This window comes from Cryptomeria japonica, chromosome 3 (assembly GCF_030272615.1).
Source record: "Cryptomeria japonica chromosome 3, Sugi_1.0, whole genome shotgun sequence".
NCBI lineage: Eukaryota > Viridiplantae > Streptophyta > Pinopsida > Cupressales > Cupressaceae > Cryptomeria > Cryptomeria japonica.
Window position 1 is genome coordinate 289778466 of NC_081407.1, and position 288358 is coordinate 290066823.

The 288358-nt window shown below is 35.3% G+C and overlaps 1 protein-coding gene across 1 annotated transcript; it reads left to right on the forward strand.

Moving 5' to 3' along the window:
- Positions 1-14024: 14024 nt before the first annotated feature.
- LOC131049386 (uncharacterized) lies at positions 14025-14645 on the forward strand. The gene has a single exon (XM_057983432.2). It carries the CDS (start codon positions 14025-14027, stop codon positions 14643-14645), a length of 621 nt encoding a protein of 206 aa, XP_057839415.2.
- Positions 14646-288358: the final 273713 nt, after the last annotated feature.

The following is a 288358-nucleotide window of genomic DNA, read 5'->3' on the forward strand; positions in this document are numbered from 1 at the left end:
TCAGAATTACAGCAGAACTAGCAGAAGTTGCAAGTATTGTCATAAACTCAAGAATGGATGAGGAGTTTTTTTAAAAAGAAAAGGATCTCAAAACCGAATTAAATGAGATACTTCGAAGAGAAGAGATCCATTGGAGATAAAAATCTAGAGAATGATGGCTGAAAGAAGGTGATAGAAATACAGGGTTTTTCCACAGATCGACAGTAGCTAACAGAAACAAAAACAAAATCACAGAGATCAAAAGATATGATGGCAGTATGGTCAATTGCCAGGAAGAAATTTCAAAGGAAGCAGTTGACTATTTTGAAATTCTCATGAATGGTGCATGCCAGTCTGATGTAGAAGCAAAAAATAAAATTTTAAGCTCAATTCCCACAATAACCACTGAAGGTCAGAATAAAGATCTATTCAAGCCGATCACAATTGAAGAAGTTAAAAAGATAACTTTCCAGCTTAGTTCAGACAAAACACCTGGACAAGATGGTTTTTCTGCTGCTTTCTTCCAAAATTATTGGGAAATTATAGCTCAAGATCTACATCGAGCTATAGAAGAATCTCGGAAAAAAATGACTATGCTTGGGGCAACCAATCACACTTTCTTGGCCCTTATTTCACAAAAAAAAATCCAGAAAGTATGAATGACTTTAGACCTATCTCGCTTTGCAACACAACATATAAGATAGTGACTAAAATTATTGCCAATAGGCTAAAGCCTATTTTAAAACAAGTAATCTCTAATGAGCAGAGTGGTTTCGCTCCGGGTCGATCTATTGTAAAAGGAATCATAACGGCTCATGAAACCTTACATACGACAAGAAAGACCAAAGAGTCTTGCATGATACTCAAATTGGATATCCTCAAAGCATATGACATGGTCAACAGAGAATTTCTAACAGAGATTCTGCATAAATTTGGCTTTGGGCAAGAATGGATAATATGGGTAAAGAACTGCTTAACTTCAGTCAAATTCTCAATACTTGTTAATGGATCTTCTCATGGCTTCTTTTCCACCAAAAAAGGAATCCGTCAAGGAGATCCAATGTCCCCTTTTTTATTCATTATCATGGTGGAAGCGCTAGGCAGATCAATCACTGCCCTTCATCAAGAAAATCTTTGGAATGGTGTCAAAGTAGTGAAATGGAATTGAACAAACAACCCATCTACAATTTGCAGATGATACTATATTATTCAGAGAAGCTAGTAGAAGGGACGCAAGAATAATTAAGACTTGTCTGGATAATTACTGTAATGCATCGGGAAATAAAATAAATTGGAACAAGTTAGAGGTATTCTTCATCAATACTAATCCAACATTACAAGGAATTCTATCTGTATATGGTGAAAGTGGAAACAACAATATTGAAAGACTAAATAGATTCAACCACAAAACCCTAGCCTAACAACAACAAAGATCCACCATAACATATGAAGATTACCTAAGACAATGCAAATCAAATGAAATCACAAAGATTATACCATCACATGTCCAATAGGGTTTTGATCTCCATTCTTCCTATCTCCATTGATCTTGGTTGATATATTTGCTCTCAGATTTTATGTGTGCACAAGAGCTCAACAAAGAACGGAAATATGGTTGCAAGTAGGATTGATTGCATATGCAAGTTCGAAAGCGTAGTTGGGGCTGAATGCATAGTGAGGGTTTGATAATGAAGGAAGCATCTCCTTATATAGAAGACACTATAAGAAATGGAGGGATAAGATTGAGAGGTGTAAAAGAGGTTAGCTATGATTAAAGGGTAGGTAGAGGAAATAATAAAATAATGAGAGGGTAGGTAGTGTAGGAATTAAGAGATGAATGACATGTGTCATGGGTAGAAAAGGATAATTAATTAATTAAATAAATAAAGATTTATTTAATTAATAGAGGAAGTGGGATCAATTAAATAAATAAAATATTTATTTAATTTAGGAAAATGGACAATTTGAATAAATAAAGATATTTATTTAAATGAGAAATAAGGCTAGAAGAGGATAAATGAATTAATTAAATAAATAAAGATTTATTTAATTAATAGAAGAATTAGGCTAAAATAATAAAATAAATAAAATATTTATTTAATTAGACTGGACAATTTTAGGTGTCTACATTTTGCCCCTCTTTGAGACAATGCAACTTGTCGCGTTGTTTCAAAGAAGATAATATGAACTGATACAAAGTTGCCCCAAGATGGGAATGATATGCCCCCTCGAGAGATTGGATGAAAATGTCTGAAAAGATCGCAGACAATCTCTCGATAAGAAATAAAGGCGAGAATGGACTGACCAGATAGGATAGAGTAACAGAGTCACAAGATAATGAAGACTGACTTAGGAAACGAGGGCTAGGGTAGTCTATAAGATAGACCATGAGGGCAAAACATCCTCATTGTCATCCACACATCCAAGAGATCAGAGTGCAGAGAGAGAATAGAGTAGCAATAGTCAGCAACAATGGCATTGGTTCACAGATTCGATCGTGTTCGCCAATATCAGAGGCCAGCAGAGGCAGGAGAACCGGTAAGCACTGCAAAACCTCCTTGTACTTTGCCGCATTAATTATTGTCATAAATGTGTGCTAGGTAGGGAAATAAATGCGCTTTAGGTATGTCTAGAAAAAATGTCAAGCGGGGTAAAAACGCTAAGGCGCGTCTGCATCATGAATGCGTGTTTATGCCTTCAAGGCTGAATCGACAGTTCTGTGATAAACATACGCTGTCGATTGGATAAGCTGCTGAGAGGATACACTCAAGCAGGTCCTCTAGGGAAGACTAGAATAGCAGATAGGGCTAGGATTGACAATTCTGTGATAGAACATATGTTGCCAATCAGGAAACTACTCAAGAGGATACACTCAAGCAGAGGCCCTAGGATAGGATAAATCGAGGCACTTTGTGATGAACAATGAGTACCAAGACATAGTACTTTGTGATGAATAGTGCGTAATAAAAGAGAGCAACACTTTGTGATGAATAGGGAGTGCAAAAATGAGCAACACTTTGTGATGAACAGGGAGTGTCACTAGGATAGAGCACCATATGATAAATGTAAGCACTAAGATAAAGAGCAGCATTTTGTGATGAACAATGAATGCCACTATGACTGACATGATTGATTTGCTTGACTACGGGAGTACCTATCTATGCTGGAGTCACGGGAGAGATTCCCATCGACTTAGAGGTTACGACCAGAACTGATATTTAAGGACAGAGCCACAATTGAGGTTATGGGTCTGCAATTTATTCTGTATGTGCCTGAGTTTCGGGTGAACATGGGATTGTTGATTGTGCTGGCTGAGAGATGGCACTCAGAGACTTGCACATTTCATTTGCCGATGGGTGAGATGACAGTCACCTTAGAGGATGTATATAGGATTTTGAGGATACCGATCGATGGGGAGTTAGTTCCTTATGATCGAGAGGGAGACAGGGATGCACTGAGACGAGTGTTTCAGGATCCAAGGTTGGAGATGAGGGTTGGACATGTGGCTTGGGATACTATGACATGAACAGGATTAGCACTACTGGCAGTGCTGGGAGGAGTGATCAGTGGGTTCCTCTGTATCAGTTTTGTACCATTTTATATGATGATGTAGACACCTGCGGGTGATTATAGCCATATGATTTTGACATCATTGTATCATGACACTTATGATTTTGAAATATATATATGAGATTCATCCTTGCGGCAGCTATATGCATGTGTACCTATTTGATGTTTCTATGTGATGCATGTATCTATGTGATACAAATATGTACATGAGGAAATGCAATATTTTTGTTCTTTTATGTTTTTAATATGTTATGCATGATGAAAATGTGAATGTATGAAATGCAGACGAATATGATAATGCAAATAACTATTTACATGATGAGAATGTAAAATGTGCTAACGTGTGTTGTGTGTAGGATGTGATGCAATTGTGATATCTATATGTATGTATGAAATGAGATATGTGGTAATGCAGGTGCAACTACATGAGATGCAAATGTTTTTGGCGTGTCATTATACTCAGTCATGTGATAGCAGGCTACACAGACTCAAGAAGGACGATGGAGGTCAATCAAGAAAGGGGGATGGAAGATAGAAGATATGAAAGTGAAAGAGCTTCTTGTGCGTTATCATCATTGAGCTTTATTATGGCAAGTAGGTTATGACAATCGAGGCATATGTTCGACCCAGAAAGTCATTGTACCTGTTTGCATGGAGATAAGACAGTCGCAAACAAGGAATGCCCCAGTTCACACTAGACTCACAACGTCCTCATATCACTGGACAAGTCATAGCATTACTAAGAGACAATCCACAAACAACAAAGAAAAATAGGTGACGATACCCCATCCTCGCCTTTCTAGTCAAAGACATCCTGGAGATAGAATCTCTAGTCAGAGACATCCTGGAAAAGCTAAAAGACATGTCACCAAAAAGATAAAATCAAAAGAAAATAAAGACTCGACACAAACATTCACTGTAGTCCTCAAGTTTAGTGTCTCTTGTCACTTGTATAAGTCTTATTTGATTGTGGTCACAATGTTTACTTTCACAAAATGATAGATAGCATTGAACCATAATGTTGTCTGAGTCTGTTGAAAGATTTGATTTGTTGAAGCCCATTGTTGCTGCCGTGTCTCATCTGAAACTGACTGAATCCATGAAACTGATACTTTATTGTGGAGAAGACAGAACTTTATTGTGGATTGGCGATGTAAATGTTGCTTTATTGCGGATTGTGTGCGTATAGACTGAAGAAAATTGGAAGAAACTGTACTCCTCGAAACATGTGATGCTCTCAGTTCCACACCCATCACTAGACGTAGGATTTGCCTTAGCCACAGATAGGAGCTGATTTATTATGAATGGAAAGGGTGAAAAGGAATGTTTATTATGGATGGCTAACCAATCTTAGGTAGATCAATGACAGGCCATGATGGGAAATGGGTATGTTTATTATGGATGTATAGGCTGTGAATGTGTGCAAAGTGAAATGATGAAAGGGAATCTTCAAGGAGGGAGGAGAAATGTCTCTACACATGGCGCTGGTGACCCAGTTTTCACCATGGTACTTGCCCAGGGCGCCACCGAAGTGGTTTTCACCGTTGGACGAAATGTTTTTCTGTTTTTCAATTTTTTTTGTGTCACAAGGCGCCTGTTTGCCAGGTTTTCACCAAGTAACGATTTTTTATGTTTTTATGATTTTTTGTATTTTTTTTGTATTTTTGAATTAGGATATTTTGAAGAGCTATGTGTAAAACCTGCGAAGGTGCATGCTGTTGATAGGATCCTCTAAAGGTTCACCCTCTATGGTTGAGAGCTGATATGCACCAGATCCATATGCTACTGTGATGATGTAAGGACCAAGCTAGTTTGGTTTGAACTTGCCCTTCTCCTCTCTATCTTGCTGATTTTTAGGATTTTCTCTGAGAACTAAGGCACCCACCTCAAATGTGTGAGGCTTAACCTTATGATTGTAACTGCAATGTTCCTTGACTGAATGATGTATATCTTGAGTGACTGTCTTCCTTGATGAAGAAACTGAGATAGAATTACTAGTGTGTGGACTACACAAGCCCGTATGCGTGTCACTTGAAGAAGTTTGGGCATCCCTGATAACAAAGTCCTTCAAGGAAGCTCCATTAAAGGTCCATGATGTATCGCCAAAAGGGGATGGATGTGTGGAACAAGTGGATGAATTATGAAGGCTTATGACTGTGAAAAGAAGTGAAAGTAGGATAGCATGATGGAGACTTAGGATCAACAAGTGTTCTTTTTTACTTGAAATTGTAGAACTTTTGCCCCTAGTTATTTTGATATTAAGGGATATCAACTCTTGTTCCTTTTCTTTCATAGGATTTTTATCCTTGACTTTGATTTTTGCAGAGTCCAATAGCTTTTGATTTTGATTTGGACTAAAGGACTTCTCTTTATTTTTGACTTCTAGATTTTTCTTTTCAAAGCTTAATTTTTCATCCCCAATTAGTAAGGGCTTTTGTAATTCTTGTTGACCCAAGTCTGGGAGCGGAGAGGAAATGGAATGAATGGATAATATGGTAAGGCTATGTGATTTTTCAAGAGGTATGGCGATACGCTCAATAGATTCTTTTCTAGAACCACTCTTAGGACTATTGATATCAAGAGTTGCTTATACCACTAAAGGAGATTTGCATTTAGACTTAGTAGCCACAACACTAGGTGGTTCACACCCAATTCCTTGCAAATTGTTTATAGATTGTTCCTGCCGATTGAATACCTTAGGAGATAATGGGATTTGATCAACATGAAAGATATACTCAACACATCCCATGTCTTTAAACTTGAACTTTTCTTTGATCTCTGCTTGTTTTGATGTAGAATCTTTCAATGATTCAGGATCCACATATGTTGATGAAGGAATAGCTTCTCGATTGACTGGGATTGTTATTTCTGATCTAGGTTGCAGATTGTTGCAATATATGAATGGATTAGGATCAACTTTGATGGTTACTTCAACTCCATTGTGTGGAAACTTGATACATCGATGATATGTAGATGGGACTGTGCTCATCTCATGAATCCATGGACGTCCTAGCAATATATTGTATGTGAGATCGAGATCAAGGACTTGACGAACCACATCCATTGTAACTGGCCCAACTCTGAGAGGTAAGGTGAGTGTACCTTTGGATGAACGCTCTTCATCATCATATGCCTTGATGGTAATTTTGTTTGTAGAATTCATAGCTTTATCAGAATATCCCAATTGTTTAATAGTGCTCAATGTGCAAATGTTTAGACCTGCTCCTCCATCTATTAGGACTCATTTTATTTGATGTTTGTGTATGAAGGCTTCAATGTGTAATGGTGCATTGTATGGCTGACTTACGGAGGCATCATCGACTTCTGTGAAGGTAAGGGAGTGTAGAACAGAAAGGTATCCCACCATGGCTTGAAATTGGTCCACGTTTAGATCAGTAGGGATAGAAGTGTCTCTCAAAGTTTTGTCAAGAATGGCTTTATGTGCAGGGGATATGCGTAAGAGCTCAAGGATTGAGATGAGCGTGAGTGTCTTCCCTAACTGTTCTACAAGGTCATACTCAGGCTTGATTGATGAGGAAGCGGTGTTTTTAGCTAGAGCACCTTGCAAAGTGAATTTACCTCAACGAGTTGTGACATTACATTCAGAGGTAGGTTCGGAAGAAGATCCAATTCCTTTTAGGATAATTTTGGGTCTTTGGGTAGAATTCTCAGGTTTTTTGTCCTTGATGATAATGGTAGAGACATAATTGTCCATTGAAATGTGATTGATAGTTGAATCATAGTTATAAGATGCTTTGGTATAGCTGGTCTGGTCATCTGTGGCCTTAGCTTTTCCCTTGTCATGATTTGGGAATGGTTCCTTAAACATTTCATGTTCTTGATTGGATGAATGCCCCTCAATCTCAATGCCACCTCTATCAATGAGATCTTGTACAATGTTCTTCAGTCGATGACAATTTCCTGTTTTATGTCCCTTGCTCTTATGAAATTCACAATATTCATCATCATTCCACCAATTTGGTTTAACCTTTGGCTCATATGGAGGCAAATCTGGAATTGTTATTATCTTGTCTGCCACTAGCTTCTTGAAAATTGACTCAAGTGGTTCTCCCAATGGGGTGTACTTCCTTTGCGACTTTGAAGTTGTTTGAGTATTCACCTGATTGTTTGTAGAGCTTGATCCGAAATTTTTTTTTTTGGGTCGTACTGTATTGGCATCTACAACACCATCATTGACTGTGTTCTTGTTTTTATTCCAAAATCTTGGCTTGTCTTTTCCTTTAAAGTCCTCTTTGTTTCCCTTGAATATCTTAATGACTCCTTGTTCAATTAGGACCTTCTCTGTTGCTAAGCCTTTTTCAATGACATCCTTGAAAGTGGACAAACAAGCTTTTCTTAGATCATAACCAATGTCTTTGTTAACATTTTGGGTGAACATTTATACCATTTGTTTTTGTGGAATTTCACAAGAGCATCTGCTAGCTAGATTCCTCCATCTTTGTAAAAATGATGAAAAAGATTCTCCATCTTTTTGCTTGGTGTTGCACAAAGTAGTGACTGATATGTATGTCTCTATGCTGTATGAGAAATGTTGGATAAATGCCTCTGCTAAGTCACCCCATGACTTAATACCAGGTGGAAGTTGGGAGAACCATTCCATAGCTTGATCACCTAAGCTTTGTGGGAATAATCTCATCAAATATGTCTCTTCTACTACTTCCTCAATGCAAGCTGTGAAAAACTGTCTTATATGTGCCTTAGGATCCCCTTTGCCTCTATGTTTATCAAACTTAGGCGTCACAAAGTGTGTAGGAAACGGAGGCATTGGAATGCTCCTGTCAAATGGATAAGGACATATGTCTCTCATTGTGTAAGTTGGCTTCGGTGTATTTATGTCCTCCATTTTCTTTTGTAGATCCTTGATTTGTTGTTCCAAATTGCTTTTAGGTAGAGATCAACTTCTTGGACCATACCCCATGCTTGAGGCACCAATTGGAGGAGGAGCACGTTGCATATATGGATGATATTGATCATACACATGTTCATATGGAGGAGGTCTATAGTGATGTTGTGTATATGGACCACTTGGTATAAAGTCATGTTGAGGAACGAAATATTTGCTTTGTCCATGTATACCATACTCTATAGGCATGTCATGAGTTTGTTCTAGTGTGTTGCCCCAACATTTGATGCGGGGTTTCCTTGTGTCCAAATTTTGAGCATGCCTTTGGATATCCAATTGATTTGGTGGTTGATCCTTAGCATTGGTATGCGATTGAGCATATTTTTCTGCATAAGACTTCCATAATGGTCTGCGAAGGTGAGTATCATATGCTTGACCATGTGTGTAAGGGACATTTGGTTTTTGAAACAAAGATGATGGTGATTCAGGCACCATATGTGGTCCTCTATTGCCTCCACTATTAGGCCTCCTTTGATCCATGTTGGAGTGAGTTTGTTGCAAAGGTCGATTTTCCATTATTTGAGACATGTCAAAATCATGAGGTATCTTGGCTCCACTTTGTGCCATCACTTGTAAGAAATATTATCTATCTCTCCTCATTATTTCCTCAACCAATTGATTGAAACGGGGATCCATAATGGAGTCTTCCACTTCTGCTGAATGTATTGAAATGTTGTCCATATTTTCATTGTGTGTATCATTGTTGTTTGTAGTGTCAATGTTTTCAACATTTGGAATGTTTCTATAGGCATCCATGTTAGGTAATGTAGTATGATTAGAATTGAAAAAGACATCATTGTCATACTCATAGGCACTCATGTTTGCGGACTCTTGAGCCTCTTTAGCTTCTCTCCTAGATTTTTGGGAATGGGTTTCAACCATGAACTAAGTATTGACCAAGATGTGTGAGACTAGATGAAAATGGAAAGAGTATGGAAGACCAAGAGTTGGATGGAATGTAAATGAATCTGAATTGTACTTGCAATGTCCAAAGTGTAAGACCAAGTATGTATGTAGTAGAGTAGGTGTGACTTCCAAAGAGATGATAGTTTCTCTTGATGAGGTAAGTTGACCTTGACTCTAAGTAAGACCAAATGAGACCCAAAGGTGATAGACTTTGATGAGGGACCACTTAGTAAAATGTTGTTGTATGTAGTGTGTTGACAAAGTATGATGAGGACAAGCAAGTGACCTTTTGACTCGGGTTTAGACAAATGTGAATGTAATGTAAGGTGTAAAGCAATGATGGACTTTGTGAGACCCAAAGATAGGTTGAATGCTAGATGAAAATCTAGAGAAATAACTTAGGAAGCTCAAGAATTCTAAAACTAATTGCTCTTGTTTGTTGGACTGTAAATTTTTCCAATTTGTGAAGTTGTTTGTTGTGAACAAATCTGAAATTTTGACCGTATTTCCGTGACAAGAGGACACAATGTTGATGAAGACTCAATTTTTGCAAGTGTCTAGACTCAAAATGACTCAAAGAAAAATGTGTTGTTTGATGTAAATTTTTTTTGCATACACTTGAAGACACAAAAGACACAATGTTTTGTTGTTTGGTCTTGAATGTTTGATTGTTCAAAATAATTCAAGCACAATTCTTATGGCTAGCCAAGACAATAGTTGTTGATCCCACATGGAGTTTCCCCCGAGGCTACGCTATTCAGAGCGGATACTTAGATGCTTGACCCCACTGGCTCCACCCTCGACACTCACTTCTCAGGGCAGCCAGACATCAGTCTCCATGAAAACTCCCCGTGGCGAACTTTGTATCTCTACTAAGAACCGTATGTGTGTGGGCCACTACCAGAGGTCTGACCTCCTGCCCCAACAACTAGAAGGATTTTGGCTTCTAAAACAAAAAGGTGCTAGTAAGGGCATCCACTCGTGTGGCCATACATGTGACACTTTCAGCTCTGTAAATACAGAAGGCTCCCATCCGGTAGGGGTTACGCCCTACAAATGATCAAATAAATTTGATCAAACGGGTTTATGGGGAGACATAGTGTCGGTATGAACTAATCAGCACACATTATCCATAGTTTTCACCATGAATACAGTTATTTATAGTGGTTTGGAAGAAGATGGATTTTCTTTTGCTACCACTTGGGTCATTCTCTCCTCACTAGTAGTCTTAATGACCACACGGGGAGACAGGCCCTCTAAAGATTAAACAAAAAGAGCCTATTGGCCAAGACACAAAGGACACTGGTTCAATTTTAGTGCACCAATTGAAGTCTTTGATAATCTATGAAAACAAGGCACACAATAAAGATCAAAAGAAAATCCTTGTCAAGGTCTTGCAACAAAGATTTGTTAGTAGTTTGGATTGTTTCAAATGATCACCCCTTCTTGCAAGCACACAAGTTAGGTAAATTTTAGATCCAAAAGACTTTGTGAAATAGGGGTATTCAACAATGCGTTTTGCTGACCAATTAAAATATCTAATTCATCATAAAAAAGACCACCTGTAAAATTTGAAGAGATTTCCAGAAATGTAAGAAAATCCAAAACATTTTCTAATTTGCTCCAAAAATTAATTTTTTATGAAAAATCATAATAAATTCATATAAAATGTAAAATCGATCCAAAAAATCTAAATTTTTTTTTGGAGAGTCCTGATGGTCTTCGAAACCTACATAAAAAAATTTCTACAACAAATCCAAGCAGTTTGTGAGATATGAGTAAAATAATGCAAAACCCTAATTTTCAAAGATCTGATTTTTGAGGAATGATTTTGCATCAAATTTAAAATCAAAAAGAATAGATCCTATGTATAATTCTGAGAGATTTCCAAAAATGTAAGAAATTTTGAAAAATTCGCTAATTTTCTCTCAAAATTAATTTTTTATGAAAAATCATAAAAAATTCATATAAAATGAAATGTTGATCCAAAAAATCTAAAATTTTTACTGAACACTTCTAATAAGTTTTTTGGCTTGAAAAAAAAATTTGATGCCAAAATTCAAATTAGTTTGTGAGATCTGATCAAAATAAGAAAAAACCCTAATTTTTAAAGATCCGATTTTTAGGGAAATATTTTGCATCAAAATTAAAATCACAAAGAATAGATCCTATGTATAATTATGATAGATTTCCAAAAATGTAATAAAATCCAAAAAATTCACTCATTTTCTCTCAAAATTAATTTTTTATGAAAATTCATAAAAAAATCATAGAAAATTAAAATATGCTCCAATAGATTGGAATTTTTCTTTGAGAGCTCCTGATACTATCTTCAACCTGCAAAAAAAATTTGGTGCAAAATTTCCAAGCCATTTGTGAGATATGATCAATTCTCTCCAAGATCTTGATTTTGTGTCGAAAACCCTAGTTGCACAAGGTTATTCTCCAAATTGTTTTACAAAACAACAATATAGGGTTAGAAAAATCTACAAAAAAAACACAGATCTAACAAAAATCCATGTCCCATGGGACGTTTTAAAATGTATATGGTGAAAGTGGAAACAACAATATTGAAAGACTAAATAGATTCAACCACAAAACCCTAGCCTAACAACAACAAAGATCCACCATAACATATGAAGATTACCTAAGACAATGCAAATCAAATGAAATCACAAAGATTATACCATCACATGTCCAATAGGGTTTTGATCTCCATTCTTCCTATCTCCATTGATCTTGGTTGATATATTTGCTCTCAGATTTTATGTGTGCACAAAAGCTCAACAAAGAATGGAAATGTGGTTGCAAGTAGGATTGATTGCATATGCAAGTTCGAAAGCGTAGTCGGGGCTGAATGCATAGTGAGGGTTTGATAATGAAGGAAGCATCTCCTTATATAGAAGACACTATAAGAAATGGAGGGATAAGATTGAGAGGTGTAAAAGAGGTCAGCTATGATTAAAGGTTAAGTAGAGGAAATAATAAAATAATGAGAGGGTAGGTAGTGTAGGAATTAAGAGATGAATGACATGTGTCATGGGTAGAAAAGGATAATGAATTAATTAAATAAATAACGATTTATTTAATTAATAGAGGAAGTGGGATCAATTAAATAAATAAAATATTTATTTAATTTAGGAAAAGGGACAATTTAAATAAATAAAGATATTTATTTAAATGAGAAATAAGGCTAGAAGAGGATAAATGAATTAATTAAATAAATAAAGATTTATTTAATTAATAGAAGAATTAGGCTAAAATAATTAAATAAATAAAATATTTATTTAGTTAGACTAGACAATTTTAGGCGTCTACACTATCTAGAATACTTAATCTACGGGTTGCAAATTTTCCAGGGAAATTCCTTGGAACCCCTCTATTTATTGGTGCAAACAGAATAGATTATTGGAAACATTTAATCAATAAATGCAAATCCAAACTAGAGTTGTGGAAAGGGAAATGGTTATCCTCTACGGGTAGGTTTACAATGATTAAGTTGGTACTCTCAGCTCTCCTTGTCTTCTCAATGGCATGCCAAAAATTACCAGAGACAATGGAATAAGAGCTAATCAGAATCATGAAGAAGTTTCTATGGAATGGAACAGGGGAAAAAGACAAAATTCCATTGGTAGCCTGGAAAAAGATCACACAGCCTAAATCTGCTGGGGGTGCTGGCATTCGACAATTGTCTATCATGAATTTAGCTATGGGTGCAAAGTTAGTCTGGGAAATCTGCAAAGATGGCAAACAAAAGTGGGTGAGAATCCTTAAAAAGAAATATCTAGACTCATTGGAACCAAAACGAATTCTCACAGTCACGGATCCCCCAAGGGGATTGGTTATTTGGAATTTTATACTTGAATGCAGAAGGATCATAGGGGACTATGTATCATGGGAAATCAGGAACGGGAAAAGTGCCTCTTTCTGGCATGACTCATGGGGTGGCAACAAAATTCTAGATCAAAACCTAGCGCTACAGTCAATCATGAGAGAGACTAGCAACATATGGGGCCACAAGGTATGTGATTATGGTTATATAACGAAAGAAAATGGTGTTGATATATGGAATTGGAAATCTATGGATCCTCTGAATCTTGAACAAGATAAAAAAGAACTCTTTCATAAAATTCTAATGGATCGATCTATTTTCCCATCCCTTGAAGAGGATATTATTAGATGGTGCGGTTCGTCAGATGGGAAGTATAAGGTTTGTCTTGGTTATAAGTTAAAAGATGCGGCCATTGATAAAAAGGATTGGCCGATTAACCTCTTTTAGAATAAAAATCTCATTCCCAAGGCGGGTGCCTTTGCTTGGATGGCCTTCCAAAGGAAAATCTTAACATGTGACAAAATTAGATAAATTGGCTTTTAGGGGCCTAGTCGATGTGTTCTATGTTTCCAAGATGAGGAGAATGTAGACCATCTCCTATTACATTGCGATTATACTAGGAAATGCTGGAGGCACTTTATAGAAAAATTAAAATTGCCTTGCCCATTCCCACAAGGTATTGATGAATGGTTTCAATTATGGCCAAAACCCAGATGCAAAGCCCTATTTGGGGACTTATTTAATATTCTCCCATCGCTATTAATTTGGGAAACATGGAAAGAGCGAAATCAGAGAATCTTTCAAAATAAAAAAATGACTTTCACAGTCCTGAGCGAGAAAATTGAAAAATGTCTTATTGAGCAAATGAATGAAACAACAAATCACAAAAATTTGAAGAAGAACATGTATACGGAATGGGATTCAAAGATGAAACTCTCATTTCCAAATCTAATTATCCCACCCCTATTTGGCAAAGGAAGCCAAGATGTAATGATAAATCCAAGGTTAAATGTCAAATGGGAGTCCCTTGAGCAAGGATGGTATAAAATCAATTTCGATGGAGCCTCTGCGGGTAATCCAGGTCCAAGTGGTATTGGTTACATTGTTAGGGATTCTAAAGGGAAATGCCTCAAGGAAATCGCAGAAAATATTCGAGTAGCAACTAACAATGAAGCCGAATTCCATGCTGCATATCGAAGTCTACAGTTGGGCACAAATTTAGGATGGCACAATATACATTTAGAAGGTGACTCTATGAATGTCATCAATGCCATCCGAAATAAACAAAACCCCAGCTGGCACCTTAACCAATGGTTACGGCCGATACTAGCCCTGCTAGAAAGGCTAGATGATTTTCAAATAAGCCACGTATACAGGGAAGGCAATTCAGAGGCAGATAGGCTGTCCAAATTTGTTGTCGCGCTAGGAAATTGAAGCCGGGTTCGTGCCAAAGGCATAATCAAAAATTTTGTTTTTAGATCTTTGATCATATAGCATAAAGCTATGAGATGATGAAGATAGGCGGCGGTAGACAATAAGTACTTATGACAGCTCACAAGTTACCAAAATTATGATGGGCATGTGTAATTATGATTGCATCCTTTGAGGTTTGATCTACATTTAAACTCTACTTTGGTAAACAATGAATATGCCAATTCTGTTGGAAGCTACCTCTCGACAAATGGCGTTTCTTGGCGAAGTAATGGAAAAATGACTACTGGAGGTCCTTCATTCACAACACTAGGGAACTATTGTTCCCAAGTTTATGAGGCAACAGGGAACTATAGTTCCTAAGTTTTACTCTGTTATAAAACTTATTAGATCTTTTTTAGACTGTTAGCGAGGAATGGCATTAGACCTGCAAGCTACCGGTGTTAGTAATCATGTTATAAACAATATATATTAACAGATTAGGTTAGGCTGAGGACTATTGGATGTTGAAGGCCACTGGCCTGACTCTGTTTATACTATATCCCTCCAGCAATTTTGTATCTAGCTGGAAATTTGGAGCTATGGTAGGGGGTTTTCTTCCCTTGGTTCTTTCCCCCTACCGCCTCTTTTTTGAACCAGGTTGTAAATTTTTTCTTTTTTCTTTTTAGATAATAGAAATGGGTGCTGCCCTTGTGCAGTTATTTATCTATTAAAAAAAAAAAACTTGATCTATGAAAGGAAGTGGAAAATGATCCTTTTTATTTGTAGTGTTGAGTTCCCTGTAATCAATACAAACTCTTTATTTACCACCCTTTTTAGGCACAATTACCAAAGGAGATACCCATTGGTTGTCTAAGATTGGGTAGATAAATCCTACATCCAAGAGCTTCTGCAACTCTTACTTCATAATCTCCCTTAATGTAGGGTTAATTCTTCTTTGTGGCTACCTCACTAGTGCACAATCATCTCTGATATAGATCCTATGAGTGCATAATTTAGGATCAAGACCCTTCATGTCATGGTAACTCCAAGAAAATGCTTGCTTATGCTTCTTTAACAGGTTTGTCAATTCTATCATGGTTGTCTCACTTACACTTGGCATTTTCAATTCTCTAGGTAACAATGTGGGCATAATGTCTGTTGTTGTAGAAAGAGAAACCGAGAGAAGCATTGGCAAAGGGGTTTCTAAAATAGATGCATGGTTGGATGATTCTGCATGAGTTCATAATGATTTTGGATTATCTGGGACACAATTTCATCTTCATTATACTTTTGCAAGAAAGGGCTTCTATCTATCATCATGAGCTTAGCCACTGAATTAATGTCTTCAACTTCTTCTCCAACATTTGGCCAAATAGGATTGTCTATGTCTTGGGTTGGTTGAGCAGGTGGATAGATTAGCAACTTTTTAGTATTCCTATCGTCAGAGATGGTCATATCTCCTGAAAGACATCCTATATAAGCATCTGTTGTGGCCAATCATGGCCTTCCCAAGATAATAAGATATCCTCCTAGTGTGGCTTTAGGGAAAATGATCATGAAATTCGTTGGATACTCCCATGAATCAAGAGTAACCATTATATCTTCCACTATACCATCCGGTTTGACAGTAGAACTATCAACAAGCTGTAGGATGGTAGTAGTGGGTCTTGGATTGACACCATTTAGTTGCTGCAGGATCTCCTAAGTCATCACATTAATTGCTGCACCTAAGTCTATAAAGCGTTCTTTATTTGCATACCATTGATGATGACTGCAACTATAGGGCTACCTGGATCAACATACTTGGGGACAATTACTTTCCCAAGCACAATGTTTTCCAGTTGGCCTACCACATGAACAGTAGTGGGATCTTTCGCCTTTCTTTCTGGCTTTTTGAGACAGGCCTCTTTTATTGCTTTTCCATAGATTCAGACATCCTTAATGGCCTTAAAAAAAGGTATCTTGACACATATGTGTTTCAATTGATCCATAATGTCAAAGGTGGTCTCTTCCTTTTGCTTGACAATTTCCAACCTTTGAGGAAATGGTGGTTTTAGATTAGATAGGTGAGTTGGTTTAGGATCCTTGAATTGTTCTAGCTGAGTAGGTGCCTCGACCATATTTGGATGCTCCTCTTCCTCCCCAAGGAGGCCAGTTATGAGAGGAGTGGAAGTATTAGGCAAGGTAGTTCCTAAACGTATGTGAATATCACCTAAATTTACAACATATGCAGGGTACAGATTTGGATCAATAGAATAAACCTATTACTGCTGTGGTTTATTATTTAGATTAGGTGTGAGTTGAGCTGGCAACTGAGTAGGTCTGGGTGTACTAGCATTAGGATTAGGAGGGGGCATGATAGCTTGTTATTGAGGCTGTGAAGGTGGTTGCATGTAACCAGTTGCCTGGTTTGGCCATTGTTGTCCACCCCTCCACTGGGATGTTTGTTGCCAATTCCCTTGGGGCTGTTGCCAATTCCCTTGAGAAGGTTACCATTGAGGTGGAGCATTTTGGTAATTAGGCCAATCATTCTGAGGGTTATTCCAAGATTATGGTGGATACCCCCCAAAATTGGATAGATATTGGTGCTGCCATTGGTTATTAGATGCATACGAATTCATGTAAGGTCCACTAAAAGATAATGGATCAGGTGACATACCTTGTCTTGGAGCCCAAGGTCTTCTTTGTGCAACATAGAAGACTTGCTCTTCATCTCCCTCAATCAACTTGAACTTAGGTGGAATTTGCTTTCTATCAACATTGGCTACCATTTTACATTTGCAGTCCTTATTCTTCTACCTGTAGCGAGGACAATATTCTGCCAACATTGCTTCTCCCTCCCCTTGTTTCTTCTTTACTTGTAGGGTATCCAGCTGAGTGGCCATATCTTTTATGATATCCTACTTAAAATTTGAAAGCAAATTAGTGATCTCCATCCTTGAGACCCCATTAACAGATGATTTTCCCATTTGGTAACCTCTTCCTTTCTTGATAGTTGCTTGGGAGTAGTTCTGGCATATCTTCTTAGTGTCTTCCCAAGGAACTTGAGTAATGTCTCCTCCTATTAGATCCAAGGTTTCAGTACAACTATCATTGATTTTCCTGAGGAAAAGAAACCTTTAAGATTATTGGTTAAGAGTATGGTCCGAGGATTTCTTCAGGAAGAAAAAACCCTTGAAATATAGTCCTCCAAATTTTCATCTTCCCTCCACTGCATCCTAAAGATGTCATCTACCCTCATATTACCACTTCTATAGTATTCTTTTTACTTCTCAAGAAATTTTGTTTGCACGACATCCCAACTATTGACATCATCTCTCCCCAAGCTCATAAACCATCTTAAGGCTACTTCCTTCAAAGTTGCAGGGAACAACTTAAGCCTATGAGCATCAATGGTGTAGTCATAGCTTCTAAAAAGGATGTCAAATTCAAACAAAAAGGTATCTAAGTCCTCTATTACAAGCCCATAAAACTTAGGGAGGACCAAAGCAAGGATATTCTTGAGATTATTATTATCATGTTGATCAGTGACGGAGAATTCAAAAGTGATTTGGTTAGGTTGATTTTGTGCAACAACAACCATTCATGCTTGATAAAGTATCAATGCAAATATGTTATCAACAGGTTCTTGGTTAGCTAGATCTTTTGGATTATAAAAGTTGGCAAATATATCAGCCAAAGGATTTATCTCTTGGTCTTCTTCTTCAGGCTGATTGTAGGCTTCCTCAAAATGACTGTCAGGATAAAGGTTGTTATGAAGAAATCTCCCTAAAGCATCCCTTCTTTTATGCAACAGTATCAACTCAGTATCAGCCAATTCCACACAAAGAATTTGTGAAAGAATTATGGGCATGACTTATTCAAATGAGAGAATATTCTAAGAGAAACTTGCAGAAGTATTTAAACAAGAATAAACTAAAGGTCATTAAAGAACTTCTTAGTTTGACACCATCCCTGACAAAGACACTAAAAATGTTGGCCTCCTTTAATGGTTCAATAACTAAGCCCTTAAAGATATAACTCAGAGATTACACATCTATACTAAGTAGCCATCAAACTCATTATGAAGGTTCATTTAACTTATCAAACCAGGGATGTGAACTTGAAATGGGTCAGCATTTTATGTGCACTAAGACTCTCTTATGATCATCATAACATAAGCAAAGAACAATGCTGGAATTGAAATGCTGTAAATAACTAATGAAGGAAACTGAACTTAAATTAACAACTAATCTGAACATGCAAATCTTAAACTCACACAAACTACATGAATGAAATTTCAAACAAACGGATAGGAAACTACTCTACTCACTTTGGTTGCAGGAACATACACAGAACATAGTCCAGTGGTTGCAGGAATAGTCAACTGCTGGAACAATACTAACTACTGAATGAAGAATAACTACTAAGCTATTTGAACAAAGTTATCACCAAGTGGGCCCCCTTGAGTGAGACTTCCAAGATTAACGCAAGTGCTGAAAACTCATAATATCATTGTATTTATCAAAACAAAAGTACACAAGATATGGCAACATGCTCTTAAACTATATTTCAAAGTTGAAAGTAAAATTACAACATTAGAATTCCACCTCTGCAAGAGATCATCTGAACATTATTTATAGAAAGAAAACTACCAACTAATCCTAACTAACTGGGTGACTCCACAATATAAGGAGGGAGCCATTTATTGAAAGTATGAAAAGAGGAAAGGAAAGATCATGCACATGCGCTTAGCCAAGTCAGATAGGACTTTCTCAATGGAGATATAGTGCAACATGCCCCTAAATAGACTCAACTGATTGTACATGATTAGTTAAAAAGGTAGTTGCAACATTAAGTAGAGAAAGCTCCTCTACGTTGGTTACTCCTTGACTTCTTCAACAACTGGCCAACTGGTAAGAGTCCTGCTCCTTGTTGCAGGCTTCATCATAACACCACTTTCTTAGTACAGACCTGCAAAACACTTTATCACATACAAACAACCACATTTCCCAAATAATCTTGAAACAACATTCTTTTCAACACATGCACATTTAATAGATAATTACATAGCATATGCATTAGTATCATGAATTGTTTTAAGGTTAAACTTAAGCCCAAAAGATAATAGTTTCTAAGGAAATGACATAGTTGTAAAGCGGAAAAATCGAACCCTAGTCGTTCTCCCCTCCCCAACTCCAAGGAGAGAGAAGGGAGATTCACTAGGGTTGATGGTTTTTACTTAGGAGGGACTTTACATTCAAAAGAGGGGTTGAAACCCACAAGATCCAATCCCACGCAATGCAAGATTGGATTCTATATGAGTTTCAAGGGTTAAGACATCAAGGATACCCTCTTTTGTAAAGAAATGTAGATAGAAAGATTGAACTAGGAATGCATGTAAAGTAGGAAGATTCGCTTATAAACAGAGATAGGGATATGGGATGAAGCTGCGGACCTGGAATTAGCAGTAAAATGTCGAGACGGTGTTGTCCTGCAAATTGGAGCGAAAGTTGACGGGACGATGGCGCCCGATGTGCACACAGTCCTCCAGAAAATCCGCGAAACGAAGGTGGATCTGTTCGTCTCTGCACAAGGATTCCAGATCTTCAATTACAGCCGCGTACCTGCAACCTACACACAGAAAAGAGAGGATGATTGGGGGGTTAGGGATGAGGGGTTTGCCTTTAGGTCAAACCCCGGTTTTAGAATTAACCAAGAAATGAGAAATGCTGTAAATGTAATGTAAAACAAGTACTAATACCTTGTTGTAAGGATGTTTGTATCCTTATATGCGAAGGTATAGATGTTGTTGTATGTTGTATGTTGTAGTATGTGATCTCCTCTTCAATGGTTGAATCCTTGTCTTGAATGCAACACCTAGCCTTGAATGGAGACTTAGAATGATCAATTGCTTGAAGGAAATGCTTGAATGCTTGAATGCTTGAATGTTTGAATATCGTTTCCACGTCTTGTACACATCTGTCCTCCCTCTTCCAAATGGGAGAGGAAATGTAGTTTATATACTTGCCAATTAGGGTTAAAAGACTGATTTTTCCGACCTTGGGCCGACTAGGAAGTACTATTTTCCAAATTGCAAACATAAAGACCCGAAGCCCCATAGGAGACCGGGCCCAAATAGGGCCAGGGACCAGGGCACTGGGCGCCATGGTCCTGGGGGACCAGGGCGCCGGGCGCCCTAGTCCTGAAGGACCAGGGCGCTGGGCGCCATGGTCCCACCTCCAGGGACAACGGGGTGCAAGGAGGATCAGGCCAGGGTGCTGAAAAATGCAGTTTTTGGTGTCGTGAGCAAGTTTCGGGGTCTCCATTCAGGTTTAGTGTTGCATCGCCATCGTGAAGACCCAAATGCGGTCGAAATTGCAAGTGTCGCAATTTTAGGACGCTACATTTAGCCCTCACTTTAGCGGGAGTATAAGCGTACGCTCATACTTCCGGTAAAGTACAAGGAAACAACATTGAAAAACTTTCACCACGTCAAGGAGGCAAGATACACCAAGCCCCCAATGGACTAAGGATCTTACGACTTTGATTGACAAAGTAAAAGGGAAGATCACGAGGGAGAACCATGACTGTTAGTAGTAAGGTTCCCTCACTATGAGTCATGCAAGAAAGATATCCAAAATTTTCAAGGCAAAGCTAAATTTGTCAAGAAATTTTCAAGTATCTTGAAAAGATATGAACGGGATGTATGCCCCCCTACGTTAAAGCGATCACACATGCCTCACCGGGGGTGATTGCTTTAAGGTAGTGATACATATAAGAAATGAGAAAGGAGCACGTTATCACAAGGATTTAGCCCCCAAGTGTGAGATAAGCCCAAGGATAATAGACACAAAACACAAAGCACAAGGTGACTTCGCTTTCCTCGGGGTCAGTATGCTGTATGATAATTCATGTATATCATATGTATGTATGCATAATTGTTCTTCATTCCCCAATCAAGGAAGGTCACCTAGAAGAAGGGAACACATGTGTCTTTTGAGTCAACATGAGAGAGACCAAAAGAGATCTCAATGTTGTGCATCGTCCTCAAGTAGACAACACTAAGGACAACAAATAGAAGAATGAGAATAACATATAGAAGAAGTAACAAAAGAAATAGAGGAGGAGAGAATCTGCTATGCTAATGAAACTAGTTTAGCACGTCATCTACCCCCCGATCTTGCTGATCAATGTTTCAGGAAGGTAGGGAACACGCTATAGGAGGAACATCCAACACAGCAGATGGAGCTATCACAAGATCCAAACAAGGGCTATGTTCATATCCCAAGCCACGGTGTTCTTGTCTAGGAGCTAGGATAAGTGCTTTAGAAAATTCGTTAGATAGATAATTATCAACATCAACAGGAGTAACATTTTCATCATGAATAACATTTTCATCTATATCATCATCAAGATTTATAAAAATAGGATCTTTAACTCGCACAGGATCAAGACCATCATGCATCTTATGTTCAGGAGATTTCGACTCAATTTCTGGCTAAGGAGAAAATGGAATAATGTTAGTTGAAGGTGTTTTTGGGGATTGCATAGTTTGAGAAGCAGCTGCCTGAGCTCTAAGACGACGCTTTTGTCGGCGTTCACGTGCAGAACGATTTCGTCTAGTCTTAGTAGGAAGTTGCGAAGATTGAGGAGAAGGAATGTTCTCATCCTTATCACTTGGGTGTTTAGGTTGTGGTCTCTTAGGTTGAATAATAGGAGAAGAGAAAGGTCTCTTCTCTCCATAAGAGGAAGGAGGAGGAACTACTCCATATAAGGGACGAATATTTGGTTTAGGAAGGACACCAAGTCCATCATGACGAGGAGGTATAGGTCTACTCTTAGAAAGTTTATTAGACATAGGCATAGTCACATCCATAGGGATGGGTTGGGAATCTTCTTGAGGAAAGACATTAGTTTTATCTTTCAAAGGAAGAACTTCCTTCTCAAGAACGATAGGAATGTCAAGTTTGGGTGTTCTAGGTTCACTTAGAGATAGAATCATATCTTTTTTCCACTTTTGATAAGATTTGAAAAGATGATCACTTCGCGGAGGAAGAGATTGGAAATGTTTAGGCCAAAAATAATCAATAGGAACACTAGGAATTCTTTCAGCTGGTTTAAAGAGACTATGATTGATAGTAACAACTTCACCATTATGGGGAAATTTCAAACACTTATGAATAGGAGAAGCAATAGCTTTCATGGCAGATAGCCAAGGATAGCCTAGCTTCACACGAAATTGTTCGGATGATGGAATAATAGCAAAGTCCACATCAAGGGATTTGTTATGGACCTCAATAGGTAATGTAATAGAACCAATTGCAGGAGAAGAAAATGCATCAAATAATTTCACAACCACATTTGTTTCATCATAGATCACTTGATTCAATTGCAAAGTAAAAATAAATTCTTCAGTAATGATATTAACCATACAAGAAGGATCAATAAGCACTCCACGGAAAGGTGTATTTTTGACTTTTGCAACTATATATAAAGGACCATCAGGTGCCCTGATAGTTTCACTAGAATCAAAGGTGATGGAAGGTTCTTTAGGGATTTTCTGCTGCTCCACAAAGTTAATCACATTCGGAGTCATGGACACAAGATCATCAGGTGAGACAGAGGAATCAGTAGTATCAATCGCATTAGAGGTATGAGAAGGCAATGGATCAGTAAAAATCTTAAGATTTTGGTTAGGAGGAGCTACAGATGTATTGCCTTTATCATTCACACCAGAAACAGAGATAGTATTATTATCAATCAAATCTTGAATTTTACCTTTTAAAGCAAAACATTTTTCAGTATCATGCCCAGGTTGACGATGAAATTGACAAAAAGATTTGTTATCAAAATAAGGTGAATTAATCTTTGTAGGATCAATTTGCCTTATAGGAGGAAGAGTAAGCACATTTTGTTCCAATAACTTATTCATAATACTATGCAATGATTCATTCAAAGGAGTAAACTTTCTTTCTTTCTTGAAAAACTTAGAAATAGGAGGCACACCTGATGCTGCATTCACATTGTTGTTGATGATGTTTTCATTGAATTTGATGGAATCTCTGTTCGGTTTAAACTTTCCAAATGGTTGTTGACTGCTATCACCCTTATCACTCGGAGCCATAGGATGTGATTGTTCCATTTGACTCACAGTCAGTTGATAATTGTGAAGAGTTGCACACAACTGTTGGAAAGAAGTAAACTCAGAAAACAGAAGTTTGTCTCGAATATCTTTTTGTAAATTAGAAATAAAGATTCTTTGAATATCATTGTCAGGCACTGGAAAAGAAATTTGAGCATACAAATTCTTATATCTACCAATGAAATCAGTCACTTTTTCTTTAACACCTTGTTTACAATGCATTAAATCAATCAAAGTAACTTTAGGACTTATATTGTTTTGAAATTGTTGAATGAAAGCATTTGCAAGTTGTTCGAAAGAAGTAATAGAATAGGAAGGCAACGAGCAATACCATTGTAGGGCTTTGTCTCTTAATGTTCTAGTCAACAGTTTTGCAAGCAACCTTTGGTCATAAGCAAAATCAGTACATATTGTTTGAAAAGTCTTAACATGTGTTAGAGGATCACCCTTACCATTATAAAGTTCCAAATGCGGAATTTCAACATGTTTAGGGGGGATAGCTCGAACAATGTCAAGAGAAAGTGGGCTTGCAACATCAAATGTGGGCACACTAAACTTAGATTGATTCATAGAAGCAATTTGTTGCTGTAAAGAAGAGACAGTTTGTGCAAGATTGTTAATGGTCGCTTCAGTCGAAGAATTCATATTAGATGTGTTAGATTGAGATGGAGGTGTTATGTTATTGAAAGAAGGTAAAGAGTAAGGTGGCGGGACACTATGATAGTTAGTCATAGGAGATGATTGGTCAAGAGGAACACTACAAGGAGGAATGGAAAACGAATTGCCCCCTTGTGTCATGTTCATTTGTGGTGATATAATAGGAACACTTATTGAAGGAATGAATGAAGGAGTCGGATTGAATGAAGGAAGAGGGTTGATTGAAGAAGAGGGATTGCCCCCATGACTAGTGATCATAGGCGGAATGTCTTGTATAGAAGTAGTCATTATGTTTGATGTAAAGGTAGGTACGCTAGCAATAGGAATTGTCAAAGGAATAGAATGATTGACTTGTGTAGGAGGTTGTTTATAACCTAAAGTTTTGGCACAACTCTTCATAGGCATCACATTCGAATCCACAATGTGTGCAATACCACGCAAAATATCAATTCCATTCTTATCACTTTGAAGCATATGTTTTAGACCCTCAATTAAAGGAAGAGCTTGACTATCAGGGTATTCTTGAGACATCCATTGTCGAAAATCGTCAAATTGGTTATCCAATTTCGCAAGTTGTTCTACAGAAACCTCATGGAGAGCTTCTTCATCATTAGGAGGATTAGAGGAATTACTCGTGTCCTCGTTAAAAAGGCTATTCAAATTAGGTTCCATCTCCTCGGTAATTAAACCTCGGAAAGACTTAATTCTAAGGCTTCGTCTAACGGGAATAGTGTAAGTAGGGCTTATTGTTGTAAAACTCATGCACTAGGGAGAGAGAGAAGATTTTGAATTTAGAGGTAGCAAATTTCGGTAAAATCAACCAATCTTCTAGATTTAAGCTGTTAAATACAATCAGGACAATCTCCCGAAATTTCAGAAAAAATGTCCGGGACCGTGGCGAACGGAGTGCACACGGTCCTCGCAACTTTTTTTGAAATTTTTAGGGATGAAAGTTATGATGATTTTAAAGCTAATCTGAAAAAATTGAGTGATTTTACGATCTGTAGATAGGCCAAATTAAAGTTGCAATCTCAAAATTGAACCCTACCAAGATTGTCGAAAAATGCAAAATTTGAATTTTGAAAAAGAGAGGGAAACTGAAATTTTGAATTTTATGATTTTAGAGGGAATACCAAAAGCAATGCAAGTTTTGAAATTTGAAAGTTGACTCAATTTCACGCAAAATTCAATTTTGAAAGTGGAAATCAAAGTTGTTGTAATTAAGCACTTAATTTCAAAAGTCACAAATTGCAAAAATTTGGATAAATCACTGAAATTTCGAATGAATGATAACACACTTTTCAGATTTAGGACTGTAAGAAACACAATTTTGACACAAATTTCAATTTCAACAATTTTTGAATGATTAGAAGCCTCAATCCAAGCAATCGCTAGACCAACTTTGACTATAATTTTGAAGGTGTTAAAATTGATAAAATCAGTCAAAATTCTGGATTTCAGCAGAAAAATACAGTAAGATCTAGCTCCTGAAATTTCAGAAAAAATGTCGAGGACGATGGCGCTCGGGGTGCACACGGTCCTCGCAACTTTTTTCCAAATTTTCAGGGATGAGAGATATTATGATTTTATTGCGGAATCCAAAGTTACAGCTGATTTGGAGATGTTTTGATCAGTGAAATTGTTGGACAAAGGTTGAATCAAGAGGGTCTTAAAAATTAGGGTTTTGACATTTAACCACTTAATTTTCAGAATTAAAGCACAAATATGAATTGATAATTTGCAATAGAAGGGTAGATCCGAAACAAGCATGAACAGTTAAACATTTCACAAGTTTAATTACTAAAAAGAAAATTTTAGGGTTTTTATGCAATTAGCCTCTAAAATTTGCAAAAGATCAAACATGGAAATATGATTAAGGAAGCAAATTTTTCAAATCTAACCATGAATAATCAGAATGAGAATGTTCACGTCGGGTTCACCAAAATGTAAAGCGGAAAAATCGAACCCTAGTCGTTCTCCCCTCACCAACTCCAAGGAGAGAGAAGGGAGATTCACTAGGGTTGATGGTTTTCACTTCGGAGGGACTTTACATTCAAAAGAGGGGTTGAAACCCACAAGATCCAATCCCACGCAATGCAAGATTGGATTCTATATGAGTTTCAAGGGTTAAGACATCAAGGATACCCTCTTTTGTAAAGAAATGTAGATAGAAAGATTGAACTAGGAATGCATGTAAAGTAGGAAGATTTGCTTATAAACAGAGATAGGGATATGGGATGAAGCTGCAGACCTGGAATTAGAAGTAAAATGTCGAGACGGCGCTGTCCTGCAAATTGGAGCGAAAGTTGACGGGACGATGGCGCCCGACGTGCACACGGTCCTCCGGAAAATCCGCGAAACGAAGGTGGATCTGCTCGTCTCTGCACAAGGATTCCAGATCTTCAATTACAGTCGCGTACCTGCAACCTACACACAGAAAAGAGAGGACGATTGGGGGGTTAGGGATGAGGGGTTTGCCTTTAGGTCAAACCCCGGTTTTGGAATTAACCAAGAAATGAGAAATGCTGTAAATGTAATGTAAAACAAGTACTAATACCTTGTTGTAAGGATGTTTGTATCCTTATATGCGAAGGTATAGATGTTGTTGTATGTTATATGTTGTAGTATGTGATCTCCTCTTCAATGGTTGAATCCTTGTCTTGAATGCAACATCTAGCCTTGAATGGAGACTTAGAATGATCAATTGCTTGAAGGAAATGCTTGAATGCTTGAATGTTTGAATATCGTTTCCACGTCTTGTACACATCTGTCCTCCCCCCTCCAAATGGGAGAGGAAATGTAGTTTATATACTTGCCAATTAGGGTTAAAAGACTGATTTTTCCGACCTTGGGCCGACCAGGAAGTACTATTTTCCAAATTGCAAACATAAAGACCCGAAGCCCCATAAGAGACCGGGCCCAAAATAGGGCCAGGGACCAGGGCGCTGGGCGCCATGGTCCCACCTCCAGGGACAACGGGGTGCAAGGAGGATCAGACCAGGGTGCTGAAAAATGCAGTTTTTGGTGTCGTGAGCAAGTTTCGGGGTCTCCATTCAGGTTCAGTGTTGCGTCGCCATCGTGAAGACCCAAATGCGGTCGAAATTGCAAGTGTCACAATTTTAGGATGCTACAATAGTAAATAGTGACATCACAGTATCAAAATCTAACGTATCATCATGAACATCATAATAAATCCTTAGAAAACAGGACTATAAACTTGTCTCATCACATGGATAGCTTGTTTGTGGAGTCCCACCTTACATATTTGGGAGACATTATTGACTACACACATATTTTCTTTGATGGAGTTGATTATTCTTCAATTGTTGTGAGAAAAAATCTGATCATTTTATTAATTCTTTACATTATCATTCCTCATGGTTTGATATGAGTGTGGATAACTTTAAACAACATTTGGAGGAGACATTTTTTTCTTCAGAGGATATCCTTGTCATTGGATATTGTTCCACATTCATCTTCTCTAGATCTTGGATTTCCTTTTTCAATAATATGACATAGGATCCATGATTTGGAGGGGACAAATTTTAGCATCGACATGGGGACACATGAGAAAATTTAAAAAACTCAATACATTTTGAGATTTCTTCCTCCACCTTCCTTTCGGGAATGGGAAGACAACATTCACACACCTTTGGTTTTGTTTATTCCTAGGAGGAGGAAAATTATTTGATGATTGCGGACCATCTTCTACATCTTATTTTGACCATCTACTATTAGTGCATATTCTACATTGGGAGGTCTATATGGTCTCTCTTCTTCTCTCTTATGGGAGGGACTTTTTCCTCACATGGGGTTTTGTCCCTCTCATTCTTCTTTGAGATTATGTTGTGTTCTTATCTCTCTTTTTTAGAGGAGTTTTTTTCTTTTGGGTTTTCTCCTTTTCTCCATTTGTAAGAGATTGCATTACATTTGTACATGGGTACTTAACAAAGCCTAGTAGCTAGGACCCATCTTGCATCTTGCATTATTTGTATTTGTGTACATTTTTCCTAAGTTGCACTTAAGGGGGTTCTAATGTGAAAGGGGCATTGTACCTGGTAAGTTTGATATATAGGTCCTAATCAGACATGTTAGTTAAGTTTACTTAAGGATTTCATAAGATACTTCTCAATTTTAATGGACAATTATCACTTTTCCACCTCAAGTGGATGATAAGTTATCACTTTATGTCTCATATCATAAGATTAAGACTCTTGTAGTAATCTTATTCTATCATATGTCTCACTTTGGCCTATATGACCAAGGGCTCACATATATTGTATATTTTTTCTATTTACATTCTTGGTAGGAATACAATTTATTTTTGTTATATTGACATTCTCTTGTCATTGTGCTTTCCATTAGGCCTCTAAATCTTGGGTGGCTATCTTGATAACCAAATCTAACAATCACTATATCCTACAACAACATGTCATCAAAATATAAGCTCATAAGTCCAATCTCCTCCAAAGTAAAATCTACTATGCACAATGTACTCTAGTCTATTTAAAATAATGAACACAACTCGTCACTTGCATCCAACTAATCCCAACCACTAGTACACCTCATAATCATAACATATCCAGCCCACATATTAGCTCCTATCCTTATATAATTTTCACTATCCTACTCAAAGCTACCACTCTCTAAGGTAGTAAACATGCCAATGTACATAAAATTTAAAGACCCCTAGGAGTTTCTTGGGATGTCTCAGGGACTCCTAGGAGTCTCTTGGTCGTCTTAGGGATGTGTAGGAGTCTCCCATAGCCCCCATTTATAATTTGAACCCTTAGCAAAAATGGTGGAAAATTGTGAAAATGGCATCCTTGTCTTCGAGTCAGTCTCATTCTCTTCATCAAATAAATACATGAAATATAACATTTAAGTATAAGTCATGTATATATTGGTAGGATGTTTGAGAGTGGTTTCACATCTCTAGGAGTTATAATGTAGATTCAAGGTTTTAAATTTTTTTCAGACAATCAAATTTTAGTAATCAACAACCTCCTATCAACATTCTCTCTCTCTCTCTCTCTCTCTCTCTCTCTCTCTCTCTCTCTCTCTCCCCTTGAACTCTAGGCCTATCTCTCTACTTATTACTCTTCCTCTATCCCCTCTCTCTACCTCTCTCTATCTCACTCTCTTCTCTCTCACTCAAGATCTAGACCCCCCACCCCACTCTCTCTCTCACACACACATCTAGACCCCTCTCTCTACCTCTCTCTATCTCACTCTCTTCTCTCCCACTCAAGATCTAGACCCCGCCCCCCCTCTCTCTCTCTCACACACACATCTAGACCCCTACTAGGGGTGCTACCCTCAACCTCGTTTTGGTGTTATCCCAAACCCCCATCAAACTGTAATTCTAAGTAAGTAGTAAGCCAATGATGAATCACGATTAAAAATCATATTTTTGATATAATAGAAATCTCCAATTTGATAATTTCATTTGTCAAATTTTATTTAGTATTCAAGAAATCTTAGTATTTAGTATTTGCAATTTTGCTATTTTACTAATTTTTCAAAGTTTCATTTGAAATATAATTTTTATACATCTTTTCATAACTAGTTTTTCAAATACTATATATATATATCAACACCGGCCCCCGCCACCGCGCCGTCATCCCCAAACTTAGGCCTTTTGTCTTGTGTCCCCAAAAGCTGTTGAACACTTCTTTAAATTATTTTTAATATGAAAATTGAATGCATTTGCAAATAAGATTCTTTTGTTTGGACACTTGAAGATGAGCCTAACGCCTCCATAATTTTTTCAGGTACCTTCACCTAAACAAAAAAGATGACCCCGCTGTTATATTGAACCGCCAATTACTTGTTTTGTTACAGAGCAATAATGATCCATTCTATGGTGTGGAAAAATGGAACAGAACATATCATTTGTGTTTGTGGTCATTGAAATACTCATATCGTGATTTGATTTTAGAAGATACATTGTTACCGTGTGGAAAAATGGATAGAGCTGCGCATTAGATGTATCAATTTGTGCGTGTACTTCTTTTCAGTCTAGAGAATGGATGAATAATGTGCTTATAGTTACGAACAATCTTCATATTCAACAATTTTGTATTGTGAGGATGGATGGCGGATAAAGATGTGCTTTGCTTATGAACAATTATAATATCTAACACTACACCTGGAGTACTACAAGTAAGCCTCTAGTGCAGATTTCTGTATGAACCTTACAAAAGTGTTGCAAGAATTCTGTGAGGTGACTCTATCGAAGGGATGGATATAAATAAAGTGCATCCATTTCTCTCAGGAGCAACATGGCGTGCAGGTTTGGACTGTGTTGTTCCTGCCTTGAGGAGTCTTCGAACGCTTAGGTTTACATACTGTTCAATACCATCCAGGCGATTGTCAAGGTTTGTTGGGGCCTCCAAATGGTTGGTTGGTCACATTCACGATGGAGGTGTTTGAGTCCCTTTTGACAAATGTGGTGCATGTTTTGGGCTGCCTTACTTGGGGCTCCATTTTTGCCCCTAATTTGGCCTCAAATGAAGTGGTGGTGAAGGTCATCATCCCCACCTTCTCTTCTCTTCTGACTGTAGGTTCAATAGCAATTTTTTTTTTGATGTTGAAGGTGTGGATAAAAAGTTAAATTATTATCACGCTTTTCAGTTATACATGAAAGGAGTTTAAGATAGGTCCCTCAACTCATTTGCTAATTTATTATCTAGCATGGGGATCTCTTCTCCCCTCTTCAATTGAGAGGATGTATGAATGTGTTTGAAGGAATTATGTATATCATGTTTGATTCAATAAAATGGGAGTTGCCCTGCCATGATTTACCTTTAAAAAAATTGATGGTAAGTACAAATACAAATTTCATAACTTTTGTCGCTATTTTCTTTATTTGTAATGATCTGAGTGCTTTTGAAAAAGGCAAGGGGTATTTTTTTCAAAATTATAGTTAGAAATGATCTAGTAAACATGTATACTAAATATGGACGTATAAAAAGTAGCAAGTTGCTTAATATAATACATTGAAGGATATGGTCTCATAGATTAATACATTGAAGAATGTGGTCTCATAGAATGTCACGATTTATAAAATCTCAATCAAATTCAATTAGTGTTGGAATTTGAGAACTAAACAATCACATAATGATGACTTTATAAAGACTTCCAACCAACTAACTTCACAACTAACAAGAAAATAACTAACTAATAATAAATTAATTTGTTGGCAAATGACTTTGGTTACCCTTTGATTGGGTCCCCTTTCTGTTGCTTTCGTTGTTGAAGATAAAGCTTGTCTCCATTCTTAGGTGGATCCTCAGAGGAGGGCTCTCTCCTTCGACTCTATTCGGTGTGTGGAGCATCTTCCTTTGGCTCCTCAATCCCCTATTCTTTCTATCAATGATCAATGGGTAGACAAGGCTTCTTCTAGGTTGCAATCTTCTCATTGGTAAATTATTGAGGCATAGACTTGACATATCTAGATTATTCCTAAATGGGTTTTTGTTTAGTGGTCTTTTGTTGGTCATGTCTAGGTAATGGCCCTTTTGCATGATTATCTATTATTTTCCTTTAATTCTTTGAAAGATAGTAATGGGGTTTTGCTAAGGGGGCCCTAGTTCTTTGGCAAGGTATTTTTTCATTTGAAAAAATGGGTTGCTAGGTTCAATGCTTCTACGTTTAATCTGCTTCCTATTTGGTTCCTTGGTTGGGGATGGTAAGGAAAAAGATTGATATTTTCCCTTTGTCTTGGGTTCCTCTTGTAAGGGAAAGAGAAAGCTCCTTGTGGATCATGGGAGACATTCATTGGAAAAATCTTCTTGACCTGCTCCTCTCATGAGGCTGTGGATTAAGTTTGGATTTAAAACACTGTTAATCTTCCCTCTTATTAAGTCTACTTGTACCCTTTTTCCCCTTATGTTCCTTCTTTGTCCTGCTATTGAGTTGTTTTGTGAACTGGTAATGTGCTTTTAATGTCTTGTTGAAGCTACCTATGGGCTGTTTGTCTACAGGGTCAACACTCTTATTTTGTTTCTTTTAATATCAAATACAATATTATGTAAATTATTATTTATTGTCTACTAACATATGTCAACCTCTAGTAGTGGGGGTAGCTGCAAGAAAACCCCTAAAAAACACCCCAGTTTAACCTCTGAGAAACCTAAGGATGCACCTAACCTCTCTTGTGTAGTCAAAACACGAGTAAAAGCCCTATTGTGACTCTGGAAAAGAATTCCCTTGAGCTGACCTTGTTGGACTTAACCCTTGATAAGAGGAAAATTGAAATGCCAAGGAACACCCCGAGAAAAGCGAAGGGGTCTGGTAGTGAGTCGGCGGGAAAGAGTATTACCATCGACCTGGAGATACAAAAGTCCAAAGATGAAGGTGAGAAGGGAATGGAGCAGGAAAAAATTGAGAGCAGCTCGAGGGAAAAAAGGTCTGCTAGGCTCTGAGTGAAAGAGAGGAAGAATCCCATCAAGAGTGAAGAGAACATGACTAATACTAACCTTTATAAAATTTATGATTTGGAAGACGAAGAAGACTTAAAGGAAAATTCTAAGGAAGAAGATGTCTAGGTGGAGGAAGAGGAACCAACTGAAAGCCCCGATGAGGACCCGAAAGAAGAAGAGGAAGGAGAAGAAGAGAACAACAAGTCAGAAAGCGAGCATGAGTCTCCTTTCAAAAACACCAAAAGCCTTGACACCTTCGAGAACGAGGAAATGGTGCCGTGTTCACCTATGAGGCCGATCCAGGAGGCTAACAAAAACTTGGAGGAGCAATTGAATGAAATGAAGGAAAAAGCTCCATTCTTTTAATCATGAGTTATTAATGTAAGTTTCTTAATTCTTCTTTGACTACATTAATTGTATCTCCAATAACACATCCAATTTCATGGTCACTACGTAACTAATAAAATAAATTGCTATCTCAACAATAGAATTTTAAGTTTAACACTAGCACTTCAACTTGCCTCTAAACTTTTCTTAAAGAATTCTGGATGCACAGAATTGAAAGTTCTTATACTCATATTTCAAACTCAGCTTAGGATGTGCCAAAAAGTCAATCATTTCCCCAAAAAACTTTCCATATATTCTATGAAGTTATAGCTCACCATATTTTGAGTATCCCACATTGCAATTCTATGTATTTGTGAATTTTTTAATTAGAATTTAATCAATTTTTTTTTTAATTTAATTATAATTTATATCTGGTTTTGGGTGTTTATTGGATTTTGTTTTGGTTTTTGGCTCTCACTCTTCATGAGTCTTAATCTGTTTTCGCTATTGATTATGTAGTAGTTATGTAATGGTCTGATCCTCTCTTGATTTAATCTAATCAAAATATTTACTAATTAGAATTTATAAATTTAATGTTATACTTAAGCTTTTTATGTTGTGTGATTTAAAATATGCCTAAATAATTCGCTATGCAAGTATATCATATTTGAAGCTAGCATCTTCAAATGACATTTTGAAACAACAATCATATAATGTAGTCTTTTGAATATAAGAGATTATAATTGTCATAATTTGAATTGTTTATTGAGAATAATTATAGAAACACCATTGAGTTGGAAGTATAAGAAGGGTGGAAAGTACTAAAATTGTTAATCTAATAAAGTAACCAATTCTCATAATTTTTTTGTTGTTATGTGAACTATTTTAATTTTTTTTATATTTCTTTGGGAAGTTTGAAATTATCTAGTTTATTCCAATTGTTAATTCAAGATGCTACTCTTTTGTCAATAAATATTTGTACCAATCCTTGCTTAACTCATCTTAATACTCCATCCAAAGAGAAATGGATAATTGAATGATTTGTTACAATATCAATAAAAATTTATTCAAAACATTCTTCATATATATTTTTTTTGTTGTTGGAAAAATGAAAATATAAATTATAATAAATGTTCAAAAAGGTTTAACAGATCATTGAATTTACTTTAAAAGAAAGTTTTTGATCTAACAAATAAATGATGTAATTGATGTTAATTGGTTTCCAAATTCTATTGGCTAATGATTTTATTAAAAAAATTAAATTGGTTTTATAGATAAAAAACTGATAGGTTTTGTAACAATTTTTTTATATTAAAAATCACAATTATAGAAGGGAATTGAAATCCAACCCTTAGAATTAACCAAATATCTATTATAATGTATTTATAATATATAAAAGATAATGATGTCTTGGTTGATTCTAGAGGCTAGATGGTTGTTTCTATTATAATATTGATGTTAACTTGTTAAACCCCTCTCGACAATATATTAAAAAATTATCAATTAAACACTTGAAAGTTATAAGTGAAACGATATGCATGACAAGTGTTTCATGGGAGTAGTTTTTGTTCCAAGTAATACATCTTGCAATGCGTACACCCTTGAACTCCTTGTGACATGGCTTAACTGCCTCCTATGGATTCTATAAGTCTAGTGGTTGTATTAGGCATTAATAGGTTGATCTTTTGGTGCATTGACAACCGTACATCGAAATTTTTTATCAGAGCTTGGGTCACAAGTTCAAACCCCCTTTCACTACAGGGATTTTTACAAGGTTTGTGCCTTTCGTCTCCTTATGTTGTGTAGCACAATGCTCAGGTTTGACATGGATTAACTTCCTCGTATGGTGGGCATTAACAGGTTGATCTTTTGTTGCAACAACAATCATACTTATAAAAATAAATACATCATAATCCATAAATCTAGTGACAAGACAAAATCCATAGATTTCAAACACAAAAAATATAATTTACAAAAGACATTGAAGAAGTGAATTACAAGAAAACCTTTAGTGTATTTAATTTCAAACATTTCCATGTCAAATTTATGTTTTGTGCACAAATAGACTATTTAATATTTGATCTTTCTAATTGAAGCCATAAAACTTATATTTGGAACTAGAAATGAAATATTATGTATCAATGGAATCTTGAGAGAAGAATTGTTATGGTGTAGAAATATGAATGACTGGCTATAACTGTTTCAAATCTTATTCAAGTATGGGAAATTACTAAATTTAAAAGTTCTATTTATAATCATATATTCTTAATAACTTGAATATTCTTTTATCTTCATCAATCATATATCTGGTATTGATTTTTTTGGGCTGAATTTCTATTCATGGTAATATAAAAATAGAAGTGGTTTAAATTGGTCGAATACCCTTTTGTGTTTATTTCACTTTATTATGTTGGACTTAACAATGTAACATAAGCATTTTTTGTGGTTTAAAGTTGTAAATCGTATGTATTTTTTGTGAATTGTGTAATAAAACCTCTTTTAAAATTATTACTAATATTTTTATTGTGTGATTCCCAATTGATAATTGAAGGATATTTAGAAACTCATCTATCTCCGAATAATACAATTTTTTATCCACAAAAATATGACGTTTCAAAAATATATATATAAATGTTGAGACGTATCTTTTCAAAATATTAGAAAATATATTAAATAATAATGATGAGTGTTAGCTAATATAAAATAATAAATAATAATATTATTTAATTATATTATTATTGCATGATTTTTAAAAAATAATAATTAAAATTTCATGTAATGTGCAAATTTTGATCTACTCAAAATAAATATCTTATTATTTAAATTATATAAATTTTATTTCCATTTGTTTGCTTTGGAGGAAACGCAAGAGGAATATGCTACAATAAATTCAATATAATAGTAAATTATTTTCTTCTAATGATGGCTCCCATACAAATTCCAAGCATCAAATTTATAACAAAAGACAATAGAAATTAAAGTTAATGTGTTTTTGGAATTAAAAAAGTAAGCTTTCATCATCAACATTTCATATTTTAGATAATGATTATCATTCATCATGGTGAAGAAGAATATTATAATGTCAACAAAATATTTTTTCTTATCCCAATTCATGATGGATTAGTTAGTGTGAATCAAAATTAGTTAGTGTGAATCAAAACTTTGACATAAAACCTACACAGTGAAGTTAAAAAATAAACTCTTTATGTTCATGATCCATAGAAAAATCATGTCTACTAAAAATGAAAATTTAGTTTTCACTAATTTATAGGGAGGCTTATAATGTTTGAATTCAGACAAAGACATGGTAATAAATTGTTTTTTTTTCAATAGAGATCTATATATATTGAAACAAATATTTTATAAATATTGACGAAATTTTTTATATGATGAATCTAGTAGACTTGAAATTAAAAATATTTGAACTTAAACCAAACAAAATAACAAATAAGTATTTTCCTAATGATGGGTACAATATAGACATTGTAAAGGTCAAAATTTAAATGTAGTAAGTAGATTGATCAAGAAACATTAAGTAATTTAAAATCATGCAAATCCAAAGAAGAGCCTTTAACATTCTATACCTAAATAACCAAGTTGGGATTTTGAGTATAAGTATTACCATTTCTCAATGTCCAAATTCTCCTAGCATAACTTCAAAGAAGTAGGATAGCGGCCAAAAATATCGTTCCTTGTGTTTTTTATGTTTTCCATGAATTATATAGCAATTTCCTGTGCAAATGACATTAGGTAGTAAAAAATCAGCAACTTCTTCATTTCCCATCACAAATGAAAATATAATATATGGTTGGTGACAAGTTTTCCCATACTTCAAAACCTTTCATGATAAATCTTGCAAACTTTAAACAACTCATGTCACACTAACCCTAAGAAAATCTTAACGTGTAATTTAAAAAAAAGTTAAACTGTAATTTTGATAGATTATTGGCATTGAAAATTTCAGTAAAGAGAAATGAGTTTGTGTCCTGTTTAAGATTTACACCTAATAACAACTCTTACCTACTCATTTTAATAAATAAGAGGCCCTAATCAATTGTCAAGCGCCCTAATAAACCAAACCCTACTTGATATATCATATTCAAATTATGCTCTTTTGGTCGAGATATACTTTGGAGGATGAGTTATATTTTTTATATGGATCTCACCATGGTGCATGGTGATCTAGACTTAGTAATTTACATTAGAAGATGTTTTTGAGCTGACAAATTGATGTGTTTCATTATCTTTCTATATGTTTCATTTGGTGTCAATCTTGGAGATTGTGGGAGCATATGTGGCTTACTAGTATCTACTTGAATGAATGTATTATGATGTTTTTGGGTCCCCTTTATCTCCTAGAGAGGAAGGTGTGATTATTTTAGGTTCAGATGGCATAATTTATACATAATATTTCTTATTCTATTTTGGATGACCTAATAAAGGGTTTTGATGAATAATTTTTTATATAAAAATGCATGGTGGTATATGTTGATGTATGGAATGAACATGAATAATTTTGAAGTGGATGAGAATATTATTCAAGCATATTTTTAATTTTTGATGTGCAAAAATTAGTCGAGAAGTGCTTTGATGGTTATGACTGTAGAGTGACGGTGATCAAAGATAGTATTTATGATGAGATGTGCTTGCCATGATATTTCTCTCTTGAAAAAAAGGTTCAGGGTCAATTTTATGATCGGGAGATCTTACTCATTTTAGTTTTATCTATTTCTATTGTTTGCTGGTGGACAATGAGTCTATTGGTAGACTTTTGTATCTTTCTCTGAGATAGTGCATCTGAGTTCTACAAGTCTCTTTGTATCTTGACCTAAGGTTGTTCGCCTTGGCATTGTAAGTCCATCAGGTGCATATTGTTCCTTAGAAATGATCCTATTATATTGTAAGTGTGATTCTCACCGTGACTTTTATGTTATAGGATTTTTCACATAAATTTGGTGTTCATGTGTGCTTTTGTGATTTTATGCTTTGCAATTGTAGGAGAAGGTTGATTTTTATATAGATTTGAAAGGAAATGATCTGGAATGATTCACCCCCTCTTAGTCCTACAGTGTGTTCAACAAGATGCTAGTCATGAAGCTGGCCACACTTTAAGGGATCGACCAAGAAACTATCCAACCACAAGATAATGTTGTAACTTGAGAAATGATGACTAATTGAGATTGATTTGAATAGATTGACAAGATTTTACTATGAATTTATATATTACAATATAAATGAGCTTTCTTATATAGGCAAGAGATGTTGGAATAGTTACAACTACCCTCAAGACAAAAACTAATGCATGATGCTCTATAAAAATAATATGATGACACCTAAGATAATTAACATGAACATATTATAAATGATTGTGTCATGTGACTATAATGGGTGAAAATTAGGGTTTCCACCATTACATGTAAGAAAGCCACTGACTTTGCTTAATACATCATTATATTAGGGAGGAGAGGAATCTAATAGATCTAACCTCTTTAAGATTAAGCTTCTTATCAGATTTTTGGCCTTATTGAGTGGGGTTCCTTCCTCCTTTGAGTTGAAATGATTTGAATTTGTTGAAGATGATAAAACTAGGGTAAATATATGAATTTTGAAGAGATCGGGCATGAACAATGAGCTGAAATCATTACACGAAGTCACAAATCTAGACTTGATTAATGGAACATGATTCAGATCTGCTCCCCAAAATTTATCCTAGATTGTCGGGAATGTGGTGGTGGTTCCCTTGGTACTCCTAACTTTTCACCATCTAAAAGGAAACCTATTCATCTTTATGAATTATGTCAATCCTTCGAAACACAGCTCTGTACCTCTTGTTGCACATAGTTAAAAGGAGGAAATTATTGGGAATAGGGGTTTGTCTAAGTCAAACCTTCATTAAGGAATTAACATTAAATGAATAAATGCAAATAAAATAAATACTGAAATGATATACCTCAAATCTGCAATTGTTGATAATGATGCTTTGTTATTTGAATGTAATGATATATGTTGTATGAAATAGCGTGAAAATGACAAAACCCTAATCACACATACATGATTGCATATGGATGATGTAATTTTTCTCCATAATGGTTGAATGATGAATATGCAGACTGGAAGATCTCTAAAAATTCTTAATGATGAATGCTTCACAGATGAAAGAAATTGATTTCTTGGAGTCATAGATCAGATAGATGAAATTAGGTTTATCAGATATATTTATATAGAGGTATCTAGGTCATTTACCGATTGGGCCAACCTTCAATGGTAATGTAGAGTCACTAAGTTGAATTCCAACCGAAGAGATAGGATCCTTCTCCTATTTCAAAATTGAACCAACTAAGAGGGATATGGTGTTGGATGCCATGGTCCTTCTTAGAAAGGGACCACAATAAAGCCCTAGGGAGAAGGGTACGCCACCAAGGATTCTATCAATGGGTGTATACAACATCAAAACTGGAGATTGGGCACAAAACAAACCTAGATAGATGATGAGGAGGGGACACATAAAAGTGGGGGCACAAACATGAAGTGTAAATTGGCTCGATGACAATTTACAATGCTACATTTAGCCCCCACTTTAACAAGAATATGGGCAGATGCAAATACTCGTAGTAAAGTAGATGAAAGAATGAAAGAGAGGAGCAATTAGGAGCATAATCACAAGGAGATAAGACATCATGAATTTTGAGGAACCAAGCCCCCAATCTTAGGATCTTAACTCACTTAATCACATGCAAGGGCACACAAAACACAAAAGATAAAAATGAAAAACAAGACCTCAAGCCGACTAGCTGAAGAGACCTCGATATCAAAATATCTCAACCACTAATATCATTCTTGAAAAATACCATCTCAAGAACACAAGTGATCACATAAGAAGAGAAAGAGCACGCATCATCCATGAACTACAAATAGAAAATCTATGAGCTTAGGATAATAAAGGAGAGAAGCATGGATACACATTGTAGATTTGTTTTTCTAGGTGATCCATGAGAAGAAGGATGAGAGAGGATATGGATACACATTCTAGATGTGTTTTTCTAGGTGATCCATGTTGGGGAGGAAAGTAGGAATATTCTAGTTGTGTTTTTCTAGTTCCACTCATCCTTGTGGATGTGTGTAAGTGATGTCTAGTTTCAGGTTTTAAGCATCCTGTATAAGAGTTTATTTTCTTTAGCTTTTAGCATGCAAAAAATTGTGTAAGAAATGAAATGAAAATGCAAATGCGTGTCTAGTATCAAGAACATCTCGTGTAAGAGTCCGTTTGCTCTGGTTTCGCGAATGTGTAACCCTATGTAAGACAAATATAATATTGGTTTCAAAGACATCTCCTATAAGAGGTTTTTTGCTCTAATTTCAAGAATGTGCACCCCGTATAAGACACATATTAATGCTACATGGGTAAAAGAACAAAGTTGTGTCACACTTTTATAAAGGAAATTTCCAATGTTGATTCAACTTTTTAAATTGAATCAATAGAAAGTGATATATATGTTTTGAATTTTGAAATGACGTAAACTAATAAAATGCATTTTTTATGTATTTTAAGTTTGTAATTTTTTAAAAAATCTTAAAAATTATTTGAATATACTTTCTTATAAAGTAAACACAATAATTTAGTTGTTGATAAAATGTTAAAATTGAAGTTACATGAAGTGTCACACTTTATATAGTAAATTTAACCTTTTTAACTATTTTTTATGTATGTATATTTTTCAATAAATTTGAAAAGTTACATGTATTGAAATATCACTCTTTCCATTTTGTGTCACCTTTTTTCTTAATTATTTATCCAAATTAGAAAATAATTATATCATTTTGACATAGACTCTTTTCTCTAGTGCATTTATTTTTTTCAAATTTTTTAGATAAATTTGGGTATTTTCCCTTTACAAGATAATCAACCTTATATTTTAATGCTTATGACCTAATTTCAATAAAAATAAAATATAAAATATAAAAAATAATTAAAATATTAAAAGATATATATTTTCAAAAATTCACTCATAGATCTATAAAAGGATATTTTTTACATTTAAGAAAAACAAATTATTTATATGAGTAGGAGTTGTTGAAACATTGAGTTTTATAAATAAAAGTAAAAATTGGTAACTAGACACAAAGTGGTATAAAATATACATTTAGTTGATAATTCCAATTGGAAAAGTTGTGGCCCATATATAAGATAGCTATTATGAATCTCTATAGACCATATGTTTGACTAAAATTAATTTTTAGTTAGAATTACTTAAATTCATTTGTGCTGATAAGTTGGCCTAAAACGTAATTGATGGACTTGTAAAGCACTGAGAGGGGGGGGGTGGTGAATCAGTGACACCAAAATTAATACTACTTTAAACACTGACCGGTAGATATACTTAAAAAGTTTGTTAAACAATATGCATGCAATCCAAAATGATATAACAACATCCACAATAAGTAAAACATCCACCATAACATAAGTGTTTATACGTGGAAAACCCAAATAGGTAAAAACTATGGTGAGATGGGACTCACAAGTTAACTATTTGTAGTAATAGATAACTGACCGGTTAAGGTCTACAAAAAGTTGCTGTACTAGGAGCGAATCCCGATAAAGATCCCAAAGCTTAGTTAAAAGCTATACCCTGTAAAAGGTAGTACCTTGTAAGGAGTAACCTCGATAGAGGATTTCTGAATCCAAACTAATGGATCACCTGGTTAGAGGATTTGTACAATGAATCTTGTTAGAGCTTACCTGGTTAGGGGATTTGACTGTTGCAGTGATTAGAAAACAACAGGTGGTGTGATCTAGTAGTAGTACAACTTGCTTGAATAGATCCTCTTCTGTGCACTCAACACTTCCTTACCAACATACTCTGCAACTTAATACTTCTAACTTCGCATATAACATATCTCCTTCACTCATTTAAAATAATTCACTATGATGTCAATATATAGACATTTATATTTCATGTCAGCCTCTAGAAATCATATCACAATTTCCTAAGTGTAGTGTATCTAGTCAAACAATCATAACTCATCACAAAAATACCGCCAAAAATTGTTGGTAAGGATAACTCATCACAACTAGTGATAACTCATTACATAATCAATGAATACCGGTTGGAGTTAAACATATAAACCGTTTATCCTTTGATTCTCCTGTGATAATATCCGCTGGATCTTCAGGTTGATATCGAGTTATGTATATCCACTGGTTGTCTCCATATCTATATACCAGTTGTCACCATGTATCGGTTAGATATAAACCTCTAGTATACTAGTTGTAGTATAAAAAACTTTGAAGTCACACCAGTAGACAATATGAACATATGTGTGTGTATGTGTTTCATCTATGACAATATGAAGTTATTCATTACAACCATCATCAATCCAACAATCTCCCCCTTTGTCATTGATGGTAACACTTAGAAAATTTTACAGTAATACCGCTAAGTGTGCTTACAAATTTTTTTATACACATATACATATACTCCCCCTTACTACATACAATATACAAAATTTTCACAACAAATATACATATTTCTACTCCCCCTTTGACAAAAATGCCAAATTGAAAAGAAAACTACATATATATAGAGAAAAATTTGTAGCAAAATGTTTTACATATACAAAAACTTGAAAATCTGAATCAAGATTCATGCATTGCAAGCCTCAGAATAATGTCACTAAAGTTTCTCTTTAATTCAGAAAAAGAATGTTCCCATGTCTCCAGCAAGTTCTCAGTGATTTCAATTGTGGTCATAATCTGAGTATGGAACTCTTCCATTGAATCAAGTGTACAAGTTTCCGGAGTAGCTAAAATAGCTTCTGCATTCTTGTAGGCTCTTTGCTATATGTCCACTTGGGGTCTGAGTAGATTCTTCAGTTCCTTAAGGGATCAGAGTCTTTTTTCCTTTTCAAGATCATAAGTATCTAACCTATTTTGCAAATCATCCACAAATTTGCCAAAAGCAAAAATAGAATCTTGAAGTGGTACATATGCATTGCATATCTTCTCTAGCTCTTGCTATGTTTCAATTCGCCTGTTGTTTATATCAAAATAAAAGAATGAAACATTAGAAGTAGATGCAAGGAATTTCCCTCCTATTTCAATAGCTTTTCTTAATAAATATTTATTAAGAGATAGAGAAATTTTCCTGTATCAATCTTTTTCATAAGCTGCTCTCCATGCTTCTTCTTGTAACTCTTCGCAACATAAGTTTGCGTTGCTTCTTCTAGGGACTTAAGTTGGTCAGATGCATCAACAACCAATTGACCAAGTTTTCTAATAGGAGATGTCAGATGCCCTATAGTAGTTTCCAGTAGAAAACTTGTCAGAATATCCACAACATTTTGAATGGTTTCTGCTTCCATTCTTTGTTCTTTAAGTCTCTTCTTGTGTGCCCTAGATTGCGTGATAGTTGCAATCTTCATCATTTCAGATGCACTCATATTATCAACAATTATAGGCCCTGAGATGCCTAATCAGTCATCATCATCTTCATCAGTCTACTGTATGACTAATGATATTACTGGTTCAAGAGATGTTACCTTAACAATCTTCTCTTTCTCTGTTTCCAGTTCAGAAATTTGTGTATCAAATTTTTCATTAGATTCCTTTTGAGTGGCCTGTGAAATTGGTGGGATTTGGGGTTTCACTAGTTGTTCCTTGGCTAGTGGAATATCCACTCCTGGTTGAGCTGTGGGTATCTCAACTGAAGTAACCTGTGAGTCTAAAATTGTCGGTGGCTGCATATCTGGTGCAGTAACATTTCCAGATAGATCTATTGCATCTTGAATATCATCAACAAGTATGTCTCGTTGGAAAATATTGTCATCCTTCTTCTTGATAGGATAGACAACATCAACTTGCACAATTTCTTCCTCATCCATTTCAGGTCGATCAATAGTATCTTGCTCATCCTTAGAAGAATGTATAAGCTCTTGCATCCATTGGATATTATGAGTAATCTGATGAGTGGCGGTTTCAACAGGTTGCATCTTTCCACTAAGTAGCTTTAATCTTCTTGTCTTGAAAGCAAATTGGGCTTTGTACATATCAAGCAATTCATTCAACTCATCCTTTGACAAATCAGGAAAATATTGCACAAATACATCATCTATAATTTGTTTTTCTTTTTTCACAACTTCCTCCCATTTATTCAAAAGAATAGTATATAAGAAATTAGAGATATCCTTTTCAAGATCATGAGGTAATCTATTGTAATGGCACAAATAATTGATTACCTGTTGAATAATTTGTTCCTTTTTATCTTCATTGAATAAATCAAAATGATCTTTGACATTGTCAAATTTTTTTCTTCCTAATGTCTTCACTGTTCTCTCAAAGTTAGTCTCAGGCTTGTAAATTAAGACATTAATAGGCACAATTGCCTTTTGCACTTCCTTCACTTTTTTGGTTGTTTTACTAGTTGCTTTCATTTTCTTGGGTTCCTCCTCAGTATCAATACCTTCAGATTCTTCTTGGAGAATTAGTTTCCGACCTCTTTTCTTTGATGGAGTCTCCTTCTTTGCATATACTTTAGGTTCCAGTTCCTTTTTTGTTTGTACACTTCGTGTCACTCTTGTACTTTTTATCACTGGAGGTGCTTGCTCAACCTTCATCTTCTTACCTTTATCACTTATGGTTGGAACACTACTAGTTTCAGCTTTTGCAGTTTGAACTTCAACTCTATCCAATTTTGCCTTTTTTTGAATCTACTGGAGATGCCAACAGGTTATTGGCATAACCGATCAATAAGTCATAGTTGACTTCATAGCTCATATCTTCCATTTCTTTTTCTCTAGGTTCAATAGCCTCCATCAAACAAAAATTAGTGGTAGCTATGAAAATAATGTCCTTAGTGAAGTGTTTCACCACATCCTTAGGAAATCTTACCCTTATACTCATTTTCTTTTGAAATTTATTGAAATATTTATTCATGACATCAGAGAAGGTGTTCCTCATAGCCTTAATACTTTTCTTAATCTGGGCAGATACCAGTGGATCCTTAAACCATTCAAGATCACCAATTCCCGGTAGGAAATTCTAGAAATAAAAGAATAGACCGATCAACAACTGTCCAAATTTAAACTTTTGACTGCAGTCCTTCTTGATAGATTGAAGATTCAATAATAATTGGCTCCTTATGGCCTCACATAGGTCATAATTAGCATTTTTAGCTATCATTTTATAAGCAGTATGCACTGCTACAGATGGAACACTATTCAATCTACTAGAATAGAATATCCGGTAGCCTATAACCATAGCTGCCAATTTAACCACTAGGTCCTTGATGTTATTGACAGAAAAAGAACGCCCATCGGAGGTTGATCCGATTAGAGTGTTTACTGTCTCTTTTGAAATTTGCCTCAGCTTAGGTACTTCACCGGTTGAGTAAAAACCAGTTACAACTTGAATAGCCTCCTTGGTTATAGTATGAGTCCTTTCTAAATACATATTTTCCCCATGAACGCGACTCATAACAATTCGGATATGTTCCTCTCCAAAATCTTCAAGAAAATAAGTTGCATTATGAAAACCTTTCTCATAAACCCTAATATACTTGGGTTGAATCTTTCTGTTTTCATCACAAAGGGATTTCAACTGAGAATATATCGATAATGATCCTAAATCCTCAATTTTTCAATCAATGTTGCTGGACAAATATCCTTTCAGTACGACACCACTAGGAACTTGTGATAAAGCATTATAAGACACAATTCATTTTGCCTTTACAACTTCCATAGGTTGAGATGTGATCATCAATTTCTCTACTAGTTTAGAAGATGATGCCATTTCAGATAGATTAGATTCAAAGCAGGATTTTTCAAAGAAATACCTTATTTTACATGCGCTGCCTCATTTACCGGTTGAATACTCAAGTGCACACCACTTCAGTCTTTACTAACCTTCAAATCAACTTGATCACTTAAATCATGATACAACTTCGACTAAAATCAGCTAACAATCCTTTCTTCACTTTGCAAGCGCTCAAAAATTCTTTTTCGATTGCATTAGGGTAAAAATAACAAAGTGAAACTTGCTTTTATCCTTTTTACCTACTACATTGAATGCTCGCCTGTTAGGGTTACAAACCCTAATTATACTGCTTAATGATACATACAATATTGACTAATGTAGAACCGGTTGATAATCGATTGACAAAAAGTTATCAAAATTTCATGCATTCATATTCTCTTACCACTCATTCATTTCAAGGGGTCTTGAGATAGATTGGCCTACAAAGTTATGCTGGAGCAAATATGTGTTACCTAAGGTGGGGTATTTCCTTTGGTTAGCCTTTCATAATCGAAGTTTGACTACTGATAGGCTGAAGCGGATTGGTGTGGTGGGCTCATCCCAATGTGTGCTATGCAAAGAAAATGAGGAAAGTGGAGAGCATATATTCATGACATGTAAGATTGTAAAAGAATGTTGGGGATGGATTCAAAATATATTGCTTTGGTACGGGCTGAGACAGAATAAAATTAATCAATTTGTATGTGGTTGGTCTAGACCACCCATAAATAGTTACTAGCACATTATATGGTTTGTGGCTCCTTCTCTTATTGTTTGGCATTTCTAGAAAGAATGAAATCGAAGGATTTTTAAAGGAAAATCAATATGCAACGAGGAGCATATCAAGAGAATCAAGGATGTAATAATATAATTCGCCAATGTAAAAATTAAAATTAAAAGGCAAACCATTTTCTCAAAATGGGACAAGCATATACATAAATTATAGCCAGAATTGATAATTCCAAAAGCAAGCAAGAAGGTGGCAGAAATAAATAGGCTGAAGGTTATTTGGAAGTACTCGAGAATGCATAGATGGAAGCTAAATTTTGATGGAGGGACAAAGGATAATTAGGGTGCTACAAGAGCAGAATGCATAATCAGAGACTGGGAAGGGACATGTATTTGGGCCACGTCAAAAAAATTGGGGGATACTACCAACAATATGGCTAAAATGGAGGCCTTGGCCCTTGGGTTGAATTTGTTCATCAATAAGAATATTGGGGTGATTGATATTGAAGGCGACTCCTTAATATGCATACAAGCTACCTCGAGAGAAAAATCTCCAAACTAGAAAATGGATAATTGGGTTGTGGTTATAAGAGGACTATTGGAGAAAATTGGTGAATTTACACTATCACATGTTTATAAAAGGGAAAATATGACGATAGGTTTCTTGGCCAATTCTGGAATCTCATAGGACTGCCACATCAAAGTCCGGTCAAGGTTAGAAGATTGGGTAGGTTTGTAGGAGGTTATTGAATATGAAAAGAAAAACTCTCTAAATGAATGTACAGATTAATTCACGGGCAGGAAAGGGCACAAGATTTGGGAAAACTATCATTGACACAAAAATACAACTGAGTGATTGGGAAAGATTGATTTTATTTGGGAAGAGTGAAAAGCGAGCAACATCAATGACAGTGGCGGCATGGGCCTATAGAAATGACAAGGGCACATTCTCCCAATCTGTTGCAACACCACATAGCTGTAGAGAAGGTAGATTTTGTGTACAATAAATATTAACTGATGGATATGGTAAGAGATTGAAATATGGAAAGATCACGATAATATCAGGAATCGCATGCCAAAGTTATTATAATTAGACTAATACACCAATTACATTCACCTACAATCACAAACATGGTTAATCATTTTAGTGTAAGTTGCGTGTATCATCTAGAGTTAAGAGAACAACAATATGGAAGTCTCTTCATCATAGAGGATGTTGGCATGATCACTGCAATAAGAATGGTCTTATTTGGCCGATTGGGGGAAGATCGCCATTGGTGTGATAGTTTTATTTATGAAACAATTTGTTTTCTGCCTTGTTGATGTGTTGGGTTCAAAGGAAAGAGCCTTCAAACTTTTTAATGGCTTTGTGATAGGATTTAACTGGTCGATTATTGCCAATGCCTTAATGGAGCTTGAGTCGAGGAAGCTAACTAGTTTTTTGGGAAACTATTTCAAGTTGGAGAATGATGAGGTTGAGGATGAGGATGGGGTGATGGGGGGGTGAGGATGAACCGGGACCATCCACGAGCAAAAAGAAAAGAAAAAGATTCTCAAATATTATTGCATCTACATGGGAAATATACAGAGCCACCATTATTAGGAATAACTTTGATGCTTTCAAGGCTTTTCTGGGCTTCCAAGATTGCTGGATAAGCGAGACTGGTGGAGAGTCTATACTCATTGTGGGTCAAGGTTGGCCATGGTCTATGAAAAGATTCCATACCTTTCTCTCATGTATACAGGCCCAACCCTTTATCGCTATATAACATTTTAGTAGTTTAATATAGGGAGCTACTATCACATAGGTAGCACTTACCTTAAAAAAAATAAAATATAATAATGAAATTAATCTTAAATTTAATTATTAATTATTAGTGAACCATAACTAATATTGATTTATTTTTATGGGAGATCCCAAAATGATTTCTATAATCATTTCAAATTTCCCCATGCTTATATGAGAGATATCAGTTAATAATTAAGTTTAAGATTATATATTATTTTAATAATATATATATCTAATATTAATTATAATTGATCTTAAAAAAATAATTATTAGTAACTATAAAATTATATAATATAAATCCACAAAATGCAAATAATGAATAGCTCTGCACATCAACATTTCGATGATCTTCTTCCACACCAGAGTAGGAATGACAACAGGGTTGGCAAGCCTCCATCTAACAGGGATGCTCCTTCACTTAACCACCCGTGGCAATTAGTATTGGGGAAAAGAGATGCTAGGGCAGAGAAGAGGGAAGTTAAGGCTTCTCGGTGTAAAGCGGAAAATCGAACCCTAGTCGTTCTCCCCTCCCCAACTCCAAAGAGAGAGAAGGGAGAGTCACTAGGGTTGATGGTTTTCACTTAGGAGAGACTTTACATTCAAAAGAGGGGTTGAAACCCACAAGATCCAATCCCACGTGATGCAAGATTGGATTCTATATGAGTTTCAAGGGTTAAGACATCAAGGATACCCTCTTTTGTAAAGAATGTAGATAGAAAGATTGAACTAGGAATGCATGTAAAGTAGGAAAGATTCGCTTATAAACAGAGATAGGGATATGAGATGAAGCTGCGGACCTGGAATTAGTAGTAAAATGTCGAGATGGTGCTGTTCTGCAAATTTGAGTGAAAGTTGATGGGACGATGGCGCTCGGCGTGCACACGGTCCTCCGAAAAATCCGCGAAACGAAGATGGATCTGTTCGTCTCTGCACAAGGATTCCAGATCTTCAATTACAGTCGCGTACCTGCAACCTACACACAGAAAAGAGAGGATGATTGGGGGGTTAGGGATGAGGGGTTTGCCTTTAGGTCAAACCCCAGTTTTGGAATTAACCAAGAAATGAGAATGCTGTAAATGTAAATGTTTGTAATGTAAACAAGTACTGATACCTTGTTGTAAGAATGTTTGTATTCTTACATGCAAAGGTGTAATGTATGTAGTATGTTGTATGTTGTATGTGATATCCTCTTCAATGGTTGAATCCTTGTCTTGAATGCAACACTTAGCCTTGAATGGAGACTTAGAATGATCAATTGCTTGAAGGAATGCTTGAATGCTTGAATGCTTGAATGCTTGAATGCTTGAATGTTTGAATATCGTTTCCGCCTTTTTTTCATCTTCCAAAATGGGAGAGGAAATGTAGTTTATATACTTGTTAATTAGGGCTGATAGACTGACGAAATGTAGTTTATATACTTGTCAATTAGGGCTAATAGACTGATTTTCCCGACCTTAGGCCAACCAGGAAATGTTATTTTCCAATTTGCAAACTTAAAGACCCGAAGCCCCATAAGAGACCGGGCCCAAAAATAGGGCCAGGGACCAGGGCGCTGGGCGCCATGGTCCTGGGGGACCAGGGCACTGGGCGCCCTAGTCCTGAAGGACTAGGGCGCTGGGCGCCATGGTCCCACCTCCAGGGACAGCAGGGTGCAAGGAGGATCAGGCCAGGGTGCTGAAAAAATGCAGTTTTTGGTGTCATGAACAAGTTTCGGGGTCTCCATTCAGGCTCAGTGTTGCATCGCCATCGTGAAGACCCAAATGCAGTCGAAATTGCAAGTGTCACAATTTTAGGACGCTACACTCGGGAAAGCATGTGGGTGATCCCCATCACCTCTTGGATCCCCGGCTGTGCCACCAAAGCAAACTGCATTCCATTGGGTTTTCGAGAAAATTCTCCAAGCCTTGGACATCCCCTTTGAAAGCCACAACAGAACTCCCGTCCTCATAACTTCAGAGTAGAGGTTTATAGAGGACCCACTAAGGATGGAGGAAAGGCATTTCATGGCCACAAATCAGCCAATTACAGGTCGGTCTCGAAGCTGGGGAACTCGCTCCATCATGGTGCAAGGAGAGAGGGTGCCTTAGCAACGACAAAACCCGACCAGGAGTTCATCAAAATTTTGAACCCCAGAGAAGCCATGGATTTAAATAAATATTGCAGAGGACATGGGCTATTTGCAAAATGGGGAGGGAATAATCAACCACTCGCTAGAATAGTGGATTGGTGGAAAACTACATTCCACAACTAGGTAAGTATCATAACCCTAGCAAATAATTTCCTATACATTGAATGCTACAAAATATCTTTGAAGGCCAAACTATTGCATGAAGATTATGTTTTTTACAAAGGTGCAAATTTCAATTTCTTTGAGCTAATGGATATGAATTTAAATGGGTATCAAAATGGATAGAAATCCCCAATGTTCCGGTAGAATCAATGCATGCTAAAATTCTAATAGAAATTGGGGATAAGTTGGGTAAATTCATGGCCGTAGAGAAAAATTGGTCAGATAAATCTGACATAAAACTGCTAATAGAAGTAAACAAGGGCATGGAAGACCTGAAAAACATTATCATAGAAATAATAGATGGCAGCTACATCCTAAAATTGGTATGGTATACTAGCTCGGTAGCAGAAGATTTAGCTTTCTACAAAAGGCCAAACCCTAATCTACAGAAGCCACAGGAAATAACAAATTACAACCATAGAGCTTCAAATGATAAAATAAACATTCGATTTAATAATGATAGGCGCAACTTCATTATAAACACTAGTCATCAAGTTATTGATATTATCCAACCTCGCCTCCTTTCCCAAGCTTGAGTAACAGTCCAGATAGAGCCGATAACATCATAAAAACTTAGGTTTGTAATAATGAGGACTGAATCCAAGCAGAACTGAACAATGTTATAGAAAAGTTAATGGGGAAACTAGCAGAAGAATGCGTCGAGGAGGTACTCCTTGATACTTCAACAAATATGGTAGGTAATGTCAACATCTCCAATATAGAATAGGTTCAGACCCCCCCAAAACATCCTCACTAATCACCAACCCAACTGAGGTGGCTCAAAAAGATACAACCGCAACCTCTCCCACTCTAAAGAAATCCCCTCTTGTGGAAGGATTGAATGCAAATAAGGAAAGATAATTCATTATCAATGAACTGATCAATATGCAGGAAACAAAAAATAAAATAGTATTAAACAATAGCATTAAACAATAGCCCAATCAACCCACAAAATAAAGGTATCCTCCAGATGGGAGGTGAGAAATCAACTCCTGACTGTGGCAAATCCATGAGCAACAAAATAGGTTGGAAGTCCTTTTTAGACAAAAGGAAGATGGACAAAGATGCAGAGGGGTGGGCCAAAATCACAACATTATTGGGGCAAGGAAAATCTCCCACCCCCTCGTAGAGGTATAAATATACTTACATGGAATGTTAGGGGTTTAGGAGCCCCTAACAAACAAAGACTGATTAAGCGAAGCATACTAAAATCTGCTATGGATCTAGTTATGATACAAGAAACAAAACTAGGCAAGACTGAAATGAATAATTTTAGTAGAAAGTTCACCCAATGATAGATGGAAGCAGTAGAGTCTATAGGGGCATCGGAGGGACTGGGTATAATGTGGAGAAAAAATGCATTTGCATTCACATGTCAAACCAAGATGCAAAATTGGATGGCTGAAAAAGTAAGAGCCCTTAGTCTAAATGTGGAGTTTATTATTATTAATGTTTATTGCCCAATTCCACAAGATAAAAAGAGATTAGTGTGGCAAGAAATTGAACACTACTTAAATACTCAGGATGAAAAACACATCATCATAGGTGGTGACTTCAACACCATCTTATACTCATATGATAAAAGTGGTGGTATAAAACCCATTAAACAACCACAAAGGGACTTCGCAAACTGGATAAATAACAATAACTTACTTGAAATCAGAATTGAGATGGGTTTTCACACATGGAATAACATAAGAAAAAATTTCTCCAACATTGCAAAAACACTTGATAGATTTTTCTTTAAAGGAGATCTAACTGATCTTCAAATAGAACTAAAAAATACAATATTACCTTGGTCAGGCTCTGATCATTACTCGGTATATCTAGAACTTATGGGGGAAACAAAGAAAACTGGTGCCCCTTCAAGTTCGAAAGAATGCGGTTTACACATGAAGACTTCCTCTCCAACATACAAAAATGGTGGAAGGATAGTGTCTTTGTAGGATAAAAAATGTACTATTTTGACCTAAGCTAAAAGAGATTAAGCACAAATTATTAGATTGGAACAAAAAGAAATTTAAAAACATCTTTGAGGAAAAGTCAAGAATTGAGAAAGAGCTGGAAATAATAAACACTGATGTGATGCAAAATGGTATGACCTCTGAAACATACAAGGCTGAGAAAATGCTTTTATGTGAATATGAAGGCATTTTGGCCAGAGAAGAGATATACTGGAAACAAAAATCTTGAGAGACATGGCTAGAAGATGGTGATAAAAAATCTAAATTTTTTCACAACAATGTCAAAATGAAAAGGGCAGAAAATAAGATTACTCAAATCACTAATGACAGTGATCAGATCATAATAGATCAAGATCTGATCACAAAAGATGCAATCAAGTATTTTGAAAATATCCTCAACAAATGGGAACACTCAGACCTCCCTAACAATAGAATCTTCCTGAATAACATACCCAAACTAATAATAGAGGGGGATAATAAAATGTTAAACTCTAAAATCACCCATGAAGAAGTTAAAATGACTTTGGTACAATTTTAGGGAGACAAAGCCCCTGGACCGAATGGCTTCCCTGCTAGCTTTTTTCAGAAATGGTGGAACATCTTAGGGGATGAGGTTACTAATGGCTTGGAATCCACCCACAATGCAGGGAAATTCCTAAAAGAAATCAATAACACATTTTTGGCCTTAATTCCAAAGAAGGAGAACCCCTCAAAGTGGGAAGAGTTTAGACCCATTTCTCTATGTAACATGACTTATAAACTACTAGCTAAAGTCATGGCCAATAGACTCAATAAATTATTGGCCGCCATAATATCAGAAGAACAAATAGGCTTTGTACCCAATAGATAAATTTTGGATGGAATTATTATTGTCTAGGAAGCCATCCACTCCTGTCAGTTCCAAGGGAAGCCTAATATGCTGATAAAATTAGATATAAAAAATGATTATGACAAAGTGGATTGGTACCTCCTTTGTAGTTGCATGAAGGCCTTTGGATTTAACAAATAATGGATCAATTGGGTTTACTTCTGCATATCAAACCCTAGGTTCTCTATCTTACTAAATGGGAAACCGGAAGGCTTCTTTGAAGTATCCAAGGGAATCAAATAGGGTGACCCTTTATCTCCATTCTTATTTATAATTATGTCTGAAGCCTTAGGTAGAAGCCTGGATGCATCACAGAGGTCTAGCAGACTTACGGGGATTGTGATTACTAGTGGGGTAGAACTATGCAACCATCAATAGTTTGCTGTCGACACAATGATTATGGGGAAAGGACAGTTAAAGGAAGCTAAGGATATCAAGAATATATTACAATCTTATGGGCTGGCTTCAGGAGAGATGGTAAACAAGGAGAAATCATAAATATTGTTCTTTAATATGGAAGTACAGGAGGAATATAGGATAGCTTCATATATAGGGTACAAAATAGGGCATCTACCATTCACGTATTTAGGGATGCCTCTGGATAAAGGTATCAGAACTAATAAACTTTGGGATCATTTGATTGAAAAAGTGAGGAAGAAGTTGTCATCTTGGAAAGCCTTATGGCTGATAGGGGCAGGAAGATTAACCCTCATAAAAACAGTATTAGCAGCAATGCCTATCTATCTTTTATCATGTATACCACTTCCAAAAGGGGCCTATAAGAAAATAAATCAAATAATCAGAACTTCTATTGGAATGGTGCAGAGGACAAAAAAAAAGAAACTAATATGACGAGAAAAGATATGTCAAGAAAAGAGTGATGGGGGCACGAGAATAAGAAAACTACTATGGAAAAATAAGGCTTTAGGGGCAAAATTGGCATGAAGAATGTACACATCCTCAGAAGCCAAATGGGCTAGAATCCTTAGAAGCAAATACATATCCAATCAGAGAGAGGCAATTTTTAGGGAAACAAACCCACCCAATGGATCTAGAAGCTATAACTTTATAAAAGAAAGCTGATCGCTCATAGTGAACCATCTATCCTAGGATATTCACGATGGTAAAACCGCCTTGTTCTAGGAGGATTCTGGGGGGGTTACCCCTCAATAGACAGTCTAATGAACACAACTGGCATAAAAAACCAAATAAAATCTTTATGGGGTAATCATGTAAGGGATTATACAACATTGGCACCTAAATTGACAATGGGATGGAAATGAAAAAATATGCTCCCATTCTTGGTGGACAACAAAGACAAAGAATTGTTGCAAATTCTTGAGGGTAGAATAATAACACTTAGACTTGGGCTAGATGAGCTTATATGGTCAAGATCAAAGGATGGACAATACAATTGCAAAGATGGTTTCAGAACCATATATGATGAGTCAAACAATATCAAGGACTATATCCCTAACACAATTTGTTGGGACAAATTTGATCTCCCAAAAGTTGGCTTCTTTGCTTGGGCAACATTTCAAGGGAAGGTCCTAACTGCGGGGAAATTTAAACTTAGAGGTTACGAAGGACCCTCAATTTGTGTCTTATGCAAGAAAGATGAGGAAACAAATGACCACATATTCACAACCTGTAACTACACACATAAATGCTGGTATAGGCTAATGGCACAATTAGGTTGGTTAGGTACCCTCATCCCTTACCTAAAGGATTGGCTCAGAAATTGGCCAATTATCAAAAGGAATATCATCTTCCACAATTTATGGATATGCAACCCAACAATAGTAATCTAGGAGGTTTGGAAGGAGAGGAAAAAGAGAATCTTCCAAGAGATAGAAATGAAGGTAGAAAATTTGATAACAAAAATAGAAGCCTCCATCACAGAAACATCCAATAGTAGGAATATGACCATTCCACAACATGATAAGACATTTATAGACTGGGATAACTATATCAGAAAGTAGTGGAAGGGGATTAAAATCCCTCCTTTCTTTGGGAAGGGGAACAAAGATAAGACCGAGGGCAGAAAAGCATGCAAATGGGTGCCCCTGGAGACTGGATGGTGGAAAATCAATTTTGATGGAGCATCTAGAGGAAATCCGGGGGAGGCAGGGGCAGGATGTATAATCCACTCACATGAAGGGATATGTATTGGATCGAGATCCTGATATCTAGGGCATAACACTAACAATAAGGTAGAATTTTTGAGCCTAATAGAAGGTTTAAACCTATGCAAACAATTAAAAATAACCAAAGTGGAAATAGAAGGGGACTCGGCCATCATAGTTAATGCAATGAGGACCAGGACAATGCCAAACTAGGAGCTCATAATTTTATTGGATAGAGCCCTCTCACTAATGGAAAGCTTCTTAGATTACACGCTCAATCACATCTATAGGGAAGCTAACACATTGGCAAATAAACTAGCCAATTTAGGGGTGGATGGAATAAATAGAACCACATCATTAACATATAGGCAATCAGACTAGGATACTCATAGGTAGGCAGAGATTTAGTCATAATCCTAAAAACAACACATTCACAACATATTCACATACATATTGGAAGGTATACATATGTATATGCACATATAGAGGTATATATGTACATATATATTTGTATTTATATAATTATATGTGTACACGTGCATATATATGGTAGCAGAGACATAAATAGATGCATGTATACATATATAACTATATATATAGATATACACGGACACATATACAAATATATGTGCATATAATCATATATATACCTATCAGTAATATTCTTAGAGTAGAGATTACTCCCCTTTATAGATGTAGGCGAAGATAAACAAAGTATGCTGGTAGGCATATAGGGTTATATCCATACAAGTATACATGTATATACATACACAAACATATACATATTTCATACTTACATAAAGATATACATAAATAAATATATATATATATATATATATATATATATATATATATATATAAAGGCCGAAATATACAAACATATATATAGACATATATGCGGACCTATATAGATAGATCTATATAATATATAGATTTGCATAGACATCACCATACGACAAGACATTATCACATAGACACGGTTCAAACCCTTAGCAAGCTGGAAATACTAGGATATAAGACAAACAAAGAATAAATGAAAGTGCAATCAACAATCTCACAATCAATATGACAAGACAAAATAGGGTTGGAACTTTCACAGATGTGACAGAAATACATATTCTCATCTAGACACATACAACAGGATTATATACTCAAATCTATATATACATATACATATATGCATATATACATATATACAATTATATATATATATATATATATATATATATATATATATATATATATACATCAATGTAGTATATTAAAATGATTAAATATCATAAGATAGAAATCATCATGAAGATATTGCTCGACTACTTGAGCAATCATACATTGATAAGGCTAGGGAGTAAGGCGAACCAACAATCATGAAAAAGTAATCATCACCCCCGCAGTCATTACAATAGGGAATTTTGGGGATGGAAATATGTCAGAGTTATTTGTAAGCAATCATAATATATACTGAGTGGGAGATAGGAAAACATCATGAGATTAGCCTGGCACAACCGGGTTCACAACTTGTATTACCGATAATACCAGTTGACATAACCAGTATATCTAAGCATAAGCACTCAACACTTAGCTTTGTTTAAAAATAGATTCCAGTAAATTTGTCTCTGCCCTGAGAAGCGTGAAATGTCCTTCATCGGAGAGATCTCTAACAAATGGTGGTCGGTTATTCTGAGATCTGAAGATGATTTGGTCATACATGCGACCAAAAGGATTTTGGGTGATGAGATTATATTCTCGGAACACAAGAAGTGAGTTAATAGCAACATCCCAACAGTGTTTGCAACAATACTACTCACAATGGGAGAAGAAAAAGCAGTCACAGTCACACTATGCAGGTTGATTTTCAAAGAAGAATACTTGGACAACCTGGAAATGGTGATAAAATGTGTGGATGATAAGCTTCAAATACCTTACCCGGAAGATTACTCCAAAGTTGCGGAAGCTATTGATAAGGAAGAGGTGCTCAAAATCGAGTTCACAAGGCCTATTCTAAGTAGCAAGGATCAGAAACTCTATCGTCAAAGACAAACAAAGATTGCAAGGAGCATTGCATTCCTTAAGAAATGGCTTGGAGTGGTAAAAGAACCAAAAGGGGAATGGTGGGTGAGTTATATGGTAGAAGAGGGATGGACCCTTTTCTAGGCTGATAATCCTAGTGAAACATAGACCTCTGGCAAAGAAGCCGCAGATGACAAGGAGGAAGAATAAGTTTTCATTACATTGTTTTGTTTGATATTACTACTATAACTAATCTTATACATAGAGATATAGGATCTACAGTTAGTACAAGACACATATTGAACTGATTATTAAATACTTTGATATAACATAGATAGCGAAGGGTAAGATACTCACTTGATGATAGTTTCAAAACATATAGTTATACTAATTAAGTGAAGTTTAGAGAGCGGATGATTTTTGAATCAGGCATATACTAAAATATAGTAACAGGGAGTACTTTAGTAATTCTGGCATATTGGTTTACTTCAACATTTATATTTAAATATGTATAAGTCTCAAATATCATGGTAAGAGCCTAAAGTACAGGCTAGATAGGTTGTGCTAGTATTAATCCTTTGCTCACCAGTGTTTATACCCCTAATATTATTGTAGATTGGGTAATCTTTCGTAGTATAGCCAACAATTTTTGATGTTGACTTAATATGGAAGAAACCTAGTCTATAATAACAACATGGGTAGGTATGCAGAAATAATATTTGGCTCTTATTCTTCTCTTTGGCACTAACATGTAACAAAGTGGTTTTGCAGAGGGATTGTTTTGAAAAACTATTTTGTAGGATAATCAAAAGATGGCAAATATGGCACCAGTGAACTAGGAAGTTTGGCAGAAATATATTACCTCATGTAAATCATAGATGCTACCTATGAAGGGCTTTTGATCAGCCAGATTGCAGAATTTGTAAAAGATTATATGTAAATAATTAAATGTTATTAGTCACTGACTGGACCTATGGTCCCGGGCAAGGCCAAAGGTTTTCTCCTCTCTGCTCTTTCCTACCGACGCCTGCATTGAGTGGAGATTGTAATACTATTTATTAATAAAATATGGCTTAGGCCTTTTACCGAGCAAAAAATAAAAATAAAAATAATATAATATAAATAATAAATTGAAAATAGGTATTTTTTTAAGACTAAATGAAAAATATTTAAATTTATGATTAAATGTTATAAAATTATATTGTATATATTAAAATGATTAAAAAGAAAATTATGATTTTCAAAAAGTATTAATTAAAAGTAGAATGATTTCAAAAAAAACTATACAAAATTAAAATTATAAAAGATAAATGGGTTTATTTTTTTAATAGAAATATTTGTTGTGTAATTTTTGTAATGAAATATTTTAAATATTTATATTAATTTTTATTCCATTTAATTTAAATGGTGTGAATCAAATTCTTATATAATAATTAATTGACTTGACTATTTATATTTTCAAAATAAAAAAAATATAATATTTATAGAGAAAATTTACTTTATTTACAAGCTTATCAATAAAAATGAAAAAAGTTTGTTAAAATAGATAGTTATTTTTTAGATATAAATAAGTCTAAAAAAATCCTATGAAATTTATCATTCCTATAAATTTTCTCCTATAGCACCAATTTTTATAGATAAATAATTTTTAATTTATAAATATATAAACCTTAATTTTATAAAAATTATGTTTATTTTGAAAATAAAAAATAATAATCACTTTTAAAAATTAAAAAAATTAATTAATTAGACTTATGAATGCAATAGTATTAGCCTAACCGACAAGTACTAATAAAACAAACAAACTACATGTTGAAATCTTTAATATATATATAAGAGCCTCTATTAATGTTAATTTCCCTTTCTTCTTCTTTTTTCCTGTAAAAGATATTTAGCAAAAAGATGTAGAAGTATATTAATTCATAGGGAATATGTTTTTTTAATATTGAAAGTTCACTTACATAGTCTATGTATATCTATATATAGATTCATTCATCCATCTTTTAAGAAATATATTATCTACAATTGAAATATTCTCAATGGATAATAAGATATAATTCACATTAAAAAGATGAATTGTTGTATATTCTAATATAAATAGTGTAGTATCGTAAATTATAACCTTGTATAATTTATACCACTTTTTGTGCCCCTACCTTAGTGTGTCACATTTTAGCTCTTATCTAAGTCCATTTCCAACCTTTTACCTTAAAATTGATGTCATATGTTTGCATGTTGACTTGGAACCCTATCTTGCACTATGTCGAGCCCATTTTCAGCTTGATCACTTTGTTTTGGGTGGACAAGGGTGTTTGGGGCACCCTTGTCCTAGACAAGGAATTCCAAGGTGACCTTGTCCCCCAAAATTAGGCCCAAATTTGAAAATATTGATGCCAACAATCGGTTCCCGATCATGATATGTCAATTTTACATTTGGTAGTTAGCCTAATTGGTGAAATACCTTGATAATCCTATATAAGAGGATTTTTCTCATTTATTTACACATCTACATCCTTCATGACCCAAAACTTTGATCTACAAGCATTCATTGAGCATCAAGGCTATATTTCATCTCACCATATTCTTCAAGAATTCTTCAAGATTTAGACATTTTAGAGCAGAAATTACATCAAATCATCGTGCAAGCATGTGTTTATGATTATCTCATTTATGTTTTGTCATTCCATATCATGTTTTGTTATTTCATCCACTCTTGTGATCACATTCAAAGAGAATTGCATCCTCAATCTCCATCAACTACAATAGGTCCGAGGTATAATATTTAACATTTTACTTTAGCATTTCAATTAAATTCAAGAGTTAAGTCAAAACTTGGGATTTGACCTAGGTAAACCCCTATCCACAACACATTTATCCCCTTTACATGTGTAGGTTATATTTTTAGAAGCCATAGTTGCAAACTAAGGCAAAGTAGATAGAGACAATCAAATCCAACTTTTGCAAGAGTGAATAGCAGAGGAAAAGGTTGCCCCACACACCTATGTTTGACAAATTTCGACCAAAAATTTAGGAAAAAATTCAATTTTGCATTCTAATCTTGAAACAATATCTATCATATACATCTAACATATAGAGCATAGGGTCACCTAGACCACCATTGTCCCACATTTTCAGGCTTAGATTTCAGACACAAGTTCCACTATACTCTTTGAGTCTAGATATGTGTTTATGTCTATATTGTTGGCAATATGTATTGTCATCGATGTCAACCTAATGTCTGATAATATATATTTTTCTATGTGGAAATTGTTGAATATATTGTTGTAGCATCATAAATTGTGACCTTATAAAATTCACAATTTGTATTTGTGCTCCTACTTTAGCATGTCCTATCTTCATTCCCCTAGGCTCATTTTGGCCCCTTTTACTCTAAATCTAATGTCACTTATATATGTGGCTAAGGGGACCCCATCCTAGGGCTATCCCCTTCATTTATTGGTTGCTAGTCCTTTTTTTTGAAGGAAAAGAGCACTATGGTGCCCCTGTCTAGACCAGGGCACTATAGCACCATGGTCCTCCTTAAATAAGACCAATTTTAAATATGGGTAGACATTTCCCATCAATAAATTTTGGGCCCGATTGCTAAAATTGACCATTGGAGGATGGCCTATTTAGTAATTTTTACCCAGGAAACCCTATGTAAGGAAATCCCATCAATGCATCCAAGAGCTAGAAGGAGACATGACATACCTTATCATTCAAGAATTCATCATATATCATTCTCAAGAATTCAACGTAGAATTTTCATCCTTCAACAATCATGGAGAAAAGTCACACCAATATTCATACAAGCATGTGTATTTTATTAGGTCATTCATGTTTATGTATTTGTTATGTTATTGCATCACACATTTGTGATTACATTTAAAGAGCATTGCATCATCAATATTCTATCCATCATTGAAGATCCGCTTCTAGAATTTAATTTAGTATTTACATGTTGCATTTCAATTCAATTCAAGGTTCATTCCTAAACTAGGGTTTGACCCAAGGTAAACCTGTATTCACAACTCCTTCTCCTCTATTTCTACGTGTAGAAAACTAAGTCAAGAATTGTGGTTGAAGATTCTATTATAATATATAATGATGTATAGGTTTATCTTTAGATGGAGCGAAAAGTGGAGGACCAGGGCAATCTAGAACCTTATTCTAGAGAATTTTGTTTGACCTTCTGATGGTGGATCCAGTGCTTCTCCTTGATCTAGAAATGATCCCACTTGCTAGTCCAAATGTTATAGGACTAGGGCGGCCTACCACCTTGATCTTGACAATTCAACCTAAAGTTTCTACAACATGTTCTAATTTGATTTTCTCACTTAGATCTTTGTCTATGGATCTATGTGAAGTTTTTAGAATTTAATTATTATTGTTCTACTCCAATTCTTCATAATTCTACCCTAAAATTTACAGTACAAAAATCCAAATTTTAACTCTAAAAGAGGAGAAAACCAACTAGTAAATTTAATTAATATCTCAACCCTTTTCCCTAATTGAATTGTGTCTAGAACTATTGAATTTACTCCACTTTTTAATGTATGGTTGATCTTGTGAGATTAGTAGTCTTACTATCTTAATTAGTGAAACTCTAATTTCCAAATCACACCATTATATTTTTCTAAATTCGACGTATCTTATATTTCCATCTTCTAATTTTTTAGATCAGATTTGGGGTGTTTCATTATGGAATTCACTAAATTTGATCTCTTTTCTATTTCATACATGATTATATTGTTTTTGATTAGGGAAAAAGTGGGGTTTATAGAGACCCGAAACCACCAAGTTACATACAAAAATTTAAAATAAGCAGTCTAAGTTCACCAACATAGAAAAGCTATCAAACATATAAAAAGACAACAGACTAGACAAAAAGATAACAAGAACTAAAACTAGAAAAAAATTAACCTAAAGACTTAATAGTCTTAGCTATCTCAATCTCTAGATTATTCATCTCTTGGGCCGATCTTCTCGGGTCTTGAAGCTCCTGATTTGAAGACTCCACCTTTCTTTTCAGATTGGCTCTGATTCTCTTGGACGTGCAAGAATCCTCTTTCTGGTCTTTTTCTCTGTCAGCATCAAGGTCCACAATCAAAGTGTTGTGTTGGGATTTTTCCAGTTTCTCCACCATCATCTTCATCGCGACCATAAAATTCTTGGTTATCTTGTGAATTTATTTCATTATTGTATTCAAGGACTCCATGATTTTGCTAACTCCCCCCTCAATTTGCAAGATTTTCTTCTCATTTTCTTTTTTTTCATTTTATCAATAAGTTCCAATGTTCTTTGTAGGCACTCCACCATGGATATCTTTTCTTCCTCTATCCAGATTGCCCCTATAGTCTTTTGGGGCTACTCTTTATCAACCAACTCCTCTGGTTTACTAGAAGCTGTCCTATTTTTTGGGTTAAGGTATTTGATTTCATGAAAATCCTATTTACAAACCTTAAAAAGGTCCACTACATTATTCCTTGCAATAGCCAACACATCATTAGGAGATTCCTTGTCCAATTTAAAGTAATGTTCATTCGGTTTGACATCTTTTGGAAATTTCGGCCTATTCTCTCTGTGAGTAGCAGGGTGGGAGGAAAGGGAATCTTCAGGGGAACAAGAAGTATTGGAAGCGTCACCCAACTAATCCTTAGAGTAAGACACAAATTTTTTCTTCGAAGAGGCTTTCATTTTCTTTTGAGCCTTGGAGAGGGTTTTCACAGAGGTTTCTCGTTTACCCGAAGGCCTACTCAAAGGGGATATTTTAGGTGTCTTTTTAGGGGGAGGAGAAATTTACTCTTCCTAGTATGAATCCCCATCAGAGTTTCCCTCAAACACACTGGATTCAATGTCATACCCATCAGAGTCTGAGGGCAGAATGGGATTGGAAGGAGCAGGCAGACTAGCAAAGTGCTCATGAATGAGCTAGATAAGACCGACATGCAAAACATGAGCACTCTTAGGAATTTTACGGTGTTCCAAAATATAGTTTTTAAGAAAACTCAATAGATAATAGGGGAAAGAAACCCTGACCTTGTACCTCAAGTGGTTGAGAAGGACGAAGTGATAGCCATACACCATTGTAAATCTCCCATCGACAGTTATATATTTTATCACCATCCTTAGAACCTCCCTCCAAAGATTTTTAATGGTGCCAACCTCAAAGTACCTATTCAAAACCTTTACCAGCACTTCCCTCTCCTCCTTTGATTTAGGTAAATTTACAACTGCTTCATCAGAAATCTTCCTATCATGGAAGAATTTCATACCTTCAGTAGAGAGGCCCAAAACTTCTCCAATCAGGACCTCATTGATAATGACATTTCTACTAGACAATATGATGCCTTCCTCCTTCTATTTTTTAATGAAATACCTCATGATATCAAGGTTAGCACCATGAATCTTATCCAAGAAAGGTTTCAGCTTCCCTTTGACAATCTGATTCCAAACTTTTTGATTCTTCTGGTGCTTTTTGGCTCCACCCTTTTCCTATTTCCCCCCATTTTTTCGCAGGTTCCTTTCTTCTTACTTGCATAGCAGATAATCTAGGCAACAGATTTACAACAAATTGTAGGAACCCACAAAACATGCCATTTCACGTGGATAAAAGGGACAACAATGGCACCGACAAAGTATTGAATGAAACAGTACCTTGCACTGATCCACTTAATTATTTTTTTGAAATGACAACATTTGCATCAATAAAATCATATCTAATTAAGGATTTCACCCTTGCTTCTAGATCATTGTAGGATTTCCACATTTGTCATCCAGAGAGCTTAACTCATTCATTGGCAAAATAGTCACCGACCACATTTTCTTCCCTAAACACATGTGAGATTCTTACATTCTCAAAGTTGCCAATGATAGTTTTTGCTTTGTTGATCCAATTTTTGATGGTCCATGAGGGGGAGGATTTACCTAAAAGGAATTCAATAATATTTTTCGAGTCCCCCTCAATCCATATACTTTTAATATCCAATTTTCTAGCAAGGTCAATGACCTGGAAAGCTCCTATGGCTTCGACTAAGTGATTGGATTGAGAGCCCAAGGGGTGTGCCACCGCCAAAAAAACATTTGATTACATTGTTTCTTAGTTACATTTATCAAAATAATGTGTTGGATAATGATTTATTCCACTTTACATTACTTCTTTTCATTCATAATAATCTTGCATATGGCATCGTTATAATTTCAAAGATATTTCCTACTTGCAAATCATATCTCAAATCTTTTATCCATATTGTATGTTGTTTTGTGATTATATTTTTAATAAAATGCATTGCATATGTAGATCACATAATTTTTTTTGTATAAAATGATAATCCTACAGATGACATTGAAAAGGTTAATATTGTACGTCTCCTAGGGTATCTCATGAAAATCAGGAAAAAATCAATACTCCTATCAATGATTTCTATGATGGAGAGAAAGAATTAAAGAGAAACATGACACCATCTTCTCATACACATACTTTAGTGCAAGGGGGTGATGATAAAAATTTTTCTTTATCAATCTCTCTATATCCTACTTATTATCCTAGAGCTTATCTTGAATGTCAACATATCTGTAGGTAAGATGATATGAATTTTATTCATGATCGATTTTTCCATGCATTGTTGGAAATATGTTGGATTTGGTTAAGGGTTGTCATTGATGTCAACACTATATCCCGGTTGGAGACTATCCCAGTTAGATCTATCCTGATTAGTCTTGGTGTTCATCTTGGCTTTGGTTGTGTTTCTGATCCAGTATGATAAGATCTCTGGAATTGATTTTGGATTCTTATTCCGTTAGTTATATGCTTGTTATATTTTGGTGGTTTCATGGTTTCGTTATCGCTTTTGGTATCTACTGGTACTTTCCTTGTTCTTGGCTTTCCTAGCTTTCTTTTGGCTTTATTGACTTTTGGCGTTCCCGGTTAGTTTTATTGGTATGCACTATTTGGTGACTTCATTTGTGGATTTTGGATTTGGCTTATGGAATCGGTCTGTCATGCTATTGGTTTTTGTTGATCATATCCTGAGTGTTTGATACCTTTGCATTGGATGGTGTGCTCTTATGGTGGTCCTATTTGGATCCAGTTAAACTTTCACTAAGGGTTTCTACCGTCTAGTGAAGCATGTTGGATTTTGGTCTTAGCGGAATTCCCGATGGATTTAATTGTTTGGTTATTTGATTTAGGTCCATGCAATGTAATGTTAATCATAATATTGGTCTGGTGGTATCGTGTGATATAATTTTTATATTTATGGGTTTAGGGTTTAGCTGACCTTGTCAATAAGGTTGATGATCCGTATTTGTAGGTGACTTATTCATGTAATTATAACAATGGATGGATTGATGGTTATGGTTGGTTAAGTCTACATTATCAGAGATTGGTTTATGAGCAAACAAGGTTATATCATTCAGAAGAAGGTTGGAAAGGTTTTTTATTACAGGGAAAACATCAGTGCTTAAGTGGAACTATATCAGGCATTTGTAGATGCTACTTTCATAGTTCATTGCTTTCCCGATTGTAGTCTGATGATTTTGTAAGTCAGTAAGACTTCCCTTTGTGATGAGCAGTGTGCTCTAGGCTATTGGCCTTTCTGCATGTGCAAACGCCATTGTAATCATTCACAATACTACTGCAAAGTATTCATCTGATTGTAGGTAGGGTTTCCCACTATGGTTTTTCCCTTTTCAGGTTTTCCACGTCAAAATATTGGCATTATGTGTGTTGTGCTATCATGTTATATTCTTCATTGAGTTGTGCTCTAGTTTAAGATTTATAATTAAATTGATTTATGTTATTGTTAGTATACTTATTCACCCCCCTCCTAGTTTACTCCCGGTATCAACACATTCTAACAATTGGTATCATAGCTTGGTCCTCTTTGTAGAAGCTTAACTTATTGAGGAGATCTAAGGGCATTAACATCTAGTTCTACATTCAATCCTTACCGGAAGGAGATTCCCAAATTTGATGGTATAAATGACAAGATATGGAAGGAGTGGATGAAGATTCATCTCAGTTTTCTTGGAATAGAAGTTTGGGAGATAGTAGAGAAAGGGTATATACCTCATGATCCTAACTTTGGTACACCAGACCCTGCTGATGAAAAAAAGAGAGCTGAAAATGATGTAAGAGAAAAAGAAGCTTTATTGAGTGGCCTATCTGATGAAAATCTATTGAATGCCAAATAATTGGAGAATTCTAAGAAGATTTGGTTGAAACTTGAAACTCTTTATGAAGGTGATCAGGCAGTAAAGATTGCTAAACTTGAAGGTTTCTGGGTAAGGTATGAAACTTTGAAGATGGAAGAGGATAAGAAGATAAGTTCTTTCATGGATAGAGTCAATGAAATTTTCATGGGTATCAAATGTTGTGGTGGATCTGTCAGTGAAGATGAAATAGTATCAAAAGTTCTAAGAGTTCTACCTCCAACTTACAAAAATAAAGGATACTTCTATTAATGAAGTCTAGACAATGTCAAGTACCCCTGTGATTGGAGATACATTACTTGGGAAATTGACTGCTTTTGAACTTGAAGAACTTGAGATCAGAATGCTGCTAAAACCGAGACTGCATTTAAAGAATTTACGTCCGGTAAATAGAAAATAGATTGGAAAGAGATGCATGCCAAGGATATGGAGGAAATTGAGAGAGAAGAACGATATCTTGAAGAGTTGGAAGACCTGATTGCTAGAAGAATCCGTAAAGGACTAGTTGGAAGTAAGTATGAAGGAAAAGTCCCTTTTAAATATTTTTCATGCAATAAGATTGGTCATTTTTCTTCTAGATGTCTTGAAAGAGTTGCTAGGAATCATGAAAGATTTGTGATGAATTATAAGCCTAATCCTGAATATCAGAGTAAATCTAGATTCAGGAGGATAAATCATGTTATTATGCCAGTGATGATGATTTTGGTATTTTTGGTGATGATGAACCTGTGAGTGGATCCAGTAATGGAGCTTCCTCTGACAAAGATTGGGTCTTTATTGCTATTAAGGATGATTCTTCAGAATCTTTCATTGAAGCAACACTTACCGAAGAAAAGGATTTGGATGCTAAAATTGAAGAGAAGGATGAATTGGTTATAGACAGTGGATGCTCACATCACATGACTGGTGACAAGAGAAAGTTTCTATCACTGCAAGAAGTTGATGGTGGATTGGTTAGATTTGGAGACCACAAGGCATGTAGGATCAAAGGCAAAGGAACAATATCATTGGATGGTAAGACAAATACTGATAATGTTTACTATGTTGAAGGCTTAAAGCATAATATTTTGAGTGTAGGTCAGATGGTGGATAGAGGATTTCATTTGCAATTCAAATATGGATAATGCAAGATCATTAATAAATCAGGATTGGAGATTGCTTCCAGAACTCAGACTAAAGGTAATATATTTCATTTGAACTCTGGTGAGAATGCTTGCTTGATTGCTCAGATTGATGAAAGTTGGTTATGGCATAAGAGGATGTGTCATGTAAATTTTTATTATATAATAAATATCAGTTCAATATCGGCTGTCAGAGATTTGCCTAAAATTGTTAAACCTCATAATCTGGTATGTAGAGAATGTTAAATGAGTAAGTAAGTTAGAACTTCTTTCAGAAGTATACATGATAATCTAATGAAATTATTGATCTTATTCATATTTATTTGTGTGGACCGACAAGGACTAAAATTTTTCAAGGTGATAGATATTTTATGTTACTTATTGATGACTAATCTAGAATGATGTGGGTGACATTTTTGAAAGAAAAATCTGAAGCTTTTGAGAAATTCAAAATATTTAATGCTATGGTTGAGACTGAGACAGGTTTGAAGTTAAAATGCTTAAGATCAAATCATGGCCGTGAGTTTACATCCAGTGAGTTCAACAACTTTTGTGAAAGGAATGGTATTAGGAGACAACTTTCTGCACATAGAACCCCACAACAAAATAGATTGGTGGAAAGGAAGAACAAAACAATCTTGAATGCTGCAAGGACTATGATGACTGAATCTAAATTCCCCAATATCTATTGAAGATAGGCTGTCAATACTGCTGTATACACTTTCAACAGAGTATACATTAAAGGTGATACCGGTAAGACTCCTTATGAATTATGGTTTGGTCATACTCCTACTGTCAGATATTTCAGAACTTTTGGAAGAAAATGTTATATTAGAAGAGATGATGCATTAGGAAAGTTTGATCCTAGAAGTGATGAAGGAATATTTTTGGGTTATTCTATTAAGAGAAAAGCATATAGATGTTATAATAAAAGATTGAATAGGATATTGGAAAGCATAAATGTCAAGGTGGATGAGCATGACAGTAATCAGATCAAAGCTCATGATTATGGACCGGAAGATGAATTTATTAGAGCTGAACCGGTAATGAAAGAATCAGTTTAGAATAGTGAACCAGTGACTTCGATAACATCATAAAATTCAATAGTGATAGAGGAACAACAAAATGAGTCAGCAAATCAAGAAAACTCAAATCCTCCAAGTTATGTAAAGCTAAATCATTCAGAAGATCATATCATTGGAGATAAAAGGAAATGTGTGATGACTAGAAGAAGGTTAGCTGTTGAAGAGGTATATTTAATTTCTCAAATTGAACCAGAATCTTTTATTGAGGCAAGTAAGGATGAAAATTGGATAAAAGAAATGGAAGAAAAATTAGATCAAATTGAAAAGAATAAGACATGGGAACTTGTACCTAGACCTAAAGACAAGAACATTATTGGAACTAAATGGGTTTTTAGGATTAAATTGAATGAGGAAGGTAAAGTGGTAAATAAAAAGGCTAGATTGCTTTGCAAAGGCTATTCTCAAGAAGGTGTTGATTATGGAGAAACTTATGCTCTGGTTGCTAGAATTGAAGCAGTAAGACTTTTTCTTGCTTATGCTGCACACAAGAACTATAAAGTATATCAAATGGATGTTAAATGTGTATTTATGAATGGAGATATTGAAGAAGAAGTTTACATTGAGAAACCTGATGGATTTTATTTATCACAAAAAAGGACATGGTTTGTAGGCTAAAGAAAGCTTTATATGTACTAAAACAAGCCCCTAGAGCATGGTATGCTAGATTGGATAAGTATCTTTTAAAGCTTGGTTTCAGTAAAGGTAATGCTGATAGTAACTTATATTAAAAAATTGAGCATGCTGACATATTGATTATTGAAGTCTTTGTGGATGATATCATTTTTGGAGGAGAAGAAGGTTTAAGCATGAAATTTGCTGATGATATGAAGAATGAATTTGAAATGTCTATGATTGGTGAAATAATTTTTTTCTTAGGCTTACAGATTACTCAAACTGATAAAGGTATTTTAATTTGTCAAACTAAGTATGTGAAGGAGTTACTTAAGAAATTTGGACTTGAGAATTATAAACTTGTCAGTACTCCTATGATAACCGGTTGTAAATTGTCAAAGGATAGTGACTCACCTAAAGTAAATCCGAGTAGATACAAATCAATGATTGGTGTATTGTTGTACCTAACTAAGACTAGACTTGATATAATGAATGCTATTTGTATTGCTTCTAGATTTCAGCCAGATACTAGAGAAACTCATGATATTGCTATCAAGAGAATATTCAGATATTTGGCAGGTACAATAGACTTTGGGTTATGGTATCCTAAGGATGATGACTTCACATTATGTGCATATACAGATTCTGATTAGGCAAGAGATGTGGATTACCAGAAGAGCACTACTGGCGGTGCATTCTTTCTTGGGAAGAAGTTGGGTTCATGGCTTAGTAAGAAACAATCATGCACTTTATTATCTACTGCTGAAGTGGAATATGTTACAGTTGCTACCAACTGTACTTAATTTTTATGGATGAAACAACTATTAAAGGATATAAGGGCAAGTTATGATGAGCCTATTGTTATTCACTATGATAATAATGCTACTAATGTTATGTCAAAGCATTCAGTATTTCATTCCAAATCAAACACATTTCTATAAGGTATAATTTCTTGAAGGAAAAGGTTGAAGCAAAGGAAGTCGGACTGGTTTATGTGCCTACTAAGGAATAGATTATAGATATTCTAACTAAACCGTTACCTAAAGACACTTTTGAATATCTCAGAGATCAGTTGGGGGTTAGCAGCCCTCCAAAAGAGACTTAGAGATGTAGGGATGCATCAATCCGGTGAGCTTATCAGACATACTTTCCTGATCCAGGTTGATGAATATAGTGCTACTACTCAGGGGGAGTAGTCAACTGTTTGGTTCAGTATTCTTAGTTTGATATCCTTCCTTTATCATTGATGTCAAAGGGGGGGAGAGGTATTCATGTGAAAAACTATTAGATCTTTTTCTGGGAGAGGTATTCATGTTAATCTAAGGGGGAGATATATTTCAGTTCAGCTTTTAGGAGATTGTTGGCATTCCTTGGCACTTGGATATTTTTCACATTTAGTGTTGCCATCAATGCCAAAGGGGGAGATTGTTGGCAATATGCTGGATTTGGTTAAGTGATTTCATTGATGTCAACAATGTATCCTGGTTGGAGACTATCCCGATTAGTCTTGGTGTTCATCTTGGCTTTGGCTATGTTTCTAATACGGTATGATTAGATCTTTGGAATCGGTTTTGGATGCTTATTGTATTAGTTATATGATTGCTATATTTTGGTGGTTTCATGTTTTAGTTATCGCTTTTGGTACCTACCAGTACCTGGATTTTTCTTGGCTTTCCTGGCTTTCTTTTGGCTTTACCAGCTTCTGGCATTCCCGATTAGCTTTACTAGTATGCACTATTTGGTGACTTCATCTGTGGATTTTGGGTCCAAATTATGGAATTGGTTCTTATTGGAAATATCTCGAATGTTTCATGACTTTGCATTGGATGGTATGCTATTATGGTGGTCCTATTTGGATATGATTAAACTTTCATTGAGGGTTTCTACCAGCTAGTAAAGCATGTTGGATTTTGGTCTTAGCAGAATTCCTGGTCGATTTAATTGTTTGGTTATTTGATTTAGGTCCATAATATTTAATTTAAATAATAATATTGGTCTTGTGGTATCATGTGATGTAATTTTTGTATTTATTGGTTTAGGGTTTAGTCGACCTTGTCAATAAGGTTGATGATCTGTATTTATAGGTGACTTATTCATGTAATTGTAGCAATGGATGGATCGATGGTTATGGTTGGTTAAGTCTACATTATCAGAGATTGATTTATGAGAGAACAAGGTTATCTCATTTAGAAAAAGGTTGGAAAGGTTTTGTATTGTAGGGCCGATATAAGTGCTTAACCGAAACTGTATTAGGCATTTGTAGATGCTACTTTCATAGTTCATTGCTTTCCGTATTGTAGTTTGATGATTTTGTAAGTCAGTGAGACTTCCCTTTGTGATGAGCAGTGCGCTCTAGGCTATTGGCCTTTCTCCATGTGTAGACCCCATTGCAATCATTCACAATACTACTGCAGAGTATTAATTTGATTGTGGGTAGGGTTTCCCACCATGGTTTTTCCCTTTCCAGGTTTTGAATGTCAAAATATTGGTGTTATGTGTGTTGTGCTTTCATGTTATATTCTTCATTGAGTTGTGCTTCAGTTTAAGGTTTATAATTGAATTGATTGATGTTATTGTTAGTAAACTAATTCACCTCCACCCCCTCTCAGTTTACTCTCGGTATCAACACATTCTAACACACATACCATTAAGAAAAGATGAATCCTTAGATGATATAGACCATTCTTCTCAACCAACCAAATAGGACATGAAAATGATGATAGAAAGGAGAATTTTTTTATAAGATATATCCCTTCTTTATCTTATCATCCTTTTGACCATTCTATGTGTCCTTAATGAGATCCCTTCTCCTTCATAATTGAGAAATTTGACCATTCTATGTGTCCTTAATGAGATCCCTTCTCCTTCATAATTGAGAACATCTTATGAGGTTGTCCATACACTATTATTTTAAAACAAGGTTATATAGGACAAGGAATTAAGATCTTTGTAGACCCTCCCACACAATTTCCTAAGGGAGGAGTGGGATATCGTAATTCTCAAACATCGATAGAGGTTGCTTTTAAGGTTCAAATACTTAAGGATTATTTTGTGAGACATGAAAACTATCATCCATCCAAACACACTTCTTCAAATAATCCTTCTCCTCCTTTACCAATTATTTTACCTCAATAAAACCATCCTTCTCCTTCCTCTAGCATACCTTGTCCTATATCTCAAGAGGCATGACCTAGTCAAATTGACCATAAAGAAAAATTAGCAAAAGTAATATTTTGGAGATTGACGTATAATAAGCATGTGATATTTCATTTCATAAAATATAATAATAAGAACAAAGAAGGTGACAAGTATTATCTTTTTCATTGTTGTTATTCTCATTCTCTTGGAAATTATAAAATTTAAAGAATTTTTTTAAGACCAATATGATCAAGCTCACATTGGTCTTATAATTGATCTTGTAGTTTTTCTTGGTGAATACCTAGTGCCTTAACACTCCATTCACCTTATTATGTTTCTCCTCACCCTATGGCATTAGTAGTTTAACTTTATTGGGGTCTCTTTATCATGTGTGGTGATGCATCTTCAATTCCAATCATACTTGGACAGAAACATAATTCTTCCTTGTCTTCTTTCTTTGGGGGCAAGGTTAGTATATTCAATTCTCTCTCTTTTTTAAAGATTTCCTATTCTATTGAGTTGTATTGTTCATAACTTGATGTCTTTTCACACAATGAATTGTCTTCATATGATCGTATGCTTGTTCCTCGGTTAGGACCTATTCTTTGCTTGAAGTGGTACATATTTTATGTATAATATCTTTGGAAGGAGTGTAATTATTCTCTTTGTCCCTATGATTTGGGGGAATTGATTTTATCCTTTATCTTCTAGCCTTTCTAAGGATCCACATTTCCTAGGATGAGTGGTGTTTTCTTATGATACGATATTATCCCTTGCGTGAAGCTATTTGTTTACTCAAGAATTCTCTCTTATGCAAGAGGTTTGTATCCTTGAGTACAACCTCTTCTTCACTTGTTGATGTATGTTTATTATTAAAAAGACCCTCACTTAGGGTCAAAAGTGTGTTATCCTTCATCAAGAATCCTTTTACCTAGAAATAGTTGGGGAAGGTATGAATTCTTGTTCTCCTTGTTTTTTTTTGGTCAATGATGTTATTTTAGTTCAAAATATCCTCTTGGAGGTAGATGTCTTTGAGGAAAGATCTCTTCCTCCTTCTCCAAAAGATTCCTTTTACACTTGATGCAAGATATCTCTTTTACAACTATCTTTTCCTTGCTTATAAGTGTCATGCCTCTTTATCTTGGATTCATATACATTGTTTCCTAAAGGATATCTCCTTGGTGATAAAGGTGTGTATCCTCTTTTCTATTTTTTTTTTGACATCAACGTATTGCTATGTTGACATCTTAAGGTGGGGCATACATTGCGCCCTCCTTGTACCACATTTTTAATTTTCCATGTCTTATATGGGTGGTTGCATGCTCAAAACCAAACCCAACTCTTAGATAATATGCTTCATTCTTGAAACCAAGTGGAATCCTTTTGTATGTCTTATACAAGGTGTACATGCTTGAAACTAGACCTAACCCTTATATGAGATGTTATCAAAACCAAACATATTTGTTTTTTAATTTCATATCTTATACAAGTTGTTGCATGCCCAAAACCAAACCTAAAGTCTTAGATCAGATGTTTAAACCCTAAAACTAGATGACGACATATGCAGTAGGGTAAGTTCAATAGTGTAACATATCTTGCTAGATCTTTTAGATCTTCTTTTTTCAACTTATTTAAGGTAGGTTGACTAGCATAACACAATTTTCTAGACTATTCAACCCTCTTTATGCAATATTTTTGAGATGAGTAGAACTAGCATAAAACAACTTTCTAGACTATTTACTCTCCTTGTATTCATGGATCACAATACATAACACAACTTGTTGTCTCATTAGTAGTCATGTTCTCATGGATCACCAAGCATAATGCATCTTGATAGCCTATGGTGTCCATGATTTCTCCTTTCTTCTCCCCATTAGCTCATAGATTAACTGGTTGTTGGATCATGGTTCATCATTTGATGCATGCTCTTTCTCCTTCCATGTGACCACTTGTGTTCTTGTAATAGCATTCTGAGAATGAGAATAGTGGTTAAGACATTTTGACTATTAAGGTCTCTTCAACTAGTTGACTTGGAGCTTTTTGTTTTCAGTACTAACCCCTTGTATTGTTTGTCTTTTATCTTGTGTTTTTTTTGTCTTTTGTGTCCTTGCATGTGATTATTTGAGTTAAGATCCTAATATTGAGGGTTTGGTTCCTCAAAATTAGTGATGTTTTCTCTTTGTGATTCGTTTATTAGTTGTTCCTCTCTCTTACCACAAGTATTTGCATAGGCTCATACTCTAGTTAAAGTGGGGCCTAAATGTGGCATCATAAATTGTAACCTTGTACAATTCACACCTTGTATTTGTACTCCTATTTTAGTGTGTCCCATTTTCTTTCCCTCTAGACCCATTTTGGCCACTTTTTACTCCAAATCTAATCTCAATTGTATACATGGATAAGTGGACACCATTCAAGAGTTATCCCACTTGATTTATTAGTTTCTTGTCTTATTTTTGGAGGAAAAGGGTGTTATCATTCTCTTGTATAGACCGGGACACCATAGCTCCCTAGTCCTCCTTAACAAGATCCATTTAAATATGGATGGGCATTTCCCCTTCTTGATATATTTTGGTCCCCGTGGATACACTTGATAGTTGGAGGTTGGCGCAATTCATAATTTAACCAAGAAACCCTATATAAGGACATCCTATCAATTCATCTAAGACCAAGAAGGAGACATAAAATACCTTTATCATTTGAGCATTCATCATATAACATTCTCAAGAATTCAAGGGATATTTTTCATCCTTCAATCATCATGGAGAAAAGTCACATCAATCTTCATGCAAGCATGTGTGTTTGACTAGGTCATTCATGTTCATTATTTTATCATGTTATTGCATTCAACATTCATGATTACATCTAAAGAGAATTGCATCATCAATATTCTATCCACCATTGCAAATATGAGGTATATTTTCCAATATTTACTTTAGTATTTACATGTTCTACTTCAATTCAATTCAAGATTAATTCCCAAATTGGGGTTTGACCCAAGGTAAAAGCCTATCCAGAACCCATTTTCCTTTCTTTTAGTGTGTATGATGATGACACGATGAATCAATAAGGATCTAGACAACTATTGAGAGGGGGGGGGGGGTGAATTAGTAGATAGAAAACCGACTTAACTTTCACCAAACTCAAAAAAAATCTCTGGACTAATTGGTTCAAACACTGAACTACAAACTGCAATAGAATTTTCAAGTTAACTGCTATACTGGCATAACAAAATAACAATGTAATAGATCTAAAAATTCCAAACCATTTAACCAAAACATCAAAATACTTTACTAAACATAGTAAAAGCACATTTCTGATTACTGCCGGTCATCTTAACATATATCTAAGTGGATTGAATAGTTAAGAAAACTAACCACATCAAAACATTACCACAAAAACCATTCACCACTTGACACAATGATTTTTGATGTGGAAAACCAAATGGGAAAAACCACATTGGGGATGAATACCCACAAGTATTCTGAACTCTTCTGAAGTTTTCCCTGTTAGGAGTCAAGCCTGTTAAAGCTCTACAAATCTGAGCTGGTTGGGGTTCCATTATTCTTGCCTAGAAGCTGGTGTTATTCCCTATTTTTCTTTATGAGGAGGGATAGATGAGCCTGGGTGAGTCCCATAGGGGTAGGTCTGAGTTATTTTTGCTTTTTTTGTTGTTCCTTCTCTTATTAGTTAGGAGAAGGAACCGAGAATTCTTTGACAGGGTGACCCAGGCTTCTTTTGCCTCTACGCCCAAAGATCGACTTCCAGTGGACCCAGTTGTATGCCCTATAGAGCTAGACAAAGCCTGGGCTTGGCTTATTAGCTGGTCTAGATATGCTATTAGTGCTGCTTCAAAACCTGACTGTGAATCCATGGGAATTATCCCACTCAAGAAAGAGTTCATTTATATCATGATAAGCATAATTCATTTCAGTTTGGGTTTTCATTTCCATTTCCATTTACTGGTGATGATTATGATGCTACATACCACTCATTGAGGTAGTTGACATAATTCTAGGTAGACTCGGTTTATCTCCCAGCCGCAGACTTACTAGGTCCTCTCCAAATACCTCGACTTGCGAAGGAGGGGTATTGGTTAGGCCTCATCATTAATTGTTGTCCCTTGTTCTCCGAGGCCAAATACCCCAACTTTAGGAGGGGGATTGGTTAGGCCTTGTAATGAAAAAATACGATCCCCTGCATTCCTGTTAGGGACCACCTGGTTAAGGGATTGATTATAATGCCCTGCTAGGAGTAACCTCGATAGAGGATTTGAAATCCAAGCTAATGGATCACCTGGTTAGAGTATTTAGATAGCACTAAGCTTGTTAAAGCTTACCTGGTTAAAGGATTAAATTGTTGTAACTATTAGAGAACAACATGGGTTTACTGATCTGGTAAATAGCACTACTTTGCTTGATCAAATCCTTTTCATGCTCCTATCTGCCTTTACACATACTACAAATACTCCTTTTGGTTCGACAATCAATCACACTGACACTTAACCAAAATTGCCAACACTACTACAAAACAACTCTGCTTGATTGATTTATTAATAGGTTGGTAACACATCACAAACCTAAGATCTCATAGAGATTACATACAAATTAGTTTAAGTATGATCATTAAATTACATAGAAATCATCAACACATTGTTCAAGACAACCTCGATCGCTCCTTGATCACCGCTTATCGATTCCTGTAACTCATCATGCAGTTTCCTCTTCATGCAATGCACTCACTCATTCCCAAGATAAAACCATTATCTCTACACATCAAAAACCACTTGAAACTCATCACATACAACATGCATACATGGAATAATCATTACAAATCACCATTTGATCATAAATCAATACAATTGATTCACCAAGCTCCATTGGTTAGGGTTTGGGATATCAACAGGTAGTGTTACCGGTTGATCTCACTGCTTCTAAAGTAATACCAGTTTCCTTCACTTTCTCAACTACCGGTTGCAAAACAACATCATAACAACATCATTACCAGTTAGAATTGACATCATTATCAACACAATAGTTTATCAATGCAATCTTCAATCAAATGCCAACAATCTCCCCCTTTGGCATTGATGGCAATACAAATATAAATACCCTTGATTGTGATGATTAAGAGTAATGCACATACATAGTTATAGGAATCTTGGTTTACATTTTACCATGTACTCTCCTTCAACTAAGTCACCATGTCTTCAGTTGGTAACTGGCTACAGTTCTCCTCTCTATCAATCATACAATTATTCTCCCCCATAATCATATAATTCTTCTCCCCTTTGACAATAATGCCAAAGTGAAACTAAAACATGCAGTATCAAACTTCATTGTTTTGCAACAACGATCTACAACTTGTTTCTCCCCCTGTGGAGTAGCTCCACTCTACACCAATCCTGCTTCAAGATCTTAAATTTTCTCTGGGAATGATGTCTTCCACATCTGCTCAATTGACCTCATGTAGAGGCACAAACCCTAGCTGAATTATAAGATATTCAAAAGTTGTCTTAGGTAGAGGTTTATTAAAGATATCCACTTGCTTCTCCTTAGTAGATACATGCTCTAGTAACACATCTTTACTCTGCACTTTCTCCCTCAATAAATGATATTTCAGGTCAATATGCTTAGTTCTAGCATGCAACACTGCGTCCTTTGAGATATTTATCGCACTGGTGTTATCACATAAAATCTTTACAGGCTCAATGATCTTCAAATTGAATCCTTCCAGAATGTGTTTCATCCCGATTGCCTAGGTACAATTCATATATGTTGCAACATATTTAGCTTCAACAGTGGACTGTGATATACAGCTCTGCTTCTTGCTGCTCCAAGATAAAAGTCTTCCTCCAAGAAAGAATGCACCACCAGTTGTGCTCTTCTTGTCATCAACATTTCCTGCCCAGTCTTCACCTGTATAAAAATTTAAATCAAAGTTACCTGCATATGGATACCATAATCCATAATCAATAGTACCTTTCAAATATCTGAATATCCTTTTAGTGGCAATCATGTGTGTCTCCTTTTGGTTCTTCTGAAATTTGGTAACTAATCCAACTGCATGAGAAATATCTAGTTTACTGTGAACAACATAATGCACTTTCCCTATCATTGACCTATACTGCTTTTCATCAATAGATGCAACATCATCCTCCTTAGACAATTTACAACCTATAACCATTGGTGTCCCAACTGGTTTATAGTCTCCCATTCCAAATGTCTTCAATACCTCTTTCACATATTTGGACTGTGTGATAAAGATACCACTCTTCATCTGCTAAATTTGCAAACCTATGAAGAATTTTATCTCTCCTACCAGAGACATTTAAAATTCACTTTTTATATCATTTGCAAAGTCATCACTCATGTCATCATTGCCTCCAAAAATGATATCATCCACAAACACTTCACTAACCAGTATCTTATCTCCTTCAGTCTTGAGATATATATTGTTATCTTCACTGGTTCTCTAAAAACCTATCTTCATCAGGTGTGAATGTAGTCTTTCATACCATGCTCTTGGTGCTTGCTTCAAACCATATAGTGTCTTGTGTAGTTTACACACCATATCCTTTGGATTAGTCAAAGAATAACCATCTGGTTGTTCAATGTATACTTCCTCTTCCAGTATTCCATTTAGAAATGCTAACTTCACATCCATTTGATATACTTTGAATCTCCTATATGCTGAAAATTCAAGTAGAGTCCTAACACCTTCCAATCTAGCAACTAGTGTAAATGTCTCACCATAGTCTTCTCCTTCTTCTTGTGCATAAACTTTGCATACCAATCTTGCTTTGTTTTTGACTACTAATCCATCTTCATTCAGTTTATTTCTGAATACCCATTTAGTACCTATCACATTTTTGTTTACCGGTCTGGGTACTAGGGTCCATGTATTATTCTTTTCAATCTGGTCAAGCTCCTCTTCTATAGCCTTGATCCAGTGATCATCTCCAAAGGATTCCTTAGTAGTTCTAGGCTCAATAGTGGAGATCATGCAAGAATTTTCTCTAATTGTTCTTCTAGTTAACATTCTAGCATCTTTATCTCCAGTAATCTGATCAGTATTATGATTGAGTCTTACATACCTTGGAATAAAATGATCATTATCTTCAGGTTCTTCTTCCTCACTATCTTCATCTTTAGTAGATTCTACCTGTTCCGATTGAACTAGTATTACAACATTCACTTCACCAACTTTTGACTTCACCAGTTCTGGTTCCAAAATCAGAATGTAAGGTTCATCTTCCTTCTTCTCCTCACTAGTTTCTCCTAAAACTTCAAAACACTCATCCACTCAGACATCAACACTTTCAATGATTCTCTTTGTCTGGTTGTTGTAACATTTGTAGGCTTTACTCTTGGTGGAGTAACCAAGAAATATGTCTTCATCACTCTTAGCATCAAACTTACCAACATAGTCACCTCTCTTGATAAAACATTTATTTCCAAAATCTTAAAATAACTGACATTAGGTGATCTATGATACCTGTATTCATAAGGATTTTTATCCTTACCTCTCTTTACTAATATCCGGTTCATAGTGTAGATAGTTGTGCTGATAGCTTCTCTCCAAAAAGTTTTCACTACACCTCCTTGTATTATGATTGTTCTAGCAGCTTCAACAACTGACCGGTTCTTCCTCTCTGCAATACCATTTTGTTGTGGTGTCCTAGGTGCAGAAAGTTGCCTCTTAGTTTCATTGTCTTCACAATATCTAGTGAATTCCTTTGAAGTAAATTCACCTCCTTGATCAGTTCTCAGACACTTTATCTTTTTACTACTTTCCTTTTCAGCTAATGCCCTGAATGCCTTAAATTTACTAAAGGCTTTTGTTTTGTCCTTCAAGAATGTGACCCACATCATTCTTGAGCAATCATCAGTTTAGATCATAAAATATCTATCAACTTGAATACTTTTAGTCCTTATTGGTCCACAGAGGTCTGTATGAACCAAATCTACTAAATGTTCTGTTGCAAAATATTTTCTCTTAAAAGTTGAGTATGTCATCTTGCCTAGCTGACATTCCTTACACAAAGCATTCACTGGTTTGTCCAACTGAGGCAAACCTCTTACTGACTTGGACTTACTGACTTTTACAATGTTATCAAAATTTATATGAAAAAATATCTGATGCCAAATCTAACTATCATCTACTTTAGCAATTAAATAGTTGTTGACTTTAGGATTTAGGTGAAACAAGTTACCTTTTGTCTGCTTTCTAGTTGCAATCAGTTCACCTTTTCTCCCATAGATTTTGCACATTCCATTTTTGAATTCCAATGGATAACCTCTGTCATTGAGTTGAGCTACACTCAATAGATTGTGCTTTAATCCTTCAACCTAGTAGACATCATCCACACTGCTCTTTCCATTAAGAGAAATGGTTCCCTTTCCTTTTACCATGCAGGGTGAATCATTTCCAAATCTCACAAATTCTCCATCAAATTCCTTCAAAGTATGAAATTTACTCCGGTCACCGGTCATGTGGTGTGAACAACCACTATCTATGATCCAATCATCAAAACTATCCATGAAAGAAACTAATGCCTTCTGATCAGATGTCTCCTCTTTAATGGAAACAAAGACAATGTCTTCATTTGCATCTCCCTCAGATTCCTCATCAGTGATTCCACCATCAACTGTAATGAGGCAATCTCTTTTGCCTTTGCCTTTGTACTTCTTATACTTCTCAAGCTTATGCTCATTGTCACCATCAGGAAAGTTAGCAGAAATATGTCCAATCCTGTTACATGCAAAACACTTCAAAGGCAATTTACCTCTGTACTTACCGATACCTTTTGGTAACTGCTTGGCCAACAATGCTTCAAGCTCGATCAGACTGTCTTCATCATCAACTTCTCTGCTGGATCTAGACTCATAATTATGACTGGCTTCTCTACTTTTCCTCACAGGTGGGTTAGAAGCTGAAGCTCTAAATGCAAATTTAGATTTCTGAGCACTACCATCATATCCATTTAACTCAAATGCAGTAAGTTTACCAATGATGGAGTCAAGAGTTACCTTTATTTTATATATAGACTTTAGCTCCTGAATGGCTACAACTTGGATAGCATAGACCAGTAGAGGGGTTCTCAACACCTTATGTCATGCCTGTGAAGTGTGATACCTACAACTACACACAAACACTCAATAGATCATTACAAGTATTGTTCGCAAATTAAAAGGAAATGAAAGATAAACCATGATAAAGTGACCTATCACCTCCTAAGAGATGCGAGTGTGGATTTTCTCTCAGATTTGTATAAGCAATCCTGGTGACTTGACTACACCTAGACGAAGGATTTAAAATGATAATGATATGTAAACTAGATGAGATTGATTGTGCTAGATTGATCTAAGATTCTAATTAAGCTAATGATATACATGATTAAGCTATGATGATGATGATGTAATTAAACTAGAAAAGAGATTGATTAAGCTACACGATTCAACAATTATGCTAGAAAATTATCAAATTAAGCTAAATCTAAGATGCAATTGTCTATAATAACAATGCTCAAATGATATGCTAGAATGGATATGCCTGAATTGATAATGAGATGGGATCCGTTGTGCTCCAAAATGGGGTATATTTATAGGATTTCCAAGGCCAGGGGTGAGGTGGCAGGAATCAACGGTCAAGATTGAGTATGAAGATATCAAGGGTGAAATTGGAGGAGGTTGGAGAAGAGGTTGGAGGAAGAGATACTTGTCATCTTTGTGGTGACAAGTGTCAAGGAGCCTTGCTCATAAGAGGGCAAGTGTCCAAGAGAGGAGACATGTGGCCAAAGTGCCATGTGTCTCAAGGGGAGAATATCCACACCATAGAAGGTTAGGATAAGGAGGTTAGGATGTGCAAGATACGATAGGGTTAGTTAAACCAAAGGTTAGGTGGAATGAATTAGGTTAGGAGGATGGTTAGGTTAGGATACATGTGGGTAATTTTAATTTGAAAATTCAAATAATAGGAAAAGACTAGTTAGTTTTCAACAACTCATAAATTGATTTGTTTTAATTAATTAGGGGATTAAAAGAATTGATTGAATAGGGGGAGGATTAATTAATTTGAATTAATTAATCAAAGGGGACTATTGAAATGGACCTATTAAATAAATCCTTAGATGTATTAATAAGTAGATGAAAGGGAGAGTCTAATCAAATTGCTAATGAATTCAATTAAATTAGGAAGGAGAATTAATTAAATAATTGCTTATTTAATTAATTATCTTCAGACCATTTTTAGGTGTATACATTTTTCCCCTCTTTGAAGCAAGGTGTGATGACGTGCTGATTCAAAGAATAATCTCATTTTGATGATGATATTGGTTCGATAGGATGCCCCCTCGAGAGATCAATTGAGATAATTGACCTTTGGAGTGTGTGGAGTGTTACGAAATTGATGTCCCGATTAGAAATAATTCAATTTTTGTAACCGTGGTTGATGAAAGTGTGAGTTCTATGATCATGGTGATGTGATTCTTGATGATTATAGAGCTTGATTGATTAGATTGATAAGATCGAGATTAAGTCTAGTTTCAGGAATGACACCTCCTGTATAAGACAAAGATGAACAAAGAGTCTGGTTTCAGGAACAATATATCTTGTATAAGACTTGATCACAACGTCTGGTTCGAGGAAAGATACACCCTGCATAAGACATGATATAATAGATTTAGATGTGATCGATTGATAGAATTGATAAGGCTGATTGGATAAAGAACTGATAGTTTGTTGATATCAGGTTGCAAGAATATTCGGATATGCTTATGTTGGTTCTATTGAGGAGGTAACATAAAATTTGCGTTGGGTCAACAATATTTGGATAGAGATGAGTCATTAGTCTGATTGTGTATACACTTATGATGATACCTTAATGATTCCTATGATAGATTTAACCTTGAATAAAATGAGCGTGTGGGAACCCATGCAAGAATGAAATGCAAGCTAAATGCAAATGCCGATGTAAATGAAATGTAAAGCTATGACCGGACCAATCACTGTGTTATTGTGTTTTGTCATCATTGAACTTTTTCTTTTAAAATGTGGGAAGTGAGTGCAAACATTGATGGTATAATTAAATCATGATGAATTGAGCACTACTTTCCCGGATTTTTATATTGCAAGTTACCACAAGCATCGAGGTATAATTGAACCAAGATGACCTGAGTGTTGCTTGTGTAAAACATGTAGTATTAAAAATTTCTATATGCAAGTCCGAAATGTCTTCTATGATACTTTGATGATCATGTCCTGAGACAAATTTGCACATATTAATGATTAATTTACAGACAACAGACAAGAAAAATATCATGTTCCTTCTTTGTTCCTCTAGTTATAGACATCATGGAGTCACTTAGAAATCATGATAGAGAAAATCAAGATAGAAAAGTTGAACAATCATGTTAAAATCATTATCCAAAAGATATCATCCATTGAAAAGTGTGTGATGTGCTTAGATTGACATGTGATTGTTTGATGGTTGACAATTTGATCTTGTGTTCAACATTGGATGTGTCTCAGTTTTTGCTTGATAAGAGTTGCCTGACTATTGTTCTTCCTGTTTGATTAAGCTCCAAACTATCAAAAGTTTTGCCCCCAACTAGGTTAAGGATTCTGCCCCCAGCCTAAAAACAAAGTCATTATGATATACCCAATGATCCAAACCATGGTGAGAAGTCACTTGCGATGCCTGCGTATGTACAAAGGCTTATTGTGGATATGAAAAACACTGACAAAAAATGAATGCAAGCGGAAGGATGCATGAACTAATAGATGGAAGAGCTAGTAGAAAGATAGTGCTTGTTTGCCAGGTTCTCACCATCTATTTTTATTGCACTTTTTCTCATTTTTGATTTTTTTTTTTCTGTTTTTGGATTTTTATTCTTTTTCCGATATAAAACTTCTTCAGATGCATGCTATTTATGGGTTCCTCGAGCTGATCCCCATCCTGTGTTGATAGCTATTATGCTCCTGACCCAAATATTGCTGTGACAACAAACGGACCTAACTAGTTTGGTTCAAACTTTCCTTTCTTTTCTCGATCTGTCTGGTTGCATGGATTTTCTTTTAGTACTAGTTCTCCAACTTGAAATGCTTGGTTTGACCTTGTGATTATAAATGCGACACATTATTTGTTGATATACCTTTAAATGATCAAAGACATGTTGTCTTCGTTCATGAATTAATTCTAACTCTTGCAACCTAGATACTCATTGTTCTTCATCTGGGATAAGGCCTTTAAATGATACTTGTAGAGAAGGTATCTCCACTTCTATTGGAAATATTTCTTTTGATCCATAGACAAGAGAGAAAGGTGTGGCACCTGTTGGTGTGCAGATACTGGTATAGTAGGCCCATAGAGAAGGGTTCAATTGAATATGCCATTCTCTTCCAGCATCATTCACGATCTTTTTGAGGATTTTTAGAATGGTTTTGTTTGATGCCTTTGCTTGCCCATTCCCTTGTGGATAGTAAGGTGTTGAAAATCTGTGTTGGATCTTGAATTTGTGACATAGCTCTTGGACATCCCGATTCTTGAACAGTCACCCGTTATTAGTGATAATGGTCATGGGTATTCCATAGTGACAAATGATGTAGTTCGAGATAAATGTAGCAATTTTTTTTCCTATGATGTTGATGAGAGGTACTGCCTCAATCCATTTTATGAAATATTTTTAGCTACAAGGATGAATTTGTGACCATTGGATGAAGAAGGATTTATCTTTCCTACTAGATCAAGACCCCATTGACAGAAAGGTCGAGATGATGCCAAAGCATGAAGTTCTTGTATTGGTGCATGAATCAAATTTCCATGGATTTGACATTGTTTGCATGTTTTAGCTATCTGAAAAGAATCTCATTCCATAGTTGGTCAATAATAGCCCAAGCGTATGAGTTTTTTTGAAAGGGTAAGACCACTTGAATGAGTTCCACAAATACCATTATGGAATACATTTAAAGCCTTCTCAGATTCTTCTTGTTCGAGACATCTTACAAGAGTACCATCTAGACCTCATTTAAAAAGGGTATCCGCGACAAGAGTATAATGGCAAGATTGGGGAAAAAAGTTTCTCTTTTTGGATTTTTGATAAGTCAGGAGGGAGGATATTATCTTTCAGGTATGTGTAAATTTGGCCATAACGGGAGGAATTATGCCCAATAAGGTGACAAATAGTTTGGGAATCTAGACAATTATGTGCAAGGTAAAACAACTCTTCTACCAGGAATTCGTAACACTCTTGATTTTCTTGTGTCTGAAGTAGAGAAGCAAGTGTTGCCATGACATCTGCTACTTTGTTGTCATTCCTTGGAATCTATTGAAAAGTTATTTCTACAAAGTATTTCTTGATATCATCAACCATCTTCTTATAAGGCATTAACTTTTCATCTTTTGTTTGATAATCGTCATTGATTTGATTGATGACAAGATGAGAGTCTCCAAAGACTTGAAGTTGTGTAATGTTCCATTCTATAGCCATTTTGATACCTGTAATCAAAGCTTAATATTTTGCTGTATTGTTGGTGCATGGAAAGCTTAATTTGTATGATTTCGTAATTGTATGACCTTGTGGTGTGATGAATAAAATTCCTGGTCTAGATCCATGCTGTGTATATGAACCATCAAAGTATAATTGCCATGTTTTTGTGGTGACTATTAGGATATCAGCATCGGGAAACTCAATGTGTAAAGGACGATCATCTTGAAGTGGTGCCTTTGCTAGTTGGTCTCCTATGACTTGCCCCTTGATAGATTTTCTATCAACATACTCAATATCAAACTCACTTAGAATCATGATCCATTTTTCTAGTCGTCCTATTAATATTGCCTTGCTGAGCAAATACTTCAATGGATCGATTTTAGCAATCAACTTGATGGAATGAGATAGTAGAAACTATCTTAATTTTTGAGAAGGAAAAACTACTGCCAAGCATGCCTTTTTTGTTGGTGAATAGTTGATCTCATATCCTACTAATGTTCTGCTGATGTAGTAGATGGATCATTCTTTTCCTTCATTATCCTGTTGTGCAAGAAAAACTCCTAATGACACTTCGATGGTTGATACATAGAGTAACAATGGATTTCCTAGAATTGGTGACATTAGGATGGGTGGTTGTATGAGATAGGCCTTGCTCTTATTGAATGTGTCCTCACATTGATGGTCCCACCTAAAAGTAACATTTTTATGCAATAGATGAGTAAATGGTTGGAATTTATCGGCTAGTTGAGCAACAAATCTTCAGATTGACTATAGTCTTCCTTGAAGTGATTTTAGTTGATTGATATTCTGGGGAGATGCCATTTCCATGATTGCTTTGACCTTAGTTGGATCTACTTTGATACCTCTAGGTGAAAAAATGTATCCCAATAGCTTTCTAGAAGTGACACCAAAGGCACATTTCTTGGGACTGAGCCATAGCTTATACTGTTCTGACCCATCAAAGATCTTTTCTAGTATTCCTATATGGTCTTCTCTACTTTATTATTTGGCCAATATGTCATACACATAATATTCCATGAATGTGTGCATCATGTCATGGAATATTGTTGTCATAGCTCTCTTATATGTAGCACCTGCATTCTTTAGTCCAAAAGGCATGACGTTCCAATAGAAAGTACCCCATAGACATGTGAAAGCTATCTTTTCTTGATCTTTAGGTGCTATTTTAATATGATTATATCCAGAGAAACCATCCATTAGAGAAAAAATGGAGTGTCCAGCAGTTAAGTCTACAATGATGTCAATGTTAGGTAAAGGAAATTCGTCCTTTGGACATGCATTATTAAGATCTCTGAACTCTGTGCATATTTTGATACTTTTATCTGGTTTGGAAATATGAATGATGTTGGATACCCATTGAGGATAAACCTGATGAATCCAATGTCTAGTAATTTCTTTAGTTTTGCTTTGACTAGAAGAGCAATATGGGTATGCATCTTCCTTAATTTCTGTTTAACTAGTTTGGCTCTTGTAATGACATTTAAGTGATGCATAATAAGCTCTAGATCCAATCCTGGCATGTCTGCATATGACCAGGCAAAATTGATTTGCCATCATTTGAATAATTCCATATATTGTTGCATTTCTTGCTCTGACAGAGAAGTTGCTGAATGTAGGATCTTTGCTTGCTTTGTTGTCCCAATGTTAACTGCCTTTGTTGGTTCGATCAAAATGGATGACTTTTCTTGATAGTGCGCAGGTAAAGTGTCAAATTTCCCATCTTCTGGTGCCTCGAGGAGGTTTTCACCATTAGATGCGTCCTTTATTTTTACTTTTTCCTGATCTAATGTTGCCAAGAAATGGTTTTCAGCATTAGACTTGAATTGTCTTTTGTATTTTCACTTTTGTGACTAGGAGGTTTGGCACCCACTTGACTAGAAGATGCATTGTTGAAATTCCCGGTGAAAGTTATTGCGGGTTAGATTGCATTAAGATATACAGATATGACATGGTCATTAGGAAAGGTATCAATGATAGTATGTCTTTTATTTTCCCAATCAATAAGTTCAGGGTGGATTAGAGGTAGGGGGTCATTAGGTTGAGATGTTTCGAGGGTATCAAGGGTCATGATAGATATGTCAAAGTTTTTGATTTGTATGTCAATGTCTAGAATGGTACTCTCATCAAAATGACCTCGCACAAGGAGCTCTAGATCGTCCTTAATTAAGTCAAAGTCAGCCGAATGTGATTCTAATTCAAGTGGGTCAGTTCCTAACATTTTCCCTACATAGGTGTGAACTACATCGACTCCTACATCTTCTTTAAATCAATTTTCTTTAGAGTGATAGGAATCCCATTCCCATTCATTAGAATCTATCTCACTTGCAGCTTGCAATCTACAAATTTGTTCATATAGTGTTCGATTTATTTCTTCTGCTTTTCTTGCTATATCTTTTCTTCTTTCATATTCAACCTCTTCTGGACTGAGATTAAGTTCTATCAACCTTGCTATGAGTTCTCCTTGAGGAGTACTAGGTTTGTGCTTGTTTTGATTGAGAGTTAGTGCTGCTTGGGAGGTACCATTAGTTTGTTTTTCCTATTGATTTGAAGCTTGCTTCTTTTTCCATTTCATGTTTTCTTGTGCTTGTTGTTGGCATTTGGCATTATAACAGACAATAAGAGATTGTTGGCATTGAGAAGGTTGTTGATGATTATGGATATAACTGATCAAGGATGTTTACTGTCTTAATATTATTATTTTGTCATTGATATCAAGAAATTGATTTTCTAATTTAGTATGATGTTGCCATATCTTAAGAAGTATGATTTGATGAGTATAAAGATGTCGGTAAAAGACACAAAAAGAATATGATGAATAAGGGGAGAAATAAGTTATTCAATGGGAAACTATTACTGAGTTAGACAATGATGAGATCCTGATGTTTAGATTGTTTTGATATCCTACATATGTTGTTGATTGTAAGGTTAATACTATACTATGTTACTGAGCAAAGAACATAGTCGGTAAACCCTAAGGAACCTAGTCGGTAAACCCTAAGGTTATCGCTATCGGTTAATGAAGGTAGAATGTCTACCGAGTGAAGTTTAGTATTTACCGAGTTGTCACCGAGCTGTAACAAAATGCATTAAATGATTGCAAGCATTATTTAATGAAGGAAGCTGATGAGTTGGCTATGATTAAATGATTGGTATGTCATGAATGAAGTTTGTTAAGGAATCTATGGCAAAGGAAAATCGGCAGGAAGATCTATAGCTTTGATTGAACCACAATACCCTAGCACAAGTTCCAAGAAATGTATGCAAGTTCCAAGGTGGGGTAAAACATTTTCAAATCGAAGGATACATTGAACCTGGTCTAAGTTTGAAGATCTGATGGCTATGATTGATCATGGGAAATATGATCAAGGAGATTAAGCGATTGGCGAATTGTTTATAAATAGGGAACTATTGATAAACAATGTATGCGGGCAAGTGTATGCACATGGATGCTACATAGTGATTACCAAGCACAAAAGCTTGAAGACCTGTTTTGAATAAAAAAGTATAGAGCCCAACAGATGGACAAGATTAGTTCTATTTCTATATTGTATTGAGCAAATAAGAATCTACTTTAGCTTTTTAGATGTGAAGCTGTAGATAGATTTTTATTATTGTTATTTTGTGAAGTGACAGAAAATCTCTTAATCGAGTGGACTTAACAGTCTTATTTGTAAAACCCTCTAGCAAGGTGACATTCTGATTGAGTGTTTGAAATCTTTTAACAAGGTCACTTGTAACAAGGTCAAGATCCTATCAGATCTGAGGGAAATCCCTCAACCAGGTCACATCTAGCAATGTGTTTGTAATCTTTAATAAGATTTGCTTTTAACCGAGCATACTCTAGAAGAGTATATTTCTTAGTGGGTTTGAAATCCCATAGTGGTTTTTCGCTATTTGGGTTTCCACGTTAAATCTGGTGTTATGAGTGTTATGATGTTTATATGCTTTTAAGTTTGCATGTTTAGTAGTTTTGGTTATATTACTAAAGTATATGTTATCGAGGTTGAATTTGATGTTTTTATGGAAGATTAAGTTTGTATGATTCACTCCCCCCCTCTCATCTTATTAGCTTGGAATCTGTACTTATCTTTAAGTATCAAAACTATCAATTGGTATCAGAGCTTTAGACTCCAGAAGAAAAGTTTAAAGGTACTTGAGGCAAAGATCCAAAGATGTATAAGAGGGATGCACTGAAGCTAAACAAGTCAAGTTTCTCTACATGGTAGAAAGGGATGAAGCTGCACCTATCAAGAGTTGGAGAATATGTTGTATATTATCTAGAGAATGATTTCATCATACCGAGCACCTATCCATTGACAATGGAAGAAATAAAGGCAAAGCAAGAACATATCCAAGAAATGATTGAAATAACATCTGCATTGACTGATTCAGAGTTTAATGATCTAGAAGGCTGCAATGATGCAAAGGCAATGTGGGACAAGCTTATATCTATGTATGGAGGAGATGAACATGTTCAAAGAGAAAAAGTGGATAGTCTAAGAGGAAAACTTGAATCTATGAGGATGAATGAAGGTGAGAACATAACCCATTACAGTACAAGACTAAAGGAGATTGTCAATCAAATCAAAGGAGCAAGTGAAACTATTGAAGAAAAGGATATAACAAGTAAGTTGTTAAGAGCCCTTCTACCGACTTATGCAATCCGAGTCTCTACAATCAATGAATTGAGGTCTATACCTAATATGCCAGTTTCTTTAGATGCTACTATTGGTAAGCTACATGCATTTGAGTTAAGTAACTTTGATAACAGTGGGTCATCGGTAAATAAAGTTGAATCTGCATTTAGTTCCTTTCATCTTGATGAATCTAATGAATACAATAAAAGAAAATATAAGTACTCTGAAGGAGATCATAGTGGAGCAAGTGAAAGATTTCACAAGAACATGGAGGAAGTACACAAACTGTATGAAGAAATCAGAAAGAAAGAAGAATTTGAAGCACTATTAGCCAGAAGGTTACCGAGAGGCAAAGGTAAGTATAAAGGAAAACTACCTTTGAGATGTTTCAATTGTGATAAGATAGGACATATGGCTTCTAACTGTCCTGACAAAGATTCTACTGAAAAGAGAGAGAACCGAGATGATAGACAGAAAGATAATCATTACAGAGGACACCGATACTTCAGAAGAAAAGATAGAAAGACATGCTTAATAGCCAATGAGAAATCCAATGATGATAAATCAGATGAAACTGATACAGAGGAAGTAGTTTATGTGGCTATCAAAGATGGATTAGATGAAGAAAGGTATGAAGAAAAAACCCTAATATCTCACATAAATACTAATGATTCTTGGATCATAGATAGTGGATGCTCACATCACATGATAGGTGATAAACACAAGTTTGTTATGTTAGAAGACTATGATGGAGGCTATGTAAGATTTGGTAATGATGCACCATGTCCAGTAAGAGGTAAAGGATCCATAACACTTCTTGATAATGCAAGATGCAATGATATTTATTGGGTTGAAGGTTTGAAATACAATTTGCTGAGTGTAGCATAGCTAAATAATACAGGATACCGAATAGAATTTCAGAAAGGAATTGTCAAAGTTCATGGCAAGCATGGAAATTTAGCTGCTACCGGGACACAAACAAAAGGTAACACATTTCACCTTGACTCAACTCGGAATAAGTGTTTGTATGCAAAGATAGATGATACTTGGTTATGGCATAAAAGGTTTTGTCATGTAAATTTTGATAATTTGATCAAAATAAGCAAGAAGCACTGAGTAAGAGGTCTACCGAGTCTTGAAAAACCTGAGAATGCTATGTGCCGAGGATGCCAGATGGGTAAAATGACAAGATGAAGCTTTACAAGTAAGTCTTACACTTCTAAGGGAATTTTAGATCTTGTGCACACTGATCTTTGTGGTCCTATGAAAGTTCAAAGTTATTATGGTGATTAATATTTCATATTATTTGTGGATGATTACTCAAGGATGATGTTAGTAATGTTTTTAAAAGAAAAATCAGAAGCTTTTCAAATGATTAAATGGTACAAGGCAAGAGTTGAAAATGAAATAGGAAGACAACTAAAATGTCTTAGATCAGATAGAGGAGGAGAGTTCACATCTGATGAGTTCAACTTATTCTACAATGATCATGGTATAAAAAGACAAGTCTCTGCACCGAGAACTCCACAACAAAATGGAATTGCTGAGAGAAGAAATAGATCTATTGTGGATTTTTCCAGAACCCTGATGATTGAAAAGAAAGTGCCACAAACATTTTGGAGAGAAGCAATAAGCACAATAGTTTACACCCTAAACTGAGTACAACTGAAGAAAGGTACTTTGAAGACACCATATGAAATCTGGTATGACAAGAAACCTAATGTAAGTTATTTTAAAATCTTTGGAAGTAAATGCTATGTACATAAGGATGATAGAAATGGCAAGTTTGATTAGAAAAGTGAAGAAGGAACATTTCTTGGTTATTCTTCTAGAAGTAAAGAATTTAAATGTTTGATCAAATCATCTAACAAAATAGTAGAAAGTGCAAATGTGAAAATTGATGAATTTGCAGAAAGAAATGATGAAGGAAATTCCAAGGAACCAGAAGACTATGATGAATTTGTTTATGTTCAACCGATAAGTCTTACCGAGAGAACTGTTGAAGGAAATGAAGAGAATATCTAGTTACCGAGTGATGAAGAAGATCATACAGAACCTACCGAGCCTATATTAGCCAAGTATGTCAGAAGACATCATGCACCAAGTCAAATTATAGGAGATAAGGATGATCCAGTGATGACAAGGAACAAACTGAGACAGAACAGATGTCTAATATCTGAATTTGAACCAAGAATAGTGAAAGAGGCATTTAACAGTGAAGATTGGATAAATACTATGACAGAAGAGATTGATCAAATCAAGAAAAATGACACATGGACACTGGTCCCAAGACTGAAGGACAAAAATGTAATCGGTACAAAGTGGATTTTCAAAAACAAGCTGAATGAAAAAGGAGAGGTCATTCGAAATAAAGCAAGACTAGTTTTCCAAGGTTATGCCCAAGAAGAAGGAATTGATTATGGTGAGACTTTTGCACCTGTGGCTAGACTTGAAGGAGTAAGAACATTGTTGGCATATGCTGCTTACAAGAATTTCAAGGTATATCAAATGGATGTCAAATCTACATTTCTGAATGGAGTATTAGAAGAAGAGTTTTTATTGAACAACCTAGGATTTGTTGAAGACGAGAATAAAGATCAGGTATGTAAATTGAACAAAGCTTTATATGGTCTGAAACAAACACCTAGAGCATGGTATGAAAGATTGCACTCTTATTTTATCAAGATTGGTTTTATAAGAACAAGTGAAAACAACAATATTTACATGAAGAATGATGAAAATGGAATACTGATCTCAGCCATATTTGTTGATGATATTATATTTTGTGGAAATGACTCTCTATGTAAGAACTTTGGAAATGAAATGAGCAAAGAATTTGAGATGTCATTAATCGGTGAGATAAAGTATTTTATAGGTTTATAGATAGTGTAAATAAAAAATGAGATTTTCATTACTCAATCCAAGTACATAAAGGAAATCTTGAAGAAATTTGGAATGGAGGATTCAAAACCAGTAAGTACTCCTATGATTACCAACTGTAAATTATCAAAGAATGATGAATCTACATCTATTAATGAGACACTTTACCGATCCATGATTGGAAAGCTACAATATGTTGTTCATAGCAGGCCAGACATAGCACATGCAGTAGGTATAGTTCAAAGATTCTTTGCAAATCCTAAAGAAACACACATGACAACAATCAAGAGAATTTTTAGATACTTGAAAGGCACTGAGGATTATGGCTTAGTATATCAGAAAAGAAATGATTTTGATTTAAAAGTTTATACTAATGCTGATTGGGCAGGCAACATTGATGACAGGAAAAGCACAAGTGGAGGAGCTTTCTTTTTAGGAGAAAGACTAGTGAGTTGGCTTAGCAAGAAACAGGGATGTGTTTCACAGTCAACAATAGAAGCTGAATATGTTGCTGCAGCACTGAATTGTACCAACATAGCATGGATCAAACAACTATTAGAAGGTATAAATGAGAAACTTATCGAGCCAATAACTATATTCTATGACAATACTAGTGCCATTAACATTTCAAAGAATCCTGTTATGCACTCTAAGACAAAGCACATCTCTATCAAATATCATTATCTTAGAGAAGAAGCTCAAGAGAAGAAAGTGGTGTTGGAGTATGTTAGCACAAAGGAACAAATAGTAGATATCTTCACCAAGCCACTGCCAAGGGACATTTTTGAGTATCTCAGAAGCAAGTTAGGGGTCCTACCCCTATCTTCTACTCACTGACCGAGTTCGATGAAAGCATCAATTCGATGACTCTACAGAATATCTTTTAGGAGTTGATGTTGATTTACACACTTTAGGATGTTTTCTAAAGGTGTGCAGGAAACTGTGTAGGAAACTATGTAGTAAACAATACATAGAACAGGAATTGAAGACATAAATGCTCTGACCGAGACTAAGTTGACACATAACAGCAGGAAATCACTTAATACAGGAAGAAATTATGTTTTAGTTATTTACTTTTTGACATTGTTGTCAAAGGGGGAGAAGACTGTAGAAAAGAAAGACTGAGGAAAAGAGGAGAAGACTAATGTATGGGGGAGAATTTTGATGACGGGGAGAGCATTTTAGCATTTTAGAATCTCACAGTTTTCCAAATCAATTAGGTCAAATCAATTGGTTTTGCCATCAATGCCAAAGGGGGATATTGTTGGCATTTGGCATTATAACAGACAATAAGAGATTGTTGGCATTGAGAAGGTTGTTGATGATTATGGATATAACTGATCAAGGGTGTTTACTGTCTTAATATTATTATTTTGTCATTGATGTCAAGAAATTGATTTTCTAATTCAGTATGATGTTGCCATATCTTAAGAAGTATGATTTGATGAGTATAAAGATGTCAATAAAAGACACAGAAAGAATATGATGAATAAGGGGAGAAATAAGTTATTCAATGGGCAACTATTACCGAGTTAGACAATGATGAGATCATGATGTTTAGATTGTTTTGATATCCTACACATGTTGTTGATTGTAAGGTTGATACTATACTATGTTACCGAGCAAAGAACCTAGTCGGTAAACCCTAAGGAACCTAGTCGGTAAACCCTAAGGTTATCGCTATCAGTTAATGAAGGCAGAATGTCTACCGAGTGAAGTTTAGTATTTACCGAGTTGTAACCGAGTTGTAACCGAGCTGTAACAGAATGCATTAAATGATTACAAGCATTATTTAATGAAGGAAGCTGATGAGCTGGCTATGATTAAATGATTGGTATGCCACGAATGAAGTTTGTTAAAGAATCTATGGCAAAGGAAAATCGGCAGGAAGATCTACAACTTTGATTGAACCGCAATACCCTAGCATAAGTTCCAAGAAATGTATACAAGTTCCAAGGTGGGGTAAAACATTTTCAGATCGAAGGATACATTGAACCTGGTCTAAGTTTGAAGATCTGATGGCTATGATTGATCATGGGAAATGTGATCAAGGAGATTAAGCGGTTGGCAAATTGTTTATAAATAGGGAACTGTTGATAAACAATGTATGCAGGCAAGCGTATGCACAGGGATGCTACATAGTGATTACCGAGCACAGAAGCTTGAAGACCTATTTTGAATAACAGAGTATAGAGCCCAACAGATGGACAAGATTAGTTCTATGTCTATATTGTATTGAGCAAATAAGAATTTGCTTTAGCATTTTAGATGTGAAGCTGCAGATAGATTTTTATTACTGTTATTTTGTGAAGTGACAGAAAATGTCTTAACCGAGTGGACTTAACAGTCTTATTTGTAAAACCCTCTAGCAAGGTGACATTCTGATTGAGTGTTTGAAATCCTTTAATAGGGTCACTTCTAACAAGGTCAAGATCCTAACAGATCTAAGGGAAATCCCTTAACCAGGTCACATCTAGCAATGTGTTTGTAATCTTTAACAGGATTTGCTTTTAACCAAGCATACTCTAGAAGAGTATATTTCTTAGTGGGTTCAAAATCCCACAGTGGTTTTTCCCTATTTGGGTTTCCATGTTAAATCCGGTGTTATGAGTGTTATGATGTTTATATGCTTTTAAGTTTGCATGTTTAGCAGTTTTGGTTATATTACTGAAGTATATGTTACCGAGGTTGAATCTAATGTTTTTATGGAAGATTAAGTTTGTATGATTCACACTCCCCCTCTCATCTTATTATCTTGGCATCTGTACTTATCTTTAAGTATCAGAACTATCACTTGTTTCTTGGCAGATGCTTCTTCCCTTTCAATTGCAATTTTTTCTTGTATGTTTTCATATTCCTCTTGTTGTTGGATAGAAGATGTGTCTTCTGGTAGAGTAACTTGACCATACCCTAAGGTTGCTTTGTTTGTAGCCTACTGAGTGCAAGGTTGGATAGGTTCTGAGATACCTTCTTTTATTTTTCCTATAGGACCTGTTCCAGTGTATCCCATTTTTTGAATAATGTTAAATCCTTTTCCATACTTTTCAGTGGGTATGCGGACATTGTTGATCTTTTGTTGGACTTCTTCATCTTTGTATAGCCACTGTAGTACATCTTTGTCTTATGTTTCCTCTGATAAGGTACTAGCACTAACAAATGCTCCATCAAATATTGGAATATGTTTCACAATTGGTTGTTGTTTAGAGTTTGATGGTTTTCCATAAGACTTAGGAGAGAGTGGTAATTGTGATATTGAATATTCTCCATTTCCTCGATCTCTTAGCTGCATTTGTTTTTCCATACTTGACAAATTTTAGGCAAATGATTTTTCTTTGGATTGTGTGTTCGAAGACGATGCCTCCCTATTATGAGGAACAATGACCTCTTGAACTGGTTTGAGATTACTACAGTACCGAAGTGGATTTGAATTTGCTGAGATCATGATTTCCTGCCCATTGTAGGGAAATTTTAGGCACTGATTATATGTTGATGGAACAACTTGTATGTCATGTATCCAGGGTCTTCCCAAGAGTATGTTGTATGATAGGTCCAAGTATAGAACTTGGCATGTTGTGTCTTTCTGTAAAGGTCCCACTCTGATAGGTAACATCACAATTCCTTTAGAGGAACACTCTTCTTCATCATATGCTTTGATGGTGATCTTTTTGTGGGGATCAACTACATCTTCTAAATAACCTAGAGCACAGACAAGACTCAAAGAGCAAATATTTAACCTAGCTCCTCCATCTATTAGGACATGTTTAACTCGTGTCTTATGAATGATGACTTCAATATGCAAGGGAGAATTATGGGATGTTGCAAGGACATGTCGTCTTCTTTGGTGAATGATAAGCAGTGAGGGTTTGTGAGGTATCCCACCATGGTTTGGAATTGATCTATATCAAGATCTTTAGACACTGTTGTATCTACTAATGTTTGTTCAAGAATTTCTGTGTGTGTAGGTGAAAGCTTTAAAATTTCATGGATATTTGCGTGGGCATTTTCTGTTATTGCTCCACTAGATTATATTGTTTCACAGTGGATGACATGTTAGTGGTAGGACCTAGAAAAATAACTTTAGCTTTTCTTCTTGTGATAGCATGAGCAGGTTCTTGATGTTGCATTTCTTTAACTACAATCACATTTACCACATTATCATAGGTATGAGCCTAGTTTACCTTTGCTTTACCATTACCATTATGTGTCGTTGATGATTCACCCTTCTCATAGTTTGGAAGTGGAGTTTTAAAAGATGTATGAGATTTGTTTGTTGTATGTCCATCCATAATTATTACTCCATTATCAATCAAATCTTGGATGACATGTTTCAACCACTAACAATTATCTGTGTGATGCCCCTTGTTTCAATGGAAATCGCAATAATGGTTATCATTCCACCAAGAGGGTTTTACTTGAAGTTCATAGTTCCTTCCTTCTCACAAAGTAATCGATTTGTTTGCGAGAAGTGTCTTCAGTGCTGACCCAAGTGGCTCACCAATGTTTGTAAATTTCCTTCGAAAGAAATTGTTGAAAGTTAATTTTTGGTGATTGTTGTTTTGTTGAGCTGTTGCTGAGTGAGTGGATAAATTGAAAACTGGTTGTTTTGGTTTTACATTGCTGTTATCCACTATTCCATCATTGACAACATTTCGATTTCTATTCAAAAATTTAGGCTTATCATTGTTATTGTTGCTAACATTGTTGTTAGGAGGATTAACGCTTTCTTTGTATAGCTTCAGCTCACCCTTCTTTACCATAGCTTCTTCCATTCTAATACCATTATCAATCATCTTTTCAAAATTTTGATGGAATTACATTTTTAGATGATAACTCATTTGTCGATTTAGGTTGTCAATGAATATGTCTATTTTCTCAAATTCCGGAACTGTTCGAGGATATTGTAAAACTAATCGTCTCCATCTCTGTAGAAAAGTCATGAAAGGTTCTCCACTCTTTTGTTTAATATTACATAAATCAAGAATTGTTACCTCATGTTGAATGTTATAAGAGTATTGTAAAACAAACTTATCCACCAATTCTATGAATGATCTAATTCCAGGTGGAAGTTTGGAGAACCATTCCATGGCTAGTCCACTTAAGCTTTTTGGAAATAATCTCATCAGATAGGTATCCTCATGTGCAAATTCCATACTTAGCATGCAAAATTATCGTATATGATCCTGGGGATCAGTGCTTCCATTATATTTATTGTATCGAGGAGTTTCACAACCTGTAGGAAATGGTATCATATTTGGATTTCTATCGAAGGAGCAAGGACATATTTCTTGAAGCGAGTATCTTCTAACAGTTCCTCTTTGCATATCTTGAATTTGTGTTTGCAACGTTTGTATTTGTTGTGTAAGATCTGTGATAGAATTATCAACATGATTTGTCCTTGTATGACCATGAGTGTGTGTTCTAGTATGAACTTGATCTCTTCTTGTGTCATCTTGATCCCTTCTTGTGTCCTCATTAGATTTGACATGGTTGAGAATTTCTACGTCATCCTTTTTGGGAATGGAAGTTTCCTCATTAGTTCTTGTGTTATCAGGAATTGATGTGTCATTAATTTTGAGACCAAAAATATCCTCATGTTGTTCGTTATCAGGGGAAGAGTCACTTCTCTTTTGTGTTAATTTGCTCACATCAAAATCTTGGGAGAGTGTAGCACCAGATTTAGCTAACATTAGGAAGTATTTTTCTTTTTCTCCCTCCAATATTTTCTCCATAAATTTATTGAATTTAGGATCTTATTTGATTTCTTGGAGATGTTGTTCTGTTATTTCCCCTTCTTGTATTTCATTTTTGGGTTCCATGTTTATATAATCTTCAGTTATTTCCAATGTTTCGATTTTGATTTCTGCGATCTTCCATCTCTGCGCTCTAGTTAAAATGGGCATACACGTGTGTTAGATATTGTGCAAGGATTCGATTGTCTAAAAGTTGTTTCGATAAGTGATCAACTGTCAATGTAAATGTGATGAAGTGACATGACACAAAAAGATGATTCAAGTGTTTAAAAGTTTGCAAGTTTTTCGATCTTCAGTTTTGGAGTGCAATGATGATGATTTTGATAAAACCAAGTCCAATAGGAACGATATATCGTACAATGTGGGACAAGGTTGTCCTGACCAAACATTGTAGTTTTGTGATAGAGGATGATAGATCCTGATGAGAAACTATGGTTTGAGTGATTAGTTTATCAAAGAGGGTGATAATGCACTTTGAGATGTTTAGATCTTGAACTTGTTGAAGGCAAATACTTGAAAATCTTGAGGTGTCTATTTCTAGAATCCAATTTGACAGATTATAACTTGGCCAAGCAAACCAAGGAGACAATCTAAGCACAAAATGACAAATATCAGGTGTTTATGCTCACTGTAAATTGACCAAGCAAACATGATAGATCTGAAAAGACATGCAAGAAGACAACTCTGGACTGACAAAGACAAAAATTCGTACAACACTTTATACAACCCTGGATGACAATTTAGACATGCCCATATGACAAACTAGAAATCTCGCATGACAAAGGCATAAAATTGTATGAGCTTTCTCATAGAACCAGATGACAAAATATGACACAAAATTCTTTGCTAAACTAACTCGTACGACAATTCTCACTGAACCATACGATAAACTAGATGCTTCGTATGACAAACTAACAAACTCGTACGACTAAGGACATAACATGACAAATTTTTGTTTGGACAGATTTTTGATTAAGGAAGTTTGATGTTTTGTTGCTGTTTTCTAGTTTTAGATGTTTGATTTTTATGTTTAAGGATGAAGACACAACAAACACGTGATATGATAAGTGATCTCAAGAACAACATGCTAAATCCTAAGGAAGTTGGCTGAGAGAGAAAACCCTTTCTTGCAAACTTAGTTACACACCTAATATCTAATCAGAATACCACCATTGAGTCTCACACAATGGATTGTCAACATTGTATTATCCGACTCCAAATGCTAATGGGGGCACGATATGGAAAATGTCTTAGGAGAGTTACTATCTCTCTTGCACAAATATTATCCCCCTTTTAAAGGTGAATTGGGTAGCTTCTATCTTAGGGTTTTTAGTAAGGGTTTATGTTTGAAATTACCCCTTGCAGTCGTGCAAACGCGATTGAGGCCTATAGCCCTACAAGGGACTAAAAGAATAAGTAGTCACACAAGCATGATTGAGACCGAGAGACCCTACTAAATGTACGATATGAGAGATCTCAAAAGAGAAAACTCAAATAATCCCATCCTCCAAGACTTTAATCTTGAGAGGCCTATTTTTTAGAGTGAGTCAGAAATCTTAGGTCTAGATGTACTCACTTGGGTCATTCTCACAGGGTGATTACTTTTTCCCACTTTGACAGGCCTGCTAAAGGTAATCAAATCTCAAACATAGAAGCACTTCAAGGGTCATGATTTCTGATTGTCCAAATGGACAAGAGCATACTCTCCTACCTTTTAGAAAACTTCTCAAACATAGAAAACAAGATGTTCATTTACCATTAGAAAAATAAGTGTGCCTAGAAAACTTAAAGAAGACACAAAGTTTGGTTGAGTTCTCCTAGGCAACCTACAAAATAGATATGTTAGTAGTCATATTGTGTTTTGATGAAATGAAGCTTTGACAAGCATAAGCTTCAACAATCGTCTTGCAAAAACTAGTTAGGTTGTCAAAAAACTCATAAACAGACCAAGGTTAGCATTAGTAGTAATAAAATTGAAGCATGAAAACCTTAAAATGAAATCTGTTTTGAAAACATGGAAGCAAAAATTTGTATGACAATTCTCACCTGCTCGTATGACAATTCTCATATACTCGTATGAGGGCACAAAGGAGCTCGTACGAGACATAAAGAGAACTCGTACAAAATTCTAAATCAAACCCGACCAAAAACCTGCTAGATTGAAAACTTGATGATGCTAAGAGGCCAAAAATGAGATTTTCGGCCCCATGGTGGGCGCCAAAATGTTGTGCCTGTGAAGTGTGATACCTACAGCTACAACACAAACACTCAATATATCATTACAAGCATGGTTAGCAAATTAAAATCAAATGAAAGATAAACCATGACAAAGAGACCTATCACATCCTAAGGGATGCGAGTGTGGATTTTCTCTCAGATCTGTATAAGCAATCCTAGTGTCTTGACTACACCTACATGGAGGATTTAAAATGATAATGATATGCAAACTAGATGAGATTGATTATGATAGATTGATCCAAGAGTCTAATTAAGCTAATGATATGCATGATTAAGCTATGATGATGATGCAATTAAGCTAGAAAAGAGATTGATTAAGCTACATGATTCAACAATTATACTAGAAAAATATCAATTTAAGCTAAATCTAAGATGCAATTGCCTATAATAACAATGCTCAAATGATATGCCTATAGTAACAATGCATAAATTGATAATGAGATGGGACCCTTTGTGCTCCCAAAGGGTATATTTATAGGATTTCCAAGGCCAAGGGTGAGGTGGTAGGAATCAACGGTCAAGATTGAGTCTGAAGATATCAAGGGTGAAATTGGAGGAGGTTCGAGAAGAGGTTGGAGGAAGGGACACTTGTCATCTCTGTGGTGACAAGTGTCAAGGAGCCTTTCTCATAAGAGGGCACGTGTCCAAGAGAGGAGACATGTGGCCAAAGTTCCATGTGTCTCAAGGGCCTGCTTGGCGGAAGACGCTACCATTGGTAGCGCTGCTACCAAATGGTAGCAAGTCGCTACCTTGGGTAGCGCTGCTAGCAAATGGTAGTGGCTGCTACCTTTGGTAGTGCTGCTACCATATGTTAGCAGGTCCCTACCTTGGGTAGCGTTGCTACCATATGGTAGTAGTTCACTACCCTTGGTAGCACTGCTACCATCCCACGTGGTGGGGGTATACCCTACCACATGGGTGGTAATTTATATATATATAGAGTTATTTCTTTAAAATAGAGGAAACCCACAATTTATGTAGAGTCTCAAACAGAGACCAAAAAAGAAATAAATTTCTAGAATTACCATAGTTTTTGAAATATTAATTTTTTTGAATAACCCAGCACAAAATAGATAAAATTAGGCAAATATCTCCATCCAAATACCATATTTGGGCAAATAGAATTAATTTACACACATTTATCCAACTAATTTGCCAAACACAAACTATTTTCCCAATTTAAAACTTGAATATGAAAACATTCATTTGGAGTTTTAACAAAATTTTATTATGAACAGCCAACCCCAATTTTTTGATTTCAAAATCAATTTGAGCAACCAAAATTTGATCTGGAGGTTGGGAAAGAAAGCAGGGAGGGTTTAAATTTGAAATTTAACTACAAATCTTCCTTATTCCACAAAAATATATGAGATTTTTAACAAGCACAAACCAGATTTCTTCTAAATCAAAATAATCTCTTTTAAACAATAAAACCAAAGAAATAAACAAGAATCCAACCTTATTCAGCAATCCTGGGAATGGTTTGATGAAGAGCCCAACCTGCAAGCTCAAGAAAATCCTTCTCCCACAAATGCCCAAAATTTCTATTCCAAAAAATAACTCCCAAAAATATTTTCAAAACCTAGGTTAAAAGGGAAATTGTTTGACCAAAAATCATTTTTTTGGATTTAAAATATTTTCCTCCAAATAAAAATGAAAATCATTTTTCCCAAACAATTCAAATATGCAAAAACTTGCTTTTCTTCTAAAATTGATTTTCTTAAATTAATTAAAACTAACATTTCTATTTCAAAATTCCAAAGAGGGTAAAATATTTCTATTTTCGAATACTATTTAACCTTCCCTTCCAAAATGCATATACTACATAACTTCATCATTTAAAAATAACTATTTAATCAACTTGCTACAAAAATGAATTGAGAAATTCTAATTATTGATTAATCACACAAAAGGGTCCTATTTAATCTAGTCCCTTAATTTACTAATGCGTAAAAACACAATCAATCTTATTAAATACTTGGGATTAAATAATCAATTTTACCACGTGCACAACATGCAACCCAAGAAAGCCAAACAAATACATAGTCCACATACCCAACCAAAGGGGAAATTGCTGGACGAATGACGAAGCTCACTTGAGCACGACTAGGATAGGATGAGGTTCTTATGGCTACCTAATCCAATTCCTTAGGACCGATGAGGTACACTCAAACTTGTGAATCCAGGTAGAGACGAACCTCGTAACTATGCGGTACTGTACTTGCAATCTCCTACAACCATGAACCACACATGCATACATATATATTGAATAAAAGTGTTAGCCCGAGATTAATAACATGAAATAGAAGATCAAATAATCTTACATAAGAGTTGATGCAAAAACAACATTTAGAGGTATGCACAATAATCATAATAATGACTATAACATTACTACATGGTAAATCAACCATCCAAGAAGGCCACTTAAAAAGTCAACCAAGGTCAAATCAGGTTTTAAAATCTGATTAGGGCAAGGGTACTACACTGTAATAGCACTATCAAGTTAACCGGTTTACTAGCATAACAAAATAACAGTGTAACAACTCTGAAACTCCCAAACCATTTAACCAAAACATCAAAATACTTTACTAATAATAGTAAAAGAACATTTCCAATTAGTGTCGGTCATCTTAACATATCTAAGTGGATTTAACCGTTAAGAAAATTAACCACATCAAAACATAACCACAAAAACCATTCACCACTTAAGACAATGATTTTTGACATGGAAACCCAAATGGGAAAAACCACGGTGGGGATGAATACCCACAAGTATTCTAAAATCTTCTGAAGTTCACCCTGTTAGGAGCCAAGCTTGTTAAAGTTTTATAAAAATGTCCTTTTAGGAACAGATCCTGTTAGGGACAACCTGATTAAGGGATTGACTATAATGCCTTGTTAGAAGCAATACCATGTTAGGAGTAACCTCGGTAGAGGATTTGAAATCCAAGCTAATGGATCAACTTGTTAGAGGATATAGATAGCACTAAGCCTATTGAAGCTTACCCGGTTAAGGGATTTAATTGTTGTAATTGTTAGAAAACAACAGGGGTTTGCTGATCTAGTAAATAGCACTACTCTTCTTGATCAGATCCTTTTCATGCTCCTATCCACCTTCACACATAGTGTTGATACTCCTTCTGGCTTAGCAATAAACCACACTAACATTTAACCAAAATTGCCAACACTACTACAAAACAACTCATCGACCTTATAAGAAAAACAATAGGTTGGTAACACATCACAAACCTAAGATCTCATTGAGATTACAAACAAATCGGTTCAAGTATGACTGTTAGATTACATAGCAATCATCAACACATTATTTAAGACAACCTCGGTCTCTCCTTGATCACTGCTCATCGATTCCTGTAACTCATCACACGGTTTCCTCTTCATGTAATGTACTCGTTCATTCCCAAGATAAAATCGTTATCTCTATGTGCCAAAAACCACTTGAAACTCATCACATACAACATACATACATGGAATAATCATTACTGATCACCATTTGATCATAAATCAATACAATCGATTCACCAAGATCCATCGGTTAGGGTTTGGCATATCAACAGGTAGGGTTACTAGTTGATCTCACTGCTTCTAAAGTAATACCAGTTTCCTTCACTTGCTCAACTACCAGATGCAAAACAACATCATAACAACATCATTACCGGTTACAATTGACATCAATGACAACACAATAGTTCATCAATACAATCTTAAATCAAATGCCAACATAGGAAATTGATCTAGGAGCTATGATTGAAGATTTTGATAGAATATGAGATGGTTAATAGGTTGTGGTTTTGAAGGAGTGAAAAGTGGAGGACTAGGGTGACCTGCCACCTTGGCCTTGAGATCTTTTCCTAATCTTGTGATAGTGGATCTAGTGTGTCTCCCTAATCTAGAAAATATCCCAAACGTTATATCCAAATGTTGTAGTACTAGAGAAACCTACCACCCCAATCCCGATGATTCAACCCAGATTTATACAATTGATTCTAATTTATTTTTATTGCTCAAATCTCTTCTTATGCCTCTATGTGAGGTCTGCAACATCCTATTATTTTACTCCAATCCTTCATTATTTTACCCAAAACTTTACAATACATAAATCTAAATTTCAACTCTAAAAGGGGAGATAACCAAATAGTAAACTTAATTGATATCTTATCCATTTTCCCTAATTGAATTGTGGCTAGATACATTTAATTTACTCCCCCTTTTAATGTATGGTTGATCTTGTGAGATTGGTGGTCCTAGTATCCTAATTGGTGAAACCCTAATTTCCAAATTACACAATTATAGTTGTCATTGATGTAACCTGATGTCTAACAATACAAGTTGTTCTATGTAGATATTATTGGTTGTGTGGTGTCAGTGACATGGTGATTATTCCATGAATGGTTTATGACTAGTGACTGATGTTGATGTGTCATTGATAAAATGGTAACTGTGTTTGCCTAATGTTAGCCTGCTTAGTGTAGAAATTGTGATGCAGTACATAGTAAGATTGGTTGATTGTTCTTTATGGAGGTTTTCTATCAGGTTGTTGCTAAGTGTTGTCACTTGGTGTACTTGAATACAAAATTATTGGAACAAGACTATGGGTAGTACAGAGTGTGTCTGATGTGTCTTGTGCAAAGGATTATTGCAAATTACAAAGGAGATCAAGGGTGTGTTGTGGAGATTATTTGTGTTTGATTTCCACCATCTTGGTGATGATATCCAACATACCTTAGTTACATAGTTGACAATGTTGATATTTGGTTGTTTCTCTATGGAGAGAGTTGATATGATGCTATATAGTGGTATAGAGATAATTGATTTGTGTATTGAACAGACTGTTGCAATAGATGAGGAAGTGGTTGCTGGCAACAATGAGTAGCTATATATATGATGGTATTCATTTCAGTTGATGATTATTTGAGTAAAAGTAAATTATTGTCATGTTTGTTGATTGTAACTATATGACTACTTGGATGGGTCATTGATGATGAGATGATGAAACTGCATTGACTATTGTTGTCATGACTACTATTTATGGTTGTCATGATTTTATTGAATTGTATGAAGAGGTTGATATGAACAATAGATGGATGTTGGGTGCAAAAGGTCTCTGGCTGTCCACCTCCTTGGTGTCTTATATCTACACTGAGTTGGTTGTATTGATGCTATTGATATATTGCTGATGGTAGTGAAGTTATGTTGATATTGTTGATGATAGTAAGGGTATGTTGACGTTTATACAAGATGAGATATTAAGATAAGGATGAAATATAATGAAGATGATATACTGAGCGATAAGATGTTGTTTCTGGTACACTATTGTTCTTGATAACTTGATGGAGCATGTTGGTATAGAAGTATGTATTGATGCACATCTAAAAAAATGCTCTACATTCCTCAATATTTGCCAATGTGGTCTTTTGAACATAGACATAATTCCTATTCTTTGTGGACATTAAACTCCTATCTTTTCAGGTCCTTGGTGTTGCAGCCAGTATGATTAGTGATTTTTGTTGGTTGACAATCTAGGTCTTTGTCAAAATCGGTTTGGAATATTATTCACATTTATTTGTATTAAATTTTTGGGTACTATATCTTAAAGGAAATATTTTCAATGCTTGTGTTGTGTTGCGGTTCAATTATTAGATGATGATTTGGTCTACAAGTAATGATATTAAACATTTTGTGCTAGATTGGCTCTCTGGGATGAAGTGTTTAGTATCAATTATGTTGTTCTATTCTAACCTTGATGTAGAGAAGTGTAGGAAGGATTTGAGAATTTGTTTGAGTACTCATGGGATGTCCTAATTTGCTTTGCATGATGTCAAATGGAATGTTTGATTGCATATTATTATTGGAATCTATGTTTCAAGGTGAATACCTTGGTATTGGGAAAATGGTGTCTCAACCTTGTATTTACATGAGGTTATTATTTATAGTAAGTTTTCATTTGAGCATAAAATTGTACAAAATTCTCATCAAAGATCCTGGTTGGCTTCATAAGCATTCCAGTAATGTTACGTCGCAAGGTCACAACTAGTTTTGAAGATATTAAATTTTCCATTTTGGAGGGTCCAATGAAAGGTTTAATTTTGATTTTGAGGATTTAAGAGGCCCCAAAATTCCTAAAAAGTAGCATAACGATTTATGAGGCAATAGATCACTTCACGAGCTTTTCGGCATTCAAACAGTTCATCAATCAGACACATGGTTCTCAAGTTATGGCCTCCAGAATTTTGTACTCTTGAAATATGAAATATAAAAATCATCGCACACATTAATTTGATGTAAAAGGAAGGGACACGTGTTGATGTGTGTTGTAACACATCATACAAAATCTAGAAGGGAGATAAGGTCGGCTACACCTTATTGGGTGGTTTTAGCCCATGGTTTTGTAATACCATTTGACAGTTTCTTGTATTGTATCTCCTATATATGAGGTGCATGAGATAGAGGTTGTGTGCAAGAGTCTTATAGCTATTGAATTATCTCTGAATCTTTGATTAGTGGTACTCCTACATATATTGTAATCTATTTTGATTGCGGAATATTGGGCGGCTTTTGAGTGTGGGGTTTTTCTCCTGAAAGTGTTTTCCCCATGTAAATCACCGTGTTATGGTTTGAATGTTATTATATCTATTTCTATTTTTTGTAGGAAGTTGTTCCACTACTTAACTTCCTTACAAGTGGTATTAGAGCTTGATCAACTTTTCTTTCGGTTGTGGGTTGTTGGGTTTTTTGAACTAATCCAGTTTTGAGTGGGAGATTTTGTAGAAGACACTTTTTGATCTTGTTGCAGGAATTTTTAGATGGAAAGTTCGTTAGGAAAAATAGAGGTGGAGAAATTTAATGGAAAAAATTGATGTGGAAGCTAAGGATGGAAGATTTGCTAATAGATCAAGATCTATGAGATGTTGTTGATGCAAATGTCGAAAGGACCCAAGATCCTATTGTGGTGGCTCAATATGATGTTATGGACTGAAAAGCCAACGGTCTAATTAGATTGTACCTGGAAGACTCTATTTTGTTCAATGTCCATGAAGAAAACACTATAAATAAGCTATAGACTAAGCTTGGTGAAATGTATCAAGTGAAATCTTTAGTAAATCAAATTTTCTTGAGGAAGAAATTGTATTCCTTGAAGATGGAAGAGGGTGGATGAGTTGCAGATCACTTGGAAGAATTCAATATGTTGGTGGCTCAATTAGTATCTATTGGTGTTAAGATGAATGAAGAGGAGAAATGCCAAATCTTTCTTTTTTCTTTGCTTGATTTGTGGGATTATCTTGTTATGGCTATCGGTAGTATTTCTATTATTTTAAAATATGAAGATGTGATGGGTGCTCCACTTGGTGAAGAGATGCGAAGGAAGGTATCCCACATTTTGAAGGAAGCCCTAACTGTTCATGGAAGACCTAAGGAGAAAGGCAAGAAGAATGCGAAGCGTGATAAGTCCAAATCGAAAGGGAGATCAAAATATCTTGGAAAGTCCAAAGTCATTTGTTGGAATTGTGGTAAACTAGGTCACATCCGTAAGGGCTGCAAAGAAGAAAAGAAGAAGAAAAAGATTGATTTTGATTCTGAGTTCGAGAAGGAAGATGGTGATGCATTCATTGCGGCTTTGGTGACTCATGTGTAGTTAATGATGCCTGGTTAATTTACTTAGGTGCATCTTTTCATATGATTGCCAATAGAGATTGGTTTTCTGAATATGAAGAATTTAATGGAGGTAAGGTGTACTTGGGTGATGATTCACATTTAGACATTGTTAGTTGAGGTAAAGTTAGAATCATGTTTTCTGATGGTAGAATAAAAAAGATTAATGGTGTCCTACATATTCCCAGTTTAAAATGAAATCTATTATATGTGAGAAAATAGATAGATGTGGGTGTGCTGGTAGTGTTTTCTAAAGCAGGATGTAAGATGATTAAGGGTGCTATGGTAATTGTTAGAGGTTTCAGGTTTGGAACTTTGTATAAGCTAGATGCATACACTATTGAGTGTAATAGAATTTCTGTAAAAATTAAATCTGTGGAAGATTTGAGGGTTTCACCTTTAGTAGATGGAAATGGCTTTTGGGTACCTAAGGGTGTTCTTTCTTCTAAAGCAAAGTTACCTATAGAGAATACTATGTTATGGCACTAGAGGCTTGGCCACATTGGAGAAAAGGGTCTAAGGACCTTGAAAAAAAAAAACCTCATTGAAGGTTTGAATGATTGTAATCTTGACTTTGATTTCTGTGAGCATTTCATTTATGGAAAAAAAAACCGCATTCAGTTTTACTCGAGTTCTCATAAAACTTTTGGTGTTTTGGATCTTATTCATTCTAATGTGTTTAGTCTTGTAGATGTGCCTTCAATTGGAAAATCCACCTATTATGTTTCATTTATTGATGATTTTAGTAGGACATGGGTATATTTTCTAAAGGGTAAATCTGAAGTTTTCAGTCGATTTAAAGAATTTAAAGCAATGGTTGAGTTGCAGACTGGAAAGAAAATTAAAAGTTTGAGGATTGATAATGGTGGTGAATTTTTCTCTAATAATTTTTGATAGATTCTGTAAAGACTGTGGCATTAACAGATAGAAGAAACCTCTGTATTCTCCACAATAGAATGGATTTGTAGAAAGAATTAAAAAGACACTGATGGAGAAGGCTAGGAGTATGTTGAGTGGTGCTGGTCTAGAACAAATTTTTTGGGATGAAGCTATTGCTAGTGCTTGCTACCTGATTAATAAGTCTCCTACATCAGCCCTCATTGATAAAATGCCTATGGAAGCATGGTCGGGTCGCAAGCCTTCATTGAGACATCTTAGAGTTTTTGGCTGCAAGGCATATGTACTTGTGCAAAAGAAGAAGCGAACAAAGTTGGAGAAAAAGGCTGTGAAATGTATTTTCATCAGGTACAGTTATGGTGTGAAAGGATACAAGCTTTGGGACCCTGTTGCACAAAAGGTAATTCATAGTAGAAGTGTTATTTTTAGAGAGATTAAGTCTCCTTCTATTACATTGCAGCCAGAATAGACTAAAAAGGAAGATGTGATTTAATCCCAGTCTACACCTGAAAGAGTTGAATCGAGACCCCTAGATAGGCAGGAAGTTGAGGAGAGCTCATCTAGCTTTGAATTTTTTGAAGAGGAGGAAGAACCTCCAACTCAACTTGTTTGAAGGTCTACAAGACATAGAAAACCACCTGAAAGGTATTCACCCGATGATTGGAGATGTATTTTTACTTTGAATACTAATGTGGATGAACCAAAATCTATAGAAGAGGCATTAGGTATGAATGATGCAGAATCCTGGAAGATTGCTATGGAAGAAGAAATGGCATCTTTAAAAAAGAATGATACATGGGATCTTGTACCATTACCTGAAGGACAAAATTCTATTGACTGCAAATGGGTGTTCAAGAAAAAGATTGGTTCTGATGGGAGCATTGAGAAGTATAAAGTGAGGTTGGATGCAAAAGGCTACTCTCAAGTCGAGGGTGTTGATTATGGTGAGATATTTTCTCATGTTGTAAAAATGACATCCATTAGATTTTTTCTTTCTATTGCCGCTGCTTATGATTTAGAGGTTGAGCAAATGGATGTGAAAACTACTTTCCTTCATGGTGATTTGGAGGAGGATATTTATATGACACAACTGGAGCACTATGTGGTGAAAGGTAAAAGTAATTTAGTTTGTAAATTAAAGAAATCCCTGTATGGCCTCAAACAGAGTCCTAGGATGTGGTACTAGAAATTTGATACATATGTGTTGAGTTTGGGATTTGAGTATTCTAAATCAGATCACTATGTTTATTATAATTTTGATGGTGATCATTTCCTATACGTTGCATTGTATGTTGATGATATGTTTTTCATTGGTAAAGGGAAAGGTATGATTTCAGAACTAAAGTCTCAACTTGCTGCTAAATTTGAAATGAAAGATCTTGGTGTAGCAAAACACATTCTTGGGATGAAAATTAAAAGAGATAGAATGAATAGAAAGCTATGGCTATGCTAGAGTAAGTATGTGAATTTAGTGTTACAGAGGTTCAACATGCAGAATTGTAGACCATTGTGTGTTCATTTTACAATTGGAACAAAATTATCTAATGCAAATTGTCCTACATCCCATCAGAGATGTAAGACATGAGCATAGTGCCTTACCAAAGTGTAGTTAGAAGCTTGATGTATGCTATGGTCTGTACTAGACTAGACATTGCCCAGGCAGTGGGAGTTTTGTCCAGATATATGTCTAATCCTGGTAGATTTCACTGGGATGCAGTCAAAAGAGTCTTTAGATATTTGAAGGGTATCTCAGAGTATTATTTGTGTTATCATGGTAATACAGTGGGAGACGTGATTTCCCTTGATATTCATGGTTATGTGGATTCAGACTGGGTAGGTGATATTGATCGAAGAAGATCCACTAGTGCTTATGTGTTTACTTTATTTGGTGGTGCAATTAATTGGATGAGTAAGCGATAGGTTGTGGTTGCTTTATCCACTATTGAAGCATAGTATATGGCAGATACCCATACTTGTAAAGAGGCCATTTGGCTTAAGAGTTTGTGTTTAGACATTGGAATAAAACAAGGAGCCATGACAATTTATTATTTCATTCAGAGTGTGATCTGCCTAGCTAAGAACCCGACATTTCATGCCCAGCCCAAGCACATTGATGTTCAATATCATTTTGTCAGAGATATGGTCGAAGATGGTAGGGTGAAGCTGGTTAAGGTAGAAACTTTAATGAATGTTGTAGATTCTTTAACTAAGGTTGTGAGAATAGAGAAGTTCAAATGGTGCTCGAAGTCTATGGGGCTCATGGCCCCTAGCAATTGATTCATTGTGTTGATACTCTCTTTGCTCTTGCAAGGTGTTCGACAAGTGGGAGATTTGTTAGGAATATGGTGTCTCAACCTTGCATTTATATGAGGTTACTATCGATAGTAAGTTTTCATTTGAACATGAAATGGTGTGAAATTCTCCCTGAAGCTTCTGGTTGGCTAGATAAGCATTCCAGTAAAGTTACGTCACAAGATCACAGCTAGTTTTGAAGATATTAAATTTTACGTTTTGGAGGGTTGAATGAAAAGTTTAAATTTGATTTTGAGGACTTCACATAGCTTTCCGGTGCTTCAAACAATTCATCAATTGGAAACATGGTTCTTAAGTTATGGCCTCTGGAAGCTTGTACTCCTGAAATATGAAATATAAAATACATTGGAAACATAAATGAGCTGTAAAAGGGAGGGACACATGTTGATGTGTGTTGTGACATATCATAGGGAATCTAGAAGGGAGATAAGGTTAGCTACACCTTATTGGGTGGTTTTAGCCCATGGTTTTGTAATATCGTTTGATGGTTTCTTGTATTGTATCTCCTATATATTAGGTGCGTGAGATAAAGGTTGTGTCTAAGAGTCTTATAATTATTGAAGTACCTATGAATATTTGATTAGTGGTACTCCTACGAAGATCTTTCTCTGCATGTATATTGTAATATATTTTGATTGTGGAATAGTATATTGGGTGAGTTTTGGAGTGTGGGGTTTTTCTCCCAAAAGGGTTTTCCCCACGCAAATCACTGTGTTATGGTTTGAATGTTATTATATCTATTTCTATTTTTTGTAACTGTTTTGGCGATCTGTAATTTTTTTTGCATTACCCTCCTCTCATGGTTAGTGTAGGAAGTTGTTCTGCTACTTAACTTCCTTACACTTGGTTCGGCCAATTGGTGTTGTTCCTTAGCTTATAGTGAATCCTCCAATGTGTAAGCTTAATTAGGAGTTTTTGCTACATTATTTTTGTGCCATACCTTGGCATGTAGTGATTAAAATTTGGGTGGTTTATCTGGAGGATGTGTTTTGGGTTGACGTATGACATATTGCTTAGAGTATCTACACTTTACCTTGTTGTCAATCATTGGAAGATGAATGAAAATGCATGATTTTTTCCTAACTTCTTAGAAATAAGTGATAAGAAATTTTTAGGTCCTCTCTATCTCCTAGATTGGATAGATCCCACCACAATTGTGTTTAGGTGACTGGCTTGATAGGATCTATGCTTGTCCTCTATTTTGGCTAACTTAAACTGATATTTGGAATTAAGAAAATGGTATATATATATATTAAATATCAAATTTATGTTGAAGGTATGAGTGTATAAGTGTGTGAGTGTTTGTGAGTGAATGTGTGAATGAGTAAGTTAGTGGATATGCAAGTGGATCAACATGTAGAAGTTAGTTGTGACAAAATTAGTGTGTGGTGATTGTTGTGGAGTTGATCACATGAAATAGAGATTTGAGTACAACTTCATATTTTGAGATTTTTGTAGTTAGTATTGCTAAAGGCCTACTTATTGTTGATTCATCTATTCATTTTATTATGCTCTGGAGAAGTGATCTTCAAATTGCAGCTTTGTATCTTACCTTATGGAAGTGCACTCTAACTTGCAAGTCCTCTAGGGAGTAGTATGCTTCCTTGGTACTGATCCTAAAAATACACTTTAAGTATTTCATATATTGTGAGTTGACTCTCACCATATTTTTTTCATGTTTGGGTTTTTCATGTAAATCTAGTTATCACTTGTGGATGGTGTTTCACTAGATTATATCTTTCATTGTTGTTGATTAGAATAAGCTTAAATAGTTTTTCAATCAAGTAATAAATTTTAAGTATTAGGTCTAGAATAGTTCAACCCACCCTCTTAGTCCTGAGGTGTGTTCAACATGCATACCAAATCTGAAACTATCTATTCATGTTATTTTTTATGTTATTTTTATAGCTTTAGCCCTAGATAGATAGCATTAAATATACATCTTTTAGTAGCTAATTTTCAACTCAAACAAAGGGACCACCAAAACTCAATCAACATTCATCCATTAGGAGTGAATCTATTAATTTCATTTATCTTAAATGTAATTGTGTTGTGAAATAGGGCGGCCATTCCTTATTTACATAGCTAAAGTAGTGAATCCCTATTTCAGCATCATTACAAATAGACATGTTCCAAATGTATGAACATGAGAGATGCATAGCTTAAAGCTTTCCTCAAGGATATGAGTAGGAAATACAATGAATAATAATCTAATGTGAGTAAAAATAAACTTTCTATAACATTCCTTTTTAAGTGGTAATTTGAGAAGCATGCCAATAGATAAGTAAATCTCTCCACCCCTTCTTTATGAAATTATCAATCTACAAAAGACTCTAACCAACTCTTGAGTAAGGAGAACCAATATGAGCCCCTACCAACAAATATTTGTCCAATTCACCAATACAAAATTTCACTTCTCACCACTAAAACCCCACATCATGTCCATAATAATATTCTCTCAAACTCACATGATACCAACAAAAGAAAACTACCCTTTTCTTTTATTATAACTTTAACCAAAACACATAGCATATAACAAATAAATAAGCATCACAAGAGAAGATAATGGTAAGAAGGATATCAAGTAAACTTATCTCTTCTTGAGATTATGAGGATTGAGATCCTCTTCCCTCGATGACTCCTCATAGTTGAAAACTTGATTGTAAGAACTTACTCCCTCCAAGTCTTCTCACACCCACTTTTTTAAACCCAAAAGCAACTTCCAAAGAATACTAGTCTCCCAAAATCCTCCATTACATGTTAAGTAGGGATTCAAACTTGAATCCCTTTAATTGGAGGTAACACTTCTCACCTTCCCATTCTTTCCCTCTCATCACATTCCTCCATAAGTTCTCACACATGCGTGAAACTTTTAGGGAGGTGTAAAGTGTACTTGTATGCTTATCCCAACCTTGGAAGGTATCTCACATGTGTGATCCTTAAGCCTCTACCCAAAGTTCATAAATTCAATTTAAGGAGTGGGTTGAAGAGTGAGACAAGTCACTTCTCGAAGCCCTAACCCATAAACTCATCATTAATTGAAATGAAAAGTTTTGAAGGGTCATATGTTGACTCAAGTACAATATGAGTACTAACAAAACCCCTAACCTATAGATAACCAATCTAAGGTCACTAAGAAAAATAAAAAACACATAAAATAAGTCCTTTTAAGGCCTTTAGAAACCCCTCCAAGATTAAATCCGAGTTAAAAAAAATCCTTACTCTTTCGACTCTCACACAACACACCCACCTTAAAATTTTATTTTCAATAAATTAAAACTAAAGATAATAAGGTTAAACTTGAATCAAAACCATACTAGATTATCTTCTCTAAACCATACTTAATGACTTCAATATCTGAAGTATTCTAACAAGTGTTTAGCTGGTTCTCCCTTCTCCTCATTGGCACTTATTTGCATATTGTTGGCATTACATGAAGATTGCATTGAAGAACTATAGTGTTGTCATTGATGTCAATTGCAACCGGCAATGAAGCAGTAAAGCAACCAGTAATGAAGCAGTAAAGCAACCGGTAATGAAGCAGTAAAGTTCAACTGGTAATCCTAACCAATTGAGAAGCAACACCCTAACTGATGGAGCTTGGAGATTGGTTATGATGATCTATGACTGGATTATGATTGATGATGAAGATGCCACGTAAGCATGTTGTATGTGATGAGTTTTGAAAAGGTTTTGGCACATAAAGATAATCATTTATCTTAGGAATGATCAAATGCATAGTATGAAGTGATAAATGCGTGATGTGTTACAAGCTTCAAAGTGCAACGATCTAGGAGTGGTTGTAGATGCCTAGAAGAATGTAAAGTTGATTGCATGTAATCTAACGGTCAAGATTGAACCGATGTGTTTGTAATATCTATGAGAATTTTAGGGTTTGTGTTGTGTTATTGACCTAATGCATTTGTTTTTAAGGTCGATGGATTGTTTTGAATGAGTTTGGAAATTTGATAGTGTGTGGAAGTGATTATTGCTGAACCAAAAGGTATATCTTTAGAATGATGTGAAGGCAGATAGGAGCAACAAAGGATCGGATTCAGCAAGGAAGTGCTATTTCAAGATTAGTCAAGAACATGTTGTTCTCTAACCATTACAGAAATAAAATCCCTTAATCAAGTAAGCTTTAACAGGTTGTTATTGAAATCCTCTAACCAGGTGATCGATTAGCTTGGATTTGAAATCCTCCACTGAGGTTACCTTTAATAGTGTATTTGTTGTCAGTCCCTTAACTTGGTGGTCCTTAACCGGATATGTTCCTAACATAACATTATTGTATAAGGTTCTAACTGGGCTTGGCTCCTAATAGAGAAAACTTCAGAAGAGTTCAAAATACTTGTGGGTATTCACCCCACCGTGGTTTTTCCCATTTGGGTTTTCACATGAAAAATCATTGTGTGTCAAGTGGTGAATGATTTTGTGGATGTGTTTTTGGTATGGTTGATATGAATGATTGGTAAATCTGCATAGATATATTTAAATGACTCAAAATAATTTGAAATGTGTTATTATAGGTATTAGTGAAGTGGTTTAAGGTTTTGGTCAAAGGATGTTTAAGTTTCAGATCTGTTGCTTTATATCACTGAAGTATTTTGGTCAACAGATAAGGTTTAACAGTGTAATTGCATTTTTGGTTAAGTGACTAAACCAGTAAACTTTGTGAGTTGTTTTTGAGTTGGAAATAATTTTGGTGAAAGTTTGGTTAATTTTCTATCTACGAATTCACCTCTCCTCTCAATAGTTGACCGGATCTTTATAGTTTCATCATATTATCAATTGGTATCAGAGCATTCCAGGTCCTCTTGAGTATAAGCCTAATAACTTGAGGAAAAGATCTAGGAGAAAATTATGAAGAGAGAAGGTTCAAAGTTCAATAGAGATAACTACAAAATCTGGAGTGATAGCATGAAGATTTATATCAAGAGCTTAGGAAGTCAGTATTGGGATCATGTTGTTAATAAGCATAACTTACCTAGTGGAATTCTGATAGATGATCAAAAGAAGGAGCAATAGGAGAACAACCAAGCATTGGAAGCCATCATCAGTATCTTGTCTGATTCAAAATATGTTGATGTTCATGGATTGGGGACTGCACATGCAGTTTGGAAGAAAATGGAAGATATCTATGGTGGTGATGAGCATGTAATGATAGCCAAGGAAGAGAGTCTCAAAGGAAAATTTGATGACATGAGAATGACTGAAGGTGAAAACATTCAACAATATGGTCAGAGAATCAAGGAGATAGTTGGAGAAATCAGAAGTGCTTGAGGTATAGTGGAGGATGCCACTGTGGTTAGAAAGGTATTGAGAACCCTTCTACCAGTCTACACTATTAGAGTTGCAGCCATTCAAGAACTCAAATCTATTGACAAGACAAAGGTAACTCTTGACTCTATCATTGGTAAATTAACTGTATTTGAATTAAATGGTTTTGATGGAAGTTTTCAGAGTTTAGAATCTATATTTAAAGTCTTAGTCTCAACCCCACCAGTAAGGAAAAGTAGAGAAGTAAGTTACAGTCATGAATCTAAATCTATCAGAGAGGTAGATGATGATAATAGCCTGGTGGAACTCGAAGCATTGTTGGCCAAGTGGTTACCCATGGGTACCGATAAGTATAGAGGTAAATTACAACTCAAATGTTTTGGATGTAACTGGATAGGACATATTGCTGCTAACTATCCTAATGGAGATAATGAGGAAAGACGACATAAATATAGGAAGTTTAAAGGAAAAGGAAAAAGAAATTGTTTCATTTTAGTAGATGGAGGTATTACTGATGAACAATCCGAGGAATATTCAAATGAGGACATTGTCTTTGTTTCTATCAAAGAAGACATATCAGATCAAAAGGCATTGGTCTCTCACTTGGATAATTCAGATGACTAGATTATAAACAATGGTTGTTCATAGCACATGACTAGTGACTGGAGAAAGTTTCTAACATTGGAAGAATTTGATGGAGGCGTTGTCAGATTTGGAACCAACTCTCCCTGCATGGTGAAAGATCCATTTCCCTGAATGGTAAGAGTAGTGAAGATGATGTCTACTGGGTTGAGGGTCTGAAATACAATATTTTAAGTGTTTCTCAACTCAATGAAAAAGGTTACCTGTTAGAATTCAAGAATGGAGTTTGCAAGATCTTTGGAAGAAAAGGTGAACTGATTGCAATAGGAAAATAAACCAGAGGTGACTTATTTCACTTAAATTCTTAAATCAATAGTTGGTTGATTGCAAAAGTAGAAGATAGTTGGCTTTGGCATTAGAGGTTTTTCCATGTGATTTTTGATAACATTGTAAGAGTCACCAAGTCAAATCAGTAAGAGGATTGCCATAGTTGGACAAACTGGTGAATGCTTTGTGCAAGGAATGTCTGCTAGGGAAAATGACATCCTCAACCTTCAAAAGAAAATCTTTCTCAAGTGAACATTTTATTGATTTCGTTCATACTAACCTATGTGGACTGATGAGGACTAGGAGTATTCAAGGAGATCGGTACTTCATGATATTTACCGGTGACTGCTCAAGGATGATGTGGGTCACATTATTGAAAGACAAGACATAAGTATTCAACAAATTTAAGGCATTCAAAGCCTTGGTTGAGAATGAAAGTGGAAGGAAGCTAAAATGCTTAAGAACTGATAAGGTGGTGAATTTACTTCAAAAAATTTCACTAGATACTGTGAAAACAAAGGGATCAAGAGGCAGTTATCTACACCAAGGACACCACAAAAAAATGGTATTGCAGAAAGGAACAATTGGTCAGTGGTTGAAGCTGCTAGGGCTATGTTAATTCAAGAAGGTGTAGCTATCTCATTTTGGAGAGAAGCTGTTAGCACAACTGTTTATACAATGAACCAAATACTATTCAAAAGAGGTAAGGACAAAAAACCCTTTGAATATTGGTATGGTAGATCATCGAATGTCAGTTACTTCAAAAATTTTGGTAGCAGATGTCTTATTAAAAGAAGTGATTATATTGGAAAGTTTGATGCCAAAAGTGATGAAGGCATATTTCTTGGTTACTCCACCAAGAGCAAAGCTTACAGGTACTACAAACATTGGAATAAGAAGATCATTGAAAGTGTCAATGTCCGAGTAGATGAATTTTTTGAAAAATATGAAGAAACCAACAAGAAGAAGGAAGAAGAAGAACCAAACACATTGTTTTTGGAACCGGAACCAGTAAAGCTAGAAGTTGGGGAACTGAACACAAAAGCCCCAGTTCAACTAGCTTTGGAAGGTCCAACAAAAGATGAAGAAAGTGAAGAAGAACTTGAAAAACAAGATCAAGTTATTCCAAGGTATGTCAGACTCAATCATAGCCCCGATTAGATTATTGGAGACAAGAATGCAGGTGTGTTAACTAGAAGAAGGCTAAGAGAAAACTCTTTTATGATCTCCACCATTGAGGCTCGAACTACAAAATAAGCCTTTGTAGATAAAGACTGTATCAAGGCAATGGGAGAAGAACTTGATCATATAGAGAAGAATAATACATGGTCATTGCTACCCAGACCAGAAAACAAGAATGTAATAGGCACAAAGTGGGTATTCAGAAACAAATTGAATGAAAATGGAGTAGTGGTCAGGAATAAAGCCAGACTAGTATGCAAAGGATATGCACAATATGAAGGTCAAGATTATGGTGACACATTTGCACCAATAGCAATATTGGAAGGAGTAAGGATTCTACTTCCATTTGCAGCATATAGAGGATTTAAAGTATATCATATGGATGTTCAACATTCTTAAATTGAATATTGGAAGAAGAAGTCTACATAGAATAGTCAGATGGTTATACATTAACAAAAGAAAAGGATATGGTGTGCAAGCTACATAAGGCACTATATGGTTTGAAACAAACACCAAGAGCATGGTATGAAAGATTGCACTCTCACTTAGTAAAGATAGGTTTTCAAAGAACCAGTGAAGATAGTAACATATATGTCAAGACAGAAGGAGATAAAATACTGGTAAGTGAGGTATGTGTTGATGATATCATTTTTGGAGGTAATGATGATATGTGTCACGATTATTCTAATGAAATGAAGAATGAATTTTAGATGTCACTAGTAGGTGAGATAAAACTTTTCATAGGTTTGCAAATCCAACAGATGAAGGAAGGAATTTTTATCACACAATCCAAGTATGCGAAAGAAGTGTTGAACTTTTTTGGAATGGGAGATTGGAAACTAGTTGGAACACCAATGGTTACAAGCTATAAATTGTCAAAGGCGGATGATTCTGCACTAGTTGATGAAAAAGAATATAGATCCATGATATTTGTGAGAGAAAAATTTCAAAGAAAAGATGTATCACTAGAGCATGTTTCCACTAAAGAATAGCTAGTAGATATTTTTACTAAACCTCTACCTAAGGCTACATTTGAATATCTTAGAAGTGAGATATGGGTTTTACCCCTACATGAAGTCAACTAAGAAGATGTGGAAGAAATCAATCCCGAAGCTTATTGAAAATCTTGAAGAAGGATTGGTGAAGAATGGAGCTACTCCACAGGGGGAGCAACTAATTGCAGGTCAGTGAAGCATGGATGAGAAACATAATGGTTTACCTTCACTTTGTCATTTTTGTCAAAGGGGGAGAAGAAATGTATATGATTGATAGCCTTATATGTTAAGGAGAGAAGACATATTGTAGACCATTTACTAGCTGAAGATATGAAGATGCAGTTGAAGGATAGTTTATGTTGTAAAATGTAAACCAGGATTCCTATACCCGTGTATTCTTTAATCTCAATCATGACAATCAATTGATATTGATATTTGTATTGCCATCAATGCCAAAGGGGGAGAATGTTGGCATTGCATGTAGATTGCATTGAAGAAGTATAATGTTGTCATTGATGTCAATTACAATTGGTAATGAAGCAGTAAAGAAACCGGTAATGAAGCACTAAAGCAACCACTAATGAAGTAGTAAAGCAAGCGGTATTGAAGTAGTGAAGTTCAACCGGTAACCCTAAGCAGTTGAGAAGCAGAACCCTAACCGATAAAGCTTGGAGATCGGATGTGATGATCTATGACCGAATGATGATCGGTGATGAAGATGCCATGTAAGAATGTTGCACGTGATGAGTTTTGAAAAGGTTTTGGTACGTAAAGATAATTGTTTATCTTGGTAATGATTAAATGCATAGTATGAAGTGATAAACATGTGATGTGTTACAATATTCAAAGTGCGGCAATCTAGGAGTGGTTGTAGATGCCTAGAAGAATGTAAAGTTGATTGCATGTAATCTAATGGATAATATTGAACTGATGTGTTTGTAATCTCTATGATAATTTTAGGGTTTGTGTTGTGTTACCGACCTAATGTATTTTTTTTTTAAGGTCAATGGATTGTTTTGAATGAGTTGTTGACAATTTGATAGAGTGTAGAAGTGATTATTGTCAAACCAGGAGGTGTATCTGTAGAATAATTCAAAGGCAGATAGGAGTAGTAAAGGATCTAATTTAGCAAGGAAGTGCTATTTCCAGATTAGTCAAGAACCTGTTGTTCTCTAACCATTACAACAGTAAAATCCCTTAACTGGGTAAGCTTTAACACGCTTGTTATTGAAATCTTCTAACCAGGCGATCCAATAGCTTGGATTTCAAATCATCCACTGAGGTTACCTTTAACAGAGTATTACCTTTAACAAGGTATTTGTAGCAAATCCCTTAACCGGGTGGTCCTTAACTAGATATGTTCCTAACAAAATATTATTGTATAAGCTTCTAACCGAGCTTGGCTCCAAACAAGGTGAACTTAAGAAGAGTTCAAAATACTTACATGGGTATTCATCCCCATCATGGTTTTTCCCATTTGGGTTTCCACGTGAAAAATCATTGTGTCAAGTGGTGAATGATTTTGTGGATGTGTTTTTGGTATGGTTGATATGAATGATTGGTAAATCTGCATGTATATATTTAAATGATTGGAAATGATCTGAAATGTGTTATAACTAGTATGAGTGAAGTGGTTTAAGGTTTTGGTCAAAGGATATTTAAGTTTCAGATCTATTTCTTCTATCACTGAAGTATTTTGGTCAACCGGTAAGGTTTAATAGTGCAACTACAGTTTTGGTTAAGTGACTAAACCGGTAAACTTTGTGAGTTGTTTTTGAGTTGGAAATAATTTTGGTGAAAGTTTAGTTAATTTTTTATCTACTGATTGACCCCCCTCTCAGTAGTTGACCAAATCTTTATAGTTTCATCATATTATCACAGATATCTTCTAAATACATGTTTTGGTTAGGACATCATAAAAATACCATTTTCTCACAATCTCATCAAAATAAAATTCATTAGTTAGTGCATAAAAATATATATAGCTACTTGCTACATTTACTAATGATATCCTAACCTCATTTTAATTCATTAACCATACTATTTAGTTGGATTTTTTTGTAATTATTCTTTATGGATAAGTACCACTACTTATCTTGACATAAATTACATATAAATTTACCATGTAAGTTTACTTTAGGTATGCCTTTTGTCAATAAGGTTTGAATTGCTTTCCTCTTTCCTTTGGCCAACCAATAAGCTCCTTGTAAAACTAAAAGCATCAAAAACATCCCTAAAGCTATCCATATCTAGAAATTGGTCAATGCTACATCACATTAGTCAAAATTAGTCATACATAAATTGAATCACCAGTCTAATATGGTTGAACTTATCAAGAAGTTATGATATTTGTAAATAATTTGGGGCCCTAAAAAAAGTGTTGTCTCATCGACAATTTTTTAGGAAATCATAGACCATAAATGGTCTTTAAATGAACAAGGGGAATGCAAACTAAATCAAGTGCCAAATCAAGCATTAAATTTTTAGGGTAAATGATTTATGATGTTATATTTAGCCCCAAATTTAGTGGAGGTATGAACTTATACTCGTATTCATGGTGATAACACTAAGTTGAGGGATTTATAAGCTCAAAAAAATATGATACGATCAGTCGACAATGTCATTTATACAAAGAATATAAGATATGGAGTAAACATATTAAAAACATATAAGACATGTAACATAAACTCAAAAAATGAAGCATATAGTCAAAATATGAAGAAAAGACGTAAGGTATGAAGCATACATTAAATTTTAAAAATATTTGAAGTCAACACTTGGTAAAGAGACCTTGGCATGAAAAGATTTCTCAACATCAAGCATAATCCTTAAATATAAAAGATACATGGAATAAATTAATAAATACACATAATAAACATACACAAGAACACAAACATATGTAGGAATTCAATTAACACAATCATGAAAGAGTACATAAATTTGGCACTAGCTTACTCTATTATTAGGGGTCATAAATGATCAATAAATCTCTCGTGGATTTGGAAAGTTATGTTATGCTAGATTATGATGGATGTTTATTTCCTTAGAGAGTGTAATCAACAACAATAATAACAAACAATAAAGACACACTATGCAAGGTGACTAAAGTTGAATCATATGTATACCACTTGCCAACAAGTTATATTATATTGTGCTATTAATGAGCTAAGAGAGTATGTATTCCCATCATAATAAAAGAAACATAAATAATTATTCATACTTAAATTAAATCCACACCTCCATGGGTGTCATGAAAAACACCATCATATGGGGGTATCAATACAATTAAAGTTTAAGGATCCAATATGCCTCCTTAAGATATTGGCATATATTCTATACTAATTTATTTTAAGGTGTAGAGTAGTAAATTATATCCCATTACAATTTCACACTCTATTTGTGCTCCTAATTTAATTTAATTTATATCCTAGATCTTTTAAAGCTTATTTGTCCCCATCCTACCTGATTATTATCATATGGTAATATCAAGACCAAATCTTATGTCATTGGTCTTGATACTATGTCACTTGCTTATCTAGTTTTAGTTTAAGAGGACTAGGGTGCCCAAACACCTAGTACAATTGGAATATGATATCTACTTCCCTAGTACCTCCAAAAGGATCCTAAATTTAAGTACATATGTTAGTGTTGACCTCTGTCATTTATTATCCAATCCCAATATTTTTATTTGACCACTACATATCAGCCTATATTAGGAAATACCTTATGAACCTTATATAAAGAAATCATTTATAATTCATAAGTTATAATTAGCTTACACTTTGAGAGTTCTTATGATCATGCATTATTGAGAAAGAATCTTTATATCCATGTATCTAGTATTATTGAGCAACAAGATGCAACAATAGGAACATTCAAGTATTATTTCATGATTGATTTTTTTTTGTCTTGTCATGTTATTTCATAAACACTTGAAGGACTTGTCTAAAGAGGATTGCATCACAACCATTATCAATCCTAAGGTAAAAATATATTTTATTTTAGTATTTTAATTATAGTTTAGCTTCTACCCTACCAAAGGTAAGCTCTCTTTTTCATCAATCATTATTGTTATGTAGGTGGGAAGACCAACATAATCCCCTATGGTTGCACATAACAACATGCTAGCATGGTATAGGTTGTTGGCATGATGATGATTTTTGTATTTGATGACTTTATGTGTTGTCATTGATGGCACACATATGTATTGATTGTCATAGTCATCTTAGTTAAGGTTTAACCAGTATCATTTGTATAGAGTAAATCTAACTGGTATGAAGATGTCTAATCCGGTATATGTTGATAACTGATATATGCAGTTAAGACAATTAGTTTTGATCAGTTCCACTGTTACCAATTTTGAGATGTAGTGAGAGAGACAAGGAGGTGCATGGAGACAATCACTCAATATGATTTGAAGTGAATCGGTCTGTGAGTTTGATGTGGTCAACACTCAATTGGTATCGGTGTTCCAACCAGTTTTCCCAATTTGTGTGATGAGTTATTAGTGGTTGCGATGTGTTACCACCAACTGACACTATGATGGTGATTTGTGTCGTGTTAAGGAATATTATCTAGATTCACTAAACCTCAGAAATTATGTCAAGGTTCAGGAGCCAACATGAGATCTAATGTCTATAGAAAGACATTGTGATGAGTTATTTTGTAATGCAAGATACAAGTGATGTTATGAGTTGATGTAGATGGGATTTATTGAAGGAATTACAGAGTATGTCAGTGATGCGGTAATGTGTGAGCAGAAAAGGATCTAAACAAGCAAAATGTTTTATTCTTAGATCATACCACCTATTTTTTTCTAATCACTACAACAGTTAAATCCCCTAACCGGGTAAGCTCTAACAAGATGATTCATTAACTTGGATCTAAATCCTACACTAAGGTTACCTTTAACCGGGTATAGCTCCTAACAGGGCTTGGGATCTTTAACATGATCTTCTCTTAACAGAGCATTTATAGACCTTAACTGGCCAGTTACCTATTCTGCATATAGTTAACTTGTGAGTTCCATCTCACCTTGGTTTTTATAGTTTGGATTATATGCAAAGTCATTGGTAAATTGGTTAAGTGTTTTTACCAGTCTACAATTAAAGTGTTATTGTTTATGCTATCACTAATTCACTCCCCTCCTCACCTCTCAGTGCTTTATAAGTTTGTCATAGGCAAGTATAACCATGTTATAGGATTTTTTTTTGCCACAAAAATGTATGGTTGCACAAAGTATTGTATGACCATGAATTAAAATGATCATACACATAGATCTATGAATGCCACTTAGTGAGGAGCAACACAATAAAATAAAATTATTATTTTGAAGGGATTGGACAATGGTGAAACTTGGTGTCACTTGTCATATAAATGATATTAAATTCTAATAAGTTATATTATTTACCCTTAAAGGTTCAATGTTCATTAGGGTATGTGCAAGCTAATGAGTCACAAATTCGCAGAAGTTTGCACATTGGAAAATGTGCTCCTCAAAACGGGCCCCGGTTTTCAAAAAATGGGGGCCCGTTAATGGTTCGGGCTCCCGAGCCGAAAGGTGATGGGGGGCCGAAGCTAAATTAAATGGGCCCCCCTTTGTAAAAAAACATAAAAAATGGGCCCCCATTTTTAAATTGTATTTTTACCATTTTTTTGGGCGAATTTTTCATTTTCACCGTGACAGTAAATTGACAAGAGGAGATCAAAAATGGGCCCCCGTGCTGTGGTTTCCATTTCAAGCCTCCACCACTATCCCAGGTACCCATTCAATCATCTATTTTCACATTTTCATAATTTTCTTGTATATTTTTCTTGTTTCTTGTGTATTATTTAGTTTTTTGTATTATTTTAGTTTTTTTTGTATTATTTTAGTTTTTTTTAAAGTACCCTATAAATAAATTAGATTTTATATTTGTAAATTCTTGATTTTGATCTAAAATATTCTTCAACAATTAACCCTAAACCCTAATCAACAAATTTAGAAATCAAAACCAAACCTAGATAATTAACAAGACAAAATATCAAATTAGATATCTCAGAAACATCATAACGAAAATGAAATCGAAACAAAAACAAAAACGAAAACGAAATCGAAACAAAAACGAAAACAAAAATGAAATCGAAACAAAAACAAAATTGAAAATGAAATTGAAATAAGAACAAAAACGAAAATGAAATTGAAACAAAAACAAAAACGAAATCGAAACAAAAAAAAAAAAATCTAAAATGAAATCGAAACAAAAACAAAAATGTTCGAAAAGGAAATTGAAATAAAACCGAACATATGTACCTAAATTGTTCTTAATCCTCATTAGGCAATACAAAAGTTACCACTAAATTAGTATAACCTTAAAAGTAATTAACATTACTCTTCAAATTTTAGATATCAAAGTTTAGGCTTAGGTTTATGCCATGTCATGGCATAAAGGTCCTATTATGGTCCTATTATGTCATGTGATGGTATAAAAGGACCAATTATGGACACATTATGTCATTTCATGGCATAATAGGACACATTATGCCATGATGGCATAATATGTCCTATTATTCCATGGCATTGCATAATGGGTTCATAGTTGGTCCTATTATATCATGTCATGGCATAATAGGACCTATTATGCCATCATGGAATAATAGGTCCTATTATGCCATGACATTGCATAATAGTCCACCTATTATGCCATCATGGCATAACAGGTCCATAATAGGACCTATTAAGCCACAACATGACATGATTTTCTCAAAAATTGCCAACTTCATCATCTAATTCATCTCCAAAACTGAAACTATGCTAATTCGACATGTTTACTTAGTATGATAGGACCAATTATGGACCTATTATGCCATGATGGCATAATATGTCCTATTATGCCATGACATTGCATAATGGATCCATAATTGGTCCTATTATGCCATGACATTGTGCACATAATAGTCCACCTATTATGCCATAATAGGACCTACTAAGCCACAACATGACATGATTTTCTCAAAAATTGCCAACTTCATCATCTAATTCATCTCCAACACTGAAACTATGCTAATTTGACATGTTTACTTAGTTTGATAGGACCAATTATGGACCTATTATGCTATGATGGCATAATAGGTCCTATTATGTCATGACATTGCATAATAGGTCCATAGTTGGTCCTATCATTATATTTTAAAAAACTTATAAATATCCTGTGTATCATTTAACATATCCACACCTAAAGGATTTGGTTTTGCATAAAAATTAAAAAAGAGAGAAAAGTAAACATAATTTTTTTATTCATGGGTGAAAACCATTCTTATGACACCTTGGACAAGTACCTTGGCGTCATGTATAATTTTTTTTAACCCTACACTTAGGACTACACCATAATCCATTCAGATTCTCTTTATTCTCAACCATCCTTGTCATCATCCATATCATGTATCTCACATTCCTAGTTTTTGACCTTGATTCAAGTGTTTTAATAATTTTGAGACATGTTTTAGGAAAATTCTAATAAATAAAATCCTATTTATAGAGAACTCTTACAAAAAAATTGAGAAGATGAGTAACATATATCCACATCTCTACCAAAGTAGGGAGTATGAGTTGAACATGTGATGCCTACCTAGGTAGATATCTACCCAAGTAATCTTATCATATCCTCTAGGTGCAAATTTGCAATACAATAGTTAGGTAAATGCAAGAAAATAATGATGCACCAACAAAGTGAATGTACACATTAAGGTGACATATAACATTAAAGAGAAACCACTAGATATCACATGATTTAATATTTTATGTTTACTTCATATTCTATTACCCCACTTGTAGGGCATGTTTAATATTTTCTCACTTGATTTCCTTTTTTAATCATACTTCTACTTCATGTGTTTTATCTCCTATTTTTACATTAAATCTAATCTTTATTAAGAACTACTAATTTGCCATAATGATTGATGTCTTATACTTTAATCTTTGTCCTATCTTATGATCTTCAAGACTATTTGCTTCACATGTATGTTCATATAGTTTTTTTTTTAAGCTTATTAAAGCATGATTATCTTATGTTTGTATATTGGTTAATCTATCTTCTTAAAGTATTATCTTATGTTCATACATTGGCATATTATTATAGAGAATATAATAGATTATCACTATTTGATCATGCATTTTTGCATCTTAGTATCATATGATTGTGCCTCACATGATGATCTTATGATCATATCTTGGTTTATAGAGTGTAATGATCTTACATTTCAATATCTTATTTTAAGCACTTATCATCAATCCTTATATATTCTTACACTAGAAGGAGGATCATCTTATTTCCCACTTCTTTATTGATCTTATGTATGAAATATTTTATATTGGTTTTAATAGTTGATGCATTTTACAAGAAATGAATTTATTAAATTGAATATATAATAGATTTATGATGTTTCATTGAAATTTTTTATTAAGTTTTGTGCGCAAATTTTATATTTAAAGATTCAATAGTATGTACATGTATATTTTTTTAAGTTCAATATTATATTATATATTTCATGTGTATCTCATTCAACAACATAGAAATGTTACTATTTATAAATGTTTTTTTTAATTTAGTAAAATAGATTCTTCTTTGACATAGAGTTGTATATAATTCATGTATATCTTTATATATGTAGGAGCTCTTTGTTATCATGGATGTCTTTGACATAGATGAACTATTAGGTGAAAATCCCCTACCACAACCCCCTCCTCCTCCTCCTCCACCTCCACCACCACCACCACCACCTCCACCTCCACCTCCACCCCCTAGATTGGATGAAATTCGTTTAAGAGAATGAATTAATGAAAACCTACAAGTGATTGAACAAAACATTGCTGCTATCCAAAATGAGCCAATCACGCCATCCCATCTTGTAGAGTTTGCAAAATCAATGCAAACTGTTGTCGAGTCAGTTAGATCTGTTGATTCTCAATTAGATCAATTTCATAGATGATGACAAGAGTTGCGTGATTTTTATGCCGATGGTTTAACAAATAGGCAAATCATTGAATTGAAAATAACCAAAGCTCATTTATGTCCATATTTTACTAACCCAAAAACAAGAGAACCAATGAAACCTAACCAGAAAAGAATTTCAATTAGGTGGTGTGTGCATCCAGAAATGGCTAGATACTTTTGGGATAGATGGTGGATGGTTTTTTATTATCCACCACATAGTAATTATGAGGTCCCTTTTTATTTTTTGAAGAAATTATACTGTGAGTTTGTAATGAACCAAAAACCAAATTATTTTGACATTAAGTCATTCCAGGGTGTTAGTCATGGAATGCCACAACATAGATTAGGGGCACGGAGTAATAATCCCCTACCAGATCCACCCATAGTTCCACTTGTTGCTCCATCAATTCCTACAGATGTCCAAAATACATCATTCATTTCGACATTAGATGCTTTGACTTCCCTCATAGGTAACCTGAGTGAGCAAGCTGCTCACATGGCATCCGCTGCTTGATGGATGCCACATATGTGTTCGAGTTATCATGAGACGTGTGTAGGTCCTACTGCTACTGCAAGATCTGCTTCAGTTCCAACTGAGCATGATGTAGCAGATGATAGTATGATGACATCTTATATGGATTTTCTTTGCTCATATGTTCATCTTGACCAGGTATAGATATATATACATGTACATGTCAATCTTTTAATACTTCATTAAATATAGGTATAAACTAAGTGCATCTCTTTTTTTATACAATCTAATACTTCATTAAATAAATTTTGTTTATGTAGATAAGGACTACACCTAATATTAGAGTCAATATTGCATCTACTGGAACACAACTCAGCACACCTTATGGGGTATAGTATACATTTCTATCTAGACATTGTACTATCTTTTTAAGTTAATATGTTATCATCATATACTATATAAATTTTCATGTTGATACATTGAATGCCTCTTTCTCTAGGATTCAGGTCATGAGGGACCGTCTACATCACATTGAGAAAAGGGTCTAACTACTGTGACACCATCTATGGTATGTATCTTATAATTCCTAAATTAAATATGAACTCTTAAAACATTGTAACTTAACTTGAAATTATTTAGTACACATATATATGTTCACTAAATATGATTTCATTAAATGCATGTATGCAAGTGGACACTACCATTAGGATAGGTTATCCTCATAATTTTGATCAAAGCCAGTTTGAACGCACATCGACATCCTTTGAGGTATTAATATGTAATACTTAATTTGATCTTATTTTGACTCTTAATTTAAGATTTAATTGGACACTTTGAATTTGACCTTGTACAGGAGTTAGCTAGCACTACATTTGGTGTTGATACTGCACAAGATACTGCTAGAGGAGATACTGCTAGAGGATCTGATGAGCATATGGTAAGTTTGTAACTTAATTTATGAATTCTACTATATTTGATAAATGATTCTTTTAATAGTTAATTTCAAGTAATATTTTAATATTATTTTTTTATTGTACAGCATGAGACGAGTGGATCTGGACCACGTCCCAGGGACAAGAGAGATACTGCTAGAGGATCTGATGAGCATATGGTAAGTTTGTAACTTAATTTATGAATTCTACTATATTTGATAAATGATTCTTTTAATAGTTAATTTCAAGTAATATTTTAATATTATTTTTTTCTTGTACAACATGAGACAGGTGGATCTGGATCACGTCCCAGGGACAAGAGACCACGAGATGTTATTGATGATAGCACTTGAAATTTTACTATTTATTTGGCTCTGATATGTACTATTTTATGGACTTTACATATTTGTTTACACGTGCACACATACTTTATATATATGGATAGTTGCATAATAGGATTAGATCATATATATTATGTGCATACTTTATGTGCATTGTGCCCATTAGATATTATGTGGACTTGAAATTATGTGAAATTATATTTTGTGCACATTAGATCATATATATTTTGTGCATACTTTATATATTATGTGGACTTGTAATTTTATTTTTGGAATTTCATTTAAATAGTTCTCGTGATTAGATAAACTAAAGGTACATACATCATGAACTAAGTATCGAAACATATCTTATAATTATAACATATTTTAAATGAAAAAGTATCAAAACAAATATAATGAATAGAACTTGATTAAAACATAATTATCTAACTATCATAAAAAAACCGCTCTACAACTCTCCCGCCCGTTTTGAGATTCTATGTGCCTGGATGTCCGCCCCCTCTGGGGAGGCCTCCCTCCCCCGCTGGACCCAACGCCCGATTCCATAGTTGATGCACATGCCTCTGGGCCTATTGCGGGGTCTCCATGTTCTATGGACCATACAAAAGAAAATGACAGTCTCCACACCCTTTCCACTTCTCCAAGTCTGACTGATTCTGGATCGAATGGAGAGGAAAGGAATATATGCCATCTCAGACTAGAAACTTCTGCTGGTCAGATGGATAAGGAGACTGTGGAGGTGAATCCCAAGTCTAGCTAGAAGAATGCCCTCCTTGGGTCAACAAATTCACTCCCTCTTGATGTTGTGGCCTCCTTCTCCCAAATGGAAGATAGAAAAGAAATCAAACTCCCAAACAACCTAATGGATAGAATCGCCACCTCCCTTCACCTGGGGATAGTTGGTCATTTCTTCTCCTTCCAACCTTCTATCGACATGGTCAGGCATTGGGCAAAATCCTGCTGGAAGCTTAAAGGAAGCTTGGAAGTTTCAGCCATGCTTGGGGGACTCTTTCTATTCAAATTTATCATCGAGGAGGATCTGATTTATGTCCTATCGTGGTCCTGGGCTTATGGAAAGCACTTCCTAACCATGGCTAAATGGAAACCTAGTTTTGACCCCTCTGTAGAACTAAACCACATGGCCCCAGTGTGGGTTAGGCTACCCGGACTCCCTCTAGAGTTTTGGGATGAACAAATCTTTCGATGGATAGGAAACTCATTTGGTTGCTTTGTTTCAGTGAACTCTGTCACTCTCAACAAGTCTAGGTTGGTGTATGCTCACTTCTTTGTCAATGCGATGGGATGGGGTTTGGGATAGACTAGCCTAGTCTATGCACCTCGATCCTTTCCTTGGATCACCTAGTGTTCTCTACACACCCTAGGGTCTCTAGGACTTCCCTTTTCTTGAGGAATCCCCTGACCATGCCCAATCCACCCACCAATGAGTTGCAATGCTGCTCCTAAGGTCTCACCTACTCATGAGACTCAAAACCCCTTACTATGGCTAATAAGGGCTAATCTTGTTCCACACCTTCCAAGGTCTTAGCAAGGTTGTTTTAGGTCTATTTCATGGTCTATCCACCCATTCATGAGCCCCCAAGAGGTTTCAAGATTCTAACCCCTTACCAATTTCACAAATTTGGGTTTTGGCCTTCAAAAAGGGCTACAAGGATTAGGACAATTTAGGCCTCCTAACCGGTCTTCTAGGGCTCCCTCTCACAAAAAGTGCACAAACAACACAATCTCCCAAAATGGACTACCATTAATTTGGCAAGGAATCAAGGATTTTATAGGTTTTAGGCCTCCAAGTGTCCGTACACTGTCCTAGGTGGATTTTAAGGTTTTTAGGGGTTTTTGTGAGGGTTTTTAGAGTCTGCCTGGGTCACAGTGAAGGTTTTGTATTCTAGCCACCTTATTTGAATTGGTGCAGGCTCCTCCTTCACACCAATGATGCTTCACTCACTCCTCTATACTTCCTCCAAAGGATGCACTCTCCACTAATCAACCTTGCTCTCCAAGACCTCTGCACCAACAACCATTCCTAACCGGGCACTATCTAGTCTCGCCTAGGAATGGGTCTTTACTTGGCCTCCTTGCATTTCCAAGGGCCCTAATTGCTTGGGAATTTAGTACAGGGTCTTCACATCCATTCCCCATGGTTTTATGGTGGTTCCACAATGGGGAATGGAGTTAAGATTTCATTTACTCAAACCAGTCCAAAACTGGATAGTAAGACTGCAACTTACAAATTATTTACAAACACACTCAACCGGTTAAAAAAAAGATAATCTAATCACTCACAATGAAGATATATACACCAAAGAAGACATTTCATACAATTTTTCTCACAAATCAATCCATTAGTTTTCTCGGTAACTTCATTCAAACTGACTGGTAACTCAAAAACAGTCACAGTCAAGCTTTTCTTCCTTGGGCCGTACAATGTTTGACATCCAACCCACTGATTTAGGGTTTTCAAATAATTATACCACCTTTGCCTCAATTAGTGTGCCAAAATTAGGGCTCTCCATGCACAACAAGGGTCTATGACCATTTTGGGTGGAAAAGTTGCTTGACAACTTGTAAAAGTTGTCATGCAACTTTTGCATCTTTTGAGCAACTTTGCCATTGTTTCTTTTCATGACTCCTAGGCCTATTTTGGGCTATCCTAAGGACATCAACATTACAATAAGGCCTAACACACACTCCAGGCACACTCAACCTCTCCTGCACAAGAAATCACAACAAACTCACTAAGGACCTAAAACTAGGACCTAGTCTTGCACACATCAGCTCATGGCTCTTATTCATGTACAATGGCTTCTAAAGAAGCATAATACCAACAAAAAAAAGAAAGAGAAGGATTTTGGAAGGGTTCTCCTACACCATACTCCCCCTCTACACATAATTAAGAAATAGAAGAAGAGATGAGAGTCGGGTCTATTCCAAGTGTCTTGAACCTGCTCTCCTCCACCCAAGTTGCTTTCGACTCAGGTTGTCCTGCCCACTTCACCAAGTGTTCCATGTAGACCTGGTGTCTAGTGGAATTCTTCACTCTTGATTCCAAGATCTCCTCTGCTATAGGCTTCTTCACCTATGGTAAGACATTAACATCAAGGTCCTGCAGTACCTTGGCTTGGTTCTCAGTCTGCCCTACTATCTCACCCTTGTACATGATCAGGTCAGCTACATTAAAGACTGGTGATATAGCTAAATCTAGAGGCAGGTCAACTTTGTAGGCATTCTTACCATATTGCAACAGGATTCTACAAGGTCCCACCCTTCTCATCTATAGTTTGGTAGGCTTACCACCTTGCATCCTAGCTTTGCTCAAATGGACCATCACATAGTCACCCACCTTGAACTGAACTTCTCTCCTTTTCTCATCCACTTTGGCTTTCAATTTTTTAGTGGATTCAAGGATGGCCTTCTTAACCTGCTCTTGAACTTCCTTTATGGTTTGAGTGAAGTCTTCTTCTTTCCCACTCTTCATTTCCAAACTACTGAGGTCTCTCAACTCACATACTCCTCTTGGATGTCTGCCATACACAACCTCAAAAGGACTTCTACCCGTGGTTCTATTCACATTGTCATTATATGCATACTCTGCTTGAGAAATGATTAGGTCCCATGTTTGGCCATACTCCTTAGTTAAACACCTCAACAAGTTACCTAACACCCTATTGATGACTTCAGTTTGACCATCTGTTTGTGGATGGTAAGCTGAGCTAAATGACAAGTTAGTTCCTTATCTCCTCCATAATGTTTGCCAAAAATGACCCATGAACTTGTTGTCCCTGTCTTAAACAATGCTTAAAGGGAGTCCATGAATCCTAACAATCTCTTTGAAGAAGAGATGTGCAACATAGCTTGCATCATGTGTAGTCTTACATGGGATAAAATGACTCATCTTGGAAAATCTATCTACTACCACATAGATGTTGTCCATACCTATTTTTGTCTTGGGAAGTCCTACTACAAAATCCATGCTTATACATTCCCAAGGTCTGTTAGGAACCGACAATGGTTGATGAAGACCAGCATTGCTTGATCCCCCTTTTGCTCTTTGGCATACTCCACATTGCTCTACATACCTCTTTACATCTCTTGGCAACTTTGGCCAATGGTAGTACCTTTGTACTAAGTCTAGGGTCTTATTAATCCCAAAGTGTCCACTCAAACTGCCATTATATTTCTCTTGGATGAGGTTCTCCCTCATAGATCCTCTAGGTACACACAACTGGTTACCTTTGAACAAGAGACCATTTTGGAGAGTGTAATCTGAATACTCACCATGGAAATGGTTCTCAAACTCTTTGCAAATCTTGTAAGCTGATGAGAAGTCTTCATCTCCTTCATACAGGTCTTTGAAACCTTCTATTCCTATGCTCTGCAACTGTAACTCGTGAACTGTCAACAACTTCCTGCTCAATGCATCTGCCACCCTATTAAGTTGCCCCTTCTTATGCTTGATGGTGAAGGTGAAGGATTGGAGGTATCCATCCATTTCAAATGCCTATAGCTTAGCTTCTCTTGAGTGTTTATGTAACTCAATGCCTGATTGTCTGTGAACACTACAAATTCTTTTGGAAGTAGGTAATGCCTCCATTTCTTTAGAGACTGCTTTAATGCATACAACTCTAGGTCATAAATTGAGTACTTCTTCTTTGCTTCATTAAGCTTCTCACTGAAAAATGCCATAGGTCTTCCCTATTGACTCAACACACCACCTACTGCAATTCCACTTGCATCACACTCCAAAGTGAATAGCTTATCAAATGTAGGTAGGAGAAGGATAGGTTCTATGGCTACTTCTTGTTTTGACAATTGAAATGCTTTGTCTACCTACTCAGTCCATTCAAACATAGTTTTAAGACCTCCTTTTATGGTGTCAAGGATTGGTGCACATATGCCACTGAATTTCCTCACAAATTTCCTATAGAATTGAGCTAATCCATGGAGACACCTTACCTTAGTCCCTATTTTAGGTGCAAGCCAATTCAAGATTGCCTCCACTTTGCTTGGATCCATCTTCAAGGTTCCCTTAGACACCACAAATCCTAGGTAAACCAGCTCTTGCTTCAAGAAGTCACACTTCTCTAGGTTGATGGATAACTTCTCCTCATGCAACCTTTCTAAAACTAACCTCAAATGCTCAAGGTGCTCTTCCTTGGTTCTGCTATAGATGAGAATGTCATCTAGGTACACTACCACAAATCTTCTTGTGAAATCCTTCAACACCTCATTCATCAACCTCATGAAGTTTCTTGGGGCATTAGTAAGCCCAAATGGCATCACAAGCCACTCATACAATCCCTTTGTGGTCTTGAAAGCAGTCTTCCACTCATCACCCTCCTTAATTCTTATCTGGTGATAACCACTTTTAAGGTCTAGCTTGGTAAAATACATAGCCCCTCCTAAACAGTCCATTAGATCCTCTATTCTAAGAATAGGAAACATATACCTTATGGTAATCCTATTGATTGCTCTTGAGTCAGTGCATAGTCTCCACTTGCCTCCTTTTTTTGATGCTAGCACTACTGGGACTGCACATGGGTTGATGCTCTTCTTAATCAGTCCTTGTTCCAACAACTCCTACACTTGCCTTGCTACTTCCTTATTCTGATCAAGTGTGAGCTTATATGCAACCTTGTTAGGTAAGGATGCACCAGGAACAAAGTCTATTTGATGACTTATAGACCTTCTTGGTGGGAGTGTTGCAGGTGCTCCATCACTCACTATGTCCTTATACTCTTGCAACATGTGCTTCACCTCCTTGGGTATTTTTGCCTGCAACTTGTCTTCTTCCTCCTTTGGCTTCACAAAGATGGCACACTTCACTATCTCCTCCTCATGTAGTAAGTTTAAGAACTCTTTACCAGTAGCCATTAAAACATTAGGTGTCTTTGAAGTGCCCTCTTCATCCTCTGTCAAAGACTGAATCTTGAAGGTCTTGCTGTCCTTCTTAAATGATATGGAGTTCTCCTCTCCATCATAGATCACCTTCCTATCAAATTGCCAGGGTCTTCCTAGCAATAAGTGACATGCATCCATAGGTAACACATCACAAAGGATCTTATCCTTGTATCCTCCAATAGAAAACTCTACCCAAGGCTACTCATTGACTAGCACACTTTGTCCTTTGTTCAACCAAGTCACCTTGTAAGGATTGGTGTGGGGTATTCTTGTGAGTTTCAACTTCCTAACTACCTCTTCTGAGATGACGTTGTCAGTTGAGCCTGTATCAACTATCACCTTGCACACTTTACCAAGAACTTTGCATCTCACCCTAAACAATGCTCTCCTATGTTTGGGTTCCTCCTTAACCGACTGTCTGATCAAAATCCTATTGAACATTAGATTCTCACCAACTTCTGATTTAATCTGGTCCACATATGGTGTCTTGCTTCTTGAAGAGTTTTCTTGTGCATAAGCAACCCTCTTTCCACTTTTTGATGTGGTAGGCTTGTCAGGGCATCTATATGCTAGGTGTCCTAATTGTCCACAATTGTAACACTTCATTGTTGCAAAATAGGAGTTACCTTTGCCGGTACCTCTACCCCTATTTGGACCACCTTGTGCACCTCTTCCTCTAGAATGTCCTCCTCTGAGATTGGTTTCACTGCCATGTTCAGTCAACTTGGCTTCTCCTTGGTTTCTCTGCTCATTTGCTTTGCTTTGGTAACCACCTCGGTGATTCACTTGATCTCTACCTTTGCCTCTACCCCTGTTATTGGAGTCTCCTTTCCTTTTGTTCCTCTCTTCTACCTTGACAGCAAGCTGATGACATTTCTGCACAGTAGTAGGAGTCCATAGGCTTATCTCCTCCTGAATGTTCCACTTTAGGCCGCTTAGATACCTAGCCACCTTAATAGATTCATCTTCTTGAACTTTAGATCTAAGACATAGCTTTTGAAACTCTTCGGTGTAAGAGGTTACATCAAGATCTTTTTTCTTCAATCCTTATCTCTTCTTATGAAGTTGGACTTCATAATCCTCTGGTAAGTAGTTCTCCTTAATCTTACTCACCATAGCCTTCCAATTTGCAATAGGTAGCTTTCCCATGCTAACCCTTTCTTCTTGCAGGTACTTCCACCATGTCAAAGTTGCTCCCCTTAATCTTGATTTGGCAACTTTAACCTTTTGAGCCTTTGTCACTCCTTCACACTCAAAGTGGTTTTCCATTCCCTCAATCCATTCCATAACAGTGTCTATGTCCATTCTTCCACTGAAATGTGGCAATCCTTCAAAAGCTTTGGTGTTTAAAGCCTTAATAGCCTTCACAAAAGGTTCTTCATTGAACAAGTGATCTGGTCCAGGAATTATGTCATCTATGTCTATAGTTCTCTTGCCTTTACCCTTGGTGTCTTCATCCTGAGGTTCATGTGTTCTCTGATCCACCACTTCCTGTAGTTTATCTCTTATCTCAATCATAGCTGCTTCAAGGAGTCTATTTTTCTCCTTCTGCTCTTCTACTTCTCTAGACAACTCTACATTAGTAACCATTCTACTCTCCCCTAGTGATTCACCAATATATAAAGACATACACAGTCCAACAAGTCTTTTACTTGCTCTGATACCAATCTGATGGGATGGGGTTTGGGATAGATTAGGCTAGTTTATGCTCCTGGATCCTTTCCTTGGATCACCTAGTGTTCTCTACACACCCTAGGGTCTCTAGGACTTCCCTTTGCTTAAGGAATCCTCTGACCATGCCCAATCCACCCACCAATGAGTTGCAATGCTGCTCCTAAGGTCTCACCTACTCATGAGACTCAAAACCCCTTACTATGGCTAATAAGGGCTAATCTTGTTCCACACCTTCCAAGGTCTTAGCAAGGTTGTTTTAGGTCTATTTCATGGTCTATCCACCCATTTATGAGCCCCCAAGAGGTTTCAAGATTCTAACCCCTTACCGATTTCACAAATTTGGGTTTTGGCCTTCAAAAAGGGCTACGAGGATTAGGACCAATTAGGCCTCCTAACCGGTTTTCTAGGGCTCCCTCTTATAAATGGTGCACAAAAAACCCAATCTCCCAAAAAGGACTACCATTCATTTGGTAAGGACTTAAGGATTTTCTAGGTTTTAGGCCTCCAAGTGTCCATACACTGTCCTAGGTGGATTTTAAGGTTTTTAGGGGTTTTTGTGAGGGTTTTTAGAGTCTGTCTGGGTCACATTGAAGGTTTTGTATTCTAGCAACCTTATTTGGATTGGTGGAGGCTCCTCCTTCACACCAATGGTGGTTCACTCACTCCTTTGCACTTCCTCCAAAGGACGCACTCTCCACTAATCAACCTTGCTCTCCAAGACCTCTGCACCAACAACCATTCCTAACCGGGCACTGTCTAGTCTCGCCTAAGAATGGGTCTTTGCTTGAAATCCTTGCATTTCCAAGGGCCTTGCTTGCTTGGGACTATATTACAAGGCCTTCACATCCATTCCCCATGGTTTCATGGTGGTTCCACAATGAGGAATGGAGTTAAGACTTCATTTACTCAAACCGGTCCAAAACTGGATAGTAAGACTGCAACTTACAAATTATTTACAAACACACTGAACTGGTAAAAAAAAAGATAATCTAATCACTCACAATGAAGATATATACACCAAAGAATACATTTCACATAGGTTTTCTCACAAATCAATCCATTAGTTTTCTCGGTAACTTCATTCAAACTGACTGGTAACTCAAAAACAGTCACAGTCAAGCTTTTCTTCCTTGGGCCATACAATGTCTAACATCCAACACACTGATTTAGGGTTTGCAAATAATTATACAACCTTTGCCTCAATTGGTGTGCCAAAATTAGGGCTCTCCATGCACAACAAGGGTCTATGACCATTTTGGGTGGAAAAGTTGCTTGACAACTTTTAAAAGTTGTCATGCAACTTTTGCATCTTTTGAGCAACTTTTCCATTGTTGCTTTTCATGTCTCCTAGGCCTATTTTTGGCTATCCTAAGGACATCAACATGCCAATAAGGCCTAACACACACTCCAGGCACACTCAACCTCTCCTGCACAATAAATCACAACAAACTCACTAAGGACCTAAAACTAGGACCTAGTCTAGCACACATGAGCTCATGGCTCTTATTCATGTACAATGGCTTCTAAAGAAGCATAATACCAACAAAACAAAGAAAGAGAAGGAGTTTGGAGGGATGCTCCTACACCACAATGTTACGATCAACAAAGCCCTCCCAAAATTTATCTCCCTAAAGTCAAAATGGGGAAAATGGTCCCAGGCCATTGTTTACGAAAATGCGACCCTGTACTGCCAAAAGTGTAATACTTAGGGGCATTCCTATACAAACTGTAAATCCCCTATGGTAGCAGAACCCAAGACCAAGAATAAAGCCATCTAGGCTAAACTCATCAACCCTGGTGATCCGTCATCCTCGGCCCCTCCTAACCTGACTACTGAGAATGTTATTCTTGAAGTTTACCAGCACACAGACAAGATCCTTGAGATCTTAAAATCCCCAGCGGACCCAGTTAAAAACTCTAACTACACCCTGGAAGAGGGGGAGATCCCCTAGGTGGTATCCCTCACCATGTCCCCCATCCCCCGCCCTTCTGCCTCCCCCCCACCGCATGCCCTCCCTGACCCCACCCCAGTTGTGGTTAAACCTCTCATGATTGGAAGTTCCTTTCCCACCACTCCATCCCCTTCCTCCCCTATAGCTAGGGATGGAGAGGAGTACTTTGGAAACTCCCTGGCAACTCCATTGAAAGTATCCCCCCGTGTTCTCCTCAAATGGATAACGAAGAATGGATAACCTAGAAGAAGAAAGTCAAAGCCAAGAAAGTTGATGTGGGGGGAAACGAAAGCAAAGTTGGGAGACCTACAGTAAGAGTCTTGAGACACAAGGTGATGGCAAGGGACATTGCAAAGGGCAAACAACTGACCTTGGACGGGCTTAGCAAAAGTAAGAAATGAAGTTCCTCTCTTGGAACATAAGGGGTCTGAACATCCCCCAGAAGCATTTCGCCATAAAACAACTCATTCTTGAGATGAAAATTGACATCAGTCTAATTCAAGAAGTTAAGATGCCTTCCCAAACCTTCGCTGCAATTGCCGGTAAGCTATGGCCTGGAGCAGACTACCTATATGTTGACGCCTTTGGTGCATCTAGAGGTATTGCTACCCTGTGGGATCCCATTAAAATAAAAGGCAAGCTATTCGCTAGCTCCCAATATTTCCTAGCGGCTTCTCTCCACTATGGTGATCTTTACTGGCAGATGTTCAACATCTATGCCCCCAACTCTAGGGTGGGAAGACGGAACCTATGAGAGGAAATTTCTAAGATCATTATGACTAATTAGAAGGATAGGTTGATGCTTGCTGGGGATTTCAATGCCCCCCTCTACCCTTCCGAGAAGTGTGGTGGCCTAGAGGATTTCTCTAACAGCATGAGCGACCTTACCGCCTTCATCAATGCTTCAAAACTTGTGGATATTGACCTTCAGGGTGCCCCATTCACTTGGTTGAATAATAGGAAAGGAAAAAACCTCATCCAAGTTAGACTGGATAAATTCTTGATCTCCACTAATTGGGATTTGGGAATGAGTTCCTTCTTGAAATCCCTCCCAAGGATGGCATCTGACCACAACCCCCTTCTTCTCCACTGGAAAGACAGACCCTACTAGGGTCCACCCCCCTTCCGCTATGAAATCATGTGGGCCTCCCATCCTGACTTTAGGGATTTGATTAGAGGCTGGTGGTCCACCCCGATCCAAGGGACTGCCATGTTCAGAATTATGGAGAAACTAAAGATAATCAGTAGGAAAGTCAAAGGGTGGAATAGGAACACCTTTGGAGACATCTTTAAAAGAAAAAAGGACCTAGGATCTAGACTAGAACAACTTCAAATTTTAATGGCTACTGGTAACCCCCCGGACCCCATTTTGAAGGAGGAGGAAGATTGTCGCAAAAGCTGGAAAAATATCCTTGCCAAGGAGGAAGTGTACTGGAAACAAAGATCCAGGATCCAGTGGTTGAAAGAAGGGGACAGAAATTTTGCCTTCTTCCATAGATTGGCTTCTAGCCACAAGAGGAGGAATTACATCAAAAGTATTAAGGATGAAACTAGCCAAGAGTTTTCTGATGACTGTCTGATTGGACAGAACATGGTGGACTTTTTCACTAGTTTGTATGCAGACGGTGGAACAGCCTCACCGCTCCAGGATTGCCTCTTTAGTAAACTATCGATGGCCATTGAGGAAGATGACAACCAAAAACTCCTGTCCCCCATCTCTTCTAAGGACGTTCATAGAGTGGTCTTTGCTATGGGAGCTTATAAAACACTGGGCCCAGATGGTTTCCCCCCGGCCTTCTTCCAGGACTTTTGGGATATCGTTAGCTATGATGTTATTAAAGTTGTCCAAGATTTCTTCAAAATGGGGAGATTGCTTAAAAAGATCAACAACACTTTCATTGTCCTCATCCCCAAGACCACCAATCCCAGCTGCATGAAGGAGTATCGACCCATAAGCCTCTGCAATACCATTTACAAGATCCTCTCCAAGGTCCTTGTAAATATAATCAAACCTTTCTTGGAAAAATTTATCAGTCCATCTCAGAAAGGCTTCGTCCCGAGATGACAAATTCTAGATGCTGCCATTACAACTCATGAGATAATCCATTCCATGGATAGGAGCAGATTACTAGGTATGGCCTTTAACCTTGATATATCAAAAGCTTATGATAAGGTTAATTGGGAATTTCTTTTCAAAGTGCTCCTAAAACTGGGATTCAACAAAAAAATGGTGAGTATGATTTGTGAATGTGTTACCACGGTCCAATTCTCAGTCCTAATTAATGGGACTCCTAGGGGAGGGTTCAAAGCTGAGAAGGGTATCCGGCAGGGTGACTCCTTATCCCCTTATCTTTTTATCATGATAGCTGAAGTCCTAAACAAAAATGTGACTCATCTAGTCACCAATGGTAGGCTCCAAGGATTCAAAGCGGCCTCCATGCTCCCCCCTACTAATATCTAGTAGTTCGTGGATGACACTTTCCTTTTTGGTAGAACTTTTGTCATGGAGGCTAAAGGTTGGAAGACCCTTCTGGAGGACTATGCTAAGGCATCGGGACAATGCATCAACTATGAGAAGAGTAATCTCTACTTCTTCAGCACTCCAAATGACCTCCAACTTAGAATCCTCTCCATCCTCGGATGCAAAATGGCTACTCTCTCGGGGACCTACCTGGGACTCCCTCTCACTGTCAAGGAAGTCACCCCCACCTTCTAGAACTCTATATTGGAAAGAATGTAGAAAAAGATTGTGGGATGGAAAGGAAAATTTCTCAGTAGTGCGGGGAAGCTCCAGCTCCTCACTGCCTCCCTACAGGGAATTTCGGTGTACTTCCTCTCCATGTTCAAAATATCAAGGACCATGGGAGAAAAACTTGAAAAAACTCAAAAAACCTTTTTATGGATTGGCTTAGAGGAAAAGAAACGCCTAGCTTTGGTCAACTGGGATACTATGTGTCTACCCAAATCTCTGGGAGGTTTGGGTATACAAAAGATCAATGCCCTCAATAAGGCGCTAATTGCCAAGGTGGGATGGACCTTGGCTAAAGGGGAGGCGGACTGGTGCAATATCATCAAAGCTAAGTATTTGGACCAGGAGCATTTCTTTTATAATCTCAACACTTCTGACCTTCCCCAAGGTTCCAAATTATGGAACAACATCCTAAAGAATAGAGTGATGATCAGAGAAGGTCTGAAGTGCCATCTTGGAGATGGCAAAAAGGTGAGATTCTGGGAAGACTTTTGGACGGAGGATAGACCCTTAATCAAGACTCACTTCCATCAAATCAGGAACCATTTCAAGGCTATGCTGCAGATTATTTGATCCCAGGAAGTGGTTGGAAGGACTTAGTCCCCATCTGCAACAATCAACCAAACCTGGTCCCCCTGGCTCAGGAGTTGCAACTCTTATTGCTGAAAACTAGAATTCCCATGACCACGAACGAAGACAGCTTCATCTGGAAAGAGATTCAATCAGGCTAGTTCTCGGTCAAATCTACATACTCTCAGCTCCTAAAACACCATGTGGATGCGGAAGGTTGGAAGAAAGTCTGGAACCCTCAGTTAATTCCCAAAATTAATTTCTTTTGGTGGTCCCTCACTCATGGCAAAACCCTCACGCTTGATAATTTGAAAAAGAGGGGATTCCATCTCCCCAATAGATGCAGCTTATGCAAAAAGGATGAGGAATATATTGAGCAAATTTTTATTATTTGTTACTTTGTGGCTCACATTTGGTCTGTCACACTTCAGAAATGTGGTCTATGTTGGGTCTTCTACAAGAATATTAAAAACTTTGTGTTTGATTGGACCCCCCCTTCCCATCATCCCCTCATCATTCAACTTTGGAAACAAATTCCTCCGCACATCTGCTGGGCTTTGTGGAAGGAGAGAAACAATAGAATTTTCAGAGACACTGAGACCCCTCCAGACTCTATAGCCCTCACCCTCTTTAAGTTGATATTGGAAAATATAGAAGCTACAAAATGGAAAATCCCCCCCTATCCTCCTGATGAGACGGACAAGAAGATCACTTGTAGCTGGAAGCTCCCCCTTAGCTTTGACCATTTCAACAACAGCACCAAGAAAAAGAGACAGATGACTAGGTGGTCTTCCCCCAGAATTCACTGGTTTAAATTGAATTTTGATGGCTCTGCTCAATGCAACAGTCAGGCTGGTGGTGGAGTCATCAGGGATCATCTAGGGAACATGGTTGCAGCCTATGCTGGCAACCTCAGTGAAAGTTCAGTCACCCAAGCTGAGGGAATGGCCCTCCTCTAGGGGATGAAAATGGCTAATGACATAGGAATAAAGCATCTGGAAATTAAAGGAGACTCTCAAGTTATTATCAACTCTATCAAAGGGAAGTCTTCAGCTAGGTGGAAAGTGGAACCCATTCTGAGGTATATCAGGCACTTACTGGTCAAAATGGAGGACTTCACCATAGACCACATCTTCAGAGAAGGAAATATAGTGGTAGCTGAAGGAAGGCTGTAGATGGGCTTACGATGTTGGAGGAACCCAAATATGCTGCCAATCACAGTTAAGGAAATCCTGGATAAGGAAAAAGCCTTGTGCCAATCACATGTAGCAGAGATATGCGGAGTCATCACTAGCACAGGGGATGAATTTATAAAGAAAGGACTGACATCAGGAATGATTACCATTCATTTATGACTCGGACGGTGCCAACTAGCGATGGCAAAGGCGACACTGAGGAGCTGTCAACTCACATTGGTCTGAGCAACGAGCTATCAACTCACATTGGCCCGAGTAAAGGCTCGCACACTCCGAGTAGATCTCTAGCCAGCGATATCTATGAGAACTTAAAGGATAATAATCACTATGATTATTTCAACCATTTAACCCAAGTCTGGCACATTTTTCCTAACCATTTCGTCTTGAGTTTGCTTCGGCTCTACGTTTTGGCTTTTTGTTATTTTCAAACTATGAAGCTGGAGGATTCTAAAATGGGGGGGACATGCTCAGGCTGGAACCCAACAAAGTTGAGGAGTTCAAAGCCAAACCAGTGGCCTGGTTCGTGTGCACTGAAGGAGGCATTAACAAATTTATGGAGAACATGAAGGGCAACAACGAGAGACTCTCTAAACAATTCGTGTCCTCCTGGGAGGACAGAAGGGTGACTATGGGAGGAATATCCTTCAAAATAAATGAAGAGGTCATAGCCCAAGCTACTGGCCTCTAAATGGAGGGCAGAAAATGGAAAAACAGAGCCGCATTGCGGACTCTACCAGCCTTAACTAGTTTTTCCGCCATGATGAGAACCCTGTCAAGAGGGCCGGAGGCTTTAACAAAGAGGAACTCCCGCACCCTTGGGATGAAGTCTGCTACATTGTGATGAAGTATTTTACACTTGAAGGCAGGTATGGCATTTTCTACTACTACCACCTCCCCTTCTTGAACCATTTGAGGAACAAAGACCTCATTTCCATTCTATTCTTTTTATTGCACTTGATGGATGCTAACATTAAAGATATAGCTGAAGCCAAAAAGAAAGGAAAAGACTTTCCAATCCTGCACCAAGGCCTTATGCTCTGCCTGTTCAACTTCCACCTCACCCTCTGCCCACCTCGTTCCATTTCTGTGCAGAATGTCGGCCCCTCGACCCAACCTCTGGCCATTAATGATTCAAGCCCCCATTGCATGAAACTTGGCTCCTCCAGCAAGAAAACCAAGAATCACTCCCTGGAGGAGGTCAGAACCTCTAAAAAAGTTAAAATCCAAGAAATTGATTCGGACCCAGACTTTACCAAAGACGCCAACACGCCCCGCCGCTCTACCAGATTGGCCTCTAAACCCTCTGATAAATCCCTAAGAGACCCCTCTTCCTCACACGACACGGGAAACTCCATCTCAACTGATAAAACCCCCTAGGCCCAACACAAACATTCCCCCCTTTCTGTGAGCTCAACCCATGTTTTCGATAGCCCGACTGCCTCTATGAGCCCGGAACCTGCCAATTTCCCTTCCCCGACCTTCAGGATTGAGAAAATGCTGGTTGTTGAAGAGGCCAGTAGTGTGAAGGAAGAAGATCCCAACCTGGCTGAGCTCGTGAAAAAGATAGAAGCCTTCTTTGACACCCTGCAGGTGATTACCAGCAGATTGGAGGCGACGGAGTCCAAGATGCATGATGTGTCTAAATTCGCTCTGAATGTCATGAGATGCTCGGCCACTACTCTGTGCCTTTTGCAGGATAGCACGGATAAAGGAAAAGGCAAAGAGGATGAAGACTTTAAAGGCTTGTTCAAGTTCCTCACTAAGGAATGGGTGAAGAAGCTGCTCCCTAAGAAGAGCCGTGGGAAAAAGAATTAACTTTCTACATGTGGAGAAGTTTTTTGTCTATGCGGTGTAGTAGGCTGGATAGGTCTAGTTTTGGCTTATGTTTATATTTTAATGCTTATAGCCCTGCATGTCATTGGAAGTATACTTTGATTGGTAGTATTTTATTGTTGATAAATTCTCGTATGATGGTTTTTGTTTTTGATAGAGGCAAAAGGCTGCTTCTGTGCTGATTATTTGTGGATAATGGTCCTTCCATTGTTCTCTGAATTGTACCCATGGGTCAGCCCCCTCATTTTTGGCTTCTTTTATTATCAAAAACATAATTATCTCATTCATAAATTTGACCAATAGTCTCTCATTTATGTATATTACACAAAATATAATCAAGAAGACATATCTAAAATAAAATAAATAGCCTATTTAAATTATAATAATAAGTATTTATATCTCTCAAAATACAACATAAAGTATGCACAAACAATAGTAGTCATTGAGGCCAAGTCTACTCTGAGAGACCTGGAAAAAATAAATACATATGATTAATTTTTATAATCAGGATGCATTGAATTTAAAATACAAATGGATTTTTCTTAAGGGTATAAAAATTTAACTTACTTGTAATTATTCAAAATGAAACATAAAGTATGCACAAATAACTTTGTTTTTATTGATGCCTTCTACTTGTGGTAGACTTGAAACAAAATTTTACTAGATTAGATTTTATAATTATGATGCATGATTTAAAATGCTATATATAATATGCATCACGACTTTTAAAAGGGAGTTAGATTAAGGGTTTAAATTATAACTTACCTGATATTCATTTCGTTATACCATCTGCATCCTCTCTCTTTTGCAAAGCATCTATAATTGTCTTGTGCTCTTCCATAGAGAGAGTCCATAATTGTTTATTAGCAGGCTTGCCATGATATCTATCCAATTTTATATTAGTTGCCACTACCAAATGCGAGTAATGTATAATCTTCTTCTCTAATTCATAATCTTCAAATGAGGGAAATCCATTCTTTCTTGTTAGATATTTGTGTAGCCAAGTGCCAACAACAACCACAAATCCTGTTGGATAGTCATAACCATCATCATCTACTCAAGGAGTGGTTAGCTTATGTTTTGACTCTACACATCGAGCCAACCAATACTCTGTCCCCTCTTCATTGTCCTCTAGTGCAACAATAGCATAGACATGTCCTATGTACAAAACAATTTTATTTTAATATTTAATGAGAAATAAAAACAAAAATATACATTGTAAGATTTCATAAATATGTACTATTTAATAAATCAAAACAAACTTCAAAAACAATTTTACCTTATTGTATAAGATCTGAAATGCGATCATAGTCATTTGATGCAAACATTTGATCCATATCTTCATCAGTTCTTTCATGCGGATCATTTGCATCTATGGGTGTCAATGATCTTTATTGCCATTCTTCAACCCATTCTTTATTCTCACAAAATTCCCAATCTTCGGAAACACAAAACTGACAAAAGCAAGCAAGTTGCCTTGTGAATATAGTCCATGTGTTTGAATTAGAACTCTTAAACGAATGCCATTTAGCTGATCCAATGATGGTATTACAATCATACCGAATAGGAATACTATCTTCCTCTATCAACTAGAAGAAATGTCGAATTGCAGAGTTTTCAGTTGATCTTTTTGACAACTTTGAATTGCACCAATCTATAACTGTATGAGCATCTCTGAATTTCACTGCATCCTCGAATTTCAATTGTTCTCTAGCAAGAGCTCTTTTTATACAGGCACCGGCTCCATCGTGTTCCCCCTTACCATGTCCCGCTTCAAAAAAACTCCATAAATGTTGGACATTGGTTATCTTGTGAACTTTGCATAGCCAATAAAACATTCTTGCATTTTTGAATTGTCCAGTGCAGTTATCTAACCATATCATATGTTGTTTCATGTCAATTTCTCTTTCCTTAAGATTATCATAAAATACCTCAAAGCAATGTTGAACAAACTCTGAAGAGTGTAATTGATTATCACTAACATAGAAATGATACTCCCTCAAAAAATTTCTGTTATCTTCTGTACTGTCATGGTCATGTCTATATATAATGTGCACAAATATGGCCACTTGCACTGAGCTGTAGTATTGTGATTGAGTTTCCTCTTGTGGTTTTAGAGTATAATTTTCTGCAACATCCACAACTGATACTATTGTTCCAAGTGGAAATATGTTCTTGCATATGCGAAACTGTCCATCAAGCCATTGGGCATGTTGGGAATGTTTCACATATTTTGGAACAATATGAGTTTTAAACTCACTAATAAATGCATTCACACTATTCTATTCTGTAATCAATTCTAAATGTTTCCCCATCTTTCCATCCTTTAGAGGGTATTCTATATTTTTAAATCTCCTAACATCAACCATTTTTTGTCCAAACTCAGATGAAACATGTTCATGCAAACATTCACCTATCAAAGAATAGTTCCCACATAAATTGCAAAGGCCATAAATGCACGAACTGGAAAGAAATAATTGTTCATTAGGTGGTTTACAAAATAAACTTCCAATAAAATCTTTAATAGTTTCAGGTGGAACATAAACACCACAATCCTGCACAAGATCATTACCATGCAACATACAACGTATATATTGAAAAATATCATAATAGTAATGAAAATGAACATGAGTTTTACAACAACAAGATATTCTTTGTTTATTGATTTTAACATACTAGGGTTTGCATTTTTCAAATGATCTTTGACTAATTCGTAAATTCATTAACACAGATTCATCACTAAATTTTTTAAAGAATTCAGTTTGAGTCATGTCAAGAAGATGTTTTGGATGAGGATCATGAATTTTTGATCCCACCCTTAACTTTAAAACATCTCTAGCATTTGATGAAACTCTAGTGCTATCATGCCAAAATTTTGTAATTAATTGTTTAGTTTCATCATTTAATTTCATGTCCAACCTTTGAAGTCTACCACTAAAACTCCAACAATGGTTTAGTGGATCAATTTCAATTGTGTCTCTTCTTTTGGCCGCTCTTGACAAGGTTCTACGATGTAAGTTCAAATAGCCACTTATATCACTTAACATTCTTTTACTAACAATCATTTTGTCAACTATAGCAGTCGTTATAACTCTACGTGTTGCATTCTTATCTTTAGATAGACTTGTTTTTCCAATAGAATCGATGGCACTGGCAACAATAGATACAACTTGCTTATATGATTCATCTTTTCTTTTTGGTTTTGCATAAATACCTATTTTTTTCATGACTTCATGCATTTTTAACATTTTTATTAATTGTAGCATTAATTGACATTGGAATCCTAACTTTTTATTATAGAAAAATTGTTTATATAATCTGTTCGCATGTGTTCTGATTTGTCTCCAAGAAACTAACCCATTAAGATTATCTAGCACATTGCTATCAATAGTAAACAAATTACATTCATTTTCTTTCAAAGAGGGTGGTGTAATATTTTCAATTTTTATTTCTTTTTGTATTGGTGTATGAAATTTATATCCAACTTCATTTAAATCAGCAATTTGATTGGCATCATAGTCATCGGGATTTAAAAACATACCGGGATTCGCATCCACATGAACATTTGCATCAACAGTCATACCTGTGTGTGGTTCTACATTTCTTGCATCCATCATGATGTCTTCAATGGTCTCATCTACAACGGGCACTGAACTAGATGCTTCAGAAAGGTTATTCAATTGTTGTTGTTGTGATCTTCGATTTCTTTGGTATTTTGCCTCCTTCTCTCTTTGTACTTGAATTTCGTCCGTTGTCATTGTCCTCTTTTTTTTCTTTTGACGTTTCTTAGAACTCATGTTTACAAACTCCTCTTCAAAAAATAATATCTTTTTACTCAGTTCTTCAAAAAATCATGTAAAAAATATTAAAAAGTACTGCCAAATGAAGTAAAAAATCTTTGTCAGTACGGATTTCAATGATAGTGTGGCAAATTGATGCAATATATCTTTTTTTTTACAGTAACGGTTATTTAGAAATGGGGGCCCGTTATTTAACGGGGGCCCGTTATTAAATCCAACGGGCAAAAAATGGAACGGGCCCCCATTTTATAAACGGGCCCCCGTTTAGTAAAATTTGAATCCACCACCTGCCACTTGCCTCGGGATTAGGCCCAAGATAGGCCTGGGATGGCCACACCTGAGACATGAACCTGCAAATTCAAAGCTCCATGAATGAAAGCACAAATATGAACTTCTGAAATAGTTTACGTGCCTCTAATCAGAGAATTTTTATATGAAATTAAAACCCATTTCATATTATATTGTCTAGATTCTAAATATGTAAATTTATTTAAAAATTGATTATTTTAACTATTTTTCATTTAATTTATACTAAATCAGGTCCATAAATTTGAAATATTAATTAATTTTCTTAATTTTATAACTTTTTTATTTTAATGAATTTTGAAAAAAAAAATTATATGTCATCAATCTACACAAAAATATTTTCTATTTAAAAAAAAAAATTCAAAAAATGCTAAGTTTACGTCAAATTATGTCGGTCGTACACGTCAAATTTTTAAAAAGATAATTACGGCCATTAAAAAATTAATTAAAAAAAAAATATTAGAAAAAAAAATACAGAAAAATATGCTCATCAATCTTTAGTGTGTTACAAACCATTTTCCAAAACGGTTTGAGAAAATAATTTTAATTGTGTCAAAAAGTGTGGGTCGTACACATGCATGGTATGGTCCTGAAACAGGCATTTTTAAAACATAGTTTTTAGAACTCCATTCAAAAAGTTATTTTTTATTATGTGGGTATTAAAATAAATTACATATTTGAAAAGTATACTCAAAGGGATATCTTTTATATTACCGACTTTTTCCAAGATTCATTCTCTAAGTGTTTCAAAATTTAAGCTCAAATGAGACAAAATCTGAAAAACAGGGAAAACACTTCCACTGTTTGGCCAAAAAGTGGACTCATCTTCTTGCACTGACCCATTAGTGGAATGGAAAAGCACCCAATGATATGCACAAAAGGAAATATTTTATTGATATGTTTATAATTCTTTTTACATTTTAGAGGAGGAATAGTAAGCAAGTAAGGTTTGATAAGCCTCAAAAAATATACTCTTTTTTATATATAACATGAGGAGTAGTAATAAATATTTAGTAAAGACAGGATTTATCACTCATAAGAAGAATATATAGACACATTATTCAACGTAGTAGGGGATGTGGCCAAAGGAGGTTAAAATCCTATAACATCTTTAGAAAAGTGTGGTGCGGGTTTCATGGGAGCCTTAATTTGTTGTTCCATATATGCTAAACTATTTCTATTATAACTAATTTTAGAAGTAATTTTGAAACTAGGTCCATAATGTCTCTCTAAATATCATGGGAGAGGATAAGCCACATTACTAACCTTGTCTAGATGATAAGAATTATCAAATTTTGAAGAATAATTAGTTATATAGTATTAACATGAGAAGAGACATCAATTCTTTTATAATAACAAAAATCCTTATCAAATGTTGAGATATCAAGACTAGGATTATCAATCTTAGAATTAAACAATCCATTACGGATGGAATGTAAACATGACCAATAACCATTATGACATTTCTTAGAAGGAAAAGGCACATCTTAAATAGATTTTATTTTTTTAAGAGAAATAGATTCTATTGTTGGGGCCTTGGTTTTGACTGGGAGACTTTATATATTCTCCAATAAAGGAGGGTGTAAAGTCTAGAAGACACCAATTATCACCAAAGAGCACACTCATAAATAAATCACAACTCTTGTTCACTATATTGTTATTAACACTAGGTGGTGGATCTATTTTTGGTTAAGATGGAATCAAAATTCCAAGAGATGTGGATGTTGGGGGTTGATAGTTACTCTCTTCTTGTAATAAAGTTCTTAAATTATAAGCATCCTTAATTATATGAATCTTGTTGTTATATATGAACATTATCTTTCAATGAAGAGTATACAAGACTGGCCTCATGGAATGAATCCATGGTATACTAAAAAAAGATGTTACGAAGGAGTATTTAGCATGATATCAATAAGTATGGGTAAAGTCACAAGTCCCACCTGAATTGGTAGTATGATTGTACCAAATGGTTGTCTACTCAAATTGTAAAAGGCAAAAATAGAAAGAGATTTAGGTTTAATGAGAGACTTATCTAAGACAATCTTAGGTAAAAGGTATGTGGTACAGATATTAAGACATGATCCATTATTTATTAGAGTATGCTTTATTCAAGTTTGAATAATGAAGAGCAAAATCATAAGGGTGATCCCATAATTGATAGTTTTGATTCTAATTGTTAAGTACAGATGCCGAGCTAACAAGATGAGAGGGGGGTGAATCATACAAACTTAATCTTCAATATATTTAATAGATTCAACCTCAGTAGCTTTAATAGATATATGTAATCAAAACTGTAAAACATGCAACCTTAAGATCACATAATCATAACAACACTCATAACACCAGATTTAACGTGGAAACCCAAATAGGGAAAAACCACTGTGGGATTTCGGACCCACTAAGAAATATACTCTTCTAGAGTATGCTTGGTTAAAAGCAAATCCTATTAAAGATTACAAACACATTGCTAGATGTGACCCTATTAAGGGATTTCCCTCAGATCTGTTAGGATCTTCACTTTGTTAGAAGTGACCTTGTTAAAGGGTTTCAAACACTCAATCAGAATGTCACCTTGCTAGAGGATTTACAAATAAGACTGTTAAGTCTACTCGGTTAAGAGATTTTCTATCACTTACAAATAAACAACAGTAATGAGTATGTCTGCAACTTTGCATCTAAAATGCTAAAGTAGATTCTTATTTGTTCAATACAATCTAGTCATAGGACTTATCTTGTCCCTCTGCTGGGCTCCTTACTCTGTTATTTAAATAGGTCTTCAAGCTTTTGTGCTCGGTAATCACTATGTAGCATCCCTGTGCTTACATTTGCCTGCATACATTGTTTATCAACAGTTCCTTACTTATAAACAATTTGCTAACCACTTAATCTCTTTGATCACATTTACCATGATCAATCATAGCCATCAGATCTTCAAACTTGACCAGGTTCAATGTATCCTTCGATCGAAAAACGTTTTACCTCACCTTGGAACTTGCATACATTTCTTGGAACTTGTGCTAGGGTATTGCGGTTTAATCTGAGCTGTAGATCTTCCTTCCGATCTTCCATTTCTATAGATCCTTAACAAACTTCATACACGTATCAATCATTTAATCATAACTAGCTCATCAGCTTCCTTCATTAAATAACACATGTATACATCCAATGCATTCTGTTATTACTCGGTTGCAACTTGGTAAATACTAAACTTTGCTCGGTAGACATTCCACCTTCATTAACCGATAGTGATAACCTTAGGGTTTACTGACTAGGTTCTTTAGGGTTTACTGACTAGGTTCCTTGCTTGGTAACATAGTATAGTATTAACCTTACAAACAATAGCATATGTAGGATATCAAAACAATCTAAACAACATGATCTCATCATTGTCTAACTCGGTAATAGTTGCCCATTGAATAACTTATTCCTCCCCTTATTCATCACATTCTTCTGTGTCTTTTTCCGACATCTTAATTCTCTTCAAAACATACTTCTTAAGATATGGCAACTTCATACTAAATCAGAAAATCAATTTCTTGACAGCAATGACAAAATAATATTGTGAAGACAGTAAACATCCTAAATTAGTTATATCCATAATTATCAACAACCTTCTCAATATCCTAATTGAAATGCCAACAATCTCTTATTGTCTGTTATAATGCCAACAATAATACTGGGTTAGAGTTTTTGGCCAAACTTGACACTAAAATCACTATTTTGTATTAGATCTTTACTTTCTAACACTTATAGCAGCTAAACCATTAATAATTTTAAGATGAAGTAAAATAATTATTTATGATATTTTTCATATAGATTATATATATATATATATATACACACACACACACATATACATATATATGTATATATATACATAAATATATACATATATATGTATATATATACATATACACATATACACATATATGTATATATATACATATATATATATATATATATATATATGTATGTGTGTGTGTATACATATATGTGTATATATATATATATATGTATATATGTGTGTGTGTGTATATATATATATATATATATATTGTCCATATTGTTATGTAGCATTTCATAACTCATTTTTTTATATTAGTCAGTATTTTTCAAAAGTGACATTTATTCTGTAGTGCATAACACGTTTTATAGCAAGAAGGAAAATCTAATTTTAAAATATATATTTGTCGCACCAATATCTTGTGGATGGATTTTTTCATAATTTTTTGTTAAATAGATTTTTTTAGTTATTTTTTAAAGCGAGTAATTTTAATTTGGACAAAGGTGTATTTCGTAATGCATAACTTTTGTTGTATGCATTTGAATTAACTTCTTCTTTTTGTGTTGAAATGAGGATATCAATACCTAGGGAAAATATTTTTTTTTTCTATTTTTCAAATTTTCCTCGTGTGAAACACAATCCTTAATGTTTAATGAAAAGCCTACATTCATTAGAAACAAAACATAAATATATTAATGATATTAAATATATTAAAAATTATACTATTTGTAAATCTTATAATAAGGGCTACATACTTAAAAAACAAAACTTTTAAATGAATTCATTTTACCCCCTACAAGCTAATGTAAAAGTGGGTTTTTATCAACATTTCTCTAGGAGTGGAGGAGATTCCATTCCAGGTATAATTTAAGAGTAGAGAGGTTATATCCAAGATATTTTGATATTCTTAAGAGTCTTTGATCTATCTCTCCTCAATTAATTACTTAAAATGGTATCTCTCAAGGCTTAAATAATTATATTTTCTAAAAAATGTACGATGACAACAAAAAACAAGATGTACCAGAAAGTGTAACCTAGTATTATGGGATCATCCATAGGAGGATCGCATTGTTGTTAAAATTTCAAGGAAGATAAGTCACTTTGTGGGAAGATAATTTCAAAACCTGTAACATACATAGAATATAAATTATTTGCTACATAATTTCATCTTGAAGAAGGTAGGATAGCTACCCTCTTTAAGGCCATCTAGAGCATTTTTTGGTATGCAGGTGAAGTTTTTATTAGGTTCCAAAGTAATATTTTATTCAGTGCAGCGAAATATTTTCGAAAGGATCATACTCTTTACAAAACAATTTTATGTTTATGAGTGTTGTATGTGTGAGTGATCACATGGTAATGAGTTAGTTGTGTGACACATTTATTATTATTATTATTATTTTTAGTAAGTTTTCTTGAAAAGTTTACAATGTAAATAGAGGTTTGAGATAGATGTTTGACTTAAAATAGTAATAATAGGTAGATCTTGTGGTTGGGGTATATCAGAACAAATATGTACAAAAATTTTACTCTTCATAAGCTCTTTGTGAAAACTAGGACCATAAATTGTATTGGATACATTTAATTAAGATCTATCCTTAGGGGATCCAATGTGAGTAAATATTCTCTGAGTAAAGGTTATCCATTCATTAATACATCATTTATATAGGAGAGAGCATTGAGATCATTCTCTTGCATGGAAATTCACTCATGATTAAGACAAATTTTAGGAGATGGCTACGAATTCTCAATCAATAATGTCTCATCTCTAGAAGTGAGTGCATTGAGTTAAAGGCAGATCTATATTAAGAAAAATATTAAATATATCATCCTCTTGCAAAAAAATATCCTTATGGGTAAGAGGAATTTTGGGGAGAGATAGTGTGACACAAGAATAGATAAATGATCATCACATGCATGAAGTTTTTTCACCATAGAAGTAATAAAAAGGGGAAATTACATATATGCATGCTTGAAATTTAGAAGATATGCAAGTGCAAGGACATGTTAGATTCACCAAAATAAAATAAAGAGAATGAGATCCCTAGACTAATCAATGCAATCTAAAGATATTAATACTTTATAACATTGGAAAATGAATAGGCCTAACTACTATCCTCAAGGAAGATCTACGCACTAGGATTCTAATCCTCTATTATAAAAGATTGAGATAATGAAGTGTGTACATAAATAACCTAACATAACAGTGATAAAATGTTTAAATTTAGAATAATATAGTAAATGTAGCATTTAGATATAGAATGTGGACACAAAAATTAACTTGAAACTAAAATATGGAGTTTATTGTGCAAGACATAAGATTTGGGTACCCATGTATGAAGGTGTTGAATGCTCAATAAATGGCTGGAAATATGATAAAGAAGTTTTTGACACCTATCTCCTAAATATCTAGGTCAAACTAGTGGGAAAAAGGTGTTGGGTTTCTTACTCTTAGGGTTTTAATCTATTCAAAGTTTGGAAATATCTTTTAGTGTCTACTTCTTTCTTCTATAATGTTCCTAGTGTCAATATAGACTTCCACACACAAAAAATGGATAAAATGGTAGTTCGATATAGGGAATTTCTTATGTAAAACCTCATGTTAGTTTTACCACCTCCACAATAGAAATGATGAGATAGGAAGTGTTCCCTCACAAGGAAAAAGTCTAAATAAATGATGGATCCTAAAATGAAAAGCTTACCTTAAGTACAAAACCTTGTAAATGAGTTTGACAAAAGGCTTTTTGTAGTGTTCCTTTAAATGCCTACCAAAGGTTAGTGCATGACATGATAATAACAATAAACATGAGCATATTGTTGAGTGTAGCTATATTAAATTTTTAGATTGTAGGCAATACATATTAAGATTGGATCATTAAAGACAAAGGTTGACACTTGTAACACCCAATTCTCAATCCCTTTTTGTGGGACAAGGGCATTGGGCACCTAGGTCCACTCGTAGAGGGACCTCCAAAGGGGAGCCAAATACTGGGGACCTTAACATAGGATCTAGTCTTGGATTTTGCATCTCATAATTTTTCAAGTTTAGTCTCATTTGTAAATTTTTAGGATATTATAAAGCATAAATGGTCTTAAAATGTACTAGGATAATTCACACTAAAGCAAGTGTGAAATAGAGAATAAAATTGTTAGTGTAAATACTTTATAATGATATAGGTAAAAATTATATATAGTCTTCATTTTTAGGAGAAACCATAGAATTACAAATCAAAGAAAGTCATGTTAATTGAAGCCATTTGAAGGAAAAAAAATTAGCCGAGGGAGATCAATTCCCTCAGGAGGATGGTGTTTGACAAAAGGAAGTCATTCCATCAATCATTTGTAGAGTTGGCCTACCATGTGTGAAATATTTATGTGATTGTAACATTTTAATGTCTCTATGTTATCATGTTAATTGGTTGTGAGATTCACTATGTATATGTGTAGGTTTTCCATTGTGAGTTGGTCTTGGTCCTTTACTTTTCCAAAATTTTATCTACACAAAGATTCTAGATTCTTGTAGCGCATGTGAGATACCCCCTTTTTGAACCAAAGGCAATGTTGGGTCTAAAATTTATTATGAGTTTTTTTCTTTGTTCCTTTATTTATTGTATACAATGTTACCTAAAAATTTATAAAAAATATGATGTTGGTATTTTGGTATGGTTTTGTCATTGATGTCAACACCTACTAAAACACTAGCACTTTGGAGATCCAGCAAGCATTCACCGGGAAGCAAGTAACTATTGCACAGTTACTAGTATATGATTCACCAGCAGGATATAATGATCACCGACACTTGGAATTATGTGGAAGACACTTGGTAATGTCGAAGACATCTTTTGGACATCTTGTCCTGGAGTTTTGTTCATTGGTATATTCATATTTACATATTTGCTTTTACCAACAAATAGGTCCAGGGTTACCTAGGGTTACACCGGCAGGTTTATATTTTCCAGATCAGCATGACATGCTAAGGAAATGATTAATTATTGTTGTAAATACATTAAGCCGACATGTTCAATCGGTTATTGCATCGGATATTATATTGTTTGTAAATTTTTTTTATTGTAATATCTTGTAGAGCCAACCTACTAAAATTGGTCTTAGGTTATGGTATAAATGTAAGATCTTATTTGTAAGATCAAATGTGGAATGCGAAAAAGAATTGTGTGAAGGTATATGCGAGATTAAGAAGACCTATACATGAAGACATCATTTGAAGGTGAAGTTAGGTTTTTGTGAAAGCATATCAGCATTACACCAGTACTGATTCCAGCATATGAAGATGCTATCTTGTGCAATACATTCTTATTGGATTTAACCATCCAACTATAGTCAGTGTGACTCCCATTTTGTGATTGAGTAGTGAGCTCTAGGCTGTTGGCCTTTCTGCATGTGCAAACCCCATTTATGTACACTTACTATCTGCAGTAGTATCATCTGATTGTGGGTAAGGTTTCCCATCGTGGTTTTTCCCCTTACAGGGTTTCCACGTACAAATATTGGTGTCATGTGTTGTGGATGACTTTGTGTTTATGTTTCATGCATTAATCTTTACCGGTATAGCTATTAACTGTTAAAACTATTTACTGGCATACTTAACTGGTTTACCGGTATTAAGCATTAAGGTGGTTAAGTTTTTTTTGGTTTGAAATTTGTTGACAACTGATTCACTCCCCTCCTCTTAGTTGTCTTTGGGACCTAACATATGAGACACTTAATGTTGGGAATGTTTGTTTGTGTCCCTTTTATTTTTATTTCAATAATTTATTTTAGTCAAAACCCTTAAAATGACTAAGTCCTTTGTTTGTTAAAATTTTATGGAGGTTTGAAAACATATACCAAAAGTTAACAAGGATTGTTTACCTATCCAACAAATGTTTTTTAAACTTTTCATTTTAAATTTAAAATGTTATTTGTGCTTCATCAAGTTCAAAAGCCTCTGAAACATTTATTGGCTTGTGACATAGTTTTATCAGCATTGTTGAAGGATAAATTATATATATATATATATATTTTAAAATGTGGTCATTTATTTTATTGTCAATATTTGTAGGAGGTTTTAAAACCACTATTGACTCTTGATGAGGTTCTCACAAAACTGTTGGATCTTGACAAATCTTTTAGAATATTTTAAAAGTGGAAGATGACAATATTTTTGAAGGATCCATAAGAAAATTAACATTCAAAAACCTTTTTTGAATATAAAAAAGGTTCTCATAACTTTGGTATAGCTTGACATAATTTTGAAAATCTATTGAGAATGAAGTGAAAGAAAAATTAGAAAAACCAAAAGAAAGAAAAACACTAAAGGCTAACATTTGAATCGGTAGTTTGAGGTGGTTTTGGAGCCCTTGTTATCTCTCCAAAACTTTCCCACAACCTTTAAAGTAACCAAAATTATTTTGGTAACATCTATTGTTGGCTTGTGTGTTAGTGTTGTTTTCATTAGCCTTCCTATGTGGTCGACTTCAGAGATTTGGTCCTTTTATTTTCCCCTAGATTTTTCTTCTTTTGGTGCTTATTGGTTCTGAAAACCTACTAGGAACCTAAAACCTTAAGGTAATAGTTCTAGGACCTCACCTACTCCTAATCCCTAATCAACATTCCTCCTTGGATCCAAGATCCTAGGTATAACTTGAAACCTAGAACCTCAAGGTTCTAGTTCCAAGTCTTCATCTTCTCTTGTTCCTTGCTTCTATGCACTTTCCCAAAAGAAGACCTTAGGTGAAACTTAGGAGCTAGAACCTCAAGGTTTTAGATTCAAATCCTCACCTAGCCCTAACTCATAGTCATTTGTTCTTTCTTGGAGGCAAGACCCATCATATAATGGGACTAAAATAATGTATATTTTAAGAAGTAGTTTGTGTGATAAGGTTGAAGATGTTCTTTTGGTTCTCAACTACCACCACAAGTTTTGGAGGTATCCTGACAACCAAATATCAATTTATTACCTATATTTCAATTTAAAGCATCCACTTTGGGCAATATTCTTCCTAGGTCATAGATCTATCATCTTTATAGTGCTATAGTTTAGGGTTTCCTACTTTCAAGTGTTAAAATATGAAGTTTTAATCATTATAAGTGTGATTGGCTATTGTGTGATTTTATAGATGCTTATGTAGCCACCATAGATTTCTAGAGAATAAACATTGTAACTCTAGGTCATTTTGTGTAGATGTTTAAGGGTTCAATACAAATATTTTATATAGAATGTTGTATTTAAATATCTCCATTAAATCTTACCAATATTTTGAGAAATCTTATCAGCTAGGGCTTCTCTTACCACAAATGTTGGAATGATTGTAATCTAAAATTTATCAATGTAACAAAATTCTAGATATTACAATTTTTTTAATTGCCTTTTATTTGTTTCAAATGGATTCATCTAGTGTTTTCATGGATGATTAATGATTTATTATATATTTTTGTTATTATTCTAATGCATATGAATGCATATTTATTCTAAATAGATTAAAATAATATAGGCTTTAACCATTACATTAACCACAACAAAATAGAAAGAGATAAAAACTAAGGTCTCACGAGGAGTGAGGGCCCAAGACCATGATGCCTATTGCCAAAAAGGAACAAAACCTAGTAGCTATCCAACACTAGAAACAAAATTGAGATGACAAATAAGTAGAGCCTTCAGACCAAAAAATAGAAAAAAAAAACTCCCACCAAAGGAACAAAGCAATGGCCTACTTGGTGGGGGACATCACCAGCTTCCTATCCTAGCTCATAGCTTTAACTTTATCTAAAAATGTGAGCCTCTTGTTAGATCCTTTTCCAAAAGAGATAGCGAAGGAATTTGAGGTTGCATTCACCTTTGACATAGATGTCTTTATCCCACTGGTAGTGGAGGAGTCCAAATGATACCTCTTTTTTGCTCACCTCCTTTCAATTTTATCTTTTATGGCTTGGAGAGAAATGGAGTTCTTCTCAATCATTTCCATATTCTGAGAAAACATATCTTCTATCTTTATTTTCATGGACTCTTGATTGTCATGCAGAGCCTAAACTATGACCAACAAATCCTTAGTATCATTTCCTTAGTTCATTTTTCGTTGAGTCCCTTCATATCCTTCTCCAAGCCTTCCCACTTTTGAAACATTTTCACAAATTTACTATCCCCTATCCAAAATCTCTAGTCTTTGTCGTCCATTCCACAAACTGATGCTCTTACATATACTTTAGTAAGGGCCTCAAGTCTATTGATTTTCTTCCTAGGCACCTCAAATTTCCCAAGAACCTCATAGATGATAGGTTCATGCTTATTGAAACCCTCATAGATTTCACTAACCTCAAGGCTACAAAGATGGGGAAGTCCTCCTTCTTTAGAAATTTCACAGGTGAAGATGGAGGGGAGCTAAGGGGATGAGGAGGGGTACCTAAGCACTGAGAACATTACTCATAGAGTTTTCAAGGGTATATTCAAATTGAATAGACCAAGAGCTAGTCATCTCCTTGGAGTCTTGATCAACAATTTATGGTTTTTTGACAAATCATTCACTTGTGGGGGGGATGAAGGGTTTTTAGATTTAGCAATTGTGGAGGGGTTAACCTAGGTAGGGTTCTTCTAGGGCTTAAGGTTGGATTCTTTACCAATTGGGTTTACCGATAGGTCAACACATAAGGCAGTCCTAGAGGGATTAGTAGTCAAGCCACAAGTTAGGGTTAAACCTAAGCAAAAATTATAAAAGCACAAAATGAGACCTTGGTGTAGGGTCAGGGTACCTTTAAATTTACCCACCATAATAAATTACGAAACAAATAAGAAAATATAGAAGGGAAAATTCATTTTGACACCATACCTTAAATGATTGAGTATAGGAAATAGCTCAGATGTGAAGCATTTGAAACTCTCATCTAGGGTGAACAATTTCATCATGAGCAATGCAACCACTTTTGATATTTTTGGCAAGTCATCCCTTTTGAACCCACTTTGGAGATGAGCAACATTCTTACCTGGGGCCAAAAACCTTTTGAAGTCCTCCTTATAGTTCCCCCAAGGATTTATTAGGAAAGATTTACCTTCCACAACCAATCTAGTAGTAGTTGCAACAATTTCCATTTAGACTGTGAGCTTTACAATAGCCTCCTATACTTTTCCAAGTTCCTCCTAGGACTGGGAAAACTACTTTGATAATGAGGGGTCAAAGCCCTTCATACCTTTCACATAGTTTGCTAGATTGTCGTCAACCACTTTCTCCCAAAGAGAATTATTGTGTTGAAACTTATCACAAATATCAAACTCTACTTGAATTGAATCACCTACCATGATTGCTGATGAAAAAGTAGAAATCAAGAAAAAAACTAGGTTACACGAGCCAAGTTTACGAATAACACACTTTAGGGAGGTATTAGAAATGTCACTTTCAGTTAGATGCACAAATTTGAGTCCACTTAGAGTGGAAGTTTCAGACTTTGCCAAAAAATGAAAAAGTGTTGAATGAAATGGGATCTCGTTATGGTTTTGGGTCCCAAGCTAAAATTTAAAATGGGATCCCATTTCGTAGTAGGGTCTAGAGTCTAAATCTCTAAAACAAGAACCTATTTCAAAAATAAAAGGGATCCTTTTTTTTATATATTTTTTATATTAAAAATTAGTTATATACAGATGAAATATAACATTTAAGTATAAGAAAGAAAAAAGACATATTGAAATGAATGTGTCCTTTTCCTTTCTTATAAATTAAGCTATATTTCATGTGTATATTTTAGAAGATCATATAAATTTTTAGACACTCAAATTTTAGTAATCAACGGGTTCCTATTAGCTTAAGTTTTCTAGCTTTCTTTATCTCAATCTCTTTATCTTACTTGATCTCTAGACTCATCTCTCTCCATATCACTCTTCCTCTTCTCCCTCTCTACCTCTCTATCTCACTCGCTTATTTCTCTCCCAAAATCTAGACCTATCTCTCTATCTCCCTCCAACATCCTTAACTTTCTACTCTTTGTCTCCTATCTCTCTACAAAGCTCCCCTAACTCTATTTCTCTACATATACCTCTCTCTCTCTCTCTCTATGTATCTTTATCACCCTCCCTACCAACTTATATTTATCTACATACATCTCCCTTCCACTTGATATTTCTCTCTCTTCATATCTACCTCTCCACTCCTTCCTCCTTCCCTCTCTACCTATTTATCTCATTCTCCCATTTCTCTCCAAATATTTATACCTATCTCTACCTCTCTCACATCTTTTTAAACTCTCTACTCTCTATCTTTTCTCTCTACACAAATCCACTCACTCCCTACCTCTCTATTTCTCTACATATACCTATCTATATCTCTCTACATACCATCCCTCTCTCTCTCCACCCCTCCCTCCTTCCATCTTTACTTTTATCTCCCTTCTATACCCTCTTTACCTCTATATCTCTTTGTCCCCTCTCTCCCAAAATATAGAACTATGTCTCTACCTCTTTCTACACACCTCCCTTCACTCACTACCTACCTATATCTCTCTCTCTCTCTCTCTCTCTCTCCATACATCTATCTTCCACCCTCTATTTCTTTGTCCCTCTCACCCTCTCTCTTTGTCACACCACCCCTCCCACTCCTTCCTTTCCTCTCTAATTTTCTCTCCTCTCTGACCCAAAATCTAGACATATATCTCTATCTCTCCATCTCACATCCTTAATTCTATAATCTCCATCTCCTTTCTTTCTACGTACCTCCCCTCACTCCCTCCCTACCTCTATTTCTCTACATATACATCTCTATCTCTCTTTTCATACCTTCTCTCCTTCACTACCATCTTATATTTATCTACATACATATTTCTTCTACCCTCTGTTTCCTTCTCCCTCTCACGCTCTCTATCTCTCTCACACACACCACCCCTCCTTCCTTCCCTATTTACTTTTATCTCTCTTCCATCCCCTCCCTAATTCTCTTTCTCAATCTCTCCTCTCTCTCCTAAAATATAGACCTATATCTCTACTTCATCCTCTCACATTCTTAACTCTTTACTCTCTATCTCCTTTCTCGCTACACACCTACCCTCACTCCCTACCTACCTCTATTTCTCTACATATGCATCTATATCTCTCTCTACATACCTTTCTCTCCCTCCCTACCAATTTATATTTCTCTACATAAATCTCTCTCCCTTCCTCTCTCTCCATTTCTCTCTTCCACCCTTTCTCTCCCCATCTCTACCTCCCCACCCCTCTCTCCTTCCCTCTTTCTCACTCTCTACCTATCTATCTCTCTCTACTAATTTTTATCTCCCCTCTACCTCTTTTCCTATATATCTATTTCCTAATCACTCTCTCTCTACATACATCTCTCTTCCACCCTCTCTTTCTCCCTCATCCTCTCTCTCTCACCCTCTACTTCCTTCCCTCTCTAATTTTATCTCCCCTTTATCCCCTCTTTGCCTCTCTATCTCACTCTCTCATCTCTTTTAAAAAATATAGACATATCTCTCTAACTCTCCCTCTCACATCTTTAACTCTTTTCTCTCTATCTCCTTTCTCTATACAAACCTCCCCTCACTCCCTTCCTACCTCTATTTCTCTACATATACATCTCTATCTATCTCTATATACCTTTCTCTACCTCCCTACCAACTTTTCTTTCTCTATATACATATCTCTTCTACCCTCTATTTCTTTCTCCCTCTCATGCTCTTCGGTTAGTGCAGGATTAAGGGGGGCCAAAAAGTGGCGATGTGAAAAAAATAGCCTTCTTCACTCGCCTAAAAATGCGAAAATCCGTGTTGACTTTTTGCTTGGCCTGGGTGTCAGTACACCTTGCCCTGGTAATTACCTATGCAAATCGGATATCGGATTTTATCCGATATCCGATTTTTATTTGTAATTTTAATTTAAAAAATATATTATATGTTACGTATTATATAATACAATATTATATTATATATAATATAATACAATATTATATTATATATAATATAATACAATATTATATTATATATAATATAATACAATATTATATAATATAATATTATATAATATAATATTATATTATATAATATAATATTATATTATATAATATAATATTGTATTATATTATATAATATAATATAATATAATATAATATAATATAATATAATATAATATAATATAATATAATATAATATAATATAATATAATATTATATTATATTATATATTAAATAATATTGTATTATATTATATATTATAATATAATATAATAAAATATTATATTATATTATATATAATATAATACATATTATATAATATTGTATTATATTATATATTATAATATAATATAATGTAATATTATATTATATATTATAATATAATATAATATAATATAATATAATATAATATAATATAATATAATATAATATAATATAATACAATACGTATTATATTATATAATATATTATTATATTATATATGTTATTTAAAAATAATTTAAGTGTTGAAATTGGATATCCGATAATATCTAATTTTATTGAATATCCGATTTTCTGAGACTTTTATATTTCGACAGTGATAGTCTCGTGAGTCATTTTTAACTAACGGGTCACGTGAATTTGTCAAAATCTGATATCCGCTCCATCTGATATCCGGTTTTTTTGACAAAAAATTGCTAAAAAATAGATTTAGAGGTAAGAGATTTGTTGTTTTGAATAATTTTCATTCATTTTTTGTGAATGTTTATTTGATTTTTCATTGAAAATATGGTTTTTTTTCATGAAAACTAGGTTTTTTTAAAATCAAATACCTGATTGTTTAAATTTGTTAACTAAATTTAATTGTTTACATTCAATTAGGTTAAAAATGGGGAATAACAATGAAAACATTAACCAACCACAACTGCAACAACCAAACCCTCATTTGCTAAACCCCCCCTCAATTCAAGATTTGATTGCACAAAATTTGAATGAATTGAGGAAGATTGTAGAAGTATATCATAGGATCCCTCGTCTAAATGCATTGTTTGATCCTCTCACGTTGATCGTAAAAAGTATGGAAACCATGACTGAGGAGCATGATGCTGCCCTTTTGTGGTGAGATTCTATGAAGGAAAAATATGCAGATGGCTTGTCATATAAGGATATCAAGGATCTTGAGATATCCAAAGCCAAAATTGCCTCATTGTTTGTCAATCCTCGTACTGGTCAGCCCGTAGATCCCCAAAAAACAAAACTTTCTATCAAATGGTGCACAAATGATGGGATTGTGAAAAACTTTTGGGATTGTTGGTGGATGGTTTTCGACAAACCACCCAACAACAATCTTGATATCCCCTTCTATTTCATAAAAAAATTGTATGCTGAGTTTGTTTTACACAAACATGTGAACTACTTTGACATCCAACCTTTCCAGGGTGTAGGTTTAGGTATGCCCCAAAATAGACCTGGGGTAGTCAGAGTAGTCTAGGGCCCATATGTCCCCCCTCCTCCTATTGATCCCCCACCTGCAGTTTAGCATCCTGATATCATTTGTGAGGCAGCTTCACGGACCATATCGACTATTCACTCTTTGAGTAGCCTTTTGGTTTCTTAGGCTGCATCAGTAGCTCAACCTACTCTTGATGGTAGTGGTGCATCCGGTGCCGTGACACGTCATCCTCGGCTCCACACATATGCATGCCCCATAGTTGTGTCATGTGTGGGCACGTATGCTTGGGTCCAGTTGGACAGCCCATTGATCCTCCTATGGACAGTGTAGATTATGAGGTACATGATGCACTAGATGTTATTACACAGACTAGAGGATACCCTGGGGAGTCCTCACATGCTAGAGGCGAGGAGGCATCGTCATCATACATTGATGATGTAGTGGTAAGATTTGTATTTTCACAGCTCATGTTATATTTTAATTAAATATTTATAAATTAGATAATATTAAGTACTAATTTTTATTTACATGGTCTATTTAACAGTTGATGACTGAGGATGAGTTGAGATAGATTCAGGAGGGCACCTTGTTGGCCATTTCATTTGGCCTGGATAGCTTGACGGTACATATATTATTGCACCTAGTCGTTTGTATTTTATTGTACATACATGCTCATCATTTATATTGGTATTAATTAGATTATGTAGTAACTTGCATGCATATCTTATTTTACTCTTGTAGGGCACAAGCAACATGAGTGTGGGGTAGTGTGATCTAGGATCTAGTAGTGCAGTTGGAGACAAGGGAAAGGTAATTGAATGCAAATATGATTGAATGAATAGTTTAAATAACTTATAGTGATTATACATGTCTATACATAGATTGATAGTTTCATATACTTGTTGTGTATATATACAAAGAATTCTTGGCTTCACATCCTTGATGACTACACCCAGTATACCTGAAGAAGAAGAAGAGATGCCTCGAGTAGATGTGTGTTTATTTTATTTTTTGATTAATAGATATAATATGTTATTATCAGTGACAATTATATGCTAACTTGTATCAATGGCATGTTTATGAACATATGTAGGCTGTGTATGAAAATATTCAAAACATACCTCCTCTACCAAAGACATACATCAAGAGTCCTGCAAAGATGAAGAGAAAATGTGGATATGAGGTAAAACATGAATAGTTCAATTAAAAAGTTCATTTTTATGTTAACTTTTTGAATGTGAATTATATAATATAATTAATATTAATCGTGGTTTATTTTTCTTGTGCAGGATCCTTTAGAGCTGAGCAGTGTGGCGAAGAGGATTGATTTTGATGATCCATCAGTAGCTTAGGATGTTATAGATAGTTTTGGGATGCTTACATGTCTAGTTGGCATGTATATTTTGTATATGGACATACATTCACGTATTTAGACATACATTTTGTTTCAGTTGGCATTTATGCCATATTTGTGTATGGACATACATTTGTAATCATTTGACATTTTTATATATACAGAAGTTGATATTCGATCATTTAAATTGTTGCTCATCTGTGCGTGGTGTTATCATGGAAATATTTAATCTTCATTCCAATAATTAACAATGGTTAATAATGGCTATTTAATGAACAATACAATTCATTTCATTTCATCATAAGTGTTGTTTTTATAATGAACAATATAATTCATTTAATGAACAATACAATACAATTTATTTAATGAACAATACAATTCATTTAATCAATAATACAATACAATTCATTCAATTAACAATACAATTCATTTAATGAACAATACCCTACGCATGCTCCTATTTTGCCCCCCCACTCGATCGAACGCTTGGGGTCATACCCTACCGACATCGTCCCATGAGCGCCCTAAGTGCTCAAAATTGTCAAACACGTATGGACCCTAACTCAAAATCCATGGCACCTGTGAATGATCCATTTGAACCTACGAGGCCACGAGAGGGGTCCCTATAAAAGCCTATCTCAGTTTTTCAAGTTTCCCTACGGTTTTATAAGGGCAGCAATTTTTCAGTTGGCGAAAAAATTGTCAGTCTCACTCAATCGAATGTTGTCGTGTGGCCAATTTCTTGTTCAGCTCGTCACGATGATGAACCATCGACTCTGACATGTCCAGTTAGGCATAATTACCCTATGCGTGGTCTTGTTTTGCTCCCCCCACTCGATCGAATGCTCGGGGTCATACCTACCTGTGTCGTCCCTTGAGCGCCCTAAGTGCTCAAAATTGTCAAACTTTGACGGGCCCTAACTCGGAATCCCTAGCACCTGCGAACGATCTGTTTGAACCTACGGGGCCATGAGAGGGGTCCCTACAAAAGCCTATCTCGGTATTTCAAGTTGCCCTATGGTTTTATTAGGGCAGTGATTTTTTGATTGGCAAAAAAATCATCAGTCTCACTCAATGGAATGTTGTCGCATGGTCGATTTCTCGTTTTGCTCATCGTGATGATGAACCGTTGGCTCCAACATGTCCAGTTAGGCTTTATTACCCAACGTATGCTCCTTTTTCGCCCCCCCACTCGATCGAACATCGGGGTCATACCCTACCGACGTCGTCCCTTGAGTGCCCTAAGTGCTCAAAATTGTCAAACTTTGACGGGCCCTAACTCGGAATCTGTGGCACCTTTGAATGATCCATTTGAACCTACAGGGCCACAAGAGAGGTCCCTACAAAAGCCTATCTCAGTATTTCAATTTGCCCTATGCTTTTATTAGGGCAGCAATTTTTCGGTTGGCAAAAAAATCGTCAGTCTCACTCAATGGAATGTTGTCGCGTGGCCAATTTCTCGTTCTGCTCATCGTGATGACAAACCGTCAGCTCCAAAATGTTGAGTTAGGCATAATTACCCTACGCATGCTCCTATTTTTTCCCCCCACTCGATCGAACGCTCGGGGTCATACCCTACCGACATCGTCCCTTGAGCGCCCTAAGTGCTCAAAATTGTGAAACTTTGACGGGCCCTAACTCGGAATCTGTGATACCTGCAAATGATCTGTTTGAACCTACGGGGCCACGAGAGGGGTCCCTACAAAAGCCTATCTCGGTATTTCAAGTTGCCCTACGGTTTTATTAGGGCAGCAATTTTTTGGTTGGCGAAAAAATCGTCAGTCTCACTCAATGGAATGTTGTCGCGTGGCCAATTTCTTGTTCTGCTCATCGCAATGATGAATTGTCAGCTCTGACATGTCGAGTTAGGCATAATTACCCTATGCATGCTCCTATTTTGCCCCCCCACTCAATCCAACGCTTGGGTTCATACCCTACCAGCATCGTCCCTTGAGCGCCCTAAGTGCTCAAAATTGTCAAACTTTGACGAGCCCTAACTCGGAATCCATGGCACCTACGAATGATCTATTTAAACCTACGAGGCCACAAGAGGGGTCCCTACAAAAGCCTATATCAGTATTTCAAGTTACCCTACGGTTTTATTAGGGCAGCGATTTTTCGGTTGGCAAAAAAATTGTTAGTCTCACTCAATGGAATGTTGTCGCATGGTCAATTTCTCATTCTGCTTGTCGCGATGATGAACCGTCAGCTCTGACATGTCCAGTTAGGCATTATTATCCTACGCATGCTCCTGTTTTGTCCCCCCACTCGATCAAACGCTCGGGGTCATACCCTACCAGTGTCGTCCCTTGAGCGCCCTAAGTGCTCAAAATTGTCAAACTTTGATGGGCCCTAACTTGAAATCCATGGCACCTTTGAATGATCTGTTTGAACCTACGGGCCCATGAGAGAGGTCCCTACAAAAGCCTATCTCGGTTTGTCAAGTTGCCCTACGGTTTTATTAGGGCAGCAATTTTTTGGTTGGCGAAAAAATCGTCAGTCTCACTCAATGGAATGTTGTCGCATCGCCAATTTCTCATTCTGCTCGTCGCGATGATGAACTGTCGGCTCCGACATGTCAATTTAGGTATAATTACCCTATGCATGCTCCTATTTTTCCCCCCTACTCAATCGAACACTCGGGGTCATACCCTACCAACGTTGTCCCTTTAGCACCCTAAGTGCTCGAAATTGTCAAAATTTGACAGACCCTAACTCGGAATCTGTGGCACTTGCAAATGATCTATTTGAACCTACGGGGCCATGAGAGAGGTCCCTAAAAAATCCTATCTCGATTTTTCAAGTTGCCCTACAGTTTTATTAGGGCAGCAATTTTTCAGTTGGCAAAAAAATTGTCTGTCTCACTCAATGGAATGTTGTCACATGGTCGATTTCTCATTCTTCTCATTGCGATGATGAACCGTCAGCTCCAAAATGTCAAGTTAGGCATAATTACCCTACACATGCTCCTATTCCCCCCCCCCACTCGATCAAATGCTCGGGGTCATACCCTACCGACGTCATCCCTTTAGCACACTAAGTGCTCAAAATTGTCAAACTTTGATGGGCCCTAACTCAAAATCTGTGGCACCTGTGAATGATCCATTTGAACGTACGGGGCCATGAGAGAGGTCCCTACAAAAGCCTATCTCGGTTTTTCAAGTTTCCCTACGGTTTTATTAGGGCATCAATTTTTTGGTTGGAAAAAAAATCATCAGTCTCACTCAATGGAATGTTGTCGCATGGTTGATTTCTCTTTCTGCTCATCGCGATGATGAACTGTCAGCTCAGACATGTCTAGTTAGGCATTATTACCCTACGCATGCTCCTATTTTGCCCCCCCACTCAATCGAACGCTCGGGGTCATACCCTACGCATGTGACACCCATGAAGGGATATGAAGGGATATTTTGTAAACAATCAGAAACCTTTAATGATAATCAAGTTGAAGCCTTGAGATTTATGCAATATGGTTCAATTCCAAAACTCTACCCTGAAGCCACACACTCTTCCCTCTCCCAACATACACTAATGAGTCACAAGTTAACATAGAATCTGAAAGGATTTGACGAGAGCATTTTGATTTTACTTATGTCTTGTGTATTATAATAAAGACCAATTTTCCAATGTGACATCTTCATATGAGAGAAAAGCTTCATTTTATCTCAATACAATTGTACCTATTTCATTTTTAGAAAAAATAAATATACAAAGATCTATTATTAGTATCCTCTATATTATGGATTTGAATTGATGTTCTCAATTAGTTATTATCTGTTCAACTTTTCTTGATAAGGCACAACCATCTGGTGGTTATCATATTAGGACAACCATCCATGACTTTCAAAGTAATTGATATTTATTCCTACACCTCACACTCACAATATTAATAATGAAATGACATTTATGATTCATCAAATGCTGACAAAGTCTAATCAAATTTCAACTTCAAGATGTATACAACATATCATATTCAACTTCAAGATGCATACAACTTACCATATTCAATCTCATGCCAACCACCACTTGGATATTGTTATATGTCGATTAAAGTACAATATATGTAATAAAACCATATAGTCTTACAAAAAAGCCATCATATACCATCTATGTCGATTAAAGTACAATTCATTTGTAACAGGGGCACACTCACAATTTGAAGTTACAAAGCCCTGTGGGAAGAATCAAATTAGAAATTTACTAATCTGACTAATACTCCTGTCAAAAGCATCAAAGATGCTACTGCTAGAGAACACCATGCTCCATTGTGGAGAGAATATTAGGTGCATCTGATGTCAGCGTCTGAAAATGAAACAATGAGCTATTCAATTGCCAAAATCTATCTGACTTTATTTTATAAACCATTAATGAATAAAAATAAACAAGGTTAGCTGAGTGAAAGTTCAATGACCACCTTGACTATTAGGTGTTGATGTTGAAGGCCCAACATTAATAAATGTCAAATGTCAAATGTTTGATTCAACAGACCACCTTGACCATCAATGTCAAATGTTTGATTCAATAGATCATCTGTCATGACAATTTGATCCACCGCAGATGTGTCCTGGCCACATGCATTTGAATCATCTTCATGATAATAAACACAAAAAGACCCACAATTTAATCTCATTAATGCACAAAGGAATATGTACCATCACCAAGAGAGGGTCTTGTCAACGACGAATGATCTAGCATGAACCTATATTTTTAAGAATTGTTAGTCTACACATAAAATGCATGGATAAACATAAAGGATTTATGACAATCACTTCAACTGAAATGCATGATAATAAATGAAAAGGTGGGATTATATACCATAAAAATTCCTTTCCTTTCGAATTATATCAATAGAACCCACTATGTTTACGCAAAAATTGTAATGTGATACTGTTGTTTATCATCAAAAAAGACCTTCATGAGCGTAAAGGTTATGCGATAATTATATCATAAAAAATTATCAAATAGTGTTGTCTAATAACAAAAATTATAAAGCTCATCAAATGCATGATAATAAGTCGTGTTGCAAAAATACGTCCCTTCCAATTATATCGAGTGTACTCGCTATGTGCATGCAAAAACCGTGTTGCCAAAAAAAAACGTTCATCAATAGATGTGCATTTTGAACATATCCTTAATATACACATAACAAACTTGAACATTAAGGTTTAATGATCATTGTTTGAAATGAAATGCATGATAAAAAAATAAGGCACCATTAAAGACCTACTACTCAAGTGTGCCTGAAGGGTCATCTCTTTGTTTAAGAGTATCCAGTATTGCGTCATGATCAGCAGTAGTCACTGTCCATAGCTCTTTGGTCTTCGGTTTTGCTTGATGCTTCAGCAACTTGACATTTGTAGCTATAATAAGGTGTGAATACATTATAATGGTTTTGTGTCTCTCATAGTCTTCAAATGAAGGTATACCATTCTTTCTAATCATGTATGTTCGCAACCAAATTCCCACAATAACAACTGAACCTGTAGGATATGTGAACCCATCATCATTTGTTACTGGTTGTGTTAGCTTTTGTTTTCCCTATACACATCATGCCAACCAATATTATGATCTCTCTTCATTCCCTTGTGGTGCAACAACTGCAAAAACATGTCCTGGTTGTACAAGATCTGATAGACGATCATACTCAAGTGAACTTTCCATGTCATCATTTGACAAGGATATTGTTTGAGATAAAGGAGTTAGATAGTGGGGAACCCACGTATCAACCCACTCACTTGACTCGCACTAATCCCAAACACATCAAACACAACTCTGACAAAAACAAGCCAACGCTCGTGTCCAAATGGTCCATGTACTTGCATCTGAGCTGAGAAATGAATGCATCTTTGAAGAATCTTTAATTGTTTGACAATCCAATCTATCTCCCACTGTTCCCTCCTTAACCAACCAAAAGAATCTGCTCATTGCTCAATCAAGAGTACTTCCATGTGACAATGTTGAACTACACCAATCAACAATAGAATGTGCATCAGAGAAATTTGCACCTGAAATCCTCAATTGCTCCTTAACTAGAGCTCTCTTCAAACATGCACTTGCTCCATCATGCTCTTCCTTCCCATGCCCTGCCTAAAAAAAACACCAAATATGAGGTATACGCCTCTCCACATGCATTCTACTCAACCAATAAAACATACGGGCATTATTGAATTGACCCGTATAGTTATCTAACCATATTATATGTCGGTAAATTGCAATATCTTTCTCATGCAAGAAATCAAAAAAATTCTCAAAAGAATATTGCACATACTTGAAGGAGTGTGATCTATCATCACTCATATAAAAATGATACTCCCTGATTATCTTCCTGTCCTCTTCTATACTATCAGGAACATGTCTATATGTAATGTGAACAAAAATAGCAATCTGGACTGAATTGCAGTACTGAGACTGTACCTCATTCTGTGGTTGCAATGTATAGTTCTCTGCAAAATCAACCACTGATACAATAGTGCCAATCGGGAAAGAGTTCTTACACATCCTGAACTATTGATCCAACCACTAAGACCTATGGGTGTGCCTTGCATACTTGTAGAAAATATTTTCCTTAAAATCCAAAATAAAATCAGCAATACTCACTTCTCTTGAGACTAATTCGCATCTAGAACCTTGACCTCCACTCTTCAAAGTATATTTCACTGTCTCGTATCTTTTTTTCTCAACATAATTATTTCCAAACTCGTTTTCGCTACCCTCATGAAAGCATGAAACAAACTTTGACAACCCACCACATTCTGAGCACTTCTCATTCAAACAATCATTTCTATAGAAATAGCAGCCATCATCTCTAGGGCATAAAAATAGATATTTCAAGTCTCTTGATGATCTCGGAAATAGCATTGCACCACACTTCTGCAACATCTCATTAGTATGCATCGTAGAACGAATATGACATAAAAGTTCATGGTACATTGAAAAATCCACATAGTACTTGCAACAACAGGCATTGCGAATCTTAAGAGGAACACAATAAAATGGTTTCAAAGATTCAAACGCCCTTTGTGATATTTGCAAAGTTGGATGTAATTCACAAAATTTTTTGTACAACATTGTTTGGCTTGATTCCAAGAAATGTTTGGGATGTGGTGTGTGGTCTCAGTTGCCGATTCTTAATTTCAAAATGTCCTTTACATTGGGTGACACTCTAGAATTAGAGTACCAAAATTGTTGAATCTCTTCCTTCACATTGTCAGTCAACTTTCTATCAACACGTGGAAGCCTCCCACCAAATGCCCATGTATCTTGTTGAAGTGGATTGTCAAGTCTTTGTCTTTGTGCAAGTGCTCTATCCAAAGTTTTACGGTTTATGTTAAAATCAACACAAGTTTGTCTCATTTGATGAGCCTTCCTCAATTGATGGCTTACTAAGGAGGTTGTAATCACTCTTCGAGCGCTCTCTTATCTCTTTCTTTGGTATTCTTTCCAATAGAATTGAGAGCGTCAAATAGATTTTTTGCAATAATAGAATTTCTCTCTGTCTTCTTGTTCATACGAATCTTCAATTTCTTTAGCAATGGTCTCATCTTTATCATCTTTAGCAATTGAACAAAGAGTTAGCATTGCTTGGTCAATGTCTTATTGCTAAAATTTTGGTTGAAAATTTGTGTAGACCACAACTGAATGGTTCTTGTTGACCTCTTGCCTTCAAGATTCGCAATAATGTTCTCATCGATTTCAAATAACCATTTTGGGGTTCTTGAAGGTCTTGGATTTGGAATTTGTCTTTCATCCATGAGAGGGTCTTCATTTCTAAAGTAATTAGGTGTTACATATGGTTCACTTGGTGAGGCAATTCCACCTTCAATGCTAAATTTTTCCACATTTTCACCTCGTATGTCAAAATTTTCCACATTTTGAGCATTTTCATTATCACTTTCAACATTTTCAAAATTTTCAATATTTTCACTTTCAAAATTTACATTTTCATTTTCAATAACTTGTGGCACATTTTCAATTTCAATTTCCTCTTCAGTTGAAGTAACATTAGCAATATTTAACATACCTTGTCTTCTCCTCCTATGACATTCTCTATCTCTTTCTCTATACACTTCAACTTGGTCATTTGAAAGTTTTCTTTTGTGTTTAGACTTCTGACAACTACTACTCCCCATTTCCCTCCACACATATGCTCCTTCGTGATTGACAATGTAAGTTTTCACTTTAAGAATCTCCCAAAAGCACAAATTTGTCTCTAGCTGTCTGAAACCCTGTGATCCTTGATAGAAAACATAGGACCCAGACTGTCGGCCGTTGGAATCTACAGAATGGCCCACAAACCCTTTTTTTTTTGGTTTTTAGTACTAAAATCAGATATCGGATAAAATCAGATATCAGATTTTATCCGATATCCGATTTTTGTACAAAAATATGTGGTCCCCCAAAAAAATTCCCATTGCCTTCATTTATGAACTATTGCCCCCATTTATGAACTAAACTGCCACATGGCAGAAATTTGATATTCGATTAAATTGGATATCAGATTTTATTGGTCATATTTTAGAGAGAGAGAGGGATAGAAGGAGAGGGAGAGAGGAGAGAGAGAGAGAGAGAGAGAGAGAGAGAGAGAGAGAGAGAGAGAGAGAGAGAGAGAGAGAGAGAGAGAGAGAGAGAAGGAGAGAGGGATAGAGAGAGAGAGATTATACCCCTAATGTTATGATTTGGTGTCTTAAGGGGTCCTATGGTGTCGTTAGGGGTCATATGGTGTCTTGTGACACCATCGGACCCCTTAAGACACCAAATCATGTCGTTAGGGGTCATATTGTGTCTTACAAGTCATAGGACACAATATGACCCCTAACGACATGATTTGGTGTCGTTAGGGGTCATATGGTGTCTTGGGACACCATAGGACCCCTTAAGACACAATATGACCCCTTAGGACAAAATATGGCCCAAAGCAACCCAATAGGGGTCATATTGTGGCCTACGACCCCGTAAGACACAATATGACCCCTAACGACATGATTTGGTGTCTTAAGGGGTCCCCTATGGACACCATATGACCCCTAACAACACCATATGACCCCTATGGACACCATATGACCCCTAATGACACCATCAGACCCCTAATGACACCATCGGACCCCTTAAGACACCAAATCATGTCATTAGGGGTCATATTGTGTCCTACGACCCTATAAGACACAATATGACCCCTAATGTTATGATTTGGTGTCTCAAGGGGTCGATTGGTGTCGTTAGGGGTCATATGGTGTCTTGTGACACCATAAGACCCCTTAAGACACAAATTGTGTCGTTAGGGGTCATATTGTGTCCTACGACCCTGTAAGACACAATATGACCCCTAACGACATGATTTGGTGTCTTAAGGGTTCCTATGGTGTCATATGGTGTCCCATGAACCCTTATGACCTCTTAGGACACCATATGACCCCTAACGACACCATAGGACCCCTTAAGACACCAAATCATGTCGTTAGGGGTCATATTGTGTCTTGCAAGGTCGTAGGACACAATATGACCCCTAACGACATGATTTGGTGTCTTAAGGGGTTTGATGGTGCCGTTAGGGGTCATATGGTGTCCATAGGGGTCATATGGTGTCCCATGAACCCTTATGACCTCTTAGGACACCATATGACCCCTAATGACACCATATTGGGTCTCTTTGGGTCATATTGTGTCCTAAGGGGTCATATTGTGTCTTAAGGGGTCCTATAGTGTAATAAGACACCATATGATCCCTATGGACACCATATGACCCCTAACGACACCATAGGACCCCTTAAGACACCAAATCATAACATTAGGGGTCATATTGTGTCTTACGGGGTCGTAGGACACAATATGACCCCTAATGACATGATTTGGTGTCTTAAGGGGTCCTATGGTGTCGTTAGGGGTCATATGGTGTCCTAAGAGGTCATAAGGGTTCGTGGGACACCATATGACACCATAGGACTCCTTAAGACACCAAATCATGTCGTTAGAGGTCATATTGTGTCTTACAGGGTCGTAAGACACAATATGACCCCTAACGACGACATTTTGTTGTCTTAAGGGGTCTTATGGTGTCACAAGACACCATATGACCCCTAACAACACCAATCAACCCCTTGAGACACCAAATCATAACATTAGGGGTCATATTGTGTCTTACGGGGTCGTAGGACACAATATGACCCCTAATGACATGATTTGGTGTCTTAAGGGGTCCGATGGTGTTGTTAGGGGTTTGATGGTGTCGTTAGGGGTCATATGGTGTCCATAGGGGTCATATGGTATCCCATGAACCCTTATGACCTCTTAGGACACCATATGACCCTTAGTGACACCATATTGGGTCGCTTTGGGTCATATTGTGTCCTAAGGACTCATATTGTGTCTTAAGGGGTCCTATGGTGGCCCAAGACACCATATGACCCCTAACGACACCAAATTATGTCGTTAGGGGTCATATTGTGTCCTACGACCCCGTAAGACACAATATGACCCCTAATGACATGATTTGGTGTCTTAAGGGGTCCTATGGTGTCGTTAGGGGTGATATGGTGTCTTGTGACACCATAGGACCCCTTAAGACACAATATGATCCCTTAGGACACAACAATATGGTGTCATTAGGGGTCATATGGTGTCCTAAGAGGTTATAAGGGTTCATGGGACACCATATGACCCCTATGGACACCATATGACCCCTAACGATACCATAGGACCCCTTAAGACACCAAATCATTTCCTTAGGCGTCATAATGTGTCCTACGACCCCGTAAGACACCATAGGAGTTCATGGGACACCATATGACACCGTAGGACCCCTTAAGACACCAAATCATGTTGTTAGGGGTCGTAGGACACAATATGACCCCTAACGACACAATTTGGTGTCTTAAGGGGTCTCATGGTGTCGCAAGACACCATATGACCCCTAACGACACCAATCGACCCCTTAAGACACCAAATCATAACATTAGGGGTCATATTGTGTCTTACGGGGTCATAGGACACAATAAGACCACTAATGACATGATTTGGTGTCTTAAGGGGTCCGATGGTGTCGTTAGGGGTCATATGTTGTCCATAGGGGTCATATGGTGTCCCATGAACCCTTATGACCTCTTAGGACACCATATGACCCCTAATGACACCATATTGGGTTGCTTTGGGTCATATTGTATCCTAAGGAGTCCTATGGTCTCTCTCTCTCTCCTCCCTCTACCTCTCTCTCTCTCTCCCTCTCTTCCTCTCCTCTCTCTCTCTCTCTCTCTCTCCTCTCCGTCTCCCTCTCTCTCCCTCTCTCCCTCTCCTCTCTCTCTCTCTCTCTCTCTCTCTCTCTCTCTCTCTCTCTCTCTCTCTCTCTCTCTCTCTCCTCCTCTCTCCCTCTCCTTGTCTCTCTCTCTAAAATATGACCAATAAATTTCGATATCCGATTTAATCGGATATCGGATTTCTGCCATGTGGCAATTTACTTCATAAATGGCGGCAAACGGAAATTCTTTGGGGATTGCAAATTTTTGTACAAAAATCGGATATCAGATAAAATCCGATATCCGATTTTATCCAATATCCGATTTTTGTACTCAAATTTTCAAATTTCAAATTTCGGCTCGGGAATGCTTTGGTACTAGGCATGGAAGTGACAAGCCTGGAAAGTCAACTGAAAAAACACGTTTTTCAGTATTCCTTGATTTTCCAGAATTTACACTGGTGGCTGACGACTTTTTTTGTAGCCAAAATTGATAAAACGGAAAGGGTTTTTTAAGGACGTTCCCAACTTTCCAACAATATAAGGCTTTTCTTATTTTGACTTTAGTAAATAATTATTATTTATTTTCTAATTGAATTTTGACAATAGTCCTGATTGATATACTGATTGAAAAACACTCATAACTTTCAAACGGTATAACATATTTTGAAACCGAAACATGCGTCACATCCTATGCTTTGTCTACTATAGGGAAAAATTTAAAAAAATTAAATTTCATAAGGTTTTGACCAAGTTAAGGTGGTCAGACGTAGGAGTTTCTGAATTTTTGAAAAACTGTAGTAAAAAAATCATAAATAATTATTTAATTCATAAAAAATTAAAAAAAATATGTGTCACATCCGGACATGAGTCTAATACTTATATTATAAATATTATAAAAAAATATTAATATTTGATTGTGATTAGGGTGGTCAGACATATGTCTACTTCTTATTTTTTTCCTAAAATTTTAGTACCACTGCATTGAAATTTGAAATTTTTATCAAATAGGATTTTTTTTTCCAAAAAACAACTAGTAGCTTAGAAACTACATTCAATTTTCTATATATTCTCTTCTTACATATTTTAAAAATAATGTTCACAACTTATTCAAATTTTAATGTCAAGTTGCATAACTCTGATTTTTCTGAAATTTCATTGCCACTTAAGGGCTTGTTTTGGCACACCATGATCCTGCACATACCCTCTTTGTCTCTCTCACGCACCACCATTCCTTCCTTCCCTCTTTATTTTCATCTCCCCTCTATCCCATATCTACCTCTCTCTCTGATTCTCTCCTATCTCTAACTCTCCCTCTCACATTCTTAACTCTCTACACATCTCCCCTCATTCCCTACCTACCTCCATTTCTCTACATACACATCCCTATCTCTCTCTACATACCTTTCTCTCCCTCCCTACAAACTTATCTTTGTCTACATACATCTCTCTTCCATCCTCTATCTCTTTTATCCCTTCCACCCTCCTCCCCACCCTCCTCCCCTCTCTCCTCCCCACCCTCCTCCCCTCTCTCCTTCTCTCTACCTATTCATCTATCTCTACTTCTTTCTATCTCCCCTCTCCATCTCTTTCTATCCATCTATCTCCTAATTACTCTTTCTCTAGATACATCTCTCTTTCACCCTTTCTTCTTTCTCCCTCTCATCCTCTCTCTCTCACACACACCACCCTTCCTTCATTCCCTCTCTAATTTTATCTCCCCTCTATCCCCTCTCTACCTCTCTATCTTACTCTCTCATCTCTCTCCCAAAATATAGACCTATCTCTGTACCTCTCCCTCTCACATCCTTAACTTTGTACTCTTTGTCTCCTTTCTCTCTAGACACCTCCCCTAACTCACTACCTACCTCCATTTCTCTACATATGCATCTCTATCTCTCTCTACATACCCTTATCTCCCTCTCTAGAAACTTATCTTTCTCTATGTACATATCCTCTATCCTCTATTTATTTCTCCCTCTCATGCTCTCTATCTCTCTATCTCTCTCTCACCACCTCTCCTTCCTTCCCTATCTACTTTTATCTCCCCTCTATCCCTTCTTTACCTAGATATCTCACTCTCTCCTCTCTCTCCCAAAATATAGACCTCTCTACCTCTCCATCTCACATTGTCAACTCTCTACTCTTTATCTCCCTTCTCTCTACACACCTTCCCTCACTCCCACCCTACCTCTATTTCTCTACATATTCTCTCTCTCTACATACCTTTCTCTCCATCCCTACCAACTTATATCTCTCTCTACATACACATCTCTTCCATCCTCTCTCCTTTTGTCCCTTCCACCCTCTCTCTCTCCATCTTTACCTCTCCATCCCTTCCTTCTTTCCTCCCCACTCTCTATCTATCCATCTATCTCTACTTATTTCTATCTCCCCTCTTTATCTCTTTCTATCCATATATCTTGGCAATCACTCTCTTTGTCTCCCTCTCACTCTCTCTACCTACCCTTCTCTATTTACTTTTAACTCCCCACTATCCCCTCTCTCTCTCTCTCCCAAAATATAGACTTATTTCTCTAACATACCTAACTCTCTACTCTTTGTCTTCTCTATTTCTACATGCCTCTTTTTACTCCATGTGTACCTCTATATCTCTACATATACCTATCTCTCTACATACCTTTCTCTCTTTCCCTACCAACTTCTCTACACACATCTATCTTCCAATATCTCTCTTTCTCCCTCCCACCCTCTTTCAATCTGTACCTCTTCACCCCTCCCACTATCTTCCACTCTACCTACCCATCTCTCTCTACTTTTTTCTATCTCCCCTCTCCCTCTCTTTCTATCCATCTATGTCCCTATTCACTCTCTTTATCTTCGCTCTCATGCACTCTACCCACCTCTTCCTCTCTCCCTCTCTAATTTTATAAAGATAGAGTGGGTGGGGAGTTAGATGGATAGAGAGAGAGAGAAAAATGAGATATAAATAAGTAGAGAGTGTGAGAGAGGGGAAGGGAGAGGGATCAAGATGTAGAGAGAGAGAGAAAAAATCTAGAAAGAAGTGGAGAGCAGAGGGTAGGCGAGAGCAAGAGCGTAGAAGAGATATTTATGTATAGAAATATATGTAGGTAGAGAGAGAGAGAGAGAGAGAGAGAGAGAGAGAGAGAGAGAGAGAGAGAGAGAGAGAGAGAGAGAGAGAGAGAGAGAGAGAGAGAGAGAGAGAGAGATGCATATGTGGAGAAATAGAGGTAGGGAGTGAGGGGAGGTTTATACAAAGAGAGGAGATAAAGAGTAGAGATTTAAGGATGTGTGAGAGAGGTAGAAAGATAGATCTAGATATTTGGAGAGATAGAGTGAGATAGAGAGAGGTAGAGAGGGTATAGAGGAAGATTAATATGGATAGAGATATGTATAGAGCTTGAGGGAGATAAATAGAGTGATCTATAAAGAGAGCAAGAAAATACTGTTAGGATTGCATTAATTACTAAAATTTGACTATCCAAAAATTTATAAAATCTTCTAAAATCTAGAATTTGCATTATAACCCCTAGAGATCTAAAACCACTCTTAAACATCCTACCAATATATACATGAATTGAATTTAAAGGAAAAAGACATATTGAAATTTGACTTATACTTACATGTTGTGTTTCATGTATATATAAGTAATTTCCTAAAAAAAAAATAAACAATATAAAATTATTTTTCATGTTATATGTCATTTTTAATATAAAAAACTAAATAATATGAAAAGGAAAGGGATCTCATTTTGTTTTTGAAATGGGATCCCTTTTCTAGAATGAGATCCCATTTCAAAAAAAATTGAATTCCAATATTGATTTGTTCTTTGGATTTTGCTTCAAAAAAAGGCTTGGTGACTTGACCCTTAGCCTTGGACTGGTTTGACTTGCAACTTGAAGGCCATGTCAGTGTCCATACAATATACTAACTTTGGACATATATATAAAGGCCCTTTTTTTAGAATTTTTAGAAAAAATTAGAGGGTATATGCAAGATCATGGTGGGCCAAACATGCCCTTAAGTGACAATGAAAATTAAAAAAAATAGAGTTGGGCATCTTGACGTAAAAATTTGAATAGGTTCCCAATATTATTTCAAAAATATGTAAGAATAGAATTTGTACAAAATTGAATGTAGTTTCTAAGCTATTAGTTGTTTTTTGAAAAAAAAGTCTATTTTATGAAAATTTGAAATTTCAATGTAGTAGTACTAAAATTTCAAGAAAACGATTACAAGCAGGTGTCTATCTGACCATCCTAACCACAATCAAATCATAATAATTTATAAAATATTTTAGATATAAGTAGAAGTCATGTCCGGATGTGACACATATTTTTTTTTATTTTAATCAGGGTTATGATTCAATTAAGATGGAGGTTAGAATTAAATTAAGATAGTGACTAGATGTAAAATATACATTACAATTATGGTTAGGGATCAATTAGCATTAGGGTTAGAGTTAGTGTTAGTATTAAATTAGGGTTACAATTAGAGTCTAAGTAGGTTTTGATAGGGCTTAGGGTTAGTATTAAGGTTAAGGTTAGGATTTGGATTAAATTAGAGCTTAAACAGTAACAAAATTAAGAAATAGGATAAAATAAGAAGTGGGTTTATGGTTGTTGTATAATTAGGGATTAAGGATTAGGGGTCAATTTGAATCCTAACCCTAACATTAACTATAACTCAACCGCTATTTATAATTATATTTTTAACCCCAACTTCAAACATAGTTGTAATTGTATCCCAAATGCAAACCCTAACCCTATTGCTAACCCTAATTTTGTCTCTAACCCTAACCCCAAGAAAAATTATAATGTGCATTTTATTTCTAACTATAATCTTAACCATAACCCTAACCCTAACATTAACTATAACTCAACGAATATCCCTAATTATATTTTTAACCCTAATTTTGAACATAGTTGTACTTGTATCCCAAATGCAAACCCTAACCTTGTTGCTAACCCTAATTTTGTCTCTAACCCTAACCCTAAGAAAAATTATAATGTGCATTTTATTTCTAATTATAATCTTAACCCTAACCCTAAATCTATCTCTAATAAAAATCCTAACCTCAATCATAAGTCTACCCCTACACTAAACTATATCTCTATCTTAACACTAACCCTATTTCAAATAATACCCCAAGCCCTAATCTTGAATCTATCTGTAACCCAAACCCACCCTAATTATAAAAAAAATATTAATTATAATCCAAACACTAATCCTAACAATAATTAGAATTAATCTAACTCCTACATTAACCCTAACCCTAAATCTATCTCTAATTAAAATCCTAACCCTAATCATGAAATTAACCCTTATTATAGTTCAAACCTTAACCAAAACCCTAACACTAATTATAGAATTAATCATACCTATAATTCAAACCCTAACATTATTCTTAATTCTGACATTATAATTTTATGATCAGTTTTACTGTTTAATTAAGGTTAGGGTTTTAGTTTAATTATCCTTAAGGTTAGGGTCAACATTTAATTAGGGTAACTACTTAATTAGGGTTATAGTTAGAATTTTATTAGGGTTATGGTTAGGTACAATTTAGGTTCAATTTTGATTAATTTTATAATTCAATTAGGCCTAAGATTAGGGTTTAATTAAGGTTAAGATTCATTTAAGGGTAAGAGTAAATATAAAGGTTAGGCTTTAATTAATTTAAGACCTAAATTAAGGTTAAATTAGATAGGGTTACTAATTAATTATGTTTAGGATCATATTTTTATTAGAGTTATGATTAAGATGAGGATTCAATTAGAGTTTGGGCTTAATCTGAATTAGGCCTCTTGACTTAGGATTAGGTAAGTGTGAGGCTCAACCTTTAATTTTCCTTAGGTTCAACCCTAACTCTTAAAGTTATAGATAGTGCTCAATTAGTGTTAGGTTCAGCCTTTAATTTAGGTTACCATTCAATTTGGGTTAGAATTAAATTTAACCCAAATTCTCTTTTTAACCCTATAATTGAACTAATTTGAACCATAACACTAACATAAAATTAAATTAAACCCTAAATCTAAACCTAATTGAACCCTAACTGTAAGCGTAAATGGATATTAAACCAAATCAAAGCCTAAACTATCAAATAAGAAATTATAATGTAATAATATTATATAATTAATATAATATTCTATTAATATAAGAAATTACATAATTTTATATTACGCTAGAGTTTTGATTAGTTAGAGCGAGATAGGTCCAAATCTTTACATAACTACCACATATGCACACAAAAGAGAGGCACCCACAAACAGTAAGATCACTGAGAAAATAGGACCAAAAAGGACAAACCCTTTTTGAATAGAGGGTCCAAGCTAGAGCAGTAGACTGGTGAGAGCATACGTCCCGCTTGAGCAAAATCACATAATATGAACAAAGGGATTAGAGGAATCATGTCTTGTCTTCTTGCAAAACACCCTTTCGCTAGAAATAAAGAAACCATGTAAACAAAAAGATAACAACAAGTTTTGAAAGGCTTCCCACAACCTTCTGCCTGAAACATCAAGCAAAACACAAGCTAGGGGATGGTTGGAATGAAATAGTACAAAGGGTTTTGAAACTCATCCCTAAAAATTGTTACAATATGATCACCTAGCCATTCCAATAGACCACAAAATAGGATAACAAAGGAATGGACTATAACAAAAATTCTAAAAGTGTTTTTAAAGGTGTCCCTAAAACTTATCTTGGTTAAAAGCCCAACTAACAAGACATCTTGGACCACCTCAATAGGTCCACCTCCAATAGTACTACTTACCACCTCAAGATAACTAGCTCTAGAGAGGAAGTCCCTAACCACTATATTATGTTCAAACAAAGGAACTCACAAATTTACACAACCACTACAAAGAAGAACAAAAGAAGAGAACACCTAGAAAAATCCCACCTCCATAGGGCCTCTTTGAAGATAAGAACATTTTGTACACCTAGAAACCCTCTCCATCTAGATATGGTCACTAGAAAACACTATCTTGACCCCTTTTATACAAAAAGGGCATGAGAAGTATAACAGTAGGGAGACAATAAGAGCTCTGCAAGGACCAAGCAACTCCAACCGCCAGCCAAAAAGGTGCCACAAACAACTAGTGGGGTCAAAATAGGGCAAGTACCCGAGACGACACCCACACCATCAACATACCCCCATGGGGTAGGGTAGTAAACAACCGCAAACCCACAATGGAAGGGCCCAAAACACAACACCCATTAGCCTTCCATAAAAAGACAACGCTCCATAACATGCCATAGATGGAGCAAAAAAATAGAAGCAAAAGCTAACAACAAAGTTATTGAAAGAGGGGAAAATGCATCATCCCCCAACCATCTATAAACCATGTAGGGAAACAAGGTGATCCAAATAATAATAGTTATCTTGCACCAAACTCTGCCAACAAACTTCAAAGGAAGAGGGCTTAAACAAAACTAGAAGGATATGCCCTCCAAATGAGGGGGATCCAAAAGACTAACACACCTGTGGGTCAAGGAAAAAACCCAAAATAGGGTAATAAATAAGCCCCTAGCTAGAACAAAAAGGAGCCAACAAACCCCATAGCAACACCCGAATACCCACAAAAAAATGAAGGTTGACAGTATTTTCCCTATCAACTAGAAAATAAAACGCAAAACCCCAACTAGGGTGAGAGGAAAGATACCCAAACCTAATACTAATTCTAATTCAACCCCAACCCTTACCCCAAGCATTCTCCTAGAATAGTAACCCAAATTATAGTGTAACTTTGACCCTAAACCTAATATTACCATAATTGAAACCTACACGTAAACTTAACCCTAACCCTAATCCTTATTGTACTTTAAACCTAACACTAGTGTAATTGAATCATAACCCCAATTAAACTCTAGTCCTAATTGTAATTGAACCCTTTTGATAACTTAACCTTAAAATTAACCTTAACCATAATTAAATCCTATCTTGAACTTGAACTGTAACCCTAAAGAAACCTTAACCCTAAACCCAACCTAACCTTGATACTATCCCTAATCTTTATTCTAACATAATCCATAATCCTAATTAAACCTTAATTCTAACCTTGAAAGCCAGCTTTATTATAGAACCCTAACCCTAACACCATTCTTTATCCTTAAACCCTCACCCATTTTTAATCATAACACTAACTCTAACCCTAACCCTAATTAAACCCTAATTTAATTGTAATATTAACCCTACTCTTAATTGAACTCTAGCCCTAACTCTAATAGTAATTCTAATCGATCCACAACCATTACCCCAACCATTCTTCTAGAATAATAACCTTTGTTGTAGCCTAACCTTAACCCTAAACCTAATCTTACCATTATTGAAACCTAACCATAACCTAACCCTAAACTTAACTCCAATTCTATAATTAAATACTAACTCCACTAATCTCACCATAATTAAACCCTAACTTTAACCATAATAAAACCCTAATCATTAGCAAACCCTAATGTAACCATAATTAAACCCTGGATTTAAACCCTGCCTTCAACTTGAACTCTAAACTAACCATACTTAAATCCTGACCATAATTGAACCCTATTGGAACCCCAACACTAACCCTAGCTTATATATATTTAATTTTATAATATATATAAATTATGCCTAAAGATATCCTTCTCGAAGCACCTATTTTACTTTACGATATTAAATTGATAAAAAAATACACACCTAAAAGAATATCTCTTGACATATATTATATATTTATAAAATTATATATATATATATATATATATATATAAAAACTAACACTTTTGAATTTACGAACGTATCTCAAATAGAACTTCTTTATTTAGCAATAAAACATTAAACTTGAAAAACAAAATGGGGACAGGAATTCATTCTTTGACAAATTTCTAATTTACACATTTTTTATTTAGCAATAAAACATTAAACTTGAAAAACAAAATGGGGACAGGAATTCATTCTCTGACAAATTTCTAATTTACACATTTTTACTTCACCCCACATACAAAAATGAGGATATTTTGCTCGCACAACTATATAATCTTTTTATTTTAGGCAAAATTTATAAACCTATCCCTTGAAGAGATTGATTTTCATGCAGTTAAATGAACACGAAATGGAATCAAAGCTGTTAATCAATCGTATTTCTATACGAGAAATTTTTAGCAATAAAAAGAAGACCAGGATATGTCAAACACTGCAAATGGGAAAAGCTTATAAATTTTGATGAGAATGAGAATGCGGCCTGCAAGTGAAATGGTTGCGAATGTATAGGTAAAATTAGTCCCAACTACTTTTCTTTTAATTTAGGATTTTTTAATAAATTTTATTCTTGAATGTTCTTTTATTAATATTTGGCAGCCTAGTAGCAGCCTATCATCTGAAGAAGAAGCAGAAGCTGAGAAGAAGCCTGAAAGATTTGATGCAGCCTCAAATGAAAATCCATTTGGACTCACCCACTTCTTCCCATAGAAGTGCACAGAAAACAATTTAATTCTATTTTCAGTAAAAGATTCTTACATCTGCATCTGACAGGTTTGGAGCTGTCATCTAGTGGGGCGTGCGTTGATCTCTCCCCTGAGGATTGCAATCCCTCGCTGCCACTGGCCTCACAAATTTCCCACTTGTTAACTTTTGAGCACATTTTAATTTTTAAACTTCAAAATGCTGATTAACAGGAAGAAATGAAAGTGTTTAACTTAGAGGTGTTACGGTCAGCCCCTCTGCTATAGTTCCAGGAGGAACTGTGACTAACAATAATAATAAAAATCCATTTTAATTTATAAACCCAAATTCCAATGTTAATGGATGTCTCTTCATAATAACAAGAATAAAAACTGACATTAACAATATGTCATGACTTTTCCTTATACCCAATGAAGATTCTCAAACTATTTTATTGTTCTATTAACCTACTAAAAACTATATATATCAATTAAAAAAACAAGTACCTGTAAAATGTATTTATTCTTTCTTACGACCCTACAAATTTCTAAACTTTACATGAATGGAACAATCAATACACACCCAAAAAAAATTCATATCTTGCCGTGAGTGTCTAGTTTAGAGAACACAACAATTGGACATAATTCAGAATTGACTCTCTCCAATTACAAAGATAGCGATACTGCTGCTAGTATATAGAGACTGGCTTTAACCTTAAACGAAAAAATGGGATCATTATATACTAAATCGTGCTAGAAAATAGTAACAAAAAATAGATAAAAAACTAAATTTAACCCTTTAACTCTTTTCTCCTTTATCTCAAGCATTTAAGATGCATTATTTGACTTGGCCCCGGTGCATTTGTTGCTTCCAAAAAGAACACTGAGAAATCGTTCCTCAAATCTGCCTGTAAAAATAGATTGACTAAAAAGTAGCTGGAGCATCAATTTTTTAGTATAACCTATTGCTCATGATTGACTTATCCATTTCCTCAGCATGGAGAATTTTCATTTTGATGCATGTTTCCAGTGTGGAAGCAAATTAAGATATTTGAACTGAATGTTGCCACATGAAATTATTCTGGGAGGTTGTATGATGGATGGCTGCCCTTGTTTGTTAGATAGATATTTTAGGATGGCCAGATCTTTTAGACGCTTCTTTCATTATATAGCCTAAACAAATTAATAATGTGTCAAAATCTGTTCAAGTAACAGGAAGACTTGAGTAGCATTTTGTGATCCAGTTAATAGTTTTAATTGATTGAGATCTTCATAACATATTTAGCACCTTTCTTAAACATTGATTTAGATGCTGTAAAGTTACCTGTGCGATGAAAACAGAAACACACGAGACAATATAAGGACAAATTATACATCTATAGCGCTAAACATACTTCATATTAATATGCGTGTACCATTAAAAACTGTAGCATAAGCCCTTCAAAATATTTTATTGAAGTATACAACGAATAATACATTCCTAATCAAAATTACTAACTTAGAGAAACTGCAATCATGAAGATGTGATAAATTTATTATAAATAGATATTGTACCATCAAATACTAGCAACTTGTTAGCAGAGATGAAACTAAAAGAGAGAGTACATAAACAGTCGTACCTATGCTACAGCACACAACAGATTACATTGCCTCCTTTTATTTATAGACGACTTCACACCAAAAACAAAACTAATTAAGTTTTGACACACGTGGACAGCAGGTAATGAGATTGTAAAAAACTGTCCACCATTTGATTAGCAAATGTGAAGAAACACTTAACTGTTGGCAGTATCTTAGGAAACGTGAATAGGCATTAAATCTAATCTTAATAATATGTGTAGTTCAGTTTTATTTAAGTGTATACGTGGAGGAGAAGAAATCGTTATACTCCAACATTTTTTCTTAATTTCTTCTACATCCAGATTTTGCCTCACCTATTCAAAATTCTCCTTCGATAATGTCTTTGTGAAAATATCTGCTAATTGATTTTCAGATCTGCAAAATTGAAGGTAAATCTCTTCATTGTTGTATGAAATGGTATCTAGTATCAACGTGCTTGCCTTTTTGCTTCTTTGATGTCCATGAGATTGTACCTATACCACAATGAAAAATATATCTGAAAGTACTCTTCCTATCATCAATATTACTTGCAAAATCATTGTTAGTATAACCAATCAAATCAAATTCATTAGTTTTGGAATATAGAATTTCAAATCCTCTTGTTCCTACAACATCTCTTAGTATCTTTTTTCTAACTTGCCAATGAAAATCTTGAGGTGAATCCATAAACCTTGAAATCAAGCTAACACCATACATGATGTTTGGCCATGTAGCTATGAGATACATTAGACTTCCAACAAGTCTATTGAACAAAGTTCGATCAGCATTTGGCCCCTCATCCTCTTTGCTAAACTGGAATTGGTGTTGGTTTACTGTTCAACATTTTGGACTTTCTCAATACATCCTTGGCAAACTTAGATTGACAAATAAAAATTTCTTTATCAGATTGAACAACTTCAATGCCTAAGAAGTATCTCATCAATCCCAAATTTGTCATTTCAATAATTTTCATTACTGCTAACTTGAACAAGTCTACAAATGAATTACCATAAAAATTAAATCATCAACATACAAGCAAACAATGAAAACTTGATTTTGTTGACTTTTTTAATGTACAATGTGGGCTCACTACTACTTTTATTTAATCTTTCACTAACAAATATGATTCAATTAAACTATACCATGCCCTAGGTGCCTACTTTAAACCATTGAGTGTATTTTTCAATTTACACACTTTACTTTCATGCCACATATCTCATAACCAAGTGGTTGTTGAACATAAACTTCTTCTTCTATAAAACGATTCAAGAAAGTTGATTTTACATCCATTTGTAAAAAATTCCAAACGTTAGCTATAGCTAAAATAATTCTAAATACATCAAGTCTAGCAAATGCTTCATTATAGTTTATCTCATATTGTTGTGCAAAACCTCTTTGCACTAATCTAGCCTTATGCTTATCAATTTCACCTTCTAGATTAAATTGGGTTTTATAAACCCATTTGACACCAATGCAATCCTTACCTTCAAGTAGATCAACTAGCTCCCACAATTGATTCCTTTCAATAGAATCAATTCTTTCATCCATAACTTTGATCCAATGTTCCTCATCAATTCCTTCTTCAAAACAAATAGAATTATGAGGGAATAAAGAAAAATTTGAGCACAAATCCAAATTTTATTCTCTTGGATCATATATTTCTTTAAAAGTTTTCTTTTTCTTACCTTTTAATGAGACAAGTGAAGGATTTGACTCATTGCTTACATTTAGAGTGGGATTCTATACATGACTTGATAATTAACCTTGCACAAGATTTCTTGGAGTGCTTGGTCTTGCTTGATTTGAATGACCATCTTGTTATCCATGTCCTCCTTTACTATTAGGTAATGATGCTCCAGTTGTGACTAAACTATCAACATTTCCATCTCACATTTCTTCCTCTTTGAATATGTCATCCTTACTAATAGTCACTTGCTTTCACATAGGGTTATACAATTTGTAAGCTTTTGACTGCTCATTATAATCAATAAAGATACATTTCTCACTTTTATCATTCAATTTTTCTTCTTAATTCAGCCAACACTAAAACATATGCAACACATCCAAATATTCTATGATGAGATATAAAATGTGTGTCTTACCATTCCATGCTTCTTTTGGAATTTTGTCTTTAACACTCTTTGTAGGGCTTTTGTTCAAAATATATACTGCACAAGCTATTGCTTATATCCAAAAGTCATTAGACAAATTTTTGGCCTTTAGCATACCCCTTGCCATTTCCATTATGGTTTTTCTGTCCCTCTCTACTACACTATTCTATTGTGGTGTGTACCTTGTTATGAATTGTTTCTCAATCTTATGTTCTCTGCAAAACCCTACAAATTCATTAGAACTGGATTTTCCACCCCTATGAGACCCAAATACTTAGAGAATAGTCTATTTTTCTTTTCTACCATTGGTTTGAAATCCTTAAATTTATTGAAGGCATCAAACTTTTGGTTGAAAAAGTATATCCATGTTTTTTTATTGAAATCGTCAATAAATTTTAGAAAATATATACTTTCGTCAAAAGATGGAGTCTGCATTAAACCACAAATATCAATGTGAACTAATTCTAGTGACACACTTGCTCTATTAGAGCTTCATACTAGAAAACTTTATCTGTGTTGTTTTTCTAGTATGAAACTCTCACATGAATTAGTTGGTTGCATGATGGGTGGCAATCCTTTTACCATAACCTTGGCAATTGACATGTCACTATGATTTCTATCCAAAACTATACTTGCATCATTGTTAAATAAAACTCATGTACCCATTTTCCATTAATTGTCCAACACTCATTAGGCTATGTTTTAATCCAAGTACAAAGTAAACATCAAGAATATGTCTTTTTTATCCATTTGTAGTCAAAAACTTTATAGCATCTTTCCACATTACAAATACTACACGACCATTTCACAATTTTACTTCAATTTTCACATAATCATACAGATTAGAAAATAAATCTCTATTTCTTGTCATGTGGTTTCTACATCCACTATCTAAAACCCATACATCCCTAGAGCTTTATTGAGCAACATTACAAGTTATGAATAAACTTCCTAAGGTATTATCAGATACATTTGAATAATTTGCACCATGTTTATCCATCTCTTCTTGTTTTTCCTACATTCATTTGCAAAATGGCCATATTTCTTACAATAATAGCACTAAACATGAGATTTATCAAACCTTGATAATTGTTCTTGAGATTGGTTTCTTCCTCATCGTCTATTATTAAAAAAGTGATTGGACAGATTGGTTCTTTCTTCATGATCTATACTTATGCATCCGCTTTTACCTCTTTCTCTTCCTTTATGATTAGATCTTCCTCTTCATTTGTTAGATAAAACTTGAGACCTCAAAGAATTCTTTGAAGATGAACTATTATTCCTATTTATTCTAGATTCATCAGATAACAAGAACCGCAATAGTTCATCTATAGATAATTGAGTTATATCCATTGACTTTTCAATGGCAACTACAATTGCATCAAATATACTATAATTGCATCAAATATACTAGGCAAACTCCTAAGAAATTTTTCAGTCACTGTTTGATCAGAAATGTTTTCCCATGTGTCCTTATTTCATTAACAACTTTCATTACTACAATAAAGAAATGATCTATAGAATCAGAGACATTCATGTAAAGGTTTTCAAAACTTCTTTTCAAATTTTGTTGTTTAATTACCTTTACTTTGGTAGTACCTTGATAAGTGTTTTTTAATGTTTCCCAAGCTTGTTTTTCCCTGGTTGCTGTAACAAGTTTTGGAAACACTGAATCATCCATTGCTTGTTGATTGAAGAACAAGGCCCTAGCATCCTTCTCCTTGTCCTTGACCTGATTTTTTTCTGGTCATCCCGTGGTTCTGCAACACCATTCTCTACCAAATCCCATATATATTGAGAATAAAATAATATTTTTGTTTTGATTGACCAGAAATCATAATTCCTAGCAGTAAAAATAGGGACTTGAGGCTGAGAAATACTGTTGTTTATTTTCATATCTGAAAAGTAGTCTTCTCAAAGGCTTCTACCGCCAAATATTATGCTCTACAGTCTCCAATCTTGAAAACTAGAGAAGTCTTTAACTATCTCAGCAATTTGCTACACCAACAGTTCTTCTTAGCTGTAGCAACTCCTTGCAGAAACTCTATTCATTGGGCAGAGAGAACAGTAACTTCTCCTTTTCTTCTCCCCATATACTAACTTCACTATGATAATTGAAGCCTCAGACCTGAATAAATACCAAACTCTTGCTCAGATTTAATTATTTTGGCAGCAGGCTTCTCTCTATGCTTGTCTTCAGACTGCAAACTCATGATTACTCAACAATCTTCTTGGCACTGACTAATAGTTTCTGATATTTTAATATGCACTGGCTCTGATTCCAATTTTGTTAGGAGAGAACAAATTAAAACAGTGACATAAACAGTCATACGTATGCTACAGCACAAAACAGATATGTTTTTTTTATCATTAACCAACAGATTACATTGCCTCCTTTTATTTATACAGGACTTTACACCATCGAGACTAGGAGACCAAAAAGAAAACTAACTTTATAACTCAACAGCTTTGACATATGTGGACAGCAGATAAAGAGAATGGAGAAAACTGTCCATCGTTTTAATAGCAAATGTGAAGAAACATAAACTTACTGCTGGCAGAATTTTCGGAAACGTGAATAGCTATTAAATTTTATCCTAACAATATGTGCAGTTCAATTTTAATCAACTGTATACCTGGAGGAGAAGAAATTATTATTCTCCAACACAACTTTCCAGCATCTCTTCATGCAACATTGATCTCATTTTGAATGAGCCCTCACACAAAAGCATGAATCAACCTAATTCATGAAATTCTAGTTTTAGCAAATAGAGGAAAAGTTATACACGTCACAGTTTGAGCAAAATTATATATAGGGTGAAGAGTGAACCGTTTTAAAGCTTATATATAACTGTTATTGTAAGATTGACTCCTACATGGTATGTTTTTTAATTTATGGTGATAAATAACTGTTTCTTACAAGATAGAAGTAAAGCATTGGCCTACAATGAGTGCTCAATCATCCAAACCTCTTAGTGGACTCTAATGCAGTTATGGCTTTCCCGAGGTTTTGAACAACCAAAGCACAACCTTGGAAGGGAAAATGCGTCCTAATGTAAAGTAAAGCCTTTTCATGTTTGGATGTTTGATTTTGCATGCAAATCGTGACATATGGTTGGCACCAGAATTTTGTCTTCTCTCCATGAATGGTTTAGTTTTATGCCAATGGATGAAAAGTGCAAGCCCCAGAGCACACATCATTTAACAAAGGGCAAGCTTTCATCGTGTATAGCACAAATATGTACTTCAGCTGCTTTGATAGCCCTTTAAATTTAAAATATGCACAACTCAAAGCAGAAAATGATAAATTGATTTGCTAAGCTATGTTACAAATTAGATGAACACCTTATGAAGGAAAGTGCGTTGTGGCGTTAGAGCAACTTGTTTAATGCTTTTCATGGGTGTGAAGTAACTTTTTGTTTCGTAGGGTGTAGAAGGCCTGAAGGACTTATTACCCACAGTATATGTTCTGCTAGTTTGCCTTAAGGACTCAAGCACTCATTACCCACCGCATATGATCCAGGCTGATTCTACGTCATATCGGCTACCCAATGAAGAATCCATAAGCTCTCTTGTTTTACCAAATGAAAGCAAATTGTGTGCCTGATGCAATGATTTTTTCAATATGTTATTAATGAACATACGCATAAATAATTGAAAACATTAAATTGGACTACAAATTGAAGTACTACCGATTGTACGATATCCTGCTTGGGTGATACTCCTGAAATAATCTCCAATAAAACCACTCCAAAACCTCAGACATCAGTCTTCCCATTTAATGATGATGTTGATAAGCATCTAAGTGAACTTCCACATTTTATTCTACTAGTTTATTGTTCCCAATGTAACAAGGTGAAAAATATATTCAAGATTACTTATTCTTGAATATTTAAGAAAAAATAAATGATACGGTGTTAAGTGAAATACTCGGGATCAAGATAACCCGTGGTCCTTCCACTTCGGTTGATATATAATCAACGAAAATCTGTACCAGTTTTGATATGCCAAAGTTAGCTAGCTTGGAAGACACTGTTATAAGACAATATATTTAGGCGATCGTTCTTAAACTTTGTCGTAGATGCTGTAGAGTCACCTTTGCAAAACAATTATAAACACAAAAGAGACAGTATAATAACTAATTATACATCTAGACTATATAGCATACCACATTTTACTGAGTGTGCACCATTGCAAAATTTTGCATAAACCCTTCAGCATATCTTATTGATGTAAGCAGCGAAGAATGGATTCCTAATCAAGGCTACCAACTTACAGAATAACAAAACTCTTAGCAGAAAAACCACATTCAAATCTCCAATATCGGTATAATGACTTTCCAAGAAACAGAGTGAATGTCTTACATACAACATTGATTTCATTTTGAATGTGCCCTCGCATGAGATTATATATCAACTTCATTCTTGAAATTTGAGTTTTAACAAATAGAGGCAAATTAATACAAGACTAATTGAATAAAATGATATTTACGGTAAAGACTGAAGAGTGACCTGCTTTAAATCTTATAGAAAATTATTATTATAAAATTGAATGCTACGTGATAATTAACTAAGTTTATTGAAATAATACTTAACTGCAAGATAAAAGTCAGATATTTACCTACAAGGAGCGCTCGACTGTCCAAACCTCGTAGTGGACTTTGATGCAGGCTTGGCTTTCTCAAGCCCTCTAACAAGCAAGGCACAAACCTGAAAGGAAAATGCATCTTTATGTCAAGTAAGGCCTCTTTATGCTTTGTAAATCTGTATTTGTGTGATACTTGTTACCTTTCTGTTTTGTTTTGTGTTCAATTCTATAGGGTCGTTGGTCTTGTTGATTTTGCATCAAATCATGACATATGGTTGGCACTAGAATTTCTCCTCTCTGTCAATGCTTTCATTTTATGTCAATAGATGAAAAGTACAGACCCTACAGCAGATTATAGCACGAAAAGAAAGCCTTTCTAATGTATTTCACAAATTTGCACTTTAGGTTCTTTGAGAATGCTTCTAATTTGAAACATGCACGAATCAAAGTAGATTATGAGTAGTGTTTGATTTCTAGACAACTTTATATAAGGGTCCACTAGCTGCATTATTTTAAAACAAGCCTTAATAATTACTATAGAAATTACGCAGCTACTGTACCTTAACATATATGGTGCTTGGTTGAGAACTAGCCTTGAGAAAATTCGTTAACAGTGTATGGCCATTTTTGCATTGAAGAGCTCGCTGCCCGTAAATCTGCTGAACTCCACAACACTCCGTGATAGCATTATCATGAAGGCCATTGCAAATCCAAATTTAACATTGTCTCTTCCCTCATAATATCCTCTTGTCAAGTTCACCTGCATTGCAAATTCAGGAAATAAAAGCCATCACATTTAGAAAAAGAGAAACAAGGCAATAACAATGCATACATGGGCAGAAGAACGATTGAAAAGATCAGAGTCTCTTCCAGGTCTAATGTGTTAAATGGCAGGAAACTTCCTAGAGCGCTAACCTTCAAAGAAAGAAAAATATGGCTTTTGACAAGGCTTATCTATGGCTACGTAAACCAACAGTCATTTAGTGGAGGTTGTGAAGTGTAGTAGGTACGAGAAAAAAAGAAAAAGAAGGCCATAGTAATGCATACATGGAGAAAAGAACCATTTGAAAGATCAGAGTTTGTTCTAAATTTAATGTGTTGGTTGGTAGGAGCTTCGAAAGAGTGTTAGCCTTCAAATAATAGAATGTCTTTTGACAAAGCTTTTCTATAGTTATGTGATCTAGCAGCCCTTTGATGGTGGTGTTTTGTGTAATAGATATAGCTGGTCTTAAAGACAAATCCTTTGTTGGTGTGATGGATGATAGATCAACAATGTGCAAGTCAACATTACTAAAGGGCCGCTGATTTATATAATTATATCTAAATCTGGTTGAAATCAATTTTTCTCTTTTAAGGACAGTGGAAAGTTTTCTACCGATCACCACCTTACATATAAAAGAAACTTTGATCTTTCTCATGATTACTTTCTGCATCTATACATTATTATTGTCTTTTTGTTTTTCCTCCTGTAAGTATGACGACTTTAAACGCCTAGCATTAAAATGTAGGTGGACTTGACTGAGGATATTATAATGCAAAAGATCAGGCTAAAATTGGGATTCCCAATGGCCTTCATAACAACAATATTGACATGGAGTGTTTTGGAATTCAAAGAATTCATGGGCAATGAGCTAACGTATGCAAAGATGACCATATGTGAAAGAAAGTTTAATAAAGAACATATCTTTTATTTTCAATCTCGAAACTTGAATAGAAGATATCAATATAACAACAATATTGACATGCAGTGTTTTGGAATTCAAAGAATTCATGGGCAATGAGCTAACGTATGCAAAGATGACCATATGTGAAAGAAAGATTAATAAACTACATATCTTTTATTTTCAATCTCGAAACTTGAATAGAAGATATCAATATTCTTATTAATTCCTACTTAGAATTATAGTAGAGGGCTTCTCGTTTAACAATAGATTATTGAATATTCTAATGAACTAGTCATTATTCAATTTTGTTAATGATTTGTTTATTGTTTCTAAGTTCTAATTTGGTAAAATCTGTAGAGGTTGGAAGCATTACATTAAAATCAACAATGCGGACCAGCGGGACTCACAAGCAATAGACTACCAAAACCTAAAAAGGAGAAGAATCTTTTTTTCAAATGAATCTTTTCACCAGAGCAACAAATTGATGGGAACAAAGGTTTTGACTCCCTACCATTATATTCTCAGAACTAAGGACTTTAGGAATGAACCCCAAATCATTAACCAAACAAAAAATCTTGTGTTGGAAACAAAGCAACCAAAGAAATAAAAAACTAATAGTGGGTTTTGATAAGCTTCCCACAATCTTTTTCCTGAAGGACCACCTTGAAGAGATACTATCTCCACCATGGAAGGAGAAGATAGTCATAAACAAGGACAGTAAAAAGTCCAAAGAAATTCTATGAAAGCACCACCACTCTTTTAATTTACCAACAATATTTTCTTTATTATCTCATACTAAAGTTAATGCAAGGCAATTTGAAGAGGTACTAAAACATGAACTATAGGTTAAATCCATAAATAAAAAGACTTTCTTATATTGAAAAGAATGAAAGATGGGAGTTGGCTGATCTTCCATCTAAAATGATAGGGCTAAAATGGATTCTACAAAATCAAATATAAAGCTAATGGATTCATTAAAAGGTACAAAGTAATATAAGTGGTAAAGGGTTTCTCACAAGAATCAACTATTTATTACACTAAAAAATTTCACTTATTGTTAGATTGGACACCATAAGAATAGTTTTGACATTGCTAACACAATTTGAATAGAAAGTTTATTATTTTTATGTCAAATCGTCCTTATTGAATGTTTAGCTAAATGTAGTAGAAGTGTTTATATAACCACCATAGATTTAAAAATGTAGTATATGGACTCAAGCAAGCACTTACAATACCTTAATATGATAGAAACAATAGTTTTTTATTTTTTAGAAGAATGGTTTCAATATGAGTGAAAATAAGCCAACACTATCTATAAAAAATTTATATAACATTGAGCTACTCACAATTTACTCATGCATTGATGATGTGATTCACACTCAAAACAACGAAGTGTTAATAAATGAGTGTAGAAATTCCAAGAGTAATGAATCTTAAATGATGGATTTGAGTTTGATATGTTATTTTCATGGGATAGAGGTAAAGACAAATAAATAATGGAATTTTATTTCAGAGGGGACACGTGCTACTGATCTATTTGATAAAGTTAAGAATGAAAAATTGCAACATGAATGGAAAATTGGTTTTAAATTATGGTTTAGAAAGCATTACAGCTACATACACATCATATACGTTATTAGTTTTCCTTCAAGATTTATGCAGCACCAATTTGGTGCAATTAAAAGGATACAAAAGTATGTTCATGGTACAAGTGGTTTCAACATTTTCTATACATCTACATATAATTTTAGATTGGGAGAATAGACAGATAGTGATTAAGCTAGATCTATTGATGAGAGGAAAACATTTTCTAATTATAAATTTAGTTTGGAATCAGGTGCCAATTTTCTCTGTAAGAGAATCTCTTTCTCTGTCTTTAATAGAAGTTGAATATAATGCTGCAACTTCAGCATCCTGTCAGCATCTGGTTGAAGAGAGTTATGGAAGATTTGAAGCAGCAAAGAAATAAGACAGCAATTATATATTGTCATAATAACTTAAATGTTGTTTTCACAAAAAAAATATTGCCTTTCACAGTTGAAAAAAACTCATTCATATGCAGCACCATTTTAATAGAAATCTTGTGATTGAGGGACGAATGAAATTAAGGTTTTGCGAAATAATTAATCAACATGCTTAAATTTTGACCGAAATGATTTTGAAAGAAAATTTTAAGAGACTAAGGCATATAATAGGTGTTTTCACTTTAAACTGTAAGAGGGAGATTGAAGGTAGTAATGCTTAACAAACTAGTAAAGAGACACCGCACCATTTTTTTGATGTCACGTTTTATCCATTGGCGTTTCATCGCTGCCCAATTTTGGTTTCCATTTATTATTTTAGCTATGCATTGTAAAAACATTTTTTATTAACAGTATTTTAATAGATATGTAATGTGTTGATACCTTTTTAAAAAGCATTCTTTTAAGCCTCTATGATGCTGCATGTTTTTCTATACTTCCAAGAATGAAAAAAGGGACAATATTTTCTTTCCCAAGTTATTTTATCGACTAGTATTCTCTGTATGTTGCAGTCTGCTCTCTAAGCTCTTTTGCTGTGTATATTTTTCTCCCGGTTTATTCTAAGCGTTGCATATTTTTTTGGTTCCTTGCTTGCTAGAACTGCATCCATTCCTGGATTGTTGTTAACCTCAATTGTATAATCAAAAGCATCAATTTTTTCAGCTCTGCAGGCATGTATAAATCTGGGTGTTTTTATATTTCATAGTTGAAGAATATAATTTCCGCTACACCAGTAATGGCATTATTTGAAAAATCTTTTTATATGTATAGAGCTGAGTTTAAATCCTTATTAAAGCTGGTTATCTTTGATATAAGTATACACGATTTGCTGTAATTTTGGTTTCTGGTTGCAGAACCTTTCCATTTGTTGAGAAAATGTCTCAATCTTGCTTTGATCATATTTGTATTTAATTACTAATTCATAATCTGTAATTATCTTTTAAGTTGTTAAATGCAATTACAACAATTTGTTATATGGTATTTTTCTAGCTGTCAAAATGGAAAGAACATGCATGAGTACATTACTAAAAGAGGATAAAATCACAAGTTGTTCGAGGAAATTTCATATTTTTGTGGTTTATGTCTAGATGGTTCTAAACCATTTGTAATTTGTGGTATGCCTATATATTTAGTGTTATTGATTAAGGATAAACAGGTTTTGAGGGGACTTGAAACCCCATACAACAGGTTTTCAAGGGACCCGAAACCCTCAAATTTTACCAAGATCAAGAACCCAAAAAAAAAATGCTGTCTAGAGGAATAATCATCAGAAAACCAGCAGCCCAACCACAACTGAGACTAAAAAAGACTAGCCTCTAAAACAAACATAAGGGTTTTACTAAGGCTCCCTTAACTTTCGAGTGACAACATGGGTTTTCCAGGCACCCATAACCTTCAAAGACACTAGACTACAATAGGTAGCCATACATTCAAGATCAGGACTCAAAGGGTTTTGAATGATTCTCCTAACCAACAACCTGGGTTTTGAACTGGTCCCCAAAACGAGTAGAGAAGGGATTTCCCAGGCTCCCTTAACTTGCAACATAGATCTCAGGTTGCCAAAAACAAAACCCATCCTTAACCAAAAACCAAAACAGCAAGTGGCCAAGCTGGGCCCTTGAAAACTACTAGCATCTAGCCTACTTGTAGGTTTTACAAGGCTCCCACAACCTGAACCAGACATCAATAAAATAAAAAAAAAACAACAGCCAATAGGGGGATTTTGAAAGGCTTCCCGAACCTTCACAATGGGTTTTTAAGTGGCTCCCATAACCAACAGGAGGGCACCTGTCACCACCCAACATGTGATCAGCACTCACCTTCCAGCACGACACCTCTCCACCTCAATAAGAAAGGAAACCACCTCAATAAGAGCTGGAAAGAAAGAGACCAGGCACAGGGAAAACGAAACAGATAATCCCAAAACAAAGACCAACGACCAACAAATATTCACATGATGCTTAGCTGGAAAGAAGCGTTTTGAAAAGGCTCCCAAAAACTTGAATAGAAACAAAAGCCAGTACTAGAAGGACTCTATGCCAATAAGTTTCACCAAAGTTTCCACCTCTAAAGAAGAAGAGGGAAAGAAACCCATCAGCAAAGAGACAATCACAGGAGCACATCCAACCTCAAACATAAAGGTATCCAATACCCCCATCAGGAGCCATCCCACCAAACTCTACCCACAAATCTTCCCCTCTATAGAAGAGTGGTCCACCTCAATAAGACAGACAAAGAGAAAAGGAAGAAAGACAACCAATGAAACACCAAAGAATCTCTTGAAAATAATATATCCATAAAAGCACTCACAATGTGCAAGAGAAAACTCAGAAATATCACACAAAAAAGATGCTGGGACCTCCCAAACAGAGTTCCCCAACCACACCAGATCATTCCCAAAGGCCAAAACACAACCCATGGGGAGAAAGGACTCCAGAAAAACAAAACCTCCACCTGGATCCCAAACATCCCCCTCACACCAAGGTACAACCAGGAGAGCATAGACTACAGACAAAGCCATTGTAACCACCACCAAAAGTTTCTTGCGAAGCAAAATGACCAACAAAAGGATCTCCACTTCACGAGCTGACTAGGTCCATAAGAAAGCTCGACCCAAATCCAGATCCAAGCACCTACATATCCAATGGCCTCCATTGCCAACACAGAAAGGAAGAGTAACATCAGGATAAGGGCAAAGACCCCCAATACCATCCACACTCTCAGTCCCGCCCACAATGCCCACGACAGAAAACACCGATCGAAAAAATATTCTTCCATCAGCCAAATAGGGCAATGGGGAGCAGAGCTGCGACACATCCCTCCCAACGACTAGAGAAGACACCAAAGCATCCACAACACTGGCAAAATGTTGACCTCCACCAAGACCCCAACCCCACCAAGATCTATCACCTCCCCATCTCCATCATCTCCTTTCTCCACTGCATCTTCTCCTCCATTGGCTACCCCTGAAACCCTAGCTCCAGCGATGCTTCCTGCTTCCCGCATCTTCTCTCATTTTTAGCATTTGATTTACTCGCCTATATATTTAGTGTTTGAGTTGAAGGGAAAAAAAGTCAATTTTACAAGTTACTGAAGTAGTGAACTATTGCAATGATTCAGAAGGAGAAATTATAGAAGTTATATTAATGTAACTTATTTGAAGGATTAATACAAGTCTTGGTTGGGTGTGGAGTTTTTTCTTACAAAGTTTTTTTCAGTTTAATTTTTGAGTTATGATTTGCATTTATATTGTAATCTATTTCTATCTATGATTTCTTGCTATCTATTTATTTGGATGCATAAGACTATCTACATATTTTCACTCTAGTTTTTTATCCTATTTTTCAGTAACTAGTATAGAGCAAAGATGGCTTTGGTAGAGAAGGGGATGCATTTCTTGGAGTGTTTGATAGGAATTTTTTTTTGTAGCAGAAGTGTGTAGTTTTTTCTTGTAGTTTCAAATACAATCTGATAAGAGATCATGGCTAGCTCATCTTAGTTGGACATTAAAAATTCAAGGGTACTAGGTATTGTCTTTGGAAATTAAAGATGGAAGATCTCTTATATAAAAAATATCAATGGATTGTTCTTAATAAAGGAAAGAAACTAGATGTTCTGTAAGATGAAGACTAGAATAAATTAGACAAAAAGGCTTGTAATACTATTCATTTGTGTTTATTTGATTATGTTCTATTAAATTTTCCAAATAGGACTAATAAATATAAATTATGAAATAGAATATGATTGGTTTACCAAACTAAGAGTCTCATTGATAAGTTACTTATGAAAAGGAAGTTATATTATGAAAAAATGAATGATGAGGACTCAATTGTAGAACACAAATTCATTTAATCTAATCTTAACTTAGCTACAATCAACTAATGTAAAAATATATTAGGAGGATAAATGTATATTATTATAATGTTCACTAGTTGAAACTTGAGATAATCTCATTCTTATAATCATTAGTTCTTGTTTAAAAGATCTGAAGTTGGATACCCTCATTTATTCTCTAATTTTAAATGAAATGAAGATGAAAACTTCAGAGGGATCTAAAGATGCATTGCATGTACAAGGTAAAATCTAAGCGGAAAGGTAAGGACAAGAAGAAAGGTGAAAAGGACAAGCCTAAGGATTGTTAGGTTCAACTACAAATAAATCATCTGATAATGAACTTACTAATGATTTTATTATTTTCACTCATACTAATTATGATGACTCTTGGTTAATAGATTCAAGTGACTCCTACCACATGACTCCTCATTGTAAAGTTATTTCAATTTCAATTAAAGAACAAGTTATGAACTATGTATGCTATAAATGGATATGAGGAATTATGTCAATGTCTGATAATTCTGATTTTATCTGCAGGTCTGAAGGAGAGAGATCATTTAATATTTTCTATGTCTACTCCAAATGAATTCAATTGGCATATATATCATTTAGGCAACCGTTCAATTGGTGTATTGACTAGTCATGCCTTTTAGGCATGACCGATCAATGCACCCATTGATCGGTGCCTTTGTAATTATACCATTAACACAATGCTGATTATCGGTTCAAAACACCTGATAGCATATTGTAATATCATAATATAATGACTGATCAATGTAATGAATCGGTTCATATAAACACCGATGATTCAAAGTGCACGATGTATGTAATCCAACCAGTGCAGTTGTTTAACTAATGTTAATTCCAAATGAAGCGGTGTATTCATTAAACCCAATAACAAATATGCCCGATATAATTACGCCTGATAACAGATTTGAACCGGTGCCAATGGTTATGCACCCGATAGCAAGTATGTATCGGCTAATAACCCGATGACTTATAGCATTTAATATGCTATCGGGTTAATACCCCGATAGCATATTAATGCCAATTAATAATTGACATTAATATGCTATCGGGTTGTTAGCCCGATAGCATAACGATAAGTGATGTTTGTACAATTCGATAATCATATGCAATATAAATCTGACATGAAGCATGTAAATAACAGAACAAGGAAGGTTAGGAAGATCTTATCTTGCATAAGCTACCATGCATTAACACTCCCTCTTAGCTTTGGAAGATAGATAAGGCAACCTGCATCACATTTCCTTTTCATAACTAAGATAATGTCAGTCAGCAAAAAATCATTTATACATGAGAAGTACCATCAAGACATATGATACAAAATAGAAGAACATCACCTGAGCATGTGACATAAAGTATTATTTTAACATGTGATAAAAGTAAGAGAATCATCACCTGATCATGTGAGAAATCATCAAAACATGTGATCTGTAAGATTCATCAAGATATCACCTAACACGTGACATTAGTATTGCCTAACACGCAATACTTAAGGATAAGTCTATGAGAAAGGTTAGTTTCTCATCATATCCAAGTTGTGATAAGTGCAATAACATTTATAAATGTTTATCACAACATAGTCATGGCAAATCCATGACTTATCAGAGATCCAATCATGATCAATGGTTGAGATATCACCTACATGTGATATCAGTATTGCTTAACACGCAATACAAGGATAACCATATGAGAAGTGTTTAAGTTCTCATTATATCCAAATTGTGATAATGCAATAACATTTGTACACATGTTGTATCACAACATAGTCATGACACATCCATGACTTACCAGTGATCCAACATGATTACTGGTTTGACTATCATAAGATCGTCACCTTATGATGTCTATATACAAGTGTTCAGTGTCTAAGAGATCGTCACCTCTTAGATATGAGCACAGGTGGCAAGAAGCCAAGAGATAGTCCAGACATGACAAAGAAGTTTACACATTAAACATCTTAAATATATGTAAGTATAGATTACAAAGCAGATTACCTTTCTATCATACCTAAACCCTTTCTGAAGTGATCAACCTTCACTCTGGAAAGTGGTTTGGTTAGAATATCTACAGTCTGATCTCCTATACACACATATTCTAACTTTATCACATTCCTGTCAACCATATCTCGTACATAGTGATATGGGATCTCAATATGTTTGGACCTGTCATGAAATACTAGATTTATAGAAAGTTTTATACAGCTTTGATTATCACACTAAGTGACTGTAGGTTTCATAGGTTCTCCAAATAATCCCACGAGCAATTTCCTTAGCCATACTGCTTCTCGGGCAGCCATTGAAGTTGCAATATATTCAGCCTCTGTGGAACTCTGAGCTACTGAAGATTGTTTTCTGCTGATCTAGGATATCATGGCTGACCCTAAACTGAAACAGCACCCTGAAGTGCTCTTTCTGTCAGTCACACTGCCAGCCCAATCTGGATCTGTAAATCCATGTAGATCTATGTCAACCTTTTCATATTTAAGACCAAGCTTTAGGGTACCTTGTAGATATCTCATTATATGCTTTACTGCATCCAGGTGTATCTCCTTAGGTTCACACATGAACTGACTTAAGGCATTAACAACATAGCAGATATTTGGCCTTGTATTTACTAGATACATCAGGGACCCAATCATCTGCCTGTATTGAGTGGGGTCAGTAGGTCTTGATTCTACTGCTGCTTCTTTAAGTTTATGGAAGTTGGTTTCCATAGGAGAGGTCATGGGTCTGCAGTTTAGTATTCTAAATCTTGTCAATATGTCCAAGGTGTACTTCCCTTGGTTCAGTACAATATTATCAGAATTCTGCCATACTTCCAATCCTAGGAAGTAATGAAGAAGCCCCAAGTCTTTCATATCAAATTCTGTGGATAGATCTTTCTTGCATTGATCTATTAGGTGATTATCTCCTGTAATTAATAAGTCATCAACATATAAAATTAATATTAACATATCACCTTTATTTCTTTTGAGATAGAGATTAGGATCTGCATCATTCTTAGAGAAACCCAGCTTTGAGAGATAGGTGTCAATTCTTTCATACCAAACTCTGGGAGCCTGTTTGAGCCCATAAAGAGCTTTCTTGAGTCTACACACATGAGACTTTGCATCATGAATTTCAAACCCTTTAGGTTGCTCTAAGTAGACTTCTTCCACGATCTCGCCATTTAGGAATGCTGTCTTAACATCCATCTGATGTACCTTCCACCCCTTTGCTGCTGCAATGGCTAGGACAGCTCTTACTGATGTGTACCTGGCAACAGGTGCAAATGTTTCTTCGTAATCTATTCCTTCCTTCTGTGAGAACCCTCTAGCTACAAATCTGGCCTTGTGTTTTTCAATACTGCCATCTGCAGCATGCTTGATTTTAAACAACCATTTAGAAGACACGACAGACTTCTTGGTTGGCCTAGGAACAATCTCCCAAACATCATTCTTCATAATGGACTGATATTCTTTAGTCATGGCATCTATCCATACTTGATGTTTGAGTGCATCTAAAACATTGTTAGGTTCAGCTTTAGATAGATCATTCATAAGTGCAACATAGTTGATGAATTTATTAGGCCTCTTGCTTTCCTTGAAGGTTCCTGAAGGAGCAGCGAACTTCTGAGCTTCTACTATAGTTTTGGTGGCCCATAGTGGTCTTTTCTTGCGATTATCTATAGGTGGGTCTTGTGTTTCACTTATAGTTTCCTCAAGATACTCCCTCTGAAGCTCAGGAGTAGGTTCTTCTTCTAGGTTAGGAGTAGGATTATGAATTTTAGGTTCTATTGTATTTTGGGCCCTTTTGAAGGCTAAATCTTCTTCGAAGATTACATCCCTACTGAGTTCAATATTTCTCTGCCCTTGTACATAGATTCTGTAAGCTTTAGAAGTTTCACTGTATCCTACAAGTATTCCCCTTTTTCCAGAGGGTTCTAGTTTTAGTCTTTTCTCTTTAGGTACATGAATATAGACCGGACACCCAAATATCCTAAGATGGCTGATATCTGGTTTTGTCTTGGTAAAGACTTCCTCAGGAGTTTTATCTTCAAGGTGTGAATGAGGACATCTATTTTGTATGTACACAACAGTGTTAGTTGCTTCTGCCCAAAGGTTCAAGTTTAGATTTTGATCTAGTATCATGGCTTTGGCAGCTTCTACTATGGTCCTATTTTTCCTTTCAACTACTCCATTTTGTTGTGGATTATAAGGTATTGTCAACTCCCTCTTAATCCTAGAATTTTTACAAAAGTCTTTAAATAGTTCTGATGTGTATTCCCCCCCATTGTCAGTTCTTAAGGTTTTAATTTTGTTTTCAGAGAGATTTTCTGTTAATGTTTTAAACTCTTTGAACCTACTTAGGATCTCTTCTGATTCTTTATATTTCAGAAAGTAGATCCATGTCTTCCTAGAGTAGTCATCAACAAAAATTACATAGTACAAAAATCCCCCTAGCGAGGGTACGGACATAGGTCCACATACATCAGAATGAATTAACTCCAAAACTTTGCTAGTTTTCCTAGTACTATTCTGAAATGCATTTTTGGTATTGTTACCTAAGGCACACCCTTTGCATGCCTCTGAATGATATTGCTTCAACTTAGGTAGACCTGTGACAAGGTTTCCCATGGTTGACAAAGTTCTATAATTCAGATGACCTAATCTCCTGTGCCATACTTCATTTGCATTAGTTGCTTCATGGATCAATGCTAGATTGGGCTCTATACATAGCTCATACAAATAACCTTGTCTTCGACCAATGACCTTAGCGTCTTTGATGGAGGATCTCTTTGGCCAAGCCAACACCTTGTTTTCCATGAAGGTCACTCTGTATCCTTGATCTTCTAGTGCTGATATGGAGATTAGATTTCTTTTGATGCCTGGAACATATAGTACTTCTTCAAGTTGTAGTGACATGCCTGACTTTAGTTTGATGGTGCAGGTTCCAATTCCTGTGACTGGATGTGAAGAATCGTCTCCGATGGTTACTTCCTCATCATCTTTCTCTATCATGGAGTCTAGTATTTCTCTAAAGCTGGTGATGTGTCTGGATGAACCACTGTCGATCACCCATGAGTTAGATTTGTTTGAAGTATGGCTTGTAAGTGCTGAGTAGAGGACATAGTTCTCGGAGTCATTTTCTTTTCTAGATTTCTTCACTTTTACAAATGTGGCTTGCTTCCCTTTCTCCAGACAGTTTGCAACATAGTGTCTGAATTTGTCACACCTATAACATTGAACATGTGATAGGTCTTTCTTAGAAGTGTTCTTGCCTTGTTTAGCTTTTCTTTTCCTGAATTGCTTCTTTTTGTATTTTTTATTGATGTTTGTATTTAGGACTTGCAAGTCTTCATCTATATTCTTTTGTTTTATTCCTACCTTGTTCAATCAGGATTCTTCTTGTAGACAGTCATCTCTTAGTCTCTCAAACTTAGGATATTTAGACCTTGCACTGATGCCTTGGACGAATGTGCTCCATCCACTAGGCAACCCATCTAAAGCAATGAGTGTTAGTTCTTTGCCTCGGATCTCGTAGTCCAGAGTTGCAAGTTCATCTTTTAGAACCGATATCCGCATGAAGTAGGCGTTGATTGTCTCCCCCTTGTTCATGGTGATATGATTTATTTCTCATTTTAGTGCTAGAGTACGACTTGCATTTGATATCTCAAATGTCTTTTCAAGTGCCTTGAACATTTTATAAGCCGTCTCCTGCTTTCTAATGATGGGCATTATATTATTTCTTACCCCATCCACTATTATTTTAATGGCCTTATCATTTCCCTCGATCCATGTGGATTTCTCGGTTTCATCTTCTGGTTGTGCACTTTCAGTTTGGACATATGAATCAACTTTGTTTTCTCTTAAAATCATTTTGATTCTAAACTTCCAAGCTAAAAAATCTTCGCTACCTCCGAGTCTATCTTCGAATCTGATAGCGTTGGCCATTATGGAAATGTGATGTAGTTTGTAACTTAGTCCTTGAATTTTATCAAAATTGAATAGCCTTAGGTTCGATTACCTTGGCTCTGATACCATGTAAAGTTATTTCAATTTCAATTAAAGAACAAGTTATGAACTATGTATGCTATAAATGGATATGAGGAATTATGTCAATGTCTGATAATTTTGATTTTATCTGCAGGTTTGAAGGAGAGAGATCATTTAATATTTTCTATGTCTACTCCAAATGAATTCAATTGGCATATATATCATTTAGGCAACCGGTCAATTGGTGTATTGACCGGTCATGCCTTTTAGGCATGACCGATCAATGCACCCATTGATCGGTGCCTTTGTAATTATACCATTAACACAATGCTGATTATCAGTTCAAAACACCCGATAGCATATTGTAATATCATAATATAATGACTGATCAATGTAATGAATCGGTTCATATAAACACCGATGATTCAAAGTGCACGATGTATGTTATCCAACCGGTGCAGTTGTTTAACTAATGTTAATTCCAAATGAAGCGGTGTATTCATTAAACCCGATAACAAATATGCCCAATATAATTACGCCTGATAACAGATTTGAACCGGTGCCAATGGTTATGCACCCGCTAGCAAGTATGTATCGGCTAATAACCCGATGACGTATAGCATTTAATATGCTATCGGGTTAATACCCCGATAGCATATTCATGCCAATTAATAATTGACATTAATATGCTATCGAGTTGTTAGCCCGATAGCATAATGATAAGTGATGTTTGTACAATCCGATAATCATATGCAATATAAATCTGACATGAAGCATGTAAATAATAGAACAAGGAAGGTTAGGAAGATCTTATCTTGCATAAGCTACCATGCATTAACACTCATAAGGAATGTTTTTTGGCATATTTCAATTAATGGTGGTGGGCATGTTTTCCTTGGGGATAATAGCACATAAAAAAATGTATGCTGAGGAGTAGTAAAATTGATTTTTAGTGACTAAAGGGTTTAAATAATTAATAATCTCTTGTTCATCCTTGGTTTAGCTAGAAATTTATTTTTTATATTAAAAATGAATGATTCAAGGGTGCATGTTACTTTTGAAAAGAGTGGGAATTTAGTTTTAAATAGCTAAGGGTAATAGTTATGGCACCTTATTTATACTTGATGCTTCCAATTTTTGTAACTCTATGAATATAACTAATAACTTTGTATTATGTAAGTTGTGGCACTATGTCATATTCGTGAAAAAGGTCTCAAAACTATCATAAATAAAAAATGGTTGATGGTTTGTGAGGTTACTCTTTTGATTTTGATTTTTGTGAACAATGTATGTATGGAAACTAATATAGAGTATCCTTTAAATCTATAAGTACTTGAGTTGAACAAGTTTTGGAGGTATTTCATACCAATGTGTTTGTTCTATGGATGTACCATCTATTGGAAATTTTTGCTACTATGTTTTTGATATTGATTATTATTCTAGATATTCATGGGTTTAATTCTTGAAGGAGAAATATGTTATTTTTGTACATTTAAATAATATAAAGAACTTGTTGAAAAACCAACAAATAGAAAAGTAAAGGTTTTAGAAATGGATAATTGTGGTTAATTTTGAACTAGGGTCTTTAATGACTATTGTAAACAAATCTATCTACTCCACAAGAAAACAGAATGTTAGAGAGGATAAAGACCATTGTAAACATGTTAAAATTGTTAGGAAGAAATCAACTCCATCTAGTCCACAAGAAAATGAAATGGTAGAGAGGATGAATAAGACTTGAATGGATAGAGTTAGATGCATGTTGAGTAGTGTAAAGCTTGAACAATATTTTTTGGTTGAAGTAGTTCACATTGCTTGTTATCTAGTTAGCATGTCACCTACTTTTCCTCTTGGTGATAAAACTATGACATATGGACAAGTAAACAACCATTAGTTTTCTATTTTAGAGTTTTTGATAGTAAGCATATGCCATTAGTTTTCTATTTTAAAGTTTTTGATAGTAAGCATATGTTCGCATTCCTAAAGAAAAATATTCTAAGCTTGAATTGAAATCTAAAATGTTTTTTTTAATGGGCTATGGTGAGAAAATTAAGGGTTGTATGCTTTGGTATCCCCTAGTAATTAAAATGATATATTCTAATGTATAATTTTAAGGGAGCTAAGAGAATTTAAAAGAGAAAAAAAAACCCATGTGAAGCCTAAAAAAATAGGGCATCTTGATATTAAATTTGAATGATAGGAAGCTACACATGTAGAGAAGACACAAGAATATGTACATATAGAACATGATAAACATAGAAATGAATAAGAAGGATGAGAATATAATTATAAAGAGTAACAACTAGAGCATCTTGTTAAACCTCAAATAAGATCCACTATAAAACATAAACCTATTGATAGGTATGGATATAGTCCATCAGATTATAATTGTGTTTTTTCTTTATATTGTACTAACAAAGAACCTAGATTTGTGAAAGAGGCCTTATCTTTAGATGAGAATGAGTCTTGGATAGATTCAATCCAAGATGAAAGAGATGCATTGGACAAAAGAGATACATGGGATCTATTTGACGTGCCTAAGGGGAGGAAAACTATTTTTTTTTGTCATAGCTTAAAAAACATCCATTAGACTCATTTTATATATTGCTACTTTTTTCAATTAGAAGTGGAGAAAGTGGATGTCAAAATATATTTATTACATGGAGATCTTGATGATGAAATATTTATGAAACAACCTAATAAGTAAATTGTGAAGGACACTTGGTTTGCAAGTTAAAGAGACCTTTGTATGGTTTAAAGTAGTCACCAAGTATGTGATATCATAAATTTGAAGTCTTACCATTGAATCATGAATTTATTAGAAGTGAATAAGATCATTGTATTTATTTTGAATTATTTAGTGATCTACTAATCATTGTCTAATGTGTTAATGATATGTTATTATTTTGGAGATGATTAGAGAACCTAAGAGTCATTTATTTGGTACATCTAAAAGTAAATATCTAGGGGCTACAAAATGCACCTTGGGTATGGAAATAAATGGGAATTAGGTTAACAAAAAATTATGGTTAAGTAGACAAAAGTATGTTAACACTATTTTCAGCATTTTTCCTTGCATGACTATAAACTGGATAATACTCCCTTTCTAACTGACACTAAGATATCTCTAGAAAGATTTCTTGAAACATATGATGAACTTGAAGAGATGTATAAAGTTTCATATGGTAGTGTTGTAGGAAGCCTTATGTATGCTATGGTTTGTACAAGACTTGATATTGCCCAAGATGTGGAAGTTCATGGTAGATTTATAGAAAATACTAGTAGAGAACATTGGACTCATAAAAGGTTCTCACATATTTACATAGGATTTCTAACCATTGCATCTTTTATCATGAATCTTATGCTATGAATAGGGTGATTGATTTATACGGCTTTGTTGATTCAAATTTTGGTGGTGATTAGATTATAGAGAGTCCACAAGTGGCTATGTATTTACTTTGTTTCAACGAGCAGTTAGTTGGATGAGCAAAAAACAACCTATAGTTGCATTGTCCACTATGGAAGTAGAGTACATGGCTGCAACACATTCTTGTAAGGAGGTAGCGTGGTTAGAGAGATTGTGTTCACGTATTGGTTTTTAGTGTAAACATGTAAAAATTATATGTGATAGTCAAAGTGCCCTTTATATTGTCAAATTTTCAATGAATCATCCTCACACGAAGCACATAGATGTTCAGTATAACTTCGTCGAAGAAATGGTTGAGGGTGGTAGAGTCATGTTACAAAAAGTAGACTTTAGAGAATATTGTAGATTCTCTTTGCAAACCAGTAAGTACAAAAAAATTTAGTTGGTGTAGAGAGACCATGAGCCTTACTTCTTCTTAAGATTGATTTATTTAGTTTCCCTGAAAACTTTTTAAAAGTGTTTTACAAGTGGGAGAATGTTGAGAAAATGTCTTAACCTTGCTTTGATCATATTTATTTTTTAATTAGTCATTCATTGACCATTTGTAATTGTTGTTTAATTTTCATAAAACTTTCTAAATAAAATTATGACAATTTTCAAGGTGTTGCTTGGTTGTCAAAAGAAAAAGAGCATGAGAAAGAGGAAGTTAAAGAAGAAGTTAAATGGAAACTTGGAGAAGACAAGGAATACGTTTTACTTTGCACGAGCACATTACTAGGAGGATAAAATGATAAGTTGGAAGAGGAAATTTCATTATTTTGTGATTTATATTTAAATGGTTTTAGAAACCATTTAGTATTTGGGGTTTCTCTCTTGTCTATATATTCAATGCTTGAGTTGGAGGAAAAAGAGTTGAAGTAATGAAGTTTGCAGATTTAGAGACAAAGATGTAATTTTATGACAAAAGTTTCTCCACATCATTCTTGAGTTATGAGTTATGATTTGCATTATCATGTAATCTATTTCTATCTATTTGGAATCTTTTCCTATTTTTGTGGAGCAGCTACTGTTTAATAATAAAAAATAAGCTGGAAAAAAGGGCCCAAAACCTGTTGCACAAAAAATGGAACAACAACTGCTAGCCAAACAAGCTAAGCAACCGCATGGACACCTTCCCTAAGCTTCTGTAATCGACAATATTGAAGCAAGAGCTTCAAAATGTGCTAGTTTTCTAATTGAGTTTTTGAATCACACTTCTTTTTATGAACAGAATAAAGAATGAAAGAAAAATAAACTAACATGTTTTTTCCATGCAAAGGTGAGCAGATAGATATTTCAGATTGTAGTGTATAAACAATATTAGTATGCCAAATTTATGATGTTCAAAAACAATATCATATTTGGACCTTAGCATATTCAGAATGCATTCCAGCTTGATACATAATCATGCTCTTATCTCTCTTGAGTTTAAGAAATTGTCAAAGTCAACATAAAGGCTTCAAAATCCTCTCAAACACTGTCCCGATTTTAGAAATTGAGCTTCTGTTGCAATATGTTAACTTTCTTTGCATCAGTATATATCCTCTTTATTTTGGAAAGCATATTAACTGCTTATTTCTTTATCATGGTAACATCCCTACCAGATTTTTCCAATTACACCCTCCCAATTGCCATATATTGATAGCCATCAAGCAGGTTTCAAAACCAATGGCATTATCTGGCACTGATCTTTGCAATTCATATTCTTCCCTAAATTATTCGATGCATGCAACCAGTAAAAAATTGGTTACAGTAGGACGGTGACATACGGTGGCTATGATAGAAAACTCTAACAGAAATGGCTATGGCTGGGATGATGTAGGCAGACTAATCTGGTATGGTTGATATATTTACTCATTTTCATAAAGGAAAACTCTTCAGACAAAAATGTAAGAAAAAAAACAAGAGAAGGTCAAACCTAACTGAAGAAAGCCCTCATCCCTTTCAAAAAATTCTTATTGGCCTTATTCTTCAGTCCATATTCAAATTTCAGTTATACTTGCATGCCTCTTATAAAAATTTCTCTTGTGCCTTATTCTTCATTCCAACTTCAAATTTCAGTTATTCTTGGATGCCTTCTATAAAAAGTTCTTTTGGGCATTATTCTTCACTTCCACTTCAATTTTCAGTTATATTCACATATGAGCTGCACAATAATATGAACAAATACACGTTCCACTCTCCTCTAACAATTGTATTATGCATCTAAATTTGTATATGTTATATGCTTCTCTGTGTTCAATACTGGCGTTTAAAGATTTCTTAAACTATCAAGAATTACCAATTCTAAACTACAAATATTAAATAAGTTGGAAATATAATTATTTTTCGAAAAATAACTGTAAGAAACTTTGAGGATTACCAATTCTTACCCTCTTCCCTTGGGGACTTTTCCACAGTTTAGACAGATAGAGATTCGGCCTGTACAGGCACTTTTTCACTTTCTGGGTCAATTTCATCAGACACGGCAGCAACCTGCGCAAAACAATCATATCAAATATTTCAACTTTCGTTAACATAGAGACTAGATGAACAGAGCGATCCATTTGAATTAATGAATCTACCTCAACAGCGGCCATATGGGAATACCAGATCAACCATTAAGAATACAGTAACGCTAAAATATCGGGAAAAGGGTTAATAGATGGTTAGGGTTTTATTGTTATTATAATAGTTGCGATATTAAAATTCAGTAGAATATCTGAATCTGTTAAAAAATTTCTTTTGTCGCAATCTTAATGATAATTTATTCATATTTAATATAATATAAAACATAATTTTAATATTTTGCAATAATTTAAGTATAAATATATTATATATAAAACCTAAATTTAAGAAATAAAAATAAAAATTTTTAACAGTAAGTTTAACCATTATAATAAAAAAGAAAATTCATTTATTTTTTAAGCATGTTTAATCATCATAGTAAACAAGTGCCACATAGTGGCTAGTACTTACCTTATTTTTAGTATAGTTTTAATAATAATTACGATTTAATTTTAATAATGATTATATTTTAAAAATTATAATAATTAAGATAATATAGATTAAAGAAAATTAAAATTTTACTAAAAAAATAATATAAATTAAAGAAATCCTAATAAATTTTTAATTTCACAAAATAAAGTAAGATTTAATTATGGTTATATTAATGTTAATATAAAATGTACAAATTGATTATTTTTATTTGTTATTTATTATTTCAAAAATTGTTTTAATGTTAAAAAATGATGAGGTCCACAATTTGCTAAAAGTTAAGCATGTTAGCATAGGTTAGAAATGGGGAAAGAGTATGTTGTTGAGCTTCATGTTCTAATTTGCTTTTAAAAAAATTCAATTTTCAAAATGTTAGAAGATGGTAAAAAGGTGTGTAGTTGAACTTTATTTTATAATTTAAGTCTAATTTGTAACTTGTCAATTTTTTTCACAACTTCACAATCTTTCAATTCAAGAATTTATATTTTTGTTGATTGGCATCACTTTACAACTCAATTTTTTCTCATCCACTTTCTAACTTAAAAAAAGTTAATTTATGATATAGCTATTATTTTTGAAAAAAAGTAACGAGCACTTGCACCAAAACAAGGTGCAATGGTTATGCATATTAGACGACACAAATTGAAAAAAGTGTGACAATATTTTATAATAATCCTATTTGAACCCTAATGCTAATGATAATCCTAGTTCAAATGTAACCCTACCCATAGTAACATATATGTTAACTCAAATATTGGAGGGCACAAATTGAAGAAAGAGAGATTATAATTTTTACTATCACATACTAACCCTACCCCTAATAATAATTGAATTCTAACCCTCACATATCTTTAACCTTAATTTAAATATGTTAACTAATATATTGGAGGACACAAATTGAAGAAATAGTTATATTATTTAATTTTGGTATATATTATTTAATATTTACATTAGATTGAGGATCATAATCAATTCATAAAAATGGTATTTTAATAATTTTAAAATATTTAATAATTATTTTCAATCTTATAATATTATTAAATACAAAGTATAAATATAAATTGATAATTAATTATTTTAATCTTTGATCTTAATCTTAATTAAATTTTGATTCTGAATAAAATTAATTTTTAAACATAATAAATCCATTTATTTTAGGCTATATAGTTGTACAACTAGGATTTAGTAAATAAAAAGATTGAGAAAATTAAAAGTTAAATTTGTTTGTGATTGGTTCACATTAAATTTTTTAATAACTAACTCATTGCAATAGTATTGCCTAATGACAAGTACTAAAATGAAGATAAATAAATAAATAAAATATAAAAAAAAGTGAAAAATTTAAGAAAAAGTTTTAGAGTTGTGATGAGTAAAATGATAGTAATTTTTATTTTTCATGATTTAAATAAATTATATTGTTATTGGAAAATAAAATTAAGTATTTAGTAAAATTGTGTTCAGAATTATAAGGTCTAAAATTATTTTAATCAAAACTTAAATATTTAATTGTTCGTATTGAGACGAATGAGAGACTAAAAAGTAAGACATCTGATATAAATAATCTAAATTAGATAAACTAAACTTCATCAAATGTTAGTGAAGATGGAATCACACATGGACAAATTTGGATCTGTGGATGATAATATTAATTAGATAAACTAAACTTTATCAAATGTTAGTGAAGATGGATTCACACATGAATAAATTTGGACCTATGGATGTCATATAAAAGAAAGATAAGTTCATTCATCTTTTAAAATATTATATGTCCATTGTAAATGTACCATTTATAAAATAAGGTTTTTGACAAAACAAGTATGTTGTTTTATGAAAAATATTATTCTTATGTGTAAAATTATTGGGGTGAGCAATGTATATGAATTTGAATACTTTGAATATTAATAGTTTTTCTATTAAAAACTTAAAGTGCAGGTACAATAAATACTTCAAGGAGGAGTGTCAAAGGTTTTAAGATCATTTAAAGTTAAATATAAGTTGTACATTAAATAATAATGTGCTCTTTTCATAATAAATAATATTTTTGTGTTTAACTATTAGATCTTTTATGTTAAATATTAAAATTAATGATAATAAAATTTATATTTACTGAAAAATATTGAGATTATTTAAGTTAATTATAAATTATATTTCAAATAAAAGTTCTCCTGAAATCTTCGAAAATTGATTTTTACACATTTCTGGCACACCTCCAACATAAATAATAAGAAACAATTTCACATTTAAGAAACTTAAAACCCTAACATATTCCATATACTACTAGCCCTGCCCTACCCCTTTCAATTAAGAATCAGAGTACCAAAGAAAAATTATCATTTCCAACAGTCAAAGGCTGCCTCATATTTCATATACTACTAACCCTGCCCTACCCCTTTGAATTAAAAATCAGAGTACCAAGGAAAAATCATCATTTCCAACAGTCAAAGGCTGCCTTATTCACTGTTGTTTCTTAAAACCCTAACATATTCCATATACTACTAGCCCTTCCATACCCCTTTTGAATTAAGAATCAGAATACCAAGAAAAAATCATCATTTCCAACAGTCTCTGTTGTTTCTTAAAACCCTAACATATTCCATCTACTACTAGCCCAGCCCTGCCCTACCCCTTTGAATTAAGGATCAGAATACCAAGCAAAAATCATCATTTCCAACAGTCAAAAGCTGTCTTATTCACTGTCGAGTCTTGATTTGCCATTCAATGTCGGAAGATAGCAAGAAGCCATAATGTGGACAACACAGCTCGACGTGTCGAAAACATACAACCAGTATGATAAAGCTGATATAGAGGGATGCCTGATGGCTTTAGATGTAGTTTTGTCAGCTAATTTTGATCCCAGCACGAAAATCCTTATCATAGAGCATACATCAATTTCCGAAGGGAAAAATGAGTTTGGTATGTTGTTTCGTAACACCATCAATTAGCTTTGTGATCTTAACTTTCTATAATATCATGAACAGGCGGTGGAACAACATTAAAAATATATTTTTGTCTGATTTTATGTGTGCAGTTAAAGCGCTGCAGAAGATACGTTTCCAGGCCAAAGTTTCGAAATTTTGGGAAGATTAAATATGGATTGTAAGAATTTTAAGTAGAGGATCAAACAGTTTGATATATATTTGAATGAGATTGTTTTAGGGTTTTTGAGTCAATGTTTTGAATTTTGTTTTGGATCTAATATTAGGATGTATATTGAATCAATGAAAATGATCTGAAAATATGAATTACATTTTTAAGATTTTGAGTTTCAATAAATGAATCTTATAGCTCTCCTGTTTAAGTGTTTAAGCATTCATATCTAAAATGATGATCCCTTAGGGGTTTGAACTGAATTCAAGCAAGAAGATTTCTTAAACTTGAAAAAATTGGATACTGTAAAGATAGATGAAATCCTGGTTGCATCGCATCGTTACTCGAATTCAGTTGGTTTACCCGTATCCATGTAATGTCGGTTCTTTAACCGTGATAACTAGATCCACCGGGCCGTCTAACACTGAAGTATGGAGAAACGGTACTGATTCTATAGTCGATTTAATCTGCAGATCAATCTGTGAACGGAGGAGGAGATACCTAGCCATCACAACCATATCAATTTCTACCCCATCTTCGGCCGATTCGTTTGATCGGCCAGCTGAACCACAACTATCTATGCTACTCAAAACCCGCGCCCCACGAATGCCCTAGGGGCAAGTCCGACCACTCGGCTACTTAGATGGCATCCAGAACCTAACCAAGGGTTTTTTTTTCTTTTCTATTTTGCTGAAGTTAACTATGTCAAGGCAATTTTTCAACATGGCCTCTCATATTTTAGGTCTTCTTTGATGGTCTTTCAGAATTGGTCTCGACTCTACTATCTTTGATGAGAAAAGGCTTTCTATCCTTGTTTGGGTTCAATTCCCTAGGATGTCATTGCCTAATTGGTTGTTTTTTCTTATCATTGCATAGTCCTTAGGTAAATTTGTTTGTATTGAATCTCATGGCTTTTATCATATTCAACCCCTAAAAGGAGTCTACATTGAAGTTGATTTGTCTCGTGCCCTCAAAGAGATGGTTGATATTCGAATAGCAGGTCTATGTCACACCTAGCGTGTGCTCTATCTGAATTTTCTTAATACTTACTTTTTTTTTTGCTAATTTTCAAAGAACAAAACTAAGAACTACCATCTAGCCGCTCCATGGGTTAAATCACCTCCTAAGGGAGCTGATTCTCGATACTCTCGTAAGGTTTTCAAACTAGAGATTTCCAAGTGAGAAGAAAAATGGATTATGGTTACCCAAAATGCTAAACTCTCTAGTAATTCCAATAACAATTTGGATAAATCAAGTGATGCAGTTGCCATGCAGCCACCACCCTTAGTCCTTGTTTCAAACCCTTCGAATAAGGGGAAGGAAGTTATTTCTCGTCATTGTTGAGGCTTCTATGTGTCGGATTTTTATGTGGATACCCCAGCCTACATTGGTTCTTTCATCTCAACTACATAGCCTTCATTGCTTTCATAGCTCACCTGGGTGTTCAGACAAAAGTGATTTTGTTCCAAAAAACATGACAAGGTGGTCTTCTTGGCTTCTAGTCTACTGCTGACTTTTTGCATAATTGTTTCTCCTCTCTTGAGGACTAGGATGATATGCATGATGTTGATTCATGAATTTTCTATCATGCAATGTTTGAGGTCCTACTGACCTCACCAGGAAGTATTTCATGTGAGATACTCAACAAAATTATTGTAGTATTGATGTTTTTTGTCTTCAAGAAGTCAAAATTGCTAGTTTCATGCTTTGCATTGCATGTCGGGTTATTTGGCCAAGTGGTGTCTTTTTTTTTTTCCTCCTCATGAAGCTAGTCATTGAGGTGTCGTCACTATGCTAGCGCCATGTTGGCAATCTTGTGTGATTGATCATGGGTCTGATCCTACTCAGTGACTTGTGTATCCTCATGTTAATAACAAACTATTTATTTGTGATAAATAATATTTTATGCTCCCAATGATGCTAATGAGATCTCCGCTCTCTAGTGGTTGATTGTGGATCAAATATCTTTGGCCACTTGGGTGTTGTGTTGCAATTTGAATATGGTTGAAGTGGTATCTAATAAAGAGGGATTGGTGCCTTTTTGTTGGATTGTTTGACAAAGGGGTCCGGTTTTACATGCATCATAAATTTGGTCTTTATGACCATAATTCCTTCTATCACCAACATGTTGCGTAGCACATGTGGAGCAACTTCTAGTTTGGTATTGATAGAATTCTTAAAAGGCTTGATAGTGTCATGCTAAAGGATAAATCTTGTTTTACCTTTTCTTTGTCTCAAACACTACTGCTATTGCCTCCCCTTGAGGTTAATTTTTAGATCACTTTCCCATCAAATTCAATATTTGCTAGAAATTGGACCCATGTCGGTCCTCCAAGACATTTTTTTTGAATAATTCATTGTTGAGTTATAAGCCTATGATAGCACACACTCTACGGGTCCAGAATTCAGAGTGCCGATCTACTCAGTAGTTTGGATAGATTGCTTGGTGGAATTGTACAATCCAATGCACTTCTTGTTTTCTATACATTTATGGTCGCCAACTTGCTATCTTCCATCAATGGTCCTATAAGACTAACACCTTAGATCTCTACTATACCACAGAAGATCTCATTGCCAATCCTTTTTCTCATAGTCTACAAGTTAAGGGGGTGTAGCTTTTCCACTACAAGTAGTTTTTGGATTTCTATGCTACTAGAGAAGCTCAAATCAAAGCTTAGCTTCATTGGCTGAAGGTGGGATATCAAGCTTCCAAGGAGTTTTTCCTTACTCTGTGGGCTTGTTATTCCTCTCTCGACATTGAAAGAATTAAAGAAGATTAGTCGATGCTCTTCAAGCTCCCGAATATTCTTTAGGCATTTGTTCACCATTATGAGCAAGTATTTATTGCTAAGGAAGCTACCCATGAGTAAGATAAATCTCTCCAAGATTTCTGTGGGTTGTCCTAGCTAAGATCTCTGAGGCTCAATTTGCATACTATGAAAAATTTCTCACTTTAGAGGATCTCAAAGAAGTTGTTACTTCCATGGAAAATGACGAAACACATGGTTATGATGGGTTTCTGTATGAGTTTTATAAAAACTTCTGGCCTTGTCTTGGGCTGAATCTTCACAAAGTCTCTCTTGAAGCTTTTCATAATTAATCCTTAGGTAAATTAATTAACAAAGAAAATATAAAGTTCATACTTAAGCTTGGAGATTCGAAGGATATAGACAACTGGAAGCTAATAACTTTTCTTAATGTCTCCAACAAGATCATTGCAAAAGCCTTGACTCTAAAAAATTTGTCACATGCTTCCTCAAATTGTGTGCCTAGAAAAAACATAGTTTTGTCAAATCTCAACATATCTTGGATAACATTCTTACTATTTGGAAAATAATGGAATGGGTTCACTCCTTTAAGCAATAGGCCTTTTTTATTAAAATTTATTTCACCAAAGCCAATGACCGTATTGTATGGTCCTTTATTCTTGCTATGTTGGGTGCCCTTGGTTTAGCCCCCATTTCATTCAATTTGTCAAAATGCTTTTTGGTGATGCTTTTGTTTGTATTACCATCAATGGTTGTCAATCTTAAGCTTTTGAGTTGCTTTGGTCTATCCATTATGGATGTCCTCTAGCTCCTTTGTATGTTCTCATTGCTAAAGTCTTTGGCTATCTTTTGGCTCATTCCATTGCTTCTAGGTGTGTGTAGGGGATTTCCCTACCTGAGTAACCACACTACCTTGTTATTGGCCACTATGTAGATGACTCTTTGGTCACTCTTATTGAGGATGAGGATAATTTCAAGGAGTCCCTTTAATGTCTCGACACCTTTTATTTGGATTTAGGGTCTTCCATTCAATGGCATAAAACTCATTATTACAGGCAATTCTTCCTCTTGGATCCTTCCTAGATTTCTCATTATGGGTGAAAGTGGATTGGTCATGGGAAATTTTTCACTTTTTTTGGGCATATCCTTCACTTTCCAAGCATCATTAGTGGAGCTTTGGAATATAGTTCTTTGCAAAATTGAGAATAATTTATCTTACTGGATCACCAAACACCTCTCTTTGGCTAGTAAATTCCAGGTTTTCTCCAATATTTTTGTGACCACTCATTTTTATTATTCTTCTTGTTGAGCCTCTTCTAAAGCTTTCATTTTGAAGCTGGAGAAACTCTTGCATGATTTTCTCTCATCCTCTATCAAAGATCACAAGAATTTTTATATAGTGACCTAGTAATTTTTTTTCCTCCCTTGTGAGTCTTGAGGGCTTGCACTCTTCTCTACTCAATGACAAGGTATGGCCCTTTCTACCAAGTGGATCATTTGTGCCATCTCTAGCAATAAAGCCTAGAAAATTCTTCTCAGGCATTGCATTTCTTTTGGTTTTCTGATCAATCAACCTGATTGGAATGGGATTGGTTTTCAAACCCTTCAAATTATGAAAGAAGTTGTTCATATCAAGGGCACTTTTGTGGCCAAAAGTATTTGCATGATTAGGAGACGGTTAAGCCTTGGCTCTGGTGGGTCAGATCTAGCTTTTGTGATGGCCTTTCTTTTAACCAAAATAATATTTGGTCTCTTCTCATTCAAATTTACGGGCTTTCTCTTGCTTGTATCATGGATTCATGCTCTGCATTTTCATAAATGTGGAATCTACACTCTTGGAGACTTCTTCTGTAGATCCACTATGAGTCTTTAGTCCTGGGAAGACATAAAAGCTTAGTTTTGGCTTTCTTGGCTAAATCATGAGACTTTGAACATAGTTTAATCTACTTTGCCTTTGAATATGCTTTGCCAAATTAGTATCCACTCTATCAGGTTGTGGTGGAAAGATCAAGGCGGTGGTATCCTAATACTACCTTTTGTAATTACAAGTTGTGGCTAGGTTATTGTTGGCTTTTCCCACATCTTCCTATGGTGGATGTGCTTAATCTTTGGTTGCATTTGCAAACACCTCTCCTTATTTGGCATCTTCAATTTTGTAACATCTGGGTTACCATTATTGAGCCTGAACATACCCATTTTTCCTTGTGCATTCTTTTCCAAGGCTTGTCTCTAGATTCTCACCTTCAACATATGGGTGTCAAAGATCCTTAGTGTCCCTTTTGTGGTCAATGAGAGTCCTTTAGGGATATTTTTTGATTTTTTTGATGTGCTTAAACTTTGTGGAATTGGATTCATGATTGTTTTCATCCCTTTCAGCCAGAGGCTTTCTTCTAGTATATGGCTCTTTTGGGGGATTGGCCTCATTTTCTTCTCAAATATACCCAAATATGGCATGCTTTTAGGGCTAAGATTTTTATTTTGTTTATTGAAAGATATAAATTCTATGTGATTTTCTCATAGCTCTAATTCCATTGAGGTGTTTCTTTGTACTAAAGCATGTATTTGTAATAATGTGCTTCTTCAAATCTAGGTTCAATCCAATTGGGTATTTTTGTAGGTCACTCACCTATAGGAATTAATTAGTTATTGGGGTAATGCCACATAAACTGCTGCTAGAGTCCCTCCTAATGGCTCTACCTCTTGTGGTCACTCTCCACCTTGCAGGTTGATGACAAGGTCATATCTCTTCTACTAGGTGCTCTTAGACCCCCTAGTCCTAGGCTCCTTGTCTCCACTTTGGTGGCTCATCTTGGGGCAGCTATGCCTATCCCATAAGTGGAGGCTTTTCATCAAGGTGAGTCTTGAGAGGGGTGGGGAAGGACAAAAAAAGGTGGGAGTTGATGGTTGGCTTCTAGTGGTGGTGATGCATGGCCTAATTCTTCCAAGTGTTTTCTTCATTTGGACCTAGTGATTTCACCTCTTCAAGACTCTAGATATAAAGAGGAAGGAGAACTTGTTGGTAACAAGGGGTCATCACTTCCTGACATCACTTTGGATCTTGTTAATGTGTGAGGCCAACTAGTTTATCGTGATCCTCTTTTGCCACCGTCTGGGATTGCTCTCATCGCTTAAGTGGTTATTTTTATATTTTTTATTGTTATCTTTTTATCTGGTTGCTAATCTATGCCCTTAGACTTATAATTTATCTTTTCAGGATTTGCTCATTTTAACTCTAAGGGGTGACCTTGTCTCCCTCTACCCATTTTTGTGGATATATATACTATAAGTTTTAATGAATAGATATAGACACATATATTCATAAAAAAAATTGTATATTCCATCATGAAAAATATATTTTATTATTTTTAAAAAAGAAGTACAGCATAATCCTTAATCCTTTTTCTAATAATAATAATATAATCTCTATATTATTTGATTTATATTTTTTTAATTAGTATGTACCAATATTTATATTGGCCTAAACTAGGTGAGACAACAAATGAGGAACTACTCAACACTCACACTAAATTCATAATAGGCTTAAACATGTGTAGTTAACCTTAAAGAATAGAAGAAAAAATTTAGTCCCAATATCATGAGGCATATTGAAAGAGCTCTAAGTCACATATTGAACCTTAAGTTTCTCCCTTGAATTCTATGGGAAATTATTTTAATTTTCTTTTATAATTCTAAAAATATTTTCTATAATTAGCTCATAGATACCTAAATAGCATCTAATGATGCATAGACATTTTGGAAAAAATCATATTTCAACTAATGGAGTGGTTCTATCACACTTAGTAGAAAAAACTAACTACATTATGTTCAAAATAATGAATTTAAATTACATTTTCTCTTTAATTCATTTCATGACATAGTTTTCCTATAAATTACTATTTGGAGGTACTCCTTTCATGGTAAAACATTTCCTTTGACTACTATAATATTAGCATAGACATTTAATTTTCTAGTAAAATATAACATAATATTGATTTAGATAGAAATAATCCATTATTGTTACTATTTTAGATAAAAATATTTCAACTTAACATGTACAATCTATGAGAAATATTGATTAGGAAAATCAAATAGAAAATAGAAAGAAATGATAAAAAAATGCACAAGAATAATTTTGCATTGAGAAGCATATTTTGCCATCGTATAGGAAATTAAATGTCATCCCCCAATTACTTATCCCGATCTATATTAAATAGAAATATCAAGCATGTCAAATATGTTAGATTTTTTATCCATGTTGTTTGTGATATAAACTACTTTTACACAAACCATGAAGATTGGATGTAATTCATGAGAATAAGGATTCCAACATGAGAATAATAGTCTGATTTTGAGGCAAATGGATGCTTCCATGGAATTGGTCAAGGCCCCCCTTTCTATTGAGGCTTATGTTGATATTGCTTGTTAAATTCAAAATGCTAATGCTGGTTCAAATCTGATTGTGAGGCAAATGGATTCTCCTCTTGCTCCACAATAGTTGGAACCTAAAGAATCGGTGTCTTTGTGATGTTGGAGAATCCCCAGTCAATGAGCAATCTTGCATCATCCAAAAATATTTCATTTCAGTTTTGTTCTTATTTAGCTCTTTGTGCAGTTTATGTGTTCTTACCAGTTCGCACTGGTAGTTGCGTGTTCTTCATGGCAGATCTTATTTTTGGTTTCCTAGTGGTTTCATGTGCTTGATTCCAGCTTTTCACTTCATTTGGGTTCTTTTCCGACTAGTTATCGCTTCTGGTTGACTATTCCTAGGTTCCTGAACAGTTCTTGTGCTTACCGGTTGGTTTTCCTTCCTTACTAGCATGATTCTTAGCATGTGGATCTATCTTAGGTCTTTTTTGATGTTCTTTGGTGTGTGGCCGACCTTCCTGCTAAACCACATCTCTTGGTTGTTATTTTCTAGAAAGATTTATTTAATTCTTAGGGCACCTAATTACACATTTTATTTCCTGCATTGGTAAATATAATCTTATGAGGTCAACCCAGATGTTTCGGTGGGTATAAATATGATATTATGTAATCATTTGTGGGATTAGGGGAAGTATAATTAAGAATAAGGATTGAGATTCACATTTTGTGATCTGGTTGATTCTTAGAGTCTCGAATTGGATTGTATATGGCTGATAGCATGCATGTAACTGGTTAATTGATGGATGTTCTTTGATGATAATATGATGATTGCCGAAAGTTCTAAGACATTAATATGATCTATTTATGTAATATTGTTACGTGTTCTTGCTACATAAGATGGTTGATTCTCTTTGAGGGTTTTACCAGTTATGGCTACATCAAGTAGTATCAGAGATAGTTATGGACTAGTTGGTGGAAGAATTGTTTGCAAACATTGAGGCATTCCTTTGGGTGGACAGATCGCCGATTGGAGGCAGGTTGCGCATGTGTTCAATAGATTGCCGAGGGAAGGCAATCGAAATAGTCAGATTGCCAAGTTGAGGTAGTTTACTAGAGTTGAAGAGGAGATGTCGCCGAGAAGGACAAACCTTCAAAGGGTAGAGAAGATGATGGAAGACTTCAATAATGAAGTGAGGAATTAAATCTGAAACGCTTTGGTTAGTTTGCCGAGGAACCCTAATTTTGGGGATGAATATGAGGAAGCCGGTGAGGAGCTTGAGGAAGCTAAAGGACCAAAAGATGAAAGAGAGGAAAGATTCCTGAGAGCACTGGCACAAGAAAGTAAAGTTCATAAAGCTGAGGTTTCCAAATTTTTTGGAATTCTGAACCCGAAGGATCTGATCGATTGGATCGGAGAGTTGGAGGATTACTCAAGTTTGAGGATGTCAAGGACCTGTAGCGAGTCCAATTGGCACAAACTAGGTTGAAAGGGAATTCTACCTTATGGTGGAAATAATTGTAGAAAGATAGAGTGGACAATAGTGAATTGAAGATCACCCCGGGGAGACAAATGGTTGCAAGATTGAAGGCCATGTTCATACTGGGAGACTATGAATTAGAGTTGTTCAAAAAGTTGCAGAACCTGAAATAGAGAAACATGACTATGAAGGAATATATTGAGGAATTCTACAAGGTGGTGATTAGATCTAGACATAGAGAGATGGACAGCTTAAAGGTGGCAAGGTACATGAATGGACTTGCTTTTAACATTCAAGATGATATGAGTATGTTGAAGGTTTCCACTGTGGAAGATGCTTATTGGTATGCTTTGAAGGTTGAGGAGAAGATGAGAAGAAGACAACTGAATAGGGGAAAGGAGAAATTCAATATGAGTGATGGTAAGAAGAAACCAATTGAAGAAGATGATTCAAAATCCAAGTGGAGTAAATAACTGGAGCAGAAGACACTGAGGAAAGGTAGAAGCAGTACCGGTAGAGAATTCCCTGGCAAATGTTTCAAGTGTGGAGAAACTAGACATAGATTCTATGAATGTAAGTAGGGAATGGCAAGAAGCTGTGTGGCAAATGAGGAACCGAAAGGTGATGGTACCGGATATGACTGTACACCAGAGCAAGAAGAATCCTTGATGTTTAGAAGGAAGGATACCTGATCTACTCAGAGGAAGAGTCTTTTTCGGACTGTGTGTAAATCAGGTGGTAAGTGTTGCAAGGTTATTATAGATAGTGGAAGTACTGACAATTTGGTATTTGAGGAGATGGTTGTAAATCTTGTATTGAAGATGCTTAAGCATCCTTGTCCTTATGAGGTGAGTTGGTTGCAAGATGACCAAAAGATAGAGATAAAGGAGTAGTGTTTGGTGAATTTCAACATTGGGCCTTTTAGAGATGAAGTTTTGTGTGATGTTGTATCTATGAGTGCCTGTCATGTCTTGTTGGGAAAACCTTGGCAGTATGATAGAGGAGATATTTATGATTGTAGAAGAAACCTAGTCACTATTGAGAAGGATGGGCAGAAGTTCACATTGATTTATTTGAAGGAGAAAGAGAAGGAGGTGAAGAATATGAGTCCTACGAAAAGTTGCAGTACTGAGAAACTGGTGGTAGAGGTTATACCAGAAGTTTTGCTAGAACCGGTTGCAGAGGTTATACTAGAGGGTTTGATGAAAGATCTGATAGAACCAGTTACAGAGGTTATATCAAAGGGTTTGAAGAAATGTTTGATAGAACCAGTTGTACAGGTTATACCAGAAGGTGAGATGAGTTTGTAGAAGGATCTAACAGTTGAACCTGATGGACAGATGGAACCAGATGAAAAAGATCTTATGGTGAAAAACTGGATGAAGTCTTGTGCCAGACCCAAGTCAGAGTTGTAGAAGAAAGAAGGAAGTAAACAGAGACAATGTGTAGATCAAAAGAAAAGAAAGAGAAACAGAGAGAGTTAGAGGTTAGAGAAGTCGGTTGAGGCACTAGAGGAGTTAAAACAGAGGTTGGCAGATAAAGAAGATGTTTGGATCATAAATTAGCATGAGATATTTATTCGGAATCCTTTTAGATGTTCATGAGTTACCTCTCATGGAACATCTTTTTCTACCTGGGTCATCTAATGCAGGAGCATCCCCGGTCGATGAGAAATCTTGCATCATCCAAAAATATTTCCTTTCAGTTTTGTTCTTGTTTAGCTCTTTGTGCAATTTCTGTGTTCGTACTGGTTGGCACTAGTAGTTGCTTGTTCTTTGTGGCAAATCTTATTTTCAGTTTTTGGGAGGTTTCATGTGCTTGATTCTAGATTTTTCAATTCATTTGGGTTCTTTTCCGGTGAGTTATCGCTTCTAGTTGACTATTCCTGGGTTCCTGGACAGTTCTTATTCTTATCGGTTGGTTTTCCTTCTTTACCAGTGCGATTCTTTGCATGTGGATCTATCTTGGGTCTTGTTTGATGTTCTTTGGCGTGTGGCCGACCTTCCTACTGAACTACACCTCTTGGTTGTTATTTTTTGAAAATATTTATTTAATTCTTAGGACTGACTTAATTACACATTTCATTTCTTGCATTGGTAAATGAAACCTTATGAGGCCGACCCAGATATGTTCCGGTGGGTATAAATATGTTATTATGTAATCATTTGTGGGAGCACGGGAAGTAGAATTAAGAATAAGGATTGAGATTCACATTTTGTGACCTGGTTGATTCTTAGAGTCTCGGATTGGATTGTATCTTGCTGATAGCATGCATGCAACCGGTTAATTGCCTGATGTTCTTTGATGATAATATGATAATTGTCGAATGATTGTTGAAAGTTCTAAGACATTAATATGATTTGTTTATGTGATCTTGTTATGTGTTCTTGTTGTTTTTGTTGTGTTGCTCTTGTTGCATAAGCCGATTGATTCTCTTTGAGGGTTTTACCGGTTATGGCTGCATCACTTTGAAAGGTTATGTGAAAGATGATCTGGCTGAAGATGGGCAAATTTAGGCCGAGGATGAGGAGTTGGAGGGGGGATGGCAATTTGTCAAAGGAAAACATGTCAAAAAAGGTAAATAGAACATTAGAAATCATAGACTTCTTAGATCTCACTCCAAATATAAAGCTAGAATATAGTGTTTAGTCTTGACCTGTTAATGGATCTTTAGTTATTTTTTAGCTGGGAGGGGGCTCCTTGTTTGTAGGCTCACCTGGTTTGTGCTAGGCCAAAAACCTATTTTGTTAATCTTTTTAAATCTAATGTAATGGGGGTTGGCCCTTCCAGTTATTTAAATACAAAAAAAAAACATGAGAATAATAATAATTTTTTCTTGTCCAAAATAACTACTTCTACTATCGGTTCTTGCTCCCTCCTAGCCTCAAATTTTGGAATCCCACTCAACCCTCTAGTATAAATAACTAAACTTCTTGCAACCTATTGTTAGATATCAAAGACATTGGTAATGTTCTAGCCTTGTTTAGCTCTCCCAAGATTTGAAATGCCAAGTTTGGTGCTTCCGATGATTTATTTTCTCTAGGGGTTCTGGTGTTTAGATGGGCCACCCTTTCATTTCTCAAAACTACATTTGTTGATCTTCTATATAATCCATTGGGTGGGGCTCATCCTATTGCTACCCAAAAATACCCCCATTATGGTTCCATAGCCCCAATGGTGGTTCTAGGTAAGGAGATAATAGATAGTATTTCTTTCTTTGAGAAAAAAGGCCTCATTTGTAAGTTTAACCACTTGTGCCCTCACTATTGAACATTAATAAATGGATTCCTAAACACTAAAATGTTGTGGTTACTTGAAAGATCAAGATTTAACCTTGTGCCCATGGTTTCTTGTTATCTATTTTGCCTCCTCTAAAGACCAAGACACTGTGTTGTTTATGGATGATTGGAAATGGGGCTCCCATTAGCACTCTCTTCACCTTTGGTTTCCCTCCTTAATATGCTAAAGTAATCTATGTATGTGTGCTTAGTTTTTGTAAGACATACCTACCTTCCCCTTTGTTTTTGGTACAAATAAGGCTATAAGGATATTAGTAATATGTTGGGTTCCTTTCTTAAGGATGACCTTAATATTAATAAGTTATCCGCCAGCCTTAAACCACACACGCTAAGAAACATATTAAATCTAGAAAATGTCAGTGAACTCTAAGTGTTTAACACTTTTATGTCTAGAAGTCAAAACTTAGTGTATGTGATTTAAGGCATGCTATAATTTCTTTTGTACGTCATATGCCCCTATCTTGGTTGATGTTGATCTTTCAAAGGAATCACTAGATGTGATTATTTTGTAGACATGTTAGTGATATTAGACTCATATGGTTGACTATGAGGGAATTTCATTCTATTCTAGATGTTATTTTTCTACTAGACATTTATTCTCTACTTATCCACTTGGGTCCGTTCCATAGTTTTCCTCCACCTAGTGGAAGAACATTGACCATACCCTCATCATGGTCTTTCTTGATACATTGAATGATGACTCAAATAAATCTATTTATTTAGTGTCTTATTCACCTATTTATTCAACTACTTTTACCGCCTAGGTCATTTCTCTTGTTGCCCATACATCTAGGGACTTGGGATGCTCCCCTCTTCCTTTTGTGGTCATGAATACTCAATCTCCATTTTGTGAGGCTTCCCAATCCAAACTAGGTGTTTGTTTAGGTGGGAATTCTTTCATTTGTTCTATAGGAGCTTCCTCACCTGGACACAAGGGAAGAACTTGTTAAGATGATGCTTGTTGGACAATTATTCATTAAATGAAAAAAAGTTAGTTCTTAACAATTCCTCCCTCATATAATTTTCCATTGGGGTTGAAGTTAGGTTCCAACTCAGATTAAAACTCATTTTGTTGTGTTGTTGTTTTATTTTTTCTCTTAGCTATAGTGTCATAAATTATAATTCTTTACAATTTAACACTCGTTTCTGGGATCCTTCTTTAGTGTGTTGTCTTATAGCTCATTTTAAGCCTATTCTTGGCCTTGTCACTACTAAATTGTCATTATTTTCTCATGTGATGACAAGATTTTTTCATGGGCTTATACACTTTGAATCTACCTTTATTTCACCTTTTTTTGGGTGGACTATAGAGCCTAGCACCATATTCCTAGTGGACCAAGGTGCTTAACATCATAGTCCTCCGAAAAAGAGGCTGAATTCAAATGTGCTGGTGTGTTGGTTCTTGCCTTTTTAAGTTTGATCCTGATATTTAAATATGGCCATTAAAAGTCAGCCTACAATAAGAAATACCTTGCAATCACTATATAAAGGTATCCTTTCTAATTCATTTTCATCCTATATTAAGAGAATTAAATTGAGATAATTTCTACAACATGCATTATTAAGTGAGTTTCTTTAGAGTTAAGCATGATGGATAAACAAGTTACAACAATGTACACACAAGTGTACTTTCATTAGTGATCCTTTTATGCCTTGTCACATCATGTTAGTGCACCAACCCATAAAGGTCTTATCCAAAGAGCATTGTATCACAAACTTTATCAAGCTTAAAGTAATATCATTTAGATTCAACATTTCCTTAAGGTTTTTTTCCTCTTCCCTACCAACAGTAAGCCCTCTTTTATAATCATAATCATTGTATTGGAGGTTAATTCCTACCCAAGATTTGACTTACATAAGCCCATATACAACATAGTAGTTTTCACCTTTTTTTATGTGCAAGTTCCAAATCTGACAACCAAAAGTTACAAAATTGTAGAGATCAGACTAAGACATAGAACTAGCAAAACATCTTGATCAGGAATGTCACCCCATAGACTAGCAATTTTCATCATAATTTGTAATCCCCATGGGATCACAGACTAACCATTTAGTCGAGGCTATGTCTACTTACCAAACCCTTTCCCTTGTTAAATCGTTGGGCTTTATAAAAGTTTGGCTCGAGGGAGATTCTAATAACATTGTTCAATGCCTAAAGGATCTATCCTCCCCATCTGGACCATTAAAAATATCATATATCAAGCCAAGGAGATAATTAAGTGTTTTGAGCAGTGTGTTATATCTCATAATTATAGAGAAACCAACACTATGGCTGATTGGATGGCCAACATGGCTGTTCATGCTGATCACATGATGAGCTGGAGAGGTGAGTTGGATCTTCCTCATGAGGCTCGTGCCTTCCTTATTTATGATAGAGTGCATGGATATGAGGGAGTGATTAGGAATAATGACAATGTACTTATCGATGAAAATGGCCATAATGAATCGAAAAGAGCAGCGCTCAAAAATTGAGCTGGCATTTAATGTAGACAAGACTCCACACACTTTGTGGGTGCCCATTTCTATTTTGAAGACCTTCATGCTCTGCACTTTGATCTCTGGTTTTTCCCTATTTTGCTTTGTGAAGGAAAGGAAATATCTGGCAGCTGAAGCCATGGGAGGCAACAAGAAAAGAATTGAGCCACTCTCTTGTGATGAATGGAAAGAAAAGCTGAAGGCATGGGCTATTATGGAAATGACCAAGATGACATGGTATACAGAGAGAATTGTTGGGAAAAACCCTACTGTTACCAGAATTTTCAAGAAGAATTGGAAAGAAGGAAAAATTATCATAGGAGGAAGAAAGGTTGAAATTGACGAAGGGATGTTCGCGAAAGTCATTGGCATGCCGATGGGAGGCGGAAAGATTTATAGAGACAAAAATCTCACAGAGGCTGCTATCAAGTGATTCCTGAAGGACGAGTATGAGAAAACCAAGTTGGTGAAATCCAACAAGACCTACTACTTGCTGAAGGTGATCAAGAAGGTATGGAGATGGGTTTATTTTCTATCATGCAATATGTTACTCTTGATGGTAGATACTCTCGTGTCTATGGTTATCACTTTGTGCTTCCGAATCATTTTTGCCATAAAGATATGGTGTCTATACCCTTCTATCTGTCTAGCTCCCTTAACACTAGCATTAAGGATTTTAGGGATAATCTGGATAGTAACCCTCCCATTCATGAAGGGTTAATGTTGCTTTTATACAACCATGTCAAGGCCTCCTCTGTGCAGCTTTCTATCACTGAGCTTTTAGATTCAGATGATGAGTCTGAGAACTTAAAAGACAGTGAAGACAAGGGTCTGATATTGAGTGGGAAGATGACAGTGACAGGTTTAACTCTGCTAAAGGTTCTAGCAAGGGGAAGGACAAAGATATGGCTTCTAGGTCTGGAAAAAATAAAGATGGAAAAGGGGTTAAAGGAAAAAGGAGTAAGGTTCAAGAGGAGGAGAGCTAGCTTGAAGAAGATGAAGAGGATGATGAGGGGATGGAGACAGATAGTGACTATGTTACCCCACCACCTAAGAAGAAAAATAAGAGGATCCCTGTCATCAATGATATCAGCTCAGAGAAAGGGAACAATTCTCTAAATGTCCAACCCAATCCTTTGGACCCCCAAAAAAGGACAAATGATGTTGAAGATGGGAAGATGGTGAAGGAAGGTGATACTTGTCCTCCCAATGATAAAACTAGTGGTTCTAACGTGGAGAAACTAGGTAATACTGCTCCTGAGTTCAACATAGATAGCAGAAACTCTCCTATCACCATGGTGAATACCACGAGAGTGGGATGATGGATTTCTGCAAGGTTATTGATTAGGTCTATTCAGAGATGGATAGTTTGAAGAACAAGTAGGAGGATTCATCTAGGAAAGTGGATACCTTAGAAGTTGTTTGAAGAGGCAAGCTCAGTACCCTACCTAACTACCTGAATGAATTGACAAAAGCCATTAGCGATGTAGAGGCTATCACTAGTGTGTATGGCTCTCAATTTAAGGTTGTGGATGCTAGATTCAATTATCTAGAGAAGAAGGTACTCAATCATGAGAATACCCTGAAGAAAATTAGAGAACAAAACCAAAAAATTCTGAAAACCTCTGCCAATAGCTTCAAAGTGATGATCAACAAACTGGAACAGATCCATCAAGAAAAAAGTACAATTGATACTATCAAGGATAAGGTTCTAACTCTTGAAGGGGGGACTACTGGTCACGGCAAAAGAACTCGAGCAAGTACTAGGAAGATGACCCAACATGCCAAGGAGATGGAGCAACTGAAGAGTGTTGCTGCCTCTATGGTCCAGCTAGAGCAAGAAGCGACAAAGCCTATCATAAACCTTTCTTAGGTCTGTTGCTCATGGCTGTCCCTTAGTTGTTTTTGTGCAGTCCCTTTGCTTCTTTCAGCTTCTTGCTGGCTTTTTATATTAGCCAGGTGTCTATTTTTTGTGGTTTTCTCTATCTAGCTGGTCTTTAATGTTTTATCTTTTGATTATCTCTTTGTAAAAGGGTTTCAGGGCCCCTTCAAAACTTTCTTTTCACTTAATCGAAAACACTTTTCATCAGAATTTAGAGAGAAAGATCTATAGAGCATGTTGATCCAAAAGTTGTAGTTTTTAGTTGGTGGAGACACCTTTAGCTCTAGGGCACCTAGCTAGCTTGACTTGCATATTCAAGCTTAAAATTCAATGACTAGTTATTTGTTGCATGTAACTTAGAAATGTGAGTTCATACTTTGCATTATAGTTCTTATATGTTTCTATTTATGCCAGAAAAAATAAAAATTCTTAAGGTCAAGCACAAGTGCATAAGTATTATATTAATAATAAGAAACATATATAATGGAATTTGAAAGTATGCCAAAAACATAGAGAGCATAGCTCCATCTATGATTATCTTCAGTGGCAAAGGCAGAAGAGAAAATAGTAGCCCAAAACAAGAAGAGGAGAGCATAGCTCTTACAAAACCCTAGACCCACAAAAGAACCTAACTAAAACATAAATTATCAAGGCAAAGAGCAAGGCTACATCTGCAATAACTACCCGACTATAAATCACAAAATTGACCAAAATGTGGAAAAGTAGAGAGCCATGCTCAATCTGCATATACATCTAAACAAAATTGAAGAGCACTATCTGAGAGAGAAAAATTGAAAAGCATTTACCAAGGGAGCTTCACCCTTAGCTAAGAGGGGCAGAGCCAACAATTTAAATCCAGATAACAACACGATAGAAAAAGGGCAAGTGAAACACAACATACCATCAAATTAGGGGTTTCTTTCCACCACACCTTCATCATCCACTAGAGCCCGCCTAGCCTGAGGGCTACAAAAGCCAAGACCATCTCCTTTCTAGGCTTGAGATTCCTCCCCTTGAAGACCCACGTCAAAATCTTTCATACCCTAGTGATGGCAATCTTTGGAATGAACTTCTCTGTGTGCATGGGAGTCGCCTAGGCTAAGATCAACATCTTGCAGGGCTTGCCAAATGTTGTTAATTTATTAGTGTTTACCTAATTCTTGCACCATTTCTCATTTCAATCATATCTTATCTTATCAATAATAAAGAAAACAATCAACCACAATATCCAACTCTCGTAGAGGATCGAAGTTGGGCCTAATTGGTTGTTCTCTAATGAATGTAGGGATTGGAAATAATTCTTAGTTTACATGTTCAAAGCTAGTGAGCATTAATCCCTCCTTTTTATTTTGGTGATCTCAATGTATCTTATACCTGCATTAGATCTAATTTTGTTTTGGTTTTAGATCTGATTTTTGCATGTATTTTCCATATTTGGAAGCATTTATTTCTGAAATTTCCTACTAACATTGGTTAATAAATCACATAATTGTCAATTCATGTTAGATTTTATTTCTAAAAAGCACAAAAAAATCTTATTTTCATGCATTATTATGTCTTTTGTGGTATTTATTTATATTGCATTGATAATTCGAATCCTTTATTTCATTAGATTACATCATTTAATTTCATTTGTTAGAACAATATTTTCTTATATTATATTAGAAAATATAAACCTTATAAACAAAATCAACCCAAATCTTGAAAAAAGCAAGCTTATCCAACCATATTAGATCTCTTTTTATAAGCTTTTCATTAAATTGACGAGTCATTACTAGTGATGAATTTGATATGTTAAATGAAACCCTGGATGACTTCATCTTAATTAAATCATCCTCTACATTTCCCAAAACACATCCCACTGATGAGGATATTATGATGCAAGAAGTTGATATCGTTAGCACTTCCCTTAATGCCTCTTTACTGTCCACTTATTCCAATGCCCTCCAAACTTTTAAAGATGAGAGACACTGAAGAACAATGTCGTCCCTCTCCTAAATTTTCTTTTATTCATGAAATTCTTTTGATACAACAAAAAAATATCGTTAACACATCTTTTAATGACCTCTCTTTGAAATGAGGCATTGAAAAATGATGGTAATTCTTCGCCTACAATTTACCTCCCCTGTAGGGAAACTTTTGTACAAGAGGAACATGCTTTACATATTAATAATCCAAATCTCAACTCATTAATGGACATGGATGTTTATTCATCTCCCATATACTACTTTCCTTATCAAGACATTTCATTGCTACATGATGTTACTCATTTCCTTAATGACGTGTTACCTAACATTATATTGACCAAAGAAGAATATCAAAACATTGGTAAAATTCATAAGAACAACCTAATGAAAGAGGATAATTGCTTTCTTTTGCTTCTGCAATCTTCTCGTCTTCAACGTTATCTCTCCCTCGGATTCTTCCTGCTCTTCAGGCTCTGATAGAAGATAGAGGATAAGGGGGAGAAGAAAAGAAAATAGACCAGAGTTTATATTGATCAAACAAGCTAATACACGATTATCCGAGTTTCGGCTCATTCATTCAAACAGCCTATTATGGACTCACAACTTCTTATCTTGTTAGAGCTTCATACTTCATAGCATATAGCAGACTTATAGCTATGCATCTACGAGGAGAGAGAACATGCATAAATAATTGTATTTCAAACTACCTAGAAAACATGTGAAATCTGCAGATGGGACGGTGGTTAGGTAGGACCATTTGAGAAGAAATCCTTTCGAATCTGAAAAAAGATGACCGTCTTCAATGCTTGTCATAGATATTAGATTGAGTGCTTATGCCGGGGATTGGAGGTGACAGGTTCAGCTGGAGATTTGAATTGAGTCGGTGGGATTAACTTCCTAACATTCTCTTCACACCCACTAAACAGGGCAATAATAACACTGAAGGCATGCATATGAGGAAATGAATTTGCACAAGATAATAACAAGGTTCCTTCACTTTTACGCATCTCCTGCATACATTGTTTTTTATAATTTTGAAACAACTTTCTTGCGAGTTTCAGCTCTATATACATTATCAAGCTTTTGGTGGCAACAAACCGGGTCTTGGCATACTGTTTTATTTCTGTTCGAGTCATTTGCTATTTAAATGATTGAGTATAATTGATAGAGTGGTGGTATTTTCTATTAAAATTTAGATTGTGAAAATATAATTTATACAATAAAATTTGGACTGCATATTTCAAAGTCATTTGAAAAATGAATAATGGTTGATTCAAAGTTTCATTCTTATACTAACATTGTTTCATCCTTATACTAACATCGATCTAAATATATTTAGTTTTTGGCTAAAAAGACCATGGTTGCAAAGTGAAACGACCAAGCATGTATTAGGGAGAGGACTCAGTAATTGTGCACCCTAACTTTGCACTTCTCAAAATCTTACGTGAAAATTTCAAATCACTCTGAATTTTTTACAGCAGCTTACTTGGCAAGTCCCCTGCTTATAATTAAGGTTTCAGGGCCACATCATCAAATAGTATATTTCATTCAATTATTGGTACTTATCATATAGCTATTGGTACAATGTTATACAAAAGTTGGACAATAAATTGGCAAATATGAGAATATTAAATCAACAACTTCTATCACAAGAATTGGAACGGACTCAACAACTGAATGCTTTCCCCTATTATGATAAAGATGTTCCCTAAATTATACTCAATGCCAATGACATTGTACGGATATAATCTGAAAAAATGACTTAGAGAAAACTATAGAAGGGTGACGATGAAGTTTACGTACACTAGGGTATAGTGCAGCAGGAGCTACTTTTCTTTCTGTTGCTTACTTAGCAACCTCCTCCTCTTCTTCATTAGCAGGGGATTCTTCTTCTGTTTCTTTAAGAAGATTGTTTTTTTCAATACTGCAGCCCTTCACATAGTAAACCCATATTTTGTCTTTCGTATAATAATTTCAAAATTGTTTTTTATTGTTTTGCCTTTCATGTAATAATCTTAATTTTTTTAATATATATTCCTAGTGTTTTTAAAATTATAATAAAATAAAATTTCTGGTTTTTATATTTCAATTTTTTTTTTTAGTATTTAAGCAAAAAATTTCTTTTGATATTTCTGCAGTTCATATGGTAATTCCAAATTTATTATTATTTTTCTGATTATTTATTTTTCAATATTTCTATTTTTATTTAACAATCATGAGATTGTTCTTAAAATTTATGCCCTTCATATGATAATTATAATTTTATTTTTTATATGATAGTCTTAAATTTATATTTTTTATATTTCTGCCCTTCATTTGATAATCTTAAATTGTTTTATTTTTTTTATATTTCCGTCTTCATGTGATAATACCAAAATTATACTTCTGATCTTTATTTGATAATTTAAAATTTCTGTTTTACATTTATGCATTTCATATGATAATATTCAATTGTTTTTCATATTTCTGCACTTCATGTGATAATCCCAGAAAAATATTTATACCCTTCATCTCAGAATCTCTGATTTCTGTTTTATAAATTTACACTTTATTTAATAATGGCCAGTTTCTGCTTCATATTTCTGCATTTCATTTGATAATCTCCATTTTCTATTTTATATTTGAGCACTTCACATGATAATCCCAATTTTCTTTTTCATATTTTTACCTTTCCTATAATAATCTCAAAATTATATTTCTATCTTTCATATGATAATCCCCAATTTCTGTTATATATATCTGCACTTTATATGGGAATCCCATTTTTTAATATTTTTTTCTATTATTTGTATGATAATCCCTGAATTTTATTTCTAGCCTCAATATAGTCTCATAACTTTATTGGTACCTTTATATGATGATCCCAGAATTATATATATATTATATTTCCGCCCTTGGTAAGATAATTTCAGGTCTTCATGTGATAGTCTCAAATTAGTTACAGATCCCTTCAAGTATCAATTAAAAAGTTTAGATTTTCTAACTCTAAACTATAAATATTAAATAAGTTGGGAATATAATTATTTCTCAAAAAATAACTGTAAGAAATCGTCAGGATTACCAATACATACCCTTTTCCTTAGAGGACTATTCCACAGTTTCAACAGCTGAAGCTTCGGCCTGTACAGGCACTTTTTCACTTTCTGGGTCAGGCACAGCAGCAACCTGCGCAAAACAATCAAATCATATATTCAACTTTCGTTAGCACAGAGATTAGTTGAATAGACCGATCCATTTGAATTAATATATGTACCTCAACAGCGGCCATGTTGAAATATCAGATCGACCTCTAACAATAAAGTAAGATTTATCCCAAGCCTTATCACTCCCTCAATCTCTTTTACGTTCTATATGTATTTCTATCCAGGTTTATCCTGAGCGTTGGATCTCTTCTGGTTCGTTGCTGGCTAGAACCGCATCCAGTCGTACATACGTATTATCAGATGCTTTTACCTTTGGAGCTTTAAGAGCCTCAATACCGACTCATTTAAATACACATGTTTTGAACAGATCTATCAAAGCTAAAAGGCCTCCATATCAGAATATGGATTCAAGCTTTAACAATACAACAAGAGCGCCTATCGAAAGTCTGTTCAAGTATACCGCGTCCATGACTTTCTAGTAAATAGTACAGAGAAAAATGCGTCCTTTAGTTTTGGCAAATACAGCCAAAAATGCCTCAGTGCTTAGATTGAATTTCTGGCAAATACAACCAGCATAGACATTTCAGTCCAAAGGCTGCTTGGCCCAGCACACCTGCTCGAGCTTTTAGTCCAAAGGCTGCGGGGCCCATTTCAAGTAAGATTTCACAATACAACAAGAGTTATTCCAAAGCCTGATGACGTACGGGGCCCATTTCAAGTAAGATTTAACGAAACAAAAAGAGTTATTCCAAAGCGTGATCACGCGTATACCATGAATTTCTTATAAATACAGCCAAAAAACTCATCCTTCGATAGACATATTAGTCCAAAGATTGCCTGACCCACTTCACCTGCTTGAGTTTGGTATTTAGACATTTTAATCAAAAGGCTCCTAGACCCATTTACCCTGTTTGAATTTGATATTTATTAATTAATTAAAAATAAACTACAATTATTTAATTAAAACGAAGGTGTCTCTTATATTTAATTACACATCAGATACGTCAGATCTCCCGTACGTTTTCTTTATCATGTGCGTTTTTCCTGTCGTTTACTTTTTTACTTTTTATTTCTTTATTTCCCTTCGTTCTGCGGGAGATTGAAATTTGTAAGCAGATTTTTATTGGCTGCACCCTCTCCCAGTACGGGTAAAGCTTGTCTTCTGCACATTTTTTTTTATTTACTTATGATTATAACGTACCTAATATGTGTTTGTCTGTTTTATTTATTAATTTACAGTATATTTTGATTACAATATACTCTTACATATTGTAAAATTTCAATTTATATAAAATAATTTGAATATTTAATTTTTTTTAATTAGTTTTAACTTTTGGTTCCAATTATTAATTGATTTAGATTAAAAAAAATTAATTATATATTAATTAATATATAATATTTTAAAACTATATATATATATATATATATATTAGTTAAGTGCTATCTGTAATGGGGATAGCGCCTTATATTGATAATAAACATAATTACATATGCACCGGCCCCTAGTAGGATATGGCCCAAACTACAAAGAACAATAATCAGTCAACAACCCGGCGCAACCAATACCACTACACAAGCCTCAACCCAAAGTTGCCACCTTTTCAATATTGCTATCAGACAGCCAACCCATATCCTCCTTCATCATCCTTCGAAATGGACCCAATTCACCTGAGGAGACCCCTGCTCGAAATACATCCCAAGCGTTGCCCATGAAATATTCCTTCTTCGTCCTCAAATCTCTCGCAGCAACCTGTGTCTCATCATCTGTGTCTCTTACCATAATTATTTATCTATCTCTCATTCTCTTCTCATATATCTCTATCTCTTCTATTCCTATCTCCAATTCTATTTATCTCCTCTTATTTTTCCATCTCTCTCTCTCCATCTCTAGTTTTCTATATCTACTTCTTTATGCTTTTCTTTCTTCCTTTCTCTCTATAGCTCACTATATCTCTATTTCCCTCTCCCTTCTCTCTTCAAACAATTTTAACGTTAACTGAAAGATAATGTCAATTTTAAACAATAAATGTTTCTATAAAATTAAATGCAATTATAGTTAAATTCTTAAATAAATTAAAATTGTACTTCAAATAAAATATTATAAATCTCTCTCTCTCTCTCTCTCTCTCTCTCTCTCTCTCTCTCTCTCTCTCTCTCTCTCTCTCTCTCTCTCTCTCTCTCTCTCTCTCCTTTATCTTACCATATATCTCTATCCATCCCTCTTTCTCTCTTCCTCTATCTATCTCTGCCTATTTATCTATCTCTATATTCATCTCTATTTCTCTATCTATACTCCTCTGCATTTTTCTAATTTCTTTCTCTCTATCTCTCCCTCTCTCCCTCTCTCTACATCTCCTTATATCTCCATTTCTATATTATTCCATCTCACCATCTATATCTCTCTCCATCTCTCCCTCTATCTCTTCCTCTATACCTATCTGTCTCGTCTTCTCCATCTCTCCATCTTTATCTCTTTATCTCTATCTTTATTTACCTCTCTATCACTATATATCCATATTTCTTCTTCCATCTCCCCATTTATGTCTATTTTGTTATCCCTTCATCTTTCTCTATCCTATATCTCTCCCTCTCTCTCCCTCTCTATTTATCATTACCTATCTCTACCTTTATCTTTCTATTTCTCCCTCTTTCATTCTCTTCCTCTCTATAATTTATCTCTCCCAAATCTAGGTCTATCCCTCTCTACTCTCTCTCATTGTCTCTCCCACCCCTCTCCATTTCGCTCTCCTTTGTATTCATCTATCTCTCTCTACTCTAGTTTATCTCTCCCTTTTCATATCCCTCTCTCCCCCTCTCTCCCCCTATCTCTCTATTACAAACATGACACGAGGTTGTAAAAAAAAACCTAATTATATTCTTAGTTGAAATATTTTATTTCAATTATGTTCAAATCCATATTGATAGTTAATAATTACAGCAAAAATACATCCTTGAATAAACATTTTAGTACAAAGGCTACCTGGCCCACTTCACCTGCTTGAGAATGGCTTGCCCCGAGATGTGGTCAGTCTAGTTAATGCATTGTTGGTTCCATCTCTCCTAGGGGTGAGGACCCAGTAGTTGTGCACCCTAACTTTGCACTTCTCAAAATTCTACGTGGAAATTTCAAATCACTCCCAATTTTTTACAGTTACTTGGCAAGTCCCCTGCTTATAACTAAGGTTTTAGGGCCACATCATCAAATATGATGCCACATCGGCATGGTTTTTGCCAATGTGTCCAAAACAACCCTCCAAAAAAGTGAGACCAATAGGTGTGCAAAAGGGACCCAATACTTGTGTAGCTGATGTGGCATCACATGATTGGTTGCTTTTTACAACAAATGGTATATTTCATTCAATTATTGGTACTCATCATAGCAATAACAACTTTAAAGTAACAACTATTGGTGCAATGTTGTACAAAAATTGGACATTAAATCAGCAAGTATGAAAGTATTAAATCAACAACTTCTATCACAAGAATTGGAACAGTCAACTACTAGATCCTTTACCCTATAATAAATTAATATTTCAGCTATTTGAGAACTAAAACAGTCTATCCATATATGTGACTAGCTTGGTTAACAAGTTGTTGGTCCCACCTTTCCTATTCATATAAGATGTACATTTAATAATTAAGTCAAAGCTCTTTCTTATTTGAAATGGAGCAACATTTCGATTAAAAACATCACAGCCGTCAGATTTTTTGCTGTTGCTTTTTACTTTTCGAATTAATAATACATACGATAAAATGTACATTCGATATATGACAGAGTGCCTACGCCTTTGGACAGTTGGATCTAGTTGGAGACGATCTTTTCGTTGGACTGTGCATTATTTTTATCAAAAAAAAGCCCCAACGCGCTTTGAACTATGATTCGTAAAATCAACATCTTTCTCAGCTTTTCTATCTTCAATTCGAAGTAACAGATCACTGTCTCTTGTGCAACAAGATATTCCTCCAACAAGACATGGAAAACTCCACTTGTAATCAAAGAGAAGTGAATGTTGAAACATCCTCGCTATGTTTCCATGGGCAACATTTTTACACGTGTCATCAATAGGGCCATATTGAAAGTAGGATTTTTTCCAAAACCAAGTGCACTCTAACAGTGAGATTATAAATGGTAATGTAAGCATTAAACAGATGAGTCGAAGGGTACTCTATTCACTGTTCCATCTTGGCGATAACAATCAGTGATCAGTGATAATGTGGACAACAATATGTTCGAGGGTCTGGATGTACACAGAATTTCATAAAACAAAATGTGGACAATAACAATCGGTGATAATGTGGACGATAACAATCAGTGATAATGTGGACAACAATAAGTTCAAGGGTCTGTACACGGACAAGGAAAATTTGGAAGATACCAATAAACCGTCATGCAAACAACAAAACTCAAAAGTCTAGATAGATACAAAAAGATCTCATAAAACAAAATAAGTCGTCACACAACAAAATTCAAGGTACTATCAAGCAGAATCCCATAAAGCAGATATACAGGGATGCCTAAGCAGTTTAGACGGAGTTATGAACGGTAATGTTAAGTTGAAAAAGAAAATTGCTACCATAGAGCACGTTTCAAGTTGTGAGGACGGATCTGAGTTTGGTGTATTATGTCATATGACACCAATAATTACTTTGTTCTTTACCATATCATCAAAAAGGTTTTGAAACAATATTCTAAACATATCTTTTTGGCGGTTTGATCATGGTTGCTTTTGGATAAGTTTTTATTCAACTCTTAATTTTTCAGAAAATTGCGCTTATGATTTTTTAAGATTTTTCAAGGATATCTTCTTTTTAAATTTTATTTTTTTATAATTTTTAAAAAAATATTTTATTTTAATAATCTTCTTTCGAAGGTTATATTCATACTAATTCATATTGCTTGCAATTGATTTGATCTTTTATATATATCATATGCATCATCTCAAAACATCAATTAGGTCAGTCAGAATAGGAGATAAGCAATAACCACAAGTCGGTCTCAAAACATAATTGTGGTCCAATTTAGAAGATACAAAAGACCTAAAACATCTTAGCTCATTATTCAAAGCAGCCCCAAATATCAACCACATTGGTGCACATCTTCCAAAGTCAAAATAGGGTAATGTGTAGATGAAACATGTAACACTTTACCAGTCGGCCAAAAAACACTTCCAAATTAAATAACACAATGTGGATCACCATGAGACATAGCAAGGCCCAAATATAACTCATCACAACCTCCAATGTTGGCGCAAACCCCCAAAAGCATAACACAAGCAAGAGAATAAGCCCTATAGTTCAGACAATAAAAATTTACCCAAAAAACAAACTCTAGACACAATGTGACACCAAAAGAGCTAAACTTTGTCATACATACCACTTAAGGACATTTATTAAACATACAAAAACACTTCCATATACTTATTTCATACTATTATGCCAAGACAAGTTGGTAAAACCAAATAGATACAGAGCTCTTCATACTCGAAATGTCAAGTAAAACAGTCATGAGATAAAGCATTGACAAACATATACATAGAACATTCCATCACTTGAAACTTGAATTGAGACATTTCATAGAAATTAGAAGCATGCCCACCAAGCCACAAAAATAGAAACAACAATGCAAAGAAATGTGAAGCATTTTCCAGAACAATCCCGACAACTTATCAATCTACAACTGCACACCAAGAACCTAGAAATATAATAGTGGAATATCCACATAACATACACATTAAATCCCAAACCACAAGACCATATCTTCAAGTATGGAGAAATGCAGAGCATTCTCCCAAATAGTCTTCAACACACTTTCCTGCATCTTCACACTTCACCAATATACAATGACTAGAACATAGTTGTAACATCATTTGCTCACTCAGGAGCATCAAGGGGATGACCCAACACTTTCTAGAATACATAAGATCATCACCATCACATCCACTTTATCACCATGCTACTAATCCTCGTCTCAATGATTCTAATTCTCATCTCAATATGATATCATCATGATAATATCCCTACCATCAAACATGAGCATCAACACCATCACAACATCACAATCAAGTACCATCATATACATGATACCATAACATACTAGGTATAAAAATCAACACAAAGAGGTGGACATACAACCAAAGACTTCATCATAGGTCAGCAACATCTCTACACAATGCACATCTGATGAACCATCTGCATTATCTCCTTAGCCCTTATCTACACCAAACATTAATGCAAACAAAACACTAAGGGTTTACATTAATTATTATTACATAGAGGGGGGTTTTTAGACAATATTTAAGACAATTTTTGAGTAAATTGTCTTAACTTGAGACAAAAAGAAATTTGTGTATTGTCTTAAATATTGTCTTTAATTGTGTGCCTCAAATTATTGTCTTAAAAAATTGTCTCTATAAAGACAACATAGAATACACATTTTATTATTGTATGTATAAAGACAATATAGAACACAAGTATTATTGTCTCTTAAGAGACAATTTTTTTTTTGTATATAAAATGCATCCTCTTGGTAGATGTGAAACACCTTATTGAAGAAAGAAGATAGTGTAGATTTTAAATAATGTAGATTTTAAATGCAACCTCTCTTCAAGATAGCTGATTAAAATAATGGAATAGCAAAGAGGAAAACAATAATAGCAAATGAAACAAATTCATTTACAATATATATACATGAATACTCTATCTTTACATTTTGGAACTATATATTAAATATAGCTTTTATTGCAACTTGACAAAATATAATTGATACAAAACCAAATCTTTTATAAAGTCTACAACATGTCATTGGCGATTTGATTATAACATTTGAATTGCCCGATGACATGGACAAAAAGTTGTAAAAAGACTTTGCATGCACATCATACTTTATTGAGGAAATATACAAATCAAAGATAATTGAAAATTAACATCCTATTATTATATTGTAAGACTGAAATAATTGAAGCAGAATACGCAGGTAGAAACACATGCTTCATTTGACTTCAACTAATGCAAATCAAGACGGTGTCTAAACAAACTATTTGAAGTTATTCGGTGTATGATATAGGCTATGCAAGGTGAAATCTTGTAACTAATTGAAGACTATGTTGGCGACTAATAGTTCTTTGCTTGTCCTACAATTGCATGTTATTTCAGGTTGTTTTTCTCCATTCTTATCCTTTTTTTTCTCTTTCTACGAGGCACTACTCTAATTGTGGGTGTGATTTTTTCATCACATTGAACACCCTCCTCATTATTCACATCCCCCATTTTCTGAAATTCAATGGTGGTTTTGTTATGACAATTGAATCATTTTGTGGAACAAAAGATCCATCATATTTCTCTAACTCCTCTTCATGCTTACTATCTCATGAGTTTGATTGTTGGGCTTCCTATACACAACACAATTTGACTTTTTAAAATAATTTAGTACCTCTAATTAAATTATTGCATAAGTCATAGACTATTAAAAAAAACTTACTTCAGATTCATGACTAGTGACTAATTTCTCCCCTTAATCTAGCATATGTTGTTGAAGGTCATGAAAACCATGTAGTAAAGCATGTTTTAGGTCCTCCTTTGAAGCTTCCTTTTAAAATTGGTGAACCTACATAAGCAAATATAACCAAATTTATAAGGTATAATGACTTATAAGATATAACTAACTCACAAGTTTGTCATGACATTTTTTATGAAATAGAGAATATAGATGATGAAAATATTCACTTACCAAGACACCACGAATGCTATTGTACCCACTAGATCCTAATATATGGGATCCAATACTTGACACCCTAGTTTAAATTGCTTTTGTTGTATCTCAAAGGTGTCCTTTAGATCCTCCTCATGCAGATGGCCTATAGTTTGGATTATTGTGGGCCTTAATCTTAAATTTGGCATCTTTCATAAGTTAATCCCATGTCACTTGGTCCATGATCCAAGTTGTACATGGATTTCTCAAGTCTTTTGTCAACTTCAACTTAAATTGTCTCGTTTAGAGTGAATCTATTTTCATACAATATCTGGAATAATTTCCTTATTAAAACCAAGATTTCCAAATGCTATTATGACATCTTTAAAGAGTTCATCTTTCTTAGTAGTGGCTTGCTTCCTCCAATCCATCTGAATGTATTGCCAAATAATTGTTCTACACCACAAAAAATAAAGTGAAATAATTTTAACCTTATTTTATCCTTAGATACATTCCCTTCTAAGGTGAGAAAGATTTCAACTTCTTGGATTCCTCTTGTAGTCAATAAGGATATTATTGTTGTCTTAGGGGTTGAGATAGATGCCCCTATAGGTACATTAGACACTTTTTCATTTATTTCCTATATTTACAATGAGATTGTGAAATTGTTAAAAACCCAACCAAATTATGAAACTATTTTGAATTCTAAAATAATTATCCTATACTTCAAATATGAAACTAAAAAATGAATTAAGAACTTAGAAATTAAAAATATTTTAAACTATAGTAAACTTACAATAAAACTTGATTGATTGATATATGTCTTGCCTTATTGCAACCTTCTAATGTTGTAATTTTTTTATGGGTTACATGTTTATTTTTCTTCCTATCTTTAGTATCTAGCTTAGTAGTTTGGTATGATACAAAAGAAAATTCAGATGTATTATAGAACAAGACTTTGTCAAAGGTATTGTTGTAAATTTTTAAGGATACAAGAAGTAGTCAGTGATATTACTTCTTAAGGTATGCAATAGGAGAATAGAGTAACGACAGTGAAAAGCCAAAATACATAGATTTAGCAGAGCCATTAATAGTCATAGAGCAGCCAAAATGGTGAAGGACCTATAGGGCAGAGTCTATAGTTCATAACAGAGAAACAATTTAAGGACTATCGAAACACTCATCATTGAAACTATATCTCCCAAGGATGTGGTCATAAGAGAAGCTAGAGAATTTCTAGGTACAATAGACAATATCATAAAGATGAAAAAATGTTGACCACAATCCCCAAAGATGGTCATGACAAAGAATTGAAGCATTAATATCATGGAACAGGTAGAGAAATGACAACATCGACTTGTCAAAGGTAATTAGATCTCATCAAAGATTGTATCATGGAGGGAATGCTCAAGTAAAGTAGTCAAAATATAGAGGAAAAGTTGTAGGGATAAAGTACTCACCCAAGTGTAGGAAAGATAAATCTCCAAGTCATATCTAGTTTGTAAGGGTAGTTTGATAAATGTTGAAGCCTCATAGTAGCCTTTAAAACATAAATACAAGTAGTTAGGGTAGAGACCATTCTCAAAACTCCTTGAAAAGAAAAGTTATAAGTGACTATGGTCAAAATCCAGTTATAGAGATAATGGATACACAACAACCCTTGTCAATATTATAGGATAGTCAAAGCAAATAAAGGCCACAATGATCATTAGTGATAGTTAATAACTAGTAGAAGAGGAGTTATTCAAAAGGTTTAGAGGAGTTCACAATATTTTAAAGAAAACAAAGTCATCAATAGAGGTTTAATTTTTTAAAGTTTGAAGTAACTCACTATTGATGTCATGAACTCCTCATGACAGTCTTCAAGTTATAGATCCAAAGACAGTTGTAAGGGATGAGTACATAGACCGTAGCCATGAAAATAATGAATATGATAGTCAATAAAATCCAAATATGAAAGAATTATCTTTAAGGATCCTAAAAGAAAAATCCCACGTCTCCACTTCACACAAATGGATACTAATTCAAGTGGCAACAGAGGTACAAGAAAATTGATAGGGCTAATGTTCCTTGGGTCAGTTAAAAGGACACCTTTTAGATAGAAAATCATATAAGAAGGTACTCATTGGAACTATAAAATAAAGGGTAGCAACAAAAGAAGCATGTAAGGCATGTGTAACATAGAGTTGTAGCAATAAAACGAGAATTTATAGAGCATCATGATACAAGGGTAATGAAGAAAGATAGTCTTGAAATCAATATCACATCAAATAGAAAATGCAAAAAATATGTAATAGCCCTATCAAGTGGTAAGACAATGAATCATGAATAAGAACAATCCCATAAGGCTTCTTCAAGGACAAAGGTATGCTGAGGTAAGATGAGGCATCCATTGAAGGGTGTACAATGCATTTCTCAAAGTTGTGATAGTCAAGGCAGTCCTATTAACTTTGAAAAGATTCTTTGGTAGTCAACCTTGAACACTTAGCTCAAAGCATTCTCCCAACTAATATAGTAAGTCTAAGATAGTCATAATATAATCAAGATTGAAGCCTCAAAGTTGAAAGTGTTATGCATGTGGTAAATGAGATAGATAGATCACAACCTTCAATAGCAATACCAAGATTCTAAAAAGAAGATAACCACTAAACCATAATGGAGTCATAAAATAGGTTTGCCACAAGACAAGAAGGAATAGTTACTAAAGATAGAAAGATAGAGTATTTAATGAGACAAAGGTAGAATGCCACAACATGGACCGTTGATAGTAAACAATGAATAGAAAATTGGATAGTAAAAAACCAAAATAGATTAAAGATAAAATATTAGAAATCATTTTTCAAGGTCATCATAGCTCTTATGCGATCACAAAAAAAGGCTCAGAAGAGATAGTTTGTTATTAAGACGCTTTGACAATCATAATACAAGGCTTCTATTAAAGTATGATGTTACCAAATATTTGATGTCAATAATAGGCTGATCCCATAATACTGGGTTACACTTTTTGACCAAACTTGACATTGAAATCATCATTTTGCATCAGATCTTTACTTTCTAAAATCTATAGTAGCTAAACCATTAAGAATTTGAAGATGAAGTAAACTACTAATTTGTGAGATTTTTTATATAGATTCTAAATATATATTTAAAAAAATTAAAAAATTAGAGATTAATTTTCCATATTGATACGAAACTTATAATAACTTAATATTTTCATTAAACAACATTTTTCAGAAGTGACATTTATTTGGTGACACATAACATTTTTTATAGCGAGAAGGAAATTATAAATTTTGAAACATAGAACTATCATACCAATATCTAGTGAATGGATATTTTTTTGTTACATATATATTTTTTAAGTTAATTTTTGAAGACAGAGTAATTGTCATTTGGACAAAGGTGCATTCCATAATGCATAATTTTTTTTGTATGCATTCGAATTAAATTCTTCTTTTTTTGTTTAAATGAGGATATCAATACCTAGGGAAAATATATTTTTTACAATATTTTTCTTTATTTTTCATTTTTTTCACATGTGTAAAACACAATCCTTATTGTTTGATGAAAAGTCTAAATTAATAAGAAATAAAACATAAATATTAAAAATTATACTATTTGGAAAGCTTATAATAAGAAATAAATACTTTAAAAAATAAAACTTCGAAATGAATTCATTTGACCCCCCAAAAGCTAATGTAAAAGTTGTTTTTTATCATCATTTTGATAAGTGCAAAGGAGACTCTATTGCAGGTACGATTTAGAAGTACATAGGTTCTATCCAGTAAATTTTGATCTAAGAACCTTTGATCTAACTCTCCTCAATTAATTACTTCAAATAGGACCTCTTAAATCTTAAATCATTATATTTTCTAAAAAATCTATAATTTCAGCAAAAATTGAGATGTACCAAAAAAATTAACCCAATATTATGAGATCACCCAATAGTGCAATGGTATTATATTTTTCACAAAGACCTTAATGAAACATGTTATGTTATGAGTCAAAAGGATAATCTAAATAATCCATCTTTTCCAAGATCATCTATGGTTTACACTATGGTAAAGCTACTACCAGAGGCTAGAGATTGTTGAAATCATTGGAGTATGTTAATGGAGATGTAATCTCTTGACAAGTGATAATTGAAAGATCAATAATAGATGCTAAGAGACATCTCTGTGATTGTACATTTCAAAGGCCAAAGAGACAATCTAGGACTAAAACCCTTATAAAGATATTCGACTATAGTGGAGGAAAATGAACAAAGTGCAAGTTTGAAATAAGAGTATAAACCTGAAGAAAAATATGAAATTGATAAGAGTAATAGTATAATATCACTATATAGTTCTACCCATTCATCTGAGGTAGGCCCTACATCATCCAATAATGCCCTTTCCCGTCACTAATTTTTTTTTAGTTTTTCATGTTTGATTTAAACATTTTAAGGAGTATATAGTAGGAGACTTAGTATTATTTATTATGAATCTATGAGACTCCTCAAGGAATCTTGTTCTGGTGTTGGTGGGAGAATTTTGACTAAGCCCACATTTGATTATTTAGTTTTTAATTGTGATGTACTCCTAATAGGGGCACACATGTCCAATTCAATACTTGGATATTAGGAATATCAATGTTTGATATAGAGGGCATGCTATGGGGTTTTTCAGTTGATAGCACTCTTGTGATAGGTGATTTTTATCTAGTTGTAGGGAGAATAAAATGACCCCCTATATCAATAGATTTTTTTCTTGTTGGAGTCATCATTGAAATATCCTACAAGGAAAATATATAAATATTAAGATGGTATAATAGGTGAAAATAACATAATCAAACCTAGACAAACATATGATTTATTCTTACCCGATACATAACACTAGGTGTATTAACAAGATGGGTAATTGATGAAAAATTAAATGCAGAATAATTAGTAAAAAGAGGCTTAATTAATTAAAGAATTAAATAAATCTAAAGGGGCAAATTAGTCAAACTGACATCCTAAGACCTTAATTAGGTCAACTTAAGTCAATTTTGGTCAACGTAGGTAAAATTTGAAAGAATTGGGAAGGTTCAAATGGAAAATGGATAGATTTGAGCGAAAATGGGAAAATTAGGTAAAACTGGGTAAACCTAAGCAACAACAGGTAAACTGGGTCAAAGTAGGTTAACAGATGGAAAAGGCATGAATGTGACACCATCAGGTAGAAGAAGAGGTAAAATTGGAACCATTACATAGGAATAGGAAAAAAATGAAGCCAACGAAACTAAAATTGGAGAGCAAGAAGCAAAAAGACCAAAAAGAAGGCAAAAAACCCTAAATCAAGATAAGAGTTTAGGTTGAAAATTGACATCATCGAATCAAGAGGCGAATGAAATGATGAAAAGGGGATGAATCTAAGGATAAAATGAAACCCTAGACTTGAAATGAGAAGAAATTGAGTCAATCTGGATAGAGAATGGAAAAGGCAAAGCCACAAGACTGGATGAGGAGCAGACAACCCTAGTCAGGATAAAATTAATTAAACTAATGCCACAAAAATAAAAAAGGAAAGATCTGATGCAAAGGAGATAAATTTAAGGGTAAAATGAGACCCCAAACTAGAAATGGGCAAAAAATGAAACAACCTATTTGAAAATAGGAAAGGAGAAACAAGACAAGATCACATGAATAAGAAAGATTATACACACAATTAGGTTTAAAATGAAGAATGTAGGTGATACCAATTTTTAGTGTCTACATTTTTATCCTCTTTGAGACAATGTAAATTAGAAAAATTGTTTCAAATAAGATATGAATGGAAAAATCACATAAAACATACCTAGAGCTGATAGGATGTGAGGGTGCACCCTCAAGAAAATGATTGAAAAAATATGAAAAAAGGGTAATTTGTTGATGACACAAGGATTCCAAACTTACAAATAGAAGTGAAACCAGAGCTAAGATATAAAAGATACAAGCCTGGGAAGTTGAAAATGACCATGACTAGTGCAAAAGGGAGGGTATGTACATTCGTATAGGCAAGCAAGAGGGGTATAAAAAGGGGGTGGGAGGGTGAAGAGAGTTCATTTTCACTATCTTTTGGGAAGAATCGAAGCTTTGGAGGGAAGGATAAACTAGCAGTATGGTGTGAATTTTGAGGGAGAATCATTGTGGTGAACGCATGTGGACCTATTAGTGACCAGAGGGTGCAGGTTAACTATATGAACCCCAAATCCTACCTGTCAATTTGAGGTTTTAGAATGCTTTTCTAAGATTAATTTCATGCAAGTCAGGGGGTCTAGGTGACAACCTGCATTGTTGGTTGCATTTATTATGCAGTTGGAAAGATGTTTGCACTTGGTTGGGGAAATTGCACAATTGGTTAGCCAAAGTGCATAGTTGGTCATGCAAATTACATAGTTGGTTAAACAAATTGCTCAGTTTGTTAAGCAAACTACGTAATTAGTCAAGGAGACTGCATAGTTGGTGAGGCCAATAGGCAATGAGAGGGTGTTCAAGGATTAGTTTTTTTATTGGTGATGGACTAGGTTGCTTAGGGTTTGATTGAGTGGTAGGTTGGAAGGATTGGGATTGAACAATCAGGTTTCTGATTAGGAGACCAAATTTGGGTTTGCAATTAGGGTTAGAGGAATTAGGGTTTGGATAGGGAAGTCGTGATGGAAGAGGTTAGGTTAACATGATGCTTGCCCCATTGTATTGTAGGAGAATCTTTGGACTTTACAAACACATGAGAGTTGGCCTCCCTATTTAGCACTATGTCATCATTTGTGCGAACATGAGAGAGATTGTTTGTTACATTTGGGATTATATCACATCACATTCATATCTAAGATAAGGGTAAATAAGGCACTGATTACTGCATTTATAGATTTGTGGCACTCAGAGACAAACTCCTTTCATCTATCAATGGGAGAGTTAATAGTTACATTGGAGGACATTTGGAGGATACTCAAGATTCCTATTCCTGGGGAGCTAATTGTGTATGAGCCTTCTACTAGAAGAGATGCATTGAGTTGGATATTTCAGAAAAATGAGGATGAGTTCTCCATCATTAATTATGACATCAAATGGGAGACTATGGAAACACAACACTTGAGATCGGTTATCATCATTAGTGCATTTATAGCCGGATTAGTAGTAGCAGATAGGAGAGGTCATGGATTTTCTATTAGGTGGGAATGAGTGCTAGAGTAGATGATTATGGAGGGTACGATATTTTCATGGGGACGATGTATGTTAGGCATATTATACTTTCATTTGTATCAGGTGGCATATAGATGGACTTTGACTATCACCAATAGGTTGACTCTATTACATGTGTGGGCTTTCGAGCATATACAAGTGTGCAAACCTATTCTAGACAGGTAGGCATTGATATTCAAAAAAGGATTCGTCAAATTGATATTGAAAATGGATTAGTCAAAAGGAAATTCTAAATAATTCATCTTTTCCAAGATTATCCACGGTTTACACTATGGTAAAGCTACTACCAAAGGCTAGAGATTGTTGAAATAATTGGAGTGTATTAATGGAGATGTAATCTCATGACAAGTGATAATTGAAAGATCAGTAATAGATGCTAAGAGACATCTCCATGGTCGTACATTTCAAAGGCCAAAGATACAATCTAGGATGAAAACCCTTGTAAAGATATTCGACCATAATGGAGGAAAATGAACAAAGTACAAGTTTGAAATAAGAGTGTTCAAAATAAGAGTATAAACATGAAGAAAAATATGAAATGGATAAGAATAATACTATAATATCCCTATATAGTTTTACCCATTCATTTTATGTAGGCCCCACATTATCCAATAATGCCCTTTTCCATAACTGAATTCTTTTAATTTTTTAATTTTTTTTAACATTTTAAGGAGTATCTAGTAGGAGCCTTAGTATTCTTTATTATGAATCTATGAGACTCCTAAAGGAAACTTGTTCTTTTGTTGGTAGGATAATTTTGACAAAACCCACATTTGATGATTTAGTTTTTAATTGTAATGTACTCCTAGTAGGGGCACCCATGTCCAATTCAATACTTGGATATTAGGAATATCAATGTTTGATGTAGAGGGCACGCTATGGGGTGTTTCACTTGATAGAACTCTTGTGATAGGCAATTTTTTTCTAGTTGTAGGGAGAATAAAATGACCCCCTATATCAATAGATTTTTTGCTTGTTAGAGTCATCCTTGAAATATCCTACAAGGAAAAAATATAAATATTAAGATGGTATAATAGGTGAAAATAACATAATCAAACCTAGATAAATATATGATTGATTCTTACCTTATACATAACACTAGGTGTATTAACAAGATGGCCAATTGATGAAAAATTAAAAGCAAAATAATTAGTAAAAACAGGCTTAATTAATTAAAGAATTAAATAAATCTAAAAGGGCAAATTAGTCAAACTGACATCCGAAGATATTAATTAGGTCAACTTAAGTCAATTTTGGTCAAAGTAGATGAAATTAGAAAGAATTGGGAAGGTTCAAATAGAAAATGGATAGATTTGAGCGAAAATGGGAAAATTAGGTCAAACTGGGTAAAGCTAAGCAACAATGCGAAACCCGGTCAAAGTAGGTTAACAGATGGAAAAGGGATGAATGTTACACCATTAGGTAGGAGAAGAGGTAAAAATGGAACCATCAAATAGGAATAGGAAAAAATAAAGCCAAGGACACTAGAATTGGAAAGAAAGAAGAGAAAGGACCAAAAAGAAGGCAAAAAACCCTAAATCAAGATAAGGGTTTAGGTTGAAAATTGACATCATTGGATCAAGACGAGAATGAATTGATGAAAAGGGGATGAATCTAAGGATAAAATGAAACCATGGACTTAAAATGAGAAGAAAATGAATCAATCTAGATAGAACATGGAAAAGGCAAAGGGACAAGACCAAATCAAGAGAAAAAAAACCCTAATCAGTACAAAATTAGGTAAACTGATGCCACAAAAATGAAAAGTGAAAGATATGATGCAAAGGGGATGAATTTAAGGGTAAAATGAGACATGAAACTTGAAATGGGAATAAAATGAAACAAACTATATAGAAAATAGAAAAGGAGAAACAAGACAGGATTACATGAATATACACACAATTATGTTAAAAATGAAGAATGTTGGTGATACCAATTTTTAGTGTCCATATTTTTATCCTCTTTGAGAAAATGTAATTTCTAACATTGTTTCAAATAAGATATGAATGTAAAAATTACATAAAACATACCCTAGACCTGTTAGGATGTGAGGGTGCCCCCTCAAGAAAATGATCGGAAAAATATGAAAAAGGGTAATTTGTTGAAGACACAAGGATTCCACAATTGCAAATGGAAGTGAAACCAGAGCTAAGATACAAAATATACAAGCTTGGGAAGGTTAAAATGACCATGAATAGTGAAAAAGGGAGGGCATGTACATTCGTATAGGCAGACAAGAGGGGTATAAAAAGGGGGTGGGAGGGTGAAGAGAGTTCATTTTCACCATCTTTTGGTAAGAATCAAAGATTTGGAAGGAAGGATAAGCTAGTGGAATAGTGTGAATTTGGACAGAGAATCATAGTGGTGAACGCACGTGGACCTATCAATGACCAGAGGGTGCAGGACCAACATATTTACCCCAAATACTACTTGTCAATTTGAGGTTTTAGCATGCTTTTCTAAGATTAATTTCATGCATGTCAGGGGGTCTAGGTGAGAAACTTCATAGTTGGTTGCATTTATTATGTAGTTGGAAAGATGTTTGCACTTGGTTGGGGAAATTGCACAATTGGTTAGCCAAAGTGCATAGTTGGTCACACAAACTACATAGTTGGTTAAGCAAACTACTCAGTTGGTCAAGTAAACTGCGTAATTGGTCAAGGAGACTGCATAGTTGGTTAGTCCAATAGTCAATGAGAGGGTATTCAAGGGTTAGGTTTTTTATTGGTGATGGACTAGGTTGACTTAGGGTTTGATTGAGTGTTAGGTTGGATGGATTGGGATTGAACAATTAGATTTCAGATTAGGAGACCAAATTTGGGTTTTCAATTAGGGTTAAAGAAATTAGGGTTTGGTCAGGGAAGTCATGATGGAAGATGTTAGGTTAACATGATGCTTGCCCCATTGTATTGTAGGAGAATCTTTTGAATTTACAAAAACATGAGAGTTGGCCTCCCTATTTAGCACTACATCATCATTTGTGGGAACATGAGAGAGATTGTTTGTTACATTTGGGATTATATCACATCACATTCATATCTAAGATAAGAGAAAATAGGGCACTGATTACTGCATTTATAGAGATGTCACACTTAGAGACAAACTCCTTTAATCTACTGATGGGATAGTCAACAGTTACATTGGTGGACATTTGGAGGATACTCAAGATTCCTATTCATGGGGAGCTAGTTGTGTATGAGCCTTCTACCAGAAGAGATGCATTAAGTTAGATGTTTCAGAAAGACGAGGATGAGTTGTGTATTATCAATTATGACATCAAATAGGAGACTATGGCAGCACAACGCTTGAGATTGGTTATCATCAGTAGTGCATTTATAGCCGGATTAGTAGCAATACATAGGAGAGGTCATGGATTTCCTATGAGGTGGGGGTGAGTGCTAGAGAGGATGATTATGGAGGGTATGGTATTTGCATGGTGACCATGTATGTTAGGCATGTTATACTTTCATTTGTATTAGGTGGCATACGAATGTACTTTGACTATCAGCAACAGGTTGACTCTATTGCATGTGTGGGCTTTCAAGCATATAGCAATGTGCAAATCTATTCTAGACAGGTAGGTATTTATATTCAATATGGATTCTTCAAATAGATATTTCATTTGAATACAATGGTTGCCTAAAGTCTTATTTTCCCCTATGAAAACTACCTACAAGAATGAAATTTCTGAACTAACCTACCTAGTTTATTTTATTTAAATGATAAATTAACTAATATAATCACCTTTTTATGTATTTGTTTATTTTAAATATTGTTAATTTGTCAATATTTTATTTCATTTTTAATTCTAATCACATAATCATGCAATACAAAAAGAGGAGACTAATCAATCATAACATCCAACTCTCTCATAAGACTGAATATTTAGGATCTATTTTCAGCTGAATACTATAAATAATTAATAAGAAAAAATCAAACAAAAATATATCAGAAAATAAATATGAATAACGTCTTTTATTGATTGAAGACAAATTACAACAAAAGAACTATTACAAAACAATATAACTAATATTAAATTGTATATAAATTTGTTATGTTTCAATAGAAACAAGAACCTTGTTTACATAAAGATAATTATTTATTTAATATTCTATTAAGCACAAACAATACAAATATTATATTACTGAACTCTTTATTAGAAGACTGCTCAACTTGCCAAGGAGCCTAACTAATACTCAGCTTAATATTTTGTCACCATACAAATATGCTTCTTTCAATTTTAATTCTCGGTACGCCTCACAACTGACGCCTCGAAACATTCCAGCACATTAACTGCACCAACACCATCAAGAAAAAATGGTTAGAAATTGTTAATGGACATTAGAATAATGTTCCAAAACCATTTGGTGATATCATAGAAATATAAAGAAACAAAGTAATTATTGATGTCATATGACATAATATACCAAACTCAGATCCATCTTTAGAATCACAATTATGCTTTACGGTGATAAACCTCCCATTGGTATCAACTTCAACATTCTCAACGCTTACGGTGAGGCTTGTCCCATATTTATCAACTATCTCAACTCAATTTAAAGCTCTCACGAGTTTCGCTATATCTTGTTTAACTCCATTTATGTCATGCCCCTTTGTCTTAAAACTAAGCTTTGTTTTTCCCATGATATAATGGCTAATAATTGTTATCCTCTAAAATTGAACAGAAGATTAAGAAAATGTAAGAGCACCCTTTCACAGTTGGGTTCAATTAGAGACGATCATCTTTTGCTTGGGTTTAGTTCTATTTATATCCTCTACGCATTGAAACTCTGATTGTAAAATCAACATTTTTCCCTTTTTCTTTTTTTCATATTTACTTGGAAGCAGCAGATCACTATACCTTGTGAGACACTCTACGTGGATGAGATCTTTTTAAGACCGTGAAATTTCTATCTCACAGTGAATAGATTTAAGAGGGGTTTAATTGGAGATGATCAACGTTTTCTTGGGTTTAATTGTATTTATATCATCAAAAAAAATCCCCTACACATTGAAGTCTTCATATTTCTTGTTCAGTTCGATGTAGGTGATAAGAATTCCTTGTGCAATACACTACCATGAACAAGGAATATAGCAGGTAAACTACCGATTTACAAATCGAATTTTCATGCATATGAGGAAGTTTTTAATCCCACGAACTTTCACCCACCCCGCTTAGGAAATTTCTTGAATTTGAACTTGTTACAAGTTATTGTATTTTCTACTCTTTCGTGTATATGTGTTACGATTGGAGAAAAATTTTCAAGTAATTGTGGGTATAGGGCTCTTCAAAATAGGAGTAAACTACATGGGTATAGGATTTCGAGGGTTTATTGTGTGATCATTATTGATTATGTTTTTTATTAGGATAAACAGGTTTTGAGGGGACCAGAAACCCTGTACAATAGGTTTTGAAGGGACCTAAAACCCTCAGTTTTTTCACAGATCTAGAACCAACAAAGGGACGTTGCAAACATATACAACCAAACCAAACAACAACAAAGCTATAGTGAAATAAGAGGAAACAACTCTTGTGGCACCAGAGGCTACAAGATGAGCAACCAAAACAAGACAACCACCAGCTAAACACAAAAGAAGGACAATACAAACCAAATTGGCAACAATAGCAGATCTAAACCATCTTATAGATCTGAGAAAAAGAAAATGGGGATTTAACTAGCACCCCTAGCCAAAAATAAAGGTTTTCCTAGGCTCCCTTAACCTATACAAGAGTCTCCAGCACACCAGCAACAAAACCAGATCCTAAACATAAAAATAAACTGACCAAACTGGGCCCTTGAAAACTGTCAGCATCCAATCTGTCCATGAAAATAGCAAAAAACCAAGGGTTTTAATAGGATCCCTCAACCATAAAAGTGGGTTTTAAAAGGCCCCCACAACTAGAAACAATGGGGTTTTGAAAGGCTCCCTTGACCTTTTTCTTGGGACTGAACAGAATAGCACACTTAATATTCTCCAAGATCTCCACCTCACTAGGGGACATATTAAGAGAGACAATAATAATTCCATCCTCTGTTCTCGAGAAGTAAAAACATATGGCATAAATAGCCCTCCGAAGAAACATGGAGTTTTTCTATACTCCCCCAACCATGATGGGTTTTAACCTGGCTCCCATAACCACGCGCTTCAGAATATGTTGTACCGAGAGAAACCTGCCCAGATAGCTCTCCACCTCTATAGAAGAACCACAAAAGGAAGCAATAAAATCAGCAACAAGATCCTTACAACCAAGAGAAGGGGCTTCAATCATGCCCCAAAAGCATTTACAGGCAATGTGCCAGATAAATCAAGCTCCACCTCCACAGGAGATAGGTTCACTTCAACCACATCCACCCCCCCCTCAATAGAAGACAGGACCACCTTTATAGGAAAATCCAGAGTAACCCAAAGATGTAGAAAGAGAAGCCCCAAGGCCTAAAACATGGAGTAGATGGAGAGAACAAAACTTCCATCAAGAATAGCTCCAGGGGTCATAAGAGAATATTCGTGAAAACCAAACCCCTTACGAAAAGTAAAATTAGATCTTCTGGATTCAAAAAGAACCCAGAACACAAAACCCTCCCTCAATAGATCGGGAACAACCAAGGATCAAAAGAAGGGATTAGAAAGAAGGAAACCACCAAAGTTCCAAGGTAGGCAATAAGAGGAAGCAAACAAATAAGCCCTCAGATAAACAGACATAAAGATCCACTTGTCAGGGCAAGAACAACTTCTACAAAGCCTCCTCAAACAAAGAGGAAACCTTCTAGGGAAAATGACATGGGTACGAAAAAAAAAAGCTTTAGAACAACCCAACTCACCATAGACCGAACCATCAGAAGCAGATCTAGCAACGGGCCAAAGCAGGGTCACAAAATAGGAGAAGTGGGGAAGTCAGGCAAGAGTCGAGAAAGCTCAGCCACCACCCAGCAAGCATTCCACCAAAATAATGAACCCAATGCCCAGGCCAAGGCAACCCCGATCCAAAAAGCACAACCCTTCGCGCCCACCATCGACACCCATAGAAACCTCCACGGTCTGCATCAACACTTACCGTGAAACTCAGGAACCACAGAGGGAGAGGAGCCGACAACACCAAAGGGGGATCAAAATGAACCACCTCCCCATCTGGGTCCTCATCATCCTCGTCGCCTTCTTCCACGCTCGTAACCCTAGCCGCCCTCCTCCCCTACGCACGCACAACCATCATGCGGTAAAAACTCAATGTTATCATTATTGATTATGTTAAAAATCTATCATGTTTTAAAAAATAAATTATGAATATAAGACTCTTCAAAGATAGAAATAAATTATGTGAATACAGTTGTTATTAAATGGACCTTTGAATGAGAGAAACCCTTCCTTTTGATTAAGCATTAGTGAAAGAATAGTGCGAATTGGAGGAGGTCAACTTTAGTGTTACCATCAAAAGTTTTTCTTTCTCATTGTGAATAATTTACCCTACAAAAGATAAAAAACTAATTTATGTGTTTATGTCACGTAAAGTTATTTGGATTGAATTTGATTTGGCCAACATCTTTCTCACAATATTACTTGATTTGTCATTTCATGTCTTAGCTGATTTGAACATGTATTTAAACTAATGTTAGTGTAATGCAAAAAATTTCTTTCCCATGCCAATTTAAATTTGAAAAGGGAATGAATAATTCAAATGTCATTACAAAATACAAGAAAATCTATGGTGGTTTGTGCATCGAATGAATCTACAAGTGAACGAACACAATAATTACTTGATGTAAATGAGTTTGAGAAGAATATAAGAATATATTCATTCACTTATGGGTATGTGTAGGATCATGGTGTGCCAAAACAGGCCCTTAAGTGGCAATGAAATTTCAAAAAATAAGAGTTATGCAACTTGACATGAAAAATTGAATAAGTTATGCACATTATTTTTAAAATATGTAACAAGAGAATCTACAGAAAATTGAATGTAGTTTCTAAGCTACTAGTTGTTTTTTGAAAAAAAAAATCCTATTTGATGAAAATTTCAAATTTCAATGCAATGGTACAAAAATTTCAGGAAAAAGATAAGAAGTAGGTGTATGTTTGACCACCCTAATCACAATCAAATCATAATATTTTTATAAGATTTATAATATAAGTATTAGACTCATGTCCAAATGTGACATATATTTTTTTTATAATTTTTTATAAAGTAAATAATTATTTATGAATTTTTTACTACAACTTTTCAGAAATTCAGAAACTCCTACGTTTGACAATCTTAATTGGTCAAAACCTTATGAAATTCAATTTTTTTTAATTTTTCCCTATAGCAGACGAAGCATAGGATGTGACGCATGTTTCAGATTCAAAAAATCTTATGAGGTTTGAAAGTTGAGTATTTTTCAATCAGTCTATCAAATAGGACTTTTGTCAAAGTTCAATTAGAAAATAAATAATAATTATTTATTAAAGTCGAAATAGGAAAAGCCTTATATTGTTGGAAAGATGAGAACATCCTTAAAAAACCATTTTTGTTTTATCAATTTTGGCTATAAAAATAGTCGTCAGTCAATAGTGTAAAGTCTGGAAAATCAAGGAATACTGAAAAAAACGTTTTTTCTGTTGACTTTCCAGGCTTGTCACTTCCAAGCCAAATACCAAAAGAAAAACTGAACCAAAAGATGGAGGGAAAAATTTATGTTTTAAAATCGGATATCCATTAAAACCAGATATCCGTTTTTGAAAAAATAAAAAATATATATTTTAGTAAATTTGGCATAACTTTTGCATTTTATATCAAAATTTTGATTTTTTACAGGCGTTGGAAACTAAATTAAGAGCTCTATGATATGGAATAGGTATATTTTCAATTATTTGTTTTAAAAAATAATTATAATTTATTTAAATTCATCCTTCATTTTTAAAACATAAAAAACTCATGACTTTTTCATATGATTTCCCTATTGCATGAATTTTTGTAACAATTATCTCAAAATAAACTAAATATGTAATTAATTAATAATAGAAAATTAATGAATTTTATTGAGTTCGATAAATTTTGATAAACCATGTTATCTATGTTTGTTCCTTTCTCCACCTCTCTCTCCTAAACCTATCACTCCACCTATTTGTTTCTTCCTCCCTCTCTTTTGTCTACATTTATACATCTCTCTCTAGACCTATATCTCTAACTATCAATGAATACCTCATTCAATCTCTCAAGCTCTACAAGGTGCTTATATTTCTACCTATTCATAATTTCCTCCTCTATGTCACTCTCTCTTCCCTAAGATCTAGACTAGTCTCTCTGTATTTCCTTCTCATCTCTAACAACAAAATTCAGAGGGGACAAGGAGAGACATAGGGAAGTATCAAAAAAAGGAGAGGGTAGAGAGGTGAGAAGGAGAGATTAATTGGGTGTAAGATAGAGTGAGAGAGAGAGAGCTATAGGTAATTAGGTGGAAGGCGAAGAGAGAGAGGGAGGGGGTGATTGGGGTGAAGAGAGAATGAGAGGGAGAGTTTGAGATTATTAGGGGGTAGGAGGAGAGGGGGAGAGGGGAAAGTATCAAAAAAGAGAGAAGAGAGATGGGGTCAGAGGTGAAGAGAGACATAGAGATTAATCAGGGGGTGGGGAGAGGGGGAGAGGGAAGTATCTATAAACCCATAAGAGGAGAGAGGTGATCGAGGGTAATTGAGGGAAATTAAATAATGTGAGAGAGAATTGGGTGTAATTATCGGATAAGAAGAGAGGGAGAAGAGTAAGTATCAATAAAAGGAGAGAGGGAGAGATGTGGAGAGAGGTGAGGAGAGTGACAGAGAGAGGATAATTAGCGAGAGTAGAGGGGAAGAGGGAAGTATTAACAAAGAGATGGACTAGAGAGAGGGTAATCAAGGAGCTCTCTCCCCCCTCTTCCTTTGTTGATACTCCCTCCCTCTCTCTCCCCCCTCCCCTTCCCCTAGTTAACTTCTCTCTAGACCTCTCTCTTTGAACCTCCCTCCTCATCTCTGCCTCTCTCCCTTTGTTTATACTTTCCCATCCCCCCTCTCCTCCCAACACCTAATTACCCCCAATTCTCTCTAATTCTCTCTTCCCCAAATGTCATCTCTCTGTCATACCTATCCCTACCTCTAACTTCACCATATGACCACTTAAGTGTCGTTAGGGGTCATATTGTGTCCTAATGAGTCATATGATGTCCTATGAACCCTGAGGACACCATATGATGTTGTTAGGAGTAATATGGTGTGCTAAGGGTTCATATTGTGTCTTAAAGGGTCATTTGGTGTCCTATGACCTCTTAGGACACCATATGACTCCTTAAAACACCATATGGTATTTTTATGTGCCCTATGATGTCCTAAGGGGTCATATGGTATCATATGACCCCTTAGGACACCATATGGTGTCATTAGGGTTTCTATGGTGTTCTAAGAGGTCATAAGATATCATATGACCACTAAGGACGCCATATGACCCCTAAGGTGTTGTTAGCGGTCATATTGTGTCCTAAGGGTTCATGTATGGTGTCATATAACCTCTTAGGACACCATATGGTGTCATCATGAATTATATGGTGTTCTAAGGGGTCATATGGTGTCCTATGACCCCTTAGGACACCATACGACCCCTTCATATAACATCATATAACCCCTTCAGGCACCATATGACCCCTTAGGTATTGTTAGGGGCCATATTGTGTCCTAAGGGGTCATATGGTGTCACGTGACACCATGTAACCCCTTAGGACACCATATCATGTCGTTATGGGTCTTCTTGTGTTCTAAGGGGTCATACAGTGTTATATGACCCCTTAGGATACCATATGACTAATTAGGACACCATATGGTGTCATAGGGGGTCGTATGGTGTCCTAAGGTGTCATATGGTATCCTATGACCCCTTAGGATACTATATGACCTCTTAGGTGTCGTGAGGGGTCGCATTGTGTTCTAATGGGTCATATGGTGTCATATGACCCCTTAGGACATCATATGATCCCTTGGGACACTATATGGTGTTATGGGTCGTATGTTGTCCTAAGGGGTCATATGGTGTCCTATTATCCCTTAGGATACCATTTGGTGTTGTTATGCATTGTATGGTGTCCTAAGGGGTCATATGGTGTTCTATGACCCCTTAGGATACCATATGACCCCTGTTGTTAGGGGTCGTATGTTGTGCTAAGGAGTCATATGGTGTCCTTTGACCCCTTAGGTGTCGTTAGGGTTTATTTTATATCCTAAGGGGTCATATTGTGTCCTATGGGGTTATATGGTGTCCTATGACCACTTAGGACACTATATGATGTCATTAAGGGTCGTATTATGTACTAAGGGGTCATATTGTGTCTTATGACCCCTTAGGACACCACATGGTGTCGTTATGGGTTGCGTGGTGTTCTAAGGGGTCACATGGTGTTCTATGACCCCTTAAGATACCATATTATGTTGTTATGGGTTGTATGGTCTCCTAAGGGGTCATATGGTGTCTTATGACCCCTTAGGACACCATATGGTGTCATTATGCATCATATGGTGTCCTAAATGGTCATTTGTTGTCTCATGAACCTTTAGGACACCATATGACACCTTAGGACACCATATGATGTTTCTATAAGTCTTATGGTGTCCTAAGAGGTCACATGGTGTTAGATGAGCCTTTAGGACACCATATGGTGTCATTAGGGGTCATATGGTGTGTTAAGGGGTCATATGGTATCCTATGACCCCTTAGGACACCATATGACCCCTTAAGTATTGTTAGGGGTCATATGGTGTCCTATGACCCCTTAGGACACCATATGGTGTCGTTGGGGGTTGTATAGTGTGATAAGGGATCATATTGTTTCCTGAGGGGTCACAAGACATCGTATGACCCCTTAGACACCATATGATCAATTAGGTTTTTTTAGGGCTCATACTATGTCCTAAGAGGTCATATGGTGTCCCATGACCCTTTAGGACACCATATGACCCCTTAGGACATCATATGGTATCGTTATGGGTCTTATGGTGTCCTAAGGGGTCATATGGTGTTATATAACCCCTTAGGACACCATATGACCCCTTAGGACATTATATGACCCCTTAGGATACCATACGACCCCTTGGGAAACCATATGGTGTCGTAAGGAGTCGTATGGTGTCCTAAGGTGTCATATGGTGTCCTTTGAACCCTTAGGACACTATATGACCCATTAGGTGTCATCATGGGTCTTATTGTGTCTTAATGGGTCATATGGTGTCATATGACCCCTTAGGACACCATATGCTTGGGAGACTATATGGTGCTATGGGCCGTATGGTGTCCTAAGGGATCATATGGTGTTCTATGACACCCTAGGACACCATATCACCCCTTAGCATACCATTTGGTGTTGTTATGTGTCGTATGGTGTCCTATGACCTCTTAGGTGTCATTAAGGTTTATTTTATGTCCAAAGGGGTCGTATTGTGTCCTAAGGGGTCATATGGTGTCTTATGACTCCTTAGGACACTATATGGCATCATTAGGGGTCATATTATGTCCTATGGGGTCATATTGTGTCTTATCACCCCTTAGGACACTACATGGTGTCGTTATGGGCCGTATGGTGTTTTAAGGGGTCATATGATGTTCTATGACCCCTTAGGACACTATTTTTATGTTTTTATGGATCATATGGTCTCCTAAGGGGTCATATGGTGTCCTATGACCCCTTAGGACACCATATGGTTTCATTATGCATCGTATGGTGTCCTAAGGGGTCATATGGTGTTCTATGACCCCTTAGGACACCATATGACCCCTTAGGACACCATATGGTGCCATTAAGGGTCATCTAGTGTGCTAAGGGGTCATACGGTGTTCTATGACCCCTTAGGACACCATATGGTGTCATTAAGGGTCATATGATGTGCTAAGGGGTCACATGACGCCTTAGGTATCATTGGCATCATTTTGTGTCCTATGATCCCTTAGGACACAATATGACCCCTTAGGTGTTGTTAGGGGTCATATTGTGTCCTAATGGGTCATATAGTGTCCTACGAATCCTTAGGACACCATATGGTGTCATTTGGGATTGTATGGTGTGTTAAGGGGCCATATCATGTCCTAAAAATTCCTAGGATATCATATAACCTCTCAGGACACCATATGACCCCTTAGATATAGTTAGGGGTCATATTGTGTCCTAAGGGGTTATATGGTGTCTCATGACACCATATCGTGTCGTTATGGGTCTTCTTGTGTTCTGAGGGTTCATATGGTGTTCTAAGAGGTCATATGGTTTTATATGACCCCTTAGGATACCATATGACCCCTTAGGAAACCATATGGTGTCATAAAGGGCTGTATGGTGTTCTAAGGGGTCATATGGTATTGTATGACCCCTTAGGACACTATATGATGTTGTTAGGGGTCATATTATGTCCTAAGGAGTCATAATGTGTCTTATGACCCCTTAGGACACCACATGGTATCATTATGGGTCGTATTGTGTTCTAAGGAGTCATATGGTATTATATGACCCTCTAGAACACCATATTATGTTGTTATGGGTTGTATGGTCTCCTAAGGGGCCATATGGTGTCCTATGACCCCTTAGTACACCATATGGTGTCATTATGTGTTGTATGGTGTCCTAAAGGGTCATATGGTGTTATATGACCCCTTAGGACACCATATGATCCCTTAGGACACCATATGGCGTCGTAAGGTGTGCTAAGGGGTCATATGGTGTCCTATGACCCCTTAGGACACAATACGACCCCTTAGTACATGATAACATGTCCTTAGGGGTCATATGGTGTCTTATGACCCCTTAGGACATAATATGTCCCCTTAGGTGTTGTTAGGGGTCATATTGTGCCCTAACGAGTTATATGGTGTCCTACGACCCCTTAGGACACCATATGGTGTCGTTAGGGGTTGTATGGTGTTCTAAGGGGTCATATTATGTTCTAAAGGTTCCTAGGACATCATATAACCCGTTAGGACACCATATGACCCCTTAGGTATCCTTAGGGGTCATATTGTGTCCTAAGGAGTCATATGGTGTCTCATGACACCATATGACCCCTTAGGAGACCATATCATGTCGTTATGGGTCTTCTGGTGCTTTACAGGGTCATATGGTGTTATATGACTCCTTAGGATACCATATGACCCCTTACACAACCATATGGTGTTGTAAAGGGTGGTATGGTCTTGTAAGGGGTCATATGGTGTCTTAAGGGGTCATATGGTGTCTTATGACCCCTTAGAACACTATATGACATTGTTAGGGGTCATATTATGTCCTAAGGGGTAATATTTTGTCTTATGACCCCTTAAGACACAACATGGTATTGTTATGGGTCGTATGGTGTTCTAAGGGGTCATATGGTCTTCTATGACCCTCTAAGACACCATATTATGTTGTTATGAATTGTATGGTCCTCTAAGGGTTCATATAGTGTCCTATGACCCCTTAGGACACCATATAGTGTCATTATGCATTGTATGGTGTCCTAAGGGGTCATATGGTATTCCTATGACCCTTTAGGACACCATATGACCCCTTAGGACACCATATGGTGTCAGTAGGGGTCATATGGTGTGCTAAGGGGTCAAATAGTGTCCTATGACCCCTTATAACACCATATGACCCCTTAGGTATCGTTAGGTGTCATTTTGTCTTGTTATGGGCATATGGTGTCCTTTGACCCCTTAGGACACAATATGACCCCTTAAGACACTATATAGTGTCGTTAGGGATCATATGGTGTCCTATGACCCCTTAGAACACAATATGACCCCTTAGGTGTTGTTAGGGGTCATATTGTGTCATAATGGGTCATATAGTGTCCTACGACCCCTTAGGACACAATATGGTGTCTTTAGGGGTTGTATGGTGTGCTAAGGGGCATATTGTGTCCTAAATGTTCCTAGGACATCATATAACCCCTTAGGACACCATATGACCCCTTAGGTATCATTAGGGGTTGTATTGTGTCCTAAGGGGTCATATGGTGTCTCCTGACACCATATGACCCCTTATGACACCATATCATGTTGTTATGGGTCTTCTTGTGTTATAAGGGGTCATATGCTGTTATATGACCCCTTAGGATACCATATGACCCCTTAGGACACCATATGGTGTCATAAGGGGTTGTATAGTGTTCGAAGGGGTCATATGGTGTCCTATGACCCCTTAGAACACTATATGACCCCTTAGGTGTTGTCATGGGTCGTATTGTGTCCTAATGGGTCATATGGTGTTCTTTTACCCCTTAGGACACCATATGACTCCTTGGGACACTATATGGTGTTATGGGTCATATGGTGTCCTAAGGGGTCATATGGTGTCCTATGACCCCTTAGGACACCATATGACCCTTTAGGATGCCATATTGTGTCATTAGCGGTCGTATGGTGTCCTAAGGGTTCAATTGGTGTCTTAGGACCCCTTAGGACACCATATGGTGTCATTAGGGGTCTTATTATGTCTTAAGGGGTCATATGGTATTTAATGACCCCTTAGGCACCATATGACCCCTTAGGAGATGATATGGTGTCGTTAGGGGTCATATTGTGTACTAAGGGGTCATATGATGTTTTATGACCCCTTAGGACATGATATAACCCATTAGGATACCATATATACTAAGTTTCAAATAAGGAGAGATATAAGGGTGAAGAGAGATGAAGAACTAAAGAAAGCGAAAAGAACTAAAGGACAAGGACATAAATAGAGATATAGATATTAAGGAGTATGAAGTAAGAGGGAGAAAAAATAAAGGACAAGGATGGATAGAAAGGGGTAGACATATCTAGATATTAAAAAGGAGAGAGAACGATAGAGATAAAAAATGAAGATAAAGGGAGAGGGAGATGAATATATATAGAGAAAGAGAGAGGTAAAGACAAAGATAAATATATGAAGAGATGGAGAAAAAAGGATAGAGACGGGTAAAGAGAGAGATAAAAAATGGAAGAGATAGTGAGATATAAAGGAAGAGAAATATTGATAGATAGAGAGATATAGATAGTGCAAGAGAGTGAGAAAGAGATATAGAGATTATAGATAGGGATAGATAGAGAGGGAGAGAGAGAAAGAGGAAGATATAGAGATATATAAAGGCACTATAGAGAAGGATGTGGGGAGAGAGCCAAAGATATATAAAGATGGAGCAAATAAAGAGATAAAGGTAGAGAAAGGGAAAGATACTTCAAGAGGGTGATAGAGGAAGAGACAGAGAAGTAGATTAATCATGTATAGAGGAAGATAAATAAAGATAGAGGAACATATAAAAAGAGAGATTGATAGGGAAAGAGATGGAGATAGAGATAGATATGGATAGAAAGTGATAGAGAAAGTAAGACAAATGGAGGGAGAGATGGAGTGAATAAGTGAGATTTAGATATAATGAGATATAAATATACATGAAGACAGATCTATAGGGATATAGGGATAGAGGGGACAAGATAGGGAGAGAAAGGAGGTGATAGAGACAAGTAATATATAAGTATAGGTAGGATAAGGTAGAGGAGGGAGAGAAATAGAGAGAAGAGAGATTATTAGAGAGAAATATAGAAATAAGGAGTGACAATGATGGAGTGGGAGAGGGAGAGATAGGAATACAAAGATAGAGATATATGCAGAGATGCATGTAACTTGGGAATTTATTTATCTAGATGGGATGACAAAATAAGTGACATAATTAGAGAAGAAAGAGATAGGTAAAATATATTATATAAGTATAGATAGACAAGTGATAGATAAAGGAGAATATAGGAAAAAAGTGAGACTTTGTATGCAAAATTTGTGAGTATTTAAAGTTTTAAAATTGAAGGACTAACTTAAAATGATTATAATTAATTTTTGTTCTATAATATCATAAAAATACCTCATCCATTTGATAGGTCTCTGAATTACCTTTCCAATGCCTGTAAAAAATCAAAATTTCGATAAGAAACGCAAACGTTATGCCCATTTTACTAAACTATATTTTTTATGTTGAGAAAAACGAATATCTGATTTGAAAAAAAGTATGACATCACAATAGTGACATCACAAAATGGATATTTGATATTAATGGATATCCAATTTGGTTTGGTATTATCAAACCAAAATCAAATTTTGGCCGACCCAAACAAAAAGTCAAAGCGGATTTTGGCATGTTTGGAAAGGTTTAAAACGCATTTTTTTTCCATTGCCACTTTTTGTCCCCCCATGATCTTGCACATGTTATCTCTTCCTAAAAAAGGTAAGAACCAATTGCAATTGTGGATTTCTCCATTTTAAAATATATGCTCAATAATGGTCTGGTTGGAAAGATCTTTGTTGATTGATGTACCTTTGAAAGTAAGAAGATGTACCTCTGGAAAAAAATAGAATCTCTTTTAAGATATGCAACATTGGCATGTCTTAGGAGATCAACACTCAATAATATTCCTTAGATCTTAAATGTTGACACACAATAACTAAGGTTTCAATTAATTGGTTTGTTCGTTCAAACCTTTTTCCTCTTTTTCTATAGAGTTTTGATGGGATTTGTACTCTTTGAAAATCCCTCTATAAATCTCTTATAATAGCCTAATAGGCCCATTGAAATGTATACCTCCTAAATATTACCTAAAGATGCTCATTCTAAAATGGCCTCGATCTTAGTTGAGACTATTAAAATCCCTTGTACTCATATAGTGTGTCCTAAATAATGTACCTTCCTTCATAAAGTTGATGCTAGAATATAAGCATTGCAATGCTAATGTTAAATGTTCTTCATGATGCTTTTCTTTTTAAGAATAGATCAAAATATGATCAATGTAAACTATTATAAATTGATCTAAGTAATCCTTGATGATTACATCGACGTAGCAATTTTTTTTTGATTTGCGATTCAATTTGAGTGGGCAACAATAAGCCATCATGTGGAAAACAAAACTCATTTTTAAGACACAAGGGTAGGATGATGTTAAACAAGATATAGAGGGACTCTTGCTTGGTTTAAATGGAGTTTTGAAGGTCGAAGTTGATATTGATAAGAGAATCATCAATGTAAATCATGATTATTTTTTTAAAGATGGATCTAATTTTGGTATGTTATGTCATATATTCACTTTGTTCTTTGAATTTTTATAAGATCATGAAATGGTTTTAAAATACCAATATTCTTGTATTACTGTAGAGAGAAATTTCTATTAACAATTTCTATTACTGTAGAGAGAAATTTCTATTAACAATTTCTAACCATATTTTCTTGATGGTGTGTGCAATAAAAAAGCAAGGGACATGTTTCCAAGCCAAACTTAAAAAGCTTATTGAGGAAAAACAAAAATAAAATAGAAGCATATTTGAATGATGACCAAAAAAATAATAAATAGAGGCATATTTGTATGATGACAAAAAATAATTACGCTGAGAGTGGTGGAACTGTTGTTCCATTGGTGAAGAGTCGAGTCATGTTATCTTTGTATTGTTTGTGCTTAATAGAATATTAAAGAAATATTATTCTTGCTGCAAAGATGGTTTTTGTTTTCATGGAAACATAACAAATTTTGTCAATTATATTTTAGTTATACACAATTTAACATTAATATAGTTGCATCAATCTAATATTTTTTATTTGATATGATTTCTTTTCTATCATTCATTGATAGTTCTTTTTTGGGGGAAATAGATTGTAAATATTATAAATTCTAAAATACAATTCATAAAGAATTAATACAAAATTTAGAGATGAAAAATTTGATATTGGAAAAGTATTTATATGAATATTTTATTAAAATTTATATAAATTTTTTTTGATTAGGATAAATAGGTTTTGAGGGGACCACAAATCTCGTACAACAAATTTTTAAGGGATCTGAAAGCCTCGGATTTTTCACGGATCTAGAATCAATAAAGGAATGCTACAAAAAGATACAACAAAGGCATATAGTAGCCCAACCACAACCTCACAAGACAACTCAAAAGTGGTTGAAAAAACAGAACAGCTACCACCAAACAGATGCCAACTAGCCAACAATAGTAAGCCAATACAAACCAAGTTGGCAGATTTAGTAGATATAAATAATCAAACTATAGATCTTAAAAATAGAGAACTAGGGTTTAACATGCACCCTCAGCAAACAAGAAGGGTTTTCCCAAGCTCTCTTAACCTGTAACAAAAACTCCTGACCACCCAAACCAAAACCTGATCCTAGCCAAAACAAAAAACTGACCAAACTGAGCCCTTGAAAACTGCCAGCATCCAGCCTGTCCTTAAAAAGAACACAAAGCATAGGGTTTTTCTAGGCTCCCTCAACCTCGAGATTAAGTTTTACAAGGCTCCCACAACCTGGATTGGGTTTTAAAAGGCTCCCACCACCTAAAAGATTGGGTTTTATATGGCTCCCATAATCTGAAAGGGTTTTGAAAAGGAAAGGAATTCCATGAGGGTTTTGACAGGCTCCCTCAAACTACACCACACAACAACAACCCAACAAGTCCCTCAACCAAAACCCAGTCCAGTCACTCCACCTCCATAGGAGGGTAGAACACCACAAAGAAGGAGCTATGATGATGGGGAAAATAAGGAACAAAGACCCACATGGGTTTTCGAAAGGCTCCCATAACCTCAAACTTGAAAAGAACTAGAACTGGGAACTAAAGATCCTCCTAGATCACCACCTCAATAGGGATAGAAGGAGAGAAAACACTCAAAAAACCAACCTCAGAGTCTAGCAAACCACAAAACATGGTACCATCCACCTCCCATTAGAACCTCACATCATTCACCGCAACATCTGGCTCCACCTCCATTTGAGACAAGTTATCTCAAAAACCAGCCATCTCCACCTCAAAAAAGACAGGGCCACCTCAATAGGGACTGGAAATAACCAAGGATACTGAGACAAAAGTGAAAAGGCCAGCCTCAACGAAGCAAAGGGGAGAGTACCACCAATGGGCCAACCAAATATGAGAACAAAAAAACCTAGCACACAGAAACAACACAACGAGCATAAACTCAAGATAGGCATGATAGCACACAAGCGAAGCCAAAGAGGATCTGGAATCCCCAAAAAAAACTCCTACCGCACATCAACACCTTCACAACTTTAACCTAGATCCCACACTTGATGAGAAGGGAGAAGCCGTCAAAGAACATAAGGGGCCAAAAAGCTAGAAGCCCGCAACCACTAACATCACCAAGGATAGCCCCAAAACTTTTGACCCCAAACAATAGCAATAAAGCCACATCTGAAACCAAAACCCAAGCCTCAGCTACAAAGAGAAGAGCACGAGAAAACATGGGAGCCTTCCTTGTACCCGTTTTAGCACAACTCTCAACACAGAAGACAACAATAGGGAAGGAACACCAAGACCCATAGCATGGGAGCACGCTGGTCATACCCTTCCAAAATCATCCACCCGAACATGAGTCGAAACATCTCCATTCGCAAAAAAGACGAGCAAAAAAGAAGCAAATGGGTGCCCCAAACAAACCTTTGCCATCCGCCCAAAAACCAGTAGGCCCATAGACGACCCATAGGTAACAGTCGACGGTAAAGGCCAACAAAATACCCCACCCGACCATTAGGAACAAAATGGGCTCCAACACGTTGAACAAAACCCCACTCCCCTCCGCAACCAACCCAAGCCCTCCCAACACCACTTCCAAATCCACTCCAAAAAACGTAGGGGATAAAATGGCTAGGGGCCAAAGAGAGAAGGCCCACAACAAACCCATACGTGTCGCTGTCCTCCTACTCTTCACTAGAAGCATCACCTGCAGAGGCCTTAGCTTAGGTGTTCCTCCTATCTCGCTTGTCCCCGCTCATCCCGCTAAAATTTATATAAAATGTTTATAAAATTAATTTATCTATTTTTTGAAAGAGAAACATGTAATAATATTTTAACATAAATAGAACATATCAATACAATATAAATATCAAATGTAATATTTTGATAAAATGAATATGTAGTTTAGACAATTCAAAGTCTATCATTACTTTACTTTTAAAAATTCATTCTTATGTATGTCTTTTGTTAATCTATTATTGTCTTATTTTCTCTTATAATAGATTTTAAAATTACTTGTTTACAAATAAGACTTGAAAATAATCATAAGACAACCCAAATCTACATGATACAACTTTACGAATCTCTTAAAAAGAGTTTAGTGGAAAATATTTCTTATTGTAGCTCACTTAAATTACTAAATCATCTCATCATCATTCAAGATAAAACTAGAGAAGGTATGAAGATATCAATAAATCATTTAGAATAAATAAATATGAGGAATTGTTCTAATTAATTAAAGAATAATAGGTCCAAAATTTTACATATTTGCTAAAGAGAAACTAATAGAGGCGAATGAGGAGTGCAAATCTAGGCAAAAATATAGAAGAGTAAAACATGCTAAAACCTAATAGACAACCATGACAGAACCACTAAGAATAGAAAAAAAAAATAGCCAACATCTAACCACCTACCAAAGACACGAATGAATGGTCTACTGAACAGAGCGATACACAAAATATTCTCCAAGATCCCCATCTCAATAGGGGAAAGAGTAGGATAAACAAAAATAAGACCATCCTCTGTTCTCCAGAAATTAAAAACTAGGGCAGAAATAGCACAACCCAAATCCACCTCAATAGGAGAAGGGTACGATCCAACACTATCCTCAAATACAAAACTCCACCTTGACAGGAAAAATGATCTTAACCAGCACAATGAGAATAGGCATGGATCCAATTAACATATCCATGAAACTGAGGATCAGCTTACCATAGAGGACCTCCACCTCAATACGAGTTGCAATAAAACATATAGCACAAAAGCTGGCATCATCTCCCTTAAAATCAAGAGTCAGGATTCCATTGGTTCACCAAAAGCATACCTGGGCAAATCTGATAGCATCCAACTCCACCTTAGATGGAGGAGGGACAACTCTAGCCATATCCATCTCCCACTCAATAGGAGACAGGACCACCTCCATAGGAAAGATTAGAGAAGCCCAAAGATGCGTAATATGAAGCATGAAAAACACATCCACAAAAGAAAGCTAACAGAGGACACCGAAAGCCACAACACAGAGGCAGGAGGGAACCAAGAGATTTACCTAGAAAAAATAGACCTCCTCCACCAAAGTCATCTCAAAACAAAAGAGTACCAAAGAACTCTAGAAGACGAGCCCGCAAATGCCACCAAGGGGAAGCCAGAGGGGTTCATGGCAAAAACACTCCAAGAAAAGATAATCCCACCACCAAATACACACCACCAAAATGAACCCCAAGAAAAAAAAAAATAGAAGAAAGGCCAAAGAGCTCCCTCCCATCAAATATATGCCTCTCTACAAAGCACCCCCACTCAGACTGCCGCACCTAAGAGACTGCCCTCCAACCAACATGAAATAGGCCTCATTGCAGAAACCATGAATACCAAATAGGCCATCACCAAAACACGCAAATAGGGTAGAGCACAACCCACATAAGCAACCCCAAAGGATGAAAATAGTAGGTGGGGAAGAACGCATACTACAGATAAAAAAAATTATAACCCCAATAGTAGCAAAGACATCATCTCTGATCAGATTAACAACAAAGATCACCCAACCATGCAAATCTCGGACCAAACCCAAACCAATCACCACATGAAGAAAAGCACAAACCACATGGTCCCAAATGACTAAGAGAGAAAGGCCAATGGCTACCACTACCACTACCACCTCCATAACCGCTTCTCTCGCAACAAGAATTGCAAAAAAAGAAGCAACAAGCACAATATAGAACCAAGAAGAGAAAAAAAACCCATAGACCCACTAGAGGAAGGGGCAACCAGATCATGCCCAAGATAGCACACGCCATTCCTACAACAAATCAGACCATCTCTAGCAATGATCCTCCCAGATCAATCATCCCTTCAAAAAAGAAAGCCTCGCCATCTCCATCGTCTTCAGAATCGGCCTCCTCTTCCCCTGAGGAAGCCCTAGTGCTTCCACAACCGCTTCTCCTGCCTTCACTCATTTCAAACTAAGGGAACCTAGATAGTTATGTTGAAGGCATGCAAAGTTTCCACTAAGAGTTTTCCAAGATATTTGTCCTTTCTTGGTAGAAGGGGGAGGTGAAAATCGGAAAGGTTTCCTTTAGAGTCATTCTAAATTTGATCGTCACCATCACTAGGTTTCGATAGGATGGAGTAAGATTCCCTAAGAAGCTGAAAGGGTCTTATAAGGAGGAATTTAAGTGAATTTTTGAGGCAAGAGAAGGGGTTTCTAGATTTCAAAGCGAGAATAACAAAGAAGAACTACTTGATATTTGGAAATATGTTGCATTTTTGCTGATGAAATTCTTCACTCTAGATGGGCGTTAGAAACTATTTCATACCTATATTTTCCTGATGTTAAACCACCAAAGGTATGTTATACAGATAGATTTCGCTTACTCGATTTGTTCTTCATTATCTCAATCTTTTGCAAGAGCTAAGTCTAAAAATTCCCTTCCCCTTCATCAAGGGTCAATTCTTAGATTCTTTAACTTTCACCCTACTATAATCCCTCCCAATGGGCCCCTATTAATTCCTCCTAGCCCCTCGCTACACCCAAATCTAGTGATTAAGCTCTTTGGTGCCCCCATGGGATAACCCAAATCCATTGTTGGTTTCTCTTCTAAACCTAAGCTTGTTCCTACTTGATTTAATCCCATTAGAGAAGCGAAAGAGAATACCTCCCCTAATCTACCTCCTATATACATGGAGATGTTGGAGGCAAATAAAGAGGAACTGTACGAGGATTCTGAGTCCTCATATGATTCAAAATCAGACTAGTCCCTTACAACCACTAAGGAGGTTTCTCCCTTTCGCCTTAGGAGATTCCCAATACCAATCTTTGACCCTCTTAACTAGGACTTGAAGGTATTAAAGCTAGAGGAGAATGTTGAGTAGCAGGACCTAGTGATTAAACAATCTTTATCATCATTCAATGTGGGTATCGGAAAGATCAATATTCAGGCTATGGCTAGGGCCAATGATGAATGGGTCTAGGAAGCTTGTAAGCAATATGGCTGGTAAATTAGAGAATTGGGATAAAGTTGAGGGGATGTTGAAAGACCTTAGCAAGAAGGTGTCTCAAATAAATGAGAACAAGATTGCAATGGAGATAAAGGAAGGATAAGAGATCCTTAAGTGTAAAATCAAGGAGATGTCCAATAGAAGCCAAGAGATGGTTTTGAATAATTTGGCTTCCATGTTAGCTATTTAAGAGGATTGACCACAAGAAAGCTAAGCAAAAGAGACATGCTTTTTCCTCCTCTGGTTTGATGGATCCCCCTGCCTCTATGGTTAAAGATACTCTAGATTTTGCTACTCCAAACTTTGCTAAGGACTCTAGCATAAAAATATCTTTCTTTGATAAAGTTTTAGGTCTGTGTAATGATTGGTGATAGGGTAATGCCTCTGCGAAATAGATCATCTCTTTGTGTCTTTGGCAGTTGGCTGGTTTATTTTTTATTTTTGTTTGTTGATTATGTCCCTAGTCTTAGTCGAGTGCATGGTGGTTCCTTGTTTTTCTTTGGTGTTTTTTCTTTGTTATGTGTGCATTTCTCATGCACCCTAAGTGGTGCTTTTCAATGGATATGTAATGGTACAGTCCTAACCCACTTTTTATTAATGAGAACCACAAGACTTACACTCATGTTGAAGGATTGATCATGAACTGATTTCTCCATAATAGATTTCCTCAAGCTTGTCAGGATAAGGAAAATTAGGAGAATAAATACCTAGAACCTTAAAAAAATGACATGAAATAACATGCAGGCAATATACAAGTTAGCCCAACACACATGCAAGCAACATAAAAATCACAAAATAGTACTTTGATATCGATTGAAGGGAAAATGAGGGAATCCTAGAGAACCCTCTAAGATCAATATGTGCATCTAGTATCACATGCTTCTTTTAAAATAGATTCCAACAAGCTAATACAACCTCACACTTCACTACCATAAAAGTAAAATCAAATATAATCAATTTCCCATCATTATTCCTTAAAGGAAAGATAATGTAAGTCATAGATCTTAATAGATCAAATCATTTTTAGTGACATTATAGTATATAGAATCAATAACAAAGAATCATAAACATGAAGAAATAAGATAGAAGAAAAAACACAGATATACAAGGGGAAACCCTTTTGGATAAGAAACCCCACAGTTAGAAAATGCAAAGCTAATGTATTGTTCAATGACAATGTTACAATACATTTTCAAGTTCTAATCCTTTATATCGATATTTATGTATCTTGTTACATTTCTGAAATCAATCGTACAATATATCCCTTGTGCGAATCAATTTCCTCTCCTCAAGATCCTCTAGCAAACACTTGTATCTATAGAGCTTATAATGCAATGCTTTCCAAAATTCCAAAACCCATTTCTAAGGATGAATATGTCAGATGGCAGATGCCAAATTTGTCACATGTGCAACCAATAACTTTCTAATTGACAACTCATGCAAAATATATAATTGTCAATTATTAGTGAACATGTTTAAGAAAATGTACCTAAATAATAGGTAACTACACCTCCAAAGCGATCCCACATTTTACATAGACTCAACATGATAAAACACTTCTTACATAACTCCCACATAAATATCCTTTTCCAAACTTGACTCTTCGAAGTGGGCACCACCTTCCTAACCAATAGGACCATGTCATAGTTAACTTAATAATGTTGGGAGAAATGTTATTGAAACACACCTTTGAGAAGTTTTTACAAACTCCTATCTCCAAATGAGCACCCAAGTGATAAGTGACACTCGATTGAGCTCTTGTTAATCAGTGTGTAGGAATATTCTCTCATACTTGTCCCACCAAGTAGCAAATGGAAGATCTTAGATTCTAGTCCTAGCTAGTCCATGTGACCTATAGCTCAACATGTGATATCACAACAACTCTTGGTGCCCCAAGTACTTGTACTGTGACTTTAAGGAGGAATTAAAAATAATCTACACTTAGACCAACTACAGATTGGCCAATCATTTGAAAATACGTATGGGTATTTATGATATCATGAATATTGTTTGTGTTATACGACTAGTATTTTAATTTTATGTTCCTCAAATTTGTCATTATAATAAGTGCATTAATGAATCACAACACTTAAAAAAACATCTTTCATAAAACACAAATATTGGGCATTATTATTCTCAAAGAGAAGAGATACATAGATGATTTATTAACTTGGGATGCAATTGCAACTACTTCTAACTCCTTCATAGTTTAGATATGTAGAAAAACACGAATGAATATAGATATGGCCATTCTCTTCTCATCACTAAAGAGAACAATGATAATACGAAAGGCACATGTGTGAGGAAATGCATTTGTATTAGGTAATAACAGAGGTAGTTTACTTATACAGATCATGCATTCATTTGATTGTTATAACTTGAAACAATTTTGTTGTGAGTTTCAATTTTATATAGAGTAGAGAATCTAGTAGTTGAACACCTTAATTTTGTGCTTCTCAAAATTTTACATGAAAATTTCAAGTGATTCTCAATTTTTTAGGGTAACTATTAAACTTGGGTAAGTAAATTATAACTAAGGATTTAGGGTCACATCAACATACTATTTGCCAAGATATCTAAAAAGACTAAAAAAAAATGAGACTAAAAATATTATATTTTTGTCATTCATATGATAATCCCTCTACCCTTTATTTGATTATAAAGAAAAAAAAAATCTTAAATTATGATAATCTTAAAAAATAATTAATATTTGCACCCTTCATGATGATAATCCTAAATTTATATTTCTTCTCTTCATATGATAATCCATATTTCAGCACTATGATGATATCTCAAAATTGTTTTTCTTTTTTTTCACTCATATGCTCTTCATATGATTATTCAGAATCTCTATTTTTTTTTTATATTTATGTCTTTTATATAATAATCTTAAAATTATTATTATTTATCATTTTTATATTACATATGATAATCTCAAATTCTGCCTTTCATATGATAGTCCCAAATTTCTATTTTTTATATTTTTTTCCTTCATACGATAATCTCATAATTATATTTATGCTTTTCAATTGGTCCCTCCTACAAAGAGTACAAGATAGTCTCATAAACATGATAGACTAAAAAGACATTATTATTATTATTATATTATATTATAAAATACGTATTATTTGTATTATTTGAACAGATCTAAGGCTGAAAACAGATGAAGCTTTAACGATACAATTGGAGATTAGAAATTCTGGGTCCTATGGCATAGTGCAGTAGAAAGGACAGACTACCGACATTGCCCTGTCACTTTCTCGGGAGTCTAGAGGGTGAAACGACTCTCTCTGTCTGAGTTGTTTGTTTTTGTCAATCTTTGGTCCCACTCTACTTTATTTTTTAGGTACGACTTGTCTATAAGAGTTTTTGTGTTTCGTCAATCTTTGGGCCACCACTCGTTGTTAACTTGTGAGAGAATTTGACAAGGAAAAATAAAAAATAAAAAATTGTTGAATATCGAAGGCTCTCAAACAAAATACCGAGCTCAGAAAACCAATGTTAGATTTTTTATTTTTTTAATCTATTGTAAAGACTGTTTGTTCTCATTTAATAATATTATTTGATTAATTTAAAACTAGTCTATATATAATAATATATATAAAATAAGTCAAGAGAGATCTTTTTTGTACTTTTATTTGATTAATTGATAAAGAAATAGACATTTCTCTTGATTTAGTTTATTATACTATTAAATATATATAACTATAACTCTATTTTAACCTTAATCATTATTTATACCTAATCCTTACCGTACCGTGTGTATAATTCTAATTCTAACCTTAATTACATTGTAACCACAATCCTATCTTTCTTCAAACCTTTATCTAATGTTAACCTAACCCTAATGAATTCTTTACCCTAACCTTATTGAAACACTAACCATAATTTTATCCTAATCCATACCCTAAACATATCTCTCATTGTAATTTCATTCTTGACCCTAATTCTCTCTTTCAATTAATTGGTAAATTGTTATATTAAAATTACATTTTGCCAATTTAAAAAAATATATATATATTTGTACAAATCTTCATACAAATGATTTTTTTAAAAATAAAAACTATAATTATAAATCAAACTAAATAATTTTAGAAATGCAATAGAACCCTAACCTTAACCCTAATCATCACCCAATTTGTTTCTAAAACTATATTTGTAAACATAACCTTAATACTTAATACTAATTGTAGTATTAGTCCTTATTAAATTGATATAGTTTGAGGGTTATTATTAGTACTTGTCATTAGGCTAGTACTATTGCAATCACACCCAATTATGTATGTATGTATGTATGTATGTATGGATAGATGTATGTATGTATGTATGTGGAAAAAAAATACATTGGGGTGAATGTCAAGAAGATCAATGTAACAACACAAGAACTTGACAATTGAAAGGAAAGGGAGAAAGCATATTAAATAAATCATTGTACAGGGGTAACAGTTGTATTTCCATGCACCTTGTGTGGTTATTTTATGGAATCTGCAGATCATTTGTTTCTTCATTGCCCTTTTACCATGGATTGTTGGTACTAGTTGTTTGGAAGATTGGGCTGGATTGCAGCTGCTAGTCCTAACCTGTGTGATCACTTTAAGGCATGGCCTTCTTTATATAGCTCTTCGACCTTTGCCCCCCTTTGGGAGATATGTCCTTCCATTATAATCTGGAATATATGGCTTGAACGTAATGGAAGGTTGTTTTGGAACAAGCATGCCTCTTGGGTTGATGTGATTTTTAAAATTGAAAAATCTATATCTGAATTAATGGTGTCTTATCATTTTAAGAATATTAAAGCTGCTAAACCTTTTTCCAAATGGGATTTCTTCATCCATGACAATTGGGCTTTGCTCCAATCCCTTCCGACCCATGGTTGCCAATCTAATAATCCTTCTTTCTTGTCTCCATCTCTTCATTCCCTGCATTTGTAATCCCAAATCTCCTCGAGGCCCCTGTTTTTTCTATGGGAGAGAACCCCAAATCCAAGGTTCCAAAATTCTCACTTTTTGGAATCTTTCAATCCCTCTAAGTAATCAATAGCAATATCCCTGTTTTCCTCCCTTTTATTCCTTCTTTTTAAGGCCATTTTTTATTCCTTTTCCTGTTGTTTTTCAGTAGATCCCTCACCTGAATCTAGATCTGAAGCATTAGAGCCTTCTATTTCTACCAAATAGAGGTCAAAATCTCCCTCCTTCCACCATGAAGCCTTTCTTTTATTATTGCTTTTGTTGCATTGGACTACAATATGGCCTGTTTGGAAGCATCGCCTACACCTAAACAAAATCCCTTCATAATCCACAAGTCGCACCTAGCTCCCATTTTGTAGATTTTAGACAAAGTTTTGCTGGAAGATCATTCTTTGCATCCATCTCCACAAGTATACGACCATAGATAGTATGGAGAAAATAGAAAGAATCCTCATCTATTCCTAAATATTTACCTAAAGTATTTCCAATAGCTTCAAAACAAGATTCAGCCCAAAATTGCGACGACAAGTTAGGGAGTCTTACCCATACTAGAATTTTATCATATGATTCAGAGCACGGGTTGAAAGCTAAATGATAGGGTTTTAGTAGCAACACATATTTGTCTTCCCAGCTCCAATTGGACTCTCATAAGACCACCTTTCTATCCTGCACGCTATCAAATACAACCACAAAATAGCCGCGAGCTCCAGGAAATATTTGGACATCTCCATCGAAAATGGGACTCCAAAATTCTATAATCTGCTTGTGTAATTTACCTAGGCTTGGCCACAAGCCCTTAAATCTCCCAATCAGACCCCTCTCTGAGAAAAATCTTTTCATTTTCTGCTATTTCATGCTCATAATCACCTTCCAAACAAAACAATTGGCCTATTGTCAGAGGGCAGAATATTTATCTTCCCTTCATCAAATACACCCAAACCGGACCCCATTAGGCCCAGAAGATCCCTTTCCATTACCACCATTTTGATCTTTTCCAAGGTTTTTCACTCCGCACTACTCTTGAATATTGTTCATCCCCTTTGAAACTCCACACACAGAAGACTTACTCGCATCACACCTCTTATTCTGTGTTTTACTTGATTTGACTTGTTTCAGGGGACACCTTTCTCCATCCTTATTAACCTTGCCCTGTTTTAGGGTCTACATACTTCCACATAGAGAAGCACCACCGGTCCCAAATCCTTTTGATCTTGTTGACCAGCACATGGGGTAGTTCTTCCCAACCCTATCAGATGTCTGAAATAGCCTAGCCTTCAATCTCTCAGCTTGAGCTGCTTCCACAACTCCATGAATCAGGGAATCCCTCCCTCCACCTAGATACCACAAACCTTATTTATGGGATTCCTCTCTATTTTGGGAAACACGAGAATCATAGCCTAATCCATTTTAGCTAAACAAATGACAATTAAAAATGCCCTTACCTGCTCTATCTGTAACCAGATCTCTGTTATAATGATCAGATTGTAAGCCCCTGCCTATTGCAGTGACCGAACCCACTACATTCTTTTATCCATAAATTCTGGTAGACACATTTGCTTTCCCTTATCAACTTGGAATTGGGATGGGTGTCAAAGGAAATAGGAAAGGTGTCGAATTTACAATGCGTAGAGGATTTTCTTTAAGGTATTTTTCCATTACAGGTGAGAACAGGCAAAATATTTAAAATGGGAAAAGACACGAGAGAATTTATTAATTTGGGATGCAAATGCAGCTGCTTCTCACCTTCTTCGAAGTAAATATGAAAGTAGGAGGAGGAGAGAAATGAATGTGCATTGTGGGTATGATCAAATGGGGCAGTGACAACACCTAAGGACACGTGTATGATGAAATTGATTTATTTGAACTTTCT

Bases quoted from the DNA above. Each gene is read 5' to 3' on its own strand.
- LOC131049386 (XM_057983432.2), top strand. From the start codon at position 14,025: ATGACTTTCACAGTCCTGAGCGAGAAAATTGAAAAATGTCTTATTGAG.